This window comes from Genypterus blacodes, unplaced genomic scaffold, assembly GCF_046128005.1.
Source record: "Genypterus blacodes isolate CSIRO-AG114 ecotype Tasmania unplaced genomic scaffold, CSIRO-AGI_Gbla_v1 ptg000029l_1, whole genome shotgun sequence".
NCBI classification, from domain to species: domain Eukaryota; kingdom Metazoa; phylum Chordata; class Actinopteri; order Ophidiiformes; family Ophidiidae; genus Genypterus; species Genypterus blacodes.
Window position 1 is genome coordinate 5,644,057 of NW_027466842.1, and position 288,358 is coordinate 5,932,414.

The following is a 288,358-nucleotide window of genomic DNA, read 5'->3' on the forward strand; positions in this document are numbered from 1 at the left end:
ATCTCGCCATCAAAGACATGTAAGCAAAGAGCTGCAGGCAGGACTAAACTTAGCTTTTTAGTGGCCCAAGGCAAAATCTTGCTTTGGGGACTGAATGTGTATCTCAGTCATTTCTTTCAACTCTCTCTTTTTAGTTCATTTCAAGCTAAAATTGTTGATTCACCAGTCTTTCTGCTGTTTATACTTACAGATGGAAATGAATACACACACAGCGCACGTACACATTCAGGCAGACGTGAGTTCTTTCCTGGCTTTCTAAACAAACACAGGTTCTGGCTGAGGATGAACTGTCATTAGAATGTATTGTATCTTAATAAGGTGGTGCAGAGGGGCCCGACAGCGCATTAGTCAACCTGAAAGTCTGGCTGTTGGGAAAACAGATTAACTATGTCTCCATATGACAATAGCCAGCCTAAGAGAGATGTGGCCCTGGTAGCATGAGCCCCCTATTCCAATTAGACCGGTGTGGCCTGCATTGGCCTGTGTGTGTGCGGTGAGGCGTGATTAAGAGGTTAGGGATTTAGAGAGAGTGTGTGTTTGTGTGTGTGTGTGTGTGTGTGTGTGTGTGTGTGTGTGTGTGTGTGTGTGTGTGTGTGTGTGTGTGCGCGTGCATCTTTCACACATGTTGAAGGCTGGCCAGCATCTTATGTTGAATTCTCAGCTTTGCTCTATTTGGCATGCTACAGGCAGCCTCCTTCCTCATGTCCTGGAGATGGATTACTACTGGTGTGAATGTTCCATCGCTCCCTCGGGTGCCATCCCACCTCTGAGACTCCCTCTCTCTCCCCCCCCCCTCTCTCAGGTTGGACCAGTGAAATCACTCAGTTATGCCTCAGATTGTGTGCCTTTGTGCATATTCAACAGAGAACGTGACATCAGTTTGTTACACCAGAAAAAATTTTGTATTTGGAGCGTAAATGACAATTAGCTGCTGGGTGTGGGTGTGTGAGGGTGTGTTTGGAGCTTTGTGTGTGTGTAGCCCAGGAAGAATGAATGTGCAGAAATGTCACTGATTGACTCTGATTATGGATTTGAAGATGCCCGCCACTGGTGGATTCTGCAGGCCTGAAAGAAGAGAAATCAATGTTCTCAGACTTCATCCAGTACAGCCACCATGCTGATTTGGATTAATGTCATTAAAAACACTTCCACTTCCATTCCAATATTCGTACTGAGCCAGAATGAAAGTACTTAACTCTTGTTTCAGTTTTGGTGCTTAATTTTATTCACTCTTGGCACTGTAGTAAGACAACTTTGGACAAGTGTATTTTCATGTGAGGAATGTCTCCCATGGTTGATGGTTGCAGTTTGAGTCTGTGGAGCCATTTTAGTGAAAAAACAAGAAATAGCAGTAAATCTGAGGGAATATAAATATAAATAAATATCCTCCTGCAGTAATATTTTATACTTAAACTTATTCTATGTCAGGAATGCATCACTTTGAAATGGTGATACATACATACATATGTATTTTGGACCATATTCAGAAATACAGCATGAACTGTATATGGACCACATTCTTCTCAATCTCAGCATCCACCAGTTCTACATTGGATTTTCATATTCAATACTAAGGGACTAAATCCTCAGAACTATGAATAACTAGCAAGTGTATGTGTCCCCCACCAGGCAGTGAGACAAATATTGTTCATGTATTTTTAAATGTCGCTATACATGTACACTCAGACCACAAAAGGTGTAGAATATCTTATTTAGTTGTCACATGGCACATAGATTAGGTGTGGCTGGTATAAATGATGGTCCATTCAATGATGAGGCACACAGCACTTTTCCACTTTGTGCATTCAGGAAATGTACACGCCGCATTACAGCTTCATTTGAAGGCTAACCGAAGGCAGACCGTTTTTCACCCGACAGATTTACAAGTTAGATTTGTTTTACAATCCAGTTTACGACACCATTTGAGGGAGCGCTCGGAGAACCATTCGTCTAAATTGCAAATCCACATTAGCAGCCTCACTCTGATCACTGAGGACAAGGGGGGGGAAATACTGTACAACTGACAAAACCCATCGCAGCGGGCAGAGCTGAATGACTCTCAAAAGTGGGCTGCTCAAAAATAGAAAGAAACAGCAGCGTGCAGCAGAGAGCTCTTACTCAGCCACTCATATGTGACAAGTGATCAAAGTGAGTCAGCGATGAAACAGTCCATTTTTCAGGCAATCTGGCTCATTAAAAACAAAATGTGAGGAGGAGTAATGTGATAAAGTGCTTCTGTACAGGGGAGGGTTGAGGAATGTAATAGGAATGTGAGGGTATTCTAAAGCAGCAGTGGGAAATTAATTATGGACTCTTCGTAGGGGGCTGAGAACCACACGGGGACGCGGCCCCCCACTGCTCCCAGGGTCCATGCGGAGGACGATCCTGTCACTCTGAAAGAACTAACACGGACCAATCATTGAAGTATACAAAACACGAAAGAAGTCGAGGCTAGCTGCCACTGCATGCGTCTAACTCCCAAGAATGTTAATTACCTGCTGTGACACCAAGGTCACTCTCAAGATCACCCTTAGCAAAACATTATACATCAACGTTTGACAGATATTACAGCACTGGAAATGGAACTTTGTGGTTATGCATGTAACGCATTGATGCCCAGTCTTAACATCTGACATTACACACCCATTACAGGCATGAAAGTAGGCTTTAGAGGTCATGTAAATCTTTCAGTCCTGTCATCTCCCTCCTGGCCACGGGTTTATGAGTTTTCATGGCGAGTGGCAGATTTAGGAGAGTCGTTAATTTATGCTCCAAGACATATGACAAATAGAAGAGGTGAAATATTTATATGAGAGAAGCATGCAGGCAAATGAACGAAGTAATTGGATGAAAGTGGTGCAGGAGTAACGAGATGCCAGATGGATGTGCAAATATGCTGCATGTCTCTACAAATATGTCCATCCTTTTTTGGCTGTCAACTTACATAAACATTGCAATTGATTGACATTTATTACACATAGAGAATTTGCTTTCCATTTTAAGAAAAGGATTTACAGAGCGTTCTGTTTTTATTTTTGTGGAAATTTGGGGGACCGTACTGGAATCTGTTACAATATTATTGCTGGAATGACATGAAGCTCAGGGTTTGTAAGGTTAGTGAGAAAGTAACATTTTCTTCATTCATGCTGAGGTGCCAGTGATGCATGGTGAGATCTTCAGGTGGGAAGGATAAATATAGTAGAGTATCATCGGTATAGCAAGGTTATGAGAAATCGTGCGAATGGATGATTGCGCCTCCTCAGGTGGTGTTAAGTGAAGAAGATAAGGGGCCTGAAAACTGTGTGCAACTTCTGTCTGCCGAAGGCAGCTGACAGGTCCAGCAGCTGTAGTTTCTACTACAGATGAGTCTTCCTAATGAACTGGTAACTTTATATACTGCCAGTAGATTTTGTGTCCACATTATAGGAGAAGTTTGGATTGTGTTCAGCTCTGTAATTACCAATCTGAAGAGGTGCCAGGATGCCTTCAGAAATATACCCAACACACAACATACACCAAGAGGCATTTTTCCATCCATAACAATGGCTGATGGTCGCTTTGTCATTCACTCCTATTTTTTGACAGCCCTATGTTCATTTTGTTTTTGCACCTTTCCAATATGTTCCTCCCAGTGTCACCTTCCTGTCATTCTGGACATGTCATCCATCCTATTCTCTCCCACTTCATCATGCCTCATGTTCTCACCCCGTCCTAATTTCCAATTTTGTTTTGTCATTTCCTTCCACAACACTATTGCTATACCGTTTGCACTGCCCATCAGAATTTCTATTTTCGTGTCATCATTACTCTCTGGTAATTGGGTCAGCTGTGTGTGTTTGCACGGACAGACACTAGATAAAGGTAATGAAGGAGATGTGTACCACCAAAAAATGGCAAAAGCCTGGAACAGAGAGAGAGAGAGAGAGAGAGAGAGAGAGAGAGAGAGAGAGAGTGTGTGTGTGTGCGTGTGTGTGTGTGTGTGTGTGTGTGTGTGTGTGTGTGTGTGTGTGTGTGTCTGTATGTGTGTGTGTGTGTGTGTGTGTGTGTGTGTGTGTGTGTGTGTGTGTGTGTGTGTGTGTGTGTGTCTGTATGTGTGTGTGTGTGCGTGTGTGTGTGTGTGGACTGGACAAAGACGAGAGATACGTAACAGATGAGTAATGTGTCCGCACTTCAGCACTCTTGTGAATGTGCTGAACTCATGCTAATGGTGGACATAAAACCTGAAGAAGAGTGAGAATCAATGTTATCTACAGTACATGAGCACACACTGAAGCTGATTTGGAGAAGAGGAAGCAATGTTCTCATTAAAATGCTGATTGTAGTTGTTGAAACAGCACATTGATATTTACATAGAAAGTAACTGCACCATAAGACACATTGGTCCCCAATCATCAGCCTTCAAAACAATAGCGTTTGCTTCTTCTTCTGTCATTTTGACTGGACCCACTGCAGTAGATAATTTGAAGAAATCTGAGCTGGTCAAGTTCTGAATTAACTTAATGATATGCTGTGACAGAATAGTACAGCACGTATACTTTGTTGAATAGAAAGTGCTTTATATTGTGATTTTCAGTGGAGACGTCTGCTCTGCTTCCCCTTCTGTGTGTGCTGGAGTGTGTTTTGAAGAGCACGGTGCAGTGGACCCTCAGGCCTCTCTGGAATGGAATGAGAGCATTAATACATTTCTAACCCTTTCTTCGCAAGTTCGACTATTCAATATTCTTCAACAAGACAAAGAGGCCTCAGAGAAAGCTCCTCATGGCTGCACATATTCTAACCTGCTGAACAGAATACACGGCTCGCTAAATGCACCATTGGAGTCTAGAAGACCAAAAAATTCAACTTTATTTTGGTATCCTGGAGTTACAGCTTACTTTCCTCGGATGGTTTATATCACTGCACACCATTCTTGTCCCAAGGCTTCAGCATGTGCTCGGATGCAGTACCGGTGCAACCATCCAATTCCACAGCCTTCTTGGTGACCTGACCCCCTCTACATGACCATAGGCTACACTTGGCAGCAGACAAACGTTTGGCAGCAGACTAAATGTTTGTACCTAATAAACTGAGTGTACTGTATCTGTGTACTAAATGTTTTGAATGTAAACCCTCAACCACAATCATCATGAATTCATACAACCCTCACGCACAGGTGAACAGTATCAACCAAGGCGAGACATGAAGACAGGTCCTTACCACTACCGCTCTGATGACATCATCCTGATCGTCTGGGAACATACAGTAGATGTACATTTTGAGCCCCGTCTGAATGGAAGTTTCATGTCTCATTTTACCTCAGAAATTTACCGTCTTTTGCCAAAAATGTGTGGTCTCACAACTACAGTATTTCTGTATAGTACCAATTTAATTTCCACTCAAAAGCTTATCACGCCCTCAAAATGCCAACCACATAATTGCTGCTTGTGTACACGGACAGTTGCTTAGTAGCACAACCTCTCAACCGACCGCTGCGTTTTACTTTCTGTTTGCTTCATTTCTGCATCCTCTTGACGCTCCCATTGGTCCCTATAACTTCCCCCCAGCATCCTGCTCTTCATTAGAAGTCCTTTCATGGTCAGAGCCAATAAAACTTCAATGGAGAGGCAGTCTGAAGAAAACATGGCTGCTGTGTGGCTTCACTGCGCGTTAATTACGTGATCTTCATACCAGACAGTGAGGGCCGGTTGCTTTTACTCCGGCAGTGCAGTTGACCCATGGCAACATGTCAGGAACACTCAGACACATAAACGCGTAAACAGCAAAATTTTAAAATACACATGGTCATACACACTAAAACACAATATACACATGCAACAGGCACTCTCTCTCTCTCTCTCTCTCTCTCTCTCTCTCTCTCTCTCTCTCTCTCTCTCTCTCTCTCTCTCTCTCTCTCTGTCTCACACACACACACATTCACTTTCATGCTTTGAGGCAACTCGCCTTATTAACCTCTGGCCACATGTCCTTAACTCTGCTTGGTATTCCCCCACAGCAACAAGAAAAGTGAAGTAACGCCTTTATACATAATTAGACCGTGGCTTCTGTGTGCCATGTGACACGCTTACACACACATCACACTTTCTGCGATATATACCGCCTAAATATACATGTGTAGGCAACATGCAATTACAGCACTTGATAATGAAGGGAGAATTAATGCACATTATTTTCTCAGAGGGACAATAATGGGACTTGAGTGTAGATATTTGTCAGTTTGTGATATGTGAGATGCCGTCTCCTTTGTTTAGACTCATCCAGTCACGAGGAACAGGCTAATTATAGAGCAACACTGGCTAATGTATTCATAAACTATGTCTGCTTTCATAAATAGAATGATTGTGAGGGAGGAAAAGACTGATCTTGCCATGTGGCTCTCTTGTTGCTCTCTCTCTCTCTCTCTCTCTCTCTCTCTCTCTCTCTTTCTCTCTCCCTCCATCTGTTGTTTCTCTCACTTCTTCTCACTTTGTTTGTCCTTCTGCTGCGTGAGGGACAGTTATTTCCGGCTGCGCTGGAGTTTTTCCATGTGTCATTGCAATAATGCGGCGTGGCATCTTCCTTCCCAAGCAGTTCTGAATAAGCCAGCACATCTTCCACAGGAGTGACATCATCAAACACCCTGTGAATCAATTTCACATGCTGATATGACTGCAGTGTTGCTATTTTATGCAAAATAGCTGTTTGTCTCCTGTATTGCTTTTTTATAGACACAATATATACTGGATGTATAGTATGCAGAGTCAATTCCCACCAGATATGCTGTATATTTGCAGCGTTCTACTGACACATGAGACACTCAGCACTGCATTTTGGGATGCTTGTTTTCGTTTTGTTTTTCTGTTTGTATCTGAACTGATTCTATACAAGGTTATACGGGTTCAAATAGTTACATGTTGCTTTCACTCATGACAATGTAATCCAAAGTGTAATCAGCTCACTCGTAAAACCACGAGACTTTTAATCTCATGGTTGTGGGTTTGCGCCCCACATTGGGTTTAGTGGTTACTATTGTTACCTCACAGCAAAAGGTTCCAGGGTTCAAACCAAGCAAAGCCCTTCAGTCTTCTACCTGTGCTCATGTGGGCTTCACAGGGTTACTTTAGATATTACGGAAGTCTTCCTGACATTACCATATGTCCATTGGTCCAAATAAAAGGATTAAATATAAGGAGAAAATTCTGCATATGTGTGAAACACAGTCTGCTTAAAGAATGGACGCCTTGGCTTTACAAAAATCAGTAATTTCCGGCCTTCACCAAACAAAGCCGATTTGCACAACCTTACAAGTCCCTCATGAGGTTGGATAGTGAAATTAAAAAGATAAAGAGCAAGTGATTCAGCTTCCGAGTAGAAATTCCGCAGGCATCTTTCATCAATGTGTTGATACTTAGATTGGGTCACAGTTCCTGCAGCAAATTCCTTTGGTCTTACAAATTAGGTGACATATGTAGGCCATTATATATTTATATATTAGGAGAAAAATCACTTTTGATAAAGTTAGAGTAAATCTGTGATGATTGTTATTTGCTATTATTACTTTATAGTTAGGAGGAAGTAGATTATTGTAGAATTTTTGTGCATGTAGTTTCAACACAGACACCACATGAGATCTGTGCTTATATGTAAATGTTCAAGCCTGATACAAAGATGTATGATAAGATATTCATTTAGTTGCATCATTACATTTAGATTACACAAGATTTTATCGTATAGTGTCTTGCTTCCCATACACCGCGGGGGGTGGGGGGTGGGGGGGTGCATTCAGCAGGTGACAGGTGAACCTGGAATAACATCGGGCAGGTAGTGACTTGCTGCTCGGTTAATTGCACCTTGAGGAGTGATGGCGCAGGAACACAGGTAGCTCCTGCAGACCTGAGGAGAGATAATCAACGTCGGCCTGTGCCGGTGGGTTGGCGGGTGTACCTGAGGTCGAGGACACGCCCACGATGCATGTGTGACACCTGGCTGGTCGGGATCACACCGCCTTAACACATAGCGAGCATTCTTTCCCAGAGAACCGGATGATCAGGGCATCAATCAGGGCAGTGAAACAGACCGCAAGATGGTCCCAAAGGTGGAGGTGAAGACAGGAATGTTATACTGAAAATTGTGTGAACTAACATTCAGATGAGAGGGAAACAAAGCGGAAATAATCTCGCCCCCTTTCTCTCTCCCCCCACACACACACTCTCTCTCTCTCTTTCTATCTCTCTGTCTCCCCCGCCTCCTCCTCCTCCTCATTCCACCGAGTGGCAGCGCTGTGAAAGAAGCATTCAGTTCAGTTTAAAGAAATCCACCCGAGCTGCGGTAGCGGCGTGTGCTCACCTCCTCACTCTGATTCCTCCGGGCCACTGCCGGTAGGTGTCCGGCCGGTGACAGAACGCAGAGCCCCGGCGTCCGTCAGCCCCCCTACCCCCCTCCTCTCACACCAGTTGAATTATTCTTTAGACTAACTGGGTAACCTTAATCTTTCATCTATTCCTTTTCTTTCTAGGTGTGAGACGGTCATTTGGGACCAGACACCGGAGATCCGCACTCGCTCGCTCCCGGCACCCCCCGTCAGAAGTTGACATTATTTGGTTACCCGAGCCAAAATTAAACCTCCACCGTCCCGTCCGGATCGACCGCGAACCCAGGAAGAAGAAGAACCGGGACCTGCGCGCCGAGAAGAGTCGCTCCACGGACGCAGTACAATCGGGCAGGAGCGATTAAAAGCAAAAAAAAAAAGGAGGTGGAAGAAATATTGACCCACAGCAGCGATCGGTAGCACCGGGTTGACACGCGGATACCGGCTTGGGGGAGCGTGGGACTGGCTTCGCCTTGTGACCGACTTGCACTTGACTTAAAGCCCGCATACAGCACTTATTAGCTGGGATGGATTCCTTCATCATCGCGGCGTTGGCACTGTGCTCGATAACGGCGCCGGTTTATGGGGACAAAGGGAGCAGCAAAGCCCGGAGTTGTTCGGACGTTAGGCAGTTTTATAACGGGAAAGGATTCTCTCTGGACGGCGTCCCTCAGTCTGAAATATCAGGTGAGCAGCTTTAAAAAAAAATAAAAATCAGTCCGGGGAGTTAAGTCATGCTGTGCGCACTATTTTTGTGGGTCAACTGTGATATTAACCCCCTTCAAATATAAGGATGCAATTTTATTATAACATAAATCCATTGAACTGCCATCAAAGCCAGACACAGCTGCTGTAAACTCATTTCCCCTGCTGAGTATCAATCAAATCCTTGCAGTTGTATTCGTCAGTATTAGGATCAATACTGACATATATTGGGTATTGTTGGTATGTAAATCTCCCTATAAATCAGCGAATGTTGCACTGGGTGTTGTTGGTGTACAAACTATGGTTCTTGGTGCTCGGTGTTTACAATGAAGCATTTTGAAGTTGTGCTGCAGAAAGAAGAAGAAGAAGAAGAAGAGACAATGTGTACTTTATACTTAAATCAAGACCTTTAAACTGTCATTTCAGTAAATGTCTGACAGTTGGTTGGATTGTATCTTTCAAAATGACACCAACTATTTTGAAATGATATTAATAGAAATTCTGTTCTGACAGTCTGACCTCTGATCAAACATTTCAGGAAAACCTATCAATTTCCCGGACGCTCAATTTCTGTAGGGACAAGACAACACTTTCCGTCTTCCCATCTCCTTCACTTGAAGACATGCTTTGACTCTCCAATCTTTCCTCTCCTTTAAGCTGTCACAGCGTTTTAGACTGGATTGCTACCGTCATAAATGAACTGGAAGTCACTGGGACACATGTGCCATCCAGGACAAATGCGATGTTGCACAGTGTGTCACGGTCTGATGTCAGGGAGCTCTTTTCATAGACGCGTACGGTCACAAGCCGCTGTGCAGTTCGAATGATTACATGTGTGCCTTCCCTGGAATTCAGCGCAACGCTGTTACAGACGCACAAACACGCATGCAAAGGCTCAACACACACACGCACGCACACACACACACACACACACACACACACACACACACACACACACAGCATCCAGACAGTTTACTGCAATTTCAGCTTGTACAGTTACAGTACAGTAGAGCACATGCATGGACAAGTCAGAAGACCATGACCACGCATTCTTACACAGTCACTCTCCAGTCTGTACGTTCAGATAAAAAAAATGCCTTATACCTTCATTTGGAACCCATATTTTATATCCACTCATCTTATAACAGCAAAAATAGAAATGTGAAGAACTCCTAATCTGAATTTGCCTGCTCCTGATCTGATAACATGGCTCAGCCCTTTTAAATTGCATCTCAGTCAACTTTTCCATGAGGCCTAATTCATTTGTTACAGCTTGGCTCTCCTCTGTCCGTTCGCACAGTCTGGTGCTGAGGTATGCTGGGGTGAATTTCTGCAGTATTCACCAAAGGTCATTCAGTGGAAGCGATGCTCAAGTAGAAACTGCTCTTTTTTATGATGTGAGATGAGAAATGTTCTGGAACAGCACAGCTCCATAGGTGTGTATGTGGATTTTGCTGTGAAGTAAGTTTTTTGTTTTTCACCTTACAGATTTGAGATGTTTCTCTTGATCCCCATTATCCACATACATGAAGATGAGTGTGTGAGAGGAGTGATTATAAGCCTTGAGGATTGTGGTGCATTAATGTGATGAAAGTGTTTAGCTTGTGTCATCATATCATACATCACAAACTAATGGGGGCCAAGTGGTAAGAGGACCTTTGTAATTTCACTGATTGGCCATAACGTTTGAATTATTTGGACAAAATAGAACGCCTGCCGATTTCCCCCCTTCTTAAACATCTGTGATCTATAATGCAATAACAGCAAATCTGTCGCGTGATGCAAGCACCTATTTGAGTCGATGAGTTGAAGCGAACTCAAGTGCGTTTTTTGTTCTGAGAGAGAAAATATGAGGGTGAGAGCCATTGAAGTGACAAAAGAAAGAGAGAGAGAGGAAGGGAGGGTCTGTGTGTGTGTGTGTGTGTGTGTGTGTGTGTGTGTGGTGTTGGCTGTGTACCTCGACAATATTTCTCCCAGTGTCCCTGTCTGGAGCATAAATAACTCGTCTGCGCGTCAGTCTGGCATATTAAACACCTGAGTAAAATATGAGAGCTTTAATTTATGCCTTCGAAATGACAAGGCTCCTGAATATTAAGGATGATCCCTGGCATTTGGAGAGGGATATTTCCTGCCTTGACACATCCGGGGCGGGGGTGGCGGGCTTGATCAACCTAATGTATTGGCTGGGATCTTGACTCAAGGTTGCATTGCAGCGAGTACGTCACCTCTTTTTGGGATGGGGATGAGGATGAGAGACACGGTTGCATCCCAAACTCACATCCAGGCCCGGCTGTTTCCCCGAACCCTGTTCGAGACCAGTGCATGCTTTCATGAGAAACAACACTTTGGCAATACTAAAGAAGCAATGCAGTCACAGAGTGAATTTTAAAGTTGTAAAATCCTGCATGGAAAGGGTGCAAATAATTTGCACAATTGATTTGCAGAAGAAGAAAAATCTGTGGTATCTCCAGCCAGTATATTTTAATAAAGATACAGGAGTTGATTTCACCTTTTTCACATCTAGTGTTAATCTAAAAACTGATTAAATCAGTATCAGAGAGAGAGAGAGAGAGAGAGAGAGGGGAGAGAGAGAGAGAGGCCACATGGAAAGAGAAGCTGAGTCAAAAGATGAAGTGCTGTTGTCATTGCGTTGGAGCAGCAGTCGCCGGACCGTGAGAACTGCGTCAAGGAGAAACTAAAAGTAATGATGTGAAAATAATCAAGTAATCACACAGATTGATGCTCTGGAGTGCAATCACAGCTTTGGAAAACAGATTTTTATTTATCAAAAGTATGTGGATGATGGATTTTCCTTCTCCCTGCGCTGCCTCCTCCCTGTTCGACCACTACACACTTGGATGGCTTTCTCACAGGGTGATGTTCTTCATGTCCTCTCTCTCTCTCATCGGTTCTGAGTGAGAGAGGCGTGAGGCTGAAAGCAGCTGGCAGGCCATGTCCTTAGTCAGACAGTGTCGGTAATGTTTTGGTGTGACACTGGCGAGCCGTGCTGTGTTTTGTTTTGTTTTGTTTGTGATTGCTGGTTGCTATACAGCCCCGACCATGAGTCGCCCTGTCCTCTGAAGTGTCGTCTCTAACCAGTGTTTGGCTAATAATACAGTGGGATCGGTGCTACAGGCCTGCGAGGAACTGCCGACTTGTAAGACTTGTGGCTGGAAACTGAGGCTTGCACAGTATGGGTGTATTTGAACTAAGTAGCTTGACTGTGACCACGGTTATATGCCTCAAAATGTCTTATAGCCGCCTGGTTTCTTATATGGAGCACCCATGACGAGGAGAGTGTCTCCCTGGGCAGCGCTTCTTTCACCTCCGCCACCGAGGTTAATGATAAGATTACAGCTGCTGTTGGGTTTCCTGCTCCCTCACACAACTTCAAAGCCAGAGGTTAAACACACACATGAGCCTAATACTGGAAGAAAACGCAGGTCGAGGCTTCAAAAACCAACAGAAGTCCGCACTGGAATGGTAAACTAGGAGAGCAGCCAGGTTTAGTTTGATTCCCTCCACCCATCTCTTGTTTCTTTTTACTTAAGTATATGACTGAATGTAAACCATTATGTCATACATACATTTTGTGTTTATCTGGTTTGATTTATTCGTGTTAATTTTTGCCTTTGGGGGAATTTGACTTACTGACCCAGAGAGTATTGAAGCAACAGCTCCTGTCAAAAGTGACTAATCATTTTAGGCTGTGTCTACACATGTCAGGGTTTGTGTTTCCATCTACATCATTTACATACTTTATTTAATGACATGGTCTACATTTCAATTTGGTTTTTGGGTTTAATAGCTTGTAGATGGTGCAACAGTGAGTCATTTAATTTCATTTTATTATAAAATAATGCATCTTGAAAACAATTAGCTCATTTTACAGTTTATGCACTCTCAAAAAGCAAAATATCTAAGCAGAATTGGTACTTTTATAGGAATAAGTGACACTTTTAAAGTTGCTTGAGTTCTTTAAAAGCAGATTAATGAAAAAATATTCATTTATTCTGTTTATGCCAAATGTGATCCCTGTGCAAAGGAACTGCCCGAACTTGAGCCACAGTGTGTTTGTCATAATAAATACTGTGCGTGTTGAGATAAGCCTGCGTCGTCCTCATCGTCGTCATTGTGTCTCTTCTGGACCATTGCCTCCTCTATCCCATTAACATCCAGGCTTATCCTCCAAGCGGAGCGGCGGATGGCTAATTGATCCCATTGAATGGCATATTTCCCGCATTGTGAATGGAACTCATTAACTGGCAGGGATATAAGAGGGCCGAGGCTTATTTGAAGGTTAATGTCAACACAAGGCCTCCGTGCATCTGCCGCTCCTCCTCTGCAGACAGATAAAAGCCCCAGCAACAGTTGTGTCTGTATCGCGGCCTACAGGCTCATAATTCTGCCGGCATCTGCGCCTTTTGTGTGCGCGCTCCTGTGTCTATTTGCGTTTGCGTTTGCGTATGCGTGTGTGTGTGTGTGTGTGTGTGTGTGTGTGTTTGTGTGTGCCTACCAACTGAATATGCTGGAGTTGTTAAAATGCTGAAGTCAGTAAGAAGCCTCTTCAAGCATTAAGCCATAATGGGCTGCAGGGAGCATGAAACAGACCACAGTGTGTTTGATGTTCAGAGAGAGAGAGAAGGAGAGAGAGAGAGAGAGAGATGTTGGACTGCTGACTGTGAGTTGGGTCGGGTTGGTCTGCTTGGTTTTCGCTGTAGTCGGTCCGTGACTGGCTCAAATGCTGGGAAAGAACAACGTGGTAGAAAGAGAGGAAAGGATGCAAAGGAAAGATGGATGTCACGCACTTAACATGATTTGTTTGGTATTGTTTCCTCTCCCAGCATGACAAGTATCAATTTCACTGTGGAACAATTTCAGATCATTTAAGTTGAATGCTTATTTAAAAGTATCAAGCCATCCAGCCATCTTCCCTTCTTGTGCTGTATTCCTTTGTCTGATCTGAGAGTGGCAGCACATTCACACACACCCCCACACACACAAATACACTGATGACACAAGGTGAGTCTTTATTTCTCACCATGGGGGGTTAGAGTGTCATGTGCTCTTTTTGTGTCTTCAGAGGCATCGGCTATGTCAAATGGAGGATTACTTTCTTCTCACAGCAAGACCCCTTACTGTCTGTGGCAGCATGTACTGTGTGTGTGTGTGTGTGTGTGTGTGTGTGTGTGTGTGTGTGTGTGTGTGTGTGTGTGTGTGTTGCAGATGTGTGCACTTCTGAAGTGGGGGGGAGAATGATTTAAACCTGCTTCCTACATGTCTGGTTGCTGTGATTTTGTATGACGTGTGGCAGGCATATGTGCGAGATGGCTAGTGCATGTGCGTGCGAGATGGCTGGTGTGTGTGTGTGTGTGTGTGTGTGTGTTCCCAAACTGTTGTGGACCATGCCCCCTCCAGCTATTCTTTCTCTTGACAAGGTGAGTATTAGAAGTGACAACCATTCGGCATTAGCTCCCTGTGTGGCTTCATTCCTGGTCCTACTACTTCTCCCCACCCCCCCTCACACACGCACAAACACACACACACACACTGCATGACAGATAGTCCAGACCCAAACCAAGATGCCCACCACCTCCTGTGAATTTAACAGGATACACCCTGCACGACACACACACAGCTGTGGATATCGGAGTTTTAGGTGTCCTAAATGGCTTAGACACACACCCCAATGGACACACACACACACACACACACACACACACACACACACACACACACACACACACACACATTTCAAAGTTAGTCTGATGGAGGACAGCAGCTCCAGATCTACCATCTCTCAATAATAATGGGGGGATGGAGGTGATGGACAAGTTGGGGGCTGCATGAAAACATAAATGGATGATGAAATCAAGGTGGTGTTGTCTAACGGTTAGACAACACCACCTTGAGTTCATCATCCATTTATGTTAGACTGTTAGACTCTAACAGTTGAACGCCTTAATGCCCCCGGTGGCCCGACACAGGCAATGCTGATTTAACAACAATAAGAGACAGTTGCCACGGCTACGGAAGTATTCCTCCCAACTACACACTTCCCTTTGATAATGGATAATTTTTCCTCTGCTCCGTTCAAAAATCTGTCCTTTTTTTCCTGCTTCTTATTGAAGCGTTGTGCAGCTGCTTTGCAGACCCGACTGCACGCCATCAAGGGTTCTGCTGTATGTGTGTGTGTGTGTGTGTGTGCTCTAATTAATATGTCCTTTGTCTTCTCTTCTCCCCTGAGGTCTAAACATTATTCTTTATAGAATATCCAAAGTTTCCATACTGTCCGCTCAGTTCTGTTATATCTCTCCGTCTCCTGCACATTACTGTTATTTTTACTTTTTCTCACATCATTTAAGTATAATTTTGCACCATTTTTCCACACAGTTCTCATTTTATTCTCTTTCTGCGTCTCTGTTATTATTTCCCTATCTACTCCTGCCGACCAGAAAGCTGTTAATGTGTTTATCTTTCATGTGCAATTGACCACTTCCTCATAGATACCATTGTTCGCTGCCGATAGCCGTCTATGAATTTTATGACTTGGGTACTTTTCTATGATCTTTTTTTTATTAGCCACTTTACACTCAAAAAAGCTACACAAGCCATTTGCTTGTGTAGAGCTCATCCCAGCTCTCTCCCCATCAGCTTTCTCTACTTAAATCTTCCATCTCTTCCTTCGGGCCCTCTGTGCTTTGAGACAAGAATGTAGAGTGAGTGTTGAGTCTTTTTTTTCTCCCCCGCTCACTTCCGTATTTTTATATACCATTTTTACTTTTACCCCTCAGTCTCTCTCTTCACCTTCTTTCACTCCTTCAGTGTCCCTCGCATCTCTCTTGGCTTTGGTCCCATGATTGAATATACTATTCCAAGTCCAAGCAAATTCCCGAGTGCTCTTTTAGTATCTGCAACGGCGTTCCCAGTTACTCCTCATCCTCATATTTGAAAGAGGTGCAAATGATGCAGATTCATTCTTTAAATTAGTAACGTTAATAATCAGCTATAATAAAAGAAATTTAAGGATTCTGGAGCAGGATTCCAGCCCTCCTTGAAGAATCCTTCCAACATGTGTTTCTCATGCTTGCAATTTACCCTCCTCTCAATTTCCTTTGCTCCCAGTTTGAATGTAATTACGCCGAAATCTGGTGTGTTGTTTTATTGGCTTCCTGGAGGCCGAGGAAGCACAGCTTGGATGGGTTTAATGCTCTACGATCCCACAGTGTCTCCTCCTCCTCCTCCTCCTCCACTGCCGTTTCCTCCTCCTTTGGCCAGCCGCTCTTTATCTGAAACTGCATGGATCCTCGCTTTCGGTGTCCTGGCTGCCGTCTCTTTACGTCTCCAGTAGTTGAGTTTTGTGGTGAAGCAGCTTTTGCCCTGTTTGCTCTCACCGAGTCCTTTATCAGCTCCCCTCTGCCATTGGACTTGTGCTTCCTAAGCACATTTTCTTTCTCTAATTAGACAGTGAGATCTGGTTTTATGTGACATCATTTCTTAAGTGTTATTTGTGGCTGGGGAAAGCCCCTGTAGGTCACAGCGGTTTGCTTATTTAGCTTGACCGTGCTATTTAGATCTGGAGGTAGGACGTATGACTGAAGATGGAAGAGTGGAAATGACCAGCGGATTACTCAGGTCTTACGAGAAGTGGGGCATGTATAAAAAGCTTATAATTACAGAGGGAAATATGTAATTACTGTCAATTGTCATCCAGTTTTGTGGTGCAGGATTGGCTTTTTATTTCCCCAATATCTCTTTTTTGTTCTTTTTCCGCCTTTCCTACTTTTCCCATTACTCTCAGTCTTTCTGTCTCTGTCTCTCTTCCCTCTGAGCGACTCTCCAACAAACACAGATTTTTTAGATTTCATCTTCATGTAACATCCATATGTGCTGCTGCTCCTCTGATCTGCTCTGTTGATTTGTGGAGGTTCATAAATGGAAAGATTGTTGAAGGGAAATGTTCATCTGCATCAGATGTGTGAAAACAGTCCAGCATGCTTATAAAGTCATTTTCCTGAGCAGGCGTAGGTCAGAATGATGTGTCAGTACCAGAACTTGGCACAAAGGAACGCTTTATAAGCTATAAAATTGCATGTGTTAACAGTTGGGAAGTCAGAGAGCATTTGCACAAGTTGTCTGTAGAGTCTGTAGAAATATATCTCATCTTGCAAAAACAATGAAATTACATCTTTTCTTATGTACTGCAATCTGAAACTCTCAAACACGTCGAGTGTTCTGAAAGTGGCGGCTGCTCTGTTCCAATCAAGGCCGCAATCAAAATGAATGCGTCTCGTGATTTGAGCTCCCGTAGAATCAGGCCAGCCGAGAGAATTGATTTTCTAATTAAAGGTTTCTTGTAGCCGCTGTTCTTCATTGTATGCTACATTTCTTGCTCTTGTGGCCCTGCGGTTACCTTTTGCACCACCTCTTGAAAGAAAATAGTACATATTCACTGTGCCGCTTTTGGACGAAAGGCTAATTTATTCAAAAGGTATTACAAGGCGATTTCAAATCTGCCGATGACTTGGAGTAGTTTCTCTAAATGCTCATTCCTTCATATGCAGGTTCAGGTCCGTTGTAGAAGAAGTCATGGGCTTGTACCAAAAACACTGTAGTGTCCTGCTCTCTCCTCTTCCTCCCAGGAGGGGACGGCAAGCGGCGAGCTAATGAACTTGAAATGACAATGACTTATTCAGCGTGCATTTCTTCCGCTCAGCCGTAACAGAGGGCATTACAGTCGGGCCCCACTCATCATCATTTCCTTCGTCTCCTTATTTGCTATCCCTCCGTTTCTCCCTCTCTATTTTCATCTCCTCCTTCCTCCCCTACCGTGTCTTCCCTCATAAATATTTTACATCCTCCAAATGAACTCTGTCAACCCAAGCTTAGTGCATGGCTGACTGCCTTGTGTCTCTAATGTGTCTCAGTTTGCTCCCGTGGATTTGGTTGGGTGGGTGTGTGCGTGTGTGTGTATGGGGTTTAAATAAGCATGTGTGTGTTTTGGGTAAAATGGTGCTATACTTGTTGTGTAAAATATTTGGTGTGTGTTTCAGAGTGAAGCACTAGTGCGTGACTCTGGATCTGCTGGAGTATATTTTTATCTACAGCAGCAACAGTCCACGTCACATACTGTGTACTGCACACAAGAAGTACACACTGTGTGTATTCTGCGTGATGCACAGTAATCACAAGTAGTTGGATGTCAGGTGCCATATTCAGTGGCACTTTAAAATTTCAACTTGGCATCTTTAGGTCATGTGATCGCCAGTATCGTCATAAAGCATCACTCAGAGATACAGGGAGTATTGTAGTGTGTGTGTGTGTGTGTGTGTGTGTGTGTGTTACTTTATGTGTGTGCGTCTAAAAGCCTTTTCTGTAAATCTTTCATGCTCTTGCAGCGTTCCAGCCCAGATAAAGCATTTACCGCTCTTACTGCCTCATCCTGTCATTCTAAGTTTGGTATTTTTTCTCATCTCACATTGACCTCCACATCAGTTAGGATGCATTTACAATCACCAGTTTATTAGAAACACCAAATGCAATAACCTGACACTAAATCCTACCTTTGAGAAGCCTTTACTGTAAAGTTTGGGCCTGTAGACGCTGTCTCAAGAGGTATTGAGTCAAATCTATGGTACATTTCTTTGCAATGATTGAACTAATGTGTTATAGAGGTTTTCACTAGTGTCTTGATTGATGACAGGATTACTCAAAACCCTATAAACCTGTTTTTGCTGATGCATGGAGCACAGTAGAACCCATTACATTTTGGTGCAGACTATCAATAGTTTGGTCCAGCTCTGGAGACGGGGGACACATTAATGGGATTGGGGTACAACAATAACAACAACAACAACAAAGACTAGAATCCTGCAACAGCTGTTAATGTGCACCTGAAATAGTGCCGATTCAGCAGCATGCAAATAGTTTTGATGTATAGTTGATTTTAGTTTCTAGTTGTAAAGCTGTATCTCCAGCACGTTCCCCCTGTGTCTCCCCTGTTTGTCCCTGTTACCCGGCACCCCAGTTTTCCCTGCAAACCCCTATAGTCGCCTCTGCTCCGTCCCCTTGGGCCCAAGGCATCACTCAGCCAAATTGGATCACAAATCCTGCTGGGCAGAGGAGACGGTGGAAATGGTGCAGGCTCAGGATGAACGGCTCTGCTCTGTCATGTGATGCCCGCTGATGAATGGCCGAGCTGTGGAGGACTGGACGGACGGAACGGCGTTGGACATTCAATATATTCTGAATGTTATAGAGTTTTGTCCTGATGAATCACACAGATATTGTAACTTTTGGAGGATATTAAGACGTGGACTGCATTCTGTTTATGTTCATTACAGATTAGTGAGGAGACTAACATTCACTTCCCTCTGTGGACTGAATGTTCTAGCAAATCTTCCCTCACTTCTGACATGACGCAAAAAGCAAAGAATTAACACTTTGATGTTCCATGCTGGAGTGTTTTGTCAAGAGAGCTGGGATGAGCTCTCTCCCCATCAGCTTTCTCTACTTAAATCTTCCATCTCTTCCTTCGGGCCCTCTGTGCTTTGAGACAAGAATGTAGAGTGAGTGTTGAGTCTTTTTTTTCTCCCCCGCTCACTTCCGTATTTTTATATACCACTTTTACTTTTACCCCTCAGTCTCTCTCTTCACCTTCTTTCACTCCTTCAGTGTCCCTCGCATCTCTCTTGGCTTTGGTCCCATGATTGAGCAGAGCTGTCGCGTGCGTTGCAAGGCCTCCTTTTCACATTGTTATATAAATTGGCTCGTTGTCTAGCTCCAGTCGCGTCCCTCTTAATAATTTCAAGTGACGTCAATAACTGTTGTTTATGCCTTTATATATATAGATAAGACGATTCTCCTCTGCTCTTCTAAATGCTTTGGCTCAGCTCGTTCAACGAATCCATAAGTGTGTGTGTGTGTGTGTGTGCGTGTGCGTGTGTGTGTGTGTGTGTGCGCGCGTGTGTGTGTGTGTGTGTGTGTGTGTGTGTGTGTGTGTGTGTGTGTGTGTGTGTGTGTGTGTGTGTGTGTGTGTGTGTGTGTGGTGAGGTGTACTAGTTAAAATCACAAATTGCTTCACTAAAACATAGGCCTTCACTCCGTTTCTTATACCTGAATTTGATTATTATCTTTCCTGTTTGGTAGCCCAGTGAAATAGAATGTCTATTAAATTAAACATAGAATCTGGACTGATAAGGAGGAGAGCTGTGTGTGTGTGTGTGTGTGTGTGAGAGCGTTGCACCTCTGAATCAGCTGAGGTAGATGCCCACAGGGCGCTGAGGCAATTTGGGCACCGCTGTGGTGCAGAAGCGATGGCATCTTAAATCATTAGTCACTGTGTGTGTGTTTATCAGCTTCTATTTGGGCAGACATAGAGTCAATGGGTGGAATTTCCTCTGGAGAGAGAGACAACGGCAACACTCATCCCACACAGATGTGCATTTGTGCTTTTGTGGCCTTAGTTTTCAATCCTGTTTACCCACTGAATAAATTATATGGTGCAATGTGCTCGATGTGAGATGTAGACGATCTTTAGATGTGTTTGTGAAACAGGGTGTGATGATGCATTACAAGTCGAGCAAAAAACGAGATTCAAAGTCGTGTCTTTTTCAGCCACGAGGTCGATATGAAGAAAAAAGGACAAGGACAAGACTGTTATTGGACATGTTTGTGCATGAGACAGCTTGTCCTCTTGTGCTAATCAGATGTGTATACATCCAAGCAGCAGCAACCGGCTCTAAAGTGGATCTATAGTCTCTCTGTAGTGTAGATGTTGAGCTGTCACAAGATAAACGTTTTCAGAAACGTCAGAAACGAATTCTGACGGAATACAGCCTGTGGTCATCAAACTCAAAACGGTGGACCTGGACCCGTTTACAGATGAAGACTAAGACAGCCGCCGACAGCATTCCGACCTCTGACTGACTCCTGCGAGCCGGCACAGACGTTTGACAAGTTGAGGATGGCAGTTTTTCCCATTCTGCGCAGATGCAGTGAATTTACAAGACACCTGCTATCACACAGTTAGGGAAGGGGGTTGATGATTACACTTTATTAAATGAATTGTGTGGCAATTATGTTGGATGTGCCGCAGCACTATGTGTCGTGTTTCAGTCCAGTTTTGCCTCCATGACCTGGCACCTGCAAAGCCACTGTAGCATTGTAATACTTGTCATGTGTCTTTTGTGTATTAAAATACTAATAAACTCCAATAATATTGCTGCCTTGGGATATGAACTGACTCTTGCATCCCAGTGATGATTTCAGTTCACTTTTGTCCTCTGCCACATTATCACCTTTGCTCCCTTGCCTGCTTTTAGCTGGCTGACTGAGGTGGGCATTTGAAGTTAATCAATGCAAAGGCCGACCAGCTCTTTCCTGGCTAAACGTCATGTAGTGACTGGTGAGAGCCGCCGCTTTAGCAGCTCAAAACTCCCCACCTCCCACATTACCCATTTCGCAAATCGCAGCTATGCCTCCTTCTCTCTCGGGAACACTATGCCTAATGCACCATTACACTGCTATAAATACCCTCTCCCTAGACCCTGCGCACACTTTCGTTTTGTGATTATTATTTTATTTATCAGCACTGTCATGGGCCTTTAATGGTAGAATACTGTCTGCCACGTATGGTAGAAAAAAAGAGAGAATGAAAGACAGTGGCAGTACACTTTTTGTGATCTGTGTGCAACAGAAGTGCTATTTCAGGAGGTATTAAAGACTGGAATCTCGCATGAATTCAAGATCTGGTTTTACTTCACTGAATCCAGTGGAATGCAGTTGAAAAGTTAAAATGTTGTCTTCCTCAGCAAGAGTTCCCATGCTCAGTAGCCGAGGTCTTAAATGATGGATAAACAAAGAATAAATGATCAAAGCTAAGGAAACAGCGCGTCCCTCCTCTATGTCTCTCACTGTTTACTCGCGGATTAGAATCCTTACTCTTCTAATTGAGTTTCCTGGGAATGAGACACATAATCTGCCCTTGAGCACATTTCTAATCTCAGAGTCTCGATTAATTCCGGTTTCGGAACTCATCCACAGGCCAGTGAAGCACGTTCACAGCAGCAGGCTCAGATGGCTAAGTGTCCCCTTAACTACTACAAAGTCTATCCAATGTGAAATTATGTTTCCAGTTGGTCGCAATAAGGTTTTAATGAAATCTGCCAGTCCAGGAAATGGGAAATTGATGGATGCAATTCAAGTCCATGTCATGACTCTGCTCGTCCTTCTGAGGCGCGTCGATCTTGTCAGAATTATATTGTCTCTGCCTTGTTTAGCAAACAGAATCTGTCATGGTGTGGGATTTTTATTGCACCTCTAGGTGTTGGTGCAGCCTGTATGCAGTTACAGTAGCCGTGTGTGAGTGTGGGACAATGTGGAGGAGACGTCTGCTTTATGAGCAAGTCTGTCCTTGTAGTTAAACCAGCCTATAACAGTTCTAAAGGCCGTGGTGGTTCACTACACGAGTGTTGGGAAATGCAGACATCTGCCCTCACAGCTAACTGGCTACTCCCCCTGTAGTTATTACTGTAGCCTGGAAAGGAAGCTGCCATGTCGCCTGGAGACAGCGGCCTTAATAAGACTGCAGAGAACATGCTCCTCTCACAGAAGTAAAAAGACCTCCTTCTTTTCTCGCACCTTGTCCCTGTCTTGTTTTTGCTAAAGTCTCTCTGTAGGGAGCAGAGGCAGTGCGAGTCGCTCTCTCGCTCTCTCCCTCTCTCGCTCTCTCGCTCTCTCGCTCTTTCACTCTCTCTCTCTCTTCCCCCCTCCCTTGCCCCTATTTCTAGCCCAAAGCGGCCTTTGATGTACTGCCTCTGTACTTTCTGAAGCAATGCTGCTCCACCGCAACAGCAACACCCCATCTTTCTCTCCCTTCGCCTCCCTGTTTCTTCTTCCCTGTTTTTTTTTGGGTAAATACTGCAGGTGTCCTCAATAGCCCCGTTTTCTTGTTTCAATAGTTTGTCTGTGTTCAACCAGCTGTTAGATGGTTGTTAAGCAGAATCTTTCTCCTTCGCCCTCATTTTCTATTTGTAGCTAGAATCTGGACCTCACTCATGATTAAGGCGAGTAAAGCCAAGGAGGTGGGTAATTAGAGGGAAAGATCACTTACAATGTCAATTCATGACATTTTCACCTCCACTGAGAGGTGCGATAAAAGTAATTTCACACCTTCAGGGTAACATTAAGAGAAATAGACCCAGACATTTGAAATTGGCGAGTGTTGACCCAGACCTTTATTTTCAGTTACTATACTTGACTTTTTGTGGAAATATTTGTTCCCTTTCATGTGTTAGAGGTAATTTCTGCTCATACACCTCATATTTCTATGTTTAAATCTGCCATCACTGATAGGATCTGAGGCTTTTATGTGTCCTGTCACCACAGCATTCCAAAAATCCTTTGATTCAAGTATCAATTTGTGGTATTTGTCCATAAACAAAACCTGTAGATGTTCTTTTTGAATCTAACATATTGAGGACTTGGACTGACAGGTGTAAACACCATGTCCTTTCTTCTGAGGATATTACTTGCGGTAGATAGAATAGAGTTGTCAAAGCCTTGCTGCTCTAGTCAGGGCTTGTAGGTAAGCTGTGCAGTGTACACTGATTCCCCTCAACTTGCATAAACATGCACACACACACCTGTTCTATAGCTACACAAAGGTGCACATGTGTGACCAGTGGTGTTGGAACGCGACTTGCTGTCACGTGGTCTTTGTGTGTTGAAATCTGTAAGGTTTTTGAGTCTCATTCTTGACCTTCTTACATTATAATTTTTGAGGAGAAAAATCCCCTTCAAGATCAAATGGAGCAGGATCTGACATGTCCCTTTGGCTTTGGCTCAGTAGTAGCTGACAGATTTGAAGTTAATTAAAAGTGCTCTTTTGTCTGTTGACTGATGCCACTGAAGCAGGATCTTGGGGGCGGGGTGGTGGTGCAACAAGCGTGGGTGGAGGGTCGGACCGAACCGCACAATAGTGGTCTTTGTAGGTGGCTGTGATGCGGGGAAAGGGTACGTGATGTCAGTGGAGTGCTGGCCTCACTCCATACATTCAAGCCCAATGACCCTCACAGCATTTAAAACACCTTCTCACAGCTGGATGAAGAGGAGGAAGAGTGGGAGGAGCAGGTGGGGGGAAAGCTATCCCACACTACATTACACTGTTTTGATGAATAACCTGGAGAATAAGGGCAGTTCTGTGCTAGTGGCTTCGTCATGCACTTTGCAGCTGCATTCATTTCCGTATTATTGATGATAATGACGATAATGAAAATGCGATTTTTGCCAGTGGTTTGGTACTGGATAAACAGATTCCCTTTTAATGTTAATGGCTGATGAAGTCAATTAGATGTCTCTGATCACAGTGCTGATGCTGGCTGTGTGAGTTTACTTGCACATGCCTCCTCTTCGCACCATTACCCTGGTATCCATGGAGTGAAGCTGCACACTCGGGCAGCCTGCCAATGCTGTGCCTGATTTTCATTGCTATCAAGGCTGCAGATTATAGGCAGTGGCAGAGGAGACGAACAGATGAGCACTGAGAATTCTTCAGTTGCCTTTTTTCTTCCTCCCCAGCGTTCTTGCTTCAAATCCACAATTTTTTCTCCCTGTTCTCAGCCTCCTTCTCCTCCCTCCCCGGTTGGACGGATAACCATCTACCCTTTCAGCCAAAGCCAGTGCCCTATCTGTCTCGCCGTGGCCTCCCTCTCGCCCGTCTCTCCCTGCTCCTCCTCCTCCTCTTGTAGCCTTCGTCTCACCATGGCAGGATAACCATCTAGCCTTTCAGCAGAAGGCCGGCTCTTTCTAATGACTGTTTCCAATGAGGGAGGACAGCGGAGACGCTTTGTCCCACTGACACTAGTGCATTGAACCAGTTCAGGGTGATGGAGAATTCTACCACTTGTTAATATCTGGGCAGTTCTACAGCAAAGGTGGTCTGATTTAAAGTATGACAAAGAATCTGACTTGTTCAATCCTGGGGTCCACTAATTACATGGCTGACTATGTTTAATTTGTTAAGATCAATTAGATGGAGTTCACCAATCACACCCCACACAATTTTTCATATCAGCTATCCCCTCAAGACTTCCTTATAAGCCAGTGTATTAGGGCTGACACACGAGTAGCGTAACAATAGGACTATTTGCTTATCTGTTATCTGATGAAGTGTTAAAGAGTTTTTCCGAGCATATTTCCTGTCACCTGATTGAAATCTGAAATCTCCATAAACGTGTAGTAAAAATATAGAGAGTCGGATACTTTACCTCGTGTTTGAAAACTAGTAAAAGAAGTTAACAAAATGTGGGGTTTCAAAAGTGTATGATGGTAAAAGTGAGATATGCTGGCATGAGACGGGAAAACACGATACTTTGAAGTCTACAGGCATGCAAAGCACCGAGGGAAAAACATTGAGAGGATGACAGACTGAGTGACGAAAGTACAGAAACACAGCAAGGGCAAAGCAGAAAACGCTGTTCTTTACTTTCAAGTTTAGAGGTGCAGATTTTGACAAGCATTTAGTTTTTCTTCTCTTTTCTTTCTAAAGACGGAGCCTGTGAAAAGCCGTCTTTCAGACCCCGACTGAAAGGGGGATTAGACCGAGGCATGCCCAGTGAAAGACACAAACATTCCTCTACACTTCTTATGCGTTTACCTGTCAGAGCGCCGCAATAAAGCTGCTCCCATGTGGCAGCGTGCCAAAGCTGTGAATTCTAAAGGTCTGTTAAAGTCTTAACAGCGACGTGGCTCTGTGTCTTTGCTAAAGTAGGCAAAGGAAAAACAGATTGTCGCTTTCAGTTTCACCGCAACAAAAGCACAACCAATATTTCTCTTAATTGTAAAAGGGTTATTGGAATATTCAGCCACTTCTAATGATAATTTTCACAGTGTGCAGATCAAAGGAAAGTCCCCCAAAATAAAACAATCTATGTCTTTTTAGCGCTTCCATTGGCTGATGCATGCTTGTCTGACCTCTTTGCATCTGAGTTGAACATCAGATAGGAGCCCTTCTGGACACCGCTTTCTTGTAGCTATGTCTAAGGTTCATTTGCTATGGCTGTAGCCGATAGTATGTGTGAAGAATGCTTGGATTGTGCTAAGCAGAACATAAATCCTTAAACTGCACAAAACCTCCTCTTGTCCCTGTCTGCAGTGAGAGAAGTAATGATTATTTCTATCATTAAGATTGTTACAACGCTTGAGGGGGGGTCATTGTAAGACCAGTCAACCTTGCTATGTCACGCTAACAAGTGCTAACCTCTGTGAAGCTAAAGTTTGGGTCCCAACAGTGTAATGTGAAGTTTCTTTTATCGGCTTGTTAGGCAGAGATCAAGCACTCCTGCCTGACTGAGTCCTGCTCGACTTCCACGTACTGCATTTAGAGTTCATTGCAGCATCACAATGAAATAAATGTTTGAAGATATAACGGCAGTCTAGGCTGTCCAGCATAGCCACTGTGGACACATAAACAAACCACACTGAGTTTCGTCACATCATTCTGGGATTTTGTAAATTCAACAGATGGCTCATCAGCTTTATTTCACATATAAACTTTGATATTTCATTCAATGGGAGATGCAGAGTTACACCCACTGTGATCTCTGTGAGAAACAATCATCAATAATATATCTACAAGTTCCTCTCAGACATTATCAGTGCAGTTTTGTATTTTGCCATTTTTGGTCCTTTCAGCTCTTAAACCCTGAAGGTCAAATGACTCAGCCTTCCAAAATCCCCCATTTCCCTCAGCAACCACAGGACATAGCGAGACGCACCGACTACTCAGACCCACGCTTCTTCTTTGCGTCGGACAGGAAACGCGTATGACATCAGCAACGGCCTACATGGAACAATGAAGTGAGCTACTGTGGCAAATAGCGCTGTGTGCTGCTTGGTGGTGTGTCACTGTGGTTTGGTGAGAGAGCTGCTTGGATCAGAGGAGGGAAGCATAGACCGCAGACTTAATTGTTCTGACATACTCAAAGTATCTTCATCTTTGTGTTGATGGTGTTTTTTCCTTTGCTTTGTGTTCTGGTCTCTTTGTTTCCTCTTCACTGTGTCCTCGTCTGTCTACCTACCTGCATATCGAGACACAGGTCCTCTATTCTGCTGCCTCATCGCCAGGTATGCCTCCTATTTTTGAAGCACTTACCTTTTAGTCTTTCCATCTCCGTGCTTGGCCGTCAATTAGCACTCCTGCTCCACTCTATGTGTATGTTGTCAAAACGCTGAGACAGTGGACTGACTCACAGTGACTAAGAGAGGCCTGAAGTGCTCGCCTGTCCTGACCCGACTTCAAAATAAAACAGCTTGGCACGCCATCCACACAAAGCATCACCAAAGACAGGGTCGTCCTTGTACAGCACAAGATCCCATGTCAGTCCCTCTTTCAGAAGTGGCTTTAAATTTGACTCGCTGCTCACGAGAATCTTGGACGTCTCGGAACAATCACTGAAACCCAAAGCCGTCATCATAATGCATCTGATTGTCAGTCAACGGGAAAGCATGCTGGAGTACACAGCTGCCTTTTGACTCACTGTTTGATCAGCGTGTTGACTGTTGGTGCTTCACTGTTGATTGATCAGTTCTTTGTTTTTCATGAAACTGCTTGCAGGCAGGCCACATAGACATAATCGCAGTAAATTCAACAGAGATTATTTAATTTAATTCGCATCAAACAAATAAAGTGGCACAAAATGACAAGATGATGATGGTACTTATCTGGATTTATATAAATGTAAACAAGTGGTGCGGAAAATAGGTATGAGAGAACGTCCCTCGGGGGGAGACACTGACGTCTTACCCCAGTCATAAATAAAGCATGGCAGCGTGCGTCGATCCGGGCTAATGAGGATCTGCTCTCTCCAAACCCTGGCCAGATTCCAAGCCAGGGGCGATGGAAGCAAAGGGGTGTGGAGGGGCGTGTGAAGAGAGATAGGAGAACAAAAGGAAGGAGGGAGAGGCTTGTCAGTCTTTGATCTGATGGCTGAGGCAAAGAATGGACGTGATTTCTCCAAGAACCGGTCTGGAATAACATTCAACACCCAACATTTAATACTTATCTGATTCATTATTGGGGATTAAAGTTGGTCTGATTCACGATTGGTGCTTGGCAAACATATCATTGAGTGGCAGGGGTGTATTTTGTGGGCTATAAAGATGAAGATGAAGGGCTTTTTGGGGAAGGCTTTTGTATAGAGGCAGCAGAGAGAGAAGAAACGACTTCCAATAATATCTGGCATTTGTGCACCAATAAAAAATTTATTCATTTCATTTCTATTCAACAAGTGACATTCATAGAACTGATTCTTTTCTTCATTATTTTGTTCATTTGTTCTAGCTGACAGGATATGAACGCAGAGGTGTTGTTGAGCACTTCATAAAGTGTTTCTAAAGTCATTCCGCTGAGTTGTCAATCTGTCCATACAGCTCTCTGCAATGCTTTGTGTATTGTTAGATGAAAGCGTTGCACAGTATATCACTATATACAGTATGCTGTTCATAGTTCTGCTTTCAGAAAGAGAAATGTCGAGGTCATAGAGTGGTTACATGATTCCAGCTCATTCCTCTTCTGTCCTTCCATTCTCCTTCTGTTCACTCTCTGCTTTCTCTTTCACACCATCAAACTCCTCATCACCGCCACCCACCACCCTGACTCAGTAAGTGGGAGCCCCACCCTTGTTGCGCAGAGGGGAACTGCCCGTTTTGTTTATTCAGGTGCCGTGAAAGGGAAACATGCCTCGTTTCCTCTCATCATTATGTCTTCTTGTCAATCTTCTCGATGTGCCGTGCGTGCAGTCACAGACGTGGCAGAACTGTCAGTCACCTCTGGCTTTCCTGTCTCATGTCTCTCTCTCATGTGACAGGATGTTCAGTCTGAGCATATGCCAGCCAGTGAACTAGTATATGCTAGAATGTCACAACCTACTCATGCCCCACAACAACACACACACACACACACACACACACACACACACACACACACACACACACACACACACACACACACACACACTCTCTATCTATCTAGAGTGTCTCTCTGTCTCATGGAGATGTGGTTCAGATACAAGTCACAAGAGAACTTTCATCAGGATTACTTTATGTCTAACTCGGCCTCTCTTACACATAGAAAATCAGTATGTATCAGGAACAGTAAGTCAACATACACAAGTTAAGGCATGTCTCTAACTAGGAGCATAAGGGTTGTTTGAGAGTGTATCTAGGACAGTGTGTGTCTGCAGTCTGTGTTTTTCTAACCAGCACCATGTAGTTCCCCCTGCATTCCAGCTCAATGTAATAAGCTGGCAGAGGTAGTGAAATGGTGATGTAATTGGAGGTAAAGTGTGTTACAGGGTGAAGATGACACTCAGTGGTGAAGCCTGGTTGGGTGAGCTGACAGGCTAGTTAGGGTGATCATACTGACTTACTCAGGCAGGGGGACAGGCTGCTACCGCCATTCAAACTGTCTCTCATGGCATGTGGTTATTCAATGGCCAACTGGGCGGCTGTGTATGTGTGCGTGTGTATGTGTGGAAGAGAGAGGGAGAGAGAGCAGGCACAACAGATGTACAAGACAAAGAGCAAATGTGTGTGTTTGCGTATGCGTGTGTCAATTTGTCCGTCTGATGAGTGGGTGCTTCAGCGATCTAATCAGGGAACCTGTTGTGATCCTTCGTGTCCCTTATGAGTCACAGTTCCTTTCGCTCGCCCGACCAATCGCTGTGCGTGAGATGAGCTGTCAGTCAGCAAGACTTTTTTGGCCGCTGTATTTTGCACTTGTACTGTTGTTGTGTCACTGTAAGCTGCAGCAAGATGTCGCATCTCGCCTATTCTGTCCCGTTCGGTCTTGTTCCAGACTGTCGTGTGTCATTCCGTCCTATCTCAGCCTGTGTTGCCATTAGTCTCTGACTTGTTTGTTACCTTTATTTGGCTCAATCACAGTTGGGGCTGTTTAAATTTGCAATAATCTACTCCCCACTGCCCACACAATGACATTATCCTATTATCACTTTACTTATGGCCACCATTCGTCTCTCCAATAGCTATAATGAATGTTTTTGCCTACAAATGTGAGCTCACTTCAATAAAAAGCGTTTATGTGAAAGAAGACTAGATAACTTGCACAGTATAGTAAGACATTAAGATATATCGGGTCTTATTGATGGGTGTTACCTCTAAAAGGCCTTCGGGACAGCAGTGTATCAATTCAGGCAGCAGGCAGGCTTTATGAACCAGCATGGAAGACCAGTCTGCCTCAGTACTAATGTCTTATTGATGTGTTATCAAATGCCTCAAGGGCTTATACAAGTTACATCACTTAGTTGATGAACATTAAGTGTCTAGGTTGTGGACTGTGGTGGATGGTCTTCATTCAGAGGGTGTCAAAGACACAAACACACAGACGGTTGTTATTAACACAGACTGTGTGTGTTGTCTGTCAGGACCATGTGTCAGGTCGCTGTGTGACATGTGAGGTTTGTGAGTGCAGTTGGTGGATCAAACATGTCAACCTTTGCTGCCAAGTGTCCCAGTTGTTTTTCATCTGTTTAACCTTAATCCACAGTTCGAGTGTGTATGAGGGTGTGTGTGCATCTGTGCGATTCCTAATGTTCCATGGGTGTTTTCCTTGGCACAGGCGATAATCCACCTAGCTGTGAACACACACACCCACAAACACAGACACACTCTCCCGAAAGAATGCCTTCGACTGCCAATCCCTCAGATCCCACAGTGTGCTTGCACACACACGCACACGCACACACACACACACACACACACACATTGTCATTTGAAATAATGCCAGTTATGCAATGCCAAGAGCCATCAGTTATGTGTGTGAGCACGTCAGTGTGGTCACAGTCATGCTAATTTGTCAAATGTGCATCGGAACAAAAGTGTGCAGATTTGCCAACTGTTGGGGTGATCCTGTAGTGAACCCTAATACCAGAGCTGCAGCTCCAGCAGCCTGGTCTGGTAGGCAATATGAACTCCTGTTAGCTTAAACATTATGTTGTAGAAACATTTCTGATTAACAATTTAGGGTCAACAAAAATTACTCCAATTTTGATTTATTCCTTTACTGCATCTTGCCAACAAACACAATCCTGTTTCTGACTCGAGCTTCGCCAACCACTGTCACTGATTCTCTTCTACTAATCTAATTCTAACCTCCAAGTTATGCATGTGGATGTGGCGCCTCCTGCAAGATGTAAACGTAGATATACACACCCACACAATGAACATGCACCGCTAATAATGTCCTCACTTCACTTCATAAGAAGACATTTTGCAAGGACTGGTCTCACGGTGATGTTGCTGTGCTCTCTGGGTGCTCACTCGTTAGCTCTCCTTCCTGTAATTGGCCCGTTGAGTCACCGCTGCCCACTGGCCCTCTCACTGCAAGAATATCTGGGCCAATTTAAAACAGGAGAGGTATCAGAAGGCGAAAAGACAAAAGACAAGAAATGCTCTCGATAACGACACGTGTTTTCAAGTTTCACCCTTTTGTCTGCATCTTTTAAAGTAACAACATTTTCCACAAATACTGCACCCCGCCATTTATCAGCACTCTTTTTAAGCGGCATTATTAAAGGCTGCAGTGCTATTAGGCAACATGGACGGTGCCAACAGTGTATTTTTATCTGCTCAGTTGAACCGATCCCCACTGTGCTTGATGTGATTAGGGACTTGATTATGGCTGCTGGGCTGCGTATTTGCACAGTAACATCAAACAGCATCATCCATCATGTGCCACCACAGGTTGCATGTGCTGTTTGTTTTTGTTCTTAAACCCTGGTCAACAAGACAACAATATCAAAGGCTTTTCTAACGTTGACATTGACATAAACTGGCGATCAGCAGGCGTTTGGGTTGTTGCTCGTCTTGGTTTCTTTACTTTTAGATCTTTTGTATAACACATAAAGAAAAACACTGGCTCGGTTTCCCACCACACTGGACTATAAACAAGAGCTAAAGTTTTGAAAAAAGGCTGTGGCTAAATTCCTCTAACACATTGTGTTTTGCTCTGTATAAACTAGTAAAGTAACTTATCAGTCTGTAAAAGAGATGCTGGATCGGCTGCAGCTTTATATAAAGAAGCGAAATTGGTTGAGTTGCATGTATTTAGGGACCTTCCGCAATGCTCACTAGAACACTTACACACTACTCACTACACAACAATTGTGATGGAACTCTACAAGACCCAAATTTAGACTTTCTGCATTTCCCCCGCCCACTCCCAGACATATTATGCAGAGGATTTGGCCTTGAGTCATTCTTAATTTCCTGTTTCCCCCCCTCCCACCTCGCCTGTTTCTCACATCCCTCGATCTCTAAACGGCCCCTAACTGCCAGTGTCTCCCATGCTTTATCACAGCGTGCACAACCTTATTCTGCCTTCCCAGATTGCTGTTTAATAGGAGCCTTCCTCTCTGGTGAGCAGTGATAAGCTAATGGTTCAGGGATTGCTCACCATTTAGCCGCCCTGTCTGTCAAAGAAGAAAGGACCAAAGCTATGCATTTCTGTTATGGAGTTCAAATAAAGAGTGAGAGTCAATAACTTTCGCCTCATGCTTACGGTGCCAATTACAGAATCATGTGTGTGTGTGTGTGTGTGTGTGTGTGTGTGTGCAGGTAGGTGTGCGTGTGTGTACCAGATGATTGGCTTCTGCTACTTCTGTGCTGATTGGCTTCACAGAAAGCGGCTGATTAATGCTCAGTACCTACTTGGTCCATTTAAATACATTTGAATAGCTCAGTTACTGCCTTTCGTTTTCCCTCTGTCTTGCTTTTGACGGTGCTCAACCAAACGTTTAAACTCGATGTCATTGTCTTATTCATCCTGGATCGCCGCGACCCTATTCATTAAGTTAAGAGTTTCGAGTTTATCACACATTCCATCAAGTTTATTCAGACTGCAGGAACAATTTAGCAACAATAGAGTGAGGAAATGAAAACATGAGGCTGGAAATTGGCTAATGCGAGAGTTGATCTTACGTCTACTGTGTGAGGAGGGGTCTGGTGGGAATAACGACACGAGTGTGTTCAGTGAGTGGCCTCCTGTGAGTGTAGAAGATTGGATGCCTCTAATATTGTAAGTAGAGAAAATTGGACATTTCCAGCATTGGATTTTGCTGCCCTCTGATGTGGCCCTTGAGCCTCCCACCAACACAACCCTCCTCTAGATTGAGCTGTCCTCCACTGCTGATTGCTCTAGTGTCCTCTGGCGATGAGACCATGAGAGTGTGTGTGTATGCGTGTGTGTGAGAGCGAGTATGAGGGTATCAAAGCACCAGAGACTGGTCTTTGAGGGTAGTCTACATTTCCTGGACAATTTCATCAAGAGGTGGCAGATCTGAATTCACACTGGCAGATGTACACACGCCCACGCACGCACGCACGCACACACTCACACACACACACACACACACACACACACACACACACACACACAGACTTACACACACATTGACTTTACTGAGTCAATTATAAAAGATAACCTGAGTCTGATATGAGGATAAACAAGTGCAAAAGTAACGATCTGTTACAGGCGACCTTTCCTGTTGTGCAGTAGATGTGGGCCCAGGAGTGTGTTTGTGTGTTTGTGTGTGTGTGTGTGTGAGACTATATTTGTGGATAGTTGCCTCTTTTCACCCTTGCATTTATGTGTTAACTGAAAATAATCACACACTCTTTGTATCTGTGAAGTCGGTGTGTGTGTCTGTGTGTCTGTGTCTGTGTGTGTGTGTGCGTGTGTGTGTGTGTGTGTGCTGTTAGTGAGTGTATGTGTGTCCAAGTGTACGTTTTCTGCACTTGCCGCAGATGTCCTTCAAATGGCAGGCAGCAAGCAGATTGCACTGGAAGCAATGGCCAGAGGACTATAGTACACACGCACTCACACACACATACACACTCTCACACACACACAAACACCAAAGTGTGATGGCCTCTAGCTCAGGCATTTAAATGGCTGTCCCAGGGGCTGACAGATTGCAGCTGACCCTTGATAGCACCATGTTCTACTCCTCCATCCATTATCCTTCTCTCTCACTCCATCTCTCACTCCTTCTCTATTCGCTTTACCTCTCTCCTTCTTCCTTCCTCTCTCTCCCTTTCACCTGATCACCTTTTCAATCCCTGTTTCCTCTCATTAACACACTGAAATTGCCGCTCCATTCTCCAGGCTTCAACTCACGCCCTTTGTTAGCGCTTGCGTAGGCTGTGTGTCTGGTGTGTGTGTGTGTGTGTGTGTGTGCGTGTGTATACACATATGCTGATAGTACTGTAGGAGACACTTGATGTCATCTCACTCTCTCAGTTATAAGAAAAAGAAGAAGATTGCTCCTCTTCACATTGAGCCTGGATGAGACACTTAAAGAACACTCAGAGTGAGAGAGAGAAAATAAGTGAGATATAACCAGCGGAACAGAGGGGTTGTTAGACACACACACACACACACACACACACACACACACACACACACACACACACACACACACACACACACACACACACTGTATATTGACAGTGAAATACAACACGGATCACCATTGCAGTTATTAGCACCCGGCCACAACTGCAGTAAATGAAGGTGGGCCGCCTGCTTTTAATCGTTGAGCTGCTGCACACAGAGATCCATTGATTACTTTGAGGATGAGGAGCATGACAGTCGCCCCAGTCGATACCTGCACTGGGCCTATAGACTCCACCAGGTGCATCGCAATGACACTTTGATGGAAGTAAAATCATTAATCTTGCCCTAAGGTATGTTTTCTGTGTGTGTGTTAGTGTGTGTGTGTGTGTGTGTGTGTGTGTGTGTGTGTGTGTGTGTGCGCTGAGGTTTCTATAAACAAATTCTGTGCCTGCGATAGATTAATATTCACTGTGACACTAATAAGCAGAGAAACAACAAATCAGAATTAGCCCAGTAAAAACGACATCTCTGTGTGTGTGTGTGTGCGTGCGTGCGTGCGTGCGTGCGTGCGTGCGTGCGTGCGTGCGTGCGTGCGTGCGTGCGTGCGTGCGTGCGTGCGTGCGTGCGTGTGTGTGTGTGTCTACATGTTAGGTTGTACTATAAATAAATATGGGTGAACCCGTGTAGAATATCAGCACAGGCTGATCAAGATCATGCAAGGAGATATCAGAGAGCCCTCAAGCAGGGAGGAGAAGAATGTGAAGCAATGGCTGCTAAGGTGGGAATTACAGGGAAATTGTTAAACTGGCTTGTCACCGTGCGGCCTTCGGGTGAGTCGTTTGGCTCAGTCAGAGGCAGTTAGGTCCTTCTTTCACAGAGGCAGTAACACAATCTGAATGGGAGTGATATAACCTGTACGCTGCTTAACCCAAGGTGAAACCTGTGGCGCAATAATACGCAGCAACAATGGAGACGTCAGCGTCCCTGGGTAATTCGGTCCCTGTGACCCCGCGTGTAACTGGGTGTAGAGAATGGATGGAAGCTGCATCATACTGCTAATGTCGAATTCCAACCCGGCACTGTTATGTGTGTGACAGACGAGTGGAATAGTGAGAGAGAGAGAGAGAGAGAGGGAGATAGAGAGAATGGAATAATCTTGAATTATTGTTTCTTTATGAGGAATGTGATTTGTTTAGTTGATTGTTGTTCTTGATCTCTCTCTCTCTCACTCTCTGTGTGGGTGTGTGTACGGGAATATATCATCTGCATAAGGAATGTCACCCACATGAATTCCATTGGCCTGGTATCAATGATGTGGACGATGTAACTTCTATTTTGTTGAAATTTGTTCTGATTTCAGTTGCAGCTTGACTGTCATTTTAAACAACTCTGACAGGCCTTGGTTAAATTCTCTGATGTGATGCTCCGTTTATAAGTGTGTCACATACACACACACACACACACACACACACACACACACACACACACACATCATAGATCTTCTCATGAACATGCCTGTGTGGCATGAAGTCCTCATTAAAATTGCATGTGAACAAACATTGCTACATGGCTGTTATTGCAACAGCGCACTCTACATCTTACACACACACACACACACGCACACACACACACACACACACACACACACACACACACACACACACACACACACACACACACACACACACACACACACACACATGCAGAGCATAGCTAGAGTGCCATCACACTGAGTTCAACCGCTGCATTTAATCAGGCTGTCAACCTTATGTTTGGGATCACTTTTGATCATCACATTCTGGACCAAAACAAAGACATTCTTCTTCTATAATGTTGTTTTGTCCCGCCTGTCACTTCCCTCTGCTGCCTCCTCATCCTCTCTGCTCCTCTGTGTCTTCTTTGTAGGGGAGCACCTGCGCGTCTGTCCCCAGGGTTACACCTGCTGCACCAGTGACATGGAGGACAGCTTGGCAAGCCTGAGTCGCAGGGAGATGGAGGGACTTCTCAAAGAGGCCGGGCGATCTTTACAAGCATCCCTGAACGGACGGTACAAGATCTTCGATGGTGAGTTTGCGGTTTGGGCGCCACGAGGGCAAGTGATGGACATCTCTGTGTATCTGTTTTGATGTCGGTTAAACTCAAGGACACAGCTGGAGGTGTTTTGTGTCTCCTTTGACTTTTTCACTCCAGGCTCACCCAAAGAAATTTTGCTTTCAGTGTCAATAATTGAAGGAGATGAAGTAGACTAGAGCATCGATCTGCTGTCATGTTTCAGCAGAGCAGCATGGTGACGCTTCTCAGTAGCTGCTCAGATGCCAAAGATCTCTGCTTTTGTCCCAATAGGACCCCAGATTTCACATTTTGCAGTTTGAACTTAAAGTATTATTCAAACATGACTGGCTTTAAGCCTTTCTCCTAATCAGAGAGCATTGATAGTGCCCGAAACGCACAGAATAATTGTGCAAAATCTATGCAGCTTAAAGATAAAGTGTAATTGTACTTGATCTGAAGCGTGACAGCCTGTTAGACCAGAAAGCTGATATGAATTTAAAAAACGTTATACATGGGATTTTACTTTGCTTAGTTTGAACTTGAGAGGATGGCAGTGCAATTTATTTAACAGAGTACAAAAGAGTTTTGGTTTATTGGAAGAGTTTAGTAAAGCAAATTCGATCCCTTGGCACAATGTTTGTGCAACAGTACTGCATATTGGAATTATACGCTTGGATCAATCCTGTTCTATTTCATGGTGGGATTTGATCCAAATGAAATTGGAATGAATTCAATTGAACAGAATAAGACTTTGTTGTGAAAATTTATCCAAAAAATCTAAATCTTAATTTTAACTCTCCTTTGCCAGCACACAGTCGTGACACATCACAGGGCCAATATCATAATAAAATAAAACACTGAACTCTAAAGACACTGAATTCCTATGGGATTGGGTGTGCGTGTGTGTGTGTGTGTTGCAAGAAGTCACGATGTCACTGCAAATTAGTTTAGATGTGTAATTGTGAAGCTCAAGGTGTAAAAACAAATGTAGGAAAGAAGAAGAGAGCAGGAGATCTCAATCTTCCATTATTGGCACAGCGAGGCAATTATTTGTGTGTAATGTCCTGCTTCAGTTAATAAAAGAGTGCTGCACTCGTTCCCTTTGGCCGGACGGTAACAATAGATCTGTCTGGGGCTCTGAGCTCAACTAGTTCCCCTGACCTTTTCAGATCACAGTGATTAGTGGCCGAGTGACATTTGTTTACTCTTCTTCTAACGCTTTCTGTCTCTCTTTCTCATGGTCCCTCCCTTTCACCAAGGGTGCTGTTGCCATGCCAAAGAGATACAGTCATCCTGCCAAAACACACACAAGAACGCGCATGCACACACACACACACACACACACACACACACACACACACACACACACACACACACACACACACACACACACACACACAGGCCAAGACATACAAGTTCACTCCAAGTTAGTTTATGTCAGCCGTGAACTTTAAACAGCAGAGTCTACAGATACACACATTCAAGCAGCACTCATCTCTAAACTCTAAACACTCCAACGATGACATCAAAACCATGCAGATAAACACACACAAAACAACGGACTAACGTAATTACAGTGATAACTTTGCTCACTCTGAAGCCATTTCCAGCTTGTTTTTGTAGATGTAGACTGTTTATATTTGAACTGCTTTGTAACACAAAATCAATCAGTTTGTTCTTTTTTGCGACCTCAAGTTCAGCACCCTCATCTCCTTTCTGTTCCTCTCCTTTCCTCTCCTCTTAACGATAGCTAAAAGTTTAAAGTTAAATCCTCCTTCACACACTTTTCTGTCCTTTTTTGCTGTTTTTCCGTGACCCCTTAATTCACATCTCTTCATTTATAAGGTCTTAAAACCTTCAGTTGTTGACTGTATTATCTGAAGACAAGAGAAACAGAGGCAACAATATGTGGCTAATGGCGCCGTGTTACAATTTCCCGCCACAGAATTGGGGCATCCATCTATTCAGGACGTCACGTAAAACCCATCCGTTTTTACCTCATTGTGCTTCAGGCCTTGGAAAGCAATTACCACTGAACTGAGTCATCGCCAAAGTCAAAATTCTTCCTTGCTGTTAACATGGCGGCTTCGTATCAATGTGAGGCCACTCAGACGTTTACGGTTAGAAATTTACGGTTGAAGAAAAAGAAGAGGAATCCTGAGGGGCATTTTAAGTGAGTTTAGAGAAAAGTGTAGCGACATTGTACCCCGCTGCCAGTCCCTGCACATCTGGCTGTGTTTAGCAGGGTGTGGGCTAGCTAGCGCCATGTGGCTAAGTGTAGGGTGTTACTGTTCCAGCCCAGGCAGGCAAGGCCTTTTTAGGTCCAGGGAATCTGGAAGAAGCCCCAACCAAGCCACAGATTAGAGGGCCAGCGTGCTCAGATACAGCTGGCTCCGGGCCTGTGCGCATATGTGTGTGTGTGTGAGAGAGAAAGAGGGAAAGAGAGAAAGAGAGCGAGATCTATGCATATGTATGTATATGTGGTTTGTGTTTTCGATCCCCTGTCTCTTCGGGCGCTGGCGTAATCAGAATAATATTAACTCACAGAAAGCAGATGCAAAATTGTAGCCAGAACAATTGAACAGATGAGCATCGAGGGTGAAAGATATTCAGTAAATGTGTGTGAAAGAGAGAACAAGTGTGGAAATGTGACATATCGGGGAAAGGGATGCGGAGAAGACGGGTGAACTGAAAAGGAGAGAAAGGGGAAGTCAGGGGGCGGGGGCAGTACAAGAAGGAGAGCAAGGACGAGAGATAAACAGGTGGTAACGTGAGAGCGGTTGCCAGAAAGTGTGAGGTAGATAAAGAGAGAGAGGGAGAGAGAGAGAGAGAGAGAGAGAGAGAGAGAGAGAGAGAGAGAGAATGAACGGGGGAGATGAAAATTAAAAGGGAAGGAAAAGGTCAGAGAGGACACGGAGTGATGGCATTGTGGAGTGGTGTGTATGATAGACGGACGGAAGGCTCCAACCTGGCAGGTGGCGTTTGGCCTAACATGCTATCAGCGAAATCTGGATACACCGTGCATGAGTTTGTGTGTGTGTGTGTGTGTGTGAGAATTAATGAATGTGGGAGGGTGTAACCGATCCTGCTGATGTTCAATAGCTACAGAAAAGGGAGATACTTTATAAAGTTTATATTTATTCAGCTAGCGGCATTTATATATATATATATCAAAAGCGACGTACACACAATGTGTGGTAGCCTGATCTGCTGTTTGGACATGTGGGAGGATGAACCCTCTCGCTGTGAGGTGATGGTACGATCCGCTGAGCCAGAGTTGTTTTACAATCAAACCAAATTAGCGTTCTGAGTTTACCTGAGACAAAAAATGACAAACTTCACACACAGTCAACAACAAAAAGCACAAAACAAGCCTTTGATAATAATCCGATTAGAGATTAAATCAAACAAGGACGTCACATGAAGAACGATAAAACATTTTTGTCTTTGTTATCGTGTATTTCATCTTCTTCGCTCCTCACTTTCCTTTCGTCCTTGGAGCTACAGATGGATGGACCAACTTTTCTGAGACGGCCTGTGAAATATATTTCTTGTCTGATCTTGACCTAAGTCCTGAGCCACACAGACGCACACACAGGCACACACAGGCACACACTCACACACGCACACACGCGCACACACACGCACAGAGCTTAATCAGATTTGATCAGCACTGGCTCTACTTCTGGTTACACTCAGGATGGACGCTCTTATTTATTCATTTGAGTCGATGTACATTTCCCAGCCAGCCTGTTGAATAACACATGATGGGGACAGAATAGTCTCAAATCTGAGAGAGGGAGAGTGACATGAAGACCACCCGGATATATCCAGACAACAATCTGGATACAGAAAAGACACTAATGGTTCAATCTGTGTGTGCGCGTGTGTGTGTGTGTGTATTCTCAGAGTAATGAACATTTTGTTAGACAGCTGATATGAGCAAACAGTTCTAATTGGACACTGGCGACACCTTCTATGTTCTACCTTCTGAAATATTCCAACAATTAGGCAACAGATTTAATCGCACCTCCCTCCGCCCATCGTCTAATTTCCAGCTTTCAGGGTCACCTCTGATGAAGCCACACGGGACTTCAGACATCTGGCATCCCGTACAGTGGTCTTGATTATGCCAAACACATTACTCTGTAGTTCTTCCATTGCGCATCGGTAAGACTGGAGGAAAAACGGGCGACGGGGCTGTAGATGGAAAGAGAGCAGAGATGTCGGGAAGAACGAGGAGGAGATGGCATAGCAACAAACAGGGTCGGGGGAAAAGCAGATGGGCCGAGAGAGTAGCAGATAAAGGTAGATATTGGGCAATGCCAGACAGGGGAAAGTCAGGGACGCCCACTGACAGCGGTGGCGTGGTGATAAATGGCGTGCTTTATGTAATGTGTCCGTGTGTTTAATATAAGGCCGCTTTTAATGACGGTTAAATGCTGGCTAAGGGGGCTGCGGTGCTCCCGGGGCACAGCGTGTTTGTGATAAGTGTTGTTATTGATGAAGAGTCAGACTGACGCATAAACAGTCTAATGGCTCCCAGATCATCGTTTGCACATTCAGTGCACCCAGGGCGCTATTGTTTGTAAGTGCCTGTGTTGCTTATTTGTTTCTGTCCTTGGCGCAGGTGGGAAACGAACAAAAGGAAAAGAATGGCGGATGATTGTTGTTGTTGAAATTTGCTGGCCGGCGGAACGGCGATGCATACAAAGGATGGGTCCTGATGGGCGGGGTGGAGATCACACAACCATCTGGTGCCTGCTGAGGAGGCTATGGGTGGGGCCAGAGCCGGCAGGCGCAGAGAACAAGCTAACCTTGCTCTCCCTGGCTTCTTCCCTCACTCCCCATTTCTTACGTAATGCTTCCCGACCCCCTTATTTTCTCTTCCTTCTCTTGCCGTGTTTCCTCGTTCGCTCCTCTGCTAAAGAAGCGTCCCACTAATATGATCATTCAGCACTTGCCAAACGGACAAATAGGATTACGGCTGTCAGATATGAAACAGATATGCAGCTTCTGCATCCTGAAGCTCTAGCCTTTCACTCTTATTCCTCATTCTCATTCTTTCACTCATCTTCCTATTCCTTCCATTCCTCTTTTGTTGATTCCTTAATCTTTACAGACATATGCAGTACTTGTGTGTGGGTGTATGTCAGGACAACATACTGAATCTGGCCAATGGGAGCATATTAGTATGTTTTCTGTGTTGCATTTGGTTCTTTAGGGCTGTGTTATTGTCTTACAAAAGACATGTAATTCTTCAAGTGAAACGAAACTGGGTGAAGGTTCCCATTATTACACAGCGGCAGAGTGTCCAGGCCTGCTAAATCCTCTGTATGAGAAAAGAGAATCTGGATTAGTCCGGACACTCGGGTCAGATAATCCCTCAGTGTCAGAAACTAAATCAGAAACAGGCAAAGTGATTGACAGCTGGACCGAATCTCATGACAATTACACAGGGAGGGAGTGAGAGAGACAGAGAGAGAGAGAGAGAGAGAGAGAGAGAGAGAGAGAGAGAGAGAGAGAGAGAGAGAGCAAGGGAGAATGAGAGACAAGAGGAGAGGTGGAGGAGGCTCATTTCATGTCAAAACCACCATGTTGGTGATAGATTGACGACCGAGGTTTGTGTGTGTGTGTGTGTGTGTGTGTGTGTGTGTGTGTGTGTGTGTGTGTGTGTGTGTGTGTGTGTTGGTGTGTGTGACGTGTGTGTGATGTGTGATGTGTGTGGGTCGATGTAATCAGGATTAGAACCAACAGTCTGAGAAAATGTTAACACTTATAATAAACCCCTCGACATGTCAAGGTGGCCTGGATATGAAGCTCAGTGTGATTAAAAAATGAAATCATTAATTCCCCTTTCACCACCGGAAGAAAGTCATTAACACAAACATGCTCTACTAATGTCATTCTAAGTTTGTGTGAGTTTGCATGTGTGTGTTTGAACTAGAAAAGAAGCAGGATGACAGGCAGAGTTGGATTCTTGATTGACAATTCTGGGGTTTTTCTCCCACAATGCCTCCTTTCAGCCGTGCGTATTGTTGTTTGGTGTCTGCTGTGGTTTGCCGTTTGTCTTCTAAACCTGTTAAGATTGTATGTGGTTGCAAACAGAGAGCGAGAAAAAATTCTGTTTGTGCCACACCCTGTTGTGTTCCTAAATGAATGTGATTTTCCTTGTTTTCAAATTGTGGAAAGCTGCAGGTGCTGGATCAACCCACTGACTAATCCAAAATACACAAGCGAAAGTATTCACATATATCCGCTAAGTATTTGACAGCAGAACTACTTGAAGTCATCAGTTTACACAAATCTTCTGAATGTCTTTGTTTCAGTCAGATGTGTGTCTGTGTAGTAGTTCCACTGGCTTTAAATAGAAATACACAGCACTAAGTTATTGTTATGGATTGATGCTGAAATTGATACTACTATACTATATATACAGTACGTATTGAGATAATTAGGTTTAGCTTGTATAAATTGGAACTTATTGAATCTGGTGTCAAACTGCATTCAGCTGTTTCATATATATTGGAGCCATTTTATTTTGGCCCTGTGATCAATCATTTCCTCAGCTGAAGCCATGAAGCACAGCATGCAAGGTTTGTAGCCCTTTAAGCAGCCAGATGGAACATGATTGACCATATACTGTATATATATTATAAGATATATAATGAGATCTTCAGTGTGCCACATTGAATCTAGTGTGGACACATCCACTGCGATTCCTGAGAAAGTGCAATGTCAACTTTGGTTTTGTATGCAGTGTCAATCATTCAGACACTTGCACTCCAGCATATAAATATTTCACCAGGAAATACAGTATTTATTTTGCTATTCAGGTGATAGCTGAATAAATATGCCCCAACTATTGTTTATCCCCTGTTGTCTCCTGCTCACATATGATTTGGGGAGCAGGTGGAAAGAGATGGAAGAAAGGATGGAGAGGTGAAGGAAGGTGTGAGCTTATGGCCTCTATGGCTGCCTGTATCATGGAGACGCTAGCAGATGGAGCAAGAGAATGAGAAAGGTCATCTCTACACACACACACACACACACACACACACACACCATGGCAGTGTGTCATACTAATGGCCATCATTACTCACTGTGGCTGAAGGGCAGAGAACTAGATGACCTGTGGTGCCGAAACAAAGATTCAACGCTAAGATATTCATACACAAATCCCATCAAATAAACATTGAAACGGTGACAATTTTAAATATATGTACCCGCCTCGTATAGGAAAATAAATAAAGTATGATACACCAGGAAATGGAAAAAGCTAAATATAACCAGAGTTTTTCTCTTTGCTTTAGTTTTTACAGTATTTCTGGCAGCAAAACAGGGATGAATTTTAATTGGGATTAAATGCAAAGCTGCACCTGTCACAGCAGCTCTCTGTCACTGGACGCACTTTGGGGAGTGTGTTGCTGTGTGTGTCTGTGTATGTACGTACATGTGAATGTGAAGATGAGTCTTTTATAGGGAATATATGCAATTAAAAACCAATATACAGAATGGCATTTGTAATTTGTACCCCTTTGTATTGTAAAGTAGACATGCTGTGCTTTTTGTTATTTCCCTCATTTGCATAGAATAATCTAATGGAGAATGTCTTGTAAATTGAAAAGAAGTACATTAGTGCCACAGCAAAGGAGCGTAGAAGTGGATCAATGCTATGTTTGTTTTTCGAAATAGTCCCCTAAATGAAAACTAGATAATTTTTCTCATTATTGAGATTATTCAGGTGTTTTTATTGCAGCCACAGGGCCTTACACAAGCACAATTTATTAAAACAAATTAAATGAAACATCTCATTAGTGAGATCAGAGTCGTCTGGGTTATTTAAGTCCTATTAAAGTGCTTCTAATTCTACTTGTTTGTCAAAATGGTTGTCTGGAAAAGGAAATTAACTATGACACTCATTCCTTTCATGAATGTTTCCTAGTTCTGAGAGAATGTAGAAAGAATCAGGTAAGCAACAGCATCACGGTCTTAATTACTGAGTGGGAACATCAGTATAGAGATAGAGCATAGAGCATTCAAGGCCATTGCTGAGATAAAAACCACAGAGATGGGTCAGGATGAGCTTAGCATATTAACACGTTATGTAACTTAAGTACTGAGAGTCTTCAGTCCTTGCTCTTGTGGGTGTTGGAGTTCTGCCACCCTGTAACTTTTAAATTCTTCTATGCGTATGGAAAGTGTCGGATGATGGGCTCCTGTTTGTGTATAGTGTTTTTAAATACGCCGCGGGGCACCTGTGCGTGTGTGTGCGTGTGTGTGTGTGTGGCATGTGTTGTGATGCATTTAAAAGCAGCGTTGCTAGGGGAATAAGCCAATCTACAGCCGGGGTGTCCCTTGTGCCAGCCACAACCTCGCGCTTTCTCCTCCGCTGTCGATCTGGGGTGGTGGCTGGCAGAGATAAGGCTCCCTCAAAGTAAACGGCGATGCAGACTGCCTCCCTCATCTGTCTGCCTCACATACATATTTATACCTGCACGCAGACAGACACACAGATAAGCACCCGAGTAGTTGTACGCTTGACTGCACAAGGTTTAAGCATTTAACATGTTGTCGTAGCGTTATACATCATTAATTTCACCGCAAATTAATCACATCCAAAACCACGGTTACTAAAACACATAAGCCAATCCTCAGACTTGACAATTAAACCGAGTAGTAGGTTTATTAGCAGGTATTTCAGGTTGGTTTTCAGGCACCCACCAACGTATTTCCCTCAACAGACAGACATTAAAATTCCCGTTCTCCATTTCTAAACAGTGAAAACTTACAAACACTTAAACTTAATGTGTAAATGAGTTATTCATATTCAGGATATGTATTTATTGTCATTCTATCGCTCCATGTTCAGGACTGCAGAGATCTTGTGTGGGGCCTGCATGAAGACTGAGATCTGCGTGTCTGTGTTGGTGGCAGAAACCATGTAGGAAGTAACCATTTAAAAACAAAGTGCTATATTTGGTGCAGCGTGTGTGTCCACAAGAACAGATCCTCCTATTTACCTGGTGTACCCCAGCAACCAGGTCCAGGTCTTTCCTTGAAGGAAGAAGACCTGGAAGCAGCTGTGTCGTGTACTGTATTTATAGAAGCCATAGGCCGGGCACATATCAAGGAGAGTCAGCAGTCAGCACAAGTGTTCCCTGAAAGCATCACTGGGCTGCCGACTTTCATTTTCAATCGTTTCTTCTTCATTCCTAAAATGGTACAATACAACATTGAAGAACATTTTGAATCCATTGCGACTGAGTGTTATTTGAAGGAGCTAACAGGATTGGAGGTGACCACATTGATTTATTTATTGTTTATTTGGCACATTTGACTTCATGAATGAGGCCTCTGGAGCTTTTGTTCCTGTTGTGGTTGAGGCTTGGAGCTCCTTTCTGCTCCCGGAGTCAATCTTCATCATTCTGCCTCATTTCAGTCTGCCTTTATATCTGTCTTGTCTACTTACTTAACTGTCTGCCTGCCTCTGCTTTTTGAGTCTATACCTTTAACCTGCAGCCATACACAGTATATTGCACCCGGAAACACTGACAATTCTCTGACATTTCCCCCAGAGGGAAGCCCTCAAAGACACCCAATTTGGGTTCATTGACAGTACGAGGCTGTGATGGTGTGCAGCACCAAACATCCACACTAAGATGGGGAAATTGGGTAAAAACCACATTGCTTTACGAGGGAATAGTCCTTAAAGCATAAACTGCTCTAATAGCCATCTGGGAATGCTATTACAGACAGCTCTATGGCTCCTAGAGGCTGACATATCGTACTGTGTTAATGACTGCAGATGGAAGACATATGTGCACTTTAGGCTACAATTTCCTCATCCCGCATTTACATTCATATAGTTGCACACGCTCTATGGGCGACAAAAAACTTTCAAAGCAGCTATAATGACACAGAACAACATAATACCAAGTACTGTGTCCTTGCTGCCTCTGCCAAGTTTGAAGTAGGTATCAAAGTCACTTCTTGGTTTGTTCTTAAAACCCATTAACTCTCTCTCTCTCTCTCTCTCTCCCTCTCTCTGTATGATTTCAGGTTACTTCCTGGAGTTGCTTAACCGCTCAGAGGTGACCTTACAGGAGACTTTCGCTGCCGATTGGGGACCCTTGTACTTCCTGAACGCCCAGGTCTTCTCTGACCTGTACATGGACTTGAGACGCTACTGTCGAGGTTCCAACATCAACCTGGAGGAAGTGCTCAATGACTTCTGGACCCGGCTGCTGGAGAAGCTGTTCTCCCAGGCAAACAGGCAATACAACATAGGTACGCTGCAGCTCGTAACAATCCAGTAGTTAATACACGTTACATAAGTTAATGCATGTAATGTGTTAAAATACAATAAATTTACATTCTTCATTGTAGGGGAGGACTACCTGGAGTGTGTGTCCAAGCAAATGGACACTCTGCGTCCCTTTGGAGAGACTCCGCGTGACCTGAAGCTGAAGGTCACTCGCACGTTTGTGGCAGCTCGTTCCTTCATACAGGGACTTGTGGTCAGCGGGGAGGTGGTGCGCAAGGTGTCGCAGGTAAATCCTCTACTTTGTCATATTGTCATCGTCATTACTCCCAAATTTATTTACTGCCGTCCCTTAGATATTACTCTCTCCTCCTTTGTTCTCATTGGTATTCTGTATTCCTGTCCTGCCTGATCTCTATCCCTTCTGGGACCACAGACACACACACACACCCACACACACACCCATGGCACACCTATGCATGTGGCTGCTTTTACCTAGTGCGAGGCAGCGGCAGATCAATGTTGGTGGAAACGAGAGGTTCCATAAAGTATGGCCCCGCGGCTCACACAATCAGGCCCTGCAACAACAGTTAAGGTCAGAGCCACACTGACAAATGTCTCCCAGGGCTGCATCGAGGGGTTAATATGGCCCCAGAGAAATGGCACCCTCTGTGTATAAGACAAGAGGAAGGTTAAGATCAGAGCACGGATAAGGAATAGCCGTTACCCCTTAAAGGAAGGGGGGAAAGTATCGATGCGGCAGTGAAACATATCTCCTGTCAGACACTGGGCAAGGAAGGAGAGGGGTGGCGGTGGGGGGAGCAGGGCACCCATGAGAAATGCGCCCATCCTCTGAGAAAACAGATGCTGTGGGCGAGATGAATATTGCAATTCTTTCCTTGATAAATTATGACAAGGTCGGGATTAATGTGAGCACCAAAGAGAGAAGTGCAGGAAAGAAACAACGGCGGCCGCTGTGGTGTGAAATCCTCCTTCTCCCCGATAGCGAGACGACTTATTTGTGTGTGTCGCCAAAAAAAGATAAAGGATCAATCCCCGCCTACGCCATGATGTATGTGTTCCCGTTTGACGCTGAGGGAGGTACAAATGCTAGCGTTAGAGTTTACAGTGTTATTCTCGCATCGGTTCCTCTGCCTAGCGCCGGCCCAGAAAATAGGTGAGACGATGCACCAACACAGAAGACCCCGAGGACGTCTCAAATAAGCTTACACAGCAAAACCACACGGGAATAAAAACAGGAATAACCGGCGAACGCGTAGAGCCGAGCACGCCGTGGCGGATAACGAGGGGGCGCACACATGACAGCGACAGCAGGGGGGGGAAAAAAAGAGATATGGAATTCAGGAATAGCATTAACAAGTCTGGCTTTACTGGAGACACAAGGGACCATAAACTTAACACTTCCTGCATAAGGTCCCGGCTGTACCTGGTGAGCGAGGGTGGCCATTAGCGCCGGCAGCGTAATAACTTGGAATTGGTATTCATCGTTTGTGCCTTGTGGGTTTTTAACCCCGCGGTTGCGTACAGCTCCGCCCCCCCGCTGAGCTCTGCTAGCAAGGTGCCCGGTTGATAAGCGATATCTCTTGGACACACACACAGAGTTAGTGCATGGTGGTGTAAACACACAAACACAGGTACCCCCCTCATCAACTCCTACATTTCAATCAAGATATTTTTCCTGAAGGCCGTTTTGGCTCCGTCGGGGGCTGACGGATGCCAGGGTGACGTTGATTATATGAGTGTGTACACATTGGTAAATATAGAGTTACTAAAGCTTTTGTAATATTACAAAATGTCGCTGCTAATGGTGTCGGGCACTGGGGGTTGCTGCCTCTCCGAATAAGGTCATGCACTTCCTACTGCCCTATTTACACACTTGCGTAGGTTTTAGAGGTTTTGAGAGAGTGTTTTGTTCATGAGACACCTGTCAATATCCGTAAATGGGAATTTCAGAAGTGAGGGAAGCAAACGTTATCAGATCTTTCATTCACGTCCCAGCCGACTGGCAACGATTTTGATTTAGAGACTCCTAAACTCTGCTTGGTGTCACATTCATTTTGCGGATCTGCATATTTCACTTTCTTCCCCTAACACACAATCAGCCAGCCCTATAATAATTCTGGAAGAGCTCCTGTGCTATGATGAGGGCGATGGAGGAGGAGGAAGAGGAGTGGGGGCGTGGAGGGGGCGATCGGAGAGGTAGTGAGCGTGAAGAAGAAAGAGAAGGAGTTAATCAAAAAAGACTTTGCAATTTCCAGCCTCCTCTCCTCTCCGCTCCATCTCTCTCTCTCTCTCTCTCTCTCTCTCTCTCTCTCTCTCTCTCACTCTCGCTCCCCTTCCTGCCGTCCTCGTCCCCTGCCCGGTAAATTGGGTTCCATCTTTTCTGTGGATTTTGTCTCGGTTGTCCTTCCTCTCTCTTTCTCTCTCTCTTGGACTAATTTGGATCTCTGGCTCTCCTTCCCTTTTCCTTCCCTCTGAAATTCTATCTTCGATTGATTGGGCCCTAATGAGACAACCACTCCTATTTAAAGCTACTGTATTGCCACTTAATGGGCCCGCTGACTGAAGATGTTAACCACAAACTGCTCAGGGAGGTATTACAGCGCACAGTTTGAGGGCAAAAGCAGAAAGAGAATGAAAAACAAACTAATTTTGTTTTGTCTGGATGCTGAGCTTTATTCCACAATGAAAATCTGCGATTAGTATGAATTTGGAGGAGAGAAATGACACAAATCCTACACGATTATCCTTAAAAACAGAAGCTGCTCTGCGAGCTGATGAGAGAGCGAAGCGGAGAAAGTGACACAAATCCACACCAGTGGAGAGAAGGACAGATCGTTACACGAAGATGAAGACGCTGCATTCGCCTTGTTTTCTCTCAGGCTGCACCAGTTGCCAGTTTCCTCAACTTTTTCTAGTTTTTCTTTTTTTTCTGGACTGTGTCGTTCCCTCGGGTGGAGTGGAGGAAGTAGGCCATGTGCCACATACTGTAGCTTCCTCTGGAGGCAAGGAGTCTGGAACAGCTCACTCCATAACACAAGAGGGGGGAGAGGTCACTCATATATCCTTGCTAATTACAGCGGAGAGAGAGAGAGAGAGAGAAGAAGGGAGTCCTTGCCTCGGTAGCTGCGAGTAATATAGAATCTCCTGACAGGTATGGAGAGCAGCCTTTGAAGGGTGAAGCAAGGACACGCCAGGATACAGCGCTTTTAAAATGCAGCACGCCGACGCCACAGAACTATAAATGTGAACGGCGGCGAGGGAATTCTAATCTTTTCCCTCGGTATTCCTTTTGTTGGCTGACGTCGAGATGATTAAACGCGGGTCAGTCTGAGTACATTGAGATAAGAGTGAGTGTGTGTGTGTGTGTATGTGTTCATCCTTATCAGCCTTATTACTGATAGGTCCCTTCTTTACCGTGCTCAGTGTGCCACAGCTCCAAGGATGACAGGGAAGTTTTCCATCTCCCAATTAGTGCCACGAGGGAGCGACACGCTGTTTTGAATATTAGCATTGTTTGGGATCAATCTCTGCCAATATCTTGTTTCCTTCCGGCCCTTGTTTGGAGTCGTCCCCACGCTCCCACCAAAACAGCATTTATCAGACTCACCCACGGCTAATGAGAGGTAGGGTGAGAATGGGCGAGGAAGAGGAGGAGGAGGAGGAGGAGGAGGGAAGGAGCAACGATCTGACTCATGTCTCACATGAGTTGAGATTAAGCCTGGGAATGTGGTTATTGCTTTGCTGTTTCACTTCTTCTACTCATCCAACTGGCAATTATTGCCAAATTCTTTTCATCTGTTTTGCACATCAGAGATTTGTTTTCACTCACCCCCCCCCCAATCCACCCTTATGATTTAAGAGCGCGGGCGCTGAAATGATTTACTTCAGGTTTAAATAAATTGATGATCAGATAAAACTTTAATGATCACTGTGGAGAGATTGAGGGGCTGCAATTATAAATAATAGACGAATGAGACGAGGAAAAAACTTGGGTGAAATAAAAAACAGCACAAACCCGAATAAATCAAATGAAGGCTGAGCGGCCACATGCAGCAAACCAAGCCGCTGCTATAACATATTCGTCTAGAAACTCAAGTTTAATGAAGGAATGTGGGCGGGACACACTGGAACACACTCCAGGACAGTGTTGTCTGCACAGCACTAATGAAGACACCAGGAGAGCTGCTGTGCTGGTGTGTATTCTTGTCCTTAGGGGACAGTTCCTGGCTACTGTCCATGGTCCTGAGGAGCAAGTCTACCCCAAGTATGAACTCCTTTCCTTGTGATTATGGAGAGCTAGGCGTTAATGCACAAATAACTATTGACAGATCTCCAGAGCGTTCACAGTAGTCGTGATTTGTTTTCCCACTCGAACCCCATTGTTGTCCTATTTCTTCTGTGACGACTGTATATTTGTTACGAGCTCGTTATAACTGTGTCTTTGCTGTCGCAAGGAGAACAGTTTCCAGGAAAAGCATCAGGCTGGCCCAGATGAGCTTAGAGGAGCTTTGTATGCGTAGCTGGGCTCGTTCCATTGCACACTCACACACTTCCTGAGGTTTTGTATGCATAGCTGTACTCTCTTGTGAACAGAGCTTACTGGTATTAACCCAGTTTCGGGTTTTCATGCACGAAGGCCCTTTCCTGGGGGAGCTGCCTTGCGGGATAGACAGATGGAGAGAAGAACTGAGAATGCGTCAGGGCCTTTTCAGTGCAAGTGAAACAAAAGTGAACTCCCTCAAAGTGGTTTCCAAGGAAACTGTGTTGTATGAAAGACTGGTACGAGCCGAGGAAGGTCACCGCAGGAGGTGACCCCCTACGGCTTTGAGACTGTAATTGTCTGGTCAAACAAGATTCACATTTTCCATTCTTATTAAATACTTTTGTGTATCATACATGGCAACACAGTTTCAGCAGTCATATATAGTCAGTTGTTTATGTTTTTATCTGTTACACCATTACATCATACCTGCTGTGTAAAATAGCACCTTTGTATCCAGGTGACGCATGTACACTTAGTTGTTTCTATACCACAACCCAGGTGCAGCTGAGCCAGGAGTGCATGCGTGCGATGATGAGGATGACGTACTGCCCTCACTGCCGCGGCATGCCCTCTGCCAGACCCTGTGCCAACTACTGCAGCAACGTGATGAAGGGCTGTCTGGCTAACCAGGCCGACCTGAACACAGAGTGGAGGCATCTGGCAGGTAGGAGGGAGGGGGGCACAAGCACTCGTTCATTTGTGCCAATGCAGGCGTATGCTCGCACTTACTCTTACTTGCAAATTGAAATGGAACGGGCTCACTCTACTGTTTCACACCTCCTCCTCCTCCTCCTCCTCCTCCTCTTTTCTTTGTAGATACAATGATGCAGGTGGCTAACCGCTTTGAAGGCCAATCTGGTGTGGACGTTGTGGTCCTCTCCCTCCCTTATCGGATATCGGAGGCTATTTTAACCATGGTGGAGAATATAGAGACTATCAACAGCAAGGTGAGATCACACATTTGCAAACTGCCGCCTGATACAACCAATTTTAGAACTTACTGTCCATTAACTTTGATAAGATTGGAAAAAACGATTAAAACGACAAGAATAGTGAGATAGATCACAATTTTGTACACAATCTTCATTTCACGAGTGTTTAAGTTATGCATATTGATCTTTGCACAAGTTATGGGGACGCATTTTTGATTTTCTTAAGCGCTCAAGCCACTTAACACACCTGTGGAAAACACTTTGTAAAGAGAAGTAGAGGCCAATCAGGGAAATAATAGGGCATCGAGCAGCACAGTCCACAGTTCCATCTTAGTGCTTGGACTCACACTCCTATTTGGACCACAATCAGCCATAACAACAGAACAGAACAAACTAGAGCAAATACTTCAACTTTCACACTCCAGTTCACAGATATCGTCCTCTCTGTATTATCATATAACACCTGTCCTAACAGTGAGTTCTGCGGCTGTTATGCTCCACCTGGTCTAGAATAGACAGATCTGGGTCAAGTTGGTTTTGCTTTTAACAGCCTGGAATCAATCTCAAGACCCATGTAGTCAGTTCCTTGCACAAACTGAAGGCAGATTAGAGAACTGGCGATAGATTGATAGATAATAGATATAGTCATCTGTCACCCTCTGCCAGCGTTTAAGAGAGCTAATGAATGTAATATTTGCTATACGTATTGTACACTTTTATAATACCGAGGTGTTGCGGCAACAGACATGACTGGTAGCTTAAAACCGGTTGTTTTATGGTCGGCACTGAGGTGAAAACCCTCCCGGCGCTCCTAAACAGGCGAGATTGGATGACAGATTCACTGTATTCCCCTTTGCTTCCTTTGCAAAATGCAACACCCAGCGGGAGGGGCAGTATTTTTCCCAACTGCTGAACTTATTGAAGCACTGAAGTTAGGCCTGAATGATTAGCTTTGGCAGTGCGTCCATATAGATCTGTAGGGTTCTATTCAGAGAGACACTCTGAGCATTTATCAGATTTCAGCCCTGTCAACACCAGCGCCTATAAAGATTATATACAGCTCAGAGTCGCCTCTATAGCATACACAGCAGGCCAGTAAAGTAACGTGTATATTGCATGTTTACACCTTACCAGTTCATTTTAATAGTTACGACTGAGATGAATGCGATGATAAAACACAGAGCTTTTTTCTTCTTGCAGTGTTTCCTTTCATATATCTTTACATATTTTCCCTCCACAGTTGTTCCAGGCATGTGGGAACCCCAGAGAGGGAGGAACCAGTACCTCCGGACTGGAAGATATCATGAAAAGGAAGAAGCTCACGGTGGAGGATAGGGTCATCTCCAGCAGTAGCAAACTAGAGACACTGGTTAGTGTTTACGTCAATGAATCCTCGTCCTTGTTATAGCTCTCCAGTGGCCTAATCACTTCCATTCACATTCATGTTTAAAAGCGCTGGCACCATTAACGATCACGGTCAATTAAATCCCCTTTTTGCTGTTCGTTTAACCTTTTACACCGATGTCTGCGGGGCGATTACACCAGAATGAAATGCTTGAACGATCAAATGCCTTTTCTTGCATGTATTGGTTCTTTGAATTCATCATCTTGTGATTTTCAGCCAAGATGAAATAGAAAAAGAAATTGCTAATCAATATCAACTGTGCCTCAGGTCTCTGATGTATCTGGGAGATTGAGGGACATGAAGCCGTACTGGGTTTCTCTTCCAAATGTGCTCTGCAGTGACAGAGTGGCCACAGGCGCCGGAGCAGAGGAGAAGTGTTGGAATGGCATGAACCGAGCCAGGTAGCAAACAGATGAAGAAGGGAAAAAAATGATTTAAAAAGAACAAGAAGTGTGAGATTGTGTGTTTCACCTTTTATATGTGTGTGTGTGTTTATGTGCAAACAGATACCTTCCAGAGGTGATGGGTGACGGCCTTGCCAGCCAGATCAACAACCCTGAAGTGGAAATTGACATCACAAAGCCAGACATGACAATACGCCAGCAGATAATGCAGCTGAAAATCATGACCCACCGCCTTAAAAACGCTCTCAATGGCAATGACGTGGACTTCCAGGACACCAGTGAGTAGATTTATGGAAAGACGAGGTGATGATCCTGTTAAATCTGTGCATAAAAGGAATTTCTCGAATGTCTCTCCGCTTGTGTTCCGGTCCTGTAGGTGATGACGCGAGCGGTTCAGGGAGCGGCCTGTGCACCGACGAGTTGTGCTCCCGGGGGCCGCGCCTCGCCTTGGTTCCCAGCACCGACCGACCCAAACTCTATGCCTACCCGCCAGAGAACAAGAAGGTGAAAGGCTCGGCAAACCGGAGCCTCCCCGCTGTCAGCGTTTACCTGCTCTCAGTGCTCGTTTTGCTTCTCCGGCGATAATTGCCCGGTGGAATCGACCGACTGGGACTGAGTTTGGGACATTGGTGGGGAGGGGACAAGCTGAAAAGGGAGGGAGGAGATGTCGGGGGTTAGTTACTTTGCCAAAACTAAACAAATATAAGGAGACAAAACTACTTGGACGAACTTCCTTTGGGTTTTGCGAATTGAACAAAAAGGAATTACGAGTAATCATAGGTGTTTTGGTTCTGCTCTTGTCTTTTATTTCATGCTATATTATGACACCATTAGAGCTGGTCTTTCACATCTTCTAATGTTTAATTGCCGGTGTTTGGGTTCTCTGTGATGATCTCTGTACCTAAGACGTTGTAAGACTATATTACTAACGGTATGTTGGTGTTGACACCATGGAGAGAGGAAAGGGAGAACGGGGCTTTGCAGTGGTAATAATCATAATCCAGATATTTGTTATTCCACTCCGTTAAAACAGCACTTGTGCTTAGTAGAATAATTTATTTATTAATAACCCGAGGAGAGAAACCCCCTGAGAGCGGTATCACCACTCCCTAACATTTACACAAAAGGGTACACAAGCCACAAATTCAAATGAAATAAAGTATTAATGGCTTTTAAAGTGGATAATCTGGACACAACGCAGAACTCTTAATGCATTAGGCCTGCAACAACATTACACTCACGCTCCCTCGCAGAGAGGATGAGAGCACTCCGTATCAGCACTTTCTGCCATTTTATCACGTAAGCTGTAATAAAAGCCGCGATCACGCTCACACATACGTGACTGTCTATACCACGGGGAGTAATGTGACCCGTCCACCGCTCCATCTATCCAGTCATCCCTGCATTCCCCCCCCCCCACCCTCCCCCCTCCCCCCGCCCCCACCGCACCCCTGCTGAGGTAAATCTCCCCCAGCAATGTAGGATCAGATCGAGAGTCTGTCGTGAGCAGCAGACCACATGCGAGGCTACAGGCCGGCGTCTCGGATGACACCACCTTCCCACTTATAGAGCGCTGTATGGGGAACGGTGAAGGGGGGGGCGAGGTAGGGCGTCCGGTTAAGATTGTCCAAATGGCAAAGGATTGATTGACGGTCTGTGACGTCGGAAGTCGTGTAGCAGTGAGGAGACAGGAAATGTTGACCTAGCTCCTGTGCACAGAAGCAGAAACAGCTTTTTTTCTGTTGTTGTTGTTCATTTTGCTTACATGCACAGCAAAGTAATAATATGCATAACTTGTGTGGTCCATGCAATGATCAACCAGCAACATCATACATGTAAGTCAGAGCTTCAGCACCCCCTCCTTGATCTATACTGCACCTTCCATATCAGACACACACACATAGAGTAACTCTGATGGCCCTTTAGGAATCAAACGTTTGCTATATCTGTAATTCTCTCTATTTTCCAGCACCTACTCTATATCAGTGCCACTTTCTTCATCTTCCCACCCCCCCACTCGTCAATTAAAATGTCGACATGACAACGAGGCAACGTGGTGACGAGCGCATATTAACCCTTTTTCACGAGAGGAAACAGTTTTAGTTTTTAATGCGCAGACATGTCAGGCGCTCTGGTTTAAAAAGGTTGCACGCAGGATGATGGGACACTGTGTGTGTGTGTGTGTGTGTGTGTGTGTGTGTGTGTGTGCGTGTGTGTGTGTGTGTGTGTGTGCGTGTTTGTGTGTGCGCGTGTGCGCGTGTGTGTGTGTGTGAGAAAGTGAGAGAGAAGGATTTTATGTGTGTACTTTGAGGTTTCACAAATCATACAAATGACATCTGTGCAAGATGAATATTGCTTATTTTTCACAAATGAAACCCTCGATCCAATGTGTGGCCATTTATTAAAAACCATATATATGCATCAGTACAGATCAGAGCTAAAGGTTGAAATTGGTTGGACAGATGTTTGCATAACCAATCTCTGATGTGTTGCCGGGCAGGTTCTTCTTTTCATGGTGTTAAATAATGAGTGCTATGTTGCGTGTGTGTGTGTGTGTGTGTGTGTGTGTGTGTGTGTGTGTGTGTGTGTGTGTGTGTGCGTGTGCGTGTGTGTGTTAGTGTGCGTGTGCGTGTCTGTGTGTGTGTGTCTGTTCTGCTGGTCCCCGGTTCAGAGGGAATCCTGCCTGTGACTGCCTTTGACACATTGTCTAGGTTTCAGAGTCAATTCTGTGATTTACAAAAAAAGATACGATGATTAGAAGTTTATAAGAAAAAAGCGTTTTAAATTAAGAACAAAATAGAAAAGAGTAATGCGGGTCTCCTTTTTCTGACCCTTTATCTGAGTATATGAATGTGAAATTTCCATGTTACGGCCTGTAAAGTGACTCCAACTGTGATGGTGACATTCCAATTCAAAGACGCCTCGCGATTTTATACTCACAGCTTCAGTTTCAATGACTGCCTCACAACGATGTCGGCTGAAATTTGCACAACCCCCCCGCCCCCAACCCCCCCACCACCGTCCTCCTTCAACTTTTTGATCTCATTAATTTGTTGCTCAAAGTCCTCCTCTCCCCACCCCCTCCCTTTTATAAAAATAAAAAAAAGCTGCACTTTTACGAGGCCAATAAATGGCGTTGTCTGCACAGAGACATCACAAGATGGTCGATCGATAGGTGAGTCAACACCTTCCAGAAACGACTATTGATTGTGGTGGTGTGTATGCAGATTGATAGGGCCCAGCAAGATGTCTCCTGTTGGACGATGGTGAAACAGTGTAAACAACACGGGGGCCCCTGAGAATGAGAGGAGGCAGGAGGGAAGAAAACTCTGGAACGCTGATGTGATCCTGTCCTGTGATTTCTTAAGGTGGCGACAAAGAATGCGAAACTGATGTCTAACCCAGCATTTAGAGACAACTTTAATCTACACTGAGCTGAGTGTGGCAGGAATTTCTGAAAGGTGCCAATTTATGAGGAAAAAAATTACTTAAAATTTTCTTTTCTTTTCTTTTTTTTTTATTTCTTTTCTTTTTTTTTACTTTGGTTTTATTGTGATATAAATCTATGGAGAGGAGTTTGTGCTTATGGTTAAGATCAATGCTGGAATGAGGTTGAAAAACTACAAATGTCTCATTTGCTGTTGTTCCTGAAATATTGTGTCAATTATATACATTGTAAGATTTTCAAGATGCCTGTGTCCAATTTATTTGCATGTGTGCATGTGTATGTGTGTGTGTGTGTGTGTTTGTGTGTGCTATTCATCCAAGTTACAGTATCAGACGAACTCAATCTGTCTGAAACACCAACAGTTTTCCTAGAACTGCTCTATAATTCCTCTCGACAAATCAGCTCAGGTTCATATCTTGGCTGGACGTTATCATCTTGTTCATTCAACTTGTATTGAGCATCAGATGACAGCTACCCTTATATTCTCCTGTAAAATATATAGATACTATTGGATGATACACTGCGGTCTTTGTCTTCTTTTTGTGTTAAATTTCCGGAAGGGTATCTAGAACGTAGAAGAATGTGAATCTAAACCTGCAACATGCTTGTGGGAGGCTGAGGAGACTTTTGGTTCCATCAAAAAACAACATGCTACTTGATTTCAACCATCAACAGCACCCTCAATCAGAGAGTAGAAGCCAATCAGTGAACTCAGGTGGTGAATGATTCAGTTGAACAGAGAAAAATGGAGGTTCTCGGCCCCCAGTGCAGTGACACTCGTGCTGTCGGAGGAAAGCGTCTGCTCTCCATAAAGCCAGGCGTATAATCTGCCTGAGATGATTCCCAGAGCAGGCCGGGGCATATTGCCACCTAAAAGAGGGGCAATGTGCTCCAGTGATGATGTCAGAGGTGACAGCTGCCATCTGGTCCTGCCACGCTGGAGAAACTCACGTTTGGGGGGAAAACACTCAGTGCTTTGTCTTGTCTCTGTGAGGTCTGTGACGACACTGGAATGATCATTATACCCCCATGATTGAACAAACTGTATTTGAGTGAAGTCCTGTGGGAAACAGCTGGCCCATGCATTTTAGATCCTATCAGTACACAAGTCATATGAGTGAAAACAGGCAGCTTGCAGTCAGATCATGGCAGCAATACTGAATCTGGATCATTAATTTTGAATATGCTTTGGTCAAGTGCTGCTCTGTGTCCAGACATTGCCAGAGCATGCAGTCTGTCCCTCCAGGCTGACCTTGGACACGCCAGAGTCTGTGTAATGTCACAACTGTTATCAGGTCAAACAGTCCATTAACTGTCCAGAGTTAATTCTATATTTCATTTTTGCTGAATTGATTACAGCATCATTTACTGCACATCATGCATTTCTGTTATATGGGTAGATTCTTAACACCTGAGGGCAGAAACACGCATTGTTAGCTATTGAATTCGGTCGACCTCCCCCCCCCCGCCTCCCACACACGCACGCAGACGCACACAGATACAAGTTATTCTCAGCCTTTGACTCTCACTTTAGTTCAAAACACTTTTACGAGTGACCGATTCACAATCTCTCACGTTCTCCCTATTTCAAAAATCGTCTCAATAGAAAGCAAACCGCTTGTCGATAAATCTCTGCTCAATACAACCTGAGCTGCCTTCACCTTCAGCCCTCTGCCGTGTCTTTCCCATGCTATACTGACTCTGCACTCAAACGCTCATTGAAGCTACAAGAGGACATTGTTCCCCGGAAATGTAATTCGTACATTGTTTTTCTGTTGGACGGCAACCAATTGAGTTGACGGCTTAGTTTGAATACTTATAATCCCCCAGTTTAACAGAGGAAATTGGTTTTATTTCCCCTGATGTGTTACAGTAAAAACAATAAATGACCTGAGTTGTACTTATTGATTGTTGTGGGGAAAAATGCACACAAGCTTTTGCATTTAAATACCATCATTTTTAGGAATAAATGCCATGTAAGAGGATTTTAACATCAGTTCCCAACACTTCTCTTATAGATCTGCCTACATTGTTCCAAATGTATAATTCACTCAGAGGCCTTTTGGCTGACAAGCTCATTACATATTCAGTTTGATCTTCAACTAAATTCATTTCCTTTAAACTCTTGCTCCTCTCAGATTTGTTGAATAATTTTAAATTGCTGTTTATATTCCACAGATCACTGAATTTGAGGACTAGCTCTGCTTTAGTTTGTACACATGAACACACTGCCACCCAGTGGGGAAAAGAGTTGATTGCAATTTAAGGAAAGGTTAAAAAGTAAATCAGGCATGAACATAATGGGGTCAGGGTTAAAGTTGATATTTGTCTTATGCGGAAACGTCTCTGACCTGACAAGACATAAAGGCACTAATGATTCTCTTCATTCTGCATTAGAATCATAGGCCTGCAGATAAATCGAAGCAGTGGGATCTGAGAGGAAACATTTGTTAGATGTTTTCCCAAGGATAACATTCTATTTTGGGGGATGGGTCAGATGAGAGAAACTGCTCTTATCATAACATATCATGTAAGATTTCACAGCATAAATCTGATCTGAAAATTGAAATCTGAAATTAGTGGTTGCTGCGATTCCAAATTAGCAACAGTGAGTGTGTGTTCCAATACACTTGAATGCACCCGTCCCTAGTCCCTAAGATCATTAGCACTTTTTGGAGTCCTGGGTTGGTGGAATGGAGACCTATCGTTATTCTGATTCTGGGCCACAGGAGAATGTTTATGCAAATCCAGCAGCTGCTAATGACAGTATTGGGCAGCAGGTGAACAGAATGGACACAAGAAGTGAAGATGTGACCTTTGACCTCTTTGATTACCCTTTCCTGTCTCATGTATCTAGTAAGGTGGCAGAGTGATATGTGGTGATATATTCCTATACCCCTAATAACAGGGAATTGCTTTTGATTGGTTCTAAAATATCACAACAACATCAACATCGTTTGATGGCTGTATCTGAAATTGCTTTGAAGACAATCCTGCCAAGCATCATATTGATTTTCCAATAAAAGCGCAATCTACAAACTCTAACATGGTTATGACATCATAACACCCACCAGCCTGGTGTGGGTTGTTTGGAGTTGCTTCTTTATAGTTCCAGGTGTGGGTTGTGTTGATTGAATAGCTGCCAGAAATCTGCATCAGATCAGTGCATTGAGAGCCTTCAGCATGCTTCATCTCTCCATGGTGTATTGAGAGGTCTGCTGTGCATTGTGTTTCAACTTGTCACCAGCAGGGGTCAATGTTACCACATTATTACTGTTTTTGGGGATGGGTCTGCTGTTTAAACTGTCTGGCTGCTTGTTCTTTATTACAGAATTCGTAAAGGAGAAAAGCATCGAGGCAAACACCCAAACCAATGTAGTGTTGTTATTATGTGTGTGAATTTGTTTTACTTGACTGAATCAATTAGAATAGAATAGAATGTTATTGATCATCATGCTGCATGCAATCGAAAGAAAATCCCATGCAATTGAAATTTAACTTGCACCCCCTCATATCACACATACACAAACACATGCATTACAGAGGGGGTGCAGGGCAGCCATTCTACGGCACCCATGCAGCAGTTGGTGGTTCGGTGCCTTGCCCAGGTGCACCTTGGCAGTGCTCTGGAGGCAAACTGGCAACTCACCAGCTGCTGCTACTGCCGCCCCATGGAATGCTCATTATAGGATCAACAACACAAAATATAACTAGGCAGAGACAGATTGGAATATACAACTCAAACACACATAATCATAACAATCATATAAGTAAAAAAGTAAAGAGAATATGTATTATAGCTAAAAGCAAACAGCAATAGTGATCATGTGTTTTTACAGTATATATATTACACTTATATACACTTACATAGAAAGACCAGGAGCCGGTCAGATACCTCAAACCACACTTAGAGCAGCTTAGCGCTTTGCAAGTGTTAGAGAAGCACTCTGAGGTCATTAATAAATCAGCAAATTGTCGCTGACACATGACACTAAGAAAATCAAATCTAACCTTGAGGATGTGCAGCCGCCGTCGTCAGGAGTAAAGAGTGTGACCGAATCCTCTGTAGTGGAGAATGACCTCTGGTGTTTCAGAAGTAACCTTGTACTTGACCAGGTGGCTGACAGCAGCTGTTTGGCAACATCACACAGATCAGTTTTTGCTCAGTCCTGGAAATGACAAACATTGTACCAACTTGTCTCGATTTTATCTCCACATTACGGTGCCAACTCCTCATTTTTCCAGCTGCTTGGGCCCATTCGTGATGACACTTCTTGAAACATGCAGCTGACATTTGAGCCGGCCCATGGGACTCTATCCATCCTCCGTGACCTGAAACAATCCATAATAACCTCTGACCCCCGACCTTTTCAATTGTCATGTTGTTCCTGGACTTGAGCCGGTGGGTGGCTGGTGCAGTGTGGTGAGTCTGAACTTGTCTTGCCATCTGTCTGAGAAGGACGAAAAGAGGACAAACCCTGGGGAGAAGTAGCATTATAAAGTCCAAAACAGTGGTAGTCTGCAAACATTTCACTCATATGACAAATTGTGCACATTGTGAAGAAAGGTTGAATTATTGTAAATGTATTGATTGCGTGTTTTTGTTTTTCCTTTCGTTGCTTGTGATGCCAGAAGCTAAATGATTTTTGCAAGGGTAATCGAGCAGTCTAGGACAACATAAATCAACACATAAATCCAAATGTTTAGAGAATGCATAGCTGTGTGCCGCTGAAAAATGCACAGTGAAGAAATTGAATTATATTTATCTGCGGTCTGTAGGTGGAATTGTTTGTGTTTGGGCGGTAATAGATCTTGAGGCTCATTAATAGGGCCAAGAATGTAACACAAACAATAGAGACAATACACATAATATCAGGCAAAGGTATTAGTTTAACAGAGGGAGCATCATTTATACCATGAGTGTGACAATATATGTGTGAATGTGAAATGTGAAATGTATATATGCTTGTGTTAAAGAGGTAAGCGTTCCCAATGGACGCTGGTGAGGAGGCATGTGGTCTGGCCTGTTCTATAGTGGACCAGACAAAATTTTATTTCATATAACACCCAGATAAAGTTTGTTCAGTTGTTGCTTGGGTTGAGAAGTTTTTGCATTCTCTTGCTTTTCATGAAGGTCATTTTTTTGTTCTTTTTTTGAGATGCGAAAATAGTGTAATGAACTAAGTTTCTGGTGAAAGTTTGAAGGTTTCCAGCTTTTCTTTCACAGTGATGGACTCAGTTGTGGACGTCCCATTTGTGGCCACATTACCCCCTGTATGAAAATGCAATCTGTACACAGATACATGACTCAGATAAGGAAATCACATCTAGGTAATGCATTGCCATTGGAATGTAATTCCATCTGCCAAACCACAAATAGCTGCAATCTGACTCACATTGTCATCATTTGGAATGAACCAAACGATAGTACATTCCAGCAACACAGCAACGGTCCATGCAAAGAATGTTATTTTGAAAACTGTTAATCAATTTTCCAAACATAATGCAGAATCCAGACTACATTTTAATGCAAGGTGTAAATGCAGCCTAAATATGCAGATATCAAAACTTTTGCCTAACAAGAGCATTGAGCTGCTTCCCGTGACCCTGCACAGGATAAATAAAGATCGGAAAGACAGATTATAAAGATGTCCATCATTTTCTACTGTATGCAACACACCATCACAATTTCCACAACAAAACTCAGAGTCAGCCCAATTTCTAATACTACCTGTCTGCACACCATAGGGCAGTTAAACCCTTTCACACAGACACACACACACACACACACACACACACACACACTCCCACACACTTGCGTGCATATTGGACAGGTCATCCATCAAGCCCTCAATGAGCTCAGGATCTGGGGAGTGCGGTCTAAATGAGAAATCATTGACTAGGAAACTGTGTGGTAATGGGGTCTGCGTCTGATTGGATAAAGCGACTGAACCAAGAAGAGAGCGGTGGGTTGGGGGCAGGGCTGGGGGGGTGGTGGGCTAAAGGGCTGGTTGACCATCTGTATTTTTCTGGTGAGGGCGCAGATGAAAAATGAGCCAGTGAAATGAGAGAAACAAACAAATAATCAGGCAGAGGAGCAGAGAGAGGCAGTGTGAGAGAGATACGGGTGTGTACATGGCAACACACATACAGCAGAAACCACATTTTTGCAGTATTGAACAAGATAGTACGGCATGAAAGTGTGTATTACAATAACAATCAGTAATATACCACACTATTCTCTTTGATGCACATGGAACTGACATTTAGGATTTGCTATGGGCTTTGTTGCATGTTGTGTGTGTGTGTGCATGCCTGTGTGTGTGTGTGTGCGTGTGTGTCTGCCCACGTTGGTGCATGTGTGCCCTGTCATGAAGCCTGCAACAGGCCGATAATGGTCTGAGCCTCGCCTGGCGGCAATGTTTATTGATGTGATGATGCATGCTGGGAGAAAAGATTGCTTTCAAAGGTCAGTGTTAATATCAGAAGGTCAACGTGTTAACTCACTGCTATTGTTTGTTGGTATGCACGCTTGACAGCCAAACGGTTGTGTACACACATGCATGCATATACAGAGAGGTCATTATCAATATAATAATTGTTCAAATATATTGTCGTGGAATTGCCATTTGAGCACCTTTGTTATACTGTTACTTCGAACTAATACTACATAATACCATGTTCTGTTGCTATCACAGCAGCCATCACATCCTGTTCAGCTCAGTTCAGCTTATTCTCTCTTATGCAGTGTAAAGTATGGATGTGTTCCAATGCAATAAAATGGAACAACACCAACAACAAAAACAAATAAATGGTGCACTATGAAGCACCAGGTCCTCTAATCTATGTGTGGGTTTGTGCTTTGCATTGTAGCACTAATCATCATATGTATCGATGGGTGTCAGTTATAATTCAATGTATGACTTTTATTGCTCTCAATTACTGTTAAATGTGCTCAGTTGGTAATTTCTTGCTATTGCAATTAAGTGAGGTGACAAGAGAAAGCGAGAACTGAGCTGAGGTGACAAGAAAACAATTACATTTCTTCTGTGAAATCTATTACTTTAATGACGTAATTGTGTCTAAAAAAGTATATATATATATATAGTGTTTACAATAGCAGGTAAAACCATATTCAGTGAGGCTTTTATTGTTTTAAGTCAGAAGTGAAATGCATTTGCTTATATATTCGTTGGGGGGGTGGTGTGTGGGGGGGTAGCCATGTAAATGTGTCAGTGAGTCCTCACATCCGCTGTGGTGACGCCTGCAGCCTGAACCGTTGCACTCTTTGCATCCAAATCCAGCAGCGGAGCTTCATTTGCTGGGTTTTCGCCGAGGTTGGGCTATGACAGGGGATCAGTGTACGGCAGACAGAGGGCAGATTGATTTGACCTCTGTTTCTCTCTCTCTCTCTCGCCACTACCAGATGCTTATCCCATTTAACGTGACTGACTCAGGGATGTGAGCTATTGTGTGTGTGTGTGTGTGTGTGTGTGTTTATTCTGTGGGTCTGATGGAAGACGACGAGGTTGATAGATTGCACTGAACTGTCTGTTTGTTACTGGCCAGGGAAAGAAGGGATGAGAGAGAGAGAGAGAGAGAGAGAGAGAGAGAGAGAGAGAGAGAGAGTCCAGGGAGAAGGAGGGATGCATCTTTATAGTGTTCCAGGGAAACAAACAACTAACAAGCGGGACAGGCTGTCAGTGAGCTGACAGAAAGTGATGAGCTGTCAGGGCAGTTTTGTTGTTCCTCATTAACAAGTCCACCCCCAAAAAGGCTGCTTTTGTAACTACAAAAAGTTGTATCTTTTATAACTCTCTATCGTTTAGACCAGCTCATGATAACATGTGCAGGAATAATAAAGTCAAAAAGCTTCTTTTAAACAATGTGAAAAGGGTAGGAGCGTTAATTGAAAGGTGCGTTAGACTGGGAGGCTGAGGGCAGGCGGTTAATAGCAAACTGCCCTAAACACTATAAGTGAAACAAAGAAGGTGAATGACTGAGAACCCCATTAACCTCATCTGTGATTAGAGATCCCTAATCAGTAAATTAATGCCTCCAAATCACCACGGCCATCGGGTAAAAATAATTAATCAGTGAATCCTTACAGGGTGTCTGGAGGAAGTTGGATTTCAGATGATTTTCTGTGTTTTTTTGTTTGGATTGGCAGCGCGGTACCTTTCAGGGAATGGATTATATGCTCGCTGCCACGTATTGTCGGAAACAAAAAACCTCATGGCAGCTGACAGAGCATGTGGTGACTGAGCAGAGGAATGCACCAGCTATTATCCATCAGTCTGTGTTTAAGCCACGCTCCAACGTGTATGCGTGCACACACACACACACACACACACACGCATGCAACAAAATAGGAAATGCAAAGGGTGTGAATGTCGCCTGCTCTCTTGCTTGTGCAGCCAGTCAATCGCTCCCACGCACACACACACACACACACACACACACACACACACACACACACACACACACACACGCACGCACACGCTTGGCTAAGAGCTGTAATGATGCTTTTACTCATTCAATGCTCAGCAGAATCTCCTTGTTGTGCCGTAGTGATTAATGGCAACCAAAGAGCTTGAATCTCCAACAGAATGAATGCGAGTTAACGACTTATTAATCAAACTGCGAGACTTAAAACAAGTAACACATTCACCGTGTCTCCCCTGCAAGTGGAAATGGAGTATAGGCCAATCTCTCGCTCACACACTCTCACACTTTAACTCACAAAACACGTAAACGTTTGTTAAATTTAAGGCGCAGTTGCTTGTGCAGTTGTTTTCGTGGATCTTTGAGTTGCCTTCTGTTCTTGCCTGGTGTTTCTCTTTTTTGCACTTTGCAATTTGTTTTTATTGAAGCAAACATTGTACATGACATTGTGCATACAGTTGTAGGATATTTTCGAGATCATTTTTTATATAGAAAGAGGGGAAAGAGGAGAGAGAGAGATAGAGAGCAGGAAGGAAGGTTGTATTATCACTTCTATTGTTGTTGAACTTTATACATAGACCCTGAGGTAGAGTACAAGTAGATTGGAGTTGCAATGATGTCATAGGGTACATACAGATCTTACAGGATGATGTAGAACAGCAATGTAGGATAGTACCAATTGCATCATAGGTTGTGAGAGAGAGAGAGAGAGAGAGAGAGAGAGAGAGAGAGAGAGAGAGAGAGAGAGAGAGAGAGAGAGAGAGAGAGAAACAGAGAGAGAGAGAAACAGAGAGAGAAACAGAGAGAAAAACAAAACAGAGAGAGGACATCCCACCCCGAAACCCCACCCAACCCCACAGTCACACAACCCCGCATTCAAACAACCTGCCTGAAATGCAAAATAAGATGATAAAATAGAATAAAAAGGAACTGATCGGTGTTCAATCGGGTAACGACTTATTAATCAAACTGCAAGACTTAAAACAGGTAACGCATTCACCGTGTCTCCCCTGCAAGTGGAAATGGAGTATAGGCCAATCTCTCGCTCACACACTCTCACACTCTCACTCACAAAACACGTAAATGTTTATTAAATTTAAGGCACAGTTGCTTGTGCAGTTGTTTTCGTGGATATTTGAGATGCCTTGTGTTCTTGCCTGGTGTTTCTGTGTCAACAATCTGCGACGGATGTCTCAGAAGTGTGTGTACTGATAGCCGGGGACAGGTACCATCAGTCTTGGCATCAAAGGGAGATTAATGACAGCGCCGTATTTAGCTCCTGCCCTGCCTCCCTGTCTGACCTACTATCACAGTCTTTCTGCTCTCAATACTTGTCTCATTTTTAATATGAGTTTTACTCCAAGGTATAATTTATTACTCTCATCATTGTACTTTGGAGGCTGAATTGAATGCTAACGATGTACTGATACTGCATGTGCAGGAGGCCGTAAGAATTCCTCACAGTTCTGGTATGATAAATAAAGCTATCTTAAAGCTTAAATCTCTTGAATCTTAAATCTTAAATCTTACCTCCAGTATACTGTATGTCCAGAGGAAGACTGACTATTATCATGTATTATTTCTTCTTCTTGTTTTCATTAAAATGCGTTCTGGGCCGCAATTAACAAACTCCACACGTTCTCAACAATGAACCTATTTTCCACCATTTCTCTTGTGCCATGACCCAGAAAGCACTACTGTGCCTGGGACTCACTAGTGAGTCCTGACCCTCTGTTTGGGGAACACTGGTCCAGAGCACATCTGTATTCAGTTCTGGCTCCGTGCTCATATTGTCAATGGCCAGTGCCCAGACTCCTGAAGATGGATGAAGCTAAAGCCCAGCCTAATAACCAGTCTATCCCCCCAGGGTTGGTGTACAACTGCACTCCTCTGTCACCTGCGTTCCTGCACTGTCTCCATATTGACTTAGGCATTTCATTTTCATGCATTCATATTCATCACCAGACAAGCCTTCCAAGCTTCCGTGGTTCCAGGGATATATTGCTCTCGTTCTTTTATTTCTGTCTCATTCAGATTCATTTTCAGTTTCAGTTTGTGTGCATGTGTCTGTATTGTCTTCCACAATATTACATTGTATTAATGAGTGTATGTCCCAGTAAATACTGTTGTCACACTTGCATCTTAATTGTTATTCCTACTGTGACGCAGAGGCAATATTGATGTCAATGTAAAGCACAAGCCTCAATACAACGGTGTTTTTTTTTTCCTCACGACAACCAAAATGGAAAACAGGACACGCAAACCTTAGAGTAAGAGAGAAATGTAAAGGTCATGGCAAATTTGTTATGGAGAGGTAGATGCAGGTAGAATGTTTACAGGTCAAAAGCACAATACATTTGGGGGTCATCTCACACAATACACACACACGCAGAAAGAAAGCAGAATCAAGCACGAGGAAGCGAATACACCAAAAAATGTGTCTCGAATCTGATCTGGGATAGGAGAAAGAAGAAATGAAAATAGAACCTGAAATGAAGCACTTTGCCAGCTTAACTGCACAGAAAGAATCAGGCCACAGAGAGAACGAGAGGCTCTCCACACCGTGTTTGGGCTCACTATTGGTATTGGACTGAAGCTCTTGAGCTGAAGTAGGCGAGTGCTTCTATGGCTTTGTATGGATCATTATCAGAGTGCTGTGTGGGTGAGCGACCGTGCACCCATTTGTGTTATTGTATGCGTGTTTGTCTTTGTGTGTATTGTCAGGAAGGATGTGCAGCAGCAGCAGCGGCAGAAGCAGCTCTATTGTTTCTACCTCCCCTCATATTCTTCCTTCCTTCCTCTCCCTCCTCCCCCCCAGGGTGTGGACAGCAAACAGGGACAAATTGGTCTAGGCTGCTCTTGTATTTGGAGATTACCTGTGAAGTCATAGGTGAGGATGACTGGCCTGATGAAAAATAAGGCCAGGTGGCTACCGTAAGTCTACCTAGCAGCCAGCACCCGGGGCCAAGCTGTGCTGCATGTCACAATGCGCTCCACTCCTTGCCACACCATTAAAATTGACAAATGCTCTCATCAACAGCTCTCCCAAGTTAGTAACTGCTGCCTGATGCACCTAAAGCCCTGGCTCAGTGTTTTGCCCCAGTTCATGTGCTAGCCTTTTTCACAGTTGGAAAGCTTAATTATTAATGATTCACTTTCCATTTACTATGTTTTGCCACACCTTCAGGATCCACACAAAGTAGCTGCACAGCACTGTTAGATGGCTTTTCATTTTACAACCCCTACGCTCAGGACCAGTGAAGTCCTGAAAAATAAAGCAGGTAAAAAGTATCTGGGGCAGTGTGCTGTGAAGGGAGAGCGCAGAAGTATTAGGACAACCAGTGGCCCCGGGTAAAACGAGGCCTACTCGTGCTGTAGATTAAAAACTCCATCCCAGTTCTTCACCTCCAGGGATTTGGGGACATATCTAGCCCAAGACAGGTGTATGGTTCTGGGCCACAGGGCGGCAAATGCCCCCTTCCTTTGCTGTGCCAGACCCTGGTCCCTCTGGGAAAAAGACCCATTGTGCGTGTACCATCTGTTGCAGCACACACGCACACGCACACACGCACGCACGCACGCACGCACACACACACACACACACACACACACACACACACACACACACACACACAAAAGAGACGACAGGGGCAAAGGGACGGAGCTGATTTGCAACACCTGTTTAATATCATTAGGAGGTGCAGTTGGATTTGCCAAAGCTATTAAAGAACATTCTCTGTGCAAATGGGGTTTGTAGTTGGGAAGAAAAAAGATTAGGCTACTGCAGACATTTTGTAAACAGAAGGAAAGATTAGTTTGTTGACGATTTTGGTGTGAGGGGTGGCTGGTACATTTCCAGGCTGTTGCTTCATTAATGTTTCATCCTAAAAATTGGAGCTCTTAATTGTCTCAGCATTACTGTAATTCTTATTAAATAATTATTATAAAATCACTCTTTTAGGGTAGTGTCAGCATTAATAATGAGCTTAGCCTTAAACCTGCTAAATTGGTATCGGAAGAAGGATTTTGTTTATTTAAACATCACCGAATATGGCACAAACATACAGATCATCTCCCTGAAGCCAGTTAGGAGCAGCCTCAGCTCTGAGTTTGGGTTTAGGGTTGGGCTGCAGTAGCCGTCGTCAGCCGGCTGGTGTCGCTATTTCCCTTCAGTGAGGCGGAGAGCTGCTCCAAATAGGTCAAGGAAAAAGTTTTGTGTTTTGACAATACGACGAGGGCGGAGCGGCGCCGCGCTGATTGGTCGACGAGTTTCGGCTCTCGCTCTCTGATTGGCTCCCGGCGTCCTAATGGGACAGCGAGCAGGCTGTGGTCGGGTCCCCCCCTCCACCCCTCCTCCTCTTCCTACTCCCCGTATCCCCCTCCCCTCGCCCCCTCCCTCAGACTCATACACTCCGCTCTGCCCCGGCGTTGATTGTCACACATTGTTTACTACGACTTGAAATGTGACTCACAAACCGCACAGGCTCTCTGCTGGAGTAATCGCACCGACAACCAAGGGGATTCTTGTCTTTTTTTTTGGACGCGCACTGTGCGTGTTTGGTTATTTGGGGACCCGGCTGTTGGAGACTGCCCTTCTCTGCCATGACAGTGGATTTGATCGCGCTTTTATGTGCGCTGGTCATCACGTCTTCTGCGATGGAAGGTAAATGTAAATGTAGAGATGCTTGAGCTCCGTGTTGTGTGTGTTTATGGGAATGTGCTCGGCTTGTTCCTCAGGGGATGCTGCGCCGTGTCGCGGACGCCGATGCCGGGAGGGTTTACACGTGGATCGCGGTTGAATCCGTGTTCACCTTTCCTGTCTTGTCTCTCTGCTGTTTGTCACCCTGTTTTGTTGGTTCATCTTGCAGAGATTTAACGCTTGATTTAAAGTCTTACACACACTCTTTGTTGTTTTTCACGCGTTATTTCATCTTCTCATATGAAACCACGAGCAATCGGAGTTGTGAGTAGTGAAGTGAAGGCGGATGACGCTCAGGTTGTTACATTAAATTGTGTGGAATACTCGGTTGAAACTGGTCAGAAGATGGGATGCACAGCGCAGGAAGTCTCCCAAGTCTGAGTTTGTGTTTTTGATTTCAGTCCTTTCGATACACTCATATCAGCCATATTCTCCTCCTAAACAGCATCTCCCCCTTCAGACTGCGTGTGTGTCTCTAAGATCTTCTCTCCATCCATCTCCATTTGTTCTCCTCTCCTCTCCTCTTTTCTCCTCTCGTCTCGTCTCGTCTAGTCTCGTCTCGTCTCGTCTCGTCTCGTCTCCTCTCCTCTCCTCTTTCTGCATCTGCGTCCAACCCATCTCCCTCTTTCTCCCGCACCCAACAATGCGAGCAGCGGTGTCACTGTAAGCAGCTAATATCTCCTCACTTAAACATGTTTTTCATTGACACTGTGGGACCCCAGGGACCCCAGACCCCAGACTCAGGGATATCCCAGCAGCCAAAGCATCATTTTGCAGTTTATTGTAACTTATCCTTCCTGCGAACGACATCATGCAGGTACATCAGCCCATCAGTCATCCAAAAAAAGTCTGTAAATCTACTCTGAACACATTCATCACCAGCAAATGAGGCAATTTTATCACATCTCCCTTTTTTTCTTTAATCGTTACAACTCTTTTCTTGGAGCATTCCCAGCTCGGGCACTGCTCTGTAATTCAGCAGTGGCTTTCTTGTTTGTGCTCATCGGATTTCAACACAGCAATGGATACGGAGCCCGGAGCCCAAATTACTACTTCTGGGAGGATGGAGGATGATATTTTGGGTTTCAGATGTTTACCCGGTATGTAATGACAGGTAAAATGTCATTCTAGATAGTGAGCGCAGGGTGGGAGTGAAGGGTGAGATTTCCCGGCCAGGAATTAGGTGCAGGGTTTCTCCTTTGAAAGATGGGATGAGAGAGAACCAGATGGGCCAGATCTGGCCCCCGGGTTACCCCGGTAACAGGGATGAAAGTGATTTCCTTGTTTGGGTCGCTAATTGAAAGGAGGTTGTCCCATGGGCAGGTTAAACCCGTCACTGAGCTGAACTCCAATCTGTTGCTCTTTTCTCTCTCGGTGGTGATTGTGTTTCTTTCAACGTGCGTGCGTGCGTGCGTGCGTGTGTGTGTGTGTGTGTGTGTGTGTGTGTGTGTGTGTGTGTGTGTGTGTGTGTGTGTGTGTGTGTGTGTGTGTGTGTGTGTGTGTGTGTGGAGTATAGCCTGTGACCACATTCCCTCTCCTGTCACCCTTAATCTGGTTATAAGGTCACTAATCACCACATCAGCCTGTAATCGCAAACAAAGTGTCAGAGATCAGTGCGTGTGTTTGCCTTAGTTACTTGAGATTAAGGGCCAGCTGTGACCATATGGACACAGAGTCTGAAATGAATGTAATTATTTATAAGGCCTCCTGACACACACGGACACGCACACACACAGATAGAGAGAGACATGTTGCTCACTAGATGACATGTTTGAGCTGTGGGATTGAGAATACATGGATGTTAGGCAGAGTTGGGGCGAGTAGTAATAGTAGGCGAGGTATGTCGGAGCCTGAAAGATGCAGAATAAAGTGCTGAAACTTTTGGAATTGGAAGTTTAAAGTCTATTATTGGACTTCTATGACTCAAATTTGCAACAAACATGTAGGTATGTTGGTGAAGATGAGTGCTGGTTCACATTTTCTCTGCCACTTTGCCATTTTTGTTCAATTCCTCACTATCTGTATATTCAAAATTCTCAAATCTCCCCATTCCTCTCTCCTCCGTCTTCTCTTCCTCTTCCCGACTCCCTCTGCACCGACAGCTCTGGCCTGCAGCGGCGGTAATTCGCCCCTGCGTACACGACCGTCACTTATTTCTGTTTGCCCTCAAACCAATAAGCCAGCTCGTTTTAACGGCCTGGAAAATGGACATAGGATGCGTGTGTGTGTGTGTGTGTGGATGAAATGGCAGTTGAAAGACAGACGGGGACCGGGGGAGATGAAAGGACAAAAGAAGGCAGAGAATGGGAGGTCAGCAAGTTTTGCAGGAGATTCAGGCGATACAATGAAATGATAGAGGTGTGTGTGTGGGAGGGGGCAACAACGGAGGTGCGCAAAGGGAGTAAGATAAGAGAGCATTAGTTATGTGCCGTTACTAGTCTCTGAGGATGCGTTATTAAGTAGCTGCACTCTAGTAATGCCTCCTCCTCAGAGGCAGAGAGGATGGAGATGGATTGGAGATGATTGCATGTACGTTAGTAAACAACAGCGATACACGAAGCAGCAGCAGCTAATGGTCACAGAGGTCAGAACCACATGCGATTGTGCGATGGCGCACATTCATCAGGGGTGTTTACAGTGGCAGGAGCAGAGAGGAGGAAAGGATAAAGGTCGAGTTCTACCCTTGACCCTCCAACGCACCCCAGCCTGAGCCAACTCAGGCTGAAACAGACTGTGTGGAATGTGTGTGTTTGAGTGAATGAATCAGGTGAAATATGCAGTTGTGACGGTTCAGTCCTTCTCCCAGGCATCAGATACGATGCTCACCTGAACATCCTACCTCAGGAAACGTCAGATTTCACATGCATGCCAGGCGACATTGCCTGCTCCTACATTGGAAATCCCTCACTCCTCCCTCTATTTCGCAATGGCTTAAGGATACAATGTATAAATACAACTTTCTTAGACTCAAGAAAATCAAGTACACTATGAGGGGCCACACTGATACATTCTATCAGAGATGTCAACCTTTCCTCTCTTATTTCACAGATCTACAGACTATGCCAGACCAGTGACTGAATACCAGAACACCGAACAGTTCCGTTTTATTTTATTTTTTCATTTCATTTTACATTTCAGGCAGGCCAGGACGGGGTTGTGTGAATGCGGGGTTGTGTGACTGTGTGACGGGTTGGGTGGGGTTTCTGGGTGGGATGTCCCCTCTCTGTTGTTTGTTTGTTTGTTTTTCTGTTTTTCTGTTTCTTTCCCCTCTCTCTCTCTATCACAACCTATGATGCGATTTGTACTAGCCTACATTGCTGTTTGACATCATCCTGTAAGTTCTGTATGTACCCTATGACATCATTGCAATTCCAATCTACTTGTACTCTAGCTCAGGGTCTATGTATAAAGTTCAACAACAATAGTAGTGAAAATACAACCTTCCTTCCTGCTCTCTATCTCTCTCTCTCCTCTTTCCCCTCTTTCTATATAAAAAATGATCTCGAAAATATCCTACAACTGTATGCACAATGTCATGTACAATGTTTGCTTCAATAAAAACAAATTGCAAAAAGAAAGAAAAAGATTTCACATGCAGTTACCGTCAAAATGATGCGTTCAGTTGCGGAGTCATACTTTTCTGTCTGTCCCTGTTGCGTGTCTCTGTAGTTTCCTGCTTGGTCTCGCACGCGCGTCGTCACTGGATGTTGGTGCTAACCGTGTTGTGAAAACCCAACTCGTGACATGCGGTCTAGCGTCCGCCAGGCTTGCGTAATATTCAGCGTTAAAAATTCCCTGCGATGCGACGTGTGACTGCGTACGCGTGCGTGCGTGCGTATGTACGTGTGAGACAATGTTATGAACAGCTGTGCAGAGGAGACACTCTGTGAAAAGAGTCCTGTTGAGTCTCTCATGAATGTAAATACTGTATTCCCCCCACCCCTACACACGCACAGACATATATACACACACACACACCACCTCTCCTTTTCCAAACACACAGTTTATGAATGTTGGATCAGCCCGAAGGATGAGAAGGATGGGGATGGGCATCACTGTATTTTGGCCGCAGGCGCTACTACTGACCTGGGACCACCTGAAGTAGAATTCAATTTTCCACTCGTTTTGTCCCCGCCGTGTGTGTGTGTATTGTACGTTTGGGTCCCTGTGCCGTGTCAGTAGAGTGCTGAAGCCATTACGGCCTGCAGGGGTGGAAGACGCCGCCTCATCCTTTAATGGAGGCTTTATGTTGCCCACAGTGAAAAGGCTTATTGGTGTTAAAGTGTGCTTACCACGCCTCGTCCGCGCTGATGACCCCAGTGCAAACCGGTGCCCACGGCTGGTGTACCTGTAGTGCTGTAAAGGCGTCCCATCAGAGTGTTATTGGTGCAGGCGGAGTGTGTGTTTGTGTGTGTGTGTGTGTGAAATATCTCCAGTCTGTGCAGGTTTTATTCCTTTACAATGCCTTGCTCACATATTGCAGTGTATGGTGCGCATGAATTCTCTCTACTCCCTCTATCTCTCTGTTTCATTTTCACACACACACACACACACACACACACACACACACACACACACACACACACACACACACACACACACACAGTCTCCCCCCCCTTGTAGCTCACCTTACCCTAGAGACATCTGAGCCTCAGGAAGGCCAGATGGTGGATACAGGTTGGGGGGCTGGTATGCATGTGCGCAATTTGTGTGTGTATGTGTCCCAAAGGAGAGTGGAGAGTTGAGAGAGAGAGTCAAAATATGTAATTGTGATTTTTCTGTAGACTAATTTTGCAATTTTTATATCCATTGAGTACCACTAACCCGTCTTTCTAACCTCTAAACGTTGCCTCACGTTCACCTTTTTGCCCAGCGTCCTCTGACTTGTGGTTGAATTCATCCGCAGGCCTTTTTGCGCACTTCTTATCGTTTTATTCATCGTGTTCTCGGGCGTTGTCTTCTTTTGTCGTCCACGGGCCCGCCTTGTCCGTTTGATGGTTTCTGCGGAGATGCAATCGATTTCAACCCCATCTCGCCTCATGTTGGGACCTTATCGGAGCAGGTGTGTGAGAGCGGGGCGACGGGCTGAAGCCTTTATCTGTCCCATCTCGGGGATAAGCAGATCCACTGCGTCAGCAACATACGACACATATTACGGCGGCGAAGGAGTGAAAGCAGTGATGCCTGTGACACAGATCAACCTCAAACTGTGTGAGTCATCTGTTTGCCTGTAAAGCCAAATGGAAACACACACACATGCGCAAGGAAGGCTTGACGCGCACCGGAGAACAAACTCAGATGACCCTCAAAGCCACACCTAGTGGAAAATGGCAATGCTTGTAATTGATTGCGCGCAGTGACCCAGCGTCCCACCACTGGAGGATGGCGATGAGAAAAATGTGCTTTTTCTTGGTCTTTTTTTTCTCGGTCTCCCAGGCTTTATCCTCCCATTATCACCTGTCCTAAAGATTGGGTGACAGTTGTTCAGTCAGCAGGAAAGAGAAGCCTCTTTGATATTGGTAGAGTTGGAGAGGCGAGGAGGAAAAGCATCGATTATCGAGTCTTGTTTCCCTCCGTTCACACACCGCCTGGCTACGCTCTGCTCTTCCTCCTCCTCCTCCTCCTCCTCCTGGGTCCCCATAGTGCTGTCCACACCATCCCTCCTCCTTGGACGAGCTCTGAGCAGAGCCACAATAGGCTGTTGTTGCATTGACTTCCTGGCAGTTTGTCCTTCCCTACTAGATTTTCCCTTTTTGAGAAATTTTAATTAAATCTGTGAGTCGTGCTCAGGTACACAACCCTCTCTGTCTGTCTGTCTGTCTGTCTGTCTGTCTGTCTGTCTGTCTGTCTGTCTGTCTGTCTGTCTCTCTCTCTCTCGCTCTCTCTCTCTTTCTCTCTGTCTCTCTCTCTCTCTCTCTCTCTCTCTCTTTCTCTCTGTCTCTCTCTCTCTCTCCCTTCCTCCTCTCCTGTCCGTCACTCCCGCTTACCTGCCTCTCGCTCTGTGTTTTTTTAGTTAAAACAGCTGCATTGGTGAAGCATTCTAAGGTCCACAGACGCAAAGTGAAACATGAGCCGGTTCTTCTGTAGACGAAACGAACACAGCATTGGCAGGAACAGGTAGAGGGGAAAAGAGACTGTTGAGTTTCTGGGCTTGTAGGAACAAAGAGCTTCATTTATGGTCGTTATAATGAGATGTGTTTTTTAAGTCGTGGCCAGAATGATTTAATTTGACTTTTAAGCCCCAAGGTCTTGGGTAAAGGCTGCAAGCAGGAAGGCTGCAGGGCAGAGGTTAAGTAGTGGGTGGAGGCACAGGTACAGTGGCGCAGTGTTGTCTGATCATGAGTGCAGTGGTGTGGGAAAAGTCTACAACCAAACTGATAAAAAAAATGAAAGAAGATAGGAGTTAAGCTTGCTGTACACACTTAGTAAGTGCTTTCAAACTGAGCAAATCCCTCAATGCTCCACTCTGAACTTACTGTAAATCTGCCACAGTACAGAAGGAGGGGGGAAGAAGAAGTTTCTGTAACTTTTTGCTTTTTAAGTGAATCAGCAGCCCAGAGGACGGCGCTTCTCCGGCGCTCAGAGGAATTAAAGGCTGAGCGTTAATAGGGCTGAAATTACGGATGGTGGAAGCCGCTGCGCTGTTTCTGATTAAATGAAAGCCAGCTCCTCTCGCTGGCTGTTACTCACAGGGAGACAGGGTGACATGTACGCACGCACACTGGAGCAGATTTGAATGTGACTGAGTCCTTATGCGCACACACGCACACACACACACACACACACACACACACACACACACACACACACACACACACACACACAGTCACACACACAGTCACACACAGTCAGACACATGCATAATATACAAAGCTTTGATGTGTGGAAAGGAAATGAGTAGAGAGTGAGAGCTAAGGGCCTGAGCCTGGGGCCTGTCCCATTATTAATGACTAAGTGCCAGCGCTGCTCCCAGGTTCAGGACATCTGCACATATTTCACCACGCTGCTGCCCTTCTCTTACCCTGTAAATGTAATCTCCTATTAAACAGTGGCGGCTTGGCGAGTTGTGGAAGATGGAAGCGCTCACATGCTTTTTTTTGTATGTCCGCATTAGTCCGGAAAAAACAAAGTTAGCACGCGTCTGTTTGAGGTAATGAAGCGTCTGCGGCCCGCATCTGATGGGGACGTGATGGGCCGGTAAGTAGCCTGTGATGGGAGGACAGTTTTTGCCCCTCCGCGTCGCGCTCGATCCCTCTGCCAGCCAAATGTTTGGCTGCACCACGCTGTCCACTTCTCTAGCTGGATAAAAGGCGAGCGTTTTCTGAGGTAATTAACTATTGATTTGCAGCGCAGAGGGTAATGGGAAATGAGTCGACAGCATCTCGATCTCCAGACTGGTTAGACTACAGCAAGAACCGTGAAGGGGTGAAAGAGGTTTTTCCCCTAAAAGTACAGGTTAAAGGTAATTTATATGGCTTTTAACCTTAAAGTATTGACTCTGGAACACGGTTGCTCAACACCCATTCATCTTCGCCTCACTGCAAGCTGGGTTCCAATCCATTGCGTGCTCTCCGTGTGTCCCTGTGTGGTTCCTCCTGGCTCCCTGCTGACCTCCTACCCCCCAAAGAGATGCAGCTTAGATACATTTGAAACTCTAAATTGTGATTGAGCTGTCTGTCCCTCTGTGTTAACCCTGTAACCCCTGATGCCCCAGTGACTTGACGTGATAGGCTCCAGTCCCCCTGTGACTCTGAACAGGATGAACATGTATCAAGACTGGCTGGATGGATGGATGGATGTAGATTTATATGCAAATCAAGCCTTCCTCAAGTTATATCCATTTTTTAAAACCTGTAATGTGAAAAACAGTGATCAGTACTTCACTACGTATTTAATTGGGACCCTCTGGAATTTACCATTTCAGTTTCAGGCAATCACTATGATATTTTTCAATTAAATCTAATGAGACCACAAACCCACAAATGGATGTTGGCGTAGCTGTGAACGTGTCGTCGTCTGATAGCAGCTCTGACTTGATAACTAAGGTAATACTATCTATCGTTAGAAACCCCAAACTCTCCAATTTTAACAATGTTTGTTTCTGATGCGCTGTGATGAGCGCATCAGAAAAAGATGAAACAAAACACCGATGATTGTTCTGGAATTCTCTGGACAAAACTCCCACTTTTATGCTGCCTTCGTGCGTGTGTGCTGATAGCGGCAATCTGAGACGTGGGTAACCTCCACGTCCTGACTTTGGAATCCTGGCGACTATCCTCATCATCCTCTTTTTCCAGACAAACATTTTCCTAACACGGGGCCTTTGAGGTTTAAACCTTGTGTTGTGTGTTTTAAGGGTATTTTTAGAACGAACAAGCAGCAGAAAGTGGACAAGCGTGTGAGGCATGAAGAATATTTGTTGCCGTTTATACGTCTCAAGTTCAAGACTCTGCATAACGAGATTCCAAATACTATTGAATATTAATATTTCCCCCCTTCGCCTGATACATATTTATTATATTTATGTTTTGTTTTAGTGACTGACTCGACAATCCGATCCCTGCCAATGTTGACCTGCTGACCTCCCCTGCTTCATGAATAGTTATGATAGTATTAGAAGGCCAAAAGGGGCTCATTAAGCTTCTAATATGATGCATACTTTGGTCACATCCCACCGAGCATCCTCAGGTCATAAATCTTACCCTTATAATATTATGGTGCTACAACTGAGAAAGTCGGAGTGTTTTCAGCGTGATGCTCAAATAAGCCAAGGGGAAAATAGATACATATTTTACACACCACACCGCTCCTTCTTGTAGTTGTTAGAGGCGAGCTAGAGGACAATGATTAGGGCTCATTTGCGAAGGAGAACAGAGGCGAGAAGGGACAAAAGGACGGACGGGGAGGGAAGGAGAGGCCTGCGTCTGCCTTCCATTCGTGCTAATGAGGAGGCTGGTGGTAGTCACTGCTCACCCTTAAGCACATCCAACACTGTGTGGTGAGGCCGTTGTGTAACTAACTACCTCCTCTGGTATACTGCATGGGTGGAGTGGGATTAATGTGTTCATTTTTATTACCCCAAAAAATATTGTGAATAAGTGAACGGTCTGGAGAAGATACTTTGGGGGTGTGAGTCTTGAGTCTTTGTTCAACTATGCAGACTCCTCAGTCACACTCGCGCAACCCAAACCTGTTCAATAATGGGATTGCACCGAACAGAGTCATATTCACGCTCCTTTTTGCGATTGTTCAGCTCTCTCTCTATCTGCCTCTTCATTCCTTATTCCTATGAAGTCCTCCCCTCCTAGCTTTCTCCCCGGGCCAGGCATTTAAAGCAGCATGCATTTGATGTGAGCTTCACACACTGTTAGATGCCCACTCATCAGATTGACACTGCTGTCAGGGTGGAGTCAGCCTCTCTCTGTGAGCTGCGAAATGAACTGCTGCAAAATACTCCAGGCCATACAGGTATATTTGTATCTTTATATCTATATGACATGTAGTTTTATTTGAAATGATGCAAAGTGAATTTGAACACACTTATTACAAAATTATGTGACGTTGTGTCAACATGACAAATATTCCCACAAATGCTGGAATGGTTTTCCTGGCTGTGTGTTAAGATTAGAAGAAATGCCTTCTTTGTATTAAAAGATACAAAGTTGACATATATGCACATAGTTGTGTTTCTTATTCTTGCCAGATGTGTGTCTTCATAAGATGATGGCTCATTTAATGACCGTGTAATCTGCCATCTCTGCCCTCTCCGGGATTTGTTATGTATGTTGAGTTCATGCTCTGCCTCTCCAATGTCATGCTGGAATAGTGCAGAGGGTTTATGTCCATACATTCTGAAACAATGATCTGGGTGATCTGGAGATTCAAGCTAAAGCTGCATTCATGTGTGTGTCAGATTTCAATAGAGGCCCACTGCAGCAGGGGAAGTCGGCATTTATTGTTCTCCCCATGGCTCTGCTCTTGCCCCTTTGGACTCACAATGCACTTACCTACACGATACCTACATTTAATCACACTAATGAAGCTAGAGGACTGATTCCAAATAGGGGAGCTTGCGTGATCACACTAATATATCAAAATACCATGTTACTCCCATGCATTCCAGTTGGGCGGGTCATGTTCAAACCTGTGTTTTTATGTCAATACTTGGTGTTTAATACCAATCACAAAATGGCTCTCATGACAAAAGCAGCCGGCCAAGCAGAGTCATGCCAGGATTTGTTGTTGTGCAATGGTCTTTTGTTCTCCATGCCAAGGCTTTTAAGTCTTCTCTTCCTCCGACAACCGTGTAGTGAAGGAACAGCGTGCCTACTCTGTGTTTTTTGGATGTTGTGCATGGCTGTGTGGATCTCATGCTCAAGGGAAACCTGTTTATTTGTGTGTGTGTGTGTGTGTGTGTGTGTGTGTGTGTGTGTGTGTGTGTGTGTGTGTGTGTGTGTGTGTGCGTCCGTGCGTGCGTGCGTGCGTGTGTGTGTTGATGGTGATGTGTTCTTTTAATAATGTTGTGCGTGGATTAGAGTGTGTGTAACAACTGATTCCCCCCCCCATGTTAGTGAATAAAAGGGTTCCAGTAAAATCAGCCCACCTGATGCCAGCCATGTTTGTGCTTTTTATGTTTGTCGTGTATTTCGCATATTTGGCTTAAACCCCCGTTTGCTCTTTGCCAAATAACAATCCCTCTCCCCTCTGAAGTAATACCAGAATGCACCTTCCAATTTTGCACTTATGAAAATTGCTTGATATGTGGTACCACTTACCCCAAGGTGGAACATAGCGGGCAGATGTGTAATGTGCTGTTCATGTGATGATTGCGACTCCTGACAAGGTCACTGTCTGTGAGCAATCCAAGCATGTAGAATCTCGCTCTAAAAGGGCTTTCAGAGAGCTGTCAATGTCCTGAAAGAGGACACCTTCTTTCTGCCAATATTGACAGTTGAAAGTGGAGAGGGTGCGTGGAAAGTGACTTGCATTTCTGCACATGTTCTCAATCAATGTGAGCTTCGGTAATACTTTGAGAACCCACACGGTTTTGTTCAAAAATCGTACAAATGCACCTGGAAGAAAGGAAGCGTGATGGATAGTGGCGCCGCTTTTAAAAAGAGGAAAAGACATGAAGTAAACAAGATGCGTCTCTGTCTTTTTTTCTCTCCCCGTCTCTTTCTCCCCTGTTGACTTTGCGGTAAAGATTGATCGTGAATGGCGCAGGACGTATGAGACGTATGAGCGTGGCGATCATATCATGGATCACAGCTTTGGGGGGAGGTGACAGCTGTTGCCAGTGTCCTCTGTTTGTTTGAGAGGCAAGTGTGTGTCTGATGGATTGGTTTGCTTTCTTGGATACCAGGTTGATTTATCGTCATGCGTTTTTTGTCTGAGTTTTTATAAAAATTTAACAGGTAGAACAATGGGCTGTATTGTTATCTTGACTTATCCCCAGTATGTGTTTTAAACCATTAGGTGCCAGAGGGGTGATATTTGCAGATCATATAATGGAATTCAGTTAACTCTCCTAACAATTATTGGCTGGAAGATCTGTTGTCTAACCTTTAACACACTGACTTTGCTGTTGCCGGTGCAGAATCTCGGCTTAACTTTATCTTAATGTGGATAAAGTCAATCATAATTTGACTATCATTGGTCTAGTGGGTAGGAATACAATTCAAGAATACATAATCCCACTTATTATACAGCTACTTGCCAAAGAAATAAATAACTTCCCACAGTATATTACTGTAATAACCCAAGTTAACAAACAGCTACAAGGATCAAACCTCACTGCAAACCTCGAGTGTGCATGATGACGGAATCGTTTAAGTGTTAACATTTTGTGTTTAGTCTTTTCGTGCTTGATGCGAAACGCTTCTTTGATTCAAAGGCTGAGCATTCACACGTACACACACACACACACACACACACACACACACACACACACACACACACACACACACACACACACACTTACTGTGTTTTCATGCAGGCGCCATGACATCTTTTCTTAAATGCTCCTCTTGCATTATGACTTCCTTTGAATCCACATTCACAAAGCATGGCAATGTGTAGTGTAGAATTATCAAAATTCAGTTAAGCCAAATGACCTGGAGGGCAGAATGAATGTGGGAATGCAAGGTTGTTGATGGGCGCTTAAGCTGTGCTGAGGCTCATTATGACATTAAGCACCTGCACCCGAGCTATGAAAGTCATATTTATTTTTGACATTATGCATTATTGAGGCCACTTCCGCTGAAAGTCCCTCAGTAAATACAATAGATATTACTGGCTGACGCAAATTCCCTCTTACATCGTCACAAACAGGCTCAGGCAGGACCCTCAGCCTTTCGTAGGACAGTTAATCAGGTCATTAGTATGGGAGACCATTTGTACTCTAACAGCTCCTGATTGCTTTACCTCTCACATCCTGGTGACATCAGCACATTGCTAATTGGCAGATAATTGCCAATAATCATGCAATGGATCAGGCAGAGTCCAATTAAAGTGGCCTGCAGCAGCGCACACAGCTCCGATATCTGGACTCTGCCACTGGCCCTAATTTAGTAATGCAGGTTACTCTAGTTAGTACAGTTATGGTGGGGAAAAAATTGTTAAAATGCCAGTAAAAATTAAGATTTTCTTCTTTTAGTATTGTAGATGTCTTATGGAGAAGTTCATGACATACTATGTGCAATATGTATTATTATTCCGGCCGCTGCCTGTGTGAGAGATAAGAGCCAGCGCCTGTAATGGGATCCAGTCTGTTGGGAGAAGATGGAGGAAATCGCTGGGAGCAGGAATGCGCTTGACTTGCTCGTTTAGGTCAGCGAGGGAAGTGTGTTTGTGTGTGTGTATGTGTGTGTGTGTATGCAGGAAAATCTGTGTGTGTCCAAAACTGTGTTTCCTCAGCAATAGGAAAACTGAAATGTGATATGAATATCCTCTCCATTCTTCCATGAAAGTACCTGAATATACCCCTGAAAAGGCCCCATTTAGACTCGCTCCCAGACAATACAGTACAATGTCCCTGATGACAGGCTAACTGCGTGAGGAAGTAGCCTCTCTCGGCCCCACATAATAGCAGAATACTCCCCAAGTCACAGGAGGGATTTATGGAAGCAAATTAGCTCTTTCTAGCATCCACAACAGCTGCCTGTCGGAGTGTTGGGTTGTCTACCTGTAGTTTGCGTCTATGTAGGGGTATATGTGTGTGTGTGTGTGTGTGTGTGAGACACGCTGACCCTCGTCACTGTATATGTTCCACATCCTGTGATGTGATAGATGTGTGAATTGGAGCTCTGCCTAGCCTGTCAATCAGATGAGCAGATCATTAGAAGTGTCACTCTCAGATCTCTCATCTCTGTAATCAGCTGTCATACAACACCGGCGTCTACATGTGTGTGTGTCTGTCCAGCTGCCAGATGCAAGAGCACAAGCTAACGACGAAGACACAAAGGAGCTGACAATTTATTATCCAGACTTTTGTAGTTATGTGTTCATGTGCCTGTAGTGGACAGCAGATCCATCTTGGGGTCCATATGGCCTCCATGTTGGATCTACGCTGGTCTCTAACAGTGTGCAAGTGGCAATTAGCGCTACATTTGCTGTGGATGGCATAGAACCAAAGACCTGTCACCTCTGTTTCACAGCTCTGTCTTGCATGTGTGTGCACGTGCATGAATTTGGACCAGCATGCAAGTGGAGTGGGGGGGAATCACACAGTGGCACCTGCTCCACAGCAGGGGGGGGATGCTCCATCTAAGATGTCTTGGTGTGTGTATATTTTTTTTCTGCGCCAGTGGGACATGCAGGAAGCAGTGATGGCATGTTGTGTGTGTTTGTGTGTGTGCGATCAGCATCTAATGCACGCGGTTTACTCGTAATCAATGTTACCGCTGTTCCCTTGGGCTACCCTAATGCATTCTAAAATGCTAATTAGTTTTAGTGCTGAACCCCTAAGTTGCATCATATGATCGTGCAGACCGTCACAATGAGATGGAAATGTGCCGCAGCAAAGTGGCTCAGCGTCTTGGGGAAATGAAAATCTAAACACAGCTACTGAAATGTTGCGTGACTGGCGGCATATGGTTTTCGTAGGTGGCGGCATCTGTGCCGTGTTTGATTCCTCCGATCACAGTCTAAAAGTCCCTTTGATCTGGGTATTCAAGGAATGATGTGACACAAAATGGCTGGCGGCCCGCTGTGTGTCGGGTGGGAGAGGGACAGCGGAGACTGACAGACTGGGAATTACATGTCCCTCACTTTCAAAGGACCCTTGATCACAGGACACCTGGGTTTGATTGTTTTGAGAACAGTAAAAAAAAGGTGTGTCTCTCTCTCTCTCTCTCTCTCTCGCTCTCTCTCTCTCTCTCTTTCTCTCTGTCTGTCTGTCTCACGCTTTCTCTCTCTCTCTCTCTCTCTCTCTCTCTCTCTCTCTCTCTCTCTCCCCCCCTCTTTCTTGCTATCCCCCCCCCTCACGTTTCCAGGTTGTGTAAGATGTCAGATGGCTCATAGATGCTGACTTTTTTAGAATGAGCTGTGTATCTGTATCAAGCGTGTTACATGTGCTGCTTTTGGATGAAAGTGCCCGTGCCCGTGTGTGTGTGTGTGTGTGTGTGTGTGTGTGTGTGTGTGTGTGTGTGTGTGTGTGTGTGAGAGAACAGGCATGCTAATGACAGCTGACAGGGCCCACGCTTCTGAAATTAGCCGCTCTGTCTGGCCTCTGGGGAGAGCATGGATGTTCAGATACAGAAGCTGTCTTAACGCTACAATCCCTGCCTCTCTTCACTATAGGGTCCAATCCCTTTCCTGTGGTTGCCAGGCTGGAGTGTGAACTCGTCCCTTGTAAAGATAACGGCTAAGAAATCAAGTACTGGGCCCGGCTCCAGTTTCAATGTTTATCGTGGAAAGGCTTTTTTTCCCATTCCTAAATAGGAAAAGGATGAAAATGTATTGCCAGTGTGTGTGTGTGGTTGCTTTATGATCCTGAGCAGAATTTTTACATTCAGCGTCTTTACTGTCAGCGATTGATGGAGGCGAGATAATGGTCAGATAGTGATTTTTAATGAGTCACGCGATTGCTTGGATGTGATTGTGGATTTGTGTGCAATGTTGAACATGGATTGATCCACTGTATGGAGACTGCATTGTGTGTGTGTGTGTGTGTGTGTGTGTGTGTGTGTGTGTGTGTGTGTGTGTGTGTGCGGATAAATGAAGCAATGAAAAGATCCCCATGTGACTCCAGCTTAGAAAAGAGGAGTTAATGAGTTCTTCTTGTCTGACGCTCATTTTTCCACCCCTCCCTCATTTAGTCTGGGCTCCATCTTTTCTCTCATCTCTTCGTCATGTCTCCCGAAGCAGGCGGGTAGTTAAACATCCCCAAACTTGGCCGCCCCGTCCTCATTCTCCCTCTTTCCCTCTCTCTCTATTTGTCGGCCGGCTTGTTCCTTCTTCGCTGTCTGCAAGTCGGATCTTCATGCGTACTCGAGCAGATCCATCTAACTAATGCTGATCGCAGATGTTCTGCACCGTCCCTAGTGTTGGTGTGTGTGTGTGTGTGTGAGTTCATCTCCCCATGTGGAATCACAGGGTTCTGATTCTTCTTGATGTTGAAGTATCCTCTGACAACAAAGTAGAACTTCCTCGCTTCAGAAAATGAGATCTGGATAAATGAAATGACCGTTGTGTGGTGGTGCTGTCAGTAAGGCAGTGAGTGCAAATGCCCCCCCAGCTGTCTCTCATGTTCCATTAATCTGCTCTGCATCCTGTTTACTCCAGCCAGCGGCCAACCTGTGCTCGTTTCTCTTAAGATCACAATTTGGACAAGAGGGGGGAAACTCCACTCGTGTCCGCAGGCTGTTGAATGTTGAAGCTTGACCGTCGGCGCTTTGTAAAACTCATTAAATTGACGTGGACTAAAGCCAGCGGTTACAGCGAGAGAGAGAGAGAGAGAGAGAGAGAGAGAGAGAGAGAGAGAGAGAGATTCTGGCAGATTTTTCTCATCTCTGCTCTTGGGACTGAGTGCAGCCAGTGACCTGGCTCGCTTGCAGGATAGTGCTCTGCCGCCGCAGCATCAATCTGCTTGTCCCACTGCAGAGGCGGGAAGGGAGCAGCAACACGAACACACAAAACACTTTGTCATGGCACGCCTTATACACTGGCTTCTCTTTCATGGTCACTAGAGAAAACGCACACACAAAACACAAGTACACATACGGGCATACACACAAAGATGGGACCAATGCTCTGTTTTTGGTATTTTGTATCAGCGATATGGAACAGTTGGTTGCTGTGAGAATAAAAAGGATTTACACTCTTTTTTTTTTTTGCCTCCCATCTCCTGCGAGATTTATTCCAGCTATACATGAATGAATGAAGATCTATCCCTGTGTTCTCGCCGCACAATGAGATTTTGATCCCAATATATTCCATGTCATCTGATTTCATTCCCGTCTTTGTACTGCGGGCTTTCCCTCTTACCCCCGCTGACTGCAGCCATCTGGGCTTTTGATCCACTGGAAATACACTGACAGCCCCATTGGAAGGGGCCAAAGGAAGCAAGATGACATTGTATTGCCGCAGATCCATAGGAGGGATGTGTGTGTGTGTGTGTGTGTGTGTGTGTGTGTGAGTCTGAGAGGGAGCGGGGGGGGCTACTGTAGCTGTCTGGAAAGCTTTGGGATTTGATTTGAGTGACATGGAATGCTGTTTGTTGGATCCTCGCGGGACAGGGCGAGGCTGACATATGGATGGCACGGAGCCAAATCTAGTCTGATTTATGCCACCCTGTGTCTAGAAGAGGAGTGGGGGGTGTCCGGTCACCCGCCGCATTACAGAAGATGTATTGTGTAGGTGCGTTATCAGAAAAACAATCAGTCACACAGACACACTCGCATACGCTCACACACACACACACACACACACGTTCAGAAACAACAGACGATCTGTGGTGAGAAGCTTCAGATCTCCAGTCACAACTTCTGGCGCCTCATCTTTGACGTATTTAACTTTTCCCCCCTCACAGACATGCTCAGCCGTCTCCCCCGACACATGTCTCGCTAAGAGGAAGTCATTATCGCGAATGAAACGAGCTCGTCGGCGATGGCTCCTCTCCCGACTCTTTGCAAAAATCTTTATTGGACTCACGCCATGTGCTCCCCTCTGAGCCGCTGTAGGTGTAGAGAAAGAAGGGGGCCGCCATGCGATGAAGAGGTGAGATATGACGCCTGGAGGATGCAAGAAAGTGGAAAAACCAAGAGAGGGTTTAAAATAAAACAGCGGTGAAGAAAAAGTAAGTGGCGGCAGAAGGAAAGATTGGTAGCAGATAAGAGGCGGTCACCCGTGGAGAAATTGAGGGCAGCGATTTATCAGAGAGGAGATGAGGCAATGTCATACTCATTGAATAGCTATTAGGAGTGTAAGGTGGGGAGATCGGGGGGGGGGGGGCACGTTAAGGCATTTTTTACCAAGTCGACTTTAACTTCTTCTTCTTCTTCTCAGGTGTAACAATATGGGGTGTTCTTCAGGTTTTGGTGTCGGATTCAATTCATCCAAATCGTGACTAGAGACTAACAGCTGTAGTTTGATTCAAAAGAACATAATAATGTGTTTCTCTGTTTAGCCCGTAACATCTCTCAGCGTCTCCTCAGCACCTCGCTAATCCTGCAGCTCATTTAGGAAGCCCTTAAACTCACACACACACGCACACACACAGGCTCACACACAAACGGCCTGATGTAAACATCCTAATTAGCGGCTGAGAGCTGACAGAGGGGAGCGCTGCCTGGCTGGGGCCATCTGGCCGGGGCCTGACGGTCTGATCTATAGGTCTCGCGTTTGCCAAGCCCACATGTTTTACATTGTCTGTACACTGTGGGTGGCACAAGTCAGGTTGAAACAACAACAAACACGACACATAAACCAACAAGAGGAAAATGGAGGCTTATATACTGCATGCTTTTTCCTGTAAATGCACGCCTAATTTAAATTTTCCTATCTTCTAAATCATTTATACACACACACACACACACACTCACTCACACACAGAAATTAATTATGTTTGGCACAGCAGCAGCAGCCTCATTCTAATAAATCTCTCCATTATCTAAAGTGATTGGTGGACACGGCAGCTCTTTCTGTGTTGGCCGAGTTGAGGCTGGAGGACAGGCGGGCGTTAACCCTGTGTTTCCTTGCGTGCAGAGTGTTACAGGTGGTGTGTATGTGTGTTTTTGCACATCAGAGTGCAACTGAAAAGGGGCAAGAGTGCAACAACAACCACCACTTACTCTTACATATTTTTTAAGGTAGTTGAATGCAAAATAGGCTGTTTGCATGTACTTGAAACCTTTTACAGACGTTTTGATTAAACACTTTTTGCTTTTACTCAAATTTATCTCACACATGGCCAATCCACAGTGGCCATTTTGTTATCATAAAACAATTAGCAGGTATCCGTCAGCATGGTGTCAAGTCAAAAGTTGTACCTTCCATGAACAAAACACACTCATCTGGGATTCATCAGGGAGCCTGAGGCAGGACTTTGAATGTTGCACCGCGCTTCAGCCTGAAACGACTCAATAACGCCACACCGACGACGGGTGACCCAGAAACGCGCTGTCTCTGTCAGAACAGCGTTTCGAACGAGATTAAGCGCTCCTTTATGCAAGTCCGTTTCCTCTTCCTGCGCGGTGACATCACGAATGTCTAGGGACCCATTGAAACACCTGTGTCCCCATCTCCATGACAACTAAGCTCGAGGCCTTTGGGTGATGGAATATGCGTAGAGATGAGGCGGTCCTGCACGTACGTACACACACACACGCGAGACACACACACACACACACGGGCACACATGAGTTAAAAAAAGACTTTGAGGCCAAATAAATCACACAACATGGAGTCTAGGGTGAGAGCCCCTGATGAGATATAGAGCCTACAGAAATAGGCCATCACAGACCCCATTCCTCCTCAGCAGCACCAGAGTTAATGGCTTTCACATCTCCGGGAGCCTCTCTGACTCTTTCTGTGTTCGCAGGTTTGTCTTTGTTATCTTACAGCTGTTATCTTTGCTCTACCAATTCCATCCTCTCCTGCTGGACAGCCACTGTAAACCGCCGCTCTGCAGGGAACAATGTGGTCTAATATATGCTTTGTTATGTCATCGGGTATTTGTTAGGGGCAAACGAAGAGGCCCATTCACGTCGCTCATTTTCTACAGGATGCTTAGGTTTGAAGAAAGAAAGAGGCGGAATTGGATGGAAGGCGAGAGTGGGAGGGAGGCAGGAAAAGTCAGGGGAGGAGGTGAAGGGAGGAGGGAGGCAGGATGACTTTTACAGTGTAGCTGGCAGAGAGTCAAGTGAGCTCGCTGAGGCAGAATATTATGGCCTGAGCGTAGCGGACTGAAATGTGTCTTCACAGCGTGCATATACAGTATGTATGTATGTTTGTATGTATGTATGTGTGTGTATGTGTGTGTGTGTGTGTGTGTGTGTGTGTGTGTGTGTGTGTGTGTGTGTGTGTGTGTGTGTGTGTGTGTGTGTGAGAGTGTGAGAGTGCTTGGGTGTTTGCACGGGCATGTTTGCTTAACACCTGCACTACGCATGTGTCTCCACGCTAAAGGCTCTAAACACTTCTTATGTCAATCTTTATGTATAAAAGGCAGCCGAGGCTAACGCTCAGATGGAGCTACTGGCCCGGGACAAAACGACTTCTGACCTAATCAGCCGCGGCAGTCTGGAGGAAGCACCTTTGAGTGCAGACAGTGACTTCTTCAAAATGTACTCATGCTGCGAATACACTTAGTCCAAAATACTGCCAGGGTCACGGACAGTAACAGCCAGAAACGTTTTAAATCGATTGTTTCCTTAAGGGAAGGAAGACGTGGCCAGTACTGTGTATAAACTGATTAAGGAAAGTGTACAGTGGTTGAATAAAAGGTGGCTCCTGTTAGGGCTGCATACAATCAATATAATTTGAATATAGTGCACACACGTATGCACAGGCCCCATTCATCTAGATCAAAATATGAAGTTGCCAGGGGCAACAAAGACCCTACAGCATCCCCACAGTGACTGCTTGCCAAGCAGCCCACTATCCAGCACCATTACCCTCATCATTGCAACATAATCAGCTGCAGATGAAGCTGCTTCTAAATCGAGACAGCCTTCAAGGCACAATTAGAATTGTTAATTAAATGTTGCTCCGTCTTGCATTGGCTTGACACGTAATACAAAGCCATTATTTGGGTCTGTGCACTGTGAGCTCTGTCTCCGCTCTGTCATTGATAATGCGTGGCAGACATTTACCATAGATCATGGACGGGCAGCCATGTAAGACGGCACCAGATGATTTCACTGAGCTGTGTTATTAGTGCGAAAAAAGAATAGCCAGGTGTAGTTTTGGATCAGAATGGAAACTTCCGCCAAACCCCACCACACCCCCTAACGCACACACACACACACACACACACACACACACACACACACACACAGTCCCCCGAAAATGAATGGTCTACATTCACATTTTCCAATAATTCTGATGTACTAATTGTACTTTTTTGTGCAAATCCTTCCTTGTGGAATTTGGAAGTACACACATATTCAGCTGTTTAATGATGCTTATAAGTAAACCTTTGGTGTACTTATTAACTTTAGAATGTGCCTTTTCGCCATGTGGTTGAAACTTTGAAGAATAATGGCCCTTGAGTGTATATACGTGCACATACACTTTGTTTGTGTCAGGGTCTGCTTCTGCGTGTCTGTTGAAGTGCTTTCTGAGCACTCAGCATTCAGCAACCTACTGAAAGCGTTGAGGTTCTCCAAATGTTAGACGGACATCTTTTTAAGAGATTTAGAAATAGCACGCACTCCCATACCGCATTAAACGTGCATGCGTGTTTTTGCGAGTGTGGATTTGATCAAGCGTGCGAGTGTGCGACCTGTCTGAGTGGGTCGTCCCGCTCTTGAGGAGTGTTCGGATCAGCAGGAGGACTGAAAATCAATCCATATCTCCGTATCCCCATACCGACCGCTATGAAATGGAATGCACAGGCTTGAGCCCTAAATGGATTAGACAGATTGGGCCGTCTAATACCCTTTTATTAGATGCTGCCAGTCTTCACCCATCATCTGTGAAACATTGCTGGCTCCGAGAGTGTTTGTGTGCGTGCGTGCGTGGCGTGCGTGCGTGCGTGCGTGCGTGCGTGCGTGCGTGGCTTGTCGTGGCTTTAGCTTCGGCTGCGTAAGAAGGAAGTGGAAGACTGACAGGGGAGAGTGAGGGGGGATTACATGATAATTTAATTTGAACCACTCCTGAAACAGGTCTGCTTCAGGTGTGGGTGATCCTTCTCCAAAGTAAAACAAAACCAGCCATGTGGTGTGTCTGTGCGTGTGCGTGTATGTGTGTGTGTGTGTGTGTGTGTGTGTATGTGTGACAATATACATTTCCTGTGTGATCTCCAGAAGCCGTTTAATTTAAACAGGATTGGAGGAAGCAGCGATGGACTGTTCACAGTAAATTATACAGTGTTATAAAGCTACCACCCACACGCCTTCTACACCTACATGCAAGTCCCATAGTGGCTGCACATGCACACACACACACACACACACAGACACACACACACACACACACACACACACACGCACACACACACACACGCACACGCAACGGCATGGGTTAGATGGGGTTTGGGGTGTGTGTGTGTGTGTGTGTGTGTGTGAAGACTTTTCCCGGCTTTAATCCACCCATTTCTGTTAGCATGAAAGAAGGGGATTAACAGAGGAAAGGTGAACATGGAGAAAAAGCTGGAAAGGAACACGAGGAAAAGGAAGATTGTAGCTCCGGAAACCTCTGCACTCAGTATTTTGCGGTGAATGCAGATGAGCGCCTCTTTTGTATGACGTTAAATCCTCTTATTGATCAGCAGATGAGGTCCTGTCCTCGCTCATACCTGCTTCAACTTCCAACAACTTTGTAGAGTTGGACGTCTCTCCGCTACCTCTTTTTTTTGTGGGGGTGGGAATGACTTCACAGATTATCAAATTACTGCGATAACAACTAAAGAAATGTGATAATTACTGCCAGGTAGGCACGCTAGCGGCAATGTCTGTCATATCTTCAGAGCGGAATTTGATTTCCTTTCTCTGGCAAACTGCAGTCTGCGCTTGCTACCCCGTTTGATTTCCTTTAATTTAGCGAGTCACACACAAACATGATGAGACTCATAAGTAAAACGGCCTCTTCTGTGCGTAACGTTGCACCGCGCAAGCTGCTCACATCCATCCCCGCCTTGAGGAATCCTCACCGCCTGGAGACGAGCCATTTCCATCCCTCCGTTTAAGGGTTTTGCATCATTAGCAGATGACGCCATCAAGGTTATTTCTATTTCATTGGCATCCAGCGCTGTGATCTAATCGTTTGCTTTTATACATTCCCTCCATACACGCTCCCCATTTTGAAAGCGTCGCTCCCCATTTTGAAAGCGTCACTGCCGGCTATTTTTGGAACGCTACTTGCCCGTGACAAATAGAAACGTACCTCCAGGCTTTAAAAGGAAATAAAAAGTATTTCTCTCTGTCTTGTGTCGGGGTTCATTCAAGCCGCCCCCTTACTCCCGCGATGAAAAACGGCCCCTCGCCGGACCGCCCCTGGGGATGGAGATTTGACGTAGCGGCGTCATTATCCGATCAACACATTACACACATGGAATATTGAGGCTGGAACGCCGATGTCCGAGGCCTCGTCTGTCCCGCTGGTTGGACGGAGGTTCCAGAGGACATAAAATATAGCAGAAAAAACGTGTTAACAAAGGAGCGCGAGGACGGCCATCTGGCGTCATGTGCGAGCCAGGGAGTAAGTCATCGATTCAGGAAAGCCAATTAAGACAGTACATAAAATTATAATCCAAAGCGTTAACGGCCTCCTGACAGTGGCTATCTTTATACGCAGCATGTGTCACATTGATTATACATTTTAAACATTATATTAGGGAAATTTGCTGTCAGAGATGAACCACCCACTGCACTCACTCCACCCGGCCCTCCCTGTTTGTGGTATGTGTGTGTTTGGGTGCAGGGAGTGTGTACTTGTGTTTATTGTCTCGGTGTATGTGCGTGTGTGTGTGCATGTGTGTCGAAGTGGTTTTCCTTTTTTCACAACAAAACAAAGTTAATTGTCTCAATTACCGATATTAATTGCAAATTACCCGCCATTGGTTCTCTGTGACTCACAATTTGGAGTTCATATCTCAGCTCTGCTCTGTGTTGATGTTGTTGTTGTGATGGTTATGATAATGGAGTTTTACTTTCACCGTCCTTAGTCTCTCTCTCTCTCTCTCTCGCTCTCTCTCTCTCTCTCTCTCACTCACTCACTCACTCACTCACTCACTCACTCACTCACTCACTCACTCACTCTCTCACCCTCACCCTCACTCTTAGTCTCACTCACTCACATGTACACACTCGCAGATAAACAACCTCAACATCTCAGGTTTCACATGTCGGCGGTTTTCGTGTCTTGAGTTTTGCTTTTGTCACCTTGCTTCGTCTTTGCTCCCCGTACGTGTAGAAATGTCTTTTATTGTGCGTGTTATTGCTTGGACAGCTCTGTGACTTGTCCATGGCGTACTAAAAGATGGATGGTCTGCGGGGCTGGCGTCCCTACAGAGGACAAGAAAGTGAGAAGGAGAAATTACTTTGAGATTTGAAATGTCACCGCTTTACAGGATCCCCTTCCCAAGCTCTGGCACTTTTTTTTGACTCGGTTGCTGAGGCAGTAGGAAGCTGTCGCTCGCTGACATTTGCCGTGTGTGTGTGGGCTGATGCCTGAGTCAGTCTTGTGTATGTTTGTTTGCCTGTTCGGTCACCGTCGCTGTGATGTAAGTGCAATGTCTGACGGGCTATTTTTAAGCCCACCGAGGAGTTGGGACCGCAAGGCCTGAGCATATCGCACTAATCGCAGCAGCAGTTACAGGAACATATGTCGCCTTTTATTGTTCCAACTACGTCGCGGCCTATTAGGGCAGATGGGCAGTGTCGTTATTCCCTCTTATTTCAGCTTCGTTCTCGATCTTATTCTTCGTTCTCTTCATTCTCTTATCTATTTAGATTAGTGTAATTTAGGAATACAGATGAACACTTGCTGTTTTTACTGCGGGATAGCGTTTAGATGGTGGAGAACGCACCACATCATCTTGCTAATCACCTGCGATGAGCAGATGCAAGGCAGATGTGTTGCTGCTGGCACAGGTGCTGCACAGCAACGTTGTCCAAGGTTTGTCTTGGAAGACTTGCAGCCTTGGTGCTACCGAGCAACCGTCTCCTTCTCAGTGTGCGGCTGTGTCCTTTAGACAGAGGAAGGAAGTGTGTGTGTGTGCGTGTGCGTGTGCGTGTGTGTGTGTGTGTGGGGTGTGGCGAAAGGAAAGGGAAACAGTGGGAGGAAGAGGAGAGCACAGTGCAGCCTGGAGAGTCTAATTACTGAGGCATAAGTATTCATGAGCTTGTCCTCGCTCGCTCGCTCGCTCGCTCACTCGTCCCTGCACTGGGCACGACTCTGGGCGCTGGCTTGGGGCCACTGTGAAACCAAGTGGAGAGGGTTGCCGAGCTTTTGCAGCGTCGCCGTGTTGCTGGCTTTGGAACCAACGCAGGTGGACTCACAAAACACTCCACTGCCTGGCTGGGAGTGAGGCCGCAGAGGAGGTACAGGAAGGAGACATATGGTGGCTCATGATTAAAAGTGTAAAGTTTGGTGCGAGTGAGCGTACACGTGCGAGGGAATGCTGTTATCAAACTAATCCCTGAAGGAAATTTTCAACACCCTGAACTCCATAAGCTGTATTTAGTCTTGGTCTGTTAAGACGACTTACAAAAACAAAAGTGTTTACCCTGCAACTATTTCTGTCCCAAAACGCACCACTTTACACTTTGTGCCACCTGAACTTTTTTAAGAGCTCAGGAATCTTTTAAGGCAGCGAGGAACCCATTTGGGAGCCAATCTAAAGTCCTAATGAAGTACATCTCACTTCATCTATTGGAACTAATTATTACTGATAGTTGAAAGCAGTGTCCAGAAACTTCACAGGGCTGTTTTCATTCCGTTCAAATGTATTGAGGAACTTGCTGAAGAATCCACCAAAACCATGAAGGAGTGATGAGGGAGAACAAGCTTAACATTCTCCAGAAATAGATGAATTTAGCAAACTATACTTACTCATTGCTGTAATTTCACCCCTTTTACCAATGAGTCTCACATTTGACCTCCTCCTGCCTTCACACCGTTGTGAAGTTGAAATCTTGAATCACGAATCTTGAATCAGGTTTGTCAGTCCGTCAAATAACATACAAACGTGTGTTGTAATCCTGCTTCAACACCTGTGGCACCCTGTGGCACCCTTTGGCATGCGCCTTTGCTTTCAAGCTGCTGTCAGGAGAGGTGGCGGTCAGCGTAACCGTCTCCCCGATAAGGCTTGAGTGGGTTAATCCAGCCAAGTTGCAGACTTTTCTCATGAAACAGAACTAGCCCCGTAGCGCCGATTGGCTTTACCCGTTTCATGATTTCACATGCTTTCACCTTCTATGCTTGAGTTTTCCTTTAAGCTGAGCATGAAAGCTTGAACGTCCTCTTGATACCAGCATATCTTTGAGCTGTGGAATTTGCTGCGAGCTGTTTGAGTCCGTTCCTTTTGAGGTCATTTGACTGTACGCCGCTCCTTTAGTACGCATGGCTCCCTGGCTGTCGATGGCAGCGCGGTGGCGCCCGCTGACAGCCACCATTACTCTAATTAGTCTGCACCGATTGCTGTTGTAACCTAGAGGGCAGTGAGGCAGATGATCCTAATCAGGCCTTATCAGCGCCAAATGTTTTGATCGTGGATTTTGATGCAGTAAAGATGAACTGATGGGCTATAATACAGAGTGACGGTCCGCATTTGGGCAGCGGTTTGTCCGTGCAACATTTTTGTTTAAACGCTCTACATTTGTAGCAGCAGTTCCCATGAGTTCACTAATAAAAGGAATGCAGAGATATTTTCTGTTCTTCTGTGCTTTGCTATGCTGCAATAGGATGTTAAGTGTCTGACAAACATATAATTATAGTCAAGAATAGAAATCTCTGAATCCATATCCTGGTTTTCTAAGTACTATTAAGTGAAAAAAAACACGTAAAATATTATAATTATTTATATTTCAAGAGCGTCTCGACTAAGTTTACTTATGTCACTGTCAACACAGCTGCTTATGGTTCAAATGGAAATTGCAGCATCTGTGCCAGTACAAAAGACTAAGAGCAATATTCTGACACTTTTATTGGAAGGACCGTGAAAGACGTCGTAACTCAAGAAGAGTAATAAACATAATGTACTTTGATTTTTCTATATTCTGTGTAATGCAGCACAGGCCTGAGGTCAGACTTCCTCCCCCTTTTTTATACGATCCCGTCCACTGCGTTTGACATGTCAATCTGAACCTTTAATGTGCCTTTTGGCTGCATGAGTATGTTTTACATGCACGCACACACACAAACACACACACACACACACACACACACACACACACACACACACACACACACACACACACACAATAAACTCCCCTCACGCGTGTTCTGATCAGGATAAAACCTTCCCCTAAATCTAAACCAGACTTCAGGCAGCGTCAGACGTGGACCGTGGCCCCACCGTGAACCAGCAGTGTGCATCTTTGCCCTGTCAACCGCGTGTCTGCGCCTGGGCTTTGAGTTATAGCCGCCCGGGTCTCAGACCCATTCATCAGCCCTTCATTAAAACCCAAATCGCTTTTTCATTCACAGCCTTCTCCCTTCCCCTGCCCGACAAGTTCCACATCCTGCCTGTTAAATTTATAGGTCGTGTCTGTTGTTCAATTCCACGCGTTTGCAGCCCCCTCGTCTCTTTACACGGCGGGTAAGCTGATCTACAGACTGCGTAACCCGCATGGGGAGCCTCGTGGAAGCAAATAAGTTTTCATTTGGTCAACGTCAAAAAATAGAGGGGGAGGAGGCGTGGCTCCTACTTGGAGAGCGAGGGAGAAACGGGCCTGTTGAAAGGAACTCTCCAATGGCCTTTTCCTGTTCCGCTTTTGTTGGAGCTATCTCGACTGCTCCTTGTTATTCAGACCACACAATGGAGGTACAACACTGCCGGCTGCTCCCTCCCTCCATCCCTTCCTCCCTCCTTTCACCCCCCCGCCCCCCTCCTCCCCCATCCTTCAATCCTCCACATTATAAGCCATTTAAAGCGCTTTTTTTGGCAGAGTGGAGTCGAGGCAGGTGGAAGTGGAGTGTTCACAGACCCCTGACCATTCTCCGCTCGCAGGAAATTAGCCGCGTTATTGTGCCTCCGCCTCGGCAGCTTAGCCCCGCTCAGTGCAGCGTCAAAGCAAATATCTCATCAAAATTTCGGCACAGTAGTTGAGCACCTCTGTGATGTCCTTTCCCAACATCGGAGTCAGTTATTGTCCCTTTGCTACAACACCACGGGTAATCATCTCTATTTTCCCAGAGTGCTGTAATTGAGAATAAAGTTTGGTCATTGAGTGTTGGACGGTTGTTTCATTGATAATGTTGAAATAGCCATTTGATATTGATTTTTTTTTTTTGGAGCATAACAATTTGATTCTTTATCGCTCTGCTCATTATTTAACGTCTTTGCCGAGGGTCAATTAGTCAATCCTTTCCCTTGGCGTCTATTACTCCCTGTAATACGAAAGGGACATGTGACCTTTTCACGGGGTAAATAAATGTAGCGCAGGCCGCAGGGGGGAATCGGGGAAAACAGGATTGCACATTGTCGAAACCCAGAGAAATGAGAATAAAGTGCCACTGTTGTTTTTCCTCTCTGAGCTTTGGGGATTTATCATTAGCCAAAACACACACACTCGCTCACTCACACACACACACACACACACACACACACTCGCACAAGCACAGAGAAAACACTTTTTGACTTTCACCGTCATTCATTCATGTAGGCAGGCAGGCACGCTGGCCCTCCTCCACCCTTCTCCCCGCATCCGGAGGAGGGAGGTCAGGTTAAGTGTTGCGAGGGGGCAGCGCGCCTGTTTTTCCTCTTGGCTGGCAGCTTGCCCACATCAACAGCCCCTCTCTTCAAAAAGCACTAATGCGGCGGTCGGCGCTGACAGTGTTACTGACAATGAGTTACTATCTGCCAGACGCAGGAGCCCCCTCGCCCCCTCGCCCCCCCCCCCACGTCTGGACGCCGGTCCCTCTGAAAAACAGATCTGCAGCGAGAGCAAAGGTTAATCTAGCAGTGAGGCTCCACCGGCGACTCGCTCCACGGCCATGTGTGACTGAGAATAGGTTGGGAGGAATTAACACCCCTGCCTCAGGGATTGTTGACAGAGGTGCGCGTATCTGTCTGCGTCTGTCCGTGTGTGTGTGTTCTGTGTGTGTGACTGTTGATGATAGGAAGTGAGGAGGGGGGGGAAGGGACTAGATGAAGTGGTTTGGGGAGGAGGTTTTGTGTTCACAATCCATTATCTTCAGGGAGGAATCGCGTTGAATAAAGGTTGCTTCATGCCATTTCAAAGATGTAAGGCAAATACCAGCGACTGTGTAAACATGGCGTGGAGAGTGAGCATGCTGTCTTTCCTTTTGTCCTTTCCATCAGCCTGTCTCACTCCTGCTTCAGTTGTTTTCTTTACATCCATCGAGTGTGAGGTTCCAGCACCGCGCACCCACAACCTCTCGGAGCGGAAGGAGGAACAGTAACTTAACAAGACACAACCTTGTTAGTGTGTATGTGTGTGTGTGTGTGTGTGTGTTTATGGGGATGTATGTCTACATTTGGCTGAGTCAGCTGAGGTCAACTTGGTTCACAGCCTCCTAAGGAGAGAGTATTTAAACGGGCTGCCTACTGCCGTGCAGGCCGTCTGTTTCTAGTCCAAACAGCTCTGCTTGCTAAGCCCCTGTTGCCACACCACAGTCCTGCGCCCTCTGCCTGCAAGTGTCACACCGTCTCCACTGTTATTAAATCATAGCTACGGTTGAAGCAGAGAATAAATCAAATTCTTCACATGAGATTTAACAGATTTGCATATTTGCCGTAGCGATAAGCCGCGCATCGCAAGTCGGGATATTTTCAAGGATTTCTGGCTTCGAAGTCACACAGAAGGATTACCCAATTTTGTGCGTTTCTTCAGATTATCTGTGCGTGTTGTGCAACCACGGCGCAAATTGAGGGGTAAATAAGAAAAGAAGGAGAAAGCACCTCGGCACGCCGGCGCTGCCTCTTCACAGTCAATTAGGTACGTGAGACTTCTCCCGGCGATATTTCACTTTGGTTAATGCTTCTTCTGTCATCAACCCCAGTGTGTGTTTGTGCACGCATACGGTTGAGCGCAAGCATGAATGTCTGCGGGTCTTTGTGTGTGGGTGCCTGCGCTCACAAACCTGCCAAAATACCTTCATACAGCGGGATGGGGGAGAGGAGAGTGCCTGTGTGGGTGTGCATTTCTTTATCTGCTCTGCCTGCCGTGTTGAGTGATGGGTAATATGCTAAATGGGCCCTGTGTTTACTTCACCTGTGGCACCAGCAGGCCTCTCTGTGTGTGTGTGTGTGTGTGTGTGTGTGTGTGTGTGTGTGTGTGTGTGTGTGTGTGTGTGTGTGTGTGTGTGTATGTGTGTGTGTGTGTGTGTGTGTGTGTGTGTGTGTGTGTTTGCTGGGCTGTGACAGGGATGACTAATAATGCTTTAACTGCTCTGTCAAACTTCAATCACATTGACACTCTGCTCTGGTGAGGCTGTCTTGTTGGCTGAGTCGCTGTCACCGGACAGATGTAAGTGAATTGTGTCGTAGCACAAACGCGCCGACTGCAGGCCGGAGGTCAGGAGATCCGGTGAACGGGCGGCGCTCTGCTGCAGCGGCGGTACAAATTCAGATATGCATTTGTTTGGGTGTGGTTGTCTATTTACAGTACGTGTGGAGATGCAAATACACACTATGTGTTTGCATATGTGCGTGTGTGCGCTTGGGTAGCTGTTTGCATTTATGTGTGTGTGTGTGGGGGGGGGGGGGGGGGGGGTTCGAGGGTTAGTGGAGCAGTGAGGCCTTGTAGTGAGTCTCTCCAGGAGCGTGTGATTTACAAGCCTGGTGTGAGCGCTACTCCCATCCTCCTGCATAATGTCCCCATTAGAGACAGCAGACACTGTGGCTCTGTTCATCATTTAGCCCCAGCCACCAGCACACCTGGGGAGAGGGAGAGGGAGAGTGAGGGAGAGAAAAAGAGAGAGAGAGAGAGGGAGAGGAAGAGAGAGAGAGAGAGGGAGAGGGAGAGAGAGAGAGAGAGAGAGAGAGAGAGAGAGAGAGAGAGAGAGAGAGAGAGAGAGATCACAGTGCATTATTCCTTCATCAATTAGGGTCGTGACCATATGCTTCTGTGTACAATGGAGCACGAAATAGCGGAGTGGAGATGAAAACGGCGAGATGAAGACACAAATGTGGACAAGAAGAAGGAGACAGAAGTAAGCTACTAGCCACAGCCACGATAAAACCAGCATAAAGAACGCTCAGCTGCCTCACTGCTTCTCTTCCTCCTCCTCTTCCCCCTCCGTCGGCTCAATGTATTCTTTCTTTACTTATGTTTTTGTTTTGTCAGCCCGCGTTGGGTACCTGCGTTTGTTTTGGTCTGTCAGCCTCATTATGTGGAGCGAGTCGTCGGGGGACACGCGGGCTAACAACACCCCTGGGGAGGAGGAGGCGGAGGAAGAGGAAGAGAAGTGCTGGAGTGTGTGAAAACTATCTGGGAGTCATTCCAACACCCATTCACATTAATAACTTCACTACTACGGATAACAAACACTTCATGGAAAGATAGTCCTATTTGCTCAACATACTGGAGAGCCTGAGAAACGCCATTATACCGAATGTGCTGTGTATACTGGCAAACATTAGGAATATCGGCAAACATGGAGCAATGGCCAAAGTCTTTCTACAGTCGCCACTTCGCACTTTATCGCATTTATGCAACTACTTGCCCGGCTTATAACCAAAGGCAGATTGCATTCGGGTTTTCAGTGATTCATTTGTAAACAATATAGGCTTGTAGATAGCAGATCAAGGCACAGATATGAGATATGAGATATGTGCAGTGAGTGTAAACAAAACAGTCTGGAACTTTATGCACGTATTGTGAATTAGGTGGGGTTGTTCTTTTCAAATTAACCTATTTTTAATTGAGTAAAGCTTTTACTTTGTATCCTGATATCTTCAATTAGGCTTTTTCATGTTTTCTCAAAATGTGTTGCTCAGTTGCTCATTTCTAATACCGAGTTTTTCAGATGTTGTGTATCTCCTGCCCTCCCTTGCATCTTACGTATTACATTTTGCCTCTTCTGATGGGTTTAACGCTTGTAAAAGTAAAGTAAAGTAAACCCCCCCAAACCCCTCCAGGCTCCATCTCTGCCTCTCCACCCCCCCAAAAATAGAGCCTCAAAGTGGGGTCGATGGCAGAGATGACTGAAACACCTGCAGCTTAATCGCTTTTCTGGATCAATAGCGGCGCTCAGGTATCCAGCTTGTGTCCACATTGTCTCAGCGCTCGATTTAAATGAGCAACACTCCGAGAGTTCATCCTACACAAACACACACACACACACACACCAAACACACCCAAAGCACCTATTACCTCTGGCACAAACACTCCTTGCTGTTTTATCTGGGAAAGCAGCAGGTCCAGAAGGGGTGCTATGCTCTCCAAACACCTGCAAACCACTTGTGTCTTCCATCAAAGCTATTTACACTAGCAGCACATACTCACATTCACACCTACACACCCACACACCTACTACCGGACACACACACACACCTGCGTCTCCACTATAACTGGAGAAATAATTTAGTAGCTTGGCGAGGCCTTTTTTGCTCTTATATATGCACACGCGAGTGTTTGGTGCGAGTGTCTGGCTGCGGCTGCTTCTTACATGTGAAGCAAAGACCGAGCTGGAAGCGGCGCCGCATATTGAACAAGGTGTCTTGGCTCTTTAGGTGTATGTAGAACAGCGAGCACAGAGAGTTGTTTCAGTTTCTCCTGAAGCAAAGCAAGCGCTCGCATCGCACAAGTAAACACACTAGCCTCATCTGCCGGAGCCTGCAGAGGGAAGCGTCTGCCTGGAAGCTCTCTGCTGTCCTCTGCCAGACAGACAGACAACTGACCGCTTGGCCGTCTAAGCTGCATTCAGGATCTCAACATGTCATTCACTGGTTTTTTCTCAGTTACATTAGCAATCAGCAGAGGGCTCCGAAACAACAAAAATCCAAAATGTCAGCGCGGGGAAAAAAAACATAGAATGGCGGCGGGGTAGGTTGGATGTTGTCACAGTCTGGCCTGGATACTGTTGGGAAGATTGCGGGGGCCTGAGGGGAGGCTGATGTTTGGACTCCCCTCCAGTGTCAGTGGACAGCTGTGACATTTGTGCTGCCGGCTGGGCCAAAGCTCAAGCACCGGGGCATCTTGGATGGCAAATCAGATGAGGTCAGTTAGACACAGTGTGTGTGTGTGTGTGTGTGTGTGTGTGTGTGCATGTGTGTGTGTCTGTGTGTGTGTGTGAACCGTGTGGGCTGAGTGGCACACTATCACTCAAACGATTCCCTGTTTACTCCCTGTGGCAATGCAGGCGGAATGTAAGGTGTGTTAAATGACATTTGGTTTCATTAAACTGTGGTTTGGCATTCAGAATGCCTGTGAGAAAGAGGAATTATCAAGAGTGAGGCACATAAATAAAGAGACATATGATTGAAAATAAGAAAGCCAACACAGGAAAAAGAGTGGGCAGGTTGATGTAACAGAAAACAATCAAATGGAAGCAAGAACAAAGCTCATTTTCTGCACCTCTCTAACTCCGGATGCACCTACAACCATGGAGAGGATATATGTTCTCTCCTCCAACTGCAGGATAAAAGATGCTCCCTCTACCTGCTGATATAAATTGTAGTTCTTCTCCACTCTCCTCCTCCTCCTCCCCCCTCTCTCATTGGAGATTCTCACTCCCCTCATGCTATAAGGTCAAGATCCTCTGCTCAAAGTTTTTCTTTTAGCCTCCGGACTATTTTCTATCTGTTATTCCCTAAGTGCTGGAGAGCAGCGAGGCCTCCCCCAAGGAAAACCAAAGCCTGTCTCCCAAAATATACACACCTCCTCTGGCGTGTGAGCATACGGCGGCGCGGAGGTGAATTTAGTGTTTGCTTTTAATGGAAAGGATCGTCTTTGCCAGGAGGCATCTTAGAGGCCTGCTGGCGTTTATTGGAGACAGGAGGGGAGAGCGAAATCCTAACCCGGCGCCGGCTGTGGTCACCAACGGTTAAGCTGGACTCTGGGGGAGTATTCTCCTCTAATGGTGGTGTGTTCGTGTGTGTTGGTACAAGAGCTGTGGGTGAAGGTGTGTGTGTGTGTATTTGTATCAGTGTGGTGGAGCCACACTAACAAGATCCCAGAAGAGCGACACACTCGCGGTTAAGGGAGTGAGATCGCACTGCGCTCTTCCTCTCATTCGCACCGGCTTAGCTGCAGCGGTCCCTGTGGTGAAGAGCGCGCAGCTGGGGAATACCAAACTGAGGCATCAATTACCTGCATCTCACTCTATTGGCCAAGGGAGAACATGGGTAAATTGAATAACACTTTTCCTTTTTTGGACCGATGGCATACCTGCATACACACACACACACACACACGCACGCACACACACAGAGACACATGCAATCAGTGATTCATCCCAGTGGCACCCTTCACTGACAGGCTACAGTAACCGCCGCCCACTGCTGAGAATCCCTCTTAGTGCGAAAAAGAAGCCCGTCATATGATTGACTGGCTCACACCTCTGTATGACTGTTAAATCGTCTTATATGCACAGTCAATTCAGAGCTTAGTGCCTCCTCACCAAGCCCCCACGGGCCCCCAGGCAATAATGTGACTTTTATTGAAATTCTGCTCCAGTGGGTTCAAGGTGGCTGAAGGTCGTTTCAGCGCCGCAGACGACAAGACGCAGGGAGTGCGCACAGCCTCGAAACCTTCGCCGCTGTCTGTCTTCGCTGATAAAGAAATGTTGAATCCAAATGTCTTCTTTATAAGTTTTTAAGAAGTAAGTTGCTAGCTTTATTCTCTGGAAGAAAATAACATGCACATACACGTTTTGTATGTTTACATGCGAATGCAAACGTATGATTCTCATTCTGTCCCTCTACTCTCTGTCTGGATCTGCTGTAGGCGTCCATCGTGTCCATTTCCTTTAACATATCTTGCACGTGCCACGTCTCCCTGTTTTGCATGGGCCATTTATCTTCCTTTCTTTCAGCATAGATCGCTGCGACCACGTGATTTCCCGAGAAAATTTGTGACTCAGCTCAGGTTAGATCCATTCCAGGATAAGATAACACAAGGCGCTGCCACACGATGCCCACGCCGCCACACCGTCTCTCCGATTACTCCCTCCGTATCTAATTCAGCATCTCTCTTCGGACAGATATTGTTGTTATTCCATTTTTCCCTCACTCTCTCTCTCTCTCGCTCTCTCTCTCTCTATGGCCTCCATGCAGGCTCCACATATTATGGACTGGTTATCTCAGTTCAAGTGTGTGACAGTGTGACAGGAAAGGACAGTCGCTTCTGTCTATCTCTTTGCCCTCCTCACCCCAAGTTGTTATAAGGCGCATCCGGGCGCGTCACACTGAGATGCCATCTGATTCACTTGTACACACACACACACACACCTGACGTGCACATTATGGAATCCCTCTCACTTTTATCACTTTCATAAGCTTTCATTTACTATCCTAAAATCGAATGAAGGAATGTAGTTGGAGGTAATTGAGATGACATCATTTTGTTAAATCAGCGCTATTTTCTGGTCTGCTAGCGAAACAAAGACTCTGTAACTCAGCTCGGCAATAAGTAGAGCGGCGTGCTAAATGTCAGCCGCGCACCATCGCATTGCAGACCCTGGACTTGGTTCTTCTCTATCATTCTGTTCGTGTCTCCAGCCAGAAGAAGTGCTGATGGGGCCAAGTGAGGGCTAACATCTAACTTCCACATGTGATGTTTGGAAATGTCAACGTTACAGTGGATAGACTTTCACCCTTAAGACATTCTGCTTTGGGGGAAAAGACTAAGTTACATTGCCATTTTCTCCATGTCGGCTTTCCAACATAAACATGGTATTCAGAGCTTCATTCTCCTCTTTTTTTGAAGGACAGCTTTTCTTGGCACAGTTGTGCTGTAAAGTGATATTCCCCCAGGCCTTCGTGGTTCACTTCAGCACCGCTCCTGCTTTTAAACAGTGTATTGATCAAGACATTATTTTAGATGTGTCATTAATGTGATCAAATTGCAGCTTTGGAAAGACAGGAGAGTGGGTAGGTGCTGGAGTTGAAAAAAGACTAAGTGACAGTGGGTGGGTGTGGCTGACTGATCAGGAAACCAGCCAGAGCCTTGTTCCTGAGCCAGCGCACCATCGGGGAGTAGACTCTCGCTCTAAATGCTGTTTTGTGAGGTGAGGAGCCTGATAAGAGTTGTAATTACCTCATTTTACTGCAGCAAATTGCCAGGTTTCTTAAAAGCAGACTGGCTGGCTGAGGTAATATCAGCCTTAATGAGTATTGTGATGATTGTGGGAGGCCGGCGCTGCTTCCATCTGGATTATTACCAGGTCACCACTGCAAGTGCGCTGCTAAAGGGAAACATTAGCAGAATCTGGGTTTCATAAATATAAGAAAACGATGTAGACTTTGTATCTACAACATTTATACATATAGTGATCAAGCCACACAGGCTATGTAATATGTATATGTGAATTCATGTTTAACTATTACTAGAGTTATACATTATGCACATGATGTGTAGAATTAGCTAGTTTCCTTAATGTTCAATTATTTACAAAGCCACTACACATACAGATCTTCAAGATATTTATTGATAAAGATTTAATATGCGCTCTCAGGTGAAAGTGGTCTGAACCTAAAAGTCATCGGCTGTGCATGTGTATGATCCAGACGTACATGACAGTGTAAGATCGCTGCCTTTTAAGAATGGTGCCCATGAGAATCAATTCAATAATGTCCTGCTAAACTTGAGGCAGAATTCCCTAAGTGATGTCATCACATCGCAGCTCACTGTTACAATCTATTATTGCGGGGGATCGAGTTTCTGATGTGTGTGAACGGGATGACGCATTGTTTGTCTGACTGCTGAACGGTGCATTTCTCCAAAATATGTGGGTTTGGATTAAAAGAACACAGTGGTATTATGTTTTGGAAAAGTTGTTTGGCTTAAATGAAAAGTTCTTTAACAGAAGTTCCACAACTTTTCAATTTTGTGGCGGAGCTTATACCAAAGTTTGCTCCTTATTATTTCTTCCTTTAGTACAGGAGGAGTTGTCTTTTAAGATAAAAGTAATGACGTTGTTTGTTTTAACTGACCTTTGGGATGAGAACAATCTCTGCTAAGATTATTCCCACCCGCTTTCCCCAAATTGCTAGAACATTGCCTCACTCCATTATTGCGCTTGAACATCAAATCAATACCTTTATGTATCAGCAAATGAACACCATCTAATTGCTGCGTTTCGTCTTCATGTCAAATGGAAAGACTTCAGACACGGACACATCTGCACACAGAGACACGCGCATCCTCGTACGTTCAACGGGTTTTGAGAGCGTATATGAGTGTGTTTTGAGTGTGTTGCCTATGCCGCATCAAACCACTGTAGCCTGGCATTAACAGAATGCAGATAGATGTGAAGAGTGAAGAGTGGGGCAGGGAATGAATGTGTAAAGGCAAAAAAGAAAAGAAATGCAGAATAATTGGAGAAATCTGATAGAAATTGGGGAGGCAAAGAGCACAAGAGGAGGAGGAATGATGCAGTGGAAGTAAGAGGGGGGGGGGGGAAGAGGAGAAGAGAAGAAGGTTGTTGTAAGGGGAGAGCGAAGGATGGGAGGGGGGCGGGGGGCTTTATGATGAATTAAAGATGACACTCTCCGGCAGTGTGGTTTCTAAAGATCACTCTGTCTGCTAATGCAATGTTAATGAATGCAAATGATGTTCCTAACCTCTCTTCCCTGACCGGAGAAGGAGAGGAACGAAGAGGGGGAGCCAGATAGATTGATAGATAGATGGAGAGAGGAGGAGGAGGCGAAGACGGAGAGAGAGAGAGAAATCTGTGATATGCCAATAGCTGAATCACTGACTGACCGCTGTGGTGGGGTTAGATGCGTGTGTGTTTGTGTGTGTCTCCACCGCCTCTAGGTGCATGCCATCATTCTCTTCCACAACAAGTCTATTACAAACCACCAATAAAGAAGAGAGAGCGGCTGCAAGTAGCCATGCACATTTGAAACAATTTTGTTAACCGATAGTTAAAGCGTCGTGTCAATCAATAATTGATAAACCGTTAACACCACTAGGAGCAGCAGTCACACTGATGCACTATTAAAGCGGGGGGGTGTATCCAACCGTTAAGAACTTGTATATCCATTGGTTACTAAAGACACTTAAAACACCACAACTCAGATTTACAGTGATGCTCTGGACCTTTGAGGTTTTGGATATATTAAGTTTTTCGGATTATTTATGTCTCAGCAAATGTCTTCCTTTAATTAGAAGCATAAAGCTTGTCCAGATCTCCAGAGAGACATTAGTCTTGCTGATCTTTATTTAAGAGTACAACCTGATGTGTACTACTAATTAAGTGTATCAGATCAGATGGAGCAAATATCCCGGGATAAACAAAATATACGACATAGCTTGTATATCTGACATAATTACATCATCCTTCCTTTTTTGCTTAACCGCTTCAATTCTGGATCTACTAGTTACAAGGTTGAATCGTAAAGTTTGATGGGAAATAGCAGCCCAGATGTCGGAGGCCAAGAGTACGTCACCTTGCTGCGATGATAGAATAATTTCATTAAGCCTTCTACATAATGTATGTATATTAAGTTTTGTCTCTTGTGATGCATTTTTCCTAACATCTGCTGCTGATCTCACTCCGGCTTCCTCCTCCCCTCCCTCCTCTGTTTCTTGTGGCTTTCTCTCTTGTCTCCCAACGCTGACCTGGTCTTCTTTCACGCTGAAAATTGTGTTTTCACTCAGCCAGAACGAGTGACTAGGAGTCTGCTGTTGTAAGTGTGTGAGCGTGCAAGTGTGTGTGTGTGTGAGAGTGTGCGCGTGTGCGATTTACGATTTGTGAGCCTATTCATTTAATTCTGCCTGTAGCTCAGTGAAGCGGGACTTGTGTATCCCATCATTCTGCTGCAGTGTCTCAGAGGATGGCAGATTATTTTCTGTTCAATTTTCAAATCAGCCACATTGTCATTTCTGTCTTGAGGGAGACATAGAAGTAACACATTTCTTTTGATGTATTTCAGTTGACTCCTCTCTTTCCGTTGACTCTCCTGTATCTTCTATTTAAAGAGCGTGTGACTGACACAGTTTTAGTGCGCTGAAGATTACAAATGTGTCATGTCTGTGTTCGCAAGGATTGTCTTCTGTGTTAAATGTCTCAGATACAAACGCTTTCATATCCTTTCCACACAGAAGCAGTGCAGTGGCTATATATCTAACTGTACGACCCAAAACCCTACGAGAACAGCACACAGTCAGCACGTTTACATGCAGGTGAAACCCTCCCTTCTGCGTGTGATGGGTCAAACATGGAGGGTTGGTTTCATTGCAGGCCTATTTGTAAAAGTGATTTTTCAAATATTGCATAAACAACACAATCAGATTGAATACTCAGGAGTATCCTCTCTCCTTGAATATTATAAGGGATCCATTGCCCTAATCAATCTCCTGGTGCGTGTCCTCACCTGGTGTACTTCCTCTGCTAAGCCGATTGCGTAACAAGTTGTGTATTTTGCTCATGACGGAATCCTTTTAATTCCATAGAGCTCATGTGAATGTACTTCCCCGTTTGAGCACAAAGCTCTCCCACATGCTGGACTTGAGCCACTCCTCGAAAGCCGTAAAACGTCTCCACGGGGCCACTTACACTCAAATTTGTTTGGAAAATATTTCTCTGTTTCACTCTTTTCGAAACGGTTGCTCTTTTATTCATACATCCCCCGAGTGGACAGCTGATTAGTTTGGGAGACACAGCAGCCTTCACTCTTGTTTGTTTGTCACTTTGTTTTGCAGCCCCGTATTAAGATGCCACACTCAGCAGGCTACCAGGGGGCTTCATCATTGTTAAGTGCTCATTTCAATCCTGCTGATTTCTCCTCTTTGTTTTCCATGGCTGTCTTTCCGTCAGCCTCTAGCCTCTCTCTCATTTCTTTTCTATCCTCCCATCTTTCTGCCATTTCCCAGGAAAAGATAAATCCCTCTTAAATATGCTTGCTCAACGCTGCGGGATCTTATTTCAGGTTCGTGCGGCAATCACAAAGCGAAAGCCCCTCTTTCAGCCCAGCATCCAGCATCTGAACATGATTGTCTCATTGAATTACAAAGTGCACCAGCATCCTTGGAACAGGAGGACATGGTGCCAGAGCGTTAAAGGATAGATGAATGGGAAAGATGTGTTATGGGATGGGCTGGGAAATCCACAGAGGGTTATCTTCCATATTGACCGAGGAGGCAGAGAGCTTCAGAGAGACGCTTCAGCACATGTTCTATCGACCAACAGCCGTGCAATCATACAGACACACGCGGCCTCAAAGGGGGAAATTACACAGGCGTGGTAACGTACTGACTTGTAAACTGCTGAATTAAACATGCATAAATGCTCAAAGATGGTGGCGAGATTGGCTGACCAGTTCCTGCTGTGCTTCGTCCTCTGAACTCTTCTTTCTTCAGGGCCAAATCGCTCGCAGTATGTAATCATTGGCGTGCGTGTGATGTATCATGTGACTGGTTGCTGACGTGTAATTGTGTGAAGAGGGCTGGCTTATCGATCTGTAATGCGGGGCCCCATCAATGTTTAATGCAGTCTCTCTCGCTCATCCATTTCTCTCCCTCCCTTGCTCTATCCTTCTTTCTCTATCGGTGGAAACAGTCTACCATGTGGTATTGATCCGTCGCTCGCTGCTAATGAGAAGAGGCTGTGTTTTCTAGGATTGGAGCGCTGTCGGCCTTTGGTTACGGCATCAGTTTCGGGACTGCGTGTACTCGCCTTATTGTTAGACTGCTGAGGCTTGACATTTTGTTTGAAACGGTGGTTGTGCACACATCCTCAAAATGACAACAAACAACAAACATCTGCCTCTGTTGCTTTTTTCTTGAAAATATTAGACAGAATGAATGATTGTTGACACTGTTGAGTGAAATTGGAAGTTGTTTTGATTGTGTCTGGGTCCTCATAATTGCCCCCTGGTAAACATTCTGGAAAAAATTGATCCCCTGTCATGTTGGTATAAAGGTGTTTGGGCCTCAGGTGCAAATTCCTGCCCCGAGATTCCAAACCTAATTTATTTCAGATCATCTGACTAGAATTGGGAATGGGTTCTGATTTTAGCTACTTGGTATTGGAAGCTAAATCAATAGAAACACATTCTAATCAAGTATTTAATCCTATATGTTATATGATATAATGTAAGCAAGTGAGTTTATTGTTTGATCTGCCCCCCAAACACATTTTGAGATACAGTGCATGAATGTCTTACTATAATACTGAGGTTATAATAGATACAACTGAGTAAAATATTGGCCTATGAGACAACCCACATCAACCCTATGATTCAGAGTTACTAATATTCTGTGATATACTTGCAATATATCCTCTGGCCTTGCAGCCCTTTGAATCCAAACCAGCCACTCTGACACCTACAAGCTTTTGTTTTCCAACAGATTTATGAGCCACACTTACACAGTCAACATTAAGCTCTCGGTGTTAATAATTTTCCCACAGACTAAACTGCTAGTGAACCCACTGTGTTTAATTTATTGGCGCTCACAGGTGGAGCTGACATTGCAGAATATAAATGAAGAAGAAAACACTCCGGGCTATCCTCCAAACATGAGGGACTACAGCTTGTTTGTACCTCTCCTGCCTTCCATCTCCAAATGACTCACTGTGAATAAAAAAAGAGTCAACGGAGAGTAAATGGGGGGTGTGGTCGCGAATAATTGCCATCAGAATCAGGGGACCCAACAGGGAATAAGGAGCAGTAATTGTTTTTATGAGGTTTTTATGGTCGAAGCTAAGGAGCAGTCCTCGGAGAAAATAAGCACCCGACTGCTTCAAATGAATGAAAGCAAATTAGGCTTACAGCTTTTTTTCTTTTGAACACGAAAATAATTGTGAACATACTTTAGAAATCTCCTTAAAGGGAAAATGAACTTACATGAAATACACCAGTTAGTCTGTTTTTTCCCCCTAAAATGTTGACGATTAGATCCCCCCCTTAAAGCCAGATTGCTTTACAACCACAGGTCATTGAATAATTTAAAACTTCAGTGGCAACATAATGTGCTTTATTACAATTCTCAAATGGGTCTTTTTTCTAAAAATGGAAATGGGAAGCAAACAAATCCATTCATGGATTGAGTAGTTCACCGCCCATTAAAAAAACTCTCACAAACACACACACACACACACACACACACACACACACACAGGCGTACACATGGGACATTTTCCAATTCCCCAGTGCCGGTGGACAGGTGTGTGAGCAATGGCAAGACAGTTGTTTGAGTCCCACCCCTCTGCTAATAAGCACTTAACATACTCATCTACTCATCCGTTACGTTTGGTATTCCCGCTAATGGCCGATGTAAGGTCACATGACGCAGCCCCTCCCCCCTCCCTTCCTCCCCAGAGGGCCTTTTGACCTTTATTTTTTCCTCTTACCTTCACCGTCTCATGCCTCCTTGCCCCTTCGTTTTCGCTTTAAAGGGAAATGGAAAAATGGTCTAGCGAGTGCATATGTGATTTGACTAAAGCTTCTGTGATTTCCCCTGAGAAAGAGTTGGCAGTCCCCACAACGCAGGCTGGCGCTTAGGGCTGTTTCATGCTCCTATCTCCCAGGCTGACAGCAGTTGTACAGCCAGGCAGGCAGGCAGCGCAATAGCTGGCTGGCTGGCTGGCTGGCTGGCTGTGGAAACGAGACAAGGCAGGGCTGATCTTCAGGAAATTGAAATACTCGGATGGAAGCCGGGTGTGAACAAGACTGTCACTGTAGGTATACACAGAAAATTGCTCTCCGACTTGGCTGGCGACTGTGTACGTATGACTCTTTGCGTGTGCGTGTGCAGCACTCGTGTGTCCCCGAGTGCTTATGCTCGTGTCGCCGAATTACCTTGGCTAATTGGTTTCGTGTCTGAGGACAGTTTCGTTCAGAAAGAGGGGATTGAGAATGAAAGTCCTCTCTCCTCCCCACCACCGGCTTGTCACTCTTCTTCAGCACGCTTATTCTTCAGCACTACTTGAACCGCAGATAACGCATCTTGAGTGTTCCAGCGTTTGGCATTATTTCTAAATTACTGGAAGTTCAGCGCAATTCCAAGCAAGCAACAGCTGCCGGTGTGTGTTTCCTGTGGAGGAGTAGGTAAGGGGAGGGCGACGAGTGCTGAAACCTCCTCCTGAGATCCTGAAGGAGAGAAGCGTCTGTCAGTTCTGTCTGTGCATTTAATCAGAGTACAAACTCTGTCTCATCCACAACATGCGTGGGTGTTGCTAGCCAACGGTTGGTTGTGGTGGTGGATAACTTCCAAGCTGAGCACGCAAGCACAGTTCTGTTTATTCCTCCATGCTATCTGTATCCAGTAGATACCATCACCCAGGCATACCATTCGCTCTTCTTCTTCTCCTCGCTGCTTTTATCTGTTTGGGCATAACAAACACAATGGAGGGCAAGCTGTGACAGGCGACATCGAAGACAGTGAAATACTCTTTGGTTTGCGTGCTGTAAGATGGAGGGCTTTGGCCAGAGAATAAACTGTCTGTTGCAGGGGAAATTATGAATCTATCATTACACCGCCGAGGAGGCAAATGTGTCACACGACCCCTCACGCCATAAATCTGCCAAATGAACGATTAGGGAGAGCGAGAGATAGAGAGGCAGAAGATGAGAGGGATTCATGGTAGCTGCCATGTTGCTTCCTTCTTACCTAGAGCTTTATTAGGCTTTGGGATTTCAATATGCCAGCAAACAAGACACAAATGATGCTGCGTGCTTAAGTATAAGTAAAAGTGATTTTTGGTATTTATATTACTAGTTTGCAGCAATAAATGTCCAGGCATCAGGCCAACAGGTTTAAGTTAGGGTTAGAGTTAGTAATGAAATGTCCACATATGAGGTCGCAGGATCACGGGGAGGTTAATGCACAATTTGACAAGTGCAAACCTGCAAGCTTCTCCCTGTAACCGACACGTGCATGCAAAAATATCCACTCGTTGGTTTGCATATCTCACAAATACACTTGCACCAACAAAGGCTGGATGTGTGCACTGTGGTTTCATGCAGCCATACAAATGTTTTGCACGTGTTCACACACACACACACACACACACACACACACACACACACACACACACACACACACGGGTCACAATACAAAGCTGAGCATTAAACGGCATGACAGAGGCTGTCGGCCTTCCCTTCCAGCAATGTACCAAGGCTTTGTTCCTGTGTCTCTTGTCTTAACAGAAGTCAAGCAGAGACGGATGAAATGCGGTGAAGGTTTCATCTCCACTCTGCTCATTGATGATAGTGTCAAGTGATCACCAGGCCTTGGATGTGGCACAGCTCTGGGGGTGCGGTGCTCAAAATAGTTTTTGGAAAGCTAACCGCTGTGTCTCTCTTTCTCTTTCTTTGCTACAGAGACCGTGATGGACACTCGGGTGGCCACAGCCGAGCTGGGCTGGACAGCATATCCAAACTCTGGGGTGAGTCTGTCTTTACAGAACACACTGGTTCTTCGCAAAACTTGAGATTCAAAACTTTCCACTTTTATAACTGGGTCTGTTGGCGGAGTCAGGCGGCTGGTTTGGTAAGTAGCAGAGTGAACAAAGTGCCACAAAGAGACAAACACTCATCCAGGCAGGCAGTAGGGTGAGTCATAGTGTATGGAGTTAGTACTGGCCAATACATCTCCTATTATGGGTATTATTTTCTCTCTCTTTACCTTCTCATAATGACTTAATGACACAATGGGTCCATGTAAGCCCAAGACCCCAGTACCTAAGTCGCAGCAAATGGAGGCTGGGGGGATGCCGTAGACATAATGATACTGTAATGATACATTTATGCAGGGAAGTGGAGGTATTAGGATAAAATGGGGAGGAGGAGCAAAGAGGATGGAAACGCTCAGGGCTTTTCAGGTTTTAGGGAAACTATTGTTGAATTTCAGGTAGTGAGGTGCACATGAAAGGAGTGGAAGTGGGTGAAAGTGCCAAGTCATCGGAATGGGAACAGAGTTCTTCTTTGATAATTTTGAAGTAGTAATCAAAGTATCGGAAGCATGATTGCCCTATTACACTAATGGACTTAAAGTGAATTTTTAAAAATGTGTTCCCCGCGCTGTAACGCAATGAAAAGCTCCATCACCTGCGGCAGGAAGGATGGCAGCAGATATCCAGGACACACAGAGGCTGAGAGAGGCATTTCCTGGGTCTTTGGGTCTTTATGAGACATTTTACTCAACAGTAAAAGGAGCTTTTAATATGCCAGAACAGAGCCTTGACAGTTTTTAGAAAGTGTCTGTTCATTGAAGTGTCATGTTTTTTTGTCTTGAAGACATTTGTCTTCTTGAAGAATTCAATGGAATAATGAAATAACCAAGTATGTGAAGGTGTGTGTGCAGGAGAAACAGGGCTGGGACTGTCTTCACTTTGTTATCTACCACACATGGTTTAGTTGGGCTGAATTGGATTGTGAGTGATTGTGTAGATTCTCTCAAAATGAATTAATGTCTGGTTCGACAATTTATGTCTGAGCAAACACACTATATTTTGAAATTTACACGTTTTTCCAGCTGAGTTCACTTGTCGTCCAATATCAAGTACGAGCCCTCACAGCTCCAAAAGTAGCCCCAAGCTCTGTAAGAACACAAGGAAACACTATTCAAAACCTGTGCGTGTGTGTGTGTGTGTGTGTGTGTGTGGTGTGTTATCAAACAAAATGAAAGAAACCTCAAGAGGGCCCAGGCACTGTCCAATGTCCGTACATCAACAATAACGTAAAGTCATTCATTGCCACACGATTCTTAGCGTTTCTGAGCCCTTATTCTCAGTGCAGAGCAGGTACGGCGTAAGACCTCCTGAGTAGAGATGTCTGCCCTGCTATTTCCATCTACGCCTGTTCAGCTGAGCAGGCCTCCAGGCACACAGAGCCTCTTGTCTGTGTTGAGCATAGTTTTTTAAGCTGCTTTTGTTGTAAGGATCGGGAGTGGGAGAGCTTTGCTGTAGGGAGAATAGGCTCGTAGCGGCTCACTGCTGACTCCCTCCACCTCGGAATGGGAGCGAGATGCAGAGTAAACGTGTACAAATTCACCAGCGCATGTTTACATTTTTGCCCTCTTGACAGCGCCTCCAACACGCACACATACACACATACACACATACACACACACATGACAGTGAAGGATTTATGTTGCCTGTGAGATAAGGGTGTAATTACGTCAGGTCAGGTCAATGGCAGACAATTTCCCCAATATGTATTTAATCATAAATATAATATATAAATATAACCCCCTAATGCCCAGAGGTTAACCATCCATCTTTCACTCCCATATCTCAGACTGCGAGCGTATTATACATCAGCTACAAGTCACAGGTGAAGGTAAACTCTTATCGATGATGGAACCAATAGCGCCGCCTCCACAGGGGTGAGGTGAACAGTGGTGTAGATGATGTACAATGATTCACTTTACAGCCTGATAAACCACACCTCAAGATCTCTCCCTCACACACACCCACACTCTTACCCCCCAAAAAACAGATTAAAAGCACACACACCAGCGTTGCTTCTCTGTTATCCGATACATCTCATTAATTTCCTTTAATAACTTATCCTTTAGGAGGTTGTAAGAAGCTTATGTGTGTGGGTGTGTTTGTGTTTGTCTGACCTCAAGGGTTAATTTTGAAGGATTGCATAAGCGACGTCATTAGTTCCAGTGGTGTAAACGCGAGGACACATCAGGGTTGCTGCCGTGTGTGAATGTGTAATGTACTGACAGTATGCAGATGAACACTCACTTATGTGTCACTTTCTGTCAGAGAGCTCACGAGGACAGGCAACCACAGCGTTATTTCCAATTTCTTAATACCTCAGTGGATATAAAGACTTATTTCTCCCTCCCTTCCTGTCTGTAGGCTTCCCCCTCCCGTGTCACTGCAGTCTTCCTGTCTCTCTCTCTCTCGTCTTTCCTCTGATAAATAAAATATGTCCTGAAAGGCAAATGCCCCCGGACCTTGCCATGCATTGACATGATAAAGCAGGCATGAAAGGCACACACACACACACACACACACACACACACACACACACACACACGCACGCACGCACGCACGCACACGCACACGCACACGCACGCACACACACACACACACTGGCCTCCTTGACTGCCTTTCACGCAATTGGAGTAATGTGATTATTCTCAGCTTCTCGCCTTAACCTGATTTCGACACATCATGTAAACAAGAAACTGGGTTTCCTCTATCAGGTTAAAGGCTTGAGAGAAACCTGGTTGACGCAGCTGCTGGACAAAGTGCTGCTGGACAAAGCTGATTTATTGCATAAATGAATTTATGCAAATGTCTTTTTCACAACAACCTGAGCATCTACAAAATGATTTTTTTTAGATGTTCAGGCATAAACCACAAAGCCTTTCTTTTATGCAAAATAATTAAGTCTAACCAAGTCCTTTAACTAAAATGTTGAACCTAATGAAACCTCACTAATGAAATTGATTTCTGAGTACAAGATGTAACATTCATGTCTGCCGTGCAAATGTTGCACTTGAATGACTCCCGCTTTGTTACAGTTTTCTCTGTTTCCTTATTTGTAAAGGCGAAATAGAAAAGGGCTCAGTGAGGAGACTTCATATTCCTTCATATCGCTAAATAGAACTTTGTGTAACATCGGAACACTTCAACACGGCTCCGTGGTTTAAAATCTAGTAGGAGATGGGCAGAAATCTGTCTAGTTCCTTGTAAACTGGGTTTGTAGATGAATATTAGTGGATATAAACATCAGATTTTGCTGCTTTAACGAGAAGTCTCACTGTGATCTGACTTCTCAGATCACAGTGAGATGTATATGTAAACATTTTCATGGGATGCAAAGAAGATAATCAAGAGCAAGAGCCATGGAGATGTGTTTCAATAATACTAAAGGAGTGAATTCATAATCCATAATGGAAAATATGTGAAAACAGTGAAGGTTGAAAATGAGTTCAAGGAAACAACAACACGACAGAGAGCAGATTCATGTATGTAGTAGCTACCTTAAGGAACTCTAATTCCTCCTAGAAAAATAAACTTCTCATCCTCTGCTTCATTCTTAAATTATTTAGTGAAAAACTGGAATTAGAAAAGAAAAAGCTTTTATGTGGCAGAGGGTGGACAGGATTGGAGGAGACATAGAGAGAGGGAGAGCCAGAATGAACAAGGGTGAGCCAGAGGAGAGGAGAGGTGGAGGAGGTGCTGGAAGAGGGGAAGATGTGTGTGTGTGTGTGTGTGTGTGTGTGTGTGTGTGTGTGTGTGTGTGTGTGTGTGTGTGTTTGTGGGGTCAATTGTATGTGTGTGAAACGGCAGAGAAAGAAAAAAAAGAGTTTGTACCCCAGCTTTATGATTCAGCTGGGTGTGCGTGTGAAACGGAGCCCCGGGTTAACTCATGTGACTCTTGGAGGTCACAGACCAAATCCAGGCTTAAAGGGGGCAGGGGGAGGGGCTGAGTCTGGAGGGTGTGAGGAGAGGTCACGGGGGTGGCGATGCACTGGCGGGCAGAGGATGGCGTAGGCTTTCAAAGCACCCGGGCAGGGGAGGTGGATGAGAGGGATAAAGATTTAGCGAGGGGTGAGAAGGGGCGAGATGGGGAGAGGGAGCAGACGCGATCGGAGGAGTGTAGTTGTGTGTGTGCGTGTGTGTGTGCAAGGTGCTGTACGGGTGTGTGGATGCTTCCCGCTGCGCCCTGTAGGCCAGCGGGCTCTGACCGGACAGGTGTAGGCATACACTCAGCGGTTCATAAAGAGCACAGATAGATCCACAGCAGCCATCTCACCATCTGCTGACCAGACTCAATACACCTCAATTATTCATAGCTGACAGACAGACAGGCAGCAGCTCGGCTGGAATCAGAATACGTGAGGGAAACGCCAAGTGAAGGAGAGTGAATGAGGTGGAAAGATAGAGACGAAAGGGAGAGGTTGATTGAGATGTGTAATAAGTCAAAGAGAGGGAGAGGAGAAAGAGAGAGGGTGTGAGGAGAGAGAGAGAGAGACAGACAGAGAGAGAGAGAAAGAGAGAGTGAGACACACACACACAGACACAGAGGGATGAAGGTGAACTCTGAACCCAGAACTCGAGCTGAAATGGAATGAGAGGCGAAAACCGACAGTGAGTCATGCTGGCTGAGATTCAGCAGCCAGGTTAGACTGCGCGGGCACACACACACACACACACACACACACACACACACACACACACACAAACATTCACACACACACACACACACAAAGAGACAGATGGATACAGCATGCATTTGAGTACAAGCATGTGCCTACACATGAGCACATTCACTAATTCATATGGGAACTCTTCACGAATGAACTTGAAACTAGAAAATGAATACACATGGACATGCAGATATAACGCGCGCACACACACACACACACACACACACACACACACACACTAGGAGACTAGCTCCAATTGTCCTGCGTGGTTATTGAATGTGATTTCAGTTTGCACAGCTGACCGTAGACGGAGAACTCTTCTCAGCGTGTAGACACCGACTGTAGAACAACAAATCATTCAGATCACAATACATCCACAGCTTTTCTTTGTGTGTGCCATTAGCTGTGGGCATTCGTGTGTCTGCTGTGTGACTCTGCGTGACTGTCTTTTCATTATCCACTCATGGGGAGAGAGAGAAGGAGAGAGTAGACAGATTTAAGGCTGGTTTGATATTTTATGCACATTCTTTTCCTATTTTGTTATTCCTGACTCATTTCCTCACTCATCTCTCTCCCTGTGTGAACTGGGAACTTAAATTATGTATTTCTCTTTCCTCTCTTCTTCTCTTATATTTCACACATGAAAATGTTCTGTTGTATCTATGAAGAACAGAGTAACAGAATCTGCACTATACCCATTTCTTTAATTTGATACAAATTTGGAGAAATATGAAGGCTATTGCATCCCTTTGTGTGTGTGTGTGTGTGTGTGTGTGTGTGTCCCACAGTACCTGCTGTACCTGCGATTTCAGCAGTCCCAGTGTTGGCAGAAATAACATTAAATCCTTCCATTCTTCTCGTCTATCAACCACACTGCCTGTTTCTGTGTCATTGTGGGCTTTTGCTTCCCTCTCGCTTGTCTGTCTGCGAACTCAGACTCCCTTTTGCTCCGTCTTCACCTGTCTCCCTCTCTCTCTCTCTCTCTCTTTCTCTACTCTCTCTGTATATGCTTTGTATCTGCAGGATGGGGCTGTCAGGTGTCACACTTAGCAGGAGCCTTACACACACACACACGCACACTCGCGTGCATGTCGACAGGCAGGGGCTCTTTTCACCCAAAAGCCTTGATACCCTGCCATTCTCCTGTCCCCCCGCTGACTCGCTCTTTGTTGTTTTTCCCTAAACGTCCTCGCCTCCGGCCACGGGGGGCCAGGGACACCCGTGGGGTGACAGCTTTCACTCCTTCTCCCTTAGCTGCTCTCTCACTTTATTTACACCTTGTTATCACATTCCATCCGTCTTCGCCGCTCATCTCTCCTAAATTATTTAATCTCACCTTCTTGCCCTCCTTCATCCATTTTCTCTTTTCTCTTGCACGTAGCGAAACTGTCTTCTCCTCATTGTCCTCCACAGTAAATCCATTAGGCGGCCTGAGTCCTTGCTGTACTTACACACACACAAACACAGCGTTAGCCTTTTTTTCACAAGATGACTCCAGGTTATGTTGCCACTGGAAACCAAAAGACCTTCTGTGGAAGTATCAGGTGAGCAGCTTCTCTGAAAGCTCTTGAGTGGGCGTCACGGTGTATAAAATCATTAAAGTTTTGTTGAAAAGATCTCAGTTTCAACAAGATTACATTAACAATGTCTTTGCCCCCGACAAAGAATTGTCAAAGGGTTACTTTTTTTTCTGCATCAGAGTTGAATTATTGCAGAGTCTTACGATTGCAAAAATCGACATATAATACCATAAAAGACAGTTGTGTAGCACAGAATTCATTATTAATAACCATCACCACAAAATAAACGAGTCAAACTCATGCTGCCTTGATTTGATTAGTCAGTACATTTCTGAATTTATGAAATAATGGAGTTTTTCATTAGCAGAAATATTGAGCCTATCAGCTTCAAGAACGCACTTTTCTTAGCTTCACTAAGTACTTTTATCAGTGAATTATGCTTTTCTTCAAATTTTGAGATAGTCTTCAACTTGTGACTTTGTTATTGTAATATTTGATCTCGTTAATTCTTGGTGTCTACCTTCAGTTAAAAGCACCTCACAGTTTTCATATCAACACTCTCAATACTCTCACTGCTGAAGGAACCTATGACTAAAGTGCACACATTTGGCATTGGGATTATAAAATCAACTTTAACTAATGTTTTTGCTTTGAGCATTTCATGTCTGGTCTTGGCGTAACAGACGCGCTGTCGCTTTAGAGCACCAGCACACAATTTAAATTAGAGTGTTAGTAACGATGGCACAAGAGTTGGATGGTGGATCGGCAGCAGGAGTTTGCCGGATGGATTGCTCACATGAATGGCGCTACATGACACCACATGATGTGCGTCGCTTTGTGGATCTGAGAAATAAAAGCATATCAAACAGATTTGAGACCACGTTGTGAGAGAACATTGCAAATAATTTGTCAAAACAGCTGATTCCTGCTTCAGTACAAACACAAATACAAATGATTTTTATGGAACACAAAATGAAGTTTGATTAAGTTATCGATCAGCCAAACGTTTCTGGTCAGGAAACAGATCTGCGGTGATGTCATGATGAGGCCAGACAGACGAACGGACAATGTTCTCAGTCAAACTGTGTGACTGTAATTATGGAGTGGCTGGGATCTGGCAGGACTGGGAGTGTTTCAGACATCAGCATTTCCTCCTCATCCATCACAGTCAGCCAGGCGGAACTAGGCCTCAGTCGCCCTGCAAAATAATCATTTCCATGCTACTGGCCTGACAGCAGCCCTATTCAATAACACAGCTGATCAGAAATGATAATAGTAATCATGCCACTGAATATTTTGTAGCCTGGAGTCTCTAAGTATGTGTGTGTGTGTATGTGTGTGTGAGAGGTGGCTGATCAAATAATGTGTTTAGAAGCAAGTGTGAGTAAATACAACTGCAATTATCATTGTTTACCAAAGCAAACCAACTGTTGCTTTTAATGACACATCCGTTCTATCGGTTTCAAGGAACAGACCTAAAGGTTGAAATGCAAATGTTCTCATTAAATCTGGGGGAGATTCAAAATGGCCTTTGGAAAGAAAAAAGATACCGGACTTGTGATTAGCGTTGGTGGTGAGCTTTGCAAAATGGTAGAAGTATCTTTTTGGCAGAGGGCAGCATTAATTCAATCCCCTTTTCTCTGCTTCTCACGCCCAGCTCTAATACACCGTCCTTCTCAGTCCTTGGCCTTTAGAAGTCTTTAAAATATTAATTTCACCTGCATTTGTGCATTTTCTTCTTTCCCTTTTTTCATCATAAGCAAGATGTATCCCTGCCTTATCATTAAGGATGGATTCTACTCACCGCCTCTGTGCAATGTTATGTTGTCAGGAAATAACAAATAGGCTCATTATTGAAATGACCATCCTAAGCCTGTATTATGAAAAGCAATCTCCTGCTTGCCTCCACCCACATGTTTTAGTCTTGCAGTGATAGATGATCACAGCACCCTCCGCTAGAGACTAGAGAGTGCTCGCAAATGTGTCAGCCATCCCTCTTAACGTCGCAGATGTAAACACAACACCCTAAGCAAAGCCGCAGGGAGCAACACTATATAAACAAGTTCTAGATTCTGAAACCTTTTCAGGGGAGTAAAGTCAAAGTGCACTTTAACTGGAAAGTGTGCAAAAAGTGTCTGCATCAATTGCGTGTAGTATGGAGGGAAAAAAAAAACGGAGGGAACACCGTGGTGGTGGAGCACTTCCATTTAGACACTCTCAGTCTACTAGTTAATAGATCTCTCACCTTGGTTCCTGGTGTAAAAGCCTGTCATCAGCTTGAGTAATGGCAGTTTTGAATGGCGTTCAAGAAACAGTTGCCAGACGCTCGCCTCCCCTCTGCAACAGCATTAGCACGCACATTTTTAGACAGACCTCTCAAGCCGAAGAGGTTTAAACTTGGAAGCGCTCAGAGCTGCACATCACCCATCTGTATTCAGTCAGTATGTGTGTGTGTGTGTGTGTGTGTGTGTGTGTGTGTGTGTGCGCGCGTGTGTGTAGCTTTATTAACTGCCGCTGACGGATTTGAAAAGTGGTTTGCGAGTGTGACTCCACTGAGGATCAGACAGCAGACTGAGGTTAAAGATCAGCCCAGTAGATGCTCCTCCATTCATGATGCACCGTTTGTGACCTTCCAGGCTGACATGATGATGAGCTGAAAGGAGGCCAGGAGCTCAAGGAAAGACATTATTATGTGTTTTTTCCTGGTTTTTGTGTTTGAGAGTAGTTGGGATCTAAAGGGCTGAATATTTTCCACAGCACATGTAGCATCAGCTCTGACTGGAAGGAGTTTATCTATACAGGCCTCTGCTCTTCTATAGGGTCTATTATCGCTGCCATCAAGGTTAGGTTTCAACCACATGGTTATGGTTTCAAGGTTTTGGGATTTCAGTGATGCTTGGCGTTGCAGATCCATGATCCAGGGAACATATTTGTTCCCTGGATCCCCCTTACCAAATTCTTTTTTCATATCTCTTCCTCTCTTCATCTCTTTCTAACTATTTTATTGGAATTTATAGCAAACTTGAGTGGGCGTGGCTCTTTCTGGTGGAGTGAGACCAACTTCTTATGCACAAAATTAAACATCATTTGACCTGATGGTAGCACTTTAACAGTTACATTTAGACAATTTCCTAATGGAGACATAGTTTGTTTTTAGTAGTATTTTTAGGTTCTATTAAGTGTTACTCTAGCAAGGCAGTAGGATGTAGACCTGGATTGATCTCTGGCCTTACTACGGCTGCTCACTGTTCCTTGTAGTTACAGTGGCTCAGATATAGATACCCACCAAAATGAGGTATCAATAAAAATAAAGTAAAATGATAACAACATTATTACTAAGCCTTTTCTGGTCTTTTTGGCTTGTAGCAGATAAATGCTCTTTTATTTTATTCCTGTTCCCCACTCCGCCCTGCTCCAAGGGATGCACCCCTGCCCTTCCCTGGATTATTGTCCACTGTGTTCACAGGTGCTCTGATAGCCTCTCTCAGGTCTTTTACTCAGTGATTGGGGCTCTCCACGTCCCCGTCTCTCTGCTGGACGCCACAGGCCCTCATGAGAAAGCACGGTGCCATCTGAGCTGCTCTGTGTTATTTTAGTCTTGAAGGTAATGGCAGGAGATCAATGTGATGAATGGCCTTTATGAGGGCAGGAGTATCGATGGCTTGATGGCAGCGAGCTGAGGCTGTGGGCAGAGGAATATCGGCCTGAATACATTACTCATTACTTTGCATTCTGTCTCTCCCTCCCTCTCTTCTTCAGCCCGGCTTGCTGTGACTGCTCATTAACACAAACATTAAGTGCTCGGTGAATCCTTGGCTCCTCCATCTCCCTGATACTGCCCATAAAACTGAGCAGCCGTAATGACACACACAATGGCCGCACTTGACAATCAGAGGGCACGAGAGGAACGTCTCCTATATTACTGGACAAGGCAAAGCTATTAGAGTGGAGCCAGCGGGCACATCGGGTAGACGTAAAGATGGGAGGCAGGCTCAGGTTGTTCGCCTGGCGCCTCATCAGCAACGGAACAGTTCAGCCACTTAAACACTCCATATTGCAGTTCTACCTTCCACACTCTTCGCGTCTGAGCCAGCGCTTCATCCCTCTTCCTCACCGACCTCGAAGTAGGAGCTAAAAACGATGCCATCTTCTCGTATTACCTGACACTACGGAAGATCCGCACTGACCGAAAACACGCGCTGTCTTACTACTTAGATAGCTGTGCAGGTGTGAACACAGAGCATTAGAACAGACACACTCCCATCTCCTCCCCACACCCTTGTTCACCTTGAGCCTATGATAAATTATACATTCTACTAACATACATATGCGCTCATGCCTCACAAAGCATGGACTAAATATACAGAGCACAGGACTAACTGTGTTATTCTACACACAAATCCTGGATGGAGAAGCGGATGCAGGGACCAGAGAATTCCATTATCAGTGAGGTGACAGGCGCCATCCCTTTTCTCTCCTCTTTGGCAAGGTCAGTTTGATGTCACAGGAGAAAGACTTGATTTAAATGATAGAAAAGGTCTGACAAAGAGCGGCGAAACAGAGAGAAAGAGAGAGAAATTCCTGGCGCTGTATTGTGACGGTATGCGATCAAACACTTCCACGGATAGCACCCTTGTTTGAAATGCACGTTGCATTTCTGGAACAGACTGCAGGGCAAATGATAAAGCCGCTAAAGAATGGGGAGCAGTGTTAATACACAAAGTAATCAAACGGTTTGTACCTACAGAAGCAGAAATGTGGCCCGTAGCCAGCAGCAAAACAACAGCCAGCAAATCAATATGTGGTCGGTAAACCATCAAATTATAAACAGCGTGTTTTCCGAGCGTGCAGGCAAACACAGACGTAAACAGCAGATTAATACAAAGGATTGAAACGATAATATGAAATTAAATGCACAGCAAAGTTGTAGCGAATGATTCACCTGTCATAGTTTGCTGTGATGATACAAAATCCTCCGAGCAGGAAGGAGGCCGGAGAAAAAAGGGAAACATTGTTCATTATTGTATGAACCAATGAATTTCTGGACAGATTTTGAGACGGGCATTATCGACGACGCCCAGGGCTCCTCTCCCCGTGTGAAAGATGGTGGTCATTTGGCTAGACGAGGGGCAGCGAGGACCCCCTCCTAGACTGGAGCAGGCGGGGGAGCAGAGGAGCCCGGGGCTGGGCGTATTAATGAACAGGCAGCGCTGAAAGGGACAGGTTCCTGTAATGCTGATGAATGGTCATTACAGCGCCGAGAGGAGGGGAAGGGGGGCGGGAGAGGAGAGGAGAGGAGCCGAGTCGAGTGGGCACAGGGGGAGATGTGGCGGGGAGAGAAAACGGCTTTAATTTGCACCTCAGATTTCTGTAAACTCGTTTTTCATGTCAGCTGTGTGTGTGTGTGTGTGTGTGTGTGTGTGTGTGTGTGTGTGTGTGTGTGTGTGTTCTTCACCCGTCTCCTCCTCCCCCTCCCCCCTTCACAAACCATTTTTCCTCTCCGACGCTCTGAAATATTCCAAAATATTTCAATCTTCAGTCCTCCCCTCATCTCTCGCATCATTTGTGGCCTCATTCACCGCCCGACTCAATTCCGCGCCCACCTCCCGTCGTTCCCGATCCCCTCCCGGGTCTCCCGTGCGTCGAGGTTTTTCCGCGTTTTCTCCTCCTCCATTAGGCCTGATTGAGCAGTGAGGGCTTTAAAGGTCAGGCCAATGAAGAGGCACCAAGAGATACACGCGCATGAGAAACATGAACTGACCGGAGGCCCTCTCACTCCGCTGCAGACCTCATTAACTCCTCCTGGCCTACAGCTGTTTGGTTCAGCAGCGGGGCGAATTTGGAGAAATAAATCTGAGAGACAAGCTTTTGCTTTCAAATGGGAGGATGAATTGGTATTACCGCCCAATTACTGGTGTTTTTCAACAATTAAATCGCCCCAATAAGTGCGCTTTAATGCTACTTAAACAAAATCGTATTCTGAATGTTAACACAGTGTTGATGTCAAAGCAATCTTGGCCACAATTGCAAAGACTGATCATTAAAACGCTCAAAATTCACATTCTGATCGTCTCCTTTTGTTTTTCACTCATTTTGCTTTCCCCTATTTAACAGCCAAATGGCAATGGAATCTTTTCATTATGTCGTGATGCTTTCACTGAAGCGAGGAGCGCCTTGTGCTCCCCGCTGTACTTTCACGGTCACGCCTGCAAAGACATGCAGACCTTCGCCGTGTTTCCATTCTGTCCACACATCACACACACACACACACACACACACACACACACACACACACACACACACACACACACACGGGCTCTCGGCTGCCGTGTCATCATCCCTGTCTTGATAATTGTAATGCAACAATGTGAAGTCTTGACTTTGTTAAGCACCCTATTGTAATATTGTGATAATGTTCTACAGCAATGTGTCGACTGGGTGCCCGGCCACGTTCGGCGATAGCGAGCTGCAGTGCGTCTGAAGTAATTATTGGGTTTGTGCTTATACAGTGGCAGTGCACACACTATTTAAAGAGCAGCCAGAGTGGCAATTTTGCTATTCCTCTACTTAAATGAATTGGTTATGATTTAGAAAATAGGGGCATTTGTATGTTCTCAGCGGCTCGATAAGCCCTCACAAGACAAGCGGGCTGATTCATTTTGGTTAATCCAGGATGTAGAAATTTTGAAGTGCTTTAGGGAGATTACTGAGTTGTTTACCAATTCACTGTGTCTTATCCTGTATTAGCATTCCTTGTCAAATATGAGATATCACCGTACCCTTATCGCCACTGATTTCTAATCAAGCATGTGTCTCCTCTTCTCTCTTTCTACTCAGTGGGAGGAGGTGAGTGGCTACGATGAGAACCTCAACACCATCAGGACGTACCAGGTGTGTAATGTGTTTGAGCCCAGTCAAAACAACTGGCTCCTCACGACCTTCATTGACCGGCGTGGAGCGCAGCGCATCTACGTGGAGATTCGCTTCACGGTGCGTGACTGCAGCTCCATCCCCAATGTCCCCGGGTCCTGCAAAGAAACTTTCAATCTCTACTACTATGAGAGCGACGCTGTAATCGCCACCAAAGGCACCGCCTTCTGGATGGAGGCCCCTTACCTCAAGGTGGACACTATCGCCGCCGACGAAAGCTTCTCGCAAGTGGACTTTGGCGGACGCCTGATGAAGGTCAACACGGAGGTGCGGAGTTTCGGCCCGCTATCAAAAAATGGTTTCTACTTGGCCTTCCAGGACTACGGAGCCTGCATGTCTCTGCTCTCAGTGAGGGTCTTTTACAAGAAGTGCCCGAGTGTGGTGCAGAATTTCGCAAACTTTCCAGAGACCATGACTGGTGCGGAGAGCACCTCCCTGGTCATCGCCAGAGGGATCTGCATTCCCAACTCAGAGGAGGTCGACGTCCCAATTAAGCTCTACTGCAACGGAGATGGCGAGTGGATGGTTCCTATCGGGAGCTGCACCTGCAAAGCCGGTTTTGAGCCCGATAATGGCAATGTCTGTCGAGGTGAGTGACGCAACTCGTTTAAATCATAAACCTACAGTGATGACGCATTGTGAGAATGTTACATCTGCCAAATGAAAGCAGGCTACTCCGGAATTGTCATCTGCTTTGCTTTTCATTGTTCACACTTTTTAAAAATGATCGACAACTCACAACAGAGCGAATCACCTCGTCTTTGACTAGGAACAGGCATCTATTTTGGTCTTTCTTCACATAACGAGGCATCAAAGGCTGAATAGATTGTGTGTTTTACTGTACATGATGTGCTGTGCTTCTTCCTTGATCACATCCACCTCCAGCAGAGTAGTAAGGCACATTAGAATCGCATTTTTAATCCGAGGCGAATGCCAGCTGTCTGTGCAGCCTACTTTACAGATGGTGAGAGGTTTGATTCATCCTCGTCGCCATGTGAGGAAGATAAATCACAGCGCGGAACAACACCTACATTAAAATGAGGCAAATTTTGGTTGTTTGGTTCAGGTTTGTCACCAGTCAGTCCCTTTCTGTCTGCCCCCTAATGTACCTTTACACTCTGCCCCCTGACTCACACGCTTACACACTCCCACAAACACACACAAAAGGGTAAATTTGTTCAAGGTGTCTGATGATTATGTGAGTGGCTCAGGGGGCTCTCGCTGTGTGGCGCGGTATTGGTCGGCGTGCCTCTGGAGGAGAGCCGGAGAGTGTGCGGCGCCGAGATAAGATTGATTGACGCACATCTGCTCTGATCAATAAACAGATACGAGAGTGGCACATATCTATAAAGCAGACTGTGTGTGGCTGCGCCTTACTGTATCCGTCTTGCGCCGCCGCATGTCTCACACCCACACAAACCCACACACACATCCAGGGTCCTTGGACGGGGAAGTGTTACTTTCAAAGACAAACGACAAGGAAGCCGGTTTTCCTCAGTCTGCACATATGGACGCTTATATAAAGTTTTCATTCCTGATCTCAGTTTGTCGCCTATATCTCATTGGAAGCAGCTCTATATCTATAATCTGTCATTTTCTTTAACGTTATTTTGTTACTGTGTTTCTCATTATCTTAATCATTCTGTGCAAGTTACATTTATTAAGTTTTCTCCCGTTTTTTCCAAATAATATATTGCGAAATAATGATGCTATATATATAACAATGGAAGTTTCTAAAATTGTTCCTCCTCTGCCAAAAGCACTTACAGTAAGTGTAGTTTTGTTCTTCCGCTATTGCTGTTTCTCACTTTAACACTACAGCAGCCATATGGAGTCTTATGCGATATTGTACTTACAGTAATAGTTTTAAATGGACTATGTAATCAACTGTGCGTCGCTTCCCTCCCCCAGTTTTGCTCTTACTTTGTCATTTTTCGCCTCAGCTGATAGTTCCAAATGTGAAATATGTTCATTGTTTGAAGGTTGAGCACTTAGGAAAAGGTTTTATTGCAAATGAGCCCCATGACCTCATCTGCCCTCCAATGCAAACAACCCTGCAGGCTTTTCTGAATTCACGTGTTCTGTGTCCTTTTAAGTATATGCAAACTTGTTTCAGATACGCCATTTATTTCTTTTTTTCCCCTGCTGTCCTTCTTTTCTTTGCAGTGTTTCCCTTCCTCCTCCATTATTTACCAACACACACACACACACACTCCCTGCACTGTAATTGGAGCCTCAGGTATCCCTTTGGTAGGAGGCTTGTTGTGGCTTGTGTTCGTGGGGGATCCTGGCACAAATGTAAACACCACAAATACACATACGCAGTCACGTACACGCGCTTTGTACCGCCGCGAGGCACCGCACTGCACTGACTATTTAAACAAACGTACGTGTATACTCCCACTAATTTCCACAATCCCGCTGACTTCCATCATTAAGTACCAAAAGTCCACTTTCTGCGATGTTAAATTGGACAGCTTTCCCTCTTTGTTAACCTCCCTAGTGTTCAATTTCCACTTTCGGGAGACTGAAAATAATTTGTGTGTTAGCTGCTGCGACAGAAAATCAACTTAAGTCAGGACGCTAACCCACATGGCGCATACTTGGCCAGAAGTAATAGCGTACATGCATAGGGAGGAAGAGCAAGGCAGCGAGACGATGATGTTGCCAATCCCATCTCTTACTCTCCGGAGACCGATGTGGAATCTGTTTCTCTCTCGTCTCCGCTGAGAGGCCCCCTCCAATATGAGCAATCCTAACCTTTTATTTTCTGCGCAATCGCTTTTCATGGGCTTGTAATCCATTATTTAAACAGGGAAATCTAACCTTAAAGTGCTCGTGGAAGCTGAGCACTTTGGGGAAGCAATCAATTGGGGGTCGGTGCAATAACACGGCCCCAGCGTTGGGACTGGAGTAATTGGCCATTAGAAATGAAGTAACAGGAACAAAAAAGACGATGAGAGCATGCGGTTTCAAGCCACTCATTGAGAGCAGCAGGAGAAGGGGAAGGAATGGCACTGCGTTAGTTGAAAGCGCGGTGGGAAATCAGAAATGTAATCTGATCCGACCAGACAAGGTGCGGACATGGGCTGGCTGCCGTTGTGTTTGCTTCTCAGCAGATGGGTCGTTACCGCATTTAAGCGCGGCGTGGCGATCCAGATACAGCAAATCTACAACTCCCGATTCAAAATAACTTTATTGATGAGAAAGCAGAGAGGGGGTGAAGAGCTTGGGTGACTATTTCAACTTGTGGTCCGGGTGTATCTCGCAAATGTGTCCCAGTGCTACAGATTGAATTTACACTTGGATAGTCGCCATCTGAGATCTGATCACAATGTGAGCCAAACTGTATCCGTACATACTCTGGTTTGATTGGATCAGATTACATTCCAACAGTAATACAGTCTGTGAGCATTTACAAAGCATTAAATTGCATTTTCTCTTATCTGGATAATGAACACAGATAACACTGCAATGTGTAAATTGGCCCTTAGAGACAAAACAAAGCACTTTCCAAACACAGATCTGATTGTCAGGTTTCACCTCGAATAACAAAACATCAATTTGCTGAATAGTAGAAGTTGACAAATGTTGTGTATGAATGACATTTTCTACCCGGTCGTTTATTATGACAGGAGAAAGAAGAACACCAAGTGCCTGTCGGTGTGTGCTTGTGTGCACTTTTGTGTGTCGTGTTAACGTATGCACAAACTTCCCTTTTTACCTGATTACGCATTCACTAATCCATATGCGTTAATTAGAGACAGGTAGCACGGTGGGTGTGTGTGTGTGCAGCCGCTGTCAGTTGGGCAGACAGACCTTGTAGTGCTGTTGTGCGCTATAACGACGGTGCCAGCATGCCATCCTCATTACCAGCTCCCCAGCTCCCACACAAGCCATTTGGGTATCCCCCCCTCTCTGTCTCTCTCTCTTTCTTTCGCACTCGCTCCCTCTTTCTCTCTGTCTCTCTCTCCCCCATGGCCATGTAAGCAATCTGCTAAATATTTTATCACCTCCCTGTTAAATCGAGCGAGGCCGCTGCAAATAGCACCCCACTATCTCCACCAACCCCAAGCCGTATCGCTCGCGTATATCCTGCTCAACGCGAGTGGCAAAGTAAGACTAATTTAGTGGTTTTACTGAACCCTTTGGTGGCCTTTTATTGTGGTCTCCAGCTGAGTGATGGATAGAGAGTGATCAGGTTTGCTTCACATCCATCTCTGTTTTTGAAACAGACGGGTACAATCATCAATCATCTTAATGTTCCTTGGATACTCATAGATGAAGTGAAGTGATTAAAACTCCCTGGTAAACTAATTATTCTGAAGTTTAAACTCTTAGAAGTGAACAATTTAGCATAAATGGCTCCATGGTAAAAAAAGAAAAAAGAGAGAGAGAGAGCTGAATAAGATACTTTGAAAAGCAAATCGAAACTTTTGTCTCTTCTTCATTTTGATTCACTTTTTCCTCTGGGGAACGTAATTTGAGAGCTGATAAATGCCTGCCCTGACTCTCTAAAGCTGGCAGTCTCATTTGATGAGGCCCTCTACTATAGTTTTTTATTCTTTTGTGATTGGTTAACCAGGCTTAGGCCTTATTGCTTAGCTTTGCTAAGATCTGTGGTTCATTCTTATGCAAAGCACATAGTTGCCTCTCTTCGCCCGTACGGACCTGCAGACAGGACTGAGGGTGAGAGTGAAGGCAGTGGAACGGAGTGAGCATTGATTGTCTCTAACAAGTCACATGGAGACGAGTGTATGAAAGAGGAGAATGAAATGCGCTGGCTGGTATTGTTTTCCACAATACAATCTGTTTATGTATTCATAGTATTCCCATCCATCTATCCATCCCTTCGTCATCATGTAATTATTTAGTTGGTCATTTGTTTATTACCGCTCCATAGGGGTCATATGTGCCGACACGACAGTATGAATCTTCTCCGGTTTCCCCCTCACCGATCAGCTCCAGCAGGCTTTTGACATGTTGGCACATGAATATTACAAATATTCAAATAACTTTATTTAAGATTCTGCAGGCTGACAGTGGCAGCGGGAGATTCACAGCCCATTGAGCAAGTGCGCTTCTCGGGGCTAAGTGCCGATTCATCATGGCTGCCTTACTCCTGTCTAATGGCTGCCATCATGGGGCACAGGCACACGTGTGCATGTAGAAATACACACGCATAAACACGCATAAACACTCATCCTGGGAAAAATCACAGAAAATTGTTTTTTCGAGTATGAAAAAGTGTCACGTTGGCTATACAGCACATTCATCACATTTATTTCTCAGGCTATTTAGATTCCAATATACTCAGAAAATGTTTTATATTCTTTATTGTGGCTTACAATAATAGAGTGGCCTATTTTTCTCGTTTTGTCATTTTAAATATAAAAACCAAATTACAGCAACATGTGACATCATGATCTTAATTTTTTCTTTTATTATTTTTACATACTAACATACGTGGGCAACATGTGAAATGTTTCATATTTCATTTATATTTGTCACTATGGATTATTTTAATAACCCGATTAAACTACTTACTTTTAGTATTTGGATGGAAGAGAGAGTCAAGGGGGAGAAATTTATCAATACTATAAATCACCACTATTTGTCCAGTTTGTGGACGAATAGTGGTGGATATGATATCTAAATCGTAAATGATGTGTTGTCACTTTAAGATGTGAGTTGTGGACTGCATTTTCTTTGTATTTTACTTTATTACAGCTTAACACGTGAAATGAGCTAGAACTTTGGCTGGATATTTACTCTAAACTTTAGTTTTTGCCTCTATAGGGGTTGATTACTTCTTTATGTGTCTTATCTAGCTGAGTGTAAAAGGACTGGCAGGCATGACTCGCTATGGCCCGGTAAGCTATTAGAGCCAATTCCAGCCCATTTAGCCTTGTCTACTTCCGTTCCGCAGAGTTTACTTCATTTGTAGAGGGGCATCCATGGACACACACGCACACATAAACACTCTGACACACACACACCTCGGTGTCTAAGTCACCTTGAAGCCCAATTAAGTAAGCCTCTGACTCTTCCTGTTCCTATTAGTCCTTTGGGCACCGAGAGGACCACTGTGATGGAGACAAAAATGGAGTGGTTGGGAGAAGAGACGGAGAAAAGAGATTGGAAAGAGCAGAGTGAAAGACTTCTTGTTTCCATGGCTCTCAATAGGCTGAATAAGGGGGATGGCACTGAGCAGTGGTGAAAGAGTGTGACCCGAACAAAGACCCTCTGAATGCGAGGCCCAAACAGAGTGTTTGCACTGACCCCAAACACAGATGCGCTGCTCTCACTGCAATGACAGAGTCACTCCCTAATGATGCAACAGGAATCTAGAGATTTTGTTCACACATAATGGAAGTAATCACCACACACAGAGCTCTTCTTATCTCCCATGGAGGGAGACATAGTTCTATTTCAATTATTTTTCACTCTCCCTCCGTTTCCTTTCAGCGGTTGTTTTCTGTCTGATTCTTTAACCTTGAGGCTCTTTCAGAACATGCTTTCAGTATATTCCCCCTTTCCTCCCTTCTTCACCACCATCACTCCATTTGTCTCTGAGGAGCAACTTTGTCAACTTTCCTTTCCTTTCGTTTCCTTTCCTTTCCTTTCCTTTCCTTTCCTTTCCTTTCCTTTCCTTTCCTTTCCTTTCCTTTCCGTTCCTTTCTCTCCTCTCCTCTCCTCTCCTCTCCTCTCCTCACCCCACTTAGTGACGGCCAGTGGCTGTGGAGGCCCCGTGAGAGACATGGGCACACAGGGAGACAAAGGACCCCATAGACTCAGCAGATGGTTGGGGCGCTGGTTAATTTGCCTCCGTCGCCCGTGTTGGTAAAACACAAAAGCCCAGAACAATGAAGGGGGTCAACATCCCCTTCTCACCCCATATGTGACCACCCCCCTCCCCCCTCCCCATCAATCAAAACCCTCTCCTTATGCACTTAAGTTATGATTACACATCTGTTTCAATCCCGCACTGCCTTCAAAAAGGGACCAGAAGTTAAATGTCAAGACCAATGTCACCGTGACAGCATGTAGAATGTCCCCACCATTCTCCTTCACTCTTTCTTCTGCCTCTTTGCCCCCTCCCCCCTCCCTATGGAGTACCTCTCCAGCAGGCGGTAATGAGGAGACACACGAGTCTCCCTGGGACGAGGAAAGTGCAAACACTCCACCTCTCCAATCCCCCCCTCCCCTCCCCATTTGGTGATTCCCCCTCTCCCGTCACCGTCGTGTCCATCAATGTTCACTGCACTGTTAAGAAAAGCATTGTTTGGCTTGACAGCTAAGACACATTTCACTTCTCGAAAATGTTGCCCCTGTCCCTTCTGGAAGGTTATCAGCTGGATGATGGACACCAAGGTTGCACTGTGGAAGTTCAACTGAGGCTCTAATTAAAATTGTATTGCAATTACAATCTGGCCCTCAGCTCAATCCTGATGCCGTGGAAACTCGTCCAGAAGAAGTGTGCTTCTGGAGTTTGAAAGGAGGTCCAAACTTTCCTTTAGATTCTTCTTATCGGTACAAAATGTAGCTGGTTTGTAAAAAGTCTTCACTTTTTTTAAAGGTAGTCTATCTGGGGGAACACAGATTCCAGTTGGGGTGACCTGATTGAACTCTCTCAGCATATAGGGAGTGGGAGATTGGTTTTTCGCAATAAGCAAATCCTATAAGCCTTAAAATGTCTGTGTACTTTCTGTCGATTCTGTCAATCAGCGCGCTTGCTGCAGATGCGTGTTTGAAAATCGAAGTAAAGCTCAAAATCTCTGGTCTTTGGTTAGCAGCCTGCAAGATGTTCATATGCTGTGTGGGTGTGAATCCAATACACACAAGCCACACACACACACACACACACCTCACGCTGAACTGTGCATGTCAAATTTAATAACCTAATCATGTTTGCCATGAGTTCCATGCAAGCAAACCACATTACCGCTCTACTTTATATGGCTTGAGGCTCTGTGATTAAGCATACTAGAAGAATTACGTCTGTATAATCTGTCTGATCTATGCATGTTAAAACATTATACATTACCCTAAACTAACTATTTAATGGCCAGCTCATATAAGGAGCACAAACCTCAAAGCCTTCACAATATGCAATTATCCAGTAATTAGACAACTGCTGTAATCCTTGCAGCTCTGTATCATTGTGTGTGTAATTGCATGTTTTCGTTGACAGTAAACACAGCCTGTACTTTCCAGGGTCGGGGCCTGTGGTTCGGTACAAACCAGAGGAAACATCTTCTTTTCAGACTGACAGACAGGGATAGACTGTGAAGCTCAATGTGGCAGAAGCATCCGCGTGACAAATTATTGATCTCGGCATTGTTGTCGGTCCGCATGCAGCGGACCCCCCGCTACAACTGCCTTCCGACAACGCCCAATGGAGAAGGCACTGCATGAATATTGAGTCTTCAGAGAGAGATAGGAGTTGAGGAAGAATGTGTGTGAGTGTGTGTGTGGGGGGGGACATTGAGGGTGAAAAGAGGAGAAACATAAAGAAAGAAAAAGAGAGACTGGGTAATCCTCTCTTTGAGCTTTGTGCTCCATTTGTTTACTGAGTTCCCACACTGGCTGGAGGGGAACGCTGCCTTTCTCCCAGACCGGAATTAGCATAGCCAGATTTGTATTCGGATGTGTGTGTGTGTGTGTGTGTGTGTGTGTGTGTATGTGTGTGTGTGTGTGTGTGTGTGTGTGTGTGTGTGTGTGTGAGTGTGTGTGTGTGTGTGTGTGTGTGTGTGTGTGTGTGTGTGAGTGTGTGTGTGTGTGTGAGTGTGTGTGTGTGTGTGTGTGTGTGTGTGTGTGTTACTTAGGTAAAAGGTATGACGATAATCCATCCATCTTTTCACAGTACTGAAATTGCTTTTTATACTATTTTTATGCTGTATTTTGACTCAGCCTGACTTAATAAAATACTAATTTAAAGGAATGACTAAATTTAATTCATTGGACATCATTTTGGCAGCTTCAATTATAGGAAATACAATTAGAGAAGCTTCTGGAAAGGATGCCAAGAATCAAGAGGCCATGTTTTCTGATCAGAAGGTGTGTACATACCGATCTCCTCGATTGTTGCCAAATTTGTTTACACAGAACGAAAACGAGGAAGTCACTTTTAATATATTCCGGCGGAAGATGTATCGGCTCCCTATTGGGTGCTGTATGTTATCCCCCAGATTGATATGACATAAATTGTGCGTGCAAGTATTGCCCGAGCAGCAAATGTGTGTGCAAGCGTATTTATAGTTAAAATGGAGGATAATCCCGGCTTTGGTTTCCTCAAACCTGTCCATCGTCTTCTAAAGTCAGTCATCTCTCTCTCAGCCTTCATACTTGAGATGGATCGGCAGTAATTAAAATGTTTTCCATCTGTGTTGTGCTGCAGGCTTGTTTTAAATGGCTCACTTTTAAAAAGGACGTTATGTTCTTTATCCCCGGGGCGTTCAGTATTTTATAGTTAACAATAACATCGTAATGGTGCAGTTCAAAAGCTAATAGCTTGGGCAACACCCTTCACTACAGGTAGTTTGTAGCCAGCCAAGTTTGATGCAATGATTAGATGTGATGACATTGTTGTTCACAAAAACTGATTAGATAATTTCACACATGTACGTCTGCGTGCCGTGCTTACAAAATCCAAAGGAAAAAAGCCTCCCTGAAAGAGCCGAGATGCTATCATAGTGCTGCGCCAGTGGTACTGTTGTGCCGGGCCAGACAGCATAATGGTATGTTTCTGAAAGAGAATGATATCTGATTAGTTAAAGTCCGAATAGAGGCTGAAGCTGACAAACAAATGGATTTGCTGTGTCGAGAATGTTCTCTAGGGGAGCGGGAAGGGCTGAGATACAGAGATGCTGCCTTTGTGTCAGAGCTAGCACAGAACATAATAAGACCCTTTGGGGAATGAAGCAAACACAGAGTGATAGGGACACAAAAGCACACATGCACATGCACTCAGTCAATCTCACAATCTCTCTCTCTCCCTCTCTCCTTCTTTCTGTGCATCCACCTATCTTTCTGTCCTATTTGCTTGTTAGAATAAGATGACCTTTATATCCCTGGCTGCGCTGCTCGGCCTATCATTATGTGTTTTGGCTTTGTAGCTCTGATGCATTTCTTGACTCATGCCCAAGTTTATTATGTGAGCCAAGAGTCATGTCAAGACTCCCACAAACAGGCCTCACAGCAACTGAGGACACTCTGGACGGCGCTCACAGTCACATGCACGCCCACATGCATGTGACTGTGTGTGTGTGTGTGTGTGTGCCTGTGCTTCACACCCAGCGTGGCATGAATGGGCCAGCTAATCCCGTCCCCTCCCACCCCTGTTTTCCCCTCTCGATCTCATCTTTTCTGCCTCTTTAATTCCCTCTCTGCCACCGTCTTCCCTCTCCGGCGTTCTGCTAGGAGAGCAGTTATAGAGGGAGTGCGACAATAGAGGACTTAACCAAATGTATATTGAGCTCTCCCGACTAGCGCGGTCATTGTGATGCTTTTACACCGCTAATGCCACGTGAATAGGCCTGCCGTTCCCTGAGAGATGCCTGTGTGAACACTGGGCGAGAGGGGGCCCTTTTAACAGCCCTTTGCAGCCCCCCTGCCCGTGCAAAGGCCCATCTCAGTCTACATAATTCTTCAGTCTCACGAGCGCCTAATCTGGATTGGAAGTGTCTCCATTGTGCAAATGATTTGAGAGGGACGGACAAAAAGGGAACGTCTTTGGTCAAGAGCTGGGGCCTCCTTATCCCTCTTCCTCCCTTCCTCTGTTTCCAGGCTCTTCAGCCAGAGCGGCTAATTGTTGCACAGAGAGCAAGAATGATGGCTATGTGAGGAACCCGTCTCGTCCTGCTTAACACTGCCCCCAGTGGAATAAGAGTTTTACTCATTTGATCCGGCTCGGGGCAGACCTGTGATGCTTGGCTGCTGGCTGTTGAATTTTAGTTTGATACCGCTCAGCTATAGTGTGAAAGTATATAGGAGCAAGAATGTGTACGTGTAGCAAACTCTACATAAAGCTTTGAAGTCAAAGTCTGTTGCTCAGGGCGACTTAGCTCCAGGGTCAAATGAGATTACACCCTTGATCTGAGCGGGTACCTTCTCATCTAAAGTAGGTTTGCAAAGTAGAGGCGTGTGTGTGTGTGTGTGTGTGTGTGTGTGTGTGTGTGTGTGTGAGTGTGTGTGTGTGTTAGTTCCGTAGTTGTTTTGTGTGTTTCTTATTGATGTACATAGATGTATAGACGCGTCTCCAGGATGCAGTAGTTACTTGACCAAAAATGCCAGAACAATTGCAGAAGAAGAAAATGATTGAATCCCATCTCAGTTATAACAGAGTGCACTATGAGTGTAATTGATCCATATCATTACTAAATTGAATTATAGACAAATACGGTCCATATACAGTATGTATGTTGGTTCTGAGTGGGATCGATGTTCGCTCCCCGTTCTTGCATAATGTTTTTTCCTCATCAAAATAGGTTTGTAAACTGATTAGTAGCGTTGTTTGGCTTGATCTCGATGCTTTTGTTGGCGCTCCTATCAGAGTGTGACCCCCCCCCCCTCTTTTTCCCTGGCTGCTCACTGCCCCGGAACACCTTAATCCAGTGTGAAAGCAATTGGCTCTCTCAGATCTAATCAATAGAGGGCCGGGGCAGCGAGCCAGGGGGGGACATCTCTGGCCCCCGCTCAGCTACAATCAATTTAGAACCATCGATTCAGTGATTGAAATACAAAGAGTAGGAGCGCTGGACCATACAGGTGCTTTAGTGTTTGGGTGTGCCAACATGTTATATATCTCCTCCTGTGAGCGATTCCATGCCTGTTTGTATGTATGTGTGTGTAGGTGTTTCCGCGTGAATTTCACCACGTGCGTGTGTGTGTGTGTGTGTGTATATGGAGAGTATGATTTATCTGTGAGCCATCTGTAGTAAAGTGGGAATGGCATTTAATCTAGCACCTCTGAGACGAAGCCGAGGGAAAAAAATCACTCCTAATCCAATATGTCCTGCCCAGCGAGGGTGCATGTTATGCGAGGTGTGTGTGTGTGCTCCCAGTTTTCTCTCCTACATATACAGTCATTAGTTTATTATAACTCTAAATATGCGTGCAAGGTCCAGCAGAGCTCCTCCTTTAACTGTGTGTGACTGTTAAGAGTACGCGTGATAACACACACACACACAACATCTTCAGGGACGTGTCCAAGTTTTTTGCTTTGCATGTGTGTGCGTATCCGTGCAAATAATGTCCGTGTCACTGCCAGGTCAGAGCTCTTCATGCGGCAAAGCGCTGCCATGTGTGCATGTCTGCGAGTACGTTCGTGTGTGCAAAGTCTTTGTCACCGCTGTGTGTTTGCGTGTGTTTCTGTTTTTTTTCATTTCTACGCCTATCCAATTCTACACACCACTATCTGTCGTCTCAACCTCTCTTGTTTCATTCTAACAGTGTTGTAAAGGCCAGTGTGAAGACTGTAGGGCAGAACTGAGATCTTGGTGAAAATCAGAAACACATTTGTGGAAAACCTAAATTTTCCCTAAAACCAGATCCCCATAAAGGGAACGGAGGACTGCCAGACCCGACGTGACTTTGCTGCCAAGTTACCAGCAGCCGCGACAAATGCAGGCGCCATTTTCAGTTCACGGCTCTCCTTCTTGTCTGGAAAGAAGCAGATATGCTCCTGCGGTTATTACGATGCCCCATGTGATGAGAGCTGATCTGGAGTCTGCTTGGCTATCAGACACACACACAGACCCAAGACATGAGACACCCGTCCCGGACCCCATTAGATTAGGAATAAAATATTGGACTGGATTTAAGAACTAACTTAAATCCTCGAGGGCAGAACAGTTCATTCCTCTTAGCAACCCATTTGTTGCCTTCCCAAATGTGCAATTTCATTTAATGTTATTTATGTGTGTATATATGATTGGTTTATCGATTAACTTGTGCAGATTTTATTCATTATTCATGCTTAATTGATCAGTCTTTCCTTCATGTTGCACACTGGCCCCACCTTGTTAGAACCTCACCCTCACATCAATGGCTCTCTGCCATGAAACACACTTAATCCTCTCTCCCAGTCGGTGGCTTTGTGTTTTCTCGACTTTCCAGCCGGCACAAGGTGAGTGTGTCTTTCCAAATGTGCCACTTCACAAGGTCAAATCAGGACGTCTCACACACACTTTACACAGGCTGTGAAGTTAGTCTGGATCAAACACACAAACGCACACCGTCGGACAGTGAGAAGGTCTCATGTGGTCGCCCTTCCTCGTCTTTACACACACACAGACAAATGTGCATTGACACGCAAAAAACACATGTGTACAGTTCCATAGCTCGGGGCGTATTGACGAAGTCTGGCTGATAAAGGTCAGGGCTGTCCAGATTTGGACAGGTGGGATGGGCACGGTGTGTGTTTATGTGTGTGTGTTTGTCTGTGAGGGGAAAGAGCCTTCTGATAAGGTTGCGTGGAGGTTATGTGGATGTGAATATGACATGAATATAGATGCGCTGTGGGCCCGGGTACCTTCAGAGGGTTTCATGGCTGCAGGTGCGTTGCGTGCCAGTGAATGGGGTCAGACTCTGCACCGCTCGTGCGGCGCAACAGAATATTTCAGGAACGCGACGGTTCGTCTGTCCACCTTGATGGGCGAGATGCACTTCCCCGCACGTCATTCATCTGCTGAGTGTTGTTCAGGTCAGGCAGGGAGTGATGGAAATCAAATCCTCTCAATCCACCCAGCAAAAGCAAAACACACAATCATTTCCTCTCATAAAGCCTGTTATAATGAAACATTCTTCAACATGCAGTGCTCCCTTTTGATTTTGGCACACACACACACTCAACCATTTGTAGATTTGTGTGTGTGGGGCACATTCATATTTAGTCTCAACACCATTTATTATCCTGCCTCTTAGATTCCCTGTTGTCTTCTGACAGCATTGGCCATCACTTCTTACGCAATGAGAACCGACACACACACACACACACACACATATTGTAGTACTCTGCCACCAACAATTTGAGTGACAAGATGCACTCCTGAGTGCTTTCCCACTCACTTCCCTTTCCTCTATCTCTCCTTTTCTCATTCTATTTCCTGCCACGCTGATCCCGATCACTCTCTCTCTCTCCCACGCTTCACACGTCATTTTTGCTCCCTCTTTTCATGCAGAGCATTTTATCATCACTCCCCATTAGACATAATGGCCCGCACGGGCGAGGAACAACGGACTGTCTGGTTGCCGAGTGATTTGCTGTGTTTCCGTGGTAGTTGATGTCGTCAGAGTCGCTCGCAATAACCTCGCTGACACCTCGCTGACAACTCTCGTCTCTCCCACCGCCCTCATGGCCCCGCCCACAACCACCTCTCGTCCCGTCATTAACGACGCAGTCTGCAGCACAAAGGTACCAGGGTCGGCTTTTAGCCCACCATTTCCATTAACCGTGCCTTTGTTTTCCCTTCTTCTCTCCGCTCTGTTCTTGGCATCCTCCTCCAAGCGCGCTCACGGTGAAACCCCTGACCTCTGACTGTGTCTGACAGCCTCGTTGCTTGTGTGTGAAAATGTCAGCATCAGCGTGACAGGGTGCAGATGCTTACTGGCGGGTTATGGGTCAGACACATGTCACCGCGCTTCTATGTGGCGACGGCGTTTGCGGATGGGAGGAGGAGGTGATGTTTGGCGGTGCAAATCTCCATGGGTGCTTGTCTTTGCCAGAATATTTTGGTGTAAACACTGTGTTATGTACGCTCAATTAGGAATCAAATTAGGGAATGGTAAACAGTGAAGGGACCTTTGTTTTTCAGTTGTTTCATTCTATTCCTCTGCTACATTCAGATGTGCATAATTACTCATCCGCCTTCGCAGGCCTCTACAGTCATTAGCAGGGCCTCAACCCTGAACCAAGGAGCAGGGGATTCTGGGATACATGTGCATGTTTTGGATCTGATGCAAAAACCTACCAAAAAACAAATATTCACAACATGAAGAGGACAAATGAGGAGGACTTGTGTTTTTGGAGGAAGTGAGCTGCTTCGGATTAGAGATCGAAATTTGCATACAGTGTGTGTAAGCCAACACTGTTCTGCTTAAATTCCCTTTGAAATGCACATTTTTAATACCCTCTAATTTCAATCAAGTGAAGTAAACATAAACAGCGTTTTGGGTTTTCATGAGGGAGTGCCAGCATATTGTAACAACCCCGTTTCGTAAGATTGGCGTAAAGAAAGAAAGAAAGAAATTGTCGCCGTCTCATATTCAACAAAGCCATTAACTGTTCGCGTTGATTTGCGGGTTCGACTCTGAAGCGCAGCTGTTTCTTCGAGAAGCGCTGAGCAATTCCGAGATATACAGTGAAATATAAACAGGGCAGTGTGTGTGTTGCGCAATGATGCACTGGCGGGTAACTGTAAGTGCTCTAAAGTGCAGTAATAAAGTGTGTTTCCATTACTGTACTCATACAGTCCAACGTCCAGATCCTGAATCTTCTCCCCCGTCTACTCTTCATCTACAGCCATGGTTTTGCTGAGGGATTTGCGAGTACAGGCAATTTACTTTGGCACCTGAGCCCCGCTGGGAAACGGCTGCGCTGCCAAATAACAAGATTGGCGATGGATGTAGCACCCAACTTGATGTGAACAACTCTTCTTTCTGTAATCTCTGAAAGCTATTTTGGGCCTTTTCCAGTTGTATCACCCAATGAGAAAGTACACGCCTGCTCTCCCGCAGCATGGCGAGCGATCCCTCACAATCTGCATTTCCCTCCCTGTGTTATTTATGACGGCACCGCGAGGTGTGAAGGCAGTAAAGGTAATAGACAACAGCGAGCGGCAGATCAGCAAAGGAGGAAAAAAGAGCAAGAGTGGGCATCTTTGGCTAACTGCTATAGATTAATTGATCTCGCTGTGAAGTTAATGAGCTAGATCCTTTTTAAAAGAGACAAGTGCTGAGACAGAGGAACCTAATGGTCTCGCACAGCTTGAAGTGCTAAGAAAGGGAAAGCGATTTATCCCGGAACATATACTTTATTTACCGTGTGACAGAATCAGCCGAGTAATTGACAGGGCCTGTAACTGCCGCGTTTATCGCCTCGTTCACGATCGTCCCTCTTTGTTTTCCGGCGAGGACGCGATCCGACGACAGCCCGACACAGCTCACAGCTCATTCCCCCCCAACCCGTGCTTGTAAATTTCCAGATAGGCGAATACTTGATTTCCATAAAAGTTGACCTTTTCCAATTTTCACGTCTTCATAACTAGCTGGGGCGGTCTAGGCTCCGTGACACAGAGACAGCTTTAGTCGCCTCAAATCATCGCCGCTACTTGAAGGATAGCAGATATCTGGAAGTATCAAGTCAGAGTTGGAGTTCCTTGTGTGACTCCTCTGTTGTCATTCCTCGTCTCTGCCTCTGCCCACTCCCTTGGAAGATGGTAGTGGGCAGCTCGCCAGCTCAGTCCCCTGTTAGTTTCTGATTACAGTGTAGATTATAGAGCAAGCACATGTTACTGCCTGCTGAGCGGCGATATGTTTTTTTTTTGGTGGGGGGGGGGCATTTTCTCTACTACCTTGCCAGCCAGGAAACGATTGGCACGGTGGCATTTTCCTGGAATATCAATGCTTCCTCGATCAGTCACCCCCCCACCCCCCACCCCCCCAGCCGCGCGCACTCATCTTTGACCGCTCGTCTATCTTTGAAAGATACGCTTGCCGCCTTGGCACACCGCCGCACCTTCCTGGAAATCAAAATCGACCTGATTGAACGTGCCAGGCTGGAGACCGAGCAGCCAACTGCCAACCAAACGCGCGGTTATGACAAGTGTGTGTGGGGCGAAGAGATTATACGTCGCTCTTGATCTGTATCGCACACGCACACACACACACACGCGCGCACACTTAGGCGCGCATCAACACACAGCCGGTAAGCCAGATTTCCCAGTCGGCTGGTCTGTCATTGGCCGGCTGTTCAAAGGGAAAGTGGTGGCCAAAAAAATACTGGCTGTGAGGTTACCATGGTAACAGCCTGCCCAGGGGCGTGGGCTGTCTGCTAAATTGTGTGCTGGTTTGTTGGGGCTCAGGCACACATGTTCACACGCACGCACAAACACACACACACACACACACACACACACACCTTGATTTTAATGGAAAACATCTACCTATATTTACTGTCTAACACACACCTGCTCTATTCATTAACATTAGCAGCCAGAATTCACCTCCTTATGGGCATCACACACACACACACACACACACAGTCCTGTTTATGCTCTTTAGCTGGACACTCTCTCATCGGCTAGTTATCTCACTGCTGCAATGCCCTCTATTGAATCAAGTCAGACAATCATTGATGTTAACATGTTCATCAGTGACAATTAGCGCCTTCGAAATGTCATATATGATTACGGAGACTGAAGGATTTAGATCCCTTATTCTCGCCCCCATCTCGCATCCTTAGTTTGTGATATTACCTCCGCCGTCTGATGCGAGGCTACGCGGCAGCACGGCGCTGTGTGGAGCTTTAAAGTTAACCTAATTGGAGGATATGTCGGCTTCCTCAGGGGGGTTTGAGTATTGTTCATTAAGGTCTCTGTAGCATCCGACATTGCTGTATTAGCTGGTTGAGAGGACAGGTATATCAAGATGAAGAGTGTTTGCAGCAGAGGACTAAGGCTGCAGAATGTTTAGGGCTGATACGAGTGTGTGTGTCTGTGTGGGTGTGTGTGTGGGTGTGTGTGGGTGTGTGTGTATGTGTGCGTCTTCCAGCTTGGAAGAGAACCTCTGACAGGACCCGAATGGACAGATGATTAATGATCAGGGGGAGTGTTCAGTGGGAGGAACTCGTCAGCACCCCGGCTTCTAACAAAGCAGGGAAGGTCCGTACTCCTTCTCAACTATCCCTTTATTCCGGGGGAAAAACCTCTCCAGCCGGCTTTTATTCCTCGTAACATTCCTTGCTCTCAATGAGATTAGAAGGCGATGACAGAGAATTTGCGGAGATCCGAGGCACCCACCCATTCTCAGACCCCCCCGCCCCATCCTCGCCTATTGAACACAGCTGTAGCTAACCGGGCCTCCTGGCTTACATTGACCAGACCTGCCAAGTGATGTCAGCACTCTGAACTCTGGATGCCTTGAAGTGGAGAAGAAGCAATGGCCCGACTTATGAGACATCACATACAGTTCATTTCCCGATATTGGAACTGAAATGTTTTTCACAAGTCGCCTTTCTGTCAATTTATAAGAAATACACCAAATTGTTCTTCAATCGATTTAGATTGTAAGCGTATAAGGCAGTTTACTCTGACTTTTAATATCCTCTGAGGATTATGTGATGATTCTGACAAGCCTTTGTTTCAGGACTGCCGCTGTCTCAAATAATTGTATTGTGTTTTTCCAATGACCTTGCGGTAGAAATTGAGCACCTGGGTAGAAAAAGCAGCTCATTACCTGGATTGTGGCTGGAAAATGAACAATGACAGTGGAGCAACAGTGAATACCAATAGGCGGTGCCACTGATTGCCTTTTCGTTCGAAGTTGTTGCCTCTCCGTCTACATTCCGTGCCCCCTTTCAACCTAACCTGTTCATTTTAGCCGATATGTGTCGAGCGGCTGGGTATGAAACGATGTACTTGGTGCGCACTCACGCGCACACACACACACACTCACACACTCCAGGGAGGGGGGTTAAGTCAGAGAGAGAGAGAGAGAGAGAGAGAGAGAGGGAGAGACATCCTTCTGTGAGACGGAGCAGCCAAATTGTGAAACAAAGGAGGGGTATGGGGGGGGGAGGGGTCAACTGGGGCCATGACCTGATCATAAGCTCCCGTCTGTAAAAGTGTTTGTGAGTGAAGGGGGGGGGTGAATGCATGACTCCAAAGCCGCTAAAGACCGTGATCCGTCCCATGTGATGGATGAGGGCCGGGGGTTAAGGGTGCGCTCAGGGTGGGGGAGGGGGGGATAAGAGTTACTCAACTCAAGGGTCAGCGGCGCTAAGTCAACCTGTGCCCCTTCCACAGGTCACGCACCCTCTCTGCACACACACACACACACACAGACACAGACACACACACACATTAAACCCACCGGACTAGCTGGCCCAAACTGTTCAGAAGTGTGTTAAAAGAGGAAGTACTGTGTGTTTATTTGTACTTTTCCATCATTCCTATAGTTTATTACGACACTTCTGTCTGGCTGGTGATTTACTACCCCAACATAGCGACGTTCATTCCGATTTGTAATTGTGTCAATGTGTTTTCTTGCACATTAATGCATTGCATATAGTTAGAGTTAAATAGAGCCCCGATTGAAAATACGACCATGTTAATCTGTATATGTTTCGTCTAGAGGAATCTGTCTGCCACCTTGATTCCATCTGTCAATGTCACAAAACCATAAATGATTTCCTAGAACATCTGAGTTGTGTCTCTTTTATTTCAATAATATTTTTCTTTTAGCTGTCATTTTAAATCGGAGCACTTTTTTGTGAATCATCTCCCCGTATACACACTCCATTGCGTTTCCGCACAGTTTGCCTCAAGTCCATTTCTGGTGATTTGAAGCCTCCTACACACTTCAGAGTGTCGCCCTGGGAAAGTCAGTGGAGGACTTTGAGCTGCGACTTTGATTGGTTTGGAGTAGCAAAGTCATTTCCAAACCCATCTTGGTCATAATCCTTTAGCCTTAGCGACTTGCAAATCACAAATGTACCATTTCCATTCTATCGTGCTCCCACCTGGTGATTCCTGCTTCCACGACAAGCTGGTATAATTCTTTTTTCCACCCCCTCCATAAATCCCATGTCTCCAATTACATTTGAATTCGTACCGGCTATACATTTTCCTGCTGTGGCTGTACATTCTAAACACATAGGGCTGATGTGACACGTTGCTGGTGCTCCTCCGTGTGTGATGTATTGCCTGCAGTGTGCACTTAATATTATACGCTCAGCAAGCACATTGCACGGTCCAACCCATGAGCATTCACTCCATGTTCTGCACATCAGGGTATTGTCAAAGCCCAGCTGAGGGAGACTTCCTCACTAGTGATCATATTAGGGATCATCTGATGCATCGTGTGTCTCGGGCCTGTTTATGAGTTACCGTTGTCTAGATCGGATTACTTGTAAGTTTAGAAGGTGGTGTGTTACTGTTTAAGTCTGTCTATCACCTTATATGGGCTGGAAGAGCACCTGCAGGGAAAATGATTGACAGCTAGAAGATCTGTCTCATTCCCCCCCCCGGTCAGGCTGTTGTGACACCAGATCAGAAAAGTTAGAACGGTAAGTAGTTAACCGTGATCCACTGCTGCTATTCCTCTGTTTAGACAGAAAGAGGGGGGGCGGACACAGCCCACCTTAACAAGGATCTGAACCTGTCAGTCAAGGCAAGAAAACAACAAGGGGGAGGGAAGGTGGGGAAGCAGGGAGAGATTCATTAACGGTGGGAAGGAGGAGAAAAAGGGCCCTCTTCTCTGCCCTGAAGAGGGCAGAGAAGAAGTGAGGAAGAGAGGGAGAACAATGCAGTGAGAACCCTGTGGAGACCACTTGAAAGGGAGGAATGTTTTGTTTCTGCATGTAGCCAGTTCAGTTGTGGGTTATTCTCCCACAGGGGAGACTAATTGCTTGTTGATCTAATGTTCTATCCCCTCCTGTCCCAGAAAACCAACACCTTTGATGAGTGATGGGTCTGTGTGCTCTCTCCCTCTCTCTCTCTCCCTCTCTCTTTCCCTCTCTGGAAGTTTTATTTTGATTGTATTTCTTTCCGAGGGATGCAAACACAAAGTCTCTTCCAATCCAAATATCCAGGAATGAGAGGAAGGACGCTTTGGCTCCATTCCAAATGTGATGGGGCGTAACGGCGCTCCCGCTCACCCTTTAGGGTTTTCGTAATGTTGTTTTTTTGCTTTCTCATTGCTTTGTCATCCCTTCTTCTGCGTCTCGTCTCGTCCTCCCACTCACGCTGTGTGACACATCAGCGAGCCGTTAATTAATCCGTTTTATGCGAAAACTCATACAAATGTTATGTCAACTTGGGGGAGAAAAAAACCCCTGCTGCGCTGCACCTTTGTTGTGTCGCCCCGCCGTGCCCTCGCTGATCGCAGCAGCTTCAGTTGTCCAAGAAGCACCGTCAAATTATCCCGCCGTTCCGTGGAACATATGCTAGGCGAATGGCAGAAAATGCTGGAGCGCAGTCTTGCTTAATGGGGTCAGCGGCGGCTGTGTGAGGCGGCGCGCAAATCAGTTCATTAAATGTGTGCTGCATGTGAGGATAGTGATACAGGAGGGTTTCACAGTGTTGTGTGTGTGTGTGTGTGTCTTCATGTCTGCTTTCATGTGCTCACACAGGCTGAAACGTCTGATTCAGCACAATCTTCTCCGCCCATTTATGACCGTCCACACCAACTAACCGTGAACACACACACACATGCCGAACAACTTTTTTATGATCCTTTTTACAAGAATTGACAAAATTTTAAGCGTGTGTGTGTGTGTGTGTGTGTGTGTGTGTGTGTGTGTGTGTGTGTGTGTGTGTGTCCTAGACTATCCGGGCTCATTGACATAGGAATAATTTCATACTGCAAAGATGATGGTACATAAACAAAATCAATGAACTTCTCATCTGCGTTTTCTCATCTCATAATCTGTGAGCTGTTTTGCTGTTTTGCTGTTGTTTTAAGAGTCTCCACTTTTGCATATTCGTTCGATAGAACTTGAGCATCTCACACCTGCAGTCCATAGAGTTCATTACTTATTGCTCTCCCAGCTTCTCTCAACTCACTCAACAAACTTCACCCCCCTGACGCGTTCAAAGAGAAACGCTCCTCCTTTACCTTTACGGCTCCCTTACACACTCAGCAGGACTCTTCCTATACAAGCTTCTATAGTTTAGACTCCAAATACGTCTCGACAGCATCCGACGAATAACAATTTGTTTTGCTCTTGGGGATGTTCTTGTGCACTTCAGTTGTGATCTGCCTTGGAGCTCCTAGAGGTAGTGTAATAAGGTGTTTGTGCTTGTTATGGTCTGGTTGTGTTTGTTTGTGTGTGTGTGTGTGTGTGTGTGTGTGTGTTTGTGTGTGTGTGTGTGTGTGTGTGTGTGTGTGTGTGTTTGTGTGTGTGTGTGTGTGTGACAGTCTGACCATGACTTTGCCTCCCTATCCCTCACTAAGAGCTCATCATGACGTTGTGAACGGATGAGTCATAAAAACAGCAACTTGAGCTTTTACAGTGCAGTAAAGTAAAGATCGAAGCCTCCAAACACACACACATACACACGCACGTACACACACACCATCCAAGCCTTTCCATGCACATTTTTTTGATGAAGCATAAAATCTTTAATTAAATCTTAAAAGCTTGTTGATGCAAAGGTCTAAAGGTTTTCCTCGCACTCAGTGTTTGCAGCAGGTTTGACCCTGAAGCAAGCGGGAATGGAACCGGCCCCTCCGTCCTCATGGCTTTAAATAACTCTCATTAACAAAGCGCTGCATGAATATTGGACGAGAGGGCTTTTAGTCGGACGGCACGGAGCCATTTTGTGTCAAGCAAATTTGATATTGATCCCTTATTTTCCTTTGCTTTTTAAACGCTTGAAACAGTTCAACCGGTGGCGTCACCTCGTCCTCGTCCCCAGACTTTGCCAGAAACCTTTGGCTGTTGATTTACGTGCCGCTCCTCTGCACGTACTAAACGCTATCGATATACTTTTAACAATGTCTCGTCTCTGAGCGGTTTTGTTTTACGCTCATTGCGTGAATAAACCCTACATCTCCCACTTTCCAGCCACAACCGAGCCATTACCATCTTTCACTTCAGCAAATGTGGGCAGGTGGAGAAGCTGAGACGCTTGTCCCATTAAATTTATAGCCCCTCCCTGTCTTGGGTGCAGAGGAACGCTGTCCCCTCCCCTCCTACCCCCCTCCACCCCCACCAGTAAGCCGGCGAAAGTATTACACATTCATCATGGTTATTATAGTCTGTAAATCCTTCTATACAGTACAGAAACTCCTCTGCGTTTTATTCTATAGGGATCAGGAGGCAAATGGATTTGGTTATTGCCGAGACATAGCCGCAGCGATATCAGGCACAATAATCTTTGTCCTGCACAAGCCTCTTTCCATTTACATTTCGGAGCAAAGGCAGAGCGAAGTTATCATGACTTGAGACTCAATATTAAACAGGCGAGAGGCAAAAGAGAGCAGATGGAGGATGGATGTGATTGGAAACCCACACTCCCATGTTCCCCCACAGGATCAGACAAGCGTCTATTCCATCTCAACAAGGTGTCCTTCCTTCCTCCTGCATTATCTCACTTCATGACACTCGTTTTTATCTCCTTCCTCCTTTGTCAGCGTGCCCACCGGGTACCTTCAAGTCCACCCAGGGTCCTGGTCTGTGTCTGCAGTGCCCCCCCAACAGCCGCTCCGCATCTGAGGCCGCCACCATCTGCGTGTGCCGCAACGGCTACTACCGCGGCGACGCCGATCAGCCCGACGAGCCTTGTACCAGTGAGTATCCTATATAAGTGTATGTCTCGTTTGTCTCACTCTCTAACACACATACTCACACACACACACACACTTTTTCATGTAGTAGAATCCAGTGGAGCACGTTCAGGCTCTGGTGGTCTTCTCACTCTGACCGTCACATAATCACACGGTAGAGTGTCCGTCACTGACCTCAGCATCAGCATGAAGATAAGTGTCCTTTCTCTTGCTCTCTCTCTCTTTCTCTCTCTCTCTCTCTCTCTCTCTCTCTCTCTCTCTCTCTCTCTCTCTCTCTCTCTCTCCCCTCTCTCTCTCTCCGTCTCCTATCATCCCCTGAAGTCCTAATTACTCAGGCAGACGCTCGCTTCAACTCTGTCCCCCCGCTATCCACTGGAGATCCAATAAGGCCTCTTGCAGCATTGTAGTTATCTTAATATGATGTAAAAGCAATATGCTAAGCCTTCCTGCCATCCCCACTGACACACAATTACACAGAAGGAGAGCACTGCGAACCCCCCAAAAAGTTTGTTTACCCCCCCATCCCTCCATCCACTGTCGCAGGGGAACGTCTTTATGGTTTCTTCTCGCTACAACGGCGGACCTGGAAACATTATTGGTGTGGTTATGTATTAATTTAGCCTTGATTTCTTCACGGAGACCTGGATAATTGGTTGAGGGAGTAGACGCAGGACAGCACAGCTCGCCCCATACGGTTTTGCGGACGCCTTAAAGCTGTGGAGGAACACGGCTGAACACTTCCCCGAGTATCTCGTTCGCTCTCACTCCTCCAGGCTTCAGGGCGCTCTCAGCGGCTGACACCCGTCTCTCACCTTCAGTTTTGCCTCCCTCCTTCCTGCGAGACACATCGGCTCTCCTGTGAATCTGTGGCGTCAGAAATTGCATCTGTCTTCTACCTGGAGGCCTTGGATTTTCCCCGAGCAATCTCCGCAACAGCTCCCCAGCGCAACTTGCCATTTTTTCATCACCCACCTTCCTCTCTAACCTCGTCTTCTTTGTCAGTTCCGCTGTCTTCGCACTCCTGTTCATGTCCTAAGGAGCCTAGACTTTTGATTACACAAATTGCTCCTATTAACACTCGCACACAGCCAGAAGATGCAGTGGATCCTTCAAAAACAATGCAAATGCTCTACAAATATGATCGGGATTATCCAGAGCAATATGGAATTCAAAAGATATATCCTCCTGCTCTTCATCTTTGTGTTAACCAAAATCTTTAGCAGCACTGCATTATTCTGTTGAAGGTTGAACTATGCAGAAGCTGTTGAACATGATACACGGGGTGCCCTAGATCTCGGCAGGGGGTGCGGAGGATGGCGGTGGGATCATCTGAGTATCTTTAATACATGGGGTCCTGATGAGAGCGCTGCTGCTGAAGGAGCTTAAATCAGGCCAATCTGGAGCGGCAGAGAGCGTCGCTTCAGCTCGCCGTGCCTGAGCAGGAGCCACGGGTCCCTCTGTGCTCCAGATCAGTCTGATTAGCCCGCTGATGGATTGTCCGGCGCCTGGGCTCCGTCAGCTGGGGGAAGGGGGGGAGAGAGGGTAGCTATCCCACTTCTCCCCTGGGGGACGACGCCTTGTGATGCACTTCAAACTCCAGCCCCCCACCCCTCATTCACACTCTTAGTTACCCAGCATTCTGAGCATTGGGACAGTGGTTTTGCATTGCAGTACAGCCCCTCCTCTTCCTCTTCCTCTTCCTCCCTCCCTCGCTTCTCTAAGCTCAAGGCCCCAGACTGACGTACCTCTAGCTCCCTGCGCAGGATAATGGAGACAAAGGAGGAGGAAATGGTGGGAGTGGAGGAGCTAATGATGAAGATGAATTTATCCATCAACACTTCATGTGGGGTGTGACAAAGTGAGACTTGTGTGTGTGTGTGTGTGTGTAACGATTTGACGTGAATTCAGGGTGAACGCAGCTGGGAAAAGTGCCGTCTGGGTTCGCCGGGGAATAAGAGAAGGTCCCGGTGAGGCGTGACATGACGTTGTATGAACGGTCTTATATATGTTCATATCTTGGCAACCTGCTCGCCGAGTCTCTGGTCCAAGTCCGTGGAATGCGACAACATCAATACAAGCGACGCGGTCCGGATGGGTTTTTCTGCATTCCTGGTGTTGCATCACGCTGGCTCGGGATCCTGCAGCGCCAGCGCTTGCTTAATGTCTGCGATCTGTCGTCTGAAAGTCGTCTTGATCCCTGTCAAACACCGTCTACACCTCAAGACACAAACAAAACCTGTCACACTTCCTGACGGAGAGGACGAACCTATCTGTTTTTCCATTCACTCCATCACCCCGTTTAGTTTCCCTCCTCTCTTCTTCTTCTCCTTGTTCTGGCTTCAAAGAGAAAGCTGAGTGAACCGTCAAACAGCATAAATATTCTGTTCTTTTCTCAAAGTTTTCTGGATGGGTTTTTTTTCCTCCTTTGGCTTTCAACTCCTGCCCGAGTATCGCCTTGTGTCGGCCCGTTTGCAGGTTTCTCCCCCTGTAATGCAGCAGCACATAGAGCTGAGTCAAAGGTAATTGTCTGGGCCCTGTTGCTAATCCCTGCACTGCACGTCTATGCACGGCACTGTAGTGTACACGCATACACACACACAACCGCAACAGTGACACCAGCCTCTGTGTGATATCTGGAGGCTTTTATGAAGAAGAAGAAGCAGGATCTTTTTAAATAAACATTTAACATAAAGGATTCAACGCATCAAGAGTGATGTGGGTGTGAAAATTATTCAGTAGCCATTTAAAGAGAAAATCTTTACTGTCTCTCCTGTTGCAACACACATATCCCTGGCTCACACACACACACACACACACACACACACACAGTCTCTCAATGAGTTCCTCACCAGACCAGACAGCACTCTTCTCCTAACACCTTTTTACTCTGCGTCTCGTCATCCCACAAGCTCCCTCCCTGCTCTTCTGGCTGGCGTTCGGCGTCTCCCCACATGCAGGGACCTGCTGGTAGGTCCCTCCAGGCCTGTGTGGCGTCCTTCAAAATAAAGCAAATATTTCGAAAGAGAAGAGAGGAGAGGAGAGAGGAGTTGAGAGCAGGAGCAAGGTGCCTTAGACCATTCAAAGGCCGGCTAAGTAAACAATGTGCAGAAGTGTTTTTCTGGGCTCCGGGGTGCTGTTGAAATTGGCAGCCCGGGGAGCAGAAAGGGTTTGTCGTGGGCTTTAGTTCTCTCCTCTGCCATGGCAACTATGTGAGGCCTATCAATCTTTGTATCCACCTGCAGCAGGAGCCACTCGTCCTTGACAATCACTACCCGGTACCTCAACAGACACATGGCAGCAGTGACCAAATTACAGAATGTAATAGCTCGGCTGATTGAAGTGTTTTTACTGAGGGGAGGGGGAAGGGCAAACACATTTTTAATTGCTGTATGATACAATACAGCAGAATGAACCATTTTGAAATTGTTGGTTGGTTAATTCAGAGAGTTTCTCTCTCTCTCTCTCTCTGGATCGTCGTGTGAAACGTGTTTGTTACGGGTAATAATTACCCGGGCAGCTGTGTAAATGGCCAACTAACACACACACACACATACATGCAGCACACGCATGAGAGGAAATAATCAGGCGGTATTAATGCAAACATACAGAAAAGCAGCACTATGTGTGAAGTTGCTGGTTTGTTGCTCAGACTTTGCACCACAGCTTTAGAAACGTTGCATCATCTCGCTGGTGGTTGCCACTTTTACAGTCACGCATGAGTAGGTACGAAAAACACTGAGACCAGATGTTTATCTCCACAAACACACAATATATATTTAAGTTTACGGAGGCACGTCAGCTGGCTAGCGCGCCATACAGCCTCTTATTTGCGGTGATATATATTCACACCTCACCACTCTGCATCTCCTGGAAAACGATATTGTTTTGTTATGCAGAGAGGCCAGATTGATGCGTCGGCTTTATTTCACCAGCCTTGAGTTGCCGCGGTGATTGTCAGCTGTTTAATAACCATGAAATGAGTAACGTGACTGGTTGAGGAGATAACGTTTCTCTACCCAGCCCCACCCTCCATTTTAAAGCCACTTGACCCACCTTTTGTCACCTAATGCATTTTCTGTATGCAAAGAGAAAGATCCTGATTATCCCGGAGCCCGAGACGTTGCACTTTGCACTGTTTGTTTTGATTGCGTAATTAAACTAAAGGCCTTCAAGTGCTGTGACCCAAAACATCGAGTTAGTCCCAGGCTGAAATGGTTCTGTGCTGTAATATAAGGTGTATGCACAGCCAAGTCAGACTGGCGTGGCTAAATGAATGCCAGCTGAGAGCCTGTAAGTAACGTTCTCAACAAATGAAATCCTTTGGCAAATTAAAACAGCCAAAGGCTGCAGTAATAGCCTGCAAATCACCGGTTAAGTGGCAGTCACATCTGATTTCTTCTGCTGTCTCTGCATATGTGGAGCTCAGTGGTAATTGGGGACACGGGAGTGTGACGCCCCGTTCACACCTCAGCTAGGCAGTGTTTGCTTTTCTCCAACTGTTGTATGAATATATCGATACAGACAGTGCAGACGCGAACACACCGACGTGGATAATTCAGGTTTGTGTGTGTGTCACATGCATTATCCACATGAAAACAGCTGCATTGCTTTCTCCCAGCACTGCATATGTGGTGAGTTCATGTGTGTGATTGAAGGTGCAGCTCCTGTCATGCATCCCCAAGGGGAAAACCCCCCCCCCCTCTCCACACATACAGGCGTGTGACAGCATCCCAGCAACAAGTGCCTGCATCCAGAGTGCTGTCCGCGCTCTCAGCCAGACCATAATAATCACACTCTATAGAGGTCATGCCCATCCTGTCGCTGACCTCTCTGTTGCTGAGGCAGCGAGCTGAGGTCAGTGCAGTAACGGTGCCATTCTGTCAGACTGGTGCCTTCCCCTGCTTTGTCAAGGCTTCTCCCACATGACTCTGTCAGCAACAATGATTAATTGTGTCTGTATTGAGTGGAGAAATGGGAAACTGCAGTATGTGTACGTATTCATCTTACTGCCATCCCTCTGGTTAAAAGAAAGGAGAGGAAAGAGATGTAAAAAATGTGTGATTTCCTTTAAAAATGGGTCAGTTTGACTTCTCTTGATATACACTTCTGTTTTCTGAGCAGCATCTGGTGTGTGAGGAAAGAGACGCAGCGACTCAGATTAGCCAAATTTCTGCTCTTAAACAATTGCGTTTCAATTACAGGAGAGTGAACAAAAACTCTCTCCCGCGTTGTGATAATAAGCCACCACTTGAGCAAAACAATAGCTGTATTATTTCACTGTTTCCTCCTCGATGCCGTCGTTGAGGTTCTGCCTCGTGAGCGGGAGCCTGAATCTCCCGAGCCGCTCGTATAAGAATACTCCATGCAACACTGCATTTTGCTAAATAACCTCTGTTTGATAGACACAAACGTTTCACTCTGTGATCTCTCTGGGCGTGAGCAGAATAAATTAGGGCCAAAGATGGAAGGAAAGAAGAAAAAGAGGAGTTGCTCTTGGACAACAGCACTTATATTTATTACAGGGTAGGAAAATGTCCCCTGTCAGTGTTTGAATCATCACAGCGTCAGCTTAAAAACAAAGTGGTCCCAGTTTCACGGGCGTTTGTCCCCCCGTCTCTCTACAGGCGTCCCGTCCAGCCCCAGGAACGTTATCTCCATCGTCAACGAAACCTCCGTGATCCTGGAGTGGCACTCTCCCCGGGAGACAGGCGGCCGCGACGACGTCGTCTACAACATCGTGTGCAAGAAGTGCCAGGCCGACCGGCGCTCGTGCTCCCACTGCGACGACAATGTGGACTTTGTCCCCCGGCAGCTGGGCCTGACGGAGACCAGGGTGTTCATCAGCAACCTGTGGGCTCACACACTCTACAGCTTCGAGATACAAGCGGTGAACGGCGTCAGCAACAAGAGTCCATACCCTGCGCAGCACGTCACCATCGACATCACCACCAACCAGGCTGGTAAGTGGCCGCTGAGGTTAGGTGGGACGAAAGTGGCGATGATGATGATGATGATGATGATGATGATGTTACCATGACTGTGCTGATCCATCCGCCATAACGTGTTTGTTCAATCTTTCTGCTCCGTAATTCCATTTTTGTCATTTGCGCAGCTTATTATTGCGGTTTAAATCAACATCGTGTCACACGTCATGTTTCTCCGCGTCTCCTGTCGTGTCGTGGGCGTCGCCGACCGCAGCCGCCGCCGCAGCTTTTGTGTCACGTCGCTCCAGAGTGAGTAATGACTTAGGGGCTTGAAGCGAGAGGACAGCTGCTTCAGTGAAAGTTACACATGTAATAACACACTGAAACCTGAGCTCTCTCCTGAGGCCTTCCATTCCCAAATCAAAGCTCTGGCTTGTGAATACATCGTGAGGGAAAAAGGTGTGTGTGTGTGTGCCTGTGTATGTGTGTTTGTGGGGTCCTCGAGTTCACCCAGACCCAACATGTTGCATGTCACACCGCCGCGTCTCGTCCTTTTGTGTTTTATTTACACATCAAACCCGATGAAATTGCGTCAGTTTGCATTTCTCTCCTTCATAAGTGGAAATTCCCGAAATTCCTGCCCTTGTTTTTACCACCGGCAAAGCAAATCATCCCTGAACAAACAACACACGAGTGAGTCATTTTGCGAAACCTCTTCTTGTGGTTCACATCTGGAGGTTGAAGGCTGACTGCGTCGCCGTCTGTCACGTTTCTGTGTTGTTTGTCTCCTCTCTTTGTTTAATGAGACTTTGTTTTGGGAGCGGCGCTGCAAGTCTCGACGTCTCCCTTCACGAGAGGCTACGCGCCACTTGAAACCTGCCTGTAGAATCTAAACAATTGCTTTTGGCAAACTGAACACATTCCTGATCTCAGGAATTGAAAACAACGTCATTTCATTGCTGTACGCTGTTGTGGTAAGACAGATGTGCTCTTCTACACAAGTTTGGTGATTTTACCTAAAATGTCCTTTCACTCTCTCGCTCTCTCTCTCTCTGTACCTCCTTCTCTACCTTTCTGCATTTCTGTGTGTCTGCATGTGTGTGTGTGTGTGAATGTGTGTGTGTGCTTTCTCTGTTTGTACTTGTGATGGATCAGCCAATGGAAACAACCTTTATCCTGTTCTCGCTCTCTCTCTCTCTCTCTCTCTCTCTCTCTCTCTCTCTCTCTCTCTCTCTCTCTCTCTCTCTCTCTCTCTCTCTCTCTCTCTCTCATTCTCTACGTCTCTCTCTCTCACTCTGTCCGTCGGACTGACTTGAGTTTATGTTTGCATCTCTGTGCCAACTCTCCGACTACGTTTGTGATGGGATCTGAGCCCAGCCAACGGAAATGACAGGTCGAGGCTGTTGGTCTTAGCTGGTCCACAGGCTCTTTCTCTGCTCTTATAGGTCTTTGTCTTTTATACACAAGCACCTACCAAGGGACGAACCCCCGGCCAAGTGGAACATTTAAATGAGGCCCTTTTCATTTTTCTCTGTTTTCATGAATGAGACTCTGAAAGGCGCCGCCTGAGCTTGTGGGATCTAATAACACACACACACACACACACACACACACACACATACACACACACACACACATAGCAAAGCTACAGTGTGGTGAAGACAAGAGATCGTCAGTTGAGTCCATGCTGTCAAGGATCTCTTACACGTTTGTCAGTTTTGGCCCCCGGCTGCTTTTGTTGGCCATGCTTTACAATTTTCTCTGTCACATTGTCACATTCCGTGTCATGTACAGTTGACTGCCGACGTTGATGAACTCATAGAGTTTTATACATACAGAGAGTATATATATGGTATATATTCCTATCCTGATTCTGAGCTCATTCTTACATCGAATGAATTCACAATTACTGATGTACTTTGCCCCTCTCGTCGCAGAAATGAACACATTTAGCTCACAAACTGGCGAAACAGAAATCGCTGTTCTGGAGCCCCTTTTTTTTTGTGGGAGTACATTTTGAAATTAAATACGGCCCTTGGCTGAGCGAAGAACATGCCGTGTTTGATTACGACGGCTTTCAGGCCAACGTAATGGCCCAGTAAACTTGTCTTTGTCTGAGAATGAGAGAGGGCGAGAGAGAGAGAGAGAGAGAGAGAGAGAGGGGAGTGGGAGGGATGACAGGGTAGGAAAGGGAGGTAGGGAGGGAGTGAGGGAGCATTCTTTGACCAGACTGTGCGAGTGTGACGGCAAAGGGGAGGAAAATGAGGGAGTAAATAGGTCTGATTATCAGGGTGGCCTAATGGTGCCGACTGTCCCCATCTGACAGGCTAATAGCACACTTGACAGATAGATGTAGAAGAAGCAATGGCCGGGCCTATTGTTGGCGTGCGTGCTGGTAATGAGGTGTCTGCCAGTAATCTGCCAGGCCTGTGCCCGGCCTGTGTGGCCCCTTTGTGGGCAGGTAATTGCACTGTTTCCAGTCTCCACATGGGAGCAGAGGGAGGGAGGGGCTTCAGAAGAATGCTGAAGGAATTAAGGCTAATGAAACTTAAAAAGCAGAGACCCTCTTCACTGTCAGTTAGACAGTTATTACATTGTTACTTGTCTGTTTCTCTGTCTTCTGCTCTTCCTGTGACCGCATCCTCACTTTGCATGATGTAAGAGGGATGAATTGCGCCTCAGCGGGCAGATATAGAGCATTAACAAGGGTTCTAGTATAGCACGGTGGAGACTAGGTTGAAAGTCTGTGAAGTTGTCCTTTAAGTCAATTGTCTTCTGCTCCCAGATCTAGACACGACTTTGGTGTTTACTGTAAGATTAAGGAAAATCATAAAGAGAGCGGTGAGGCCGGGTTACGCTCTGAACCGCTCTGTGAAGAAGAGAGGCGAGAGGAGAGCGAGGAGCGTGTGGAGGAGGGAGGTGGGAATAATGGAGGCGAGGAGAGAGGTGAAGGGATTTAGTGTGAACCACCGAAGAGGCCATTTAACTGCTCTAAATCTCAGCGTGTGTCTGGGAGGAAGGACTGATCAATAGTGTGATTTAGGAGTTCATTCACAGGGCGCTGCTCTCCGCCAGACACACAGATACAGAAACATACAGAGTTTATACTGACTGACCCTCCTCAGGTTATCACTCACACCTGGACCTTTAGTCCTTATTTATGAGCTTGATGTGGGGAAAATAGCTATTTCATGTCTTCTTTTTTGGAATACTCGAATTTAAATCTAAAGGTTAAAACACTGACTGACCACAGAGATTGCTGAATATGTAATGTAGTGGGGTTGAGGGCAGTGAAAAGTGGTAAAAACTACAGAAATGGCAGCTGTATTCTCTTATGTAATCCATCATACAACGCTTAACCCCCACTCATCCACTACTGCAACAGAAGAAGAGGGTATTTTTTATCCTTTTGCACATTTATACTACTCCTTCCTGGGCTGAGTGGTAGTGCGGGGGCGGCTTTGTCAACAACTCATGTGAAAAACTAATATATCTAATGACTGGTGCTATCTTCTCTTCTTTTCTTTCTTCTTTTTTTCAACTAACGCCTGATGCTCAACACTTCCCCGATCTTACTGGCACATCCTCCTTGACCTAGATTATGTGCCAGCAATCCCTCAGACCGCAGAATGCCAAGTATATCTACAAACAATCCTCCTCCACTTAGCTGCAGTGTTTGGAGAGCTATTCCCACAGAAATGCAAACACACACACACACAAACACACACATGCTCCCTCTCTCTCTCTCTCTCTCTCTCTCTCTCACTCTCTCTCTCCCTCTTTCACCGCCTTCTACGGTCTAAGGCGGACCGGGTGGGTTGCATTGAAGATACTGAGATGTAAAGGCAGCGGAGTGAAATCCAAACAACCAGATGAATTAAAGAGATCTGCACTCTGTGGGGTTCTAAAACAGATGAGATGTTAGGCAAACATGTCCATGGAGGCTAGTCAATTCACTACTCATTATGCTGTTTCAGTTTACAGCCTTCACAGTCTCTCCAGTTAGTTTAGAGGGTCGGCGTTTCACTCGTTTCTTCCGCCGCATACTCGTCGACGTGTGTGTGTTAGACGAGCAAGGTTTGTCCCGCAATTTCATCATCTGAGACGCTTCTTCAGGCTCTCTCCGGGTGCCATTTTTATTTAATTTGATGCCTGTTCTAATAAATGGTGGATTCTGTCCCTGAACTCAGAAAGTGAGGCGTTAGCTGCAGGCGGAAATATAAGTGTGGGTTTTGAATGGCGCTCCAGCTTCTCATCATATCTGACGTCCTTGTTTAGCGTAGGAGCCGCGTGTGTTGGTGTGACAGTAAACACATGTAACTCCTCTACGGCTTCTTCTGTTTCTCTCCACATTGAGGTTTTTCCAGAATCCTAGAAGCAAAGTGCATTTTTTGCAAATATTTCCCTCCATGGTTTCTTGACAGAAAAACTGTAGCGCTGAACTGATCCTTCATTTTGATGTTCGAGAAAGGCCCATTTCCATGTATTCATGCCTGGCCTCAGGGCCGTCTCAGCTCCCCTCTGAGCCCCCTCACACACACACGCTTTTGACAGTGACACAGAGCATGACTGTGGTGTTGTAGCTCTTATTAGGTGGCGGCGCGGTTCGATGGAAACACAAGTGGAATCAGGGAACCAGTAGCTTGGTACATGTGAGTAAGTGCTTGTGTGTTAGCAAAAGGGGCTTTTCTCAGTGTGAAAGAAAACACTTTCTGCATTTGTGTGTGTGTGTGTGTGTGTGTGTATCTGCGTGTAGTTTCGGCTGAAAGCATCTCTGGTTTAAGTTCAATTACTGCAACATTCTGTCCACTGTTTTTGCTCAGAGTAACTAAAGCGTAGAAGGAACTTTCAGCTGGGAATTGAGATTTGAAAGCTCTGCTGCGTAGGGAACGCTGACAGAAAGCAGCTCACACTTAACTCATCACACAAACTCACAATGGCAAAGGCGCCACATTGGATGGGGGGTCGGGTTCATTTTGGATTGGAATGCGTAAAAACAGTGCTGCCACAGTTGTAGATTCTACATAAAGAAAGACAGAAAAAAGGCAGAATTTGGATATAGAACCTGCATATTGATGAGGCGACCTCCTCACCTCGCCACATTAATTATGGTGACATGACACTATCATGACAATGCTGACAGCAGAGGCTCAGGTGTGTGCCAGACATGAAGCACGATTGTCTCGCCTCTTCAGTAGATGAATCTTACACAGGTTAAGAAGCCACTTACATAACTCTCTCTCTCTCTCTCTCTCTCTCTCTCTCTCTATTTTTTTTTTCTCTCTCTCTCTCTCTCTCTCCCTCTTTCTCTCTCTCTCTCTCTTTCTCTCTCCCTCTTGTCCCTTGCTCCCTGTCTCTCTCTGTCTGGGGCCAGACACTGGGAGGCTCTGACTTTGATTAATGGTGAGCCAAGCTCTGCATTAAAAGCCAGGGGCAGCGAGTGGGGCCAGATAAAAGTGGAGCACACGAGCATGCGGAGAGAGAGGGGGGGGGGGGGAGTGCAGGGCACAGTCACCCATCACTGTCAGCATCATCGTCCCAGGGTGACAGTGGGGGGTTGTGTGTGTGTGTGGAAGGGACAGCAGTGCTCCGTTGGACTGAACTTAACCCTCGTCCAGGCACGACACATCGTCTCTGACTCTGGCTCTTCACACACGTTCTACATCTCTTTGCTACTTTTGCTCACAAGCACAAGGTCACTATCACAAGCTGTTGTCAGTGAGATCTTCAAATCCTCCGTCTGTGTTTTTCATCGTCCATTCATTTCGCCTGGACCAATTATGAGTTCTACAGATTTATGCAATGGACTTGCTTTAAAGACTTAATACTAAAAACTGTCCATGAATATAGTTCCTTAAGTCTTTGGAAAGGCCTGAAACTGCAGAAAAAAACATCATTGATCCAGTAAAACAGTGGTTCCCAAAGTGGGGGGCAGATCTACTGCAGGGGGGGGCGCAGCACGGGATCGGAAGAGGAGCGATGTGAATAAGTATCACCTCAGGTAAATGAATGAGGCAATACCTCTTCGTCTCGCTGCAGGAGAATGAGTGTCCAGAGCGTGACCAAACAGATCAGCCGTCCCATATTGTTTTATATCGTATCTCCCACCCGTCAGACCGAGCAGTATTGTTTTATATCGTGGGGAGAAAAAGTTTGGGAACCACTGCAGTAAAACATGATATAGACCGAAGGTGATTCACCTTAGTGGATTTCAAAGATCCTCACTCTTGTCCTCAGTCACACCAGGTCTTACATCCATAAAAATCTCTATATTTATATCCTGATATATTCATCCATGAACAGGCCTGAATTCAGCTTCCATTCTTGAAAACAAAGTCAAAATAAAGTGAAAAACACACCATTGTGCCTTTGAACCGGTCAGTCACCCACCTTTCTCACCTAATTTGGCTCCGTCCAAACATTTGGCCCTGGGAGGACGAGGCTTTTGGAGTATTAGTTTTTCTTGGCAGCCAAAACAGCGCTCCTATCCTGTGATAAATCCCTGCGGCGTTTCTGTCAGACGTGTGTCAAGTTGACGGGAGACGACGTTGACAAATACCTCAACTGTTACTCGTGGCTCAGAACTAATCAATCAACCACTCTGTTGTGTCTGGGTTTTGTTTTGTTTCTGACACGCAGATAATAAGCGGTAAATATATACGGATTACAAAAGTGCCGTCACATTTGCAGGCATGTGGCGAACTTATCTTCTTGTCTTTTTGCTGCTGAACGCCTTTAAATTAGGTCCGGTGTTGTGGAAATGCCTTGGAAAAGCTCAGGGCCCGTTTTTTTTTTTTTTTCACGGGAGGAATTTGTGTGGGGAGTGCCCCCTCCCTCCCCTGGGGTCTGTCAGGAACCGTGTGCGCCTGTGGCCGGTAATTGATAATGTGGCCCAGGCAGGCAGGCCGGCCCTGGTCAGCCAAGCATGAACCGCCCCTGAGATGCTGAGAGTGCAGCGAGGTGAAGCTCGACGTTCACACACTCCCGACTAGGCTAAGAGAGGGAGGGGGGCGGGGGAGGTAGGGAGAGAGGCAGATAGACATATAGAATCAATTCTAATTAGTGGGATAAACAGCCTGTTACTTTTACATTTTAGGAAACCTAAATGAGTTTCGCAAAACAAAAGGGTTAAATGCATCTATAATCTATAGATGTTTCTATTCAAATGAATTGAAAGAATAGTCAAAAAATTTGGTTGTAATTGGGTTCAGGCTCATTAAAAAGCTGCAGCGGTTTGGTTTCAGGTGAACTACTGAAGTAGTTTTATCTTTTATCTTGGCTGCAGAGTATATTTGACCTTTTTAACTGCAGATTAAAGATGTGAAATCCCGTCCTTCAACTCTGTTAATGGTTCCACACACACACGCGCACACGCCCACACGCATGACTTTTATTACAGATGATATGATCCTTCTGTTCAATAATCTCCAAAGCAGCTGAGGAGGTCGGATGATGGAGGGAAGACAGTGTCGAGGACAAAAGCAATGGAAAGAGTGGGAAAATTGCGGCCATGTGTGTTAATGGAAAGTCGTCGTGCGCATGTGTGCGCGTGAGTGCGTGCGTTCAGGTGCACTACAAATGATGCACTTGACTTCACCACACCAAAAAAAGATCACAAAATGAGATCAAATATCATTCCTTTCAAGGATTGGAAGTGTTTTCTGGTGTCGACCTTTCTTATTTTATTTTTTTATTGCTGGAAGCAGAGTTTTGTCTGTGCAAACCGTCGCGATTTAATGGCTTTGGTGACATAATTTGCACTGAAATTGGTAGTAAAATGCAACAGAAATGGAAGAATCAATTTGACTGCAGTGTTTTCACACCCACAAACCTCCTTTTTTAGGTATTTACATTATTCATTTTCATAGAAATTCTGTTATATCTTTCTGGCTCCATTTAAGTTCATCATTTTATTGCCATTAGTTATGAAACAGTGTTTGCTTGCACAACCCAATGTACATTACTGAAGCGCTGCACAATTTGGAAATCCAGACATATCCGCTTAAAACGCTGATCTATCTACTGGAGCCTTAGATCTTCGCCGTGGAAAGTTTTGTGGGAACGGGCCCAAATATGCCCCTGGAAAACTGAAGAGAAAGAACTTTTAAAGCGTTTGGAGCTGTTAATTATGCGACACAATGCACACCGGGGGATGTTACAGTCTGACAGCAGCAGTCACGGTGTTTCAAAATGGAGTCGTACGCGGCGTGCTGATAGCGCGTTCGTCACTTTGGTGTGCAGCTCTCTCTCCTCTCTCCTGTTTGTTGTTAAAAATTATATTGGATGCAAATTCCTCTCTGCTGGATTCACGTTTACCAACCCACAGTATCATATTATAGCCCAGCAGAGACACTCAGGCCTGATATTCTAGCTTTTAATGAGAACATTGATTTTTTTTTCGTACCAGAAAGACCCTTCAACATTCTACAGACAGCTCTGGATGAATCAAATTTGCTGCAATGGCCAGTTAATCTTTTAATTTGCCTCATTCTGTGTTCTTCTTCTCTCTTGTCTGTGCGCAGCTCCCTCCATAGTTCCCATCATGCACCAGATCAGCTCCACCATGAACAGCTTCACGTTGTCATGGCCACAACCAGAACAGCCCAACGGCATCATCTTGGACTACGAGCTGCGCTTCTATGAGAAGGTGAGTGTACGTGTTTTATTAGCGTGTGAGTGGATTTCCGTGTTAACCTGCGAGACGCTTGACGCTTTTGGACTCGAGGTGCAACTTCCTACGTACCGAATCATCTAAAACTCCAGCAGATATCCATGTGCAGATATTACTATAATGTCTTCTTTCAGCGTGTTTCTTTCCATCTGTTCCACTGTTCTTTGGATTCTTATGCGATGTGAATAGCTTGACCTCTGCTACGGGTCCGCTCAGCACAGCGCGCCAACCTTTCCCGCTGTGAAAATGCGTGGAGTTTTTGGGGGGGGGAGCCACATCGACCTGTCTGCTCACACACAATATGGCTGCTTTATTAAACCGGCGGCCCTACCCCACAGCGCCTTGTGCTGCCTCGGTATTGACCTGTAGGCTTTTCCCAAGACTTTAGACATAATGATACAGAGAGATCGGAGCAACCAGCTTTTTGTTTGGGCCCCTTGTTTGTCCTCCGAAGGCCGATCGATGGGCAGAGCAGGGCCGCTATTAGGCAGCCACTTTTCCCCTGCCTTTGTCATCTTAAGCTAAGGCTTTTGTGAGGCATTGTGCACCTTAACCCATGTTCTCCTCTGCAAATAAAAGACAAAAATCAATTGAGTTTAACTTTTATGTATTTTATTTTTTTGATGTTCTTTATTCCCCTGCAAAGTCGTTTTAGCCGAGGCTGTCGGATCAATATTAACAGCTCCAACTTAGAATAGTGAGTGTTACGTTTAGCATTTTCTATCAGAGAGTGAGAATGAGAATGAGTGAGAAGAAGAGTGAGATGGGAACTTTATTTAACCAATCACAGAGGCTCTGCTTCAACCGACATTGCACAGGTCACGAAATTGAATCAGATCCCAGCGGCCCTGAGAAACCTTATCTGCCAGTGGGCTTAGCCTGGTGTAAATAACAGTCGTGCTGCCGCCCCATTAGATCATGAATATCAATGCAACCTAATCCTATTGATGTTTATGTAGCGTGTCCTCGCACAAATAGATGAGTGCTGCGTAATCACAAATTAGAGAATTAACGAGGACAAGATTGCTAATTGCAGCCGGGTGATTCAAGTGACAGAGGTGGTGCTCTCTGCTGTCTGCCTCTACCTTAATGCACTATCATTATCCTCCTGTACCTGTTTGTGTGTGTGTGTGTGTGTATCTCTGTCTATCTGCAAAATGCACAACTGCATGTGTGTATGGCGTTTAAGCCACAGTAAGTGAGTTGGAGCCACACTTCTCATCTGTGTTTTACCCTCTGTTTCGGACTTAACAAAGCCTAACATCAACTCAAAAGCCGACGATTTTCCACCAGAAAAGGTGAGATTGTGTCTCATGAAGATTATACACCCATCCAGCAAAATGGAGGCTATTACGGTACAAAGTGCTTAAAATTTATAGCTTGTTTTACAGGTTTTATGCGTATAAGAGTGTGACAAAATGCCTACATAAATTTCAGTCTCACACAAATTCGCTTATGTTATTTGCATTACTCTTTATACGTGGGGAAGGAGGGAATTATGTTTCATTCTGTGGAGGTCAACCACAACAGCACCTCCGTTCATTCTCCGACTGAGGTTCCTTGCAGTCCATAAAGTCATGATGTGGCTTTTTCAGTCATAAAAGGCAATTACGGATGGATTTCTATCCCCCTCCCTCTCCTATAACACACTCCCCTGCACGCCCGCAACTTATAGACTGGATAATACAATCGTAAAAATTTAACTTTTTTAAAATGAAAATTTAAAAAAAAATCCCTCCCTCGCCTTGTGTGCTGTTGTTTTTAATGCATCTCGGCAATGGCTGCATTAATCTCGGGGCGGTCACGCTGTTACAGTCACAGAGTTGATTGTCTCAGCGTGCCTGCCACAGTCGGCCGGTCCTTAGCGCAGCGGAGAGCTGTCTCACACAAACAGACACACACAGACACACACAGACACACACAAACACACACACACTCACACTCACACTCCTAACCCAAACACAGCAGCAGCTTCCTCAGCAGCGTGGGACTGTCGCACCGTATGTTGAGCAACACCTCAGGGTAATCGTCGATTATACTGAATTAGAAAATGCTCCTTCACTGCACTTTGGTTTTTGTTTTACATGATTGTCGCCATACACACAGGAATTCTATTTGGAGCATCTTTTGCAGTATTACAGGAAAGGTGCATATAAGACAAATAAGACATTGATAGCAATTGAAGACATAAAATACAGATCAGGAGTCGAATGTGAGTTCTGTAGATCAATGAAAATGGATAACACTGAGTTAAGAGCAATAGCAGGATAACAAGGATCCAGTTTGATTGGAAGCAAAGGTGGAATTCATCCATTTGTCGAAACAACTTTTTGGAAAAATATAGTGTCTGTAACCGTAACAAGAAGCCAGTCTAGGATATATGAACCCCCAAAATGTCAGTAATACCATCCATCATTTGATTCAGAAAGTCTTAACTCGGCGTGTCCCAACGTGTCTGTGTAATCTGGACCGTGCAGTGTAGGATGGAGGAAGAGGACGGTAAAAGACTCAAAAGCTTCACGTTTCGCACAAGTTCACCCAAAAGTGGCGATGGCCGTCCACTCCACAGGCTTCAGCTCCCGTCTCTCATTACAGATTAAGTGGTCCTGGGACCCCGTAAATTGGGAGGCCGGATGAAATAAATTAAAGTTTTTTCTACGGGTGGGGGAGTGAAGAAAAGGTGGAATCCCTCGTCGTCGTCCGGGCTGTTTCTCCTCGTCGCTCTCTCCCTCTGGTTGCCGGAAAATTTGGGGCAGGTGGAAATAAGTCAGCATAGCGGAGGTCAGGCCCTCCATTAAGGCGCGGAGCAGAGCAGCCACTGGGTCTGGTTACTGATGTGTGTGTGTGTGTGTGTGTGTGTGTGTGTGTGTGTGTGTGTGTGTGTGTGTGTGTGTATGTCAGAGAGAAGTGTGTGTTCCGTCAGCGAGCTGTGTGTGTCTATACTGTATGTGTGTGTTTGGTACATTTCGAGGTGACAGGTAACTATTTAAAGAAGAAGTTTCCATTTTGTTGGTGTTATTTGTCCCTCGTTCTAAATGAATAATTAGTAAAATCATCAGCACAGAATGCAGCAGGAAGCCATGAAGAGTCTTTTCTTCCCCTGCCATCAGCTTTCAGACGAGACAAAATACCCCCCGCCCCCCATCTTCCTCGTTAGTCTGCAGGTGAGCAGAATTTCCTTCAAAGACCCGTTTGAAGAAGATCGCCCCCGATGACGAGGAGGAAAACAAAATGAAAAGAGAGACAAAGCAAATAATGTTTCTTCCAATTTGACTCATGTGCCTTGTTCTTCACCATCATCATCATCACACACACCCACACACACACACACACACACACAAACTGGATTATGCTGATATAATATTTGTTTATTTCACTCTTAAAGGCTTTAAGGTCTCTAATGTGTGATTTTAAGTCCCTTGTAATTCCACAACGAAATAATCACGATGTTAGGCTTCTTTAGCATTAATGTCAGTCATTTGCATTTTATAATGGAAGCGATTTCGTCTCTTTAAACCTCAGGCATTACATTTTAATTAATGGAGGAGTGTTTCTTCCTTGGTTTCCACTTTACTAACATAATATTAGAATGTTCTCAGGATATACGCACGCCCCTCTTTGTCTTTGTGTGTGTGTGTGTGTGTGTGTGTGTGTCTGTGCGTGTGTGTGTGTGTCTGTTTGCGTGCATGTATGTGTGCGAGCCCGTGAGGAGGACACATGGTATCCCATCACGTCTGTCTTTGAGCCAGGCGGCCATGCTGTCCATCCTCGGTGGTTGCCATTTCTGAGATACAGACTGACACACACACACACACACACACACATACGCACACATACACACACAAACACATGTACATACTGTGCATCCCCGGCTCTGCTTCATTATAGAAGGAACAGGGGACATTTATTTGGCTCGTGTTCCTCTGTGTGACGTGTGTGTGTGTCTTGGCCCAGTTGACAGATAACCTTCATGCGCCGTTAGCATATAATACATGGGAACATTTCCTGATAACAATCGGAACAGTGTTCATTAAATTTCAAATTTCTCTTCTCAGTAGTCTCAGTTATTCACTCGTCTCAGCGAGTTAAACTCCCTGCGGTGTTTCATGTCTGTCATTGCTGGCAGAGCATTGTGATTGGCCGCTGTCCCGGTCATCCCTCCCACCTGCCTTTGTCTTTATTTAGCTAGTTAGGGTGTGGTCCTCCTAATCCCCATTTGACTGGCAGCGGGAGATGACTTGTCATAGCTGGAACTCCCTCCTGGCATCGCCGTTTATTGGCTATCTCAAATCTGCCGGAGTACCACCTGCCAGCTCATTTTTAAGTGGCAGATGTGTGTGTGTGGTGTGTGTGTGTGTATGTGTGTGTCACATAATCCCCATTTGACTGGCAGCAGGAGAGGTCCATTCTTGGTTAAGGGATGCTCCCCGTTGGCATTTGTCCATCTGTCTGCTCACCTTTTCCTCCTGTCCAACCTAGCAGCTTGGGGCGTGGCAACATTCCTGCATATAAGTGCTGCCACACGTGCTTCCAAATCATCATAATTTCAAGGTCTAAAGCATGGAAACGCAAATATCATAAGAGGTCATCAGAAAAATCAGATACATGCACAAACTAATGAGACCCGGGCATGAAAACTTGTCGTTTAGACATTAAGCTCGCTAAACCAGTTTGCATCTATTTCCTAAGCGTCTCCTTCCTCTGGGCGATAGGATGAAAGCTCATTGGTGCGATGCGTCTCCCATCCCGAGCCTGGCAAACATTTGTCTTCATCAAAACTCGGAGTGTCCAATAAGAGCTAATGTGATTGCACACATCATTATGTGTGTGTGTGTGTGCATGTGTGTGTGTGTGTGTGTGTGTGTGTGTGTGTGTGTGTGTGTGTGTGTGTGTGAGTGTGTGTGTGTGTGTGTGTGTGTGTGTGTGTGTGAGAGAGGGAGGGGGCAGATTTCATAGCTGTGTTTACCTCATCTGCTCAATGACGGAGCAACCGGAATGATTCAATTACACCAATCAGATTGGATAATGATTTCAGTGTGGGCTGCTTCTGCCTCCAGTTTCTTATCGCTTCCTGCCATCGTTGTCTTCCCACCCTTCAACCTCCATCCTCCTCCTCTCTGCCTCCCTTCTTCCTCCTCGCCACTCTCGTATTTGCCCTTTCTCTCTCTCTTTTAATGTGTGGTCACGCATCAAGCGGCACACACGGTATGTTTTACCAATCTTTGCTTTCATCCGCCGCGCCCAAGCCCCCACCCAACCCTAACCCACCCACCCTCCCTCCCTCCATCCCTCCCTCGCCATGGCTGCTCCTGGGCTATCAGCAGCCTGCAGCGGTGTGTGTAGCGTAGGTGCAGTCTTATTTTCTGGCTGTCATATTCACTCTGGGTTATGTGAAGGTGGCAGGCCTAAGTAATTACTGATCCCGTGTAGCAGATAGCTCCAGTAACCCCCCAAAACCGTACTGCAGCCTGGATAGAGCCTGGAGAGACAGAGCAGCACAGTCCAGAGCTCACAAGGAACACCGAGCAGCCAAACAGTCATTTCCTCTGTAATGAAAACAAGGTATAAACACCAAAAAACTCATTTCGCCATCAAATTTCAAGCGTTCCTCTTTAATTAAAAAACGCTTTCTGTAGGCGTAAGAGTCGCCGTCGCCGTATTCAAAGGTGCCTACTTCAGACAAACAAAGCAAGATGTAATGTTTTAAACTTGCCGGCGGTAATTAAAGCGCCTCATCTATAGAGACAAATATGCAATGATATTCTGTTACAGCTCGCAGCGTCGCTCCGCCTAATTTACAACAAATGATTGCTTTTAATTGCCCTATCGTGTACGTGTGTGTTAATGCGCAACTTGGAGATACTGTGTACACGCCGCATGTGAGATACTGTGTGTCTGCTGCATTGTTGCGCGCACCATTAAAACTGTCCAAAGCCTGATTAAAAGGGAACAAAATACAAACATTAGCGTCGTCTGCCCTTTGAATGGCGGCAGCAGGAAGGCCCGCTTGCTTCCACTGTCTTCTGATTGGATTTTATTCTATTTATCTCCTATTTTTCCCTGCGTGCTTTATCGGTAAGTAAGTACAGCATATTCCCTACGTCTCTGCTTTAGACCAACTAAGATATAGATACAACATAAACCCATTTTCTCCACGTTCAGCCCACTCGCCGATGCAATTTCCCAGCCTTGCTCCTGCCGCCTCTTGTTACGCTGCAGTTTTACTTCACCGTATCATTTAACAACTCGCCGATCTTCCTTCCAGGACCATGCAGAGATCAACTCCACGATCCTGCGCAGCCAGACCAACACGGCGCGGGTGGAGGGCCTCCGTCCGGGCACCGTGTACGTGGTGCAGGTGCGGGCGCGCACCGTGGCCGGCTTTGGCAAATACAGCAGCAAGATGTGCTTCCAAACGCTCACAGATGGTAAGAATCACAGAGCCAGGAGAAATGGCGCACACACACACACACATAGGCGACACACACACACACACATGCATGCACACTCCCTCTAACACTCTCTCTCTGTGCGGCTTCATTATTATTAGTAGCAGGTATGATAGAAAGGAAGTGTAATATTTGATTGCACTTCTCATCCTACAGCTAAATTAATTTCGCTGGAGTGTGTGTGTGGGTGCCGTGAGTGTGTAGAACGCTGAGTGCCTTTTGTTTGTGCAACTAACTGTGCTTGATCCAAAATGCTTAGCTAATTGGTTTTTCACCAAGTCCTTCTGTTGCTGGAGAGACATCCCAGAATGCATAGCTGTGATTAGTAGTCGATGTGATTAATTTTTTTTTGGCCCACTGGTCGGGCTGGGGGATGGGGGGATGGGTGGGGGGGTGGAGGGTTGGCGAGAGAAGGTAGAGCTGACGAGGGGCTGCAACACCTGCTACACTGGCACGGGTCGGGATGGAACCATGTTTTTTCCTCAGCGAGTGCAAGGACGTGTGTGTGTGTGTGTGTGTGTGTGTGTGTGTGTGTGTGTGTGTGTGTGTGTGTGTGTGTGTTCGCGTGTGTTCGCGTAAACCCATCCAACTATTCAGTCTGGTCGGATAGAGCGTTTGACTGGCATTGCGCAACATTTACCCAGCTCGCCAGCCCCGCCCCCCCTCCCCTCTCCTCTCCATCCTGGTCTCTGTCGTCCGGTCACCTGGGCACAGTCCACGTCCAGTCAGAAGACAAGAGTGACATTTCCACATTGTTCCGCGCTAATGAAGACAATAATGATGAGCGAGGCCGCTGCGATCTTGAGGGAGGGGAAGATGGGAGCCATAGTAATGATGATGAAGGTGATCAGTGTGGCTATTTACCTGCGCGGAGCAGATGTGGAATGGTCCTGGCCCCTTTGCGCTCCCTCGCGGCTGCAAATTATCTTTCCCTCAGTCACACATTGGTATCATACATCCCTCACACACACACACACACACACATACACACACACACACACACTGTTTACAGTTCATCCGTTGGCTCGCTGCCATGGCACGACACTCGTCAAGGCAATTAGGAGCAGACACTAGAGAACCGGCGACATCACACCCTCTCCCCCCCCTCTCTTTCTCTCTCTCTCTCTCTCTCTCTCTGCCGTCACCCCCGTACTTCCGTCACGCAACGAAGCCAACCTCGCCACCCAAAGACTCCCTCCGCATCTCTCTTCTCAAACTCGGTAATCCCTTTTGTCTCCCCTGTCAGCACGTTTTCACACACGCCCACGCAAAAGGGGTCTTTTCACCGCCTCAACACACACAAACACAGGGGCACAATGCAGACGGGGAGGCACTTGACTGACAGCTGATGAAAAACAGGTGATTGGTCCATGAGTACGGCGCCTGCTCTCCGCTGCTCGCACAGGCCGAGGACCCAAAAGCTAACTGATTGTAATGGGAGAGTGTTTACCGCTGGGACGGGTGTCTGTGTGATTTCTGGCTGTCAGGGAAAATCACCATTCTCATATGGACGAAGGGAAGATTTATCGGGACCTCTCACACCTAATGTGCATCAAAAGAGAACCAGAAAGACTGCCGAGGAGCCCGGAACATCAGTCACACTGTTTGCGCCAAACACGGTTGATAAATGTGCCGAGTTAAAAGAGTGAGCAATTCCTGTCACATTGAGTTTCCCACATACATCCCGGCTCTCGCGCCGCTCTGAAGACGCATTAGTTCTTCTTTTATCACCTTCATCCAATAGGCCCGTTCTACTCAAGGGGATTGGATTTAGAAGCCGGCGATTTGCCCAGCAGCATGCGAATTGGCACGTCGCGATACAGCTTTTTCTGCCGTTAAGTCGCAGGAAGGACAAGTACGGCTGGATTCCGCCGCTGTCTTGTGCACCCAGACAACCCCCAGCCTCTGAACCCGCCGCCTGCCCCTCCTCCAGCTGTGTGTGACATGTTTGGGCCCCAAGTTTGGAAGTTTGATTGGCAGTGTATGCTTTCCATTTCAACACCTCTAAGGCAACATTCCGAGGCGTGCTTTTCTTGTGCACTTGTTTCTGACAGGTATGGCAACGGAGAAGGCGGAGGAACGCTGCCCCTCGCCTGCCCCTCGCTCTCTCACCGGCGGTTTCATGCCTCTGTTGTCTCGCCGCCTCTCTCTCTCTCTCTCTCTCTCTCTCTCTCTCTCTCTCTCTCTCTCTGGGTTTATCAAACGCAGCCTGTCAGTCACTCTTGCCAAACCTCACAGGATCCACTCAGCACCTCTCTGCACCGAGATCTATATGTTTTCTTTATCCATCAGTGCACCCAGTCTAACCACTCTGCCTCTTTTCACTATCTCACTTTGTCTCACACACACACACACACACAAACCATTCCAAATATTATATATAGTACATGCAGCCTTGCTTCCTCAGCCATACCTGAACACAATTTCACTGTTGTCCGTATCTCTGTATTACACAGACGACTTCAAGTCGGAGCTGAGGGAGCAGCTTCCTCTGATCGCAGGGTCTGCAGCGGCAGGAGTGGTCTTCATCGTCTCCCTTGTTGCCATCTCCATTGTGTGCAGCAGGTAACCAAAGTGTTCCTCCATGTCTCTTGCAAAACAGGCTGACTCTGTTCCAACATGTGGACCCAAATGCTGTTCCTTAGAAACCATTTACTTTACGACGATACTTTTGGCCAACTCTTTATTCACTGTTACACAATACTGAGGTACGAATGTGAGAGGACTAAAATATCAAAAGTCTGACCACATGCAACCAATTAGTCATTTTTGTTGACCTATTCCCTATTGTATTAGTTTCTTTGAAATCTATAATAACATGTCTCTTCAAAGTTGAAATATTCATGTCGTCCATGAAAGCACGTTTTTTTTTTAGACAAATTACCACCTTGTCGTCACACGTCATCGTCACACTTGCCGTTGTCGTGCTTTGAAACACGTTTAATCTCCTCACAGATGCAAACCTGCAGTATTTAGAAGCAATCGATTTGACGCGAGGGGAACCTGGGTCAGAGCAGTTGGCACACTTGATATGATATATTCAGCTCCTCAGAGAGATCACCCCCCTCCCCATTACCCCCCCGTTAACTTACTTAAGCTTGAACCAACCCCATCATCCGACAGCCTACTCCACATTCTCTCGCTCCCCCCGTCTTGTTGCTGTTTAGTGTTTACATACGCTGACAGCTGAATTTTCGGCGCCGCTGCTGTGTGCAGCTTTGAATAAGCGTTCATCAAACAGACTCTGGGCTCTTTTGATGCCTAGGCAGAGGAGACAGATGAAAAGCACCGCAATCCTATCAAGGTCTAATTAAAAATCAGTTCATTTTCATAAACTTCATTTGCCATCGCTAAATCTCTGCAACCGATTCAATTTCAGCCATGTAATTTCCCGACCATACAGACTCGGCACAGTTATAAGGCCTCGTTTACACTTCTTTTCACCGTGTCATCTCTCTCTCTCTCTCTCTCTCTCTCTCTCCCTCTCTCCCTCTCTCTCTCTTTATGTCTTTCTCAATATTCACTCCTCCCTCAGGAAAAGGGCGTACTCTAAGGAGGCAGTGTACAGTGACAAGCTGCAGCATTACAGCACTGGAAGAGGTGAGTGTTAATGAAAGCTCCTCTAGTGTGGCGTGGGACCAAGTATCCACCATCACACCAACCTCATCCCACCACAACACCACTTCTCTGTGTGTTGGTCTTGTCCCATACTCACTCTTTACTCATACGGCAGCTGTGAGCTAATTTGCATATTTGGGTGAATAGACGTGATACATTTGTGCGTATTCCAATCTTGTTGCAGTGTTTACATGATGCAGAGATGATCAAATTTTGCAGTCTCGCATTAACGACGAGTATTATATTTTACAGTTACAGTTTCACTAAAATCTCCTCATCATGGCAGATGTCTATATTTTGTGCCTGGTCATCAGAATCCAGAAGAAATAAATGAATAAAAATTTAGGTGCTTGAATCTAAATAATGTACAACCAACTGTTATTAGACCTTCACGGCCAAGAGGAAAAGCTTCAGGAGGACCTTGGCTCATTTTTCAGCCGCTGGTGCAGTTTGTTGGAGTCGTACACAGCCTATGGCGCCGTCTCCACTCCGTGCTTTTGAAATAATAAAATACAAGCGAGATTCTTTGGTGCTTTTAGACAAGATGTACAAGTTTTGGAAGGTAAAGTAAAGCCTCTCCTAAACCAGTTTATGGAATACACCCAACTTCCCCCAGTACTTTACTTTTCTAACTTTTCTAAAGAATACCTTTGCAATGTTGACGTTGTGCATATCCCTCTTTTGCAACAAAGGCCTTTTATAGTTTCCTCATGCTGAGTAATGGTCCCAAAGACCAATAAAATGATTCTTGCCGTGCCAAATAGGCCCCGTCCCCTTAAATTACCATTATAATGGCTTTGAATATGTGTTTTTTTATCACAGAAAGGTTTTAGTCACAGGTATTACTGCGCATATTCATAATGGCAGCATTCCATTTAGTCAATAACAGTATTTTCACTTCTCAAAGCAAACTGAACACGTTGGACAGCAGACCGCCGTGCTTGAACATGGCACACACACACGCACACACACACACACACCCCTCCTTTGCTCAGTGACACTGACTGACAGTCATCTCTCAGGCCTGGGGGTGTGCTGTGATTAAGTCGTGTTTTTAAGCACCCCCCTGCCGCCGACTGATGGAGCCTGAAGGGACACCCACAACCGCCCTTCTACACCCCCCAACTAATAGACACACACACACACACATATCTGCGCACACACAAAAGGGTGCGTACTAGTCTTGTAGTGTAAATGAAAGCCCTGTGTACTGCCAGCCCAGCAGGGTCTCTGTCTCCCTGGAGGGCATGGAGGTCTGTTGAGCCTGACACAGCAAAGCGTTTGAACACAGTCACTTTGTGTCGCAGACAGGGGCTCATTAAAACTGCTGTGGGCAGGAGAAATCACGTTCCAATGGAAGTCAGGTTTGTCACAAGCGATCTCCCGGAAAAACAAAAGCGCAATTAACATAAGTAACGTAACGTAAAAAGACGCGACGCACTTTTGCTCCCCATTCACCAAACCATCTATTTAGAGTGGGAGGAAATAAAACACTGATAAGGAATCCTATTCATAGGTTTATTCCTGCACCCCCCACCCCAACACCATGATGCATTGTTTTCTTCCCATTCTCCCAAGATTTGACTGATGGCTTTTGTAATTACGGTATTTGCCGCAACAATGAAGCAGCAGGCCGCTCAGACAATCATTTTTGGGTGAAACTCCCAAAAAAATGTTGCCAGCTTTCAGCTGGCTGCCTCCTGTTCCAGCTGTTGTTCCACGCATCAGGTGACGTCTGCACTGATTGGTTTATCTTTTAAGTATGGTGACAGCCGTCAAAGGCGCGCACTATTCCTACTCTAGCTTCAGCCAGAGAAGTGTGGCTGAATGTTCGTAGCACTGACACTTTTCCTCTTTAATGTTCTCCACACATCAACAACCTGTCAACACACGCAAATTAACAGAGAGACATTTGTAAGTGTTACGTGTTTACTGTATACCCTAATGATTCCCCCGCACATCTTCAAATTAGGACTATTCCAGCCCTTTTTGTTGCTTCTATAGCTTCAGCTGTTGTTTGTGCTTCAGCATCTGGTGTTCACACGGATTGAGGATGAGGATTGGGGGCCCATTTAGTGAATCAATTTGCGATCCTATCCCCATTTTTTTCCACCGTTACTGGCAAATAATCGTTCATTTTGACCAAACAAACTGGAGCAAATTATACAATATGAGGGCTAAAGCAGAAAATAATATTCACAAGCAGCTTTTTGTTTATATTGACATATTCGTAATATTCTTACTCCTCATTCTAAGCATTATAAGTTTTAGAGTTTTATTCATGTGAAAATTTGCTGAAGGCCCTTTCCTATCTACACCAATATGTTAATCCCCTATGATTTTTAGATACACGCTAGTTTCACTACACATAAGCCTAGGTGTTAATTATCTTCTGACATCAAACCATGCATAATTAGTTTTTGTTTACCAACTTGTCAAATCATTACATTTACAGAGCCACAGAGAAGATTAGAATTTTAAACCCACATAAAACCGGATTGTATTCGCTGTACACTGACCTAGATGTGTTTCTCCTTATTTCTTAAAATGGACAATTGCATGACGTACGTATGTAATTGGTATATGGAGTAATTGATTTGATTGACTTGATTATAAATATTGACTGTTAAGGAGTAATGATGTTTGCATTGGCTAAAAAAAGAATCCCTTCATAGACAAGCGTTTAACATGCTACTGCTTCCATCTGAGAGTGTTGTTCGTCTTAAGTAATATGTAAATGCGAATGCTACGTATTAGGGACAATTAATGTGATTGTGCCTGTAGCTCGTAATAGATTAATGTAAGCATTAGTGCCATGGGTTGATTTGTGGATACATTAGGGCCATTCAGTAAATGAGCAGGGCAGACTAATAGCAGGGTAAATGCCGGACATTGGTGAAAATAACATGGTTAAGTGCAATGCAGTAGGCCGCAATTTATAACGCTGGTCAACAAAATACTGTTTAACAATTGTGTCATAGCCTTGAGATTTTGTTGAGATTTATCGACTTAAATTCATTACATCAATGTGAGTCCATTTTTCCTGTTTATGCTTCATGTACGGCCATGTAATTGAGGAAAGGATGGAGTAATGTGCCCATGAGTCACAGCGACTGCCATGCATCTTTCCCAGACGGTCTTGTTGTTTTCATAGGATGGGTAAAAATACATGCGGATACATTTGCCACTTGCGCACAGATCAAGGACAGATAAAATATTAAAGCTCTAAAGAATCTATTTTTAATCTGATGGGCCATGAAAAGATGAGTCCTGTTAAACAGAGCTGCGCTAGAGGGAGGGCGAGAGATAAACTGTTGGTGTTTTAGGTTATACATGGAAATGAGCTCAAGACTGTGGATTAGAGTGTAATGGCTTCAATATGTGCATGTGTTTGTGCTATCGTCGGTGCACATTGTCTCATTCTATGTAATTCGTGCTGTGGTTTGACATTTGTAAATAAAATGTCTCGATGGAATGCAAAGCTCTAAGCCCTCTGATCCAATCTGTCTGGAATCTCTAATCAGCAATTACTTTCATGCAGGAAACGGGTCGAGACAATTAGTCAGTAACTCGAATCAGCTTCTAGTCGAGAGTGAGGTGAGACATCACGATCCAGACCTTTTCCTCTCCTCCCGTCTGTTGCGATCCCTGCCACTCCCTGTGTAGCTTATGCAATTGACCAGGCACAAATTGACTTGATGGAGATGGGTTTATTCCAATCATGGCTGCCAAGGTTTTGACTAAATAGCTCTGAGAACAGGGGGCTGCCCCTCGGTGTCAAACTAGAAATGGCAATTTGACGTGTGCTCGCTCGCTCCATTTTAATCCGCCCTGTGTTACACATGTTTACAAGTGTTTTTTCCAGCCGTCCTTCCCAACCAAGAAACAATCTGCGCCTTGTTTTCAGACATCTCCGCCGAGCACAATGAGCTCACCTATCACAGAGCGGCATAAAGAGCCAGTTGATAGTGCAGCGGTTTTATCTCTTTATGAGCTGCTATGGGAAAGGCTGCGGGAAAATTGGTTCTACCACTATCAAAGAGCAGAGACTGCTAGGCGAAGGGATAAAAGGGAAAAAGCTGTCCACATTTATTCTTTCTACCACTCCACCACAACCCCTCCTCCCTTGTTCCTCTGCGTCTACATCCCCCTTTCCAAACTCTGAATCATCACACCACCATTTTGTTGTCTGCCCTCCTCAAACGAGAGGTTGCCTCCATAATGGTGCGCCCATACTATTAAATGTTTGCTGCATGCATTAATATTCATAGACATACTTTAGTGCTCTTGCCTGCCTCTGAGGAGGTCCATAGAGTAAATGGAGTCATCATCATTTACCACCTTTAAGAGCTCGTAGCGATTTTAAGGAATGCTGTGTCACACTGTGATTTAAGATGTGACTTGAAGTGCAGCTGCATTCATCAACGATCACATAAGACATCAACCAAAGGAAAGATAAAAAACTGTTTTATTTCTTTAATGTTCACTGGGCACTTTGGTTGTTCTAGAACTCTCTTTGCGAGCCGACATGTCTAACTGCCCCTCCCCACTGGGCTGCCCGACCCACTTCTCAGGCTCCCCGGGGATGAAGATCTACATCGATCCCTTCACCTACGAAGACCCCAACGAAGCCGTGCGGGAATTTGCCAAGGAGATTGACGTATCCACCGTGAAGATCGAGGAGGTCATTGGTGCAGGTACGGCCTATGTGTATTCTCGCTTCTTTATTGATAAAATGATAGTGATATGTGTATGTAAGATCTGTCCACAGTGGTAGAGTCAGGTCCTTTTAGCCGCCACAGCTCTTGCAGCATATAGGCCAGCCACCCTGGGATCTAATGGCATTAGAAATAACTCAACCGTTGCAGCTTATTCCCTGTGCCTCCCTGTCTTTAGGTCTCATTACTGAAGTCTCTAATGTGTTCTCACTTACATCATTCATTTTCATCTACTTCTCATGTAAGAGGTATACAGTATCATTTTCAGCACTGTCACAGAAGATCTCAGAGGAACAGTTAAAATGTCTTTTTTGTTGGTATCAATGAACAGATGGATCGCTTTGAGTTAAATACCAGGAAGCGGCGCGCTGCTTCAAAGGCAGTGACCTAATATTTCTTACTTTGCGTCATCTGCTGAAGCTGTTTATGCGCAGTGTCTTCTCCATTTCTTAGAGCCAGGTTACATCCTATTTACAGCATGGGAGAATGACTCTGGTGGCATATGTGTCGGTGCATACAGAGGATGAAATACTGTGTAGCCTGGTGTCCCCAGCATGCTTGGTGTGAGGAAGTGACAGAGATAGGACAGGGGTAAGGATTAAAGGGGACTTAACTAATTAAAGAGTTCCGTTTTTGTTGATATCACTGTGTGGTATCTCAGCTGGACATTGAGGTGGTGATAACTCATCAAACTGCTTCCAGATATTTACCGAGTAGTGCTCGTCTGTTCCTCTCCGATTGGGGAATATGAATCCACATGGCAAGCTTTTAAGATGGATGACTACTGCGAGTCACAGGAGGTGTGCTGTTCATAATATCAAGAAGGATCATTACTAAAAGCATATTGGACAACACTTAGCATGTTTGAGATAGGCTAAATCAAGATCTATTGCACTCTGGGTAATATTTCTGCCTAGGCACAAGAGATGTAAATTCCCCTGAGAAAGGCAAAGAGTTATTGAATCAATTCTACTAAGCTTTTTACTGATCACTTCATCCGTTTTTGTTCTCGAGAGGGAACTTCACCATTCTCTCTGGTTTCCCACCAGGTGAATTCGGGGAGGTCTACAAGGGTCGCTTGAAGCTGCCCGGTAAGAGGGAGATATATGTAGCCATCAAGACCCTGAAGGCGGGCTACGTGGACAAGCAGAGGCGGGACTTCCTGTCCGAGGCATCCATCATGGGCCAGTTTGACCACCCTAACATAATCCGTCTGGAGGGTGTGGTCACAAAGAGCCGTCCGGTCATGATCGTCACAGAGTTCATGGAAAACGGCGCCCTGGACTCATTCCTCAGGGTGAGAGAACAAGCTGAGCCACTACATGTCGTTATATCAACTTACAAACACATATATTGGGTGATCAGGGTCTTAAAACAGGTCAAATACTATAGTCGAGGTAACAAGGGTGTCGACATTTTGAGGAGTTTGGAATGAATCACCCTGCCCCCACCTTAGTCGGCCTTCTGAACACCATCCAAGGATTACAGTGAATATGCTCCATCGCAATGAACACGATTGAGCCATTCTTAATTGGATCATTTCTACACTCGCTGGTTCAGTCCATGTTTAATTTCTCTATTAATTCTTCAAGTTATTAATGGACTCTTCACTCGATCTGTCATAGTCAGGATTGAGCGAACATACAGTTTAATCAATATCCAACCTGCTTTTTTCCCTTTTTTCCATCTCATGGATTGGTGTTTCATCCCACTTTGATCTCGGGTGGGTTTAAAGGGGCACTTTGAAGTTGGCTTTGCTAACCGCCACATCCGACTTGTGTTTCCATCGATCTACCTTTCCCTCTTAATTGTTAGTGTGTGTTGGGGTTCAAAGCTTGCTCTTCAGAGCATTCACACATGGACTGAGGATGGATGTTACTTAAAGAGATAGATGCCCAACGAGAATCCATTTTGCTTATCTAATGCATGTACGCTCATCCTTTAGACATTAAGTAGAAAATAAGGTGTCCAGGTCTCAGTTTTGTAATGAGAAAGTTATAATATGAATGACTCCAAGGGTTGTTTTTCATATTTTATCAATGTACATACGTTCTAGGTATGATAGTGCAAGTTGTCCCCTTGCCATCTATTGTGGCATCTATTGTGGCTACAAGGTTTCCTATCTCTGATTGATCCCACTGGGCAGCCTCGATCCTAACATCAAGACTGTTTTGTTTTACATCATTTGTTTTCCTCTCTGTCCTCTAGCAAAATGACGGTCAGTTCACAGTGATCCAGCTGGTGGGAATGATGCGCGGAATCTCAGCCGGAATGAAATACCTCTCAGAGATGAACTACGTTCACCGTGACCTGGCTGCACGCAACATACTTGTCAACAGCAACCTGGTGTGTAAAGTGTCTGACTTCGGATTATCACGCTACCTACAAGAGGACACCTCTGATCCTAGTTATACCAGCTCTCTGGTGAGTACTTGAGTTGATTTCCACATGTTTTTTAGAAAAGGCCTCAGATCATACTTATTGATACAGTATGCATCGATTGTGCCACCATCTATCACTGTCCGCTTTTTTATCTGACAATCCTCTCATCTTTCCATTGTCTTTCATTACATATAAACCATCTCCCCTCTTCTCTCTCATCCTCCTCCCTCCCTCTTTCCCTTCAATCTGTAAGTCATGCACCAGAGGTCTGTCACATCTTCATTAGCGTGGAGACAAGCCTCCTCCGGGGAGGCTCCTCTCTCTCGTTGACATGCCCAGAGTGCAGAGAAACCAAAGGGCATTGTGGCCTCTCAAACTGACAGCTCCCACCCCCCTTGCTCTCTCCCTCTCTCTCTCTCTCTCTCTCTCTCTCTCTCTCCCTCTCTCTCTCTCTCTCGCCCTCTCTCTCTCTCTTCCTCTCCATCATTTCTCATTCATTATTACTGGGGCATCATGGGAGGCTTTGGCTCCTCATTAACTCCTCCACACTACAGATCTGTAATTATCAGGAGCCATCGTTAGTTCATCTTCTGCCTCTTCTCTCCCTAATTCAAAACACACTCTTGTACCCTCACAAACACAGGGGGCTAAGTCATTATGAAGTTGTGTGTGTGATATTTCCGCGCACGGTTGTGTGTCCTGGCGCATGCATCACGTGTCACCTGGTTGAGTGTATTTTGAGACTGGGGTGCAGGTAGGGCAATTTGTGAATCAGTGTTTCATGTATATATTACGGATGTACAGCATTATCTAGACACCTAATATATTCTGAATAAATATGAATACAATAAGAATACATTATCCTATAAAAAAGGTGCCTATTTTAGTTTCAGCTTGAGTTAGTCAATTCAACACAGGGAAAAGTTGAGATCAAAAGCGCCAAGTTAAAAGGCCTGTGAGCCACTGTGCGGCGCAGGTATGAAATGAAAGGTCTGGAAATAATTTCTCTGCATCTAAATATAGATTAAGAAATAGAACAGCAGTAAACAATGTAATCTTTTTGACATTTACTTCCTCACTCTTGGTAAGATGCCTGTCAGAAGGATACCTTAAGGTAACACAAACACACACACACAGACGTACAGTATATATGAGGGTAGGAGAGATTAGTGATTGACAGCAGGCGGTAGTCAAGGTGTGAACAGGAAGTGTCATAAGGGCTGGAGGGGATATGACCTCACATGGTGGGTCTGAGAGCTTAATTGCTCCCCAGGAAGAGCTTCTTTGTCTGCTTGACCCCTGTGGTTAAACCTTGCTGAATGGGTCTTATTGAGCAACAAAGATCGCCTTGTTGTCTATGCCGCTGAGCTTGCTAATATAACAAGAGGGTGTTAAAGGTGGGGATTGGATTATGGATCGCGGTCTGCATTTTGATGTTGTTTTAATTCAAACAAAGTCTCCTTGAAGGCATTATCTGGAGTGCCAACAGGGCAGGTGAGGTTTGAAGTTGGAACCCGAGGGGGTTGTTTTGATGCTGATGTGTCAAGTTTGTTTTTTTCGGCGGCATATCAGAGATTTTAGAAATGAGCACATCAAAGCGTTTGGCTGTGCTTCACTCTCTCGCGCCGACTGCGGCATTATTATCACAATCGTCCTGATGAAGACTTCAATTTCGTGACCATGTTTGATCCCCTCAAATGAGAAAGACAAATTTCATTTGTGTCCCACCACACTGAGGGAAGTTTTAAATCTCTTTCTCCTTGGACCACACGCCCACATACACGGAGAAAATGGCTGTCTATACGTTTGATTCATGGTTCTATAATTAATCCACATGCATTACCCTTCACTCCTTGACCTCTTTAGCTACAAGCCCAACGCGAGCCCAATCAGCGTGCGAGGCTGCCACGGCAAGACAAGGCCGAGGGAATCAGGGAAATTAAATCGCTCCGACACGCTGTGATTTACATTGCCACCTCCTCCTTCTCCAGCAAATTAATCACCCTTTCCCTTCTACACATTTTCGGAGTTTTTTCCCTAGCAATTCACGGCACGCCAATTACAGAGCCTGTGGTGTGATGATGTTGGATGTTTGGTTGCGGGGGCATGCCGGTAATTGTGTTCACCCCGGACGAGGGTTCACCCCAGAGCAATGTAGTGGTGGATCCAAGCAGACGGGGGGGCTGTCCTACCACTCTGTTGGCTGCTTTCCCAAAGTCATGATTAATTAGGCTCACAGGACAATGCTTGGATTGCACCGTTCCCGCCAAGGTGTAATTCATTAATAAATACAAAGACTTTTTGTTGCATCACTCTGTGTTCTACTGCAGCGGCGGCTTTCGCATACTTGGTGTGTTTGCATCGATTGCCTGGTTGGATGGCCTTGCTTGGTCGTCTATGCAACACAACACCAGATGAGCTGTGACACCGCTCATCTGACAGAGAGAGAGACATTGATTTTTGGTCACCCAGTGGACCTAGAAGTCTTATACATTCGTCTCTCCATACACCAATCCATCTATCTGAGGAGCCATCCATCCGTCTGTCCATCCATCCAAGCTTCCATTTATTTATCTCTAGCCTTTTCACCAGCTGTGTGCTTCTTTCCCATTTCAAGGCTTTCTCCCAAAGGTACCAGAAGGCACATCACAACACCTCTGTGCGGGTGTGACAAATCATGCAGCAAACTGTTTGCAGTTGTTGTATGATGGTGTGTTTGAGCATGTGTCACTGTGGGGTCCATATTTGGGAGATAAAAACTAGTCCCATGCTTCCCCCACCCCACAAAAAACACACAGCGGTGGACTCACACAAGGGGAATCCACCTACAAATACCCACTTACAATCGGTATATGTAATACAGTTATATTATTGGAGCAGTGTTTTGAAATTAAGTGGCATTTAGAGTACTTCACACGCTTCTAACAATGTACATGCCGACATATGCTTACCTTACTTCTAAAATACGAAAGTTAAAACAAAATAAAACTGCTGAATGAATAAAACTCTCTAGCCTAGCCGCTACAGACGCTACACATAGACTGTTCTATTTTCTACATTAAGAGAGGGGGGCAGTTGTTGCTGTTTAGTTCAATGTCTATATATTATTTTACATCTTCAAGGACCCCTGTAAAGTGCTGGGGGGTGCACAATCCATTATAGTCTGTCTGTGTGTGAATTTCTGCTTGCGTGTCACCCAGTGTGTATGTAATGACCGAGCGGCCATGTATGTTAGGAGTATTTTTGCACTGCGTCTTTGCCTCTCTGACGGTACACATGTATGTCCCTGAGATGCCTCTCCTTGTGTGTATGTGTGTGTGTTTGTGTTTCTCTTTGTGCATGTAACTTGTGTGTGTGTGTTTGCATCATCGAGGCTGAGAGGGGTTGAGAGGCGAGGTCACACGGAGCCAGTAACAAAGATCATCCGTCAAATCCCTGTGACCTGAGTGACATTCTCTCAGCTCCGCTCCACTGCTCGCACTATGTGGACCGTGGACAAATGTTTCTGTCATTTGTCTATTTTCTATTTGCATCCTTAACCCTCTTTCGCTCTGGCTTCAGGCCCATGTATGCTTTTTTGGTTCTTCTGTTCTCCTTGTAGTGAAATATTTATACGGCGCGTGTTAACGGGACAGAGTCTCAAAGCAAACAAGGGAAGAAATGGGAGCATGTCCACATGGAGCCTGCAAAAACAAACTGGAGGGACTGTCCTCGTAAACCTGTATGCAAACTGCAAACCCATAACTGAATAGAAGCCAACAAAGACAGTTTTTGGGATTGGTGCCACGACTTCTCGCATTGATGGGCACTGCTTCACTCCAAGGTGTGCGCCCTGAAATGCACATACAAGTTAAAACAAGAGCGAAATTCAGGCAATGGGAGATTTATGTACAAATTAAAGTATAAGTCAACGGTGTTGCGACCAAGTTTGATCATTTACCGGCCTGTCAATGCCTCCATTTGCATCTTCAGTGAATCTCTATGCCAAGCCCAAGGCTGCAGTGCTCGAGTTAAACCCCACAGTGACATTGATTCATCATTTTAGGCAAACTCTATACACTCCCGTCCCCCTATTTCAGGTGTGTTATCTAATTTCCGGATTTGTATTTCAAGGCGTTCAGGTTGTTTCCGGGCTAATTGAATTCACTCGGTTGAGTTTCATTCCTTTCTTGAGGTAAATATGGCACTGGGAGATGTCGAGGCGCGAAAAATGATCATGAATATGGAGACGTTGTTGTCCCCAAAGAAAAAGAGAGAAAAAAAGAAATGCGATCCTCACCTCATCACTTCATCAAAGAAGAAGCAACCATCCAAACGTCACCTCCTTGATTTATCGTGTTTGTCAGAGTCAGGAGAAGGTGGGCATTGATTCCCCATCTGTGGCTGGTGGACTGCATTTGCATCTAATCTAAAGCTTCATTGTGAGGCTGTAGCTTTGTCGAGTAGAAGTATTTCCCTTCAAATTAAGAGCGGCCCACTTTTAAAACCTTAAAAATAAAAGAGTTGAAACAACAATTGCTTACTTTCATCAAAGGGGCCTTAAAATTGATTAATTCAACATCATACATAGAGTGTCTGCATTCTAATTTAATTCTAAGCCAGTACCTTGAAAATGGCAGAATCAGGATTTGAATCCGCTCCTCCAGGAGAGACTGGGACCTGAATGCAGCTCCTTAGACCGCTCGGTCATCCTGACACATTGTATACACACTGTTTAAAATAACATGAGCCACAAGTGAAAGTCTCCTCCACCAGCTTAAGAAGGAAAACATTATTATCAACATTATAATACTTACTGAACATTAAAGGAAGAAGCAGGTCACACTGGATGGATTTTGCCTATTTTCCGCATCATGTGAAGTGCAAGCTGGAGGCCAAGATGGCTATCTAAAGCACCGCAAAGTAAAGGGTAAAATGAGATACCTGCCAAGTTTAATTTGACGGTCCCAGTGGGTAGCCAGAGACATCAACGTTCGCTGAGGGAGCTGAAATTTCTGTTCAACTAAACCCAGTCAGAAGCTTATGAAGCTGTGAAAGTGTTTTATTTGTGTGTTTTTAATGAGACAAGTGAGGAAAAGACAGAGAATACCAAACAGACTCCTTGCTTGCTCAGGTCCATGCAGTCACAGTCTGAGTTGTTACAGCATTTTCTACGTAATAAATAAAGAAAAAACAACTGTAAGCATATTCTTTCACTACCAAGGGGTATTTTTAAGATAAGTCCCTCACTAAATTCAAGTATATTTTCAGAATTTTGTGGAGCAATGAAGGCAGCTATTCCAGGCTTTATGTTATTTTTCATTCCTCTTGTCCTTATCTTCCCACGCGGAGAAGAGAAAGGTCGGGAATTCTGTTGTTAATCAAAACCTTAAAAGCAAAACGGTTCCCAGCATGATGAGAGTCTGCTTGGTGTCTTTGGCGTAAGAAATACTCTTGACAAACGCTTGGAAGTTTGAGGTGACATGAGTGTGTACGTATATGGTGCAATGGGCTCGCCTTTCCTCTCTCTCACACTCTCTCTCTCTCTCTCTCTCTCTCTCTCTCTCTCTCTCTCTCTCTCTCTCAGACATTCCCATGGGCGTCTGTGAAACCAACATCTCTCCCTGCGCCCCCTTTTCTTTTGCTTGTTCTATTTTTCTCCCCATCTCCCCATGTCAGTCTCCCTTCTCTTGCCCCTCTTTCTCTCTCTCCCTCATTCTCAATTCTGTTTGGGCAGACGTCCAGAGCGGATCGCTACTCTCAGGATTTCATTAAATGGCTGTTGATGGAGCGCTCTCCCCAGCCTAAGTAAATGTGCTCAGGTCCATTTGAGTGTGCATTGTTTGGGCATGGATTACTGGAGTTGGAGGAGTGCAGAGATGCCATAGAGAGGAACGGAGAGAATAAAGAGAGAGGGAGGGATGGGATTTACATATTTGTCTTTCAGATGAAGGAGAAAGTTTATTTATCATCTTTAAATAGCTTCCGTGAAGTGCAAAAGCTGTACAACAGCAAGAGACGTGCAGGCTGGACTCTTCTTTTTCAATTAGATTTATGTGGGACTTGGCTGCATGTTTGTGATTATACTTTGACAGGTGTATTTGCTCCGTGTTTTACTTTATTCCGCAGCACCACCGCAGTGACAGGCTACATGAAGTTATTTGGCACTTTGGTAGATGCAAAGCTCAATCCCCCTGCAAAGACATGACAGGTGTTTCATATCCGTGTGTATTAACGCATGCACGCACCGCATGTGCTTCCTGCCTACACGCACACACACACAATTACAGAGCCAGGGGATGGTAACAGACACCAGCACGTACACACATTGCCTCGCCGCCGCGCCTTTATCCTTTATCCTTCGGACCTGGCTGTCACGAGAGCGCACATCACAGCGCGATAATGCTAAACGTGACAGTTCCAGCACATCTTCGCGGCAGTCCCTCTCCAGCACATATCACTGAATGTCAAAACCTGTCACGGGCAGGCACAACCAACTGGAACAAGTCACATTCTGTAATCCCACCCTGGCGACATAAGGATTACAGTCCACTCCTGCGTCTGCTCAAGGTCTCAAGCTCTGTGTGTAAACAACAATGGGGAACTATTGGCTACTGTAAATGCCCACATGCAGGCACCCAGTCTCCCTACCAGTAGCTCTGCAGATGCTGTGTGTGTGCGTGTGCGTGCGTGCGTGTGTGTTTGCGTGTGTGTGTGTTTCATCTATAGAAATTTAGGGTTTAGTTTTCCACTTCAAAGCAGACGAGAGGAGCTTGGTCCTTTCTCAGCAGCCAGCAAAATATATCGGATTCAAGGCTTCAAAACGCACTGCTGCTATTGTGTTGACACTCGCTCTGTTTTAATTCCAATCATCACTTTTACTCCCCCCTGGTATCTCCACTCTTCCTTCTTCAAAAAGCAAAACAAACCCCAGTGCTTTTTATTAGGCCGTTGCTTCCTTGCCTGTTTACAGGAGCTCTTCAGCACTTTATTTTATTAAAGCCTTTAGGTTTAGGTTTGCATAGCCGCTGCCTCTGACCGACTCACCCGTCTTGCAAATGTTATTACCAACTTATGTCTCTTTGGAGGCACATAGGGAGTAAGTGTGTGCGTCTCTGTTCGGGCCGTCGCTGTGAAGACTCTGCTCATATCGAAACAGGTTCCTGCGGCGTGAGAACAGATTCATGCAGCAGGAAAGGAAGTAATGATGAAGAGGGGGAATAATGGAGAAGGCGTTGCTCAGAGCAGTAATTTTTCTCATGTTATTCTATTTATTTGTTCATTTCTCATCTTGTGTATGTATGTGACTTGAAGCATCGCCCCTGACAGAGTGAAACATGAACACATTTCCACCTTTTTGTGTCCGTCAGTATGGACAATATTCGCCTTGTAGCTGTATTGGCCTCGTTTGCCCTCCATCATTTACTTCCAATGGCCCAGACAAAAGAAAGGGCAAGAGGAAGGATACTGAGGTCTCAGTTTAGATGGAACAATTCAGATATGGACCAGACAGAGATATGAGGAAAGCCTTCAAGTCACAGGGGCTTAGGAAGCCTTTATTCAACTCTTCCTCTTCTCTCTCTCTCTCTCTCTCTCTCTCTCTCTCTCTCTCTCTCTCTCTCTCTCTCTCTCTCTCTCTCTCTCTCTCTCTCTCTCTCGCTATCGCTCTTTCACACACACACACGCTCCATCAATACTTCATCTCGTCCTTTTCTTTGTTCCCTCTCTGAATGTCACCTCTCAGGGTTGCACTGTGTCTCCATTAGAGGTCACATGTTAAATATTTGTCCTGGGTCAGCAACTTCTCACTCAGAGGTCAAACCTTAAATAATATCAAGAAAGCGTCTTGCTAATGAGCTCAGCCTCTTCACAATGACATCAGAAATCTTCCAACATGTGCCGTGTGTATGTGTGTGTGCGTGTGTCTGGGATACAAACATATGCAGAAGTAAACAGTGTATATGATTATTCTTGTACATCATTTCACTGTTCGGGGGGAAAAACAGGAACAGCAACTTTCTGTTTCTTGTCCTCATTCTCTCTCTCCCTACTCTCTCTCTCTCACACACACACACACACACACACACACACAGCGAGTCAGGTACAGGGTGGTCCGTGTGGTTTTCTCTCTGGGTTTTTGGTTTGTTTATCTGCAAATGCCCAGGTTCAGCTAATTGGCATTATTAAACTACTACTGGCTAACTCAACTCGGATACAAGCTGAGGCGCAGTGCGTGACACAAACACCCGCGTGTTTGTGTGTGCTTTCGTTCGCATGTGTGTGTGTGTTGAATCCTAAGCAAGCAGCTGTCAATTCCAATCAACAGCGCGCGTGGCATGCCTGGGGCCCAGGTAGCCCAATTACAGGCAGACATGCTCGACATACGAGCAGAAGCCCTGGCCTATCTTCCTTTATTCAAACAGGGCTGTGGGAGACGAGACGCTAAATGTAATGTTGGTCGATGTGTGAAGGGCAAACGCTGTTGGGAGCCGCTGCTGAGGCAGAGGCAGCGTCTTGTGTATGCCTTCCCTTGTGGAGGATCAATACTGCGGATGAAGGTGGATGAAGGGAGGAAGAAATAGAGGGAAGGAGGAGGACAATAGAGGCGGGGGAGGTGTGGTCGTGGAATTATCCACCAGTAATGTGCTGTGTTCTAAACAGAATGTTAGCAATTAAGAGTTTTGTTCTTTGTCTTTGTCCCTTTCTCTTTCTCTTTCTGTCTCAGGGTGGGAAGATCCCGGTGAGGTGGACGGCGCCAGAGGCCATCGCGTACCGAAAGTTCACGTCGGCCAGTGACGTGTGGAGCTACGGCATCGTCATGTGGGAAGTGATGTCGTTTGGAGAAAGGCCTTACTGGGACATGTCCAACCAGGACGTACGTGTTTGTCACCTCTTACTTCATAAGCATATAGAAAGGTTACGGTTTTTTAAGGTTCTTTACACAACACATTCAAATTCCATGCAGTAAAATTACAAACTGCCATAAATGGAGCCGACATTCCTGAACAGATGTGTTTATACGGTCCTTTCACATGCAATCTAGTGTAGCCCTTAAGAGAGGAAGCAGTTAATAAATCATGTTTTTATCAGTTCCCATCTAACAGTATCATCACTGAAGATGTCCTTGGTTCTGACTTTGAAAGCAGATTTATTATGGTCCCGCTATCTCCTCTCCGTCTTGGCCGAGGCTTTTGAGAGCAACGGATGATAGCTGAGAGCTCAGCTTTGTTCCCCGTGTCCGTTTTGGACGAAATCCACGCGGAAACTCCAACAAACACACAGGCATGAACACAAACACACAGCCCGTTGGATATCGTCCCGCGCTCTGAGGTCTCTCTCTCTCTCTCTGAGCCCCCTCGTGCGAGACATGTAGCCAACCATCGGGCCTCTATGGACTCTGCTCCACAAGGACCATCCAACCCAGCAGATGTTGCCTCAGTGGGCCAGCAGCAAACACTGCCTGGTGGGACTAAGGCAGAGAGGATGCCTGGCACCACTCTGCATGGCCGGCTGCTCAGCCCACACACACACACACACACACACACACACACACACACACACACACACACACTGTATCAACCATCCGTCAAGATTTTCGCTGAGCTGCGCTCAACTCTGTGGTGGAGTCGGTTGCCTGCAGAGCAGCCACTAATTTTTAACGATTGTATCTTTTACACTTGATCTCACTCTGGACCTCCTATCTCGCAACTATGCATTTTTTTTAAGGAAATATCGCATCTAACACACAGCATGGATATGGGTTAGGGTGAGATCCATCAAAATGCACTGCGGCAATCTGCAAAATCTGTATCTGTATTGCTCGCTGGTTTCCAAGCAATGGATCCAGAGCTGCAGGAGAAGCAGATTTATCTTAAAAGCCCCACAATCTACAGCAAACACACGTGGTAACCTGGCAACACATGTGACAGCAGCAATGACGAAGAGGGAGCATAGAGTGGTCAGTGAAGTGATCCGTACTTCACTTAAAAATCAGCCCCAAGTCCTAATCCCACTTTGTCCCACTTGACCCCAGTGTGTCAGTCCACCCTGAAACTCTGGGTTGTAGTTTTCCTTTAACAAGACCAGAATAGCCTGAGCAGCCTTTAAGATGACACGTGTCAAGTGGTTGTAGCGCACTGTGTTAATTATATGCAATCTCGCCATTCTCCTGTGACTCTCTCTCTCTCTCCAATGTCATTGCGTCCGCTCTCCCTCTTTTTCCCGGCAACATGTCCTCCAGGAATGACGTGATTGGCTCGAGTCAAGAAGGAAGAGCGCACCAGTCTGAATAACTGTCAGCTTGAGTGAGCAGAGGGTGTGTGTGTGTGCGTGTGTGTGAGGTTGTTGTCGAGGCAAGTGTGAGCTAGTCACGATTACAGAGGTGGAGATGCTGAATGTCATCAGTCACCATATCTCAGTGTGTTTATTACTGAATTATTGACCAATATGAACAACCGCCGGCAGGCAGAGAAACACTCAGACAGAAACTCTTACTTTTCTCTGTATGACTCGAGTTGAAGATTGCTGTCAATAATTTTCAAAGTAACCTCACGCCCGCCGTGTCTCCCCTCAGGTGATAAACGCCATTGAGCAGGACTACCGCTTGCCGCCCCCTATGGACTGTCCCAGTGCCCTGCACCAGCTGATGCTGGATTGCTGGCAGAAGGACCGTAACGTGCGACCTCGCTTCACCGACATTGTCAGCACTCTGGACAAGATGATCCGCAACCCCACCAGCCTCAAAGCCGTGGCCAACATCCCAGCAGTGTGAGTTAAAAACACATTTGCATTCATGTAACCCTGTCAGCACACACTCTGACACACACGTGCATTTCATCCTCACATAAAGGAAACGTTGATTTATTATTACCACCACTTGCATCAATTCCTTGGAGAGAATTTTCTTGGAGATCCACATTTTACTATTGGTGAAGCCTTGTCCTGCCGTCTCCATTCTGTTGGACTGAGGAACCTTCACACGCTCGCGCTGAAGCTGCTCCATCATTGACTGGCATGGTGCTTCAGGTTGCCGTCACGCTGAAAGGTTAAATTTCACCCTGGGGCTGAGGTGGTCCGTGCGCTGGAAGAGACCACCTCAGCCTGGCTGCGTCTGCGTTTAGCTCCATTCATCATTTTCACAGTGTTAAGCAGCCTCACAGTCTGTAAGCCTTTGATGCTTAAAGGCAGCCGCCGAAGGATGAAACGGCACAGGAAGCAGCACAAATGCAGCAAAGTGACTGAATACATACTGTATGTGAAATCTCTCTCTCTCTCTCTTTCTCACTCTCTCTCTCTCACCCAGGCCTTCCCAGCCACTGTTGGACCATTCCATACCTGACTTCAACACCTTCAGCTCGGTGGAGGACTGGCTCGCCGCCATCAAGATGACCCAGTACAGAGACAACTTCCTCAACTCAGGCTTCACCTCCCTGCAGCTGGTGGCTCAAATGACCTCTGAGTGAGTTCACCTGCTCCCGTGTAAATGAAGAACTCAGCGCCCATACGGCGGCGATACACACACTTACCAGGGAGCGAATCAATGTGAAGTGTGCATATTTTTAGCCTCAATGGGACCGCGGTGGAACTTTCTTTTCAGACAAGAATGATTGCTGGCACCGAAGTAAAGCACGTCATGGGTAGTGAGTAAAAATATACAAGTCATTATAACACCAAAAAGTCATATTTGTAAGCACAGGACCATCTGTGCTGTTGACTAATACTTACAAACTAATTAATGTTCTTTTCTCTGAACAGCTCTCCAAAATTATTATGCAAATAAGTTATTGTGTGCGTGCATATATTCGCTTCTGTCATATTATTGTGTTGTTTTCAAAGTTCAGATCATGACTTTCCTTGAGGCACGTGCGGCGCTTATCAGACGCAAATATTTCCCCTTATTCATTTTAATTCACAATAGTTTCCCCGTTTGCAATTCATATGATAATGTAAAATCTCTTTTCTGTTTAACATTTTATATGAAATATGTTAACACAGCGAGCTCAGGGCTCGGCGGGCTTTATGCAGCCACTGTGCAAGTCAGAGAATTAATTGTGTACGTTTGGGTTTGGCGTGCATCATTGCGAGCTCGTCACCCTGATGTTGTTGCTTTCACACGCAACAAATCGTCTGGTTCACACTCAAATAATGCAATTCCGTATTTATTATAATGGCAATCCTCTCATCTATGTCTTTAAAATATCTTATCGCTGTTAAATCCTCCCTCTCTCTCTCTCTCTCTCTCTCTCTCTCTCTGTCTCCATAGGGACTTGCTGAGAATAGGTGTGACCCTCGCAGGCCACCAGAAGAAAATCCTCAGTAACATCCAATCCATGAGGGTGCAGATGAGCCAGTCACAGAACACCATGGCATGACTGCAGGAGGCGCTGTGCCACAGAGCGGGCAGCATTCGCAGGAGCGCCAACGGCAGCCCCCGAATGACCCCCGATCTGTCGGAACGCGCCAGAGTCGAGACTATTGTCTTAATCTAATCCACCGCCATGACACCAGGAGACCAGGGTCCTACACCACCACTCGGTTAAACAACTGTCACACTTTTTTCACGCGAGCCACGCTAGGATTTCAGGGTCTAGACTTCCTCACTTGTCCTCCTCTGGAAGGCAGAAATCAAAGTTGTTGCCGTTCATTCCATTATATACCAAAATAACGCCAACAACCTGACAAACGTGCAGAACCTTTCCAATTTCAGACTTTTATGGTAAAAAGCAATCGATCGTTGTCATACTTCTTGTGCGTGGAGTTGAAGATATGAGTTTGCGTGCAGAAGCTGGAGACGTTTAGGAACAGCCGGTGGCAAGTGGATCACCTGTGATTTGACCCATGCCGTCGTTAGTGTGTGCAATGAAGATGCCTTGACCTCATCGGGAAAAAAATGAAATCCTAGAAGATGAAAGCAATGACCAGTAGGAATCAAGAGTTGGAGAAGAATACAGGGATGTACAGTGGAGCACCATGTCCAACCTTCACACCTTTTGCTTGTCGAACATTTTGAGAAATCTATTGTACATTGACTGACGGAAATTGAGAGCTTAGTTATATTTTTGTCTTTGACCATTTTGTTTGTTTATCACTATAACAAGACGACCCCCGCCCAAGCCCCTACCTCCCTCCCCCAAGCCCCCCCCCACACACACACGCACTTCTTGTATTTTAACTTTTATCACTACCTGTGGAGCCCCGGAGTGGAGGAACTCGCCAAAAGAGACTTCTGAACCAGCCCCACCCGAGACTAAAGAGAATATAAATATGTTTATCTCTTTCTAAATATGATTATATCTTTCATATTAAACCTTCATATTGAAGGTGACGTGTATGAATATATATGTACAGGACTCTCTGCTTGCGTTTTTGGCAAAGACATGTTGATGAACACATGCATCGCGCGGATTCCCTTCGGACGATCTGAACAGCGGACACCAGATTGTACATCTTTCCCGACCCAGAGGACACGAGGACAAACTGGACTATGACTTCAATCTGGGGTGAACGTGTACAAAGAATTGTATACGGAAAACTGGTATCGTAGATCTATATGAAAATCACTGTAGGAGTTAAAAGTAATTGACAAAATATCCATTTATTGGAGCTCGTGTTAACTGTGGGTGTGCACATGCTGTCTCTTGCTGGTGAGCACTTACTTGTACAGAAGTGTTTGTTTTTCCTTTTCTGATCTGTTGTTCGTCCCGGGAGTGCTCAGCGTCAATCCGGAGGGGACGGAAACGTGGTGCTGCGTCCAGGCCCAAACCCGCGGTAAGTGCCTGCTGGAGTGACACAGGAGAGGTGCTATTTAGTGTCTGACAGCTCCGTATCTGGCAGGCTTCTTTATCTCCGGCAGATCCACTTTCCTTTTCCTCTTCCTCTCGGGTGCTCGCGTTCCTCTCTCGACCAAGGCGAGTTTCGCAGTCAAGTCTGAAATGAATTGCAGAGTAGCTAATCAAGGCCGCGGAGCAAATCGGTGACTCTTCTCCACGCCGTACGACGGAACATCTGGGTGGAGGTGTGCCAACAGATTGCTATTCTGATGAACACATAAACAGCTCATACTGTCACATGGCTCCTAATTCGGCAGCTAAATCCACAGTTTACACTTCATAGCATCACTGCTGCCATATGGGAGAGCGAGTTCGTATCTCTCAGTGACTCTTGCCCACACTTAGCCGGTGTCACTAAATGAGCTCTCTGGTGCTGTTTGATCGTGAGCCGTCCGGTTTTATACAGTATGCACAGAAGACGACGTCTACACTGGAATGTTTGGGAAAGAAGGGTTCACATATATTTTGGCAGGAAGAGAGAGCTGGATGGAGCGCAAGGTTGATTTCTTTTGGGAGGTTTATGATTGCACTTTGATGGGTCTGTGGATTTTGATGGTGTCTGCGTCTGGCAGCAACTCAAGGACACCTCGGTAATGAGGAGCAGCGCTTTTAATGCTTCTGTGTTGCGTTACCATTTCCTTATTTTTATGTTTTTTTTTACAGGCCTTTTGGTTGTTCCTTTTGATATAGTTTATAACCGCGTGTAAAGACAGGTCTTGACAGATGTTGATGAAAGCGTTTTAACACCGCTGGCCTTTTTAAAGCTGATAGGAAAACCGTCATGGGTGCCATGGTGACAGGCTCAATACCCCGTTTGACACACAGCTGTGGCAGCGCTCTGCTCACAAACACAATCATCCCGAGCGGCTGTCGTCGTATCTGCACGGTAGCTGCTTGACCCCCTGCTCAAATCCTGTCTCGGCCCCATTTGAAGGGACATGACGGAAGACGGCCCTGACCACCTTGTGTCCAAAATTAGAAATTGATGTCAGCCCCATTAGCACATTATTAAGTATACTCCCCCTCTTAAGTCCTCCTCCTCCTCCTTTGTCTGTCCTGCCCTCTCTCGCTCTCCCTGGCTGGCTGGCTGGCAGGTTTCCAGCTCGTTTATCCTGCGTGTAACCAAGCTGTCCCGGGCCCCAGCGTCTTTGCTGAACCGGGGGGCTAAGGGGTGGGGGTGGGGGTAGCTGATAAATGGTCTCCTCTACCGGGCCCAGGCAGGGAGGGGGAGCGCCAACACCTGCTGTAACCCCCCGCCCCCACTCCCTGTCCCCTCACCCCCATCCGACAGGCATCTGATCAGCCACGAAGAGAGAGACTGATGGGTCTGTCACCAGCTAAACACACACGTGTGCAATAAGGAACCATGGATTATGTTATTTCTAGCGTCTGGTTTTCAGCCCCGAAACTTAATGAAGAGAAAAGGGGCTGAGACCAGATAGAGTGTGTGTGCATATCGTGACGACGACAGGGGGGGGGGAGTCGGTATATGGAGACGTGGAGGTGCGGAGGTGGCGGAGTAGATGAGATGGAGGCCAGCGTTGGTTGGCTGGTTGCAAGCAGCATGGGGGGTTTTTCATTATGAGAATGTGAATGTCTTTGGTTCCATTTGGTAAATGAGAAACACTGTAATCAAGCAACTGGTTTGCCTTATGGGCTGAATCAATTGGTTTCTCTTTTCGGTTCTCCAACTCATTGAATTGCCAAGTATTTCCTAAATATAATCACATGCTCCTCAAGATTGGCACAAATCCCTGTCAGTGAAGACAGTGATTCAATTTGAATGCATTAGTCGTCTATTCAGCGCCGGTCTCGTGTATTCTGCTTCTCAGCCCAAGAGCGCGTGTGAATGAGATGATAAAATGTATTCATTATCCAAGTGTAATTCCTTTTTTTCCCCTCTGTTTCTCTCTGTTTGTCTTTGTAAATATCTGACTGTAATGACACTCCAGTGTGATGAATGGAGAGGCGGGGAGCTCGGCCCCTCTATGAAAGCCATTACACACGGAAGCCATTCATCACGCGGGCGATACAAAACACAAGAAGGGAGCTTGTTAAATGGTTCACAGCGCTGTAACTGTCTGAGAAGTGAACGACGGCCCTTTTAGTTACAGATTTCCTGTCCGTCATTTATTTAACGGAGGCCAGTGACCTAATATGACTCTGCATTTACCCAAACCACAAACCTAAAACTTAACCAGCCTGTTTCTCTCTTTTCCTTCTGTTACAGACAATGGAGCCACCGTTTACCTACACACACATACACATACAAAAACAGCATTTCATACCCACATGCAGCCGTTACACACACACAAGCACACACATACACATAAACACACACATACGCAAAAAGTGCTGTGGGGCCGTCAATCACGATGAAGACCAGGACACCAGTCACAACCTGTCTCTGTGGTACACAATGGATGGAGGATCTGATAGTGAGTGCATGTGTCATTGTCCGTGTGTGTTTGTGTGAAAGAGTAGGAAAGAGAGAGTGTGTATGTGCACATAGTGGGCACTTTTGTGTGTATAGTCCTTTTCTGTGTGCACAGGTACATTGTTTATGAGTGTGGACGGTTTCCTTTGTTTTTTCTTCTGTATAGCTACCACTTGTAAATTGTGATGAGTATGTGTCAAGAGTTTGTAAGCTGTAACTTTCTGGGAACTATTGTACTAAAATGCACTCAATAAACGCCTTGGAAAACAAATCAATCACTTTTTTGGTGTGTGACTCAGTGGGTGATAACTCTGTTTTCGTTTATTGAGAGTCAAGAATGGAGGGGAACAGGGTTATTATCCAGTAACACTACTGTCACTGTTGAGCGCGAGTGTGACGTGTAATGCTTGGTTTCATAATGGCTGCAGAAATAAACAGCTTTTGTCTCCACGGTCTGCCTGGCAGCAAGTGTTAAAAGCCATCAGCCACTAATAAACGAGCCGTCACTCTGGATACGCGCAAACGTGAAGAAACGGTCGCGAGACTCAACAGGAAACGTGACAATATTTTGACAAAGTAGAGGAAATTATCCTCCCAAACGCTCAAAATGCACCCTCCAACACACACACGCAGACACACAGTCGTAAAGGCACACTACCGCCTCCCCCCCCCCCTTTAAACGCCACTTCTACTGCGGCAGAGACTGTTAGCGGGCACTTCGGATACCGGAAAGCGAGTTCCAAAGTAATGATATGGTTAATGAGGTGAGTCAGAGGAGATGGGGATGTCTCCAACTCAGTGTTCCTCCATAACTGTTTATCAACTGTAATTGATTGATAATATCCTGCCTCATATTAGCAGGCCGACTGCTGAGGCCGGGCCTGTGCCAAACAGAGATGAAGCCAAAAAGATGCACCAAACAGTCCATTTATGTCTTTTTTTAATCTGTAAACGTTTCTCTTGCTGCTTTTCTCTCCTTTGCAGGCTGCAGGTTGTAGTGTCTGAATGGAAATCAAGCCGTCCTCCCACTCACACAAACGGCCACAGATTGTTTCACAGGAGATGTCGTATTGCTTAGGAGACACCTGAAGGTCACAGGGATGCTTTAATCGTAGAGCTCCACTTATAGCAGCTGAAGCAGATGTAATGGTCATTCATATGCGTGAAGCTCTTTATGCTATTAGATCCCTGAGCCTTTGGCCTAATTGATGCTGGTTGTTGCTTTAATTGGACCAATTAGAGAGAGAGAGCCGATGTAATAGTGTGTGTGTGTGTGTGTGTGTGTGTGTGTGTGTGTGTGTGTGTGTGTGTGTGTGTGTGTGTGTGTGTCAAAGAGACAGAATGTGTTAGACACACGGAAGTTGAGGGATGAGTGTGGAAAGCATTCTCTTAAAAGTGCACTTCATCCTTAATAGGGCATTTATCACTGACGAGAGAGTCGGCTCTGCTTTATTTCACATTAAAGTCGCGGGAAGTTTGAGGAGCGCACTTCTCGGGAGCAAATCTTCGCCTTAATCAATATTCCCCGAGCAATCACCTGCAAAAAAGGATTGGCAAGAGGCAGTGGAGCTCCTGCCGAGAGAAGAGGGCAAGGCTCGAAGAGAAAAAGCAATCCATCCAGCAGCGCAGATCAGAGTGTGTGGGAGTGGAAAACCTGAAGTGAATACTGAGTGACGGACATTGAGGGAACATTGCCGACTCCAAAAAACATGAGGGCAGATATGATGATGTAGACAGAAGAGAATGGTGAAATTGAAAGGGGCCATGTCGCAAATCCCTGGCCTACAGTAGATCAGTCAATGTGTCCTTTCCTGTGTGTGTGTGTGTGTGTGTGTGTGTGTGTGTGTGTGTGTGTGTGTGTGTGTGTGTGTGTGTGATTGTGTCTGTCTGTCTGTCTGTCTGTCTGTCTGTCTGTCTGTCTGTCTGTCTGTCTGTCTGTCTGTGTGTTTGTTCGCATTTTGTGTTTTGCAGATCCATGACAGTTTGTGTCTGACCTCAGCGTCTGCTTGTCCAAAGCCTAAATCACAGATCTTGGAGCCATCTGGCTGTATCTGGATCTTTAGTAAGCAACGTGCATATGTATAATCATTCCTCATGGGGGCGTGGCCTAAGATTCAGTGTCTTCTGATCTTCACAGCTACCACGTTGAAACACAGATTACGTCCAGTTTGTGAGGTTCAGGCCCGGATGAGAAGCGACTTTACGTTTACTAAACGGGTTCAATAGAGACAAACCTCGTGTTTATGCTGCCTTGTATTTTGTTTACACCAATGAGCAAAAACCATAAGATTTTGAGGATTTTATGTTTCGGCCTTCATGTTGCCCCCTAGTGGATACAATATTTAATCCTTCGTGTTTATGTAAAGTACCGAAGTTTGTGCATCAACATCAAGTGTAATCCTGGCCATAGAACTACATGTTGGAGACTCATGTGGCAGTGTTAGCACTGTGTGTGTGTGTGTGTGTGTTTGTGTGTGTGTGTGTGTGTGTGTGTATGGGTGTTTGTGTGTGTCTGTGTTTGGTTCCTTGTTGCTCTTTCTCTCAGATTAGTGATTATTGCTTCTTAAAAATGACAGACAGCTCTTCTGTCGTGCTTCAAACGCCAAGCTCGGCTTTTGTGTGACAACAGCTAATCCCTCTTAATTTGACTGGAACATCAGAGAATTTGCAATCTTTGTTTAGCAATTAAGTTACTAAAAATATTGGTCGACCAAAAACAATTCGGTTAATGAAATTGGTGTCTCTTCTACCGGAAGAATATTTCTGCTTTTGTGTAAAGAAGAGGAGAAATACAGCACCTGGGTCAAATGAGATTTTATGTCTCGGAGGAGTTCATCAAATTTAATTATGATACATATAATTACCAAAAGCAATCTTCTGTGTGGTAGGAATAATAATTTCAGAGAGATGTTGGCACCTGCAGGTGTAAAGCATAATTTAGAGAAAGTGTAGAGTGACAGGAAAGAGAGAGCGAGATGGGGGGGGGTTGTAATTGCTGTGTACGCCATAGGGAAAACAACAGCAGTCAGCATGCAACGGTTTCCTTTTTATTACTTAAATATAGGAAAATTGAGTACAAATAACTCAAATCTTCTGAGCCGATGTTGGTGTGATTCCAGGGTTTAGTGTTTGATTGGATTTCAATACGACTCAATTATCGTCACATTTGGCAAGACTTTGATTTAGTCTGATGCTGAAGATTCGGTCATCTTTCATCATAGCTGCGCATGAAGGAGCCCAAACAAAAGCCGCAAATGAAATCCAGATGTTTGCAAATGAGGCAGATTCGTCACAACTGTGGGGGGACGCGATCTGCGGCCGAGCAGCACGTGAAGGGAGAAGTGAGTTATGATGACGATGAGGATCAGAGCTATGATTGGTGCGTTCCGAAGGTGAAAAGGGTAGGGTGAGGGGTTGGAGGGTTCAGATGGAGGGACATTACCCTCCCATCTCCGAGGCACCCCCGCAGAGTCTAATCCCGCACAGAGCCCCGACTCAGCACCACCCGCCTTCGATCGCTGCACAAATCGATAAAATATTTTCCCACCACAATGAAGAACAATGAATGAGATCCGTGCGTCAGTGTCTGCCTCATTAGAGAGTTCGCAAAAACGGGCTCCTTTGCCTCACAGCTCGCAGAAAAAGACGCCGGAAGAGGAGGAGGAGTGTATACTGAGCGATGAAGGTTATACACTTCACCACTCGTCGCTCTTGTCTCTCTGTTCAGAATTTCATAACCTTGGCTGACAAAGCGCATATTTCGACTTCAGCCCATGTTTTTGTCACGCTGTAGCTGTGCGTGCAGTCACTCCAAACTAAAAGCTTCCTCTTATGTGAAAAGACAAAATGCTGTATTTCATCACATCCGACCCTGAAGTGGATGTGAAATCGCCATAGTTTTTGGAACATTCCAAAGCCTTGGGTTGTCTTCTTTGCTTTGGCGAAGTGCAGAAGGTACATGCAGCCTTTCCTAGCCCATACATAGCATCTCTGCAATGCCCTTATCTACAATGTCCTCACGGGATGACGTCAGAGTGAGGCGAGATGATAACAGACAAGGCTGACCTCTCTCTAATGAGGGCACTGGGATAAAGATATGTAAATTTCCCACCAAGTTTGCCTTCAGCCTCTTGTGTGAGAGAGGATGAATACAGCGGCACTGCGTCTGAAGTGGAAAACCTGTATCATCGCTAATTAAAACCATCCCCCCAGTCTAAATGACATGCAGATCGGCTCATCATGAAGTACAGTACGTCACCTTTCGATACATTTTGATGTCCAAGAGCTGCGGCATGGAGGAGAATTATGTAGAGATGATTTAGGGCGAGCAAAGATTGGTTAATGGCCGTCATTACCGCACTCAGCCGGCACCTGCGATCTTAACAGATGCTCGTGGAAGTGAGCGCAACTTTGCGAAGCCAGTCTGGAATAATGACTCATAGAGATGCCTAATGTGACATGGACAGGTTGTCACATTGTCCCGACCCCCCATTTCTGATGATGAGCGACACTGTAAAATGCGCAATAAATACTCACCTGTGCAGTTGAATTAAGCCAAGATTATCCGACCAGAACCAAAGATACTAATTAGAAGAATAACACAACACACCAAGTTCATTTAAGATTTTAGTGATTTTTTTTTTTGCTCTTTTGGCAGTGTTTCGACTTGTTGCAGGGTGTACACCCACATTTCCCACAACATGGCCTCTGTTTCATAACAGTTTAAGTACACACAGGTGGATGTCACCTAAAATTACCCTGTTGCCCACCAAAACGTATTTATGCCAGGGAGATTAGAGAGACTGCAGGTGTACGGTAGAAAATGCCTCTGTCATTTGATCCTCTTGAGTTAACTAATGCCACTGGAATCTGCCAATTGCAGTGATTACGGTGGAGTGTTAACATGGAAAATCAGCGTCGTATCAGGACCGCAGGACCAGTAGCAGTGCCAGAGAAGCTATCTCTGACTTTTAGGGTCAACAGACTCTAAAATATTCGTGTGTGAGTATATTCCCAAATATGCGTGTGTGTGCTTGTGTGTGTGTGTGCGTGTATGTGTGCCCAGATGGCGGCTCTTCTGACGGGAGCATGTGTGGGTGAGCCGGTAACTCAAGAGGCTGCATGGAGGACAGACTAAGTGGCTCTCAGGGGAGATTCGATCAGTCGTTAAAGACAGAGAAGAGGGACACAGCGGCATGCCAACAGCCAAAACAGAAACCTAGGCTTGGTTAGCGTAATTGCTATACACAGGCAACCATCTGAACGTTCTCTCTCACGAAAGCTCTTTCACCTTTTTGGTGTCTATTGTACCAAAGAAAATAGCACAGTTTATTGACAGAAATGAATAACAGAATAAGTGGTAGAGTCTGTGCTAATTTACCCATAATTCCATGCATTGGAAATTCCAGTCTTTGTATAATAACAACATTATTGTAGACCTTATAATTAACTTGACAACTTGGTCGAATGTTCCATTAAAATAATCCATTTAACTATTTCACACATGCGGTGCTTCAACCGTCTCCAAGGTAAGCTTTCGTCTTTGTCACAATCAAAGCTCACAAACTTAAAAGAACAAAAGAATGGGAGAGGTTGCGAGAACACGGAGGCATCAAAACTGCATCCAGCCACACCCACCTTCTCCCACGATGCGCCCTCCACCCCTGTGTACACCCACATGTGAGGCATTACCCAACGTGATGAAAGACGAGCAGGAATGCCGAATGATAACCGAGTCCCTCCAGACATCTCCATCCCTGTTCCCAACTCTGCCTCCCTTTCTACTGTCCTCTCCACTTACCGTCTCCGCCACTGCAACCATCCTCATAAGGCCCCGCGAAAATGCAGCTGCTGTCAGCTGCTGAAGGCCTCCAGGCTGATCTCTCACTTGCAGGAATGTGCCGATGCCATAATGAACCCCCCCATACACACTCACACACAAACCCACCCCCATCACATCTCCACCAGCCCTGCTCTGTGGTGCTTGCAGTTAACGACACGCATAAGCTGATGAATGGTGAGAGAGGTGATGTAATGAAAAGTGCTATTACTAAATTCATGAAGTGTGCCTCAAAAATGAATATTTTTTGATGAATTAATACACTTTACTTAAAAGAAGCCAAATAACGTTGCAGTCCTCAAACGAACACTTTTAAATGAGGAAAAATCCCAACAGATATGACATAAATGACACACAATGCGTTTCAGAAGAAGGAGCCGTATCTATTGTTATTAATTTAAATCGTTCTCACGGGCTTGACATCAGCGGAGCTCTCGTCAAATGATTGAGTAATATTGTAACGTGTTGAAATTCCTCTTGTGATCCCAGGGGATGCAGGGATAGTGTATCAGAGGTTAGGTGCAGCTGTGCCTGGCCCGTATGCTTACGGTGACTCACGACCTTTGAACTAGAGTCATTACTAACACCTGTCAGTCAGTGGAGAAACGGCCTCTGGAGAGATCTATGACAGCTGAAGGGTGAGCGAGACATGCCAAGCCCCCTAAATCCTATACCCCACGCTTGCCTCTGGTTGCAATAATCATAAGTCAAAGGGCCGACCTTTGACACGTTGCTTATTACACGGGAGGGACGCAGGCTTATAGAAATGGGACGATATGGGATATTATATCAGCAAGAAACATTGCAGAGGTGTACTGGTGTGATTGGCAGCCATGTTTGGCACCAGTCTATGGTCTGAACATTTCTACTGACAGGATATGGTTGCTGTATATATGCTTTACATCAGTGATTCCCAAACTTTTTCTTTCGCATCCCCCTTTTATAGATCAGAAGTTTCTCGCCTTACTGGACATACATCACTTACTGAGCCTTTAATTTGGGGAGCTTTCAGAAATCATTGAAACCTTCCTGGCATGTATCAGAGCACTGAGATGGACTGTGAAGGTCAATCATGTGCTTCCTGTCTACACCTACGTGGATTGTCACATTTGTTTATCCAGTCACATTGTAATCTTTGCTCAAATTGGGAAAACTTGAGTCTTTGGTCTTCAGGTGGACTACAGAGGCTTTCATATCTTAAAGGAGATCAATTCCAGGCAAGGTTGCCGTCATCCAGAGCAGTGGACCTGCAGGACATTAGTGATGACTAACAGGCTCGGTACAAATATTTTATGAGGATTGTTTGTGCTCCCCCTTTTGCCACCCAAGGATGGATAATGGATTTAATGCTTCCTGCCTCAACAGCCTGGTGAATTTATTTTATGCTTCATTTGTTTGTTCGATATGACGCCCTTGGTTATGTAAGACTGGCATTATGCCCTAGCTGACTGGTTTGAGACATTGTTTTTCCACTAAATGCGCTCTGTGTGCGCGTGTGTGCGCCGCTATGTCATTGGTGCTCTTTTGGTTATGTTTGGAGTTGTTCTTCCCTTCGCCTTTTGGAGCGACAGAGCTGGTTTCTTTGCGAGGAGATTAAATGCGATTTTGAATGTGTATCTACGACTTAGTTATTCAGATTGCTCACAGCTTTGTGCCTCGTCGGTATGTTGGGCAGTGGCCAGTGCAAAGAACAAGTACGCTTAAAATATGTACAGTACACGTGCAAGTACACAAGGGATTGTTCAAATTTTTATATAATCATATAGTTAGCAACACATTTTGTCTTTGTTAAAGTATTCTTGTGTTTTCATTAAAGCTAAGTGTAACATCCACATCTAACAATGCTAGGGAATAGAGGAGACACGTCATTCCCCTTTTCACTCTTTGAATGTTGTGAGCTTTCCTGAGCTGTTGACCAGTGCATTGTTTCCCAAATTGACCTGACAGGATTAGGTTAGCTTTCTGTGTAACCCTGAGGCAAGGAAACAGAAAGGACTTTGATATATGAACGGGGGGTTTCCTGCGTTGGGAATTCTTTGGCTGAAGCCTTCTCTGCCTGCACCAAAGTGAAAAATGTGAAATAAGGGGGGGAAATGTCACTTTTTACTTTTCACTTTTGGCAAAACGGACACAAAAAGACTCCACCACAAGAGACTTGATGAAAAGTGCATAATTAGTGGCATTTGATACCTGCTAAAATGACGCTAACCAACTAGCTGTGGCTATCATGTACAGGTCGGCTAGCCAAGATGGCAGATGCCTGGTTCAGTCAACTGTGAGGAACTAAAAATGCTTTGAGTGTGGCATTTACACAGATTCATTCTGATGCTGACATATCAGTATGATGTTTTTGTAGAGAATAACTCCACTAGTATAATGCTAACACAAGCAGCTCTACTACGCTAATTGGCCAGACTGTAGATGTCATTGGTTAGTCATTGCCACCAATTATCCAGGTTTTTGAGATAGAAACCAAATGGAACACGGCCTCACCACCCACCCATCATCACCACCGGCTGCTTTGTTCCACCTTTCAGAAACGTGCCCTCACATACACTCCGAACAATGAGGATATAATCTCATGGAGCTCTATATTCTCAGTATAATTTGGCAAACATGACACGTTGGATGCGAACTACCTCGACAGTTCTCTCCGATTTGAACTCAACCTTATCTTTGTTTTGTTCTGCAACATTGAAAACCATTAGCAGTATCTTATTTTCTTTGTTTATATTTGTTTATCTGCGCGTGAAACCGTATGTATTCTCTGCGCGTTACATTTTGTCATCCTATTAGCATATTTGTTCATTCCACTCTCAGCCCATCTCTTGGCCCAATCTGTCTGTGGGAAATGATATTTACAGAAATGAGCCCCCGAAGCAACCACATAGTGTTGATAATAATGATAGAAATCTAGTTTTCCTTTTGATGCATGAGCGCTTTTTAGATTTAATGGCCATATGTTGGAGCTGTTGCTGCGGCTTCTGCTGTTATTGTTGTTGATTGTTTTTAATCTTGCCCAGCATTGGACATCAAACAGACCATCCAAGGCTACCCCTGACTGGGTGATGTAGAGAATGAGGCAAATAAGAGTCTAAGTCATTCTTTGCGTGCTTGTGTGCGTGTGTGTGTATATAAAAAGCATATCTTAATAGTGTTTATGTAATGTCAGGACGTACATAAGCTGTAGAAATACAATGTTTCCTCTCCAATCGATTGCTTAATGTTGCAGATGGGAGGTCAGGTAAGGTGAGTGTGTGTGTGGATGTGTGTTTGTCACGTGTATATTCATGTTCTGAGCTTGATCAATACACTCTTACGGACTACGGAATTCAGCTTCTTGTCTTGTCTTGACTTATGACATTTGACATCTGCATTAATTCTTTCATGATTTCTTTTTAATTTTTCTTTCTTTACTTCTTTGCTTTGTTGCCAAGTACTGCCGGCCTCCTCTAAAACCCTGACTGAACTTATAGTAGTTGACAGTGTGCAGAGGAAAAACAGCCGAGCCCCCTGGAACCACTTTTATCTACTTGATGTAAGTTACTATTGGGTTGCAGAGCTGAATAGGAAAGTTTAACAATCAAATCAAGTAAATTTGCCTAATTTGACGTCAATTAGATCAGGAATAACATGAATTTACGGGAGGAATGCAATCTTTCAATGAAAACCTCTTAGAAAGAGTAGGAATAAGATGGCAATAGTTATGTGAAATTGTACAAGAAGGTGGAATTTAGTGCTATAATTTTGTAATAATCCAGGATGTCAGGAAAAAGAAACTCCTTCATGAAACTGCCGTGGTATAGCAGACGCATCAAATTACCTTGTCAGATCTGTTCTGATTTAATGGAAGATTTGATCCCTGAAGCACTGAGCCTTAAAGTAAGAAGGTAGCGTTGTCTTTTACCTTAAACTATAATATAGGGAAAATGTTAACATGATCACTTCAGCAGTAACTGGGCTGATGAGGAAGAGGAAGAGTGAGTGGGTATAAAGTTTTCTGCTTGAAATTGGGCAGGAAGGGTGGGTTATTTTGTTACTCTGTGGGCTATTTCAATCCAGGACATCTTGTTCCACAGGAATGAGTTCCCTGGAACCAATCAGCAGTTTTGTGCATAATCATGCAGATGGGCCGGGCTGACTGGATTTCCTAGAACAAAATAAGTGTCTAAACGCCTCAGAGGTGAGGAAGGGGAGGACGTGGAGAGGCTAGGAGATGAAAGGAAATCGTAGTCCAGAATAAAAGAGAAAACAGAACACGAAGGGAGGAGGAGGAAGAGGGAGAGAGGAGGTTAATTTAATGACCTGTCTAAAAGGGATGGAGAGAATGTAGTGGAGTGTGGTTGAAAATATTAAAGACGGAGGCCTGGAATCAGCAGTGTAGCAAAGCAGCAAAACAGAGAAAACAAACAGGAAAAAACGGGAAGACAATAAATGTAGGCTGTATGTAGGAGGAGGAGAGAAAGAAACAAGAGATAATAGCTTTGCAAAGCTAAATAGATCTCTTGCATCTAGCCTGGCTGTGAGTGTGTTTGTGTGTCTGTGTGTGTGTGTGTGTGTGTGTGTGTGTATGTGTGTGTGTGTGTGTGTGTGTGTGTGTGTGTGTGTGCGTGTGCGTGTGCGTGTGCGTGCATTCCTTTACCAGATAGGACAGCGGAAGATGAATGAGAAGGGCAAATATGCTTGTTCTCATTCTATAACCGTCATGGAAACTGGGGTGATAACAGTAAGTGTGTTATCATCTACTCTGTATGTGTGTGTGAGTGAGTGTCTAGTTCCTCAATGTGTTTGTCTGTGTGTTTCCTTGTCTATGTGTGTGTGTTATATAGCCTACATGTAACACTTCTGTGGTTTAAGCAACGGAATCATATTTTAAAGTAACATAAGACGGATTGTATTTACAAACGTATGTAAGTCATCTAATTGCTCCTATTGATCGTCTGTCACTGGACGTTTATGCTTGATTTGTTTTCGTCATTGTTGTTTTGGTCAATTACATTGACAGAAATATCCACAAATGGCGTAAATCAGTAACCTAAAATGGATTATTAAGAACCATTTTTTGTCAAGGGCCGTTTTAATGTGGTTATTCCCATAAAAAAAAAAAAAAGACCTATAAAAGCACTCAGAGCGATGTGAAACTCGTTTGTTTTGCATGTTCAGAAGTAATTGACAAAATGTTAGTTTGTTACAGCAATTTCGGCAGCAATTTCGGCAGCAAATTGTAGCAAAATGGGGAGAAAAATTGACAAAAAATATAAAAGTCTTATATAACTTGACCCAGACGTTCTAAATGCACAATTCTGTGACAATTCAGGAAAACATTAGTCAGAGGAGAAGGAGAAAAGAAACGGGAAATCTAAAAATGGGGGAAGTTTATTCAGGTGTGGCCAAGATGAATGGTTGCAGATAGACCAAAGAAATACATTTTATTTGTTGTGGTTATAACAGCGCCACCATCAGGCTGAAAGCAATGAAAAAAACTGTATAGTGAAGGTCCTCACTCTGACCCCTATCAACCTGCCAAATCTGATACAAATCAGAATTCAAAAGTTCAAGTTATTAAGATAAGATAGGTTAACCTTTATTAGTCGCACACAGGGGAATTTTGGGCGCTACAGCAGCAAAGAGTAGCAAAGAGAGGCACTGTGACAGACAGACAGACAGACAGACAGACAGACTTGATTTAAATACACCCACTCAGCTGTGTGCGGGTATAAAAACACAGACTATGAAATATGTCAATGTTGCCATTTGTTTTTGCCTATGAGGTCACAAACAAATATTGGCTCTAATCTAATTCAACAAAAGCAGGATTGATCCATATCTCCCTCAATGTGCATGGAAATGGTTTGAATTCATATATGGAAATAAGTTAGGATGTGTCAGGTCAAAATCCCAGAAACAAGTAAACACTTTTAACTTTTGACTATCAACTGATATGCATGAACAGCATTAGCATTTGCATGTTTGGGGTTTCGCTTGTGTGTTGTTGGATTGTTGGAAAGCAGAATTGGCAGCTGAGAGGCACGCAGGTCTACAGTTGTTTGGCATACAGAGCTCTGATTTTTGTGAGTCAAATCATCACATGCAAAATACAAGGAAACACACACACACACACACTCACAGGTGTACTGTGAGGATGTGCAATACTTTCTAAGCTACATTTACTTTGATTCTACTGCATGTTCAGCATACACGCTTCTTTAGACTTTAAAGGAAAAATGTAAATGCTTATTTGTAAGGCTGTGTCACATTCATCTACAATCCAACTTTACTTTCAAAAAAGTTGGTGTGTTTGTTGTCTTCCAAAAAAAGTAAAGAAATAAAAATACTCCCTCAAAGTTAGCTGCTTGACTCACTTCTATGTATAGATCACAGGCAACCTCGGAGCCTGTTTGTAGCCTACATCTGAGCTACCCAGGTACCCAGCAGGGGGCAAGGACTCATGTCTGCACATCTCTACAGAGGTGTGTTTGTGAATAAAAATGTGTTGTTTACGTCTGCATGAGTCACACTCCAGAGTGAAAAAGGTTGTATACCAAGAGAGAAAGTTTAGAAGAGGTAATTCATAGCGTGGAAAGCAGTGCAAAAGGTTACTGGCGGTAAATGTTCACTCTAAATCCCAGTCTTCATCATTATTGCAGAAATAATTTACCTAATAAACAAGATCACAAGGTGCTGGGGTTGGTTTTATCTTCGTGCTGATGTTCCCTGGAGATGTGCATAGATGACAATGCATGAAGGAGAGAAGAAGCACTGAGCACGCCGTCTCACGCTGAAGCTTTCTTCTGTGGCTAAATGCAGCAGCACGTCTGTCGCGTGGAAGCGGTTTGGCTTAAATGAGATGACCGCCCACAGGTATGCAAGCGCGGCCTTGGGCCATTTAAAATCAGAGACAGTTTCCACACCTCGGTTTTTGTCTTTCAGGCAGTGGTGTGAAGTAACCACGTGAAAAATACTGCTGTCTAAAGCGTGGTCCAGTTAAGTCCATGCACAGGAGTGAAACATAAGCATTCTGATGCATTGCTGTGAGGCCTTGCAGGGGCATTCGTGTCAAAATTACTGAGACCCTCATAGATAGACATTAAATCTTTCCTTCCCTGCAACGTAAACATCATTGTGCTTAACTTCAACCTGTTGTCCTGTGGGTGGACATTTTTTGCTGCCCCCCTGTGGTATAAATACCTCTTTGGGTCACTAGAAAACATAGGAGACTCTTTGTGTTAGTGTTTGGTTTATACTTCCTCGTCAGTTTTATTTCTAATTTTACTACAGTTTAACTTCAGCTTTGTGGTACTTTATGTACCTCTGTATGTCGTTGTGTTGGAATACAGTGATGGAACCTGGTGTTTTAACTCTGTAGTAGTATAATTGACAACAAAAAGGCACCAGAAGAAAGAAGACTACATTTAATTGCTCCATATTGTGCATCCATCGAGGCTCCCATAGCATCCATGAGTGTGAACGGTCAGCAACAGTGAAGTGTTATTCTCACCCAAGTGCTTCTAGCAGAACCGTATAGATACGCAGCGAAAAACTGCTTATCATCGGTTCTCTCCTCTCTGAGAGAATGTATCCCCGGGTGATTTAAGGCAGACTTCAAAAAGTTGGAGGAGTCAGCCCGGAGTGTGGAACAGGGAGCTGATCAGCCAGCTGCCCCATCTCCCTGGATCTTTATTCAGCGCCCCAGAAATCTCCCCACAACAGGCCTTTTGATGTTGAGACTTCAAGGCACAACAGAATCCCGGTAAAGTGTTCAGCCTGTCTATATAAGTTAGGGGTGAAATTATTTTCGAATGCAGAAATTATGGATAAAAGTAGCGAGCGGATGTTGATTTGCTGTCTTTTGTGTTTTGTAAAAGTGGGAGGGTCTGTCAGGGAAAGTTTAGGATGTAGGATTTCTGAGATGAACATCCGAATAGTAAATCAGTGGCTATGTTACTCATGAAGACAGCACAAGGTAACATTTATGTCATACATAATACATTTTTATCCCATTGCACTGCTCTTTTCAAACACCAGGTAAAAATATTCTTATCATAACCATTGTTTGGTTGGCAGTAAAAGCTAATAATAGATTAAATGGCAGTCACAGTGTGACATGGATCTCTCCCCCCACCACCTCCACCACAAAAAACAGGAGAACAAGGCACTAATGGATGTTTCAAAAACCTCTCCAGACTCTGAACTTAAATTGGATTTTAAATCTACTGAGTGCACGTTGTGGATGTTTATTTTCATTCAATTGTCAAGCGCCGCTGATGACAAGTTAACAGCTCTGCCACGGAATGCAAATCATGTCAGATTTCTCATTGTGCTGCCAGGTGGAGTTCTCAATACGTCGTTCAACCGGGGCTTGCTTTCACTACGGAGACTAAATAATGCATAATTGAAAACTCAGCGCAACATTTCATTGCCAGCAATTGTTGCTAAGTCTCTGCTTTTATGTCCGTCACAGTGACAAGCTACCAAATCAGTTATTTTAATGCATCTGGCACTTGTGCAAATGAAACATGGCGTTTCTCTTCGAAAAATGTCAGGAGAAAAGGAAATTTAGTCGACTGTTGCTTTTGTTTGACCCATTGAATGCTGCGAGAGCGAGATGAAGCACAGCTCGAGGTCGCTTTTTGTGACGCAGCATTAATCCATGTGTGCTGCAACACAGGATGATGTGTAAAACGCCAATGTAATTATACAAGCGCAAATCATCTGATAAGATTTCCGTTCTTGAATGCTACTCCACTATTTGTCAAAAACCTTGACCACAGATGCGCTGCACAGCTATGAATGTGTCCCCGATGACTCTAATGAACATTAATCCCACTCTCCGCTTTGTAAATCGCACCTTTATTAGATGTGAAACAAATTCACCAGCAAGTGCTCAACACAAGAGCTGTAATCCTCTCTGAGGAGGATGAAGACGGTGACGTTCTCGGTCTTGACAGCTCTGAGTGTTCTCTTAACTTACACACTTGTGCCTTGACCACCTGCTACTCTCTGATACTAGCTACTCACAGCCAGTGAGAGTTCCACAACCACACAAATACTCTAAAACTCTTTGTCTGTCTTGTCAGAAGGCATGAACTTAGCATAGTTTACCTCTTACTTGCATTTCCCTGATGAGACAGCAATCAGAGTAGAGCAGCAGACAGACAGAAAGTAGTACATCAGGTTTTCTGTTGCCAGTTTAGGGCAAAATGAAATACAAATTGGCAGCGTTTCCATCAAGAAATTTTCAAAAAAGTCTTGCCAGCACAGTCCTATACAGTACCATTAAATACAAAGAAGGCGAGATGCATGCACTCATCTCACAATAAACGAACAATTGTGTTTCCATTTCATATTTTTCAATTGGCAACTCCAGTCAGTCAAGACATCAAAATGTTTCCTAATAAACTTCCCCTTTTAATGTAAAATATGTAAATGTAAATAAGGTCTTTTTTTTATATACAGAAAGAGGTGGGAAAGGAGAGAGAGAAAGAAAGAGGGTTGTATTATTATTATTATTGTTGTTGGGATAAATAATGTTGTGTCCACATATTTTGGCTCATAAGACCTGTCCGTTGTCCTGCCTTTCGTGTCCCAAGTCCGATTATGAGGGAACAGATTGTGAAATTTAGAGAAAGTATTAACAAACCTGTGGGCACAGTTTGTATGCAGAAGTTGGAACAAAAACATGCTTACAAGGTGTTCCTCGCTTCGTAGCTGCAGTTTGTCACTCAAATGTGACTTCATCTGTAAACTCCTACTTGACAGAGATGGAGAGCAGATGAAGCATTCTGCACTAGATAAAGCAAACTAATATCACACTGTCCTAAGTAGGATGGTGTGATACTGCAGCCTGTGAAAGGTAATGCCTCCTCCAAGAATGTCCTCATTTTGTAACAAGGGAAAAGAAAGTGTCACAGTATTTCTATATTTGAATAAAGAGATTTTCTCCCCATTTCACCCTCCTGAAAATGTAACAGCGAAACTGGCTGAAATGAGTGGAAAAGGAAAAGCCCGAGCGAGGAACAGAGGTTGGAGACGAACCAGCTTAAAGTAACAAGAATTCTGTTGTAAGTAAATTGATAGTGACTGAATTATTGCTTCAAGGCAACACCATGTCCCCAGCTCGGGAGTTTGGAGATCTGTACCTGGCAACACGTGCGGCTCTCTATGTGCAGCCCCAGCATGTGAAGTCACACTCATCCATCTGATCCTTGACAGAGGACTTGACGAGTAGCAGGAGGTTCTGTAACGAGGCGGCCTGGTGAGGCGATGGTGAGCTTTGTCCCTGAAAGCTGTCCACATGAGTGTCTCAGTCAACATACTGCTTATTGAAGCAATGCCATGTCCATCAAATGCAATCATGTGGCCATGGGTGGCGTGTGTGTGTGTGTGTGTGTGGGGGGGGGGGGGGGAGAGATACCTTCCAAGCCTCCAGAAGGAACATCAATGTCCATGTCCACAGCGGGGGAGTGAGCACAGCCATTACAGCATCATGTGGCCTTGTCTAATTGTCACAAAGTGTTTTTTTTATACTGTTACATAAAAAGGGAACAGGAAGAAAGCAGAGAGGAAGAGGAGAAATTAAACATGCGGACCCTGAGCAAGAACAAAAGCCAGCAAGCGTGGGGTGAAACAGAGAGCGTGTACGGGGGAGGGAGAGCAAGTCAGACGATCGTAAAAGCAGATAAATAACAAAGATGCTGATGCACACACACACACACACACACACACACACACACACACACACACACACACACACACACACACACGTGAAGGTCAGCGTATTCACACTCCATATCCTAATGAAAGACAGAAGTGTGTGTGTGCCTGTGTCAGTGTATCAGGCAGTTGGTGTGCTGCGATCATAGACCATCTCCCAGATATCACACACAAAGGGAGAATGAAAAGAAGACAGTGGGAGGAGGAGAAAGTGTCTCTTCTTCCTGCCGCCAGAGTGTGGGCAGGCAAACACGAGTAAAAGGCAACTCAGTCACCTAATCACCAGTCCCTCGTCTTAATTGCCCCTCCCTCTTCATCTCCCTCTTTATTTGAACTCCACTTTTCCGTTGCCTTTTCTTCCAACATCGGTCGCGTCCCGTCAGCACCTGCCATATTCTATGACACGCAGTCATTAAGTGCAAGGAGAAATTTACTAAAAATGTATTACCAAGAGCTCTCCGAGGGTGTTTGTGCAGCGCTGTCAAGCTTTATAATTAATGTTGCTAAACAAACATGTTTTCCTGCGGAACTGAACAATGCGAGTCCATTCAGCGTGTCTAACTGTGAACTGTTGATAATGGCTGCAGTGGATCGCCAGCAAATTTCACACTGGACAGCCAGGACATGAATAGCCGACATCAAAGAAAAACAGGCCAGAGCTGTGTGGGGCATAATTCATATCTGAGGATGAGGGTGAGTATACGGGCCAAGTACTCCCACCACAGTACTAATACTTGTGTACTTAAGCAGCCCTGTAGGAATCTATGCAAAATTAATGACAATGTAGAATGAATATGATAATGTTATATGTTTTTATACAGTTCCAAGCCAGATGAACAATACAACTATATTACTTTTTTGTATCTTTAAGTTTTGCAACGGTTCCAACATGGATAAATGAAAATAATAAGAGGGAATATGTAGAATTTATTGCTTTTAATTAATTGCATAGCTTAGAATAATCCTTATTTATCCCTTCGTGTTCAATTCCTACTTTATTCATACACATCAATCAGCTCCATAGGCCTTGAAATGATCCAAATCAATGGCCTTTTTATTTAACACCAAACTCCCTGTAACTTTGCAGCGTTTCACTTGAGGAAGCAAACCGCGTCTTAACACTTGGGTAGTGGGAGGAGATGTCGTGTAAATAGATGACCCACGTACTAAAAGAGTCTTTATGAGAGATTTTCATTAGCATGCGGTACACTCAGCAACTTTCATGAATTCTTCATTCAGTCAGAGATGTAATGAAGTCTTTCTTTGTAATTTTGCCCATCAATAATTAGCAGGCCTGGCTGAATGGTCTCAGGAAATGGTGGCTGGGAGAAATCCTATACCATTAATATTGCATTGAACTCTTTCAGGCTTATTAGCAGGGTGAGGTCCTTAATGAGCCGATAGTCCTTAGAATGGTCAATATCTTATCCTTTATGTACATTTGTCGATTACAGGGGCTTCAGCAGTTAATGACCCTGAACATGTGGGTCAAAGAGGACACGCAACGTGTTTTTTTGTCAAAGTCAAAGCTGTTCAAAGGAGGATTCTTTGGGTATATATTTGTGTAAGTAAAAAATATAATATATCCCAAGATTCATGAAAATTCTTGGCAGGTTCATTTATCCTTCCTGTTGTCTGAATCTGTTTGGGTGCCCTGGTAGTCTCTCTGTACACACACACACACACACACACACACACACACACACACACACACACACACACACACGGAACACTTCTTTTATTTCCCTGCTGCATTCTAATCAAAACTATCCTAGTAATTACTGGCTGAAGAGAGTCCAGGTACTGGCAACTCTGAGTCAGGGGCATTCATACACTCTTTAATGGCACCGCTTGTTTATAAGCCCGAGTCCACCTACACACACTACTAATGGGCTGCGGAGCTCAGTCATGAATATGCATTCTCACCTTGGCTGATAGTTTCAAAAACTGGACCACAGAATGAAAAGAACAACAAATAGTCTCTCTCTCTGTAATTGGCTGTCAGTGAAGGTAATATGCAAATTCTGAGCTTTTCTACCCACCATATTGTGTTGGATGGAGTGCTGTGTTTTTGATCTACTGTCTGTGAATAGGCCATGGTCATTTGGATTGTGGTGTGTTGTAAGCTCTCCGAAACTAAAGAGTTTGTTTCGGCACCAGTGCACTGTGTTACTTTGTCTGAGGTTATAACTGAAATATATTGCCAACACATATTTGGATCAAATAAAGAACAGTAAAAGCTGCTGATCTTAGTGGGAAGCATAGACTCAAACAGTGCAGATGTCCACTAAAACAAGAAGTAGAGTTTGGATGACCATGACGCATTCACGCCCACTGTGAAACTTTATGTTCTGTAAATCAAATCTCTCAGCATAAAATAATGGGACGACAATCATGATGTCACCCTCTTTAATGTGCCTTGACGGCTACTGAGCTGTCATTACATGATCAAGTCATTTCCGACTGTCACTTGAAAGCATACCATTATGATTAAAAACAACAGCAAATGTCAATCAATGTGCTGCCATTATTACCTTACTGTCTCCCTCTGAGATTCCTCTTGTTCTATTTTTCCGGTCATTTTCCATTATGATGTTATCACTATCACAGCAGGGAGCATGGAGTTCAAAACAAACCTTTCCGTTTTCTTTTGAATGTTTAAATTCCCAGAAATGAAAATGACTAGTGATTCTGGAAACAGTTGTGGGAGGCATTTTTCAGATATACTATAGATGTTTGATGCTTGTGAACCCACAAAAAAATAAAAGTAAATTCAACACTGCAGTGTGGCATGAAATCATAAACTTATGAAAAAAAAATCTCATATCATTTATTCACAACAGAAAAGTTCTCAAAGCCGCTCAAAACATAATACAGCAACCTTGCAACTAACAGCAGCAGATTTAAGCATCCTGCTGTCTGCAAATGTGGATGCAAGGAGAAAATAGGATTGGGGGTTTAACAAATATATGTATTTATGATTATAAATAATCAGATTTGCTTGAGTTCTGCACTACACTGATATCCAAAGCCAAAGCATGCTGTGTGCACAGAAACACTGCTGACTGCATGTGCTTTACTGTATCATAATATGGAAGACCTTGACTCTGTGCCTGTGTCAGTGTAGTCTTCTGAGTGGTTGCGGCTGTCCAGGGTACATTCCTTATCAGCATATCTGTGGCTCTGCAGTTTCCCAGCTTTTCCACATTAAGCTATAGAAGCTGTCTAATTAGACTTCTTGGGTCAAAAGTCACATTGGTGGAGGAGTGGTGGATCCTCTGGGGAAGGGCACATACAGATGTGGTTGCCATTGTTTTAGATCCTCCCTGGTGTCTTTATTTTCCACCAAACATGCTATGTGTGCAGAACAGTATGTACAGGTTAAGTGACACGTCCATGCCTCCCTGTGTTTTTGTCCCAGTATCCTAAGGTGTGGAATGGTAATATATAGGTTGCATGTTACATTCACACACCTTTCCCCAGCTCTTTCTGATATAGTATTTGTCATGCTTGCAGGTTACTCCATTCTTTATTTCTTTCAGTTGTCTATGAAAAAGCAGCCCAACCCCCCTCCTATTGAAGAAAGTTGCATACCCCCCAAAACACAATCAATTACTAAACTCTGTCACTTTGATTCATAAGTGTTCCACAAGCAATATCCCCACAACCAGGCAGCCTCTTCATCATCTTCAATTACAAAGAGAGGACATCTGTATCCGCAAAACCCATGCTGAGTGTATCTGCCTGTTCTGAAACCACACCAATACAATGCAGTGCTTTGGTTACATGCAAACATATATCCATGCACACAAATATACACGGGTGAGTGTGCATTGTTGACTTAAGTAAGAGTGAGACAAAACAAATATGATTTGAGCTGTTTTCTGTCTGGAGAATGAAAGGCAAAAGCAGGCCTCTCTCGCTGCATACTGCATAGAGTAAAACACTTTCCCATAGCTGAGTAACTGCATATACAATTTCCATCTATAGCACTAAGAGGTAATAAAGGAAAGGAAATACGAGCGTAAATGCTCCGGTACATGAGGCGTAATTGTCCTATTAATTGCTTGTTTGGTGCTGAACAGTTGCAGTGCTTTGGTACAATATTTCCTCGTCCCAGCGTATTGGTGCTCCCCTCTTCTCTCGCTCCTCTCCTCTCCTCTCTCCATCTCCTGCCCTCCATCTCCCTTCCTCTAGTCTGTGTTTATGTACTGAGACAGAGAGCGGCTATCATTTGGATGAGAGATGGAGTCATCATCCGCCAAGTCCCATCGCTGTAGCCCCACCACAGCTGGAGGAAGCGGGGGCCGTGGTGGGGTGAGGGGTAGGGGTGTTACCATGACGACAGCATCAGAATTGGTCAAAGCCAAAAAGTGTTTTCAATCTATTAATAAAAAAAAAAATTCTCTCTCTCTGTGACTATTCCGATATGTTAATCTGTCAGCAGCTGTGGCAGTGTGTGTGTGTGTGTGTGTGTGTGTGTGTGTGTGTGTGTGTGTGTGTGTGTGTGTGTGGTGGGGGTGTGGCGATGAGGAGGTAGACTAAAATTGTAATAAGGCAACGGTGAGGGACACCAATCTGCAGGGAAAGCTACTTTATGCAGAAATCCAATTTAAGAGATTGGCTTAGCGACTCAGTCATTTGAGGGTAAATCCAATGGTAATTATAGGTAAATCAAGGCAAAAGCTTGCAAAACACACACACACACACACACACACACACACACCTTGACCAACTCAAGAAGGATCTTCATAGCCCTGAATTTTCGCATGAATGATTTATGGACACTTGAAATTCATACTCACCCTTTGTTTTCAGATGTGCAGTTTTTCACTCATTTAACAGTATGATGTCAAATCCAAACAGACTCAACATTAAACCTTAAAGAATTTTTTAATTGTTTTTCCTTTATAGTGTAATATAGAAGAGAATGTATTGAAGATTGTCAAATTGCCAAACTTGAGGCTAGAGGTTAAGAGTGGGAGCCTCAAAGATGCTGTGCCTAAAATGTTTTGGTTTTTTTCACTCGCTGTGCATGGTGGTGCTGCATCACGGGGAAGCAGATGTGGATCTAAATGTTTTTGCGTGTTGAAGCATTGCAATGGTTTGAAAAAGACTGCAACACAAATATAAGAATTTGCAAATCTGTCATACAGTATGTCCCCTTCAAACTCGTTTTCATCTCCCATTCATGTAGCTTTAGTATTGACAGTTAAACTACAGGGACTTTTTCCTCTTTTAAATGTGTTGGCATCTGACCTACAAAAGCAACCTTTGCTTTTCTAATCACCCGCCTCCTATATTATTACCTACACCAAAAGCAGGGATAATGATAATGGGAAAAGTGCGCCAACTCTGATTTCTCCTGCTGGGTAACAGCCAACTTCCAACAGGGAGAGGATGATTATGAGTGGGAGGCAACAAAAACAGTCACATTTTCATGGCCAAAGAAAGCAATTTATCAGACAATAGCGCACGGATACTGGGAACGCACGGTATTTGACTGACATATAATCCATGGTTTGACATTATGGAATGACATTTCAGGAACAGCTTCCGTGCTTTCCCATTTGTTCTGCCCTGTGAGACGCACATGGGCGGTAATTTGTTAGATTGTAGATAGAGCGCTAATAAATCGCCAAGCTAGCAGCTCACAAGTCATTTCTCTTGACCTTTTATTTCAGGGGGGAAAAAAAATCTATTTTCTGTTAATATGCCGCTAATGAGGCACCTTTTATTTGTTTGCCACTCGAATCGCATTGATGCATTTATCGGGGTTGTGGCCAGACGTTCCACTATTGCATTTTGATTTGTTGACAGAATTCAGCCACTTTAAAATGGTTCGCTGAAAGCTATAACAGTGAATGTTAATGTGACAGCTACAATGGAAAAGGTGTCCAGGCACAACAGAACAGAAATTTACAGACGGCATTAGGGTTCAGTTAATCTATTTCACAGAAGATACAAGGCCACATACAATCTGACTTGCATATACAACAGGTTTGTGATTGAAATACTAGACTTTGCACAGCTATGGTGCACATTGTTTCTACTTTTTTAGACTCATATCTGTATTCAGTCACATCCCTAAAAGCCTGGCTGACATTCAGACTTTAACAGATGTTGAGAATGTGAGACACATAATCCCAATAATGATGTGTTGTTGGTCCTTTGGTGTTTGGAGAGCACACTTCAGACGGGTGGCAGCCGGTCAGTAACAAACAGTGGAGCACATGTATAATCCCTTCACAGGCTGCTGTCCACCGCAGGTCCACCTAACTTAGGAAATGTGATTTAAATATTTGAATTTGTAAAGATCAGTCTGGGAGATTTTCCAGTTGAACTCAGAATCTGACAAGATCGCCAAAGTGAATCCATTAAAAATCCCTTTGTAATAACTTGGCTCCATGTTACACAGGGTAACAATGCACTGCAAAATACATGCAAACTGATTAATGCGTGGGAGGGAAAGAATGTGTGGAAAAATCTTTTAATTTAATTAATTTAACACATATTGCTGCCATTGTGTCTTCACTGTGATCTGTCAAGATAACAGCGTCAATTATCTGATCTAATCAGTGCTACTATATATTTGAATGAATCTCCATTCCCTCTTCTGATATTTTTGAGGTCATATATAACATTAGTAAACGCAGAAGAAGAAGCAGTATTTGACCATTTTCTGGCCAAAATGGAAACAAATCCTGCCCCAGCATGTCAGGGGCCTCTGGTTGCTTTTTTAAGTTTGCTGAGACGGATCGAGGGGAAGGAACATCTAACATTGGTTGTGCTTTTGTTGCACTGAAAAAGAGGAAAGATGAACAAGAATAAAGTCATAGTTTAACAAGTTGATTCACTATTTGAGAAGTCAGTCGTGTTTCAGGTTGTTGTTGCACAACCTCTTTTGAACAGTCAGTTTGACTCACATTCGCCTTTCATTATTTTCCGTGTCCCATTGCAAAGTTTGCCCTATTGAAATTTGCCTTGAACTACAAAAATGATAAATGGTGAGGGGTGAAATAACTAAATTGCCGGGTAGTGGGTCCCTGCTCGTACCTTAGGTTACAGCCAGCATTTAATAATTCCAGTGTGGCCTTTCTTCTCATTTTCATTCTCATTCAGCCCATTTCCAAACCTTCAAATGTGTGAACAGTTGCAATCTCATAAAAAGTCAATCAGATAGCAAATCATATCACTGATGACATTCGGCCAAACTTCCCCAAGCCTGCTGTTGGTGGGGACAGACACTTGCACGGATAAAATTGGAATCTGTTCAGCTTGGGGAATATTGAGGGGAAATCAGTCCAGAGAGAAAAAGATCCTGCAAGACCTTGGGTCAATACAGACATATAAAAAGGGGTTTTGAGGCTAAGTTTCTCTGACATAACAATCAATGTGAGCCATAATACACAATTTGGTGGTCATGCATGCATATATCTGAGGCTGTTTGATGGGCCCTTCTATTTGGTGTGAGGGCATCTTGGTAACTCTCAAAGCATTTGTGGTGAGAACATATCAGCAGGCCAGTTACTAGGAATTGTATCCATGTGATTTATTCCCTTCCTCTCCCTAGGGAGACACAAAAGAAAGGTGAGAGGGATCCAGGAGGCCCGGCAGCTGTATTATGGAGATTTTAGCCACCAAAACATTTCTGCAAACAAGCTTTAAGATCACAACTGCCAGCTATGCTCATAGCACAACAACCATGTATTGTCAGCGCCTCTCTCAATGCCTGCCCTTTTTTTACCCTGCTCACTTACCCCTGCTTCCCAATTTATATGTAAATTCTCTCTTTCTTAAACAATGCTGTATGCACATGTATCCTTTTGTGGCGGGGGCCCAAAAACCCACAATAAATAGTCTCTTAGTGCTCTTGCATGCAGTCATAAAAGTCATTGCGATTTAACCATGACCTTGTGAAAACACTTAATGACACTTAAGATTGTACATTTTTCACTATTTGCAACTGTCACTTTGGGCCTAAAAATATCAAAATATATTATGTGTGATGTAATAGCCAAAACAAAATGAGAAGTGGTGTTTTTATACAACAGGGCCCATGTATACATTCTACCCATAATGCTCCTGGTGAGAGATGTTCCAACTCGACAGACATCACCACTGCAGTAACTCCAGACCCTGTTCTCTGTCTATAGGCTTCATCTATGTCAGAAACAAATGTTTAGATGAGGAGAGAATCCCGAACTAGTGGCACAAATGAATGGTTTCATTAAGGCAGGCAGACACTTCACAGGTTCGTTCTGATTTTTAACCCTGATTTCGCAGTTGCCAACTCGTTAGCAGATTTGCTGCCTGCTCTAACTTCCTGTTTGAGGAGGCAAGCCAAGCCTGATTAATTGGGACCAGGTCGAAATCCAATCTACTGCTGAGAGATTAGTCGAGTGGATGGTTTGACGTCATGACTGGATTTTGAAAAAAACTTATAATAAAAGCAGCCTGAAAGAAATTGAATGACTTATTGTTTTGAAAGGAGAATAGAAAAATTTGTGGATGTTCTGCTCAGTGTGTGTGTGTGTGTGTGTGTGTGTGTGTGTGTGTGTGTACTCTTGCTGCGCCCTGAGGGTACTGCTGTACAATGTGGGCATATCATTTGTGACAAGTTGTGTCTGGTGTCTCTGCCCTGATATGATATCATTTTACCAGTTCTCACTCATTGTGCATGCATTTCCTCTTATGGCAGCCATGATGACACCCATCCCTCTCTCTGATGTGGCCAGGGGCCACACGCTCCCTCTCAGCTGAGGTGAGGAGCTTCACCGACAGGGTTCATGGTATCCCTGCAGAGCTCCTCCTCCTCCACACACTCAAATCGATATGCCAGCAGGGGGTCCCTCCCACCAATAATGCCAATGTTTTTGATGGCTCACTGCTGAGAATTGAACTTGGGTCTTTTGCTGTGGTGGGCGGTTGTTTTGTTTTGTTTCCTGTGGGGCAGTCTAATGTCATGCAACTGTAACAAACTTTACGTAATGATTTTGATGAGGATGTATATAACGACATTTACTTGTGCCTTTATCTGTATTTTGTTATACCATAACAACATTTGATAATCATGTTTGTATTTCAAACCTCACAGAAAGAAGCAGTTGGTAACTATTAACTTGTGTTTTCAAGTCTGTAGTTTATAGTAACAATAATACAGGAAATGCTCCAATCACACAATTACACTGCTGACTCTTGGGCAAACACAAACACAAGACAAAGAAGAATGCACAAACAACCACACTTGTACATGCACACACACACACACACACACACACACACACACACACACACACACACACACAGACTTCATTGGGAATTCCTCAAATTCTATTATTTTTCCTCCAAGGTGTACTCTACCCTAATGATCATTTATTGATACATTCATTAAACATTTATCAGCATTAACTAATTGCCATTTGCAAGTGTTAAATGATTAATGACCCCAAATGAGTGTGGATTTCTTTGCTTGCACACACAATATTGGAGTCTGTGTAACACCACCTGTTTAAACTTCCATAATCACCAGCAATCTGCATCAAATGTGAGTCTTAACCAGATTGTTATCACTTTGTAATTGAACAGCTCGGCAGGAAAAGAGGGGAAGGGGTCTTAACGTGGCTGTCCAAAAAACACATCCGGTACATTTGCAATATTACCCCACACTGAGCTTGAGGGCTTTGAAGATATAACATTAGAAGATTTTTCAAGAGCTTGTGAGCCTTATTTGATGCTGTAGCACTGTGGGGTGAATGGCCAAACAGCATTTTGATGGATATGTTTTGAAAGTTTTCACTTTAGCTCAAAGCCCATAGCATAATCTGCCATGAATGCCAACAGATACCGGTCAGAAAATAGCACTAGATTCAGCAAACCTTTATATTTGACTCCTCGCAGAGAACAAGATCATTAAAGCAGGTGCATTAACACAGTGGGAATTAAGTCAAATTCTGCTGACGCTGACTGGCTTATAAAATGCTCGCTAATTAAGATGTTGCATCACATAGACAACAATAATCCATGGTGAAGGTGCAGTCTGCTCATATGCAGGCCGATCATGTCATGCAATTCAACATTTATTTGCACTTGCAAAATCTAAGGCCTTTGCCTGAGTGGCAGGGGCTGCCATGGTCTGGATGCTCCACAGAGCGGTAAACAGTGTAGACAGAGTTGGCTGTGGTGTTCAGCTAATACAGTTTGTTTCCTGTGCTGCTGCCGCTTTGCCATGCTGGATTACTTCTCTTTCTCTCCTTTAATCCATCTGAAACAAGCAAGCCGCCAGCCGCCAACTGAAAGAGAGAGTGCCAAGCTGTTCACAGCACTACTCTTAAAATGTACCTGCACATATGCACACATATACTGCACACATTCACACACACACCAGCACCTGCTCTATGCATGGTGACTGGTTTACTACCAAACTCCATTGCTCAAGCACAGAGAGGGATTAATCTGTTGACAGCTGGCCCTCCAGATTTTGTCTCGAAAACTCATCTTTGGCATCATTAAATCTCCTCTCCCCGTTTGTTAGCACTCTTTCTTAACCAGACAATGGCTTGGGAGAGAAAAGGTGTAAGAGCGAAAGAAGAATGTGAGGACTTTGCAAGTGTCAAAGGGGACAGAGAAAGATTCAGCAAATAAGGAGGTAATGGTGGAGGTTAGGGTATCAGTTTACCTTTCCGTACCGTCGGAACAGTTGCAGTCTCATAGACTCATTCTAAATCAATAACTGAGCCAGTGAAAGCTCCATATTTTACTGACAATACCACCAACTCTGACTCATGAAGCGGAGAGTTTGCAGTCAGGGGATCGGAATGTGCTGCTCCACTTTCAAAATATTCAACGGGTGATATATTGTGTCAGCTTTATCATCATATTCAAGACACAATAGTTTATAAAAGCATTTTAAGGATTATGGGAGCGGAGAGAGGGGTTTTATTATAGCATGTCTTACCCCTGGCTATGTACTTAAATTATGCAGTAGCACCCCCTGTGGCTATAGCCGCTCATAGAGCCGGATTAGTGTGCAAATGCACTAAAGCTGTATGAAACTCAGCGACTACATTACAACATACTATATTCTAAGAATTATACTCTGTAGTATGTAGGTGTATAATGCCGTTTCCAGCTCTGACAAAACACAAGTGCCCATGTTTGATTGTTACTCATTATCATACACTTAAAGGGTTGAGTGAAGTATAGAGAGAGGAAAAGAGAATAATTTGTTGCTCAAAGAGACCTCTACATTTTAAAAGGCCACTTATGTAAGATCATGCTTTTGGAGTGTTTTGATATGTCATTCAAGTGGCTTGGTCTTTTTATTTTTGTCTCTGAAATACTCTTTAAAATGCATAACAGTTCTGCCTCACAGCTTTAAAAACAAGATCCCAGCATAGCATCGTTGTTTAGTAATGTGGAAATGTTTTAGTCTATCATATCCGGACAAAATACCCGATGCAGAGTATTTCCATTTCATATTTGCACTCTAAGCTTGCTACTACCTGCAACCACTCTCCGGACTTGACACTACGTTTACATGCATGTTCATTCTGCTCCAGTTAGAAATAAGCAGATCAAAGTCATGTTATATCACTATTGTGTGTACGCAGAGTAACATAGAAGTGTAAAAAGCATAAACTATCCATTGTGAGGCTTGCTATCAGGCAGTTGAGCAAATACAGAACACTGTATGAAAAAGACAGTTACCAGCAAACTGCAGTCTATTCTGCAAAATGTTTGATCTAAGCAAGGGTATGGCAGACAGCTGCTGCAAAGACGCCAAATCTGTATGTTTTTGGCAAGGGAAAATGTCTGACTAAAGAGGTTAGATGCTATATCACCCAGGTCTCTCTGCCAGCAGGGAACATTTTCACACCTCAGGCATTTGCATTTCACACCTTGGGGTGACCTATTGATGGTGTGATCTTTAATTTCATATGGAGCATAATCATAGATTTGTCCATAATATGATCTGTCTGTCTTGTATGTTGTCCTGTTGTGGATAAGGAAAAGGCCCAAAAAAAGACACTTCAAATCAGAGTCAAAGTCCTTTTATGTGTATATAACGTGTTTATAACGTACCTGGCCATTAAACCTGATTTTAATTCAAATTTCTTTGAATCTTCATTTGTTAGTTCACACATGATGTGGACAGACACATGCTGCCTATCCATCACTCACCAGAAAAAGGATAGAAATGGGGCTTTATACCTAAATTAGGCACTTTATTCCTACCTTTTACAGGCACTCAACCTCTTATTAGGGGTGTAAGTTATTAATGTGCTGTGCTCAGCACACACACTTTTGTATGAGGGGCGTTTCATAAAGCAATGCATTATTGTTATTAGAGCATGGGCGCTGCGCCCAGTTGGCGGTGCTAGGTTGAGCAGAAGCAGTCATTAAATTTAAATTGAGCAATATTTTCCTTTTGATGCTTGGGGAGCTCATGTAGGGTGAATTCATATTGGCTTGGCACTTCCCGTTTATGTGTTGCATAAACTCAACTTTATTTGCTTTGCTTTTATGAATGTGTGCATTCATCATGGGGCATTTTAATAAACATGATGCATGAAGCTAAATTGCTAACTTATTAGAATGGTAATAATGAAGTTTATTAGTTGCATGTACTGTCTAACCGTGTGAAGAAAAGGTGCAGTTGCATCACCCATTCCAACAATGAGTGGAGGGAAATAAAGTCAGGTTTGTTTATTGGAAAACATTCTCCCACTGTGGAATAGCTTGATGCAATAAGAAATACAGATGTAAATATGTATAGCAGACAGATAGCAACATGGTCCATAATGAGAGCTTGGGTATTTGACTTGAGGCAGTAAGGTGTATTATTAGCCTGGCCCTCCTCCTCACTTCCTCCTCCTCAGTTGGTCAAGTTCACCCTCCAAAACCTGTCAGGGTTTTTTCTGTGTACTTTCAAATGGTATCCAGCCTCAGGCTGAAGTAACTGGTGTGTCTTAAGCTACCACAGGCACTGAGCAAGCAAACAGTCAATGCAAGCAGGTGCAACATAAGAAATAAAAAGTGCTCATCCACATGGGGATGTCTGCGCTTGTCTGCAGAGCTACATTTTGTCTTTGCTTTCTGTCATTTCTAGGCTTGGATTTATTATATTTGATGTGTGTGCAGTCATGAAACGCACTTAATCCGTTACTTACATTATTTTTAACCTTGTTCAGTTTATGTTTTACTTTAATAAGATACAAACAAACAGGAATACAATCAGTGCATACACTGTGAGCAGAAATGAAAGGAGGCAGAGTAAACAGATTTCCACGTTCTTCTTTTTAATTGTGGTCCATTTTAAAACTAATGTTTGAAAAATCGCTCCCTCTTGCTGCAGCATCACTGTGCAAACTGAGGCCTCTTTTTCTCTCCATCCTTTCTGTTTAAGACTAAAAAACACGCTCTTCTATGAATGGCCACAGTTTTGTCAAGCCTGAGCGAGCGACACCCACACAGCCTGCAAACCACGAATGCTGGCCAAACTCTCACTTGGAAAATGTTAGTGACAGTTCAGGATGAGTTCTGTTCATCACACACACATAGGCACACACACTACACAACACAATAAAAATAATAAAAGGCCTTTAAACACTCCAGCAAAATGAAAAGCGTAGAGAAAGGATAGAGCTGTGTGTGCGAGTGTATGTGAGTAAGTTTACATCTCAGTCTGATGAGCAGTCAGATGAGGAGCGACGCCACAGGTACACACTCACATTCAGTACTTCTCATTACAAACTAAAATCAACTCCACATCTTTGTAATCAACCACAATAATCCCTTAAATGCTGAGTTGAAAACATACTTGTCCTCTGACATCTGTCTTAGCAATCACCATGTGGAATTATTTAAGATGATTAATTAAATGCAGCTGATGCACATGATACAGAGGCCCTAATGTAATTATTGTATGTAAGTGGCATATCCTGCTGCGTATGCCGCAGTCATTTCTAATGTGTCGCGCATGTGCACTTACGATGTGTGACGGTCGATCCGCCAGAAGTGCTGTCACAGAGAAAAAGCCACTTTAAAGCATCAAATCCTAAATTCACGTACATTAGTGTTGCTATGAGAAACGCCTCAACTTAACCTGCTGAGAACCGGACATTTATTTTTATTTCATCCTTGCTATTTGGGATTAGTGGGACATAATAAATCTAAAACAGAGTTATTATATGTGTGCTGCATATGAACACATTTCTTCCTGTCTGCTATGTTTTCTAGTGACCAAGAGTGGTATTTATACCCCTGAGGAGCAGCAAAAAATGTACTGATGTAAGGATTGAACAGGTTCAATTTAAGCACAATTATGCATATGGTATAGGGAGGGAAAAATGTAATGTTCACATATGAGGATGCAGGGTCTTACAAGGTTAACAGACATGATGTAGTCATAACCCTAGCATATCTGCCGCTATTTTGTACAATTCCACTTATAAGTATGTTTTAATTCCACACTGCTCTTTTCACTCTCGTCTTGTAGGTGTCAACGGAGTGAGAACGCGCCACTCCCATCATCCAGGCTGTCAAAGGCTGGCAAAGCAGTTAACTGCGCGCCTCTCCCTGCCTCTCGCGCTTTGATCTTCCCTTGGCATTCTCTCGGCCTCAACCTCGTTTTCATTGGTGTGCATTAGCTAACAAAAGCGAGTGGAGAGAGGATAGATATCTCCCTGAGAACAGCGGGATCTTCACCTAGGGACTTCAAAGCAGGCTTTGAAGTTGGGTAGGAGACAGCAGCATCGAGTCAGAGAGGAGCTGCCCTGCTGTCCGGCTCTGCTGCGTCATTAACACTTTGCTGCTATTCACACAACTTAGTTAGTGAACAAGTGCTGCGTGGGTTTTTTTGCGAACATGTTTCTTGATAAAAGTCTGATCTTCTGCACTGCAAGTCTAAAGCGGTATAAGGTCAAGGCACATACGTACAAAGTACATATAATCTGATCCAATGAAAGAATAGATACTTGTATCACCACACAACTCAGTGATTTCCCTGTTCAAATGTAGAGTTTGACACTGAAAACCGTTTCCTAACTTTGTTGCAGCAACACCATTGTTGCAACTGTTCTCCGTTGGACTGTGAAATCTTTACATTTTTGCTCAGGAAATGGATGACTTTCAGGATCAAATGGGACAGCAGTGGCGTCCAAGCACCAAGGGTAATTCTTATGATAAAGCTTAAGAAGTTAGGTTGCTAATGCCTGAAGCTGGATGATTCACTTGGGCATTAGTAAAGTTTTCTCAAAGTCTCCAGCAAGTGATTTTAAAGAGTTTGCATTTATCTCATTGAGCAGCTTAGATGGGAGCTGTGATGCAGGTTTTGTGTATCTGCTTTAAACTCCAAATGTGAGCAAGGGAAATACAAAATGAAACTGACTTTTCTGGATATACTACCGGGGATATGATGCATTGTGTTGATGGTGCAAACAACAAACATAACAAATTCTGTGTAATCTAACCTTTGGGCCAAACTCTAAAAACAGATCCGGCACCCAGGTACCACTGGGTGTTCAGTAACCTTTGCTGTTCCTCTGTGTGAGTCTTCTGGGGTTCTGTTTGAAGTGATACCGGAAAAGAAGCTAAGGTCCTCAATAAACCGAATCCCAGAGGACTTTGTCTCCAGTGCTGTTCCTACCCTTACCTCCCATTCTTCCTTCCTTCTTCTTGTCTGAGTCGAAGCAATAGGGCAAATATCGATCAGGTGTGTGTGAGTCCCATAACTAGAAGTTACCCCTTTCTTTTTTAGTTACTGCATATCCCTGTTTTATCACCACTATCCCTGCAGGGTGATACAGCTCCAGCAGAGAGGTTTCTTCTTTATGGAGCAAAGTTCGAGTAAAATTCCACTTCTAATACATATCACTTTTACAATCACACACATGGATGATTTTTATGCTCCCCCATTTGGTCATTTATATTGAAAAGGCGTTCAAAGTTGCAGAAGAACACAGATGTACGATTGGTCCTGTGCAGAACGCTTCTGCTGCAAACGGAAAAATAAGAAATTGGAATAATGTAACAATACATCACAATACAGCTTTAAAGTTGTACACTATATTTCCTGTCAAAGGTAATTTAACTGCACATATAACCGTAATAGGTGAATTAAAATCCAATTGTGAAAATGTCTCTTTTCTTATATATGCCGCTTCTTTCTAATAAAAGAAACAGAGACGGAATACAAAATAACTGAATGCAACATGGTTTTCCTATTACTAGCCCAGAGAATTAGCAACGATTGCTACAGCCGATCTACTGGGTTTTATTCCCACACAGACCAAAGACACGTGGTCAGATCAGCCTAGGTGTTGATGAGCCATGTCATCCCAATTAGGCTGGCAACACAACGCAATCTACTTTGTTGTGTGATGAAAATAAGGCTGGAAAGATGAAACAAAGCTCAGGATGAAGCCGAGAGCTGGAGGTGTTGATGAGCAGCACATGATTAAAAGCAGCACTTAAGCATTAACGGAATCAGGTGTTTGTGGTTTAATGTGAACATTAACACAGGCAGGTTTCAGTCTTTAAATTAGGCTTCAAAATGTAAATATTCTTCAGTGTATGGAAAATCAGTAATGATCCCGTAAGAGCTAGATTGTGCATATTAAAGATTAAGATTAGATTGAGATACTTTATTTGTGAAGGCAAGGATTTATTGTATGATGAGCAATTCCTATTTTCATATTATATGTATGTACATTGGGTGTAACTGGTTATTATAAGGGCAATGCTGCGCATAACTGAAGAAAGAATGTGATTAGATAAGACACATCTTGACATGTTTTATAAAGTCATACATTATGCAGACCCCTTTCAATAAAAAGCAGCACCAAATAAATGACTTGTGAGGTTAATGACGTTGTTCTTTGAAAAACACAAGTGAAAGTTTTTCACAATGAATTTTTAAGTGTGTAACTTGAAAAGTTTAAGGTATACGTTTGCTTTAAAATAATTTGACACTTTTGAAAACTTTCTTGCACTCAAGATGACAAGAAGGATAAAGACTTTTATAATTTTTGCCACTTCACATTTTGTCGTTACAGTTAATCCCAACAGAGCTACTCGGAATGTTAGATCCTATTGTGAAGGTTCCTCTATACTGAAAGAAAACATTTTCCTGTTTCTTCTTTTTTCTTTTTTCAAACATTGTAGTTGGCTTGTGTATTCATATTCTTCTCTGTCAAATTATGCCCTTGTATTTTGTTTTCAACCTTGGTCTCAGGAGCAGGCCAGATGGGGACTGGCAAGATTAGGTTTCATTTATGTATGTGAGTAAAATGAGCCATTTCCACTTTGGCCTTCACTGAGGTCTCCAAAGATTATAAAGCCTCAGAAAGAGACAAAGATGCTCTAACCATATGCACAAGAAATTAATAAGATACTTATTCTGGATGGTTGCCACTGAACTTCTGTGGCTGTTTTCTTTTAATTTCTCCTGACCTCCTGGCAGAGTAGAATAACAAATAGATGATTTTGCATTCACAGCTTTGCTTCTTGTCATATAGCAGCCACAAATGCACATTTTAATAAGGTGAGGACAGAAGTCACACTGCTAGCACGGAGTTGTAGCTTCTCCATAAGCACAGCTTGCCTATTTGGTTTTTCCCATTTAAGTAGTTTCGATAATGACAAAATCACGAATCATCTGAACCAGCACCAATATGTCTTTTATGACTGTTTCCTCCTCCTTGGATCCTATGCATCAATGGTATATTCAGTTTAGTCAAAGAGTATAATATTATAATAAAAATAATATTTGATATGGTGTTGCAGCACTGTTGCTTTCCGTGCGCTCTTTGAGACCTCAGAAAGCCTCCACCTACAATATGCAATCTACGTACGTGTGAATGGAGGCATTTAGTACCTTTGCTGAAGGCTAAACAACACTTGTCGCCCTCCTTTCAGACGAAGCAATCAAGTCTGTTCCCAAACGATACAGCAGCCTTTAGAAAACGCCTCAGGTGTCACCTCTTTCTGCACGATTTTAGCTCATATTTTTGGTCTCACATGAATAAATAATGCAAAGCTTTTATGACAGTGACAGCAAGGAGGCGAGCCATGGTTGAGGATAGAATGGAATCGGTGCGAGTGTTCCGTGTGTGTGTGTGTGTGTGTGTGTGTGTGTGTGTGTGTGTGTGTGTGTGTGTGTGTGTGTGAGAGAGTGTTTAGTGGATGCTGCTGGACTGGATGTATTATTGATGCGCTTCTCGCACTCCCAGTGAGTTGGAGTCTCATCAGAGTTTGCCAAGGGATTAACAAAGTAAAAAAGCCAAACAAACCAGGGAGACGGAAGAGGCACAGAGCAGAACCACACTGCCCTCACCCGCTCCCCCCGAGATGAGACATCATCTAAAGGCAAAAGACATTATTGACTTTATACGAGACATCTGGCTGGAGCTGTCACAGCCGAATTATTGAGAAGGTTTGATTTTATTTAGCAGCCTGCAACTGCCAAACAGTTTTTAATGCATTCATATTTGTAATGACTTTCTACATGATTACACAGTTGGCAGTTATGAAATGGTTCACTGTGTCTGTGCACACACACACTCACACGTGCACTGCACTCACACACACACACAGAATGACACAAACAATCACAGGTCGAGTCAGTGCATGCATGTGCGTAGGTAAGAGTGCCCACTCTGCCCCCCCTTCCTCACGGTTCTCCATTATTGTTTCATCAGAGAGGGGGAGAAGCTCAGGCTAAGGATGGATGGATGCATGCATGGATGGATGAATGAAGGAGCTGCATCATATTAGCAGCTCACTTATCTGAGAGAATACCAGAGAGACAGTTGGAGAGATCCATCTGAATATAATAATGAGCACCTCAAGCACATTATAGCAACGCAAGGGAAGAATACAGTCACAGTCATCAAACGCTGAAATAGCAGAATAACAATGGAATTCATATAGGTTGGTAAAAGATACAAATAATAACATAAAGATAGACTATACACCAGCTCTGACGTTTTCTTTCATTTTCATTCGCTAATAAATTACCCAGCATGACTCTTCACAGACTCTCCTCTCCAGCTTAGTGTAGGCGCCCTGCTGCTGACCTTGAGATGGAAATCAGGATTCGATCTGTGTCTGATGAAGAGATTGCAAGTGCCAGTAAGGGATGTAGAGTTTTCTGATAAAGCTGTTATTAGCCATTACAGTGTTTTATCTGGGCCAATCACCTGTTTTAAGATATGTACTTTTAAAGATATGTGTGTGTGTGTGTGTGTGTGTGTGTGTGTGTATGATGTAACTGCCACAAACTCTCTCTCTCTCTCTCTCTTTCTCTCTCGCTCTCTGTATGTGTGTGTATATGTAGCTGAGAGATGTCTCGGCACAGCGGGGGAGATACGTTCAGCGCAGGGGCACCTTCAGAGGTTTGACACCAAGGCGGATCTCACCCTCCTACTAGGCCACGGAACCCGGTAAGCTGGAAAGACTTTAGAGGGTGGGATTCAGTCCTTGGGAATCCAGCACAAACCCACATGAAATACTGACAAAGGCAGACCGCACCAGCCTCGAAGATCAAACAGAGTCTATGAGAGCTAACCAGACTGAAGACGCAAGCTGTGAAGCAAGAAGTGTCCGTGCCGTGCCAGCTTTCCTGCGAGCCAATTTTCTCAACTCAGCAAGAGAAAATACACATAACTTTTGTGTTAACCCAATTAATTGTTTCACGGCAGGACAAATTTGTACAACAAAATCAGAGCGAGTTCTGCAGCACCGGCACTCTATAGGCGATGAAATAGATAACAAAAATATGATTTCTTCTAAAGGGAGCAGACGCATGATGAATGGAACAAATACTTTTGGCATTTGCATTATTTAAGAAAATATAGAGCTTATCGTATATCAGGCTCCTGAGCCCAGACACATATACAAAATGCTTTCAAATAAATGCAATCCATTTATTTCTTGATAAGCTGTGTCCTCGCCGCAGGATCGCTTAATACAGTGCAATCTTTATGAAAGAATCCTCCTCTCGTGACTCCTGAATGATACAGCAGCATCAAAGCCTCGCACGGCGTAGCTACAATATGTTTGGCCCATTTCCTTTGACTGACAGCTGACATGGGTTTCAGCACAGCATGGGGTCTGTGAAGCCCGAGTCCCCAGGCTCCATAATCCTAATATACTTCACTGTGTGCTCTAACAGCCTGTTGCACTCTAAAGCAAATCATATTAAGGTGCAAGAGGGTTTAGACGTGAACCTTCATCCCACCATGCAGGCACAGTATGTGGTCAGCTCGTGTGTCATTTCCTATAGACCACACTCTGACTGACACACAGGGTGATAGCAGCTTCGTCCCAACACTGCTGATTCCCAGCCAGGACCAACTGAAAGAGGAGCTCTGGTGCTATAGAATCCACCGTCAGACATTAAATATACTGTAGTTGCAACAGCATTGGAGAAACTGAAAAATGTGTAGAATGAATAGAGAAGGTCAAGGAGTGGGGTAAATATTAAATACATGCAATTATAAATGTGCTACAGCAGCAAATAAAGCCACATACAGGGAAATTCAGATCTTTATCATGTAGATAGTTGGTGTTTGCCCAATGGATCCGGCTGATTTATTGGAAGTGCGTCCAATCTCGAGATTTCCCCGAGATGGGATGCGGTGCTGGTGGCGACGGGGTCAGGAGACGAAGTGGCCCGCTGTGGACATGGACCGAAAAGCTCTAATGGACTTTTGCACCGTGGGTTCCATATCAATATCAGAGGGGAGAGAGTTGTCAGTGGCTACCTGACACCATCTAAAGCCGATCAGTCAGAGCCCTTACAGTTAGCCGACAAATCACCCAGGGGTGCAGAGGATGTGACACGCTATGGTCAGCAGGTTGGCAGGACATCAGCAGGGGTGTTCTGTAAAATCAGCATGTGAAAGTCTTTTTGTTCCCTTCTGGACTAGTTAGTTCTGTATGTGCATGAAAGCAGTTAGGCTGCAAAGCAAGAAGGTGTGTGTCTCTCTGTGCGCATGTGTGGGTGTGGAGAGTTTTGAGTTCTTCTGCTGTCTGCATGGGTGTCCTCTGAGTGCTCCAGTCTCCCCCCTTGCAGTGCAAAGACATGCAAATGTGTGTCCCCCATATGAATGAAGTGTAACTGTCGAGTGTTGAGGTGTACGGTTTCATCATCTCTCTTCCATTGTTATTTACCTCGACTCAGCCGACCCAACTCTTAATAAGAGGTTGTGTGGGGTTCAGCTCAGTCACGACATTACATTACGTATTTTGGGTTAATTTGCTAGCCTTTGCCTCTTTTGCTAACTCGTGGTAATAAAAAAAAAGAAGAAGAAAAAAAACCTCCTTTCAAACTGTCAGACCTTAGTGACCTCCGTCCATGCCAAACTGTTTATCCTGCATCTGCATCAGGTTAACCTTGTCAACCTCAAACCTTATTACCTCTGCATATTCCATACATTAGCACTGCATACAGATGGAGAATGTTCCGCAAACTCAGTCAGGCATAACTAATCACTCTCGCAGATTGGTTCCCCGTTTTTGACAGGTAGCTCTAGTGGCTGGAGTGTGTGATTATGTGCATAAATATACAAGCGTGCACAGGTTGCCGTTGTCCGCGCCAGTTTTTTCCGAAACAGACTTGGAGGCAAGGTCGTGACATTCACCCTCATTCTCCCCACCTGCTGGACATGTGTTCGTGTTACTGAAAACAATACCGAAGTGTTTCCGATCTTTTACCTCCTTGCAGCAAAGTTTTCCAACGTGCCTCTTTTTTTCTCTAAGTTTATAATGAATTCTATTGTTTTGCTTATGTGAGGTAATACAATCTACCGATTTTGGCTACCAGCAGATCACCAGAATACCCAGAGCGGACCACAATTTCAAACTGAAAACATAATTGTTTTTCCTACCCTGATTTGATTCGTTTCACAGATTGATTTTTGAGGGCCTTTTTTTATTCTACAGACTATTTCTCTAGAGTTTTGTGGACATAGATAGAGGATTGTTGCTGTCATCGGTGCCTTAAGATACAAGATACAGACTCTCGCTGTCTCATCCCAGACAGAGAAGCTATTCCAAGAGGAGTCATTAGTCTGCGACTGTTTTTCACTGTAGAGCTTCTTCCCTTATGGGTTCATATTCTGTGGCTCCAGCCTGACAATTCAGTCCGCTGGGTGTTTTCATGCGCCGAGTCTGGCAGCAAAACCACATCTGAATGCACGGAGTGGTCTCATCAGCCCTGGCTGCAAATGAGCCCCAGACATCATTGTATATCAAGACAAATGGGAGAAGTACAGTTTAGAGGATTTGTGTGAGGTTTCATCCAGTTCGTGTTCATTTATGCAGGAAATTGGTGTGCCGGGATATATGTAAAATAAGCAAAGCCCTGTTTCGTTACATGTTAAACCAACCCACTTCAATTTTTAGAATGGTAGAGTCTTTTTTTTTTGTATCTATATGACAGCTACTCCATTTGCCTGAGAGTAATGAACTTCCAAAAAAGAAAAATGTTTTATCCTGGGAAAAAGAGCAAGTTGTTATCATAGAGGTAAAATGTTTGTGTAACGTTGACCCACTTGTAGGTTGTGGGTACTGCAGAACATTACAGTGTGACAGGAGTGCTCCATTTCCTGACTGCTGTTTCCCTCCTCCCTCTCCCTCTTTTATATATCATCCTACATTATGATGGTAGCAATCAATTTTCTGTGGCAAATGCACCCTCACTTAGCACAGCAGAGGCAAAAGGAATGAAAAAGCTCTGCATCATGGGAGTCCTGCCTTCCTCACACTCCACCACGGTCGTTTGTAAGCTGCCAGGTAGAGGAAAGTTACCTAAAAGGATACCCATGATCCTCTGCCTCGAAGCCGCTCTCTCATATGTATCTCTGTCACTCATGATATCGATCTGAAACACATGATTTACTTAATTACTTTATTAGTAATACAGTAAATGCAGTGCTGCCTTTTAGTTTTTTAAGTTAGACAGAAATAGAAATCGATGTATTTTTGATTCATTACATACTGTATATATAATGACAAATCCTAACAAATAGTATATAACCCTAACACACATACAGTATATACATTTTTAATAGGTGCATCCATACTTGTTTTAAACATGCAGTACTTCCTTTATTCTAGTTAATGTTACTGATTTATTGAAGCTTTCTTTTTTCTTCCCCCCTCCTACAAACACTTAATATATGAATTTTGCATAGATGGTTACAGTAAAGGAAGCAATAATATTTATGGCTATTTTACTTATTTATTCATTTTTTTATTAATAGTACAGTTTTGAGATTGAAAAGTGGCCAACCCATTGCAACATGGTTAAAATGTGAAACTAAAACTTTTCTACCCAGCTTGTACACACACAGACTAACTATGTATACCAGGCGAAAATGTTTATTTTTATTTTTATATGGTGTTTTAACTGAGACAACTTGACATTTTTTGATTTAAATATACAATCATATTGTGCGATACATAGATATTAGAGCATATAAGTGAAGGATTGGATTATCCGCCAAAGGAAGTACTCAGTGAAGGTCCTCACAAAGATAGCATGTGTTTGCATATGTGTGTGGCTGTGTGTGTGTGTGTACATGTGCCTGTGTGTAGTTCATGGGAAATCCATAAAAGCAAAGCGCGGCACTCTAGCGAAACCTGATTAGCCTCGAGTTGAGCTCAGAAATCAAAATTAATTTGGGAGATGCTCAGGCTCTCTACTATTACCTGAGGCAGAGCTATTAAGTTAAGAAATAGCTGCTCAGCCTTATCGCGCGCCTCCTTCATCTAAACTAAGCTGATACAGCCTTTCTACCCCGTCGCTCGCATGCCACCGATGTCAAATTCTGGCATGTGAACTAATTAACATCCATCGCAGAATCATGGCGAACATTCCTCATCATCCTGGTCTCTAAATGCCGCCGCCGCCGAATTGAGTTTCTCTTCCTCTTTACCGCCAAGGCTTTTAACCAGTGAATCCATTCTGCAGACATTTTCTCTTTTAAGAAATCAATAATTTGCTTGATTGTAGTCTGAGGTTATTTACTGTTGAAATGTCCCAGTGAGGATATACGGGGTTTCTTTCTCAGGCATTCATGAGCCAAACATGAACCTGTGTTGGGGTGTGTGCGTCTGTACGTGGGTGGATTGTACGCACATCTGTACTATGCTCGACTCTACGTGCGTGCTGCCATCCAGGCACATCGTTTTCCCCACAGACATCACATGTGAGAGAAACATTTCTTTGTAAGTGAAACAAGCTCCGATGGGATTTTGTGCTGTTATTTCTGATCTTTTATCTTCTTTTATCCTTTGCGATGGCTTGTACAGTGACGTTTTCACTCGCTTAATTCACCTGGACGCCACGGCAATGAAGCTAAAGCGCTTACAACAGGACACCACCATAAAGATGATTTAGTGATAACTGCTGACATGTGACATTTTTACGGTTTGTTTTATCAAGTTACACCTATAAGCATCTGCGTTTAATGATGGATGTATATGGCGCCGTTCTAATGGAAATCTAAGACATAATGTTTCAATAATCCACAGCTCAAGCTTGACCAAGGACACTTTGCCCTTGGATAAGAAGTGAACTGCATTACCCAAGAACATTTGTATTTATATTGCAGTAGAAACCCAATCATCTCCCTCAGATGATAGCCAGGAGACTCACTTTCCACCCAGGTTTATTCATGTTTCATCCTTTGATTATTTGCCGGCTCAGGCAGACATTAGTTCTGATACAAGAGCCGTGTGTCTAAATATCCTCCAGCCTTAAAATTAAGCTCAGTGCGCCAGACTTTACACTAAAGATTCGTGATTTTCAAATAGTCAATCTGCTCAACTTGTCCCGTGGGTATTAAATATGGTTATGGGTGGCTGAGAAATAGCTGTGAATGCAATTCAGGTGCTATTTTAACTCTCCCAGCAGAACTGTATTTCTTTTTTACATGAAAAACTATTTTATTTTTTAGTTACCCATGAATTCCAGAATTCATTTATTTACAGTAATGTCATGCACACATGCACAGTCAATGTCCCCATGTCCCATTAAGCTGCAGACAGAATGGAGGTGTCCAATTGAAGTACAATAAGTGACCCTGATCAAACACAGCTGCTGCATTATTTTTAAGAAAATTGATACATGAAGTTCACTACTGCATTAATGCAATACAATGAAAACATCCACTTGAAACTGAATTCTTGGATAAAGGAATTTATCAGAGTTCAGACCAGTGGCTAATCTGAAAGGATTAGCCACTGTGTGTGTGTGTGTGTGTGTGTGTGAGAGTGTTTTAGCCAGTTCAGGGTGGAAGAATCTTTCAGAGGAATCGCGAGAAGACTCATAAATATTCCAATTATGTCGATCCCTCCTTGGAGAACAAAATACAGAATAGAGAGCGACTGTAAGTGACAAACGAGAAATGAAGAAGAATGAAGTTTAATGGGTAGGATACTGGGAGTTTGAGACCGAAATCTGAGTGAGGTGTGCGAGAGCAAGAAATGTTGTGGAACAGCGATTTTTGCAGTGAGCTAATGAGCGTACCAAGGGGCACATTAGTTATTTATTTCCTGAGCTTGTTTCGTTAAGAGAAGGGCACAGCAATTAGCTTTGAGGAGATGACATCCCTAAGCGCCCTCGTGCCTGGTTGTGAGGCAACACGAGAGCTCCATCGGAAATGCATAACAACCTGTAGAGGCTCCTGTGTGTGTGTGTGTGTGTGTGTGTGTGTGTGTGTGTGTGTGGAATAGCATCATGCGTATGTGACCCATCATACCATTGGTAAACGGCTGCGGCCACGCTGGAGACAGAGGAAGAGACTATGTCTAAAAAGTGTTGGCGGAGAGGATGTGGCTGCGCATGAAAACTCTTTGTTCTTCTTCACGTGTTCTCCTCCCTCCCAATTAAATGAAAGGTGAACACACACACACACACACAGAACACACACACACGAAACGATCGCTACCATTTAAAGTTGACCGTCTGAGTCTGGAAATGATGATGAATGGAGCGCAGTGATGTGTCATTAAAGGGAGAGATGGTGGTGTGACAGATGAAAGTAATAGAGCCTCTGTGAAGTGTTGAGATGATTGCTGAGCTGCCGTGGATTGAGTGAGACAGAGAGACAGACATGGAGACGGAGACAGTGACTATTTTCAAGGTACCACGGCATAAGACAGCTTGTGAACATTTAAGTAGCACCTAGAGACGTCTCAACACCAGGATTCTGACTTCAGTACTGATCCAAGTTTGTTTGCCTTACAAGTTGTTACACTTTAAAGCCTATACGGTATATTGGGTTATTGCCTTGGAAAATGAAACCTGTTAAAATTGTTAAACAGTGGCTTAACGTCTCTGATTCATAACAAAGCAATCACAAAATAAGAGCCTTTCCGATCAATACAAAACCTTTTCAGTAATGAATAATTCAACATGCTGTCTTGAGACATTATGTCAACATTTCTGATTTTTAAAAGATATCTGTCCTAGCAATACAAAACCTTTTCAGTAATAAACCAAATAATCAAATTAATCTTAACATCTCCTCTTATCCACACAAAGGATTTAAAGTCCCAAATGTAAATTTAGGCTACGGTTTGTTGTCAGTCAGATGTTCTTGATGCTGACTGGTTAAAAGTCAGAGTCGCATTTCAACAAAGAACTGAAATAATTGAACCTTTAAATATCCTCTTTAATGTGTGTTCTGCTTTAACACATACACACATTAATTGTCAATGTATGGAGGCTTATTAAGAAAATCACAGCAAAACAAAAGCTTCAAGTTAGGATGAAGCAGATGTTTTAAATAGACTGGAAATACATGCATTAAAAATAAAGGAAGAAAGAAAGAAAATGATCAAAGCAAACTAGACATCCACACCAGAAAATTCCAATTTGTGCACCTTCATTAAATCAGGCGATGTGCTCCAAACAAGAGAGGATGGAGCCTTGTTTAAAATGTCAGCCTTCTAAGATATTAATTGGAGCTGAGGCCCTCCAATCAAGGGAACAAAACAGTGTGTCCACAGAGGTGAGTAGTAATGAGATGTGCTCTGTGTGCGTGTGTGTGTGGGTATGAGGGAAACTTTGCCTTGATTGAAATTACACAGCAGTGCCTGACCCACCCGTAAACATAGTCATTTAATCCGTACTAAGTGCAGCATCCTCCTGGTTTCCTTCACTCAGATTACAAGATAGTGAGATTCAAACAGTTACACTCTGCTGGTAATAGTCTCCTACTAATGTATAAATGCATAATGGTTTCTGGATTTTATTTTGTTTTACAGGCCTCTCTTCTAAAACCTTGTAATCAACCACAAAACAGAATAAGCTATTGGGTCAACAAATAAATCCAATGCTTTAGGTAAATGCACACAATGAAACACTCCAAATTAATGTCACACTGAGAAATCTCAAGTGGTTGCACTTTTTCAGGGCAAACTGCTAAGAGAGCTTTCTGGTAAAGAAGCTGCCGACAGCAACAATGACTCCACAGTTTACTTGCTAAATTGCTTCGGCTTTAGCTTTAGAGAGAGAGGCCGTTCATACACGTGCACTTAAAAACTTGGATTCTTCTGCAATTAATGCAATAAAAAGGCTTTTTCAAATGTCACATATAAACCTAAATGCATTCGAAACCACTGCGAGTAACAGAGCAACATTATGTGATTGTAAATGGATTTATTATTCTTGCATCATACTGCATCCTGTTTGTTCAGAGAGCGATGGACTCCCACTGTTGATTTCCCATGCAGGTATGGGATTTCCATGTATTTAGCTTTTAGTTGCAGTACTTATAATGTATTGAGTGCATGTAAAGATACCTAGCATTGAGGATGGTGCTACTGTTGCACAGGGATGCTTATGGGAACATGATATCCACCATGAGAGCCAGAACAACAAGAGATGGTTTGATTATCTCATCCAGGAGCTATGGCGTGATGATCGCTCCTGGATGATGTACTCATGTTCTGCATCAGCATCCGATTCTGAATATAGATGTTGGTGTTCCGGTCGGATCTCTGCTGTCTGTTGTTCTCGCCCTGATTGCTCCATTGGTTATGAATCGGCTTGAGTTGCTTTTCTGAGAAATTGAACTTATTTCAACTTCAAACAGCACACTACGCCAAGAAAACAACTGGTCTTGACGCATTTGAAATAGCCGGTGCTGGTGCATTATGAAAGGCCATCTCTCAAGAAATGGAAGGAAATGGCCTCTAAAATTGGCCTGTAATTATTAGAGTCTGGTTTACTCTGCATTTGATGATGGGAATATATCTGATCTGTAAAATCAGTGGGTGAATTAAAGGGAAACAGCCCCTGTGTTATAACGGATAACAGCGCATTGCAGCAGGTGCATGATTTAATAAAGTGAAACCAATTCACAGCTCAGGGGGGGCGCGAAAGAATAAGTTTTGGAACCACTGCATTAGTGAATTGCAGAATAACTCCATTGGTTGAAACCCTTATGTAATTCATTACTAAAGGGCTAAAGATTGCATGATGACAACTTTTGGGAGCAAGTGAGTTTTAATCATTTGAGATTAAACTTGTTTTTTTTCATTTAGTCAGCTGGATCGAGCAGAATCAGCTGTGCGACACTCAGTCAGCAGTTGTTTGTTGTTTTGATACAGCAGGGGTGCCCTGTCTGTGGCGCACCATGGATCAGTCTTTATTGTTCCATCTAATGGTACTAAGCAGCAGATGGGGAGTTTGCCGATGCTGCTGGCTCTAAGATAAACCCAAAGAATCCAATGCCAATAACAGCCCGGAGGAACAGAGCGGTTTGCTGAGTGTATCTGTTAGTTTACAATCCACTGTAAATTAGTAAAATAAGCTCAACTCAAAGACTAACCTCTGCAATTAAAAAGCGATGTCAGGATAGAATTAAAAGGATTACATGCTTTACGACACATGACTCATTACTTAATTGTCTTAACAGAGGATGTTCAGCAGGTAAGCCGTCTGAACGATTACGTAATTGGTCAGTCAACTTACAGCAGCACTACACAAGTGACATTTTTTGCTGATTTCGATCTAATTAAGGTGTGAGCATAGCATTTCCAAACAATTACTTACTGTATTTGTGCATGTACACCTGCTGACAGAAAAGTCTTCAGTGACAAGAAACGTTTTTGTGACACAATCACCATGTGACTGTGTCTGTTTAATTGGTACTGCCAAGAATAGAGAAGCGTCCTAAATTTAGGCTTTAAATTACTGAACTTTATGTGACACAGATACTTTATTTCTGTGACGGACCGGTCGCCTCTTGCTCAGTTTTGATGAGGTGTCTCCCCTTTAGCAATAGAATCTCTGTGGGCTCTCAGCCTTGACTCGATTTAGTGTAGCAAACTTTCTTGATAACACCCATAGCACACATCTCAGATACTTTGAAACAGTCTATGTAAATGAAGTCTAGATTTAATTTATATTTCACAGAAAATGCTAATGTAATGGCAGCATTTTAATGTAAATTTTACGTTGAAAACCCTGTTGTTGTTGTCAGATCCTGTAATATTTACTGTAATTCACTGTACTCAAACAGTAAAATTTACAATTATTTTGTACCGTAATATCTTTTATGCTTGCATCGTATTTTGTACAGTTTAATTCTGGCAACCACAGCTGCCAGTATTTTACTGTAAATTTGATGGGATTTTCTTTTACAGCACAACTGGTCCACCATAAAGCCCAAAGTCATCAGTCTTTTGAATGAATTGTACAAAACTCCAAAAATACATACATGCTCTTTGCTGACATTCCAATTAACACTGTTGATCCTTTAGCAAAAAAAAACAGAGCAGGCCTCAAACCTGCCATGTGGTCCTTTGTTCACAAAACAAGAAAACTACAATCCCCAGAGTTGTAGTGGACCAACCCCCTCTTCACACCTTGATGTGAAGATGTCATAGACTCAGCTGCCGCGACATTGGCCAAAGGATTAACCCTTGCCTGTGAGGTCATTTGCTGTATAAAAGCCATGAGATCTCTGAATTCCTTCTCTCCAGTTCGACTCAAAGCAGACAGGAGACCTTAGAATTTGCCCTGGATGTTCCAATCCAGTGAACACAGAACCTCCAAGGCCTGCACCTCCGTTTGCTTTCAAAATTGTCTGACCGTGACTCGTGGACCAAGCAGCGATTCACCTCCCCATTTTTCACCTACATCACAAAGACAATTTTCCAACTTCTTCAAGCTCAGAACCGAAAACTTGGAGCAAAGCTCACCACAACGGACAAACCATCGACTCACTGGACCCTCAGCGCAGCAGACCGCTCTGTTCAGTCGATGCTACAGAGAATCCCAAAACCGACGTGATTCTATTAAGTTAGGCTTTGATGTTTGGGCAGATTTAGAGTCAGATTTAGATCTAAGTAGATAAATACACTGTAGGGAACACTGTATTTTCTATGATTAAAATTTCTGCTATTGTGTTCCTTAAGTTTTCTGACCCTGCTTTGCAGCACAGATTCTGCATGGTGCATGTTTCTCTCTCTCTCTCTCTCTCTCTCTCTCTCTCTCTCTCTCTCTCTCTCTCTCTCTCTCTCTCTCTCTCTCTGCCCCCTGTGGTGTTAAGACACACACACATGCACCCTCTCCGGCCAAAGTTCATCGACCTAAAACTGAATTGGCCATCTTGACTGTAAACCTTAGCTCGATGGACTCCACCCTCGTGGGTGTGTTTTTAACTTAGCCACGCACACACACTGACACTCAAGCTTGACTTCCCTTGTGATTGAATCCGTTATTATGTGAACTTTCTGTTACTGTTTTATGTCTTTCTGGTTTATTATTTTTACGGTGATGACTCTTTGTTATTATTGTGAGTTAATAAATCCTTTGATATTATAACAGTGTCTGATCTCGTTTGCTTTGAATGGTGTATGATTCAGCCTCTGTCCATGCCAATGCTCACCCTTCCAGATTGATTTTGAGCGCAAAACTAATCCTTAAATTGTTCCCATTTAATTAATTAATTAATTAATGTGATAAATGTAAGTGATAATTAGATTAATGGTGAATCTTTGAGGGGGTGGTACCCCGAGGACTTTAATTTACAAAAGTTAGTTGATAAAGTGAATATACTTACACAATAAAAACATTGTGATTTATGTCATATACACAGTGATTTATGTCATATATGTCATCATAAAACAGGTTGACAGGCTGGAGCTAAGAGGATCACACACTGTGGGCGCCTTCGTAATTACACCAGCAGCCCTTTGGCCTGCATAAGCAGAGAGGTGAGGACTCATTCAGCTCTGCCAAAACCTGCAAAATGAAAAAGAAAAGCATTGACGTGTTGAACGTCCTGTTGCAAAGTGTTGGTAGTCGCCACTAAATAAAGGAATGTGGACATGTCTCTCCTGTGGACGTGTCTCGCTTGTTTGCCTGCTCATCTGGCTCTCTGTTCATACCCCTCACGTTTTCACTGTTGTTTAGAACTGTTTTGCTCTTCTTGGGAAACTTCCATTTAACATCACAGCAAGATCATTCCGACTTTGGATCCTCTCCACGACACATGCTGAGAGGAGAACGGCAGGTCAGAGAGAAGAAGGTAGAGGTATGTAGATAATGTTAGACAGTAAGGCCCCAACTAAAACAAAACAATAAGGTTTTTCTACCAACAAACCACTATAAATGCAAATGCCTGAAGCTGGAGTGACTGAGTAAAAGAAGGATAGATGAAAGGAATTATGGTCGCGAACTGAAGGCTTTGTCGATGTGTTAAACTGGGATTATATTGCCTCGGCTTTACTGTAGCAGGTGTGAACAAATTAAAACAACTGGAAACAATACCTGCTCCCTCCCCTGGTGCTGTTTGATTGAATGGTCAGGGGGGTCGTGTTTGCACATTAGGGTGAACACTGCAGCTTTAATAAAAGAGATATCCTGAGATGTTTTTACTTGCTTTCATGTCTGCTTTGTTGTGTTTTTCTGTTTTCGGTGTACGCGCCAATAAAATCTACTTAAGAGGAGTGGAGGTTGCTTCAGCTGCAGGGTCAAACCAGGCAAACGACAAAAGGAATTTCCCTTTTACCATATTTGCTTCTGCTAGAAATGCAAATGAAAGTATTTGACTAATTATTGTATAAGAAGTCGCATAGTGGTTCTTGCTGGATTCATCTGGGATTGCACCATGTGCCTGAGGGAGCTGATTGCAAGAGCACTACTCATCAAGCACACAGTACACACACCTCGTAGTATCGCTGTCCTCTAAATGTTCGAATTACCGCTCTGCAAGGAATCCAGATATAATTTATTACAATTTAGTTTTATCGGTTAAAATAACGTCTCATTTTGTAGATGTTGAATCTGCTCTTTGTAATAATTTACTTTTGTGCCGTGTGAAATTCTTGGATTAAAATTCCAATTTCTCCTCACATAGAATTATCCCCAACCCATCCTCTTATCGCAAAACACAGCTTATCATCCTCTACACGAATCAATTACGCACGAAGACTTTGGCAAATTTGCACAGTGAGGCATTAGCTTTGATGAGGGAGCCACATTTCCAAACTATTTACCTCTGTTATGTTTTCCCTTTTTATTTATCCTGCAAGATGTGTTGCTGGGGTTTTTCCTCCTGCCAGTCTGGCAGAGCATTACTGAGACATTTGCCACAGTGTGTCTGTTTCCATTAAAATGGCTCTTCCCTTTTCAAAATGCATGGATGTCTTTAATTTAAGTGAAGACGCAGTGAAGCACCGCAAAGCTTTAATTTCAGTTTGTGATGACCCCCGCCTGCTTCCTGCACCATGCACACTTCAGCCCCTCTATGCTCACACACTCTTTTCCCCAGGGAGAGATAGCGACAGAGAGAAAGTGAGAGCTTTGGGCATTTCAAAGCAACGTCTCACCAAGAAAAAGCTAACAAATTCCAGCTATTGTGGACGGAGGGGAAAGAAACGTGTACATTTCCGTAAATTAGCATGCGACATAAACAGCGAGGTCAGAAATATTTGGCACTCACAATGGCTGAATGAAAATTCAATGTTGGGGACAGTGCGGTGGTATACGGTGTGTGAATTTAAATCAGATCCTTTTTTCTTCTTTAGGACACATTATACAAGCTCTGTGGCTTCACTATCAAAATGTGTCCCTTTCTATTCCCCAGCGCTGTCCTTTAAAAAACCTCCACCTGTCGAATACTTGTCAAATTATTTCCATTTTCGCTACTCTGATGTCGTGAATCAACAGTAACACACAGGCAGCTGCAGGTGGAAATGTACAAAGTGCTTTCAGACATATTTTAGGCATAATTTACATGGCGGCCGCTGGTTTACATCAGGAGAGCAGCGAGAGCAACCCATTAATCATAGTCAGGTTTGGCATTCTTATCTCCACTCCTATCAGCTCAGTCAAGAGGAACTAAGACCGTCTCCATGGACCCTTCAATCAGCCGCCGTGAGACGGATCCTCAAATTAAATCTAAGAGTGAATTTATGGACATAAAATCACAGCCAAGTCTGACCGTCTCGTTTCACAAATCCAGTAAAAAGGAGCAAATGTTCATGATGTTATAGCCAAGGCCACAGAGGTGCTGGATTGGAGGTCTTCATGGTTTTAAGATTTATTGTTTCTAGAAAGGGGCCAGAGGACAATCACAATCAAAACTTGTGCAGGGACAATTAGAGTGGTAGAAAAGCATGTCCTCAGAATGGATTAATCTCTGTCCTGGTTTATAACATACAAATAAACAGACTCCAGATTTGGATTTATAGCATTTGGAACTCACCAGACTCGGGTCAAAGGTCAGATGTCTGTTTCACGGAACCCAGTTAACTTGTGAAGCCCTCTTTACTGGATATCTTCAACCAGATTGCAGAGTTACTGCCCACCACAGAAGAGCAGAAGGAGCTCCCTGGACCTCCCACTGGTTGTGTCTTTCCCATGATGCTATACTCTCCCTGGACCACGTCCATGAATGAAGCGACCGGCACGTGTCGCTAAGAGCACAGGGAATTGGGATTCTAAATTCCAATTTGGGAGATAAAAAAGACAAAAACAGCAGCATAAATGGAAATGGTTTTGGTGGTGTTTGCCAATAAAATTGTCACTGGTGAAGTGAAAATAAGTTATGACAGTGAAAATTGGCCTGTGGTTTGGTTTGGGAAGCAGATGAAAGACTATATATAGCTGCTGGTGAGGGACATGTTGTGTGGTACAGGCACTATTCTGCTTTGGTCGCCAGGAGACCTTGATGGAAATGGGCAAAGTGTTATATTTGCTTCATTAGTCTTTTCTAAGCAGAATAAACGTGGCATTTTGTTTGCCTAAGATGTGTACCTCCATCTCTGTAAAGATCATTATGCATCCATTCATTACAGCATCTTTGATTTAGTCATCGCTCTCTGGCTTGATAGAAAATAGGATTGTGGCGTCAGCGTATAAATTGTCATTTCAGCCTGCCAGGCACAATTAAAATCATATCATGCTCGATTTCTGTCAGCGCCGGTGTCCACAACTCCCTGGCATGCTGACAATTGCTTCCCTTTTAGCTCTTCTGCTAACTTTATCCCACAATTGACCCCTAACAGTGTTTGGGAATGTGCAGTCATAACATGTTACATCCCAATCATAACATCTGTGGACAGAAGCATATGTGAAAGCTCTTATTATGTACACTAATGACAGCTGAAGCCTTGAACTGGAGAGGACAAGAGCCTCAGAAGAGCAATAATATGCACGCTGTGAATTTTATTTCTCTTCTCTGCTCAGGTCAGCTGTTGGAGTTTTAGATGTTTGATTTGGCCGACATAAATCAGTCGCCCCAGTCGGCAGCTGTTCAGCATGGCTGCTTTTGTATCGCTGGAAGGTTTTGTGGGAACTAAATGGCGGGGGTGGGAACCCAACTCACACTTTAACGCTACCACGGGTCTAAAAAGCTGGCAAGTACGCACACAATGGGGAGGGGAGGAGAGTTTGTCCTCACTGAGTCAATGGACGGGGAAGCTTTTATGTCCATCGATTCGCTGCCACACAAGGATTATGAAGCTGAATGCACGAGTTCACAAAACTTAACGCATTGCTTTTTCAGAACTCTTGCACATCTTGATGTGTTCACTATTTTTATCTGTCAAAAGGCGCAATTTTCAGGCTGTATGAGTTTAATTTAACAGCAATAATACTGTAGTCGGGCTTTGATTTGCGTCTTTCAATATAATCAACATGTTTTGCTTTCGGCTGGCTGTGGTCGACTGCAAATGGGCTGAGTCTGACTGTCTGGGGATGGTAATGTTACATTTAAATACAGATTAATCATAAGAACCTAATTCATCACCATGACAGCTGTGAAAACATCCTGCCAAGCCCCTATCCTCTCCTTCCTCCACTCTGTCCCCTCCGGTCCTTTCAGATTCCCCAAAAAAGGACCACTTTTGAAATCCCTATGCACGTAGGATATGTATGGTTATAAAGACATTCATATGTTAATAGCTGCAGAGCTGAGAGTGCAAAATTAACCAAGCTTGACAGAGGCCCATGTGACCTCCGAAGATGTCGGGAGGCCGGGGAAAACATCGATCATGTGACACGAGCACAGTTGAGGGCAGCCGGGGCCCGGTCAAGATGGATGCTCCTTCAGGCAGAACTTATAAATCTCCGAGACGGTTTGAAAATATTGAAATTAGAGCTGAATTATAACAAATAACTTTGGCTGTCTCTCCTCAGGAAACATGTCATCTATTCTCTCCCCTCTCACTATCTGCCAGTGAGAGTATTTGTATGTGTGCGCAAAAGGGAAGAGAGAGAAAATAGAGAAAGCGAGTTTAGTGAGAGACAGAGAGGCAGAGAGACCACTGCATGTGACCACATTATTAGGCACACGTGTACAACCTATTTAATACAATAGAGCTGGTGCAATAAATTTCAAAAAATTGAATCTTAATAGAGCTTTGCGACTGTTGTCAGTTTCGAAGGTTATTGGTTACTGTCTGTGTTCATTTTTCTGTTTGACTTCATTACTGACACATGATTCTAATATTCTACCTCACCCCTTGTTGTAAACGTATCAAAAATACATTTTAAAATAATGTCGCCCATTATTGTCTGCAGCATAAAAATGACCATGGAGTAAAATCAACGCAGTGTCTCAGCATTTAACAGCTTAAACAGCACAAGTGTTGCATTCATTGCTGGTCTGTCATATTGGATGCATTGGATGATGCAGGTGTGCCTATAAAATATTCACTGTTTATTTTCTCTAAAAGGGGTCAGGGTTTTCATATTCTCAGGGTAAGACGAGCTTTTAACAAGCAAAACATATCTGCAGCAAATGTTACTTCACCTTGCCTGCGAGAGAGGGTCAATGCTTATGGACCTCACATTTTAAAAGTGCCTCTAATTCGCACGGCGCTTTACATGCAGCCGTCTTGCAAGGTCAACCCACCTACCTTAGAATAGGAGCTAAATAATGATTCAGGATTAAGAACCGGTCTGGGTTCCGGACTCCACCAAAAGCATTGCGGGCTGATGATCTCGTGTGTGTTGCGAGTCAATAAAACGACAGATCCTAACCCGCAGAATCAACCACAGACAAAGTACTTAACAGACCCTCTGCATCAGCTCATCTACACCTCAAGTAGAAGTGAAGCGATTCCTTCCTATCAGCACTTCATTCAAACGCCGCAAATTGATTCATGAATCATTCAAAATCTTTCAGCACTTCGCACCTGACAAGAAGGCAAGGTCTCAAAATGGCCCTTTCGTTCAACTTTCCATATAAAGCGGGCTACGGTTTTGCTGTAGAATAAAATGTAATTTCATCAGTACACTCAAGGCTATGCTGCCGCATACTTACTTACACTTTTTGTTTCATATCTGGAAACATCAGAGTGATATGATGGTAGCTGAGTAAAAATGAAAGCATGCGGTAGTAGGACAATATTACAATATTACAGGATAAACGTCTTTTTATAGCCAGGACAGTAAATCCTGCCGCATTCTGCTTTGTTAATTAATGACACTTACAGTCCAATGCATATATCTACTGTTTCTATTTATTCTATTGTTCAACTCGGTATGGATTGCATTTGGCACGAGCTGTAGCCTTTACTGAAATTTGGAATACTCCTAGTTTTGTTGCTTTGTGTGTGTGTATGTGCACAGTCTTACCTAAGTGTATGTGTGTGTGGTTGAGAGAGAGAGAGAGAGAGAGAGAGAGAGAGAGAGAGAGAGAGATGTGTGCATCCCTAGGTATGCATGGCAGCATCAGCAGAATATAGATCCCCTGGCTCACCCGTAAAGGCGGGTTTATCAGGAGCACAGATGCATGAGGTGCAGCTTTTACAGTCTCACCACACATACTCCTCCAAGTTTGAGTCGAAAAAAAGTATGGAAGAGTGCATAGGGAAGGGAGGGAGGGAGGGAGGGAGGGAGGGAGGGAGGGAGGGAGGGAGGGAGTGTATAGAAACAGATAAATGTATGTATGTTGGTGAGCATGTATGCACAGCCGGGACAGCTGTTCTCAAAATGATTGTTGCAGATTCATTCTCTCGTTTGCAGCTCAGGTGCAAACTTCCCACTCTAATCGAAATGCGAACGGCAGAGACAATTTATTTCCTGAATGTAAGGTTTTTCTCAGCCGCCTCCTCCTGCTCGCCTGGAATGGAAAATAGGCTTCAGCAGCAGTCAGGGCCGGACCTCTGGATGAGATCTCCATCCTCTCCTGCCTCAGGTGTGTCCCTGGGCCTGTACAGCCGCCTGACTTAATTTAGAGGCAACTCCTTTGAAACCGTGCACATAATCTAATGACTGTGCAGCTAACTAAGCATCTGAATAAGTCTTCATTTAATATGTGAGTGCGGGGAGGAAAGGATGTAGGCGGAGGGCGGGGGGGGTTGAGTTGATGGTGAAATGCTGGAGGATGGGATTTGGAGAGATGATGTTTTTGTACCTTGGTGCCTTTTAAGAAACCACCTGATGCAGCTTCTTGTTTTTAAAAATCAATTCTTCTACCTCAGGCAGGTCTTTTATTTTACGTTTCATTTTCTTCTTCGAGACCACCAGTTCCCCAAACCTTTCTTACTTTGGGAAGTGGTGTTGTAGGATGAAAACATCTACAAACACTTTCCGCTCACTCTGTTTCAGACGCATAAACAACATGTGAAGTGATAAATTCTCCTTCATCGTTCTGTATTGATGGTGAGTGGATGCTCTAAATTCCTGAAGCAGAGCAAACACGTCAAAGTCACCTTGATGCCACACTGCAACTGAACACCACCGCTTGCATAGCAGACGCATTACATCAGCTTTCTTTTATTCAAAATCTGCACAAAAAGGTGAAGATTATGCTGCAGAATAGATGAATCACTATTATTGTATATGCCTTCAGAGAACCAAAAGTCCATTCATACGCGCCATAGCTTTAGCTGCATGCAGTATGTGCCCCCTGCTGTTCTATTTGTGTTTTGGAACAGGAAGAGACCCAGTTTCTGCCGACCACTATTGAACAGAGGTCACTGGCTGACACGGGTGTGTGTACCGAGTAGTTACAGATGTAAAAAGGAGCATTAAGCCGTGCTTTAGAGCAAACCTCTCCCTGTTTTTCTATTGCTCTGCCTGCCACACAGCCTGCTCAGTATTTATTGAGACACCTCCAAAGCAATCTGGGATGGCAAGCACAGATGGCTCCTCTAATCCAGGTAAATTATCTTTGAACCTTTCTGAGTAAACAGACGCGTCATTCTCCGGGAGTCTGCGCCGTTATACGCTTGAAAAGGATGGTGCGTGCATGTGTGTGTGCGCGTGCTTGCGTGTGTGTGTGTTTCGTGTGTTTTCCTCGTGTGTATGAGGGAGAGAAAGATTGAAGAAGCTACACGCACATGAAACAGAGATATAAGCCCAGAGGGTGGTGCAGTCAGAATGTGTTTGTGTACGTATCGTATTTATTGATTTGTGAATTGTCAGTTGGTCGTGAGTAGGGTGGTGGATTGTGGGAGAAATCGGTAAACCGGTAAAAGATTTGGTCAGGATTTTCAAGTTAGCTCTAATTAGTTTTAGTTGAGTTTTTCATTATGCTTGCTGTTTGGTTTTCCACATTTCTATGTTTTTCTTAAAAACACAAATATTAGCACATTAGTAATTTAGCTATTTTTTGGGTCAATCCTGCTTTTTGAAGCAAAAATCAGCAATTCAGCTTGTAATGCAAACAGTGTTATAACTCTATTTTTGTAATCTGCTGACTTTTCTGTGGGGATCAAAGAGAAATCAGTCAAAGCTTATAAAAGAAGAAAACTTACAGCATGTTTTCTTTTTGTGCTGATGTTGTAAGATTCAGAGATATGTTTGTTTGTATGTTAGCTGTCCTGATGTTTCCCTTTTAGTAACCATAACCATATAGAAGAAAGTCCTCCCAGTGGCTGCAGGGAGCATATGGTGCCTTTCATCCAGCACAGTGGAGTTCAGATTTCCTGCTCCATTTGAACTGCTTCCGCGTTGCACCTTGGAGGGTTGAGGCAGGAGAAGCTCTGTATCTGTGTCAGAGCACTGCAGAGGGGCAGGACGAGGCAGCAGTGGACGGTGTAGTCGGATGAAGAGATGCAGTTGGGTCCCCCCCCTCCTGTTTTAGAGTCCAGGGTGTTCTGGCCCGGTGCTACAACAAAAGCAGCCTTTTATCACCAGCTTGTTTGCCCTGCCTGCATCCCCCAGCATTGATGTTCTCTGCTCAGCGCACCACTGCAGAGCTCAGTGTGCGGCCACCAGATGTGTTGGTTTGTTGTTCTGAATGTCTGAAAAGCTGAAGCTCACAGTGTGCACAATGCCTCTATGTTATCACTCAACCCAGACTTGAACTCAGCTCAGTTATGAATGATTCTGAAAGATCCAGCACCAGCACAGTCATGAATAGGAATGTAAATTTTGAAGGATTTTACTAAAGCAACAATTGACCACCTTATGATCACCAACCATTTCACCTGCTTGGTTCCACAGCTTCCACTCTCGTTCTCCAGCTGTAGTCTGCCTGAAAGGCAAAAAGTAAATGTGTCCACTTGTGGTAAATGTCATATTTTAACAAAGAGCAAAATAAAATTAAATAACAGGGAGCCTTCTGTGCTGAATTAATGTAACTTTGATTGATTAAATTCTTAACAATGATTCACTGCTACCCAAGCATGATCTGCAGCTACACTGTGATCAGCAAAAACAACAGGTCGCCCAATGCACAATGCTCAACTACCAATTGCTTGTGAAGAATGTATTCATGCTTTTATATTTGTATTTACATTACTCCATGAAGCTTGTAATGTGGCTGTTTGTACTGTGTATTGTTCATTAGATGTGTAACTGTAACATTACACACTGTTTAATACAACTGTTCAATTGAGCATGAATTTGATTTTTATGTAGTCAGGGCAATAGCTGTAAAAATGACTGCTACACAAGAAATGATAACAATTTCCTCTGATTTTATGGGTTTGTAATTGACATAAAGAACACCTGAGTCACCACAAATGAGCAGTTGTTTGTATTCTAATATGTATTTATTTCTATGACTCCCTCAAACCTTCATAGAGAAGAATCACTTTGATTTACATAATCTGAAGTGAGCCATCATTGTTACTGATCTATATTCAGAAGAATTAGTCCCCATTTTAATTCGGTTGAATGCACACTAAGTAAAGTTAAGTACCATATTGTCCCAAATGACATCAGGTAATATTTCTTATTTGGAAGATCTTTATTAATGCCACATTCAATACTTTTTCTTGCTTGTTAATCATTTATTCTGTAATTGTTCAAATTGGATGCATTCACAAGGAATGGACTTTTAATGAATACTCGTAAGTTAATCTTTTTGTTTATGCTGCCAATATCGTCCCACAAAAAACAATGTTTGTTGACATTTTATATTCCCAGCCCCTTTCACTATGTCATATGCAGGGTTTTCAAACTGTAAAAGTTTCTAAATTATTCATCTTATAATACGTGCTGGATTTACTCCCACTTTAAAATGTGTAAAAGACAGGGGCAGAGTTCACGGTAAAAGATGGCTGTCCTGGTGTGTGTTGTGTAACTAACGGCTGCAGAGATGAGTGGTCCTGTGATGAATGGTGCCGTCATGCACAGCTATAATCACGCCTACGCATGGCTTCCTGCATAATTGATTTTTAATCCCCTAATAGAAAGTAAATCACACGAGCAAAGCCTGCTTTAGTGCTGCACTGGAAGAAGAAAAAAAAGCAAATAATAGCATAGAGGGAGAGCGATTTGGAAGTGGAGGATGAGACAGGATTCAGGAGTAAAAGTATACGGGTGTGAAATAGAATTAAATATCTATCAAAGTTGATTTTCTGGTTTTGAGGCGTGATCTCAAGTAGCCATAGATGATGGTGCTGGGACTGAATTTATTATGATGCCTTCTGAATCACAGCCAAGATCTTATTGTTTGGATAGAGTAATGAGATATAGATTGACCCGTCAGCTGACACAGGGGCAGATTGCCTCTGTCATCCAAGATAAACATGGCTGACACACCACTCATAGGCCGGACAGTAGGCTGCCAAGGAGCTGTCATTCACGCAGAGAAAACAGGCACCCAAATAAATTTGCTCAGTACTCAAAATGTGCTGTTGATTTTGAATTCTATTGAAGCCATTTTGTGTATTAGACAAGTGCAGGTGTGGGTAAATATTTGTAATTTGCAGGTGTCACTAGAGTATTTGTGTCAACGTATGGTTTGCTAAGTATGTGTTGTGAGTTGAGTATTTACAGCTCCTCAAGATGTTTCACTGTTTAGCTCATTGGAGGTTCGTGAGAGGAGGAATGTTTGCCACAACAGCCAAGCAGCCAGAGACCTGATATGAGAATAAGATGTTATTGTGTTTAATGGCCTGACCTCATGGGAGAGTGAATTTGCATCTACAGCAAATGTTTTGCTTCTTGAGTGTCTGACTAGATGAAAGAGGGAAGGGAGGAAAAGAGGAGAGGAGGGATATAAGTAAAGGAGAAGGAGGGAAGGAGTCGTGGAAGGAGGAAAAGATCATGTAAGGTAGCGCATGAGGACATGAGCAGGGAGGGAAGGAAGGAAGGAAGGAAGGAAGGAAGGAAGGAAGGTTAAGTCATACGAAAGGTAGGAATGCAATTAGGACATAAGGAAGGAAATTAGGACATACCGAAAGCTACAAGGAAAGAAGGACATTAGGGCAGAAAGGAATGAAAGCTGAACACAAGGAAGGAAGTAGTGACGGCAGTGTGGAAGAAAGGAAGTCAAGAAGGAAATGAGGACAGAAGAGAGCGAGGGAGGAAGGAAAAATGTACAAAAGGAAGAATTAAATGAAAGATAGAGGAATGAAGGAAGGAAAGAAAAGGAGTCGAGTGAAGGACGGAAAGAAGGGTAGAGTAAGGAAGGATAAATGAAGGAATGACGAATAGAGGACAAATAAAGGAATTAAGGAGGTTAACCAAGGAAGAAGAAGGGGCTGGCACAGGGGCGAGGACGTCACAAATGAGGGGAAATGGGACCAGCAGAAAGGAAGTGAGCACTGTAGGTTGGTATAAGGCAGGCAGGAAGCACAGGGAAAGATGGCAGTGAGGGAGGACGGAGAGAAGGACGGAGGAGTGAGCAGGGGCGACTCTAATAATGGTGGGCGAGCCCTCTGTGCTGCGAGAGAGCGTCAGCCTGAGATAGATGGAGCCAGGGAGCCGCTGTCACTTGACGTGCCAGCCACCCAGCCTGAGGAAGATGGAGGAGAGGAGGACGGAGGGAGAGAAAGAGAGTGAGCGAGGGAGATAAGAATGAAACACTCCGGCAGCCGTCGGTCTGTCCGAATGTCTGTCTGCCTGACTGATGAGATTAGCAGCCGTGTAATTGCCTCTAAAAGGTAGAAGTGAAGCTTCCCAGCAAGTTTAGGAAAGCCTTCAGAAAATACTTAATTAGTCATAATCAATCAAATAATGAGGCTTATTGTGGTCAGATTTAATGCCAGGGGATGTAAAGAAGTACACTTCTTCTCTGACTTTGGTCCTAGTTCACCAAGATGTTAATAGGTAAGATGCTCAAAACTAATCAAAAGCACTTACCACAAATCTATTGTTGAAGCCTCTATATTTTTCTGGCTTTTTTTGTTTTGTTTGATTGTAGACAAAAGGATTCATAAATCAGTTGGAGTAATAATGAAAATAAATTTGAGTTGCAGCTGCACTCTCTACTTGTTCTTGCTGCTTGTTAATCAGCCTTTTCACTCCCTTGTCTAACTAGTAACCCAGTGATGTCAGCTCATCATAGCGTTGCTGCCACCTGTTGGTTCGAGTCCCATGCTGTACAACTGCACTGGTTTGCTCACTGTGATGTTTACAGGCTGTCTGCCGTAATCTATCCTTACATTCTGAAATGTGCCTGAGCTCATATAATCCAAACAGGTTTTTCTGGCCGTTTCCAAGCGGCTCAGTCTGTCGTGCTGTTTGGACATCATGCGTGCGTCATCCTGTTACAGCTCCCACTGCAGTGCCTTTACGGGGATATGAATTATTACAGCAAAAGAAGGATGAATTAATTATTGTGTCAATGAAGAAAGCAAGGTCACTGCAGACAATTAATAGGACAGAAAAAGTAAAAATCAGTGCTTGGTGTAGGAACAAGAAGACACAAGTACATATGCCACACACAGATAATGAAAGTGTATCCAATATTATATTTATATATATATGCGTTTATATTGAATGTTGAAAAGGTGTCTTCACTGTAATCAGCAACAGTTATTCCTCAGGAACATAACATCTATTGAGTATTAACAGAAAGAAAAGAAAAATGATGATCCTTCTATACAATGACAATCGCATACACTTATATGTATTAATAATCAGGACACACTCACACTCACATTCACATAACCACAGTCCCTTTGTCCTTGCTGCACCTCCTGAACAGAAAGTATTTCTGACCTTGGGGATAAAAAGACAAATGTGTGCGTGTGCTTTGAGTTGTTTTTGACATGCTGCATAATGGGTAGTGACTGTTGTGCATCACCACTCTGCCATTATGCACTGAGATGTCAGATAGCTTATCCATGAATGCCTCACGTACAGTCTCCACAGCAGCAGAGACAATCAGTGAATAAACTCATCTGGTAACTAATCAGATCTACATGAACAACAAGTTAAAAATATTTATTTCAAATATAATTCCTCTCATTGATGCATTCTCATTTATTAGTGAATGGGAATTACAAGAAGATGAGTTTGAGAAAATGACATTTCAGCAGAATCCTGGTGGAGTCTAACATAATGTGTAGATGGCACAATTACAATATACAAGCTAGAGCAGAAGACGTGCAATGTATTAAAATGTAGGTAACATTAGAGATGGTCTGGAGATTTCTGTCTGATAAAAATCATTCTCCAAATCAATTTGCTTCAAATTCAGTGGTGGGTAATTTGTCAGCTTGCTCAATTTTGATGTTATATTAATAATTCCCTTTGTTGATACTGTACAGAACAAGTATAGCAAAGGTTTTGCTTGTGTTTTACATCTGCAGTCAAATAGAAATGTTATTTCATTTGATGTTCATTTTAACCAATTTAAGCTCATATTGACATGCAAAATTCATAACAATCATTATTCATCACCATTCCATCTTTGCCTATTTCCACGGTAAGGGCCCTGGAGCTTTGAAATGTCTGTGAACCTCAGCTCATAGCACAGTGGTGAAGGGTAAAGCCTTCCTTACATGAAAGCTCTGTATCAAAATTGACACAAACACAATGGAACAGAACAGAAGTGGGTCCCTCCCACTGACTGCTGAGCCTGGTTAGTCATGCATGCTATGGCAATGGAACAGAATGCAATCACCTTCTCTTTTTTAAATGGAGCTGTCAGGGCAATCACAAGCCTCTGCCGGCCAGAACAGCAGAGGGTGTATGAAGAGGCACTCGCCAACTGATGAGCCCTGGAGGCCTGATCACTTTCCTTATGAATTCTGCACACATGATAGCTACTCTGCAGTGCCTGCACACGTGCAACACATGTGCATTTTGCCTTTATGAGTATGACTGTGTACATTAAGGAGTCTGTGTGCTTGTGTGTGTGCCGCAGCAAATTCACCAAGACAAAGTAGTTATATATGTGCACATCTCAGTGTACATGTCTCATGATTTTACACATGGACACCAATAATATCTTTGTGTGCATACAAACACGCGACAGTTGCATCTCTGTCTATATGTGGATGACACAGACCCGTCGCTGATGAGGGTCTAGTGATCGAGTGGCTGAAGGGGAATCTAATGAGATCCGAGGAGGAAGAGAGCAACATCTCCACGCTTTGCCTTTCAAATGGAGGGCGGTTGGGTCAGACAATGGAAATTACACTGGGAACATGAGAGGTAGGGCATGATATGACTGATATGAGCTGACATTACTGCACTGTTTGCAGAGGCATATCGCCATCACCCAGGGAGGATATCTGAGCTCAATACAACACGGAGCAGATATACAGTTGTTGAGGACTGTGTGGGATCATGTCCAGAACATAAATTTCCCAATTAGGTTTAGTGCTCTTGATAAGGTCTGAGTTCTTCTGGCTGTTATACACAACAATAGTTGCTGCACTAAGAACCACATCAGAAATGAGGAGCTCTATATACATAATATAAGCATCAGAGGGAGGTACAGTATGTTAATGTGAAAGCAAGAGGAGAGAGAGAGAAATGAGATAGAGGTCCGGTGGGTGAATGAATCACATTTCATAAGGTTAATTATCAATAATTAAAACCACTGGTGTTTTATCTCGTGGGTAGATAGAACCTATATAACCCCAGGGCTACAATCGTCATGCTCCTGTGGTATAATTAATTTGGTGTGATGACTAAACCCTGAGATAGAATAGGAAGTAATCTAATTAAAGGGTACATTCAGATGTGTTTTTATCTTAGAGTTTATTCTGTTGATTGCTGAGTGAGGATCCTTTGGAAGGTTTTAAATGTCTTTCTTAGACAAGTATTTTCCACATGAAACACGATTGATGTGAATCATAGCAGTGACTCTCGCTCGTTAGTTTCCCAGTCATGCCAATGTGTAAAATCCTCCACTCACAGCGGCTGACTAGTTCCTGCGTTGGCTATTGCAGTGAATGAACTAATCAGATTGTTTCATAGATGATAATATCAGTAAATTGTGCATCTTTTTGAATATATATCACCAATTTAATATTATGTTAATGCATTTTCTAGATGTGCCTTGATGCACTGGAAAGCTTCATGCAATCATGAAGTGGATTCGTTGATATGTGACATACTTGTATGCTTTTAGTCAGTACAAAAAGTCAACATGCATTCCCACAGATGTACTCTCTCATATGATAATACTGAGTCTCTTCCCAACAGAGCAGAGGCTGATCTGAATATCAAAGCGGTATGTTTTTTTTAAATGTATTCAGCGCGTGTCTTTTCTCAGTGCAGCTTTGACCCTGCAGTAGAAGCCTTCTGTTAGGATTCATACAACCTCATCTCAGAATTCAAGCTGATGCCGCCCATGGGGACCAATATCAAAGACTCTGGCTCCTGTTGCCAGATTGCATGTTTGTGCAGCACTTCCAACCCTCTGAGTGGAGGATCGGCGTTTGACTGAGGGAAACACTGCCTACGCCACTCTAATTGAGAGACTTAAAACAATAAAAAATATCATTTAAATGCAAACACTAGAGTCCTGTAGTAATTCCGTTTTCTCATGCTGCTTGATGTGTCTAACCCGTTGATGTGAAAAGAGTAACTAGCTGAGAGTTGGACAGATTTATTGTAAAAAATCTCCAGCACTAAGTATTTGTTATGGAGCATTGAGAGAGGATAGTCTCTCATTTGTGACGACTGTAGAGTACAATGTACAATATGTAACCCTAGGAAAATAAGGGTGTTGATATGTTAAAGTGTTCATAATAGCAATAATATAAATCCATTGTAGTTTTGTTGTTTTGTACTATAAGTTGTTGTTTGTGTGTTACATGTGTACATATTTAAATATATTTGTGTAAACATTCAAAACCTACTTTTGCCAGGTCATTGTTGTTTACGACACTAATTTAACCAAACATATTCAGTTAAAAGAACCTACGGCCTTAGTAGCTACAAATACCAAGCCAACTCCTAGCTAACTTTGTAACATTGATATAATATAATATAATATAATTCTAATAATACAAATCTACAAGTGTTCTTTAAAGGGGACGTATGCTAATGCTTTTGTTATTCTCCCTCATTCTTATATATTAATAATAAAGTAGCAGGTATGTGTTGGACTTTGTCACAGTTTATGCCTATGGAAAAGCAGCCAAATCCATAGGTCCTTGTGGAAGGACGTCTTTGGCGACACAGACACACACACACACGGCAAGGATGCACCCCAGGGTTTTATCTATACCCTTAGTTGACATGAGAGCTCGATGGTGCTGCTTTTACCAGACTTCTACCTAAGCAACTGAGCATTCCAAACTAAACTCTGTCCACTCAGCTTTCTGTCAGCAGAAAGACGCATAAATATGTTACACTGCTTACATAATTGATCATCAGCTGCAGCCATGACTATAAGATCCAGCCACATCCAACTGTCAACTGGACTGGAGCACCTACCCTCTCTTGTCTGCCTGTGGGTGTTGCCAACTCAGGCCAGATGGAGATGGTCAGAGGGAGAGTTTTGGGGTGGGGGCTCTCAAAAAGCCAGCAGTAAAAATGTCCTGTTTGTACTTCGAGAAGAAGTAATAAATGCAATAATGCAGTAATAAATGTTTTGCACTTTGAATAATTCCTTAAATCAACTCCCTTAAGTGCACATTATATTTTCAATAGAAGGAGTTTACTTTATTATTGGGTCGTATTAGCTCAGTGTTGTGCTAGGGTAAAAATTTCAATGTCTCTAGATATTCCTTTCTTTTTAATAACAATCGTTCATCTAAAAGAAGTTGGCAGGGGACTCTTGCACCATCTTAACCTTGGCTTTGCTTTTATAAGCTGAAGAGAGCGGACTGTCTGTATGATTCAGTATAATAAAATTCAACTCAAATAAAGCCGGACCACAGGCAAGAGGAATGATTCGTCTTCCCCCATAGAATTGTACAACATTATTATGCGTATCAGCCTGTCTCTTCCTCATGCAAAACTTTTGGCCTTGCTCAGCATAAAATATTCACTACCTGTCAAAATGACTTTTGCAGAACTCTCTCCCATGGCTACCTTCCGTGTACGGCTGTGCGTCTCATTCATGCGATAAACATTTGCAAAACATTAGTGCTCTGGTGCCAGACATCTGCATGACAGTTTGCTTTCTCCCTAGAATGAGTCATAGTGTAGGCCCCAATATTCAGGATGGATGGATGGATGGATGGATGGATGGATGGATGGATGGATGGATGGATATACTGCAGATGGATGACTCACTTTACTTCTTTAATCCCTGTACCTAAACAAACTCCTTCCTAATTGCACTCCCTGCTGTTGATATAAAAAAAAAAGAAAGATGAAAAATCACTTATTTTCTCTAATTGACTCCACCTGCTCGGTGTCTCGTACCCCATTGTTTTGTCATTATCTTTATATTTGCAATATCTGATGATTTAGCACTCTGCTCTCAGCATCTCCCTTCTCTGTGGCATAGGTAGACAGGCGACATTTGGCACGTTATTTGTCAGTCACAAACCAGTGAATCCCTGTGTGAACATTCAGTTTGATTCACCTTTAGAGGAGCGGCAGAACTTGTGCCATCCATAATTTCGATGAATGAAAGGAAAGTGAGAATGTTATATTTAAACAGCAAACAGCTGCTCCAGCCTTGCACTGTTGCTTTTGTACTTACCCACATTTGCTCAACACCCACTCAGAGCCTGTGTTAAAGGCTACATATTGTTTTCGATTAAGGTTTGTTTGCTTCTATCCTATTATCATAGTTTCAGATTGAAGACCTTCATTGTATTCATTATTCCTGTATTGTAGCCATTTCTTCATGTACTCGCTAGGTTTGATTAACATTCTATAGGAGAGTCTTTAATATGAGGCCACTTTGGTGAACAGTTGGTGCCATCAGTTTCCTGCCAACCATAAGAGCAGTTTGTAACCAGTAAGCACCAGTGAGTGTGTGGAGATCACAGCGGGGGAGGATCCCTTAATACACATAAACTGGCTCATAAGGACATAAGCATACTTGATGATTTTTCTCTGCACACTCATATACCAACTGACTGTTATGTTGCTGTACATTTCCACAGGCAGCATAGTCGTGTGCTTACCTGAGTACATATTTTAAGATGGCGGGTTTACCTCTGAACTATTGGTCGAAAAGCGCCTAAAGCAAAAAGCTTCTCCTGAGAATAATAAAGTGTAACATTCACACGTCTTAGCGTCTACACTCCACTACTACGATCTAAATTCAACTTACCACCTAAAAAGTTCTGTTAATTTTCAGGGCATAATTCATGTTTCATAGAGCAGCTGCACAAGAAACGATGACCTTGAAATATTCTGGAAGATTTTGAGATCTTACTTTGGTTGAATATATATATATAGAGAGAGAGAGAAATATTTATTTATTTTTAGCCAAACTCTCCCAGATATTTAAAGCTTATTTTTATTTCCTAGAATTGCCTTGAATCAAGTATAGAAAAGCAGGAACTTTCAAGATTTAATATTTATTCCCCCATATCTTTTTTAGAATTAAAAAAAACAAATCATTTCAGTGTTCATGTCTCCCACTGAGCTGTGCAGCAAGAAATACATTTATACATTTCAGACTTGACAAAGTGCAAACGGACGCTTGTCTTGTGTGCACTTGTCTCATTAATATTTCCTTTTTTGTTTTATCATCATAGATACATCATCGTTGGGACCATATTATCAAGCTCTTCGCGCGCTACAATTAATCCTTCATACTTTACTCTGAATGACATCATTGATAGGGCTAATGGAATGGAATGTGGCCTATGACAGAGGCAAGTGAGGGGGAGATTCCCTGGAATAACAACAGACCCCATTTTTATTTCATGATGACATTAAATATGACCTCCTCCTGTTGTGAGGTTCCCAGGAAAGCAGATAGGAGCAGAATGGAGGGAATAAGACACTTGCCCTCCATCCATATCTTACTTTAATACTACATTCTTCCACATTCCAATCCAACAATTCCTCTTGTATGAGTTTCTATTTGAAGGTAAATGATGACATCCAGGCTGGTGGTTCATTTGAGTCATCATACTAGGAGCATGATCTCATGCAAGCCTAATGAAAATCATAACCAACACATTAACCTGCAGAGTGACTGGTGAAGGTTTAAAATTGAAATGATTCCCTTCAATTTTCACAAAAATCAACAGAAAAGCCAATTTAAAAATGTATCATATTCCATCTCAAATTCTGAAGGGTTGACATATTTTCAGATATTTTACAGAGAGTATTAAAGCTGTCGAGGCACCTGAGTGACCTTTTCCACTAGGGACACTGATGTTCCAGTGTGTAATTTTGAAAAACATTTTTGAAGAATTTGCTGAAATCCCAAGTACATCCTAATAGGAGTGCTACAAGAAAAACATGTATCTGTAGCACCTCCTACTGACAGGATCTTATATGGGTCCAACCAAATTTGGTTTGGTTGGCAGCTTTGATTCAAAAGTAGATAAACATTTGCAGTGAAAGTATAACACAAAATTATTTCAGCACCAGTCAGTCACTAAGTACAAATTTAAAACTTTATTTTGATTTGATTAGATTTTTTTGATGAAATTCAAGTATGATATGCAATGACATCTGTTTTGCCCTGAAAAGACATTGTCAAGAGTCATCTCATCTCTTAACTTTGTATTTCTTCCCTCGTCAACTTTTTAATCATTTACAGAATAATTTTAACAATCTGCCACCGACCACTGTTGGATAGAGCACAGTGGACAAGTTGAGAAAATTCAACAAGTGTGGCCATCAAAAGAAGCTCTCTCCCAGATCACTGCCTATAGAAACTCTCTTTCTACAGCTCTACCACACACTTATTATATAAATAAACATTTCCAATTCATTTATAAACCCACTGTTGTGCAATTTTATTTAAAACAATTCATTTGACGGTCTCAAATAGAAGCTCAGCCGAGTTCCGTTTCCTGACAGCTGTGAGCTTGATTCATCCCGTCAGCCATGTCATTGATTCTTTGGCAGAGGCAGAACTACGGTATCGGTCTGGGTTGCAATATCATCACCAGTAATGAGACACCTCTGCTTTTACTGGTTCCATATGCAGTTGCACGCACGCACACACACACACACACACGCGCACCCGCCCTCATGCGCCCGCCTGCCTGTCAAATAAGACAGACTTGAAAGGCACGTATTGAGATGGGTGCTTGGATGGGTAAATTATTGATTAGGATTTCAGTTAAACACTTGAGCTGTAGGGTTTGTCAGCCTATCCATGACAGACACCATGACACCTGGTGAGAGCAGCCAGAAGGTATTTCACCTCCATGTTTGGGAAATATTTTTGAAGCAGCGAAGGAAGTACTGATACATTTATTTACTTACTTCTGTATTGTGCATGAGCAACGTACCTCTATTACGAATTGCCTCAACTTGGAGGTTTTAGATACACTTCATGCACACCATTAAGAGCTGGCTGATGTCACTGTGGTCATCATCATAAATCATTTGATGGCAAACTTTAGCCTTCATTTAAATGCACTTGAGTAAAAATCTATATTCCCAGTGTAGTAAAACTGGAAATTGCAAAATTGCTGCACAGAATTATAATCAAAGTAATAACTTCATTTATATTTTTGGGTCAATGATCCTCTGGCATATCTTTGTTAAAATGATCAAATAAAGTTATGTGGTTGGATTAATGGATGATATCAATGTCTCAGTAGATCCATACTTTACTCCTGCTGTACTCTACTCAGTAATTTGATGAACTCAAGCATATTGATTTTTAATGACTTTTTAGGAGGAGAACAGAGTTTGGGACTAATAAGTGTAATAAATAGTTGTGAAAAAAAATCAAGTGGAGTCGCTGCACACATGGAATTAAATGTCATCATCTCTGCTATGAGAAAATTGGTTGGATTTATGCGAGTGGCGTTCAATCTAAAAACGTGCTATTCCACCCGAGAGGTGTCAGTGTCCATGGAAATAGAAGCGATGGAGTGCCTTGGAGCACCTTTTGAAAGGGAGGCAACATCGGGGCGGGGGGGAGGGAAACAAGATGAAGTGAAGGGCTACGGCGTGCGGCCGCACAATCTCCCTTTGAAATGATTCATCTCGTTTCAGTTAATTAGCAGCCACACTTGTAAAATGACCTCTGAATCCTGCCTCTGTTAGTACCTCCCACTGCCTGGCTACACCGGCTCTATACACCGAAAGGGGAGAGGATGATCAGAGGGAGAAAAAGAGGCGGAGAGTGAATTAGACGGAAGGGAAAGGGCAACGAAAGAGGACGGGGTATGCCGGTTAAAAAAAGCAGAATAAGCGATGACGCACAGCGAGAAAGACAGTAAGAAGACAATAAGCCAAATAAGGAACGTTGTCTGTGCTCAATCTCAGTCTCTAACCGTCCAATTACGCATGGTGCTGGGCGACAGGATGCACCAGTGCGCCACTGCTTTGTCCATTTGACAGCAACAGACATGAGATAAGGTTCACAGAGGAGCGGCTGATGCAAAATTGTTTATGCGGTGCAGCTGAAACTCTTTGACAGCTCCAGCAATGCAGAGGGGGTCTGTGATTTTAGCTTTTAGAAATGAATCATACACAATGAATAAATGATGGGACGCAGCATGGCGATTTGAGAGGAAATTCAAACTTGGCCGCTGCTGGGTTTGGCATGCAGGCGGTGACCTGTAAACTCACAGGCTGATGCAAAGCTTAGTGGGTGATGGATGGAGGATTGGTAGTGCAGATCCAGTCACAGATTATTTATTGATTAGGCATCAGAGACCCAGGGTGAGGCAGGAGGTGTCTTAAAGCTGACCTCCATATGGACAATAGATGAAGTGCTCACATATCTATTCACTGCAGTGAATTTGGCCTTGGCTCCTCTTTTGACCCTCCTCTCCTCTCTTTCCTCCCTAAAATGAAACACAAAAAGTTTTTAAGGCTCTGCGCTTCCACTATGAATTTCTCTGTTGTGGGCGGAATTAAGGATTTTCTTATTTTATCTTTTGTATCTCATGTCGTCTTGGTCGAGTAATAATTACTTTAGTTTTTTTTAAATAGCTAATTTGTTTAACTTCTGATGCTCCTAGTTAAAATGTGTCTTGGTTTAGTTCACTTTCAACCCTCTGTGTTCCTTCTTATGTCTTGACTTCTAATTTTCTACATTAAACGCTTTTTCATAGGCGCAGCTCAACCACTGTAATCTTCACACTAATCACTGTAATCAAGGTTTGCGTAAGTCACCAGAGCTGCGCAAACTGCGTAAGTGAGAGAGTTCCTTCCTGCTTCTAATGTTGATGCAGGCACAAGAATACACAGATCAGAAGATGAAAACTATGCTGTTACATAAAAACCAGACATGTTTGTCTGTCGTATGTTTCCTCGCTGTACTTGTTTGTAGGGGTTTTATAGTTTCATCACTTTGCCTTTTTGAGTGTCACTCCATTTGGCTGGGAGCTTCAGAAGCTAAACTACTTTGCTTGAACATACACCAACAAGGGAGGTACAAAGAATGCTGTGCCTCAAACACAAAGATGTAATTCAAGTGAGCACTTAACACCTGAGTGTGTTACCCATTCTGGAGTTTGCTGCATGACTGAAAATGACTGTGAGTGTGTGGATGTTGGCCAGTGCTGAAACCCCATCAATTACTCCTGATAATGAATTGATTTGTGTGTTTGCGCTCAGTTATGTGAAGTCCATCTCCTCATCTCCTCACAGTCACTTTACACTGTGGATAATAACCTTCGGCGGAAGCTTTTGTTCTGTGCGTTCATAGATTCACGAGTGACCTGTTTCAATCATCTCAAGCTTTATGAAGATTGATCACTTTATTATCTCCCAACAAGGCCATTGGGTTGGCTGTGTTTGTCATTGTCCTGGATGTTGAATGAAGCCTGTTTTTATTTTCCAGACTATTTCCTCACAGGTTGTCCTCTGTAGTACTGCTTACATTTTTGAGTTTTTAGGTTTTTGTATTCCCCAAAATTGCATGTACTCTCTCAATAACAGCCAAATCTGAAGCTATTTCATTGGTTTTCAGTGAAAACCTCTTTGTTTTATAAGCTGAAATCATTTGGTCATCGTTTGGCAAATGCATATAACCAATAAATGACTGAAATTAGGATTTTTCTTAAACTAATCAAATGATGATGTTAAACAATTAACCCTAATTTTTGTGACAACTTTTGCAGTTTAATTTTCCCTGTTTTCTGGTTTGTTGCGTTTATGGGAGTTTGGGGCTGCTGTTGCTGAGTTCTTACTGTAATTCGTCATCTATTGCACAGTACACAGCATATTATGATGATGAAATATCAGCAGTGTATTCCGTTATTATCAAATTACTGTCCTCTGTGTTAATGAATGATGAGCATTTGCATCACCCCCCGATGCGAACACGGAGTTTCAACACCATCTGCTATTTGTTCTATTCCCTGTTCCCATGTCGGCGTTCCTTTGAAGAGGTCCTTTTAAAGGCATTCAAATATAATGCTAAATAGCTGTCACTGTTGGCATTTACACACAACCGGAATACAAATGTACAGCATGGAGGAAGATTAAAAAAAACGAAATCACAGAGGATTTGTGCTACTGAGTATCCAGGGTTCACAGAGCAGCAGGTTGAGGGGAGGAGACCATGAGGCCCTGTGGCTACTTCACACCTGAGGCACACTCACCTGCTCTCTCTCTCACACACTCACACTCTCACACACACGCAGTCAAATAGCAGCAGTCGTAAAAGAGCAATTTTGATTATACAAAACAGAATGTAAGGTTAGGTTAAAGTAATAAATAATGGTGAGTACAGTGAGTTTGATCAATAGAAAATAGTGAAAAGAACAGAACTGTCATAAAGTAAGGTACAGAATGTTTGATATGATTTTTTAAATGATCTTGTTTTCATGTTCTTGATCTAAATGGTAAACATTAATTCAGTAATAAATTCAAAATTTCTTTACCAAACGGAAAAATACTGCCAGAGAAATCCATTTTCCTCACGTGTATTTCACTTTTAAAATCTCTTATTTTAGTTGTTGGTTAGATTATTGTATTTCAAGGCGTCCAACTGCAAAATCATTTATATGTAAATAGTCCTGGGAAAAAAGGCTGGAGCAACTCAATATCTCGCTGTTCCGGATGAACATTTCTTTTACTGGGCAAACTGGTTTCAATCAAGTTCCGCCGTTCAAGTTAATGATTATATAAAAGCAGAGGTGATTATGAGCATCAATAAATCTTTGGATTTCTGTTAGATTTCTAGACTGTCATGTTCTATGTTTTGAATATTATAATCATTTAACCCTCAGGGCGTTGTCCACTACACAAGTGAGCAATATGACTCTGGTTTCATCACCAGTATTTAGTGCACAGTGTGAGTGAAAACAACTTCTATTCTTTTCGTCAGTAGGGCTCAGAATGTTTGGGAATGATTCAATTCTTGATTCAGCACAGAAAGTACAGGCACTGTTTTGTTTTACTCCAGTACTTTGAAATACAATCGCTTGGATTGGACGCATAAGGAGGCCATATTAGTTACATTTGGTGATGTGTTTTTTTGTTAAAGGTTGTTGGCAACTACAGCAAGATGTGGTATGAAGTAAAGGGGTTTTGTGCACAGTGTGGTTTTCAAGGAACAGTGGAGCTTGATTGAGTGCCAGCCCAGCCATGACATTTGTAATTGGCACTACCTGTCATTGTCACAGTGATTTACGGTATAATTAATGAACAATTAGGTGACAGATTAAGTTGGGCACCTTTGTTTGTTAGTACCTTTTCCTTTTGAAGGTTTTTTTTTTTTTTTTTTACAAAATAAGCAAATAAAGAGTTTGAATGAGGTAGTGAAATGCCCCAGTATGACGAGATGAGTCAAAATCTGATAATGCATTACGTATTGTGTTATTTTTGGTCGGTGGCAAAACAACATCAGTGTAATTGATTTGGTAGGCTCCAGTCTCCTGCAATCCTGCACAGGATAAGCAAGGATGGATGGATGTCTCATTCTCAGTAAAGCAATTATGTGTGATTTTTGTTTCTATTTATTGCTTGTTTCCGGCGCAGTGGATCCATTTCTTTGAGATTAAAAATGAAAAGTAAGCAGTAAATGAACTGAAATTTTGCATGACACAGTACAGTCCCATTACTGTCCAGGGAGACTTCCTGTTTGATTGCGTCTAAATTAAATGAAGTTCGTTGGAAAGAATACACAACACAGTAAGCATTTTTCTTCTAATCATAATGCACTATATACCGTGCTGGTAGTCCTTCCTCCTGTAAATCACTTTGGACAATTGCTCTATTATTCCAGATTCATCAGGGCGCAAGTGGATGACCTTGGAAATGATCAATTTCGGCCCCATCAAAGCAAAATAAAACCTCCTTTTCTTCTTCTCTGGCTGGTGCTGCATCATTCCTTGATGAGGCTTTCTCAGACTTGAGAGACACAGCTGGAGATAATCGATAAGCTTTCTCAGCCACCTCCAACGAGATGAGCCCAGAGCATATCAAAGAACCCTGTCTTGACTCTCACTCCTGATACATACCACAATAAGAGAGCTTCTCACATTAAGGAACATTTTATTGAGGGCTTGTTAGTCTAAATACTGGGTTGCTTCGATTTTATGGAGGAGAGGAAACTAATTAGTCCTAATTAGCATCTAACCTGCAATTGACAAAATGTGCTGGGCAGGAGATAATTGGATGGTCAGCTAAGGACATTTTGTGCATCCCTCTTATTTGTGGTTTGGTGCAATAAATGGAAAGGTACTGTATCTGTCCTCCACTTAAAATGAGAATATCCACCATTTATCTTGGGTAACTACTTTTTATTTAGACTTGGTTGTGTGACAGTTCACTAATAAACCCAGTTTCCTTTGTCTGTCTGCTGACAGCTGCAACCTACCTGCAGTAATAATGTAACGTGCTGTAGAGAGAGAGAGAGAGAGAGAGAGAGAGAGAGAGAGAGAGAGAGAGAGAGAGAGAGAGAGAGAGAGAGAGAGAGAGAGAGAGATCTTTCCCCTATTCCACTTTCTATATACCACTTTCTATACTGTTCTGCCCCACCGCTGATGTCAGCATGGATAATCAAGGTCCACATGTTGCATGTATGGTGCAATGTTTTCTGAACTGTAATTAAATCAGAAAGGGAGTGAGACGTATGGATATGCAATTTGTCATATTCCATTGTTCACCCAGTATAGATGTTTTAATGACTTATTGAGGGGGAGCCCGCTGGGTGATGCAATGCTTCAGTAGAATGCTTACATGTATTGAAAGATGATGGATTGTTTACATGTTTGAGGAAATCCTCTTATAGTCACAATCTATGTGAATACGTGAATATGTGTCACTTTTCTGACAATTTGTTGTAATCATGCATGTAAATGTATTGATTGATAGTTGATTGGACAGTTAGAGTATTCAAGGCCAATGTAAGGGCCAGAACTGGCTATTCCCATTACAGGGTTTCACCCCCTGGGACCCCACCCAGATGAACCGGTACCCTGAGCAAAACCGTGTATTACATGCTGAATGGTTCTGATTTTCAATGGAGAACATTACACCCCTGAATTCTATTTCTTGTGCTGAAGAGTCATGGTCCAATGAAATATTAATGTTTTCAATACTTACTCCTCCTCTGCAAAAATCCAGCATAGGAGACCCCACTGCTACGCTGTTGTTGAATGTCGATATGTTGGAGAGATTAATCGGCGGTCACCTACTGTGGTTGTCAATGGAACACCTCAGTACGAGACGCTTTTCAGACATTGTGCTCCGTGAACACAACCTGCTCTTGTTTTCTCTCTTAAATGGGTGTCTCCGGCTCTTTGCTTGCTCTGGCTAAAGATTAGAGTTAGTGTCAGGGCAAACTATGAAGCACAGTGGCAACCAGGTACTTCAGGCTGCGGGGGGTGGATGAGTTGTGTTTGAAAGCGATACTATCAATACAGACTAAGACGCAGCAGGAGACAACAGTTACCCGCTGGTTATCGGCTCATTAGAGGAGAAATAAAAGAAGTCTTCAGAATGCATTTGAGTTCTTATCATCTCGAGGGATCGCAAACACGGGCGACTCCGGAAAGCAGCATAATAATGCAGCTACCTTCACTTCTTCTCTCTTCTTTTAATGCTCCGATATCACAGCTAAGTCATTTAAGATTAGTACGTCCTTTGAAAGCCTTTGTTATGAATAAAGCAATACGCTCCGCAAATGTACTGGAGTTGACACTATTTTTCTAATAACTATTCACAGCTTCAAAATGCATTATACTGAGCTTGCATTCGCTGGGGGAAATACCTGAGGATATGCCAGAAGCACTCCATCCTTGCTCATTCGATGGCTTTGACAAGAAGGAGTTCTTCAACTTGGAAAGACTAAGTTTGGTGTGTGTACATGCATTTTACATGGCAATTCACTGTCCATGATTCTAAACCACAGTGATGAGCTTTGGGCTATACTGCTGCATTTCTCTGGACAGTATTATCTGATTATAAAAGGTACATTTCTCACATAACAGACAGGCTGTGGGCTCATTCTAATGATTCTAAAATATTTGTTCTTTTTAGATAAATATGAATAACTGACATGATATTGTAATTAGTCAGTAATTGGAACACTGATTTTGTTAAACAAATGTAATCACACTCTCACACCATGATGCATAGTTTAAATAAGGTGAGTTTTGTCTCAAGAGTTTAATTTCCCCCCACATGCATTGATTTGATACTTGGCAGAAATGTTATTGGGCTGTAACCCACAAATTGAGGACAGGATTTGAAAAATGTAATGAATATGACGTATGAATATATCAAAAGCATAAATAAAAATGGCCGTGGTGATGCAATGTTTAATGCATGCTGGCTATTCTAAGGCACCCTTGAAGAACAACCTTTTCATCTGTTTTATTCAAAGAACATGAAATAAAATCACCAGACTTGAAAGCCACATGACAGACACACAACACAAGGACCTTCAACTTCAAATCTTTTACTTTTCCTTAGACATTCAAAAATGATGTTCCTTCCTTTTTGTGTTTAAAAAAATAAATGAATAACAGTTCAAGCTTAAAAGTAAAGTTGATAACAACAATGTTGCTCTGTCCTATTGGGACTTGTCACGATTTAACAGGACAGAGGACCCATGCAGAGATTCTCAGATACACAGAATTTATTAATTAAGGGCAGAGCAGACATATCCAGAGGAGTGGGCAAGAGGCGGCGTTCGGGGACAGGCAGGGTAGATCCGTGGGCTGGCGGCGAGAAACGAGGTCGAGGGCAGGCGTACATCCGAGGGCTGGAGACAGGGAGGCGAGGTCAGGTACATGCGTGGGTCGACAAATGTGGGCTGGAGACGGAAGACATGGTCAGGTTCAGGGGGAGATCGGTACACAGGAAAAAACTAGATCAGCCGAGGAGTACTGTCTGTCTGTCACAGGGATATAAACACCAGGAAGCCACGAACGATAACGAACTGACAAAGAACACACGAAACACAGGGGGTATATTTACCAGACAGGGGAGGAGACAACGAGACACAGGTGAACAACAGTAGGGGAGGAAGGTAATCACGTGAAGCACAGGAGGGTAGGACGGGAAGACGCCTGAAACAAAGACAAAGACAGTGAGTTTCAAAATAAAACAGGAAGTGGTACATGAGGTAACAGAATATGACAGGACTGACTGCATTTGTAGAAGTATAATTTGAGCTCAATTTGCTTTTGCTAAATTCTTCGTATATGTCCTGTTTCAACAAATTGATTCCACAAAACGTGCTTAAATTTGATCAAACACTTCGTTTTAGTAAGTTTCTTTCCCAAGACAAATTCTTCAATTCAAATCTAAAAAAAAGAAAAAAGAAATTCCTTGCAGTACAAAATGCACCGTGGCATAAATGTTTCTTTGGTTTCATCGCTGCTGCAATCTCACTCTCTATGTCACACAGAGTAGATTATACATGTGACTCTTGCATATGGGACACAGTACAATATGTGATGTACTGTAGCTGCACAGAAGCAAAAGCACACCAGAGGAGAGATAAAAGTGAAATATCGCATCAAGGAGATACATATTTAATCCAAAGCAATAATGTATTATTAGCCCTCCAATGTATTATTTCCTTTATTCCAAGCTCACTCATATATTGCAGACGAGAGTTGGTATCCGATTTTCCAGCTCCAAGGGAAAGTTCAAGACTAAGAGTATGCGATTACCTCCTGGAAGTGTATCAGAAAATGCTGAATTGATATCTTTTATTGGAGTTTGTCAGGAGAGTTCCACGTAGCTTCTATTCCATAGATTTGTTTTTTCAATTTACAGCTGTGGGGGAAATTAGATAGAGGCTGCATCTCAAATCCAATCTCACTCCCTAATACACCATGTTAGTGGGACTGTTGCGTTGTTCCCAGATGATATGATGAATGCAGACATTCAACCGAACACGGAGCTGGTGGAGAGTGTTGTTATTGCACAGAGGAGGAAGAACGAGCGAGAGAGAGAAGATTGAAAAGATGCGGACGGACAAAGACGAAGCAGGCAGGGGAGGAGAAGACTCAAAAAGTGGGAAAGAATGAATGAGGAAGCAAGGTGATGTATGTGACGAGACCGTGTTAGAGGGAATGAGGATGAAGAGTGCCCTCTAATGGGTGATACAATATGCACGGTCATGTTAAGAGCATCCAGGAGATTAGGCAGAGATTGGAATGATAGCATAGCATCATATAAATATGAGGAAGAGGTGGAGAATATACTTCTGAGGCTGAGGTGCTCTGCTATGAATGCAGTGATTATCCATCTCATCAAGTGGTGTATGGTAGTGTAGATTCATTAATGATCTGTTTGTATACAAATCGGTCCTCTTGCTGTGTGTGTGTGTTGTTTAGGATGAACTGAATAAAAAGTAGATGTTCTGAAGCCATGTTTTGAGGTTTGTTCCTGTGTAACCTCGGTGAATTGCCTCCAAAAATGATTTCTCCAACATTGACTCTGTGGAGAGAGATTGGGAGGGAAAAAAAATGATTGTTTTATTATTGTGAGAGTGTATATGAGGGGAGCACAGGGGGGTATAGAGAAAAAAATGGAAAGCGCAGGAATGCCAGTGTAATATTTCAAACACATCTTGTTTCCTTCACTGTCATGAAGGCACACATCTACCAGAGATGTCTTTTTATTTCCTTCTCTCCTTTCCACCGAGACTTTTCTCTCTCTGTGACTCAGACCAAGGGCTATGTCTTTATTTGCCCCCTCTGTGCACAGCATTGCTGTACTGAACACCATATTTGATCAGTGACTCCACAGGAGGCTTCTTCTGCCCTCTCCCACAGCTCCATCTCAGGTCTCTGCCGGCTCAGCATCAAGAAGACCTCATCATAACTGTCATTGTTTCCTCTCTCTGACTTCTAAGGACCTGCCCTCATCTCAATCACTACCTTTACCACCACACAATAAGGCCTAACTGCCATAATCAGAGAGTATCTGCCACTGCCTGGTCTTTCGCTCCCTCTCCACGGTAGCGTTTTTAAACTTTATCTCTTTTTTTTTTGTGTTTCCATGTCCAGCCTGTGATCCTGGAGAGGGAAAGTGTAATAAGTGAGACTGGAGCCGCCACGCTGAGCTAATGGCAAGGACACACTGTCCTGATGGTCTTTGTACCTGCTGAACAACTGTCCAAGGAACAAGAGGTAACAGTGTCTAATCAGCAGAAAATGGGGCAATTGCAGTGTCATCTCATGCTTTTGAGCGACGCACACCAAAGAAGGGCTATCAATCTAATATTAAGTCCTGTGTAATATACGTTGCATGCTGCTCCTTTGTCTCAGATAATCGATATAACCTTGCTTTGTGACAGATATGATGCATTTCAAACAACCACTGTAAAACATATTTGATTTCCGCACTATGCTTGACACACGCAGCATGTTCAGATTGGCGAGAAAAATGTCAGAAAACAGTGAGTGAGAGCAAACACATGGCAAAAATGTAATTTCAGGACATTGTCTGGATTATTACACCGTGTCACAGAGTCAGTTCACTACGCTATCAAGGTAATCAATTAAAAATGAAATCTTGGTTTCAGACTACAATTTCTGTATTGGATCTCTGTATTGTTAGGTCATTAAACCCTCCAAAGAGTAAATGTGTGCCTTTTTGACCCTTTGGGTGTTTATAGTTGGCACAATATCTGCTATCTGTCAAAGCTGAGTGCCTCTTTTATCAAGAAAACTCATCAACAGTGATCAATGTGTGTGCTCACCTGGAGGGGGCATCAAATCATCCGCTAAATACACACACACACACACCAAATTCTATCTGTACGCTTCTGAATCCCCCTGGCGAGGTCATATTGTATTAAAAACAGCATGGGGGCATGTTGGGGGGAGGGGAGGGGAGGCTCAGTCTAGTTTGCCTCCTCCAGTGGCCATGTCATCTCTGGTACTGTCTGCGACGGCAATCCAATCAGACAGATGGAGGACTGTTTGAGGAGCAGAGAGAGGCTGCCCCCCTTGCCAGTAAATACTGGCAGCTCTTGGATTTAATTACATTCACAGTATGGTAAACGGAACGGTGCCACGGGCCTCCAAATACACCTCTGTTCCACGCCGCAAAAGCCGAGACATCGCAGAGTGGCTTCTCTTCAGCGTACTGTGGAGAAGGCTAATGAAGAGTTGTGCATGACTGGAGAGCGGCCGTGGCACAGGCAGGGATTTTGCAGACTCGCTCAAAATGAAAGAATCAACAGTCCATATAGACACGTTACATCTGTCCTGTAGGCTTAAATGGACAGCCATCTGTAAAGAGCGATGGGTCAGCGAATGACTGAAGCCCTATTCGGCTGGTAAATGTTTATCAGGGGCCATATGTGGAAATCCCATTTACGTGGCTCCTCTGTGATGGAGCTCCAGCATTTGGGCTGCAATTAAAACCACAGAGGACAGAGGACAGAGGAGAGAACAGGTTTTGTCCTCTGACAAAAAGCTTGCTACATCTAGCGAGCTATTTGTTGCCTTTTTTAAAAGAGTAATTTAAGACCTACACAGAGATTTAAATAGCAAGTGATTTCAATTGATATAAATGAGATACTCATAGTTGTCTTTAGTCCTATTAAAGACTGTCAATATGTTGCCTGTTATGAGTGAAGGAAACTTTAATGCAAAGCTTACCTGTTGCTGTCACTATGATGGACAATTTAATCAACCTGCATGCTTGGTTCCTCCTTCGTGCTTTCATTTTTGAATAGAAATTTAATTCTGTAAACACAATCTTTATAACTGTAAAGTACCAGTGACAGGTTGGAAATACTGTAGGAATTGTCTCCAAGGTTGTGGGAGCAAAACACACACATTGTCTTGAGCTGACTAGTGCCTGTTAATGGTATTCTTCTTGTGCAATTCATCTATCCTCCTTAAGGAACAGGAAATGAGCCAGAATCTTCTGTGAGCCAAACAGGCCAAATGTGGTGTTTAGCGTGAGATGTTTCCATGGCGCCCTGTGACACGCTCACCATGCTTCTGTTAGTATACACTCTGCCCTTACCCCCATGCTACCTTGACATCCGCTCGGCAGGCTCAGGCCCAGACAAATGACAGTGTCTCCCGCTCGCTCCTCTGCGCCAAACATTCCCAGGAAGAGGCGGCCACGTGTCCGCTCACTCCGCAGCAGCTTTCCACCTGCAGGGTCATTGGACGGGTTCCCATGAAGGTCACAGCTGTCAGAGGATTAAGCCCGGGCTTACATGCCTGCCTCAACACCCCCTTCATCATCACCTGGGAAGGTGTAAAGGTGGGCAACTCCAAATCAGACCTTTCTGTGGGACGGGAACACATATGGGGCTACACCTCTTGCTCAGTGTGGGTGGGGCTGACATGGCTGCGCCTCACTCTTCATTAGGGCGGCCTCCTTGTGTGCTTTTGGCAGAAGAGAATTAAAGCCGTCTCTGATTAGGGGAGGAAGCAGAGCAGAGCCTTCCCGAAATCCTAATTGATTGGACTGTCTTTGTTCTGATCTTCTGCACCTCCTTTTAAATCAAGTGAGATGAATACAAATACAGCCAGCACAGGAAGGACCACACACACCTGTCACCTCTCAGCTGCCAGTTTAAAGCCCATTCTCGGCCTCTAACGAGCTCGCTCTTTGGCAAAGCGTCAACACTGGATTTCTGAACTTTGGTTTTCTGTCAGAAACTTTAAATCCAGAGTAGCAGGGTAAACACACAGTTGAAATTAAAAGCCTATATGTGTTCGGGAATAACATGGCAATCCAAGGCCAGCTCAATTGTAGTTGTAGTTGTAGTGCAAATATTTGAGTACTTTTCTTACATATTTGCGTACATTTTCAAATGACAGCGGAGGTATAAACAAAACAAACATAAGGGTGTTTAGGAGCGCATGGTGTGAAGCTGGAAAGCGCTGGAGATGTGAGAGGAAAGCGAGGATCAGAATGAGATGTGGCAATCAAAACTATCCCAGAAATGCAGGCTACAAAGCCAGGATGTCAGCGTGTTGAATTCTGTGATGTTTTCTTACTTTCTCTGAGGCCTCTTTGTCTAGCTTGAAGAATGGCGAAAAACCTGATTCAAGGAAATAGGTTTTAAAAATGCATTAATGCCGCCTGCATCGCCAGAAAGTGGTACCAGCCACTCGTAAATTCCATGCGTACCAAGAAACGTCTTTCAATACAAACAATGTTTATTGAGTCACAGAAATAAATGAAGTGAAATTGTCCTTGCACACAGGATACAATCACATGAGTTTGCACGTACAGTTGGTGAATACATTGATTCTGGACGGATAGGAATGCAGAGAGCATCATCTACAGCTACCGTAGCTTCATCAGCGAAGCCCAAACGGATCCGCAGAACAGAATCAGTCAGCTGCTTATCGGTCCAAACAGACAGCAACTTTAATGAATAATTACAGCTAGTTAAAACATTGGCATGCATCTACACTCATTCTGCTGTCAGTGCATTGTTACAGAAAATTGAAGAAAAAGGATTACAAGTGTACTATGTTGTCACTGGTTACGAGCTGGGATAAGTTGTGCCTGGAAACTATCGCCAATCCTGTAAAACAACATCGCCGGTATAATACTTCACCATTAGATACACTATAAAATATTCACAGGTGCACATTAGTTGCCAACGTTGTTCATTTATCATGTAGGGCAAAGGGTCAAATGTGAGCGCTCCTGCTTTTGTGGATGAACAAAGGAGAGATGGAGGGGGAGGTGGAGATGGAGGGCAGGAAAAGTTAGCGAGTTAAGAGGAGGTGGAGAAGATGGCTGTGATCAAACATCTAACGCCCCCTGCAAACAGCCATGACAGCGGTCTTATAAGATCTCTTAGCGTGTGTATCTCTGGCAGTCTGTACAACATGGAGTTTTTAAGTGTGTTAGATGTGCCGGAGCTGTTTTATAGAAACTGTTCAGCCTCAATTTCTTGTGATGTCATACTCTGACATGTCTTATACTGCATCTAAGAACCAAGTCAACAAAGTCACACTATCAACAGACATTCATCATTTCTGCCATGACAGAGCTTTTTTACACTAATGTGTTTGTGCATCAGTTCTACCTGTTTGCCTCACAACACAGTACTATTGTACAGTTAAAGTGTGTTTCATGTGTTGTTGGTTTGCGATCCTTGTGATAAAGTTTAGATTAAGTTTTTGTTATATTTTCAAGATGTTTTTTCCAGGTGACCCTGGCCTCTATGTTTCACAGGTTTGGAGAGAGAAAGTCTTGAACATTTTTTATACCCGATAAAGATACTTTGACCCACACACTGAACACACTGTGTTTGGCTGAAGAGGCCACACACCAATCGTTGTCAATCAGCGCAACGTAAAAAACTGGAAGAGCAAACATCTGAGCGAGGTTCAGTAGAGTGTGTATGTCATATTTGTTTGTGTTGATAGGAGAGTTTACCTGTGAAACGTTCATTATTATTTTAAGACAGCGCGGTTGTGCATCTGCTCTTTTGCAGCAGCGGATTTGTGAAGCTGCAGGAGTAGTGTTGTGAAATCGGGGTATACCTTCAAAAATTGTGTTTTTTACAACTCAAAAAAAGCTATTGAGCTCTTTTTCCTCTGAGGATATACACAGGAGAGCAGTCGGCCTATTCTGTATCAACATTACCAATACAAGCCTAATACACACTATTTGCTCCCTGCTAGCGCTCAGTGCCATAGTATATCAATCTCACGTATTACATAGTGATTATAGTATTTTCCTATACGATATCTGTCAACACTTGAAGGCTCCATAAGCCTCATGTAAGCTCATTGACCACATATCATCAATTATTAACAAATACAATTTAATATCTCAGATGTTTGCACGCTGAGAAATCATTGCTTTCCCGTCTGTGTCACTGGGTTTACGCGTCCTCTCCGCGGCCTTTGGCTTCCTTTGCCTCCTTCGCTCCTGCACTACCGCCAATAATTCAGATTTGTTTTGTTCCGCTGCAGAAATCGTCACGGCGAGCAGGAAGGTGATAGTCCCTTGTGTTTTAGAAGTTCTACCTGTGATAGAGAGCTAGAGAGACGAAGTGGGTGAGCGTGAGGTGTGAAGGATTGTGTGATTTGCGGTGTTGTTACCTATTTTTTTTAATTTATTTATTTTTTCTTGAAATGTGGAGGCACGCAGAGTTTGAGCAATTACTTTTTAAAACTAATCTGCACAGAAACCACATGTGACTTGAAGTTGCAGTTAAATTCTCGCTCCTCTCTGCCACATTTGTTGTTGCAACACTCTGAGGAAAAATACCCCCCAATGAACTGTTCGACAAAGTAAAAGTCTGGCGGAAAAGCTTCCATAAATGTGATATAGTAGCACGCTGTGTGTAATCACCTTCTTTCTTAGTAGCCCTGTTCTGCCAGCACAAAGACGCTTCTCCTCCACTTTCCCTTTCAGAGGGACAGAGCATTTATGACAAGACTTAAGCCATCACCAGTGAAACACCGATCCTCTTCCTCATCGTTTCCAATTCTGTCGCACAATCCCCCAAAGAGTCCATGTCAAACCGGGCTGACAGATAATCAATAACGAGTAAGGACGTTGTATTACGACGCGCAAGGCTTTTGAATTTAAAAGATCAATTTCTTGCGGCACCGTGACAAGATGAAGAGGACAAACACAGATGAGTGGTTTCATTTTTCACAGGAAAGTAACAATGAAATAATAAATAAATGAATTCTATACTAAAACTATGAAAAAATGCATTTAGATTGAATATAAATGGCTGTGATTGTTCATTATTCCAAAGATTAAAAATCACTTTCATGTAATAATGGATCTCATATGTAAAGGCTTGTCACAAATACTTACATTATACATTAGCCTTACAGTATGTGCATATTAAAATCTGTCATTTATTCTATTAGGCTAAAGTACCCTGCCATAAACATTTATTGCCTACACTTGCTATCCACTGCATAGCACTTCTATGTAATACATTCCTCATACCGGCATTAAAACTTAAGCCACTGGTGGCATAATAATAATGTTTACCTCCAGTGTCATATAGCAATCATAATCCTCTGCAAGGTCGCGTTTTGACGTTGTCTGCCATTTAATTTGTAATATATATACAAAGCCACCTGCAGCATGTTTATCTGTGCTAGAGCAGCTGATACTGGCACTCTTTTATTACTCTTTACACATGCTCCTCTTCTCTCTCTTTAGCCAGACAGCAAACACAGGCCAGGGAGGTAATCTTATCATCATTACATTATGTATTTGTGCTGCTGAGATTACAGCCACATCCCCAAATAGCTTGGAGAGGATATCTCTGACTAAAGTAAACACATCACACAAGGGCTGATTCTATGTCTATGTGCACACGCATGCGCAGATGCAATCCGCAATGCTTATGACAGGAAATAAATGTGACGTAAATAAGAGAAGCGTTTATGCAGCCAGGCCTGTGATGTTGTGTAGGGGAATAGTGATGTCGCTGGATCCAATATATATGATGTCGCTGGATTTAGAGACAAACCTTGTGAACCTTGTCAACCATCAACTGAAATTATTTGACAACTTATCATCGTTACTTACTTGAAGTTAATTTATAGTAAACAAATACAGGGATTACGTAACGTACCTAAACAGAAATATATAAAGAAGGAATGGACGATATCGCCTTCAGGTAACATCGGGACATCTTGATGTAGTTTTGCGATGATGATATTCATTTAAAGCTTTTAAAAAGTAGGTGCAATAGAGTGTTTTCTATGTCACGCGCGTGTGCTCAGAAAATGTGCAAAAACATTACTGCACTTCAACATTGTCAGTACTGATGTGAAAATGTTTGGACCGGGAGAGGAAATGCTGCTAGTATTGTCAATAACAATATGATGTAAAAACTGTTTTACCCTATGAGATCATCGCATCAGCATCACTGATGCCATCCTGGACTCTGCGTCCACACGACCATGTGCCATGTTCTCACAACCTGCAGCCGTGGCTTCCTGCTGTTTCAACTTCAATCTACTTGAACCTTATTATTATATCGCCTAATACAACCTTCCTTTCTCTCTATCTCTCTACTTTTCCCGCTCTTTCTGTTTAAAAAATGCTCTCCAAAATATCGTATATAACTGTTTGCGCACTGTCATGTAAGATGTTTGCTTCAACAAAAACAAATGGTAAAAAAAATTATAATGATATGATGTAGTCATCGTGCTAAGCCTGTTCGTATTCCAAAAAGGCTGTTTTAAGTTAACATTTACTTTCCTGGAGACATTGAAACTTTGCAGCAATGAAAGGGAATGTTTTTGCTTTTTTTGTTTACTTTACTTCGCTGTCTGTCTTTATCTTACCTTATTTTGTTCTATTGGTGTATTTATATATTTCTTTATTTTGTTATTTATTTACTCTCCTTTAGGGAAAAAGCCAGAGTGAGGAAAGGAACTGACGGTGTGTGTGGCTCTATACTGGTGATGCCATTTGTTTTATTCAAAATATTGAATTTCTTTGCTCCGTCGTTTCTGCAAGTGAATCTGCCTCATCGTCGATGAATCATTTATCTACAATCAACCAGTCAATCTACAATCTCTGCTTTGCCTTACAAAACGCGGATGCAACTCAGCTTTGCGAGGTTAATTGGATAACATTTGCAGCAAATGTCTGCACATATGTAGTTATTTATCAGCAAAAAAACATTCAAGTGAAGGTTTCAGTGATTTAAAGGAAGACGCAAACTATAACTCGCTTTAATACATTTGCGAACAGGGTTCACGGTAGCGCACACGTTTTCCTAGTGACAGGCAGACACGCTCTGCTGTTAATGTGATAATACCTCAGTATCTGTTAGTCATTTGGCTTGGACTGTGGGACAGGCCTTTTCACAAGGCTTTATTATCCCCTCCATAGTGCTCTTCCACAAAGGACTCACAGATCGAGCCACGCTGTAGAGTTACAGGGAGAAAATTGCGGGCTCCACTCCACTCCTATGTAGTAACTTGATTCAGGCGAGCTAGTTTTCAAACTGGCCACAGCAGCTGTATTCACTTGAACCAACTGAACAGCCAACAGAGAACATAATGTGCTGCATCAGTCTGTGCGTATTGCCAGTGTGTGCGTATTGCCAGTGTTGCATCTTTTATCCAATTCTAAAATATGTTAATTAATCCAACACACAATAGAGCCAGACATACTTTAAGCTAATCATTTTGTTGCTTTTCTTTGCTTTCCTTTGTTTTATTCAACTGTTTGCCTTTTTTTACTGCCAATGCGTTGTTATTAAAATTTGAAAGCTTTTGTCATGGCAGAATCAATACACTTTCCTTGTTACATTATGATTTGTTAATAGTAGGGATCTCACAGCTTATAACAATGAGGGTGGCTCAGAATGCACTAAAAGACGGGTGTGATCGGACCTGAAGAGTCGGAAAAGAGAGAAATGTGTCAAAATGGGGTAAAATGTCTATTAACACACAACCAATATGAAAAACGTCAGGCACAAAAACTTAAACACCAACAAAAGACACCAGGCACAACGGCTGGTTTTAATTTTTTTAATAAGATAAAAGCTGAGGATAATTTCTGATAAATAAGTAATTAGCTAATTTAGTTATTATTTTATATTTAGTTATAATTTGCATGGATAGTAGTAGTAGCAAATTCAATCTTATGTAAGTATTAATAAATGACTGTTTTGTGTAATTATGGTTTCTGAAAAACTGACCTGGGGACACAAAGGGAGCAGAGAGACGGAGAGAGAGAAGCTTTTCATATGCATAACAGGCTTTTCCCAGCGGTTGTTCAGGGTTTTGCATATAGTCTGTGACTGTATACACGTAGCACTCTGCTCTGGTCCTCAGTAAACTGTGCCTGTGATCAGAGCGGCATAGAATAAGTACAGTGTCACACTGAACATAAGTACTCAGGTCCAGCCTATTGTGCAGAGTAGAGGCCACAGAAGCTAACATCTTAAATGATAAAAAAAATAGGTGATTCATCTAAAAAGCTTTAGAAATTATATGTTAGTTTGACCATATTGTCTGCTGCAGCTGAGTGCAGTACAATTCTGTCAGAACTGAAACATCAGATTCATACTCAGAGGTTTGTTTATATAAATAGGCTACAAATGACTTAAGAAGAAAATACCTTAACTGCATGTATATATCAACATGTGGTGTGTTTATACTTCTGCTAAAGAATTCATCTTTAGGACATCATACGATAGGGAGAAGCTCATCATCTCTACATGATCGCTACATTTCTGTCCTTCATTAGTCCTTCATTCACTTCGATTCATTAAACTTAAGAGTTGATTCTCACTCATAACATTCTATGACGTTACAGTTGTGCAGGCCTCCTTCCTTGGGTTTTCTGGGCCAAAGTTGACCTTTTCCCCTGGTCACTTCCTACACTGCCAGCAGCTTGCTATAAATTCTCATTCAAACAATTGAACTAACGACTTATCTTAAACAGCATCAGACAACTGAATCTATCATCAGCAGTTAACCTTTGACTCATGGAATCCGATCAATTACTATTTTTCGTGGAAGTCAGAGTGGGACACTGGTATCATCATCAGGCCGGGGGCGGACCTTACGATACGCTATTCCCCTTAATCCCACAATCTCTGCAAAAAACGCTTACATCAAAGAATCCTGGCAATTTTCTCCAATTTCCACAGTTTTCATTCAGAGCGGCTGTGTGGCAAATGACTGTGACAGCCACCCAAGTAGGTTTTATCAGGCCTCTCCAGCACAGAGACGCAGAAGATGTTGCTCACACGCACTCCACACATTGATGAACACACTGTAAACAGAGACAGAATCCTTCACACACTCCACTCTCTCGTAGCCTGTACTGGTCATTATTTTAACACCAGAGGGACATTGTCTCCAACTTCATCATCTCCTCGGGCAAACCTCACTCTGAGACTGAGCATGAAACAATTGAAGTGGCAGCAAACTCTCTATCTACCTAAAACAAGGCATCACAAAAATGAACCTCTAAGAAAATAGGATAGTTATTTATATAATTGATCATAGTAACCCTGTTTTAAATAGCCCAGCTAACATTTAATTATTTGTGTAAACAGTACACCTAGTAAGTGAATCCTAATGTTAAACGTCTACCTTGTAAGCTACTCCCACTATAACTCAAATACAAGCACAAAGATGGACACATTTGTTGTCTCTCCAAGTATCTCTTGCCTTCACGCTTTGTCAAATCTTGAGGTTTTCTGTCAAGGCCAAAGTGCTTCCATGCTGCCTTCTTTTTCAATCAGGAGCCGAGGGGAAGGTGAAGGTGCCAACTCTGCTGAAGTTACCACCTACTGAGATCCAAACACAATCCAGGCGCACCCTAGTTCATGTTTTCAGACACTCAGAATACTTACAGATTAATTACAGTTTAATGTAAAGCAACATGTAAATGGGTAATTTGTAATGTAAATTTAATTTGTGAATTGAGGCTTCTCTGCTAATATGTAGCTGAACTGCATCTGCATCCTGACCCAGCTTGATGTTGTTTACTGTGCCAGTAGGGATAACGCATGTGGTAGTAATTTGCATGGGCCATCTGATGGCCTGCATGTCGCTGCTCATGCTGAGGCTATTTTTCAGTGCAATCACATTTGAAAAATTGCTTTCTCATTTCTCATCTCGGAACATTTCAAACTTGTTGTGGGAGCACGTTGTGGACTTGTAGAACTTCTTTCTCAGCTGCTGTGCTTTGCTGTTTTTACAACATTAAATATTTAACGCTGTTGTAAGTGAGATTAATCTTTTCATTGAGGATGTAACTTCACCGTAGTAAATACTTCCTGGTCCATATCGTAACATTGATGTATAATAGTGAGTAATATTGTTGGGACTGTGAATAAAAAAGCACAATGCACTTCACCACTGTGACCTGACGCCTTGTGCCATGAAACTTGTCTGCACGTATGCATGTAAGTGAATTGAGAAACGACCACCTCTTGCTCCATCACTCACCCTGAGCCCTGCGTTTCTGTGAGCCACAGAAATGAAAA

At 44.1% G+C, this 288,358-nt stretch overlaps 2 protein-coding genes across 3 annotated transcripts; both read left to right on the forward strand.

The window, feature by feature from the left end:
- The first annotated feature begins 8,249 nt into the window (after nucleotides 1-8,249).
- On the forward strand, nucleotides 8,250-57,775 carry gpc1b (glypican 1b). Its single transcript, XM_076144991.1, has 11 exons — nucleotides 8,250-8,354; nucleotides 8,492-9,031; nucleotides 36,369-36,527; nucleotides 46,578-46,805; nucleotides 46,905-47,068; nucleotides 51,845-52,010; nucleotides 52,163-52,293; nucleotides 53,519-53,647; nucleotides 53,951-54,084; nucleotides 54,190-54,365; nucleotides 54,464-57,775. The coding sequence occupies exons 2-11, from the start codon at nucleotides 8,872-8,874 to the stop codon at nucleotides 54,670-54,672; spliced, it is 1,656 nt and encodes a 551-aa protein (XP_076001106.1). The 5' UTR covers nucleotides 8,250-8,354; nucleotides 8,492-8,871; the 3' UTR covers nucleotides 54,673-57,775.
- Nucleotides 57,776-70,378: 12,603 nt separating this feature from the next.
- ephb1 (EPH receptor B1) lies at nucleotides 70,379-199,489 on the forward strand. 2 transcript variants are annotated; one of them, XM_076144889.1, is made up of 17 exons: nucleotides 70,379-70,643; nucleotides 114,460-114,524; nucleotides 127,612-128,293; nucleotides 151,063-151,218; nucleotides 156,840-157,175; nucleotides 165,662-165,786; nucleotides 172,076-172,238; nucleotides 174,716-174,824; nucleotides 175,795-175,859; nucleotides 180,386-180,574; nucleotides 181,645-181,892; nucleotides 182,804-183,019; nucleotides 191,682-191,831; nucleotides 193,530-193,723; nucleotides 194,259-194,414; nucleotides 195,219-196,723; nucleotides 199,016-199,489. In XM_076144889.1, exons 1-16 carry the CDS (start codon nucleotides 70,583-70,585, stop codon nucleotides 195,325-195,327), a joined length of 3,024 nt encoding a protein of 1,007 aa, XP_076001004.1. In that variant the 5' UTR covers nucleotides 70,379-70,582; the 3' UTR covers nucleotides 195,328-196,723; nucleotides 199,016-199,489. The 2 variants fall into 2 exon arrangements, with proteins under 2 accessions (XP_076001004.1, XP_076001005.1); XM_076144890.1 differs by having other exon boundaries at nucleotides 180,452-180,574.
- Nucleotides 199,490-288,358: the final 88,869 nt, after the last annotated feature.

What these genes read in the sequence shown, in the direction of transcription:
- gpc1b (XM_076144991.1), top strand. Translation starts at nt 8,872, where the DNA reads ATGGATTCCTTCATCATCGCGGCGTTGGCACTGTGCTCGATAACGGCG. An exon ending in AGAGTGGAGGCATCTGGCAG is followed by an intron (nt 52,011 to 52,162) that starts GTAGGAGGGAGG and finishes TTTTCTTTGTAG; the next exon opens with ATACAATGATGCAGGTGGCT. An exon ending in GTAGCAAACTAGAGACACTG is followed by an intron (nt 53,648 to 53,950) that starts GTTAGTGTTTAC and finishes ACTGTGCCTCAG; the next exon opens with GTCTCTGATGTATCTGGGAG.
- ephb1 (XM_076144889.1), top strand. Translation starts at nt 70,583, where the DNA reads ATGACAGTGGATTTGATCGCGCTTTTATGTGCGCTGGTCATCACGTCT. An exon ending in GCCCGACGAGCCTTGTACCA is followed by an intron (nt 151,219 to 156,839) that starts GTGAGTATCCTA and finishes GTCTCTCTACAG; the next exon opens with GCGTCCCGTCCAGCCCCAGG. An exon ending in GGGACATGTCCAACCAGGAC is followed by an intron (nt 191,832 to 193,529) that starts GTACGTGTTTGT and finishes GTCTCCCCTCAG; the next exon opens with GTGATAAACGCCATTGAGCA.